Raw genomic sequence first — 229,601 nt, forward strand, 5'->3', positions numbered from 1 at the left:
CAGAATTAATTCCTGTTGGGGTTGATGATGACTATCTGAGAATCTTGGGCAAATAAGGAAAATCTGAAGAAGGTCAAATGATCTTTTTCAATCCTAAGGAGGAATTTCTCTGGTGTGTGTGATATTGTTCCATGCTTTCTTCCATCTTGTTATACCTTCAGTATTCGTCTCCTCCATTTAAGTCTTCATTTCATTTGAAAGTGCCTCTGTCATCTTCCTCTAATTTTCATTCTATGGACCAAACTATCTCAATGTCTCTTCTAGAACTGCCCACATTGCCTCCCTTCACATCCCTTCTTTTTACATTGTAAGCTTTCCAATTCTATCTTCTCTCTCCCATGATTTTCAGTTAGCCTAATTTAATCTTCTCCTTTTCATTTCCTAGTTGTTAATCTCCTGGAAATTACCTAGGATAAATAAATATCTATTTTGCCTGATGGAAATAATCCTAATGTAAATAATTTTTAAATGGCCCATTAAATTTTAGCATGTGAATTTTAATAGAATGCAACCACATAAATAAACATCCATGTTTCTCAATGTATAAAAACAATAAAAATGTTAACACTGTGGATTACAGCCTTAAGATTCTGTGCTGAGCTCTAGAACATACAACTCTGGTTCTAGTAGATCTTCTCTGTGTCTATAATCACCCTCATGAAGGTACTTATCAGTGATTATTTTAACACAGTTTTTTATCTAGTTTCTTACAAAAAGGAAAATTCAAAGGCAACAGGAATTGATGTTTCATGTTTGTCTAGCAGGTTGTCAACCCTGGCTGCATGTTAGAAATCCTGGGGAGTGTCTAAAAATTAGTGATATCTGGGCTCTATCCCAGACCAATTCATTCAGAATCTCCTGAGTAGAGCCCATTCATCTGTATATTTTAGAAACTCCCCAGGGAAATCTAACATGTAACCGAAATTGAGAACTGCTGAGCCTATGGCCAAGAATATGAAAAGAGAATGACAATAAGTAAAAAATGTTGAAAAAGTTAATGGTCAGTACTACATTTAAGTCTGCAACTATATCCTCAGAGATGGGTAAGAGTCCTCTCTTTGGCCCAGTGCTGGATTTCTGCTTGTCCAAATGTGAGGTAAAAAACCAGGCCAAACATGTTGACAGCAGCAGCAAGGAAAAAGACATTCCTCCATCCAGACACAGAATCCTGGAGAAAAAAAAAAAAAAAAAGACACAGAATTATCAGCCTCACAGTTCCTTCTCCACTAGTTCTAGAAATCTTCCGTTTTGTATATTGCAACACTGATCACAAAGAATCTAGGGAACAATATGCAATAACCACTGAGCACCTTGAATTCTCAAAGAAGGTTTTATGAAACTGATGGAAACAAGAGGATGCTAAAATGAACACTGGGTTCTGGCTTGGGATGAACTTTTCTTTAAACCCAAATAAATTAACCTACACTAATGTTTTTCTAGAAATTTGGATCTCAACATTCTTGAAAATATCGTATTACTCATTTAAAATTATGCCTAAAACAACAGCTTTAAGATTTTCACTCTTGTGCTCTCTCTGATTTGTTTTGTTTTTGACTGTCGACATCAGTCACAACAACCCCCTGGACGGACATCTCAATATGATGTGAGTTACACTTGGTCTGACTGTATGATTTTCCTCATCCAGCCCTTGTAAGTCACAGTTCATTTCTGGCATTATAGTCAAAGTGGATTCCTAGCAATTTGGCCAAAAAGCAACCTGAAAATAGATCACCTAGAGATGTATTGAAAACAAAACAAATCTTTTTCTGTAAGTTGGCTCATGTCATCCTGCCACCCCAGCCTGGTTCTGCCTTTCCATCCTCCCTACCAGCCCACACTTGGTACTGAGCAAGCCTCATGGGCTATGCTCCCTGCTCTGTGTCACAGCCTTTCTCTTTCCACCCATGATTTAACCTCTCTTCAAGCTGGCCTTGGGACCCTTTGGGTTTCCATTTTGTGATTTTTTTTTAGAAATTGGAATTAATCTGAACAGACTGTTCATAACCTTCCCCTCTGCTCCTGTGTCTTCATCTCTTATCCTTGACATGTATCATTCACTCTGGTCATAACTAAGAGCTGTTTCATACTTTTGTTCCTCTAGGAAGTCACATGTGCTATTTTCTGTGCCTGAACTGCTCATTTTCATTAATCTAATACCTATTCATTTTTAGAAATTCAGCTTTTACTTCTCTTTCCCTGGGAAATGTGAACTACCAGGCTCTGATTTAGAGTCCCCTACAAACAGAGTAATTGTGTTGGTATCCAGGCTTACTTTCCCCATCAGACCATACAATCCTTGAGAACAGAGGCCCTGTTGTGAATCCCCAGTGCCTAAAATAATACCTGCCACTTGCAGATGTTCAATAAACTGGCCCAACCTGACTGATAAGGAATCCGGTGGCAGTGGAAGAGATGATTCCTGCGATGAGCCCAAATCCCCTTGAGATTCCCATGAGGAAACTTGCATACCTGCGGGGAGATGATTGTATATAGAAAGCTGCCTATCACTTTTCAGCAACTCAACTTTAATGCAGTTCAGCTCTAATAGCAAAGTCATTTAGCCTAATTCAGTTTTTTCTGTTCACTTCAAGATAGTTAGGGCAATGTCTGTTTGCCAAACCTGAAATCACCTATCCACCAACTCAACAACTAGGAAACAATTCTGTCTCTCAGGAGCCCAGGTTCCCACCACAGCATCTCAGCATGGCAGGCAGTTTGTGCAGTGGATGAGACAACATACACTGGACGGACGGCCTGGGTCCAAATCCTGGCTCTGCCTTTGTGTGACCTCAGACATGTCACTTAAACTTCTTGTGCCTCAGTCATCTCCCTTATAAAGTGAGGATAACAATAGGACATGTAGTTATGCCAATCAGATGTGTTGATATATGAGAAGTCCTTTGAATAGGATCTGGCTCAGGGCAAGTGTATACATATGTGGTAGCTAATATCATCAACACTCTGGAAGCTTTTCCAAAACACGTGTGTGGGTCATTTCCCAGAACGCACAGTCCAATCTCTAGTGGAGAAGCTAAGGAAGTTTCATCTACTTGTTACTGGCCAAGATTGGGCACTGTTGTTCTAAAAACGCCTTAGGTCATGGCCACGTACTGACATTTCTAGTTATTTGCTATTACTCTGCCATCATTTTGTGCATGTCAACAACAAGAAGTAGTTGCAAGAAGACTGAGGCCTAAACCTCCGGAAGGGCCTGGGGGAGGGGAATAAAAAGGTAAAATCTTACCTGGGAGCGACATCTAAGGTGTTGACGATGAATCCTGAATCACACAGGTTGCTGGTCCCAGGAATAAGTATCAGCAAAATAATAGTTGTTGTGTAACTGGAAGCCACAAAAGGCAGGGCAACAGCACACAGCGATGGAAGGAGGAGCCCTGGGCAATGGGGACACACCATCAGGAAACTTCTCTGACCATGTGTGGAAAAAGGGATTGGTTAACCGAGTCCCCCCATCCTTACCTAGGGATGAAAAGAGTTTTCGGACGGTGATTAATCTGAGAAGATTCCTGGACAGGAGGAAATCTGCCAACTGACCTCCTAGAATCGTACAACTTGAGGCAGCAATAAAAGGCAGGGAGGACAGAACCCCACTCTGAAGGAAGGAAATGTATACAGTGAGTAGTTACAGAGGTGCATATGGCACCAGAGTTTATCAGTTACACAGACCAACCATTAGCCCACCCTCCTGACACTTGGAGTTGCTTTAAGGAAATTAGCATCCTTTTCCACATGAGGAGAACACTTTCTCAGGTAAGAGAGCCAGCACTTGCGTTACACTGGTCTCCAGAGAAAAGCACTACTCATTTCTAAGAGAAATTGAAGCATCAGCTAGTATGGCAGCGTTGCATAGTGGTTAAGAACACAGATACCACAGCAGCTCTACCACTCAGTAATTGTGTAATTCAGGGCAAGTCATCTCCCCTCTGTGTCCCCATTTCTACACCTGTGCAATGGAAATCATTACAATGTCTCTCAATCATTGTGAGGGTTAAATGAGTGGTTATGTGTAAAGCCAGAATGTAGTAGGCAGCACAGAACTGTTTCTTCTTATTGCCATTATCATGTTCATAGAAGTACAGGAAGCATACTCACATCTCTGATGTTGACATGGAGCACAGAACTGATGTACGTTGGTAGGTAAGTTATGATTATGGTGCATAACCAGAAATGGCTGAAAAAACCCGTGAAAATGGCCCAAAGTGGTAGGCATCTGACCATAGCCTTTATGGGGACAGATCGTCTAGGAGAACTGGACTGAAAGGAAATATCTAATCAGTATGGGTATTGGAACAGGACAGAGGATGCCTCTCCTGAGAGCCCCACACCCTACCCTGGAGATCTCTGCATGGCCCACAGGTAGAAGGGCTGCACTGTACCTGTTGAGCCAGTGAAGACACGATGTGGTCCTTTTCCCTGACGCTTATGCATGGGTGATGCATGGGGTCATCATAAATCACCATGAACCACAGGAGACAGCAGACGCAGCCAATGCTACCTGGGAAGCTGGGATCCAATTAGTTTTCAGGTAGATTTGTGTGCTAGGGGAAGGGAGTTTCCTCTGAAGTAGCACACCTCACCCCAAAACACACATATCAATTCATGGTTGTTCCACCATCATGACTTAAACTTTCCCACTTCTTCATCTCAACTCATCTACAAATATTTGACTAAATGTAGAGTGCCATTTGTCAATGTCAGAGCCCTCTCGACAGAGCAGGAGCATGAACGTACCACTGTATAGCTGATTAGTTACTCTTCAGACTCCAGTGGATATATCGTGGTGTGTCATTAACAACAATTTCTTAATACACACATTACTGTTGTATTTTAGAAGATCTGAATAGTCAGGATTGAAGAGAAAAGTATTCATCCACATACAAAACAACCTGCCATAAAATGAGTGTGGCGAGGAAAATTTACCAACATATTTGCAAAAGACAGTGTTATTTGTATTCAAACAATACATCCATTATGGATTTCCAGAAAAATATTTCTTGACAGTACCTGATCAACATGTGTGGACAAAAATGACCTGGGATTAGCATCATTAATGAGAAAGCCGTCCTAGCTGGAACCATATTGAGAATAGAAACTTGTCTCATTGCTGAGATTTGTCACCTGAAGAGGTTCTGTGTTAAAAGACTCTGTGGACTAATGTTCTTTAAATTTCCTCTAATTACTGGATTTATCCATTCTTTTATTTATAAAGCTTTAAGTCAGGCACTATGATAGTACCAAAGTGATAAAAAAAATATGGAATGAATTTCTTGCCTCAGTCATTTCATAATCTAGTGGAGAGGGAGAAGGGGAAATAAATAATTACATGCCAACACAGCCTAGAAAAGAAATTATCAGTAAGCATCATAGAGGACGGAAAGACTTAATCTAATGGGATAAGTCTTGGTAGTCCCCATAGGGAGGTGTACATTTAATTTGAGCTTTGCAAGATTCACCTGGTAGAAAATAGGTTAAGGGCATCTTGGCAGAAATAATAATTATAATAAAGTATGAAGACATATTGAAAATGTGCTTCACCAGCTCTGACATGTTAACCACATAGAGCAACTAGACCTGGTGTTTCAGACGTGGTGGCAGAGATTCTACAGAAGGGGTGGGTGTGTAAGGCTACACTCCTGATTTCTCAGAAGTCAGCACCATGCAGATGGTCATCTCTTAGACTAGACTAAGAAATCTACCAATCCTCAACATTCTTCGTCATCTTCCATTTAACAATGGACATTTTCTCTCAAATGGGAAGAATGTGGGCGATAGGTAATGTAAGCATAAAAACAAATGCCTGGGAAGTGGAGGTGTTAGGAGTTAAGAGAAAGTGACTCACCAAAGATGTAGAAGATAAAAGGCCAGCCCAATGCCTGTGAGATTAGTCCCCCCACACAGAGGATGATGAAGGACCCAAATGCTGCCCCTGAGGAGAAGAGGGATAAAAAAACACTGAGGAAAATAGCAAAGGTTGAGACTGAGTGACTTCCTTGGATGTTGTCCCAACAAAGAGGTGGCAGACTTAGAATTACTGGGTGATGAGAGTCTTTCTTCCAGCTCACAGATCTCCCCCAATAAGAGATCTTGAGAAGTCATGAGAAGTAATTAGAATTAATAAATAATAACAGTATGCCACCTGATACTTCAATGGCTCCTTAACTCCAATGTGACCAAATACAAATCCCTTTGTTTGTCATAGAAACTCTCTGCAAACATAGCCCACCAGTATTTCCTTATAATTAGAGTTACATTCTGGCAGGGGCAATATGAGGTTGGCAACAGAAAAGGAAACTCTTACAAAAACTAGTAAAATAAAGTCCTTGACCTCAAGGGGATTTCAGCCCACTTGCAGAGAAAAACGTGAACAAAATTCACTATTATAAGTGTAATACAAGGTAGACCTTGGAGTCTGAACATATTTTTCAGAGACCCATAATAAGAAATGTATCTTTCATGGCAACACAATATATGCACAAATACACACACACACACACTTCAAACAAGAGTTTCATGAATCAATACTTAGTCTTACCGTGTGCAATTCACTCCAAAATTTTCCATTCTATTCTATTCACTTTCATTTTAAAAATACTGGTTTTGACCTACTTAATTGATTTTATGACCCCTTCAATGGGTCCCAATATGCAATTTGAATAAAAAGAATGTGGAATATAAATATGATAATAAAACTACAATTTTCTTTGAAAGTATACATGAGGAGAAAATTAAAACTGATGATAAGATTCACAAATTGTTTACATGAGCTAATAGTAGGATGGATGGAATTTTGGTAAACGAAGCTGGGAGCAAAAGACCTTCCAGGAAAATGAGCCAGTAGAAATAGAGCCAGAGAGAAGTTAAGTGCAGACTGTACATGCTACAATCTGAGCATTGCTTACAGAGGGATGTTGAGCGCAAAGGCAGGTTGGGACCAAGTGGTCGAGCATCTTTATATCCATGCAATAAGGGGGTCAGTCTTCTTCTGTAATCATGAAGGCACACACTGAAGATTCCTAAGCAGATTAGCAAAAATGCCCTGTCTGTGCTTTAGGAAGATAACTTGGCTTTGATGAGAAGTTTGAAGGAAACAAAGCTAGAGGAGAGAGAAGACCAATTGAGCATTTGTAGATAGAGGAGATGGTGACAACTGCAATGGAAGGAGCCACACAGGACGGTGGCTTTGGAGTAAAAATCTGCAGGATGCAGCCATGCATTGGACTGGGGAGTGAGAGGCTTGATGACCCTCAGTTCTGTTCTTCAAGTACACATTCTCAGTACTACAGGTTGGGGCAAATAACAGTGATGTAGTTATCAAGTCCTTATGATCACACGCTCTGGTGGGGGAGTGTAGCATGGTGATTGAGAGTGTGCACTCTGGGACCAAATTGTCGGGACTCAAATCTCAGTTATACCCCCAGCTAGTTATTTGTCTCTGGGCAATTTACTTAATCTCTGCAAACTTTAATTCCCTCCTTTGTAAAATGAGAGTTAAGATTGGTTCAAAATGGTGGAGTAGAAGGACGTGCTCTAACTCTCTCTTGTGAGAACACCAGAATCACAACTAACTGCTGAACAGTCATCAACAGGAAGACACTGGAACTCACCAAAAAAGATACCCCACATCCAAAGACAAAGGAGAAGCCACAATAAGACGGTAGGAGGGGCGCAAGCACAATAAAATCAAATCCCATAACTGCTGGGTGGGTGACTCACAAACTGGAGAACACTTATACCACAGAAGTCCACCCACTGGAGTGAAAGTTGTGAGCGCCACGTCAGGCTTCCCAATCTGGGGGTCCGGCAACGGGAGGAGGAATTCCTAGAGAATCAGACTTTGAAGGCTAGTGGGATTTGATTGCAGGACTTCGACAGGACTGGGGGAAACAGAGACTCCACTCTTGGAGGGCACACACAAAGTAGTGTGTGCATCGGAACCCAGGGGAAGGAGCAGTGACCCCATAGGAGACTGAAGCAGACATACCTGCTAGTGTTGGAGGGTCTCCTGCAGAGGCGGGAGGTGGCTGTGTGTCACCATGAGTACAAGGACACTGGCAGCAGAAGTTCTGGGAAGTACTCCTTGCTGTGAGCCCTCCCAGAGTCTGCCATTAACCCCACGTAAGAGGCCCGGTAGGCTCCAGTGTTGGGTCCCCTCAGGCCAAACAACCAACAGGGAGGGAACCCAGCCCTACCCATCAGAGGACAAGTGGATTAAAGTTTTACTAAGCTCTGCCCACCAAAGCAACAGCCAGCTCTACCCACCACGAGTCCCTCCCATCAGGAAACTTGCACAAGCCTCTTAGATTGCCTCATCCACCAGAGGGCAGACAGCAGAAGCAAGAAGAACTACAATCCTACAGCGTGTGGAACAAAAACCTCGTTCACAGAAAGATAGACAAGACGAAAAGGCAGAGGGCTATGTACCAGATGAAGGAACAAGATAAAACTCCAGAAACACAACAAAATGAAGTGGAGATAGGCACCCTTCCAGAAAAAGAATTCAGAATAATGATAGTGAAGATAATCCAGGACCTCGGAAAAAGAATGGAGGAAAAGATCGAGAAGATGCAAGAAATGTTTAACAAAGATCTAGAAGAATTAAAGAACAAACAAACAGAGATGAACAACACAATAACTGAAATGAAAAATACACTAGAAGGAATCAATAGCAGAATAACTGAGGCAGATGAACGGATAAGTGACCTGGAAGACAGAATGGTGGAATTCACTGCCGCAGAACAGAATAAAGAAGAAAGAATGAAATGAAGACAGCCTAAGAGACCTCTGGGACAACACTAAATGCAACAACATTCGCATTATAGGGGTTCCAGAAGGAGAAGAGAGAGAGAAAGGACCCGAGAAAATATTTGAAGAGATTATGGTCGAAAACTTCCCTAACCTGGGAAAGGAAATAGCCACCCAAGTCCAGGAAGTGCAGAGAGTCCCATACAGGATAAACCCAAGGAGAAACACGCCGAGACACATAGTAATCAAATTGGCAAAAATTAAAGACAGAAAAATTATTGAAAGCAGCAAGGGAAAAATGACAAATAACATACAAGGGAACTCCCATAAGGTTAACAGCTGATTTCTCAGCAGAAACTTTACAAGCCAGAAGGGAGTGGCATGATATACTTAAAGTGATGAAAAGGAAGAATGTACAACCAAGACTACTCTACCCGGCAAGGATCTCATTCAGATTCGATGGAGAAATCAAAAGCTTTACAGACAAGCAAAAGCTAAGAGAATTCAGCACCACCAAACCAGCTCTACAACAAATGCTAAAGGAACTTCTCTAAGTGGGAAACACAAGATGAGAAAAGGACCTACGAAAACAAACCCAAAACAATTAAGAAAATGGTCATAGGAACATACATATCAATAATTATCTTAAACATGAATGGATTAAATGCTCCACCCAAAAGACACAGGCTTGCTGAATGGATACAAAAACAAGACCCATATATAAATGTCTACAAGAGACCCACTTCAGACCTAGGGACACATTCAGACTGAAAGTGAGGGGATGGAAAAGGATATTCCATGCAAATGGAAATCAAAAGAAAGCTGGAGCAGCAATACTCATATCAGATAAAATAGACTTTAAAATAAAGAATGTTACAAGAGACGAGCAAGGACACTACATAATGATCAAGGGATCAATCCAAGAAGAAGATATAACAATTATAAATATATATGCACCCAACATAGGAGCACCTCAATACATAAGGCAACTGCTAACAGCTCTAAAAGAGGAAATTGACAGTAACACAATAATAGTGGGGGACTTTAACACCTCACTTACACCAATGGACAGATCATCCAGACAGAAAATTAATAAGGAAACACAAGCTTTAAATGACACAATAGATCAGATATATTTAATTGATATTTATAGGACATTCCATCCAAAAAGAGCAGATTACACTCTCTTCTCAAGTGTGCACGGAACCTTCTCCAGGACAGATCACATCTTGGGTCGCAAATCAAGCTTCAGTAAATTTAAGAAAATTGAAATCATATCAAGTATCTTTTCTGACCACAACGCTATGAGATTAGAAATCAATTACAGGGGAAAAAAAATGTAAAAAGAACAACCACATGGAGGCTAAACAATACGTGACTAAATAACCAAGAGATCACTGAAGAAATCAAAGAGGAAATCAAAAAATACCTAGCGACAAATGACAATGAAAACACGATGATCCAAAACCTATGGGATGCAGCAAAAGCAGTTCTAAGAGAGAATTTTATAGCTTTACAAGCCTACCTCAAGAAACGAGAAAAATCTCAAATAAATAATCTAACCTTACACCTAAAGGAACTAGAAAAAGAAGAACAAACAAAACCCAAAGTTAGCAGAAAGAAAGAAATCATAAAGATCAGAGCGGAAATAAATGAAATAGAAACAAAGAAAACAACAGCAAAGATCAATAAAACTAAAAGCTGGTTCTTTGAGAAGATAAACAAAATTGATAAGCCATTAGCCAGACTCATCAAGAAAAACAGGCAGAGGACTCAAATCAATAAAATTAGAAATGAAAAAGGAGAAGTTACAACAGACACCACAGAAATACAAAACATCCTAAGAGACTACTACAAGCAACTCTATGCCAATAAAATGGACAACCTGGAAGAAATGGACAAATTCTTAGAAAGGTATAACCTTCCAAGACTGAACCAGGAAGAAACAGAAAATATGAACAGAACAAACATAAGTAATGAACTTGAAACTGTGATTAAAAGTCTTCCAACAGGGGCTTCCCTGGTGGCGCAGTGGTTGAGAGTCTGCCTGCCAATGCAGGGGACACAGGTTTGAGCCCTGGTCTGGGAAGATCCCACATGCCACGGAGCAACTATGCCCGTGAGCCACAACTGCTGAGCCTGCGCGTCTGGAGCCTGTGCTCCGCAACAAGAGAGGCCGTGATGGTAAGAGGCCCGCGCACCGCGATGAAGAGTGGCCCCCGCTTGCCACAACTAGAGAAAGCCCCCGCACAGAAACGAAGACCCAACACAGGCAAAAATAAATAAATAAATAAAAAATAAAATAAAATAAAATAAATAAATAAATAAATAAATAATAAATTAAAAAAAAAAATCTTCCAACAAACAAAAGTCCAGGACCAGATGGCTTCACGGGTGAGTTCTATCAAACATTTAGAGAAGAACTAACATGCATCCTTCTCAAACTCTTCCAAAAAATTTCGGAGGAAGGAGCACTCCCAAACTCATTCTATGAGGCCACCATCACCCTGATACCAAAACCAGACAAAGATACTACAAAAAAAGAAAATTACAGACCAATATCACTGATGAATATAGATGCAAAAATCCTCAACAAAATACTAGCAAATAGAATCCAACAACACATTAAAAGGATCATACACCATGATCAAGTGGGATTTATCCCAGTGATGCAAGGATTCTTCAGTATATGTAAATCAATCAATGTGATACACCATATTAACAAATCGGAGAAGAAAAACCATATGATCCTCTCAATAGATACAGAAAAAGCTTTTGACAAAATTCAACACCCACTTATGATAAAAACTCCCAGAAAGTGGGCATAGAGGGAGTCTACCTCAACATAATAAAGGCCATGTACGACAAACCCACAGCAAACATCATTCTCAATGGTGAAAAACTGAAAGCATTTCCTCTAAGATCAGGAACAAGACAAGGATGTCCACTCTCACCACTATTATTCAACATAGTTTTGGAAGTCCTAGCCATGGCAATCAGAGAAGAAAAAGAAATAAAAGGAATACAATTTGGAAAAGAAGAAGTAAAACTGACACTGTTTGCAGATGACATGATACTATACATAGAGAATCCTAAAGATGCCACCAGAAAACTACTAGAGCTAATCAATGAATTTGGTAAAGTTGCAGGATACAAAATTAATGCACAGAAATCTCTTGCATTCCTATACACTAATGATGAAAAGTCTGAAAGAGAAATTAAGGAAACACTCCCATTTACCATTGCAACAAAATGAATAAAATACCTAGGAATAAACCTACCTAGGGAGACAAAAGATCTGTATGCAGAAAACTATAAGACACTGATGAAAGAAATTAAAGATGATACCAACAGATGGAGAGATATTCCATGTTCTTGGATTGGAAGAATCAATACTGTGAAAATGACTATACTACCCAAAGCAATCTACAGGTTCAATGCAATCCTTATCAAATTACCAATGGCATTTTTTGAACTTGAACAAAAAAATCTTAAAATTTGTATGGAAACACAAAAGACCCCAAATAGCCAAAGCAGTCTTGAGGGAAAAAAACGGAGTTGGAGGAATCAGACTCCCTGACTTCAGACTATACTACAAAGCTACAGTAATCAAGAAAATATGGTACTGGCACAAACACAGAAATATAGATTAATGGAACAGGATAGAAAGCCCAGAGATAAACCCACGCACCTATGGTCAACTAATCTATGACAAAGGAGGCAAGGATATACAATGGAGAAAAAACAGTCTCTTCAATAAGTGGTGCTGGGAAAACTGGACAGCTACATGTAAAAGAATGAAATTAGAACACTCCCTAACACCATACGTAAAAATAAACTCAAAATGGATTAGAGACCTAAATGTAAGACCGGACACTATAAAACTCTTAGAGGAAAACATAGGAAGAACACTCTTTGACATCAATCACAGCAAGATCTTTTTTGATACACCTCCTAGAGTAATGGAAATGAAAACAAAAATAAACAAGTGGGACCTAATGAAACTTAAAAGCTTTGGCAAAGCCAAGGAAACTACAAACAAGAGGAAAAGACAACCCTCAGAAAGGGAAAAAATATTTGCAAATGAATCAATGGACAAAGGATTAATCTCCAAAATATATAAACAGCTCATGCAGCTCAATATTAAAAAAGCAAACACCCCAATCAGAAAATGGGCAGAAGACCTAAATAGAGATTTCTCCAAAGAGGACATACAGATGGCCAAGAAGCACATGAAAATCTGCTCAACATCACTAATTATTAGAGAAATGCAAATCAAAACTACAATGAGGTATCACCTCACACCAGTTAGAAAGGGCATCATCAGAAAATCTACAAACAACAAATGCTGGAGAGGGTGTGGAGAAAAGGGAACCCTCTTGCACTGTTGGTGGGAATGTAAATTGATACAGCCAATATGGAGAACAGTATGGAGGTTCCTTAAAAAACTAAACATAGAACTACCATACGACCCAGCAATCCCACTACTGGGCATATACCCTGAGAAAACAATAATTCAAAAAGACACATGCACCCCAACGTTCACTGTTGCGCTATTTACAATAGCCAGGTCATGCAAGCAAGCTAAATGCCCATAGACAGACAAATGGATAAAGATGTGGTACATATATACAATGGAATATTACTCAGCCAAAAAAGGAACGAAATTGAGTCATTTGTAGAGACGTGGATGAATCTAGAGACTGTCATACAGAGTGAAGTAAGTCAGAAAGAGAAAAACAAATATTGTATAATAACGCATATATGTGGAACCTAGAAAAATGGTACAGATGAACCGGTTTGCCGGGCAGAAATAGAGACACAGATGTAGAGAACAAACGTATGGACACCAAGGGGGGAAAGCAGTGGGAGGTGGGGGTGGTGGTGTGATGAATTGGGAGATTGGGATTGACATGTATACACTGATGCGTATAAAATGGATGACTAACAAGAACCTGCTGTATAAAAAAATAAATTAAATAAAATTCAAAAGAAAAGAAAATGAAAGTTAAAAATTATCTTCAAAGGGATGTTGTGAATATTAGCTCAGAAGAGTAAAGAACTCAGAATAATGTGGGCTCTTGAAACTCTACTTTCCAGACTGATTTATCTCCTTACCACTGATAGTCTTAATTTTCATTTGCATATCTTTGCTAAAATGGTGTTTATACAGTTTACTTGGGTTTTTTTTTTTCTATTTTTGCAAATTCTTAAAGTTCTAAACTTTTCCCTACAATGCTTTTCTGACTACCCTCACAATGCTCACAATGGTCTTTTCTGCTTCTGAGTCTTGGTGGCTTTACAGCACAGATGTATCTGTCTTATTTGTTATGTGACTGTCTTACATTGTTGAATATTTTTACAGCACTTTTCTCCCTGTCCCCCAAACCATCCTATGCATAGAAGGAAAGATGTCATAGGGTGAAACAGATTACAAAGTTGTGATCTATATGTATATCCTTACCTGATCCCGCAATGCTGGTGAGCTTGCTTCGTTCAAGTGGGGGAGCCCATTTTGCCCAAATTGTAAACTGACCTGTCCATGCCATTCCCTGAAATGAAAATCATTAAGACTCTTGATCTCTAGTAGAATTCAGGAATCCATATCCCACACAGAATGAGAAAGTAACCAGCTACCTGGGCCATGCCCTGGACTGTCCGAATCACAATAACCAGAATCACTCCAAAGTCAGCAGCCAGTGGTGTAAAGAGGGTGAGAAGGGAGGAGATCAGCAAACCAGCACCAAGCATCTGCTTTGCTCCAAATATCCCTGCTAAATAGCCACTTGGGATCAGAGTCAGTATTATCCCATAGCTGATGGAGCTAAAGATGATACCCTGAGTCTCTGGGCTCCATTCATATACAGAGGCCTGGGGGGAAAAAAAGGAAAATTCTTTGCTAAGAATTTCTTTTATAAAAATTCTAATTTATAGCCAGAGCTGCTTGGGGTTTTGACCCTCCTATAAAATATCAATTTTGGCTTTCCTCCATTTTTTACCAAACAAATATTCCACCTTTTCCAAACAACCAATTATATCTCTAATTTGCTCCTCTCAGAGGGAGAAAAAAATAGAGAAATGAAGAAGAAAAGGAAAAAAAATAGAGAAATGAAGAAGAAAAGAGATAAAGAAATGATTACATAGGTAGTTGATAGGAAGATGTAAATGAAATATAGTGAAAGAGCTTCTTTTAACTATTTTGGTTCTAGTAAATAATTCAGGTGACATGCTGACTCTCATTTCAAAAAATAAGGAAAACACATCTTTACTTTACTTTACTGAATGCTTATCAAAATTAGTCCCTAAAATCAAGTTTAGGAATCATGGTCTGCCCTAGCAGAGGTGACTTCCTAAAACACATATTACACATTAATAAGATCACATTTTCTTCTGATGTAACCCAATAAATAATTTTGGTAGACCACTAGATACATGGCATCATGGTATAAATTGAAGTAAAGAGCCTAAAAATGTAAAATATGAAATATTTTGTCCACTTAAAATAACTATAAATAATACAAGATATATGACTCATGTCAGAATTCAAGTCTGAGGATGAACGGCAGTAAAATAGGGACTTTGAGAAGACGGGAGAACAATTTGGGAAGGTCCCAGGAAGGGAGAAGTACTTGAACCATTCTTTGAAGAATGCCTATGATTTGTATAAAGAGAAATAGGAAAACTCATTCTTATTGAAGAAAAACAGCAAAAGTGGACTTGCAGTATTTGGAATGATACCCAATGAAACTAACTGGAACTCTGACTTGCTCAAAGACTCTCCCTGGGCCATGGATAGCAGATATGAGTGTGCTGAGAAGTGCGCCCAGGTTCTGGAGAAGTACAGCATCTCAAGAGAGGAGTTCGCGACTTGAAGGTATCCTGGATTCTTGAGCACAGGTGTGTGAATGTGTAGAATGAATGATGGAAGAAAGACTGGAGACAGAGAGGTCATTATAAATAAGCTGGCTTCAAGGTAACAAAATCATAAAATACAAGGATGACTTTAGAAATGTGAAATAAATGTTAGTTTAAAGAAAAAATTTAAATGGGTTATAATCATGATCCGTATACAAATAAAAAATGAACATGTAATAAAGATTTTATTTAACTCATTGATTAATGGGGGAATTGGTAAGATGTTACAACTGGCCCAAAGGAGAATTCAAAGACCCACACGTTTATAAGCGGGAAGTAATGCTGAAATAGATTTTAAATATATAGCAAAACTGGCTTATTCAACTGAGGGGCAAGTGGAGGAGAGTAGCAATTGATTTTTCACAGAACAAGATTCATTTGCAGAGCTATGGGCAAGAATCATTTGCATTACTATTTATTATATAGAACTTACTGAGTTGTAAAATGGCTCAAAGACTATGAAAAGTACAGAGACCTGCTTAGAATCAGGCAGAAGGATGTGCTTAGATACATCCTAGTACCTAGATTTCATTGAAGATACCCAGTAATCTATTCCTTTCTAGAAGTGTTCACAAGTTTTTCCTATAGTCCCCACCCCCAACCTTGTAATCATAATAATCTCAGTGAGACCATTTTAATCACAGAGGTAAGCACTATCTCAAAGAAAAATAATTCCAGTCCTTTTTAGTTTGCCACTGAAAATTCATGCTTCTATATGCCACAGAATCAAGATACAAGTCTTCCTTTCAAACTGGGTTTTCCCTCTCAACAAAGAGCCTTGGTCTCCATTATACTTACTCCTGAATTAAATTCCTTGGTGGATCTGTTGGAGCGATTGAGGGTGAATGCAAGAGGTCTTTCTGTGGAGGCATTGAATAAACCAGGCTGCTGAGTGCTATTCACCATGGCAATGATTGCAATGCTCAGACTCACACGCTGGGTTATCACGGTAAAGTTTGAGAAGTGCATGATGAGAGCCAGTCCATAGCGTAATGAACAGAATTCGGGAACTAGAGAATAACACAGATGTCTGCAGTGAGTATCCTGACTGAGATCACCTTCTTTCCATTTCGCCCACTGCTAAGTCTGAGAAAACTACAGATGATTTCACGCAGTCCCACCATCTTTTTTCACCGAAATAATCATGACTACAACCCTTCTTTGTCATATTCTTTAGTTGGCTTCAAGACAATAAATCGGGGATCTTACCATCAAGTAAAACAAATATGGCCTTTTTTCAGAGGTGTGGGAAGCAGATGAAAATATAAGAAAAATTAAATGAAGGCATTTATGTCACATTGTTCCAAAATAAAGTGAATGAGGAAGATGGGGAAGAGCCAGTCACAGAACCTGAGTCTCCTAGTCTCAAGTCTGTGGTCCCATCTGTTTTGCATATTCATCTACCATAAAGCTTGAAAGTTTATACTTAGAGAGCTGCCTTTGAATTAAGCTAACATCCAAGGGTTCTCTTTTAAAATACCTGATATATAGTGTATAAATGAGCACAACCACTAACTCCTTAGTGTAATGTTCCCTTGGATGTATTTTTGTTGTATGTCACTAGGCTCTGCCTTCACATATATTCAGCTTAAAAAAAACTAATATGGGGAACCATTTTTACTGTTTGTAGGTGATATGGTACTGGAGGAACTGTCATTCTGTTACAAGAGCAACACGTTCTTTTAGGTCCCCGTGAAGTGGAACAATGGGCCTACATTGAAAGGGTTCCCATGTGAATGATGGATTAAATTTTTTTGCACATTTGGAGAACTGGGACTAAAGAGAAACAAAGAGAGAACCTGTGAAGAGACAGATAAACATATAAAAATATATATATATAATGGGAGAAATAATTTTTAATGGCCAAATAGGCTCAGGGATGAGATTTGGTTGCCTGCAAAAGAATTATTTCCCTATTACTGGAGGTTTCCAAAGCTCATGGGAAATAACCAGCTACATAGCAAAGATATTGTAGCAGGAACTCATATATGGGTTAGGGGTTTGTTTAAGATGACTTTTTCTGGACTCATTCCATCCCTTATGTCCTGGGATTCAGTGATCATTTGACGTAATTTCTCATAGATAACTCATTGGGGCTCCCTAAGGGAAAAGTAGCAGGTAACAGGATGAGGGGCTGGATCTGGTCCAATGTTATACTGGGAGAATCTCCACAACAGAGAGGCTTGATAAAAAACAAAGGAGAAGGAATGGAGAACGAGGATGTGGAAATAAAGCTTCCACTCTTCCATAAGGTAGCCTGCAAATACAAGATGTGACTTGGGACTTCCCTGGTGGTCCAGTGGTTAAGACTCCATGCTCCCGATGCAGGGGGGCCCGGGTTCGATCCCTGGTCAGGGAACTAGAGCCCGCATGCTGCAACTAAAGGTCCTGCGTGCTGCAACTAAGACCTGGTGCAGCCAAATAAATAAATTAATATTAAAGCAAAAGAGAGAGAGAGAGAGAGAGATGTGACTTTACTTTTCCTGGTGGAAGGCTTCTCATCCATCTGGCTCCTCTGGGAAATTGTACTACACTTTGTGGTGGAGATTCCCTATGTCCTGAATCTCTTTTACCACGACGGGCTTTTATCTATGGGGAAGAACAACAATCCAAAACAAGACACACAAATAATTTTCTCGTGTTAATGTTGCATTCTCTCAGCATCAATGAAAGTTTTGACCCAACACAGGTATATGATTTACATTTTGCAGTACGCTTCCTTATTGCTATGCTTACGGAGGACTCGATTTTTATAAGAAATCTGGCTAAGTCCCAGCTAAGTGACGTAGAGCTAGTCATTTAAATTCTCTAATTGGCCATTTCCTTGTCTGTTCAATAAAAATAAATCTCCTTTCTGAGTGGTGCTGCAAGAACTGAATGAGAAAATTGCAAACCACAGAGAACCATGCAAAGGTAAGGCATATCATGGCTTGAAGCAAGGTTAGAAGACAGGAAAATTAAATTAAGCTCAAGAGCTGGGGAGGAAAGTTCCAGAGCAGCCCTTTCTTTCATTTTGACCATGTTTCTGTACATCTTTCTGCACAACCAGAACAATGTCCCATGGTTCCTTCTTTGAACATGAAGAATGACATTGCATAACACATTTATATAATACTAGTAGTATTTAATGGTTTAAAATGTTTATTCTTGTCTTTGCTAACAAATTTGGACACTTTACTGGGCTGAAAAGTTCTTCAAATCACCTGAATGAGGGCTTTCTACTATAATTATGAATAAATCCAGCTACTTGACAGGTAAAGAGAATTCATGACCTTGAAATGGACACATCTAATTTGATATCTGTACCCCAATATTTGGGGATTCATACATTTTTTTCTTTTAGGTACAATCTTCATGCTAAGAATATCATCAGTTTTGCAGTCATTCCTAAACTGAAGCATCCATGGCCTCACAAACACATGTATCATGCTTATATTGCATCATTCAAAGCTTTGCATTCTTTCTGCACATAAATTTAACAAGACTTATCTGCACACTTAAGAATGTTTATGATCTATGACCTTAGGATGGAGGATCATAATGGAAGAGACAGGTGAAGAATTTTGTTCAAAAATATTCTTTGCAGTATTATTACAACATAATATAGGAGACAAATTAACCTAACCGTAAGGGTTTGGTGAGTCAATTTTAATAGATTCTTATAGTGGACTTTATTAAAATAATGTTTTCGAAGATATGGAATAATATTAAGGAAATGCCTGTACTCTAGTATACAAACAAGCACTATGCCTGTGTTAATACACGTACATCCAAGAAGAGAGAAATGGATTCACACAAGTGCCAGCAATGGCTATTTCTGGGTTACAGAACACAGTGTGGTCATGTAATTCTTTATGATTTTTCATATTTATCTAGTGATTTTTTAAACAATTAGTAGTTATTTTATACCCAGTGTCTTTGAAGGAACAATAATTAGCCTTCATAAAGCCAGTCAGGATAGTTTTCTGCTTGTCAAATGGCTCTAGAATTCTGAGAACAAGATCACCCCATCTGAGTTTTGAAATTTTCTTTTTTTGTTACAATGGACCCAAATAGATGCCCAGTTGCCAACAAGAGAATATCAGCACAAGGAAACATGTTGGCTTTTGCTGTGCTTTTTTTAAACATCTTTACTGGAGTATAATTGCTTTACAGTGGTGTGTTAGTTTCTGTTTTATAACAAAGTGAATCAGCTATACGTATACATATATCCCCATATCTCCTCCCTCTTGCATCTCCCTCCCACCCTCCACATCCCACCCCTCTAGGTGGTCACAAAGCACCGAGTTGATCTCCCTGGGTTATGTGGCTGCTTCCCACTAGCTATCTATTTTACATTTGGTAGTGTATATATGTCCATGCCACTCACTCATTTCGTCCCAGCTTACCCTTCCCCCTCCCCATGTCCTCAAGTCCATTCTCTACGCCTGCATCTTTATCCCTGGCCTGCCCCTACATTCTTCAGAACCATTTTTTTTTTTGATTCCATATATGTGTTAGCACATGGTATTTGTTTTTCTCTATCTGACTTATTTCATTCTGTATGACAGACTCTAGGTCCATCCACCTCTACAAATAACTCAATTTCGTTTCTTTTTATGGCTGAGTAATATTCCATTGTATATATGTGCCACATCTTCTTTATCCATTCATCTGTCGATAGGCACTTAGGTTGCTTCCATGTCCTGGCTATTGTAAACAGAGCTGCAATGAACATTGTGGTACATGACTCTTTTTGAATGATGGTTTTCTCAGGGTATATGCCCAGTAGTGGGATTGCTGGGTCATAGGGTAGTTCTATTTTTAGTTTTTTAAGGAACCTCCATACTGTTCTCCATAGTGGCTGTATCAATTTACATTCCCACCAACAGTGCAAGAGGGTTCCCTTTTCTCCACACCCGCTCCAGCATTTATTGTTTGTAGATTTTTTGATGATAGCCATTCTGACTGGTGTGAGGTGATACCTCATTGTAGTTTTTGTTTTATTTAATTATTTTTTACGTCTTTATTGGAGTATAATTGCTTTACAATGATGTGTTAGTTTCTGCTTTATCACAAAGTGAATCAGCTATACATATACATATATCCCCATATCTCTTCCCTCTTGCATCTCCCTCCCTCCCACCCTTCCAGGTGGTCACAAAGCACCAAGTTGATCTCCCTGTGCTATCCAGGACATGGAAGCAACCTAAGTGTCCATCAACAGATGAATGGATAAAGAAGATGTGGCTCATTGTAGTTTTGATTTGCATTTCTCTAATGATTAGTGAGAAATCACTAATGATGTTGAGCATTCTTTCAAGTGTTTGTTGGCATTCTGTATATCTTCTTTGGAGAAATGCCTATTTAGGTCTTTTGCCCATTTTTGGATTGGGTTGTTTTTTTTTTTGTTTTTTTTTTAAAAATTAATTAATTAATTTATTTATTTATGGTTGTGTTGGGTCTTCGTTTCTGTGCGAGGGCTTTCTCTAGTTGCGGCAAGTGGGGTCCACTCTTCATCGCGGTGTGCGGGCCTCTCACTATCGCGGCCTCTCTTGTTGTGGAGCACAGGCTCCAGACGCGCAGGCTCAGCAATTGTGGCTCACGGGCCTAGTCGCTCCACGGCATGTGGGATCTTCCCAGACCAGGGCTCGAACCCGTGTCTCCTGCATTGGCAGGCAGATTCTCAACCACTGCGCCACCAGGGAAGCCCGGGTTGTTTGTTTTTTGATATTGAGCTGCTTGTAAATTTTGGAGATTAATCCTTTGTCAGTTGCTTCATTTGCAAATATTTTCTCCCATTCTGAGGGTTGTCTTTTAGTCTTTTTTTATGGTTTCCTTTGCTGTGCAAAAGCTTTTAAGTTTCATTAGTTCCCATTTGTTTATTTTTGTTTTTATTTCCATTTCCCTAGGAGGTGGGTCAAAAGGTTTTGCTGTGCTTTGGAAGGCTTTCCAGTCCTGCTAACATCTGGATGATATCAGGAGTTCAGTTCAGGGCTCTACACTCAGATCTTAGCTGAATAAACGGGAGCGGCCACCTGGTTGACCCGGAGTTTGGACCATTTTCTATTTGATCTCTCTTGTTATGTAAGATCCCAAGACTTGGCAGAAGGCAATTTTTCAACTGTACCCTCAGCTACAAGTATTTCCCACCAACCTCTCCAACCAATTTGACAAACATTGAGCTCTAGAGCTGAAAGAGACTTGGAGATTCTCTGACCCAACTGTTCTTTTTTTTTTTTTTTTTTTGATGAGAAGACTGATGTGCTGAATGCTTGAAAAGTTGCTTCGAGTCACAGAGTATACTGAGTCAGCACCAGGTCTCCCGATGCCCAGTCTGCTGCTTTTTTCTATCTGTTAATACTACTTCCTCTTTATGGTCATATTTTAAGCACAAGCTTAAAATACAATAGGGTAGTTTCATTTTAAGGTATTCCAGATAGGAATTTATATGATTTTAAGTTAAGGTTTTTTAAAAAAATTGAAGTATAGTTGATTTACAATATTATATTAGTTTCAGGTGTACAGCATAGTGATTCAGTATTTTTGCAGATTATACTCCATTCTAGGTTATTACAAGATAATTGCCATAATTCCCTCTGCTCTACAGTATATCCTTGTTGCTTATCTATGATTTTAAATTAAGTTTTAATCATTTATTCCAGAAGGAAATTTGATGATGAAAATACTTTCAGGTTGAGCTTTGAATATTTAAAAAAATAAAAAAGACTACTCTTTCTTGCTTTTTTTTTTTTTTTTTTTTTAAACATCTTTATTGAAGTATAATTGCCTTACAATAGTGTGTTAGCTTCTGCTTTATAACAAAGTGAATCAGTTATACATATACAATATGTTCCCATTTCTCTTCCCTCTTTTTCTTGCTTTTTTGATAGTGGAATTATATCACAAACCCATCACTTCAGTTCTCATTCCATCTGCTGCCATCCCTACCTTGGCTTTCATCGTTTCAAATGTTACTTTGAAATTTGCCTTAATAGCTAACTTCAGTTGTTAATTGCCCTGTTTCCTGTGTATGAGACAAATGTAGAAATCAGGCAGACATCCCAAACTAATCGAAAAGAGGGTCCTTCTGTGACATAGTAATGGCAACTATTTTTCTAAAATAATCACAGAAGCATATGATAGTATGGGATCTGAGAATTGGCAAAATTGATATCACTTAGAGACAGTGGAATGAGTTTTAGCCCAATTATAAACATTGTCAAGGACCTTCCTACTCAGGAGTGACATTTCTAAAAAAGAGTGAATCCTAGTGTCAAAGCTGTAAATAGACATAGAAAAATTGAATTAAAATTAAGTAAAAGAAAAGTGCTATACTTTAAAAATAATTTTATGACACAAAATAGAGTTATATTTGGTATAAAAATAATATAGACATAGACAAGATGACTTATGCATAAGCAAAATAATTTTTATCCTCTTACTCTTAGTCTAGAACTCACTATTTTGTTATAATGGTCTTTCTGTTGCTCTTAGACTTCCCTTAATACTGAGCCTGTCTTGCATCACCTCTGTTAGCCGAGTCCCCTAGTTTACTCAGAGTAAATGTTACATGTGGTTGAAAGAGCAGGAACCTGCAGGTCAAAGGGTATCCAAGGACCAATTCTTCTCTGTCATTCACAGTCTGAGTAAAGCAGAGCAGATTTTATAAGATCCCAGAGCTGTCACAGTTTCATAGGAAAAATGGGGATAATATTACTTCACAGGACTATTGGGAATGAAAACAAAGGTATGAGACATGCCTTCTCAATGTAAAATATCATACATTGTAAAATGTTATTGATATTAACAACAGAAATAATAATAAGTAGTCACAAGATTGGCACTTGGGCCCTCTCAGATTAATAAATACAGGTTTACAGCAATGAAATATCTTTCTATAAAAATGCTTTTGATTGATTGTTAAATTGGTTTTAAATGTTTCCTTTTAGAAGTGGGTTCTTCTGGACTAGAATACAGAAGATGGATGAGGAAGGGATGCACCTTGCTACCAACATCAGAGAACATGCCAAGAAGTAATTTCTTCCATGCTAGTAAAACTGAGGCCTCTTTTATCACCTGTTTACCTTTCTGAAAGATTGGTAGTTCTGGAATAAAATTGGTTATTCCAGTAGATCATTTACATCATGCTGTTAGTTCATGTGAATGTAATCATGAAAAAAAGAAAAAGAAAAATGTACTAAGCACCAATAGTAGGTAATCCTAGAAGGCAGGGTTAGGTCAAAATTAAGGTGCAACTGGGGCCCTGCCCACAGGGGACTCACAGCTCTGCTCACCAAGCAATAACACAGGAGTGCCTGGGCACCTTTCCTCCAAGGAACAACCTCAGGCTATGTCTTCCAGGCCTGTATGAGTCCATCTATGCTATGGAATTGGGATTTTCTCTGGGCAGGTTGGGAGAGGGCACCTTCCCTCCTTCTTTTCCCCTAGGGCTTCCCATCACAGCACTGATAGGTACTAACCATAATCTCCTGGGGTACCTTTCCTCAGCTGTACAATGAGGGCAACAGAACAGGTGATCTCCACAAGTGTACAAGTTTTCTTGCCTTCAGTCTTATCCACAACTTTGTTCATATTCTCCTTTTCCCGAGAGTCAATGTCAACTATATACAGAAATCTGAAAAGGCCCATGAATCACAGTCCCCAATCCCAAACTTTGTTAGTTCTGATCCAGTATTTTATTCTGCAGCCAAAGCCTGTTCGACTCATCAAGGTGTCACAGTAAATACTTACGGAATCCTTGGAGAAATGACAATTGTCCACAGAGTCTATTGACACTGGTGGCCTCTCAAGCCTTGCTGTAGGGTCTTGATTGAGTGGATTACATTTTTTAGAAAGTTTCTTCGTTTTGAAATCAGAAACCATTCCCAGGTGGAGATCCTTAGGCTGCTGATAATGTTTTCCTCTGACTTCCCCTTAAACTGTTCCCTCCCTTTAATGGATCTCTGATTGATTAGTAATTATCCTCTGACCCCAAAAGAAGAAATGCACTTACCTTCACCGTTAAACCAGTATTGTAAGCCCTAGACTATAGGCTACCTTGAAGAAAGAAGGCATTTTCGTCCCTTCTTCTCTTTCAAATAATTCCACAATTTCACAAGGGTAAATAACGCGTCACATGGCAGGCAGACTGCATCAGGTTTAGCCCTACGTTCTCGGAGCAGAGAGTCTGGGTTTGGCTTTGCTGCTTAATTTTTAACTTCATTTTCAAGTTCTCACTGATAGAATATCTCAAAAGATGACACCATGTTTTTCTGCTTTGAACTCTGCAGACAGCTGAAAAAGTCAACACGACTTTTTCCTGAAGGGAAGGCAGCATGATGTGGAAGAAAGATCAGGGATCCTGGGACTGCAGGAATGAGGTCAACCCCACCTTCACTTCCTAGTGTTTTCTGTGGCCTTGGACAAGTCATTTAACCTCCTTGAACTGGTTTCTACCTTAGTAAAACAAGGGTTTAATGCTCAGCTCATGGGGTTATTGGGCAAATAAAATGAAATACATATGCTAACCAGTAATAGGTCCTCAATAAATGAGATGCTCCCATAAAAGGGTTCTGTTAAATCACCTAGACTTTCCTTAAGCATTTGGTGCCCACAGCTTAATAAATGTGAACTTTGGCTACTCTGACATCTTCCCATGAAGCTACCCTGCATCCTTCCTTCCTGCTTCTTATCTGTGCTCTTTCTCATCCAGTCTCTGCTTGACGCTTGGTATTTGGATTTGTGTTTTTTTTTAAAATTTTTATTTATTTATGGCTGTGTTGGGTCTTCATTTCTGTGCGAGGGCTTTCTCTAGTTGCGGCAAGCGGGGGCCACTCTTCATCGCGGTGCGCGGGCCTCTCATTATCGCGGCCTCTCTTGTTGCGGAGCACGGGCTCCAGACGTCCAGGCTCAGTAGTTGTGACTCACAGGCCCAGCTGCTCCGTGGCACGTGGGATCCTCCCAGACCAGGGCTCGAACCCGTGTCCCCTGCACTGGCAGGCAGACTCCCAACCACTGTGCCACCAGGGAAGCCCCTGGACTTGTGTTTTATTTGAGATTCTTAAATTTTGGACTGTGGTTGCTACTGGGTCTTCCCAGTTTGACTCTCAGCCCTTATAAAATGAGGTGAAGTCCTACCCTTTCTGCCTTTGTTAGCTTTAAACTGCCTTAGTTGAGTTTCCCTGTCCCAGTTAGTCTTGCCCAAGGACCCTATTGGAACCAGCACCTTAGATTAGCTACTTGGTTCCTCTCTGTATTAGTGTTCTATTGTGGCTGTAATCAATTACCACAAACTTAGTGACTTAAAGCAACACATATTTATTCTTACAGTTCTGGAGGTCAGAAGTCCCACATGGGTTTCCCTGGGCCAAAAATCAAGACGCCGTCAGGGCCACACTCTCCCTGGAGGCTTTAGGGGAGAATCTATTTCTTTTTCTCTGGCTTCTAGATGTCACCTGCCTTCCTTGGCTCATGGCCGCTTCCTCCATCTTTAAAGGCAGCAGCATAACATCTTCAAATCTTTCTAACTCTGACCCTCCTATCTCCCTCTTTATAAGGACCCTTGTAATTATATTGGGCTCACTTGGAAAATCCAGGATAATCTTCACGTCTCAAAATCCTTAATCATACACACAAAGTCCCCTTTGCCATACAAGGTAACATATTCACAGATTCCGGGGATTAGGATGTGAAAATCTTCAGGTGGCATTACTCAGCCTACCGCAGCCCACTTTTGAAAAGTGGAGAAGTAGCATGGAGAGCTGAAACAACAGTGCCTTCCTTCCTGTAATTGAAAATTCTGGTTATGACTTATTATAAAGTCATTCTGTACTTGGTCAGCCAATAAAAATAGTTAAAAAGAGGGCAAATGAGAACTTCTTTTGCCTAGTTTGCCCCAGTGAAGGTGTGACATTTTCTAATTCGTGCAAAAGTACAGCATGACCTGGCAGCAGCCTTGGCAGAAAAAGTAGCTGAGACTGGATCCCCCAAATAGGACTAAATATAATAAGGAAAGAGTGATCAACAGTGTCCAATGCCAGAAGTAAGAGTTAAACTATATTTTTCAAGCGACATATTTTGTTTAAATAGTGTAATCTTATAGTTGGATTTTGCAAGTTCCCTGAAGGAATCTTGTGTATTTTGAGAATTACTATATCCATAGCTCTTGGCACAGTATTTGGACTATAGAATATATTCAATAAACATTAGTTCATTGAATGGATGAATTCTTGAGTCACGCTTGCCATTAAAAATCAAGATTTCTGTAGCTGGGCCAAACCCCTTAGCCCCCATCATGATTTTCACATAACAAAGTGTTAAATCAACTCAGTGAGCTCCACACTTAATAAGTATCTATAACTTATTTACAAATATCAAGAGTAATGTAGCAGAAAAGATCAGAATCTTAAAAAGTTAAGTCTCTTTGGCCTGGCATTAGCAGCTGTTTCTAATCAGAGCAGTTCAATCCCACACTCTTTTTTGAGAATTTATTATATTCCAGACAGGATGCTAGCTTCTGAGAATATCAATTTGTTTAAGACCTGACTCATGACTCCACAGAGTTCAGAGGCCACTGAGCAAGACTATACACAAAGACAGACAACTAGGATGAAAAGTAATAAAAACTAACAATATAAGCGTGCACAAAGCACTAGGAGAGAACAAATAAGGACCCCTGTCAACAGAGGGGTGTCAGAGGAAGGCCTTCTGGAGAAGGCAGTCTGGTCAGTCTTCATGGGTGCCGTGAAAGAGCCAGTAATATAGGGAAAGGACTTTCCAGAAAGAACAAGGCCATAGAGGCAGGTGTGGGGAATTAGAATTGTTCAACATCCCTGGGGATTAAAGTACAAAGGCATAAAGGAAATTTGGTCAACTGACGGGAAACATGACAAACACTAAAAAAAAAATCAATTGCTTTTCTCAGTAGTAGAAATAACTAGCCAAGAATGGAAATTGAAAGAAGTTTTAATGTTCTCTACTAACAAAAACTCTAAAATTTTTAGGAATTATTTGAACAAGAAAAGTATGACTCAAAGGAAGAAAACAATAAAATTGCATTAAAAGACATAAAACAAGATCTGGCTAAATGGAACTATATACTATATGATTGGGTGGGAGAACTTAATATCATAAAAATATTGATCTCCTCTGAATTAATAGACAGATTCAGTAAAAATCCAACTAGAAGAAGAAAAGATGGAAGGACAAACTGGAAATAGCCTAAATGTTCATCAGTGGGACTAACAGAATACATTGTGATACAGCCTTATCACAGAAAATTAAGCAACAGTTTAAAAGAATGAGTTGCATCTATACATTTGACTTGCATGCTTTTGTACAATGTCATGTAATTTTAAATGAGTAAAGCAGATGCAGAGTACATAGAAAGAGATCCATTTTTTCTAAATTTTTTATTTATTTATCCAATTTCTAATTTATTTACCCAAGAAAAGCCTCTATGAGTATTTTTGTATGAGATTCTATGAGCCAGACCTGGCTGTTAACTTTGGTTATCTGATTTGGGTAACTAGTGAGATGCTAAAAGAAAGCTATAAAACTAAACAAAAAGGTGGCTACAGTCCATCGACAGATGAATGGATAAAGAAGATGTGGCACATATATACAATGGAATATTACTCAGCCATAAAAAGAAATGAAATGGAGGTATTTGTAATGAGGTGGATGGAGTTAGAGTCTGTCATACAGAGTGAAGTAAGTCAGAAAGAGAAAAACAAATACAGTATGCTAACACATATATACGGAATCTAAGGAAAAAAAAAAAAAAAAAGGCCATGAACAACCTAGTGGCAAGACGCAAATAAAGACACAGACCTTCTAGAGAATGGATAACTAGTGGGAAGCAGCCGCATAGCACAGGGAGATCAGCTCGGTGCTTTGTGACCACCTAGAGGGGTGGGATGGGGAGGGTGGGAGGGAGGGAGATGCAAGAGGGAAGAGAAATGGGAACATATTGTATATATATAACTGATTCACTTTGTTATAAAGCAGAAGCTAACACACCATTGTAAGGCAATTATACTTCAATAAAGATGTTTAAAAAAAAAAAAAAGGTGGCTACAAAAAAGCAACAGTTATAGCCTGTGCATGTAGAATTGTGTGTGTGTGTGTAAATTTACATATGCACACATTTGTCTATGTGTGTACGTACATGTACATACATATATGTATGTATGGGTTTCTTTGTTTTTCTGTTCTGTGTTCTGAACAAATCTCTCAAAATTTTCTTCCACTGCCCTAAAATAGCACTTCTTAAATTTAATGTGCATATGAATTACATAGGGAACTTATTAAAGTGTTAAATATATGGGTCTGGGTGGGCCTGAGGTTTAGCATTTGTATCAAGCTTCCAGATGGTGCAAGTTCCCATGCTGCTGGCCCATTGTTACTTTGTGTAGAAAGAAATGCTCTCATACTCTCTTCCATTGTATTTAGTCTATAATTCATTCCAGGAATAATATTTAGTCAAAAATTTATTTAGCAATAGAGGTCCTTCTTTCAATGCCCATATTATTCCTAGGATTTCTAAATTGTAAAAATAGTCAACTTTTCTTGTTTAATTTCTACTTATTTCAGTTTTGTAATTTCCTGGTGATTTTAACTAGAAGTTAATCCTTCATTTATTTCCTTGAGCAGTCTAAACATAGTTACCTTTGTCTGACTAAAATTATTTTCTTTTAAAGTAAATTCATGTTCCGTTTGTTGAGTTTGACTGCTGTCTTTTAGGTCTATATTCATAAATTTTGAAATTTTGGGGTACAAACCAAATTAGTGTCTTTACTTATCTCTCTTTCTCAGTCTCTCTCTTCTCTCCCCTCGCTGTCTCTCTCACTGCTTACCCTACACTGCCTAGAATTTTTTGTGTCGCCTTCATCTGCATTTTAAGGTTCATGTTCCAGAACCATTCCAGGGCTTACCCTAGCATTCCAGGTCTCCTGCCCTGTGATAATATTCTGGTCATCCCAAATCTGGTCTCTGATTCTGTGGGCAGCTTGATTGAGGTCCCAGTTGCCAGCCTTAGTCTGTGTTTGCCCCCCTGCCTCCTCAGGACTCTATCCTGCTAAGGCGCATAGCCCTGGATGTCATCAGTCACAGAATGATCTGCCGCCTCTTTCATCATGTGTTAGATTCTAAGATGACCTCAGTCACCCCTGTCTCCTCCATGTTCATACCTGTGTTCATGCCCTTGAGTGTGGGTGTGACCTGTGATTTGCTTCCAACCAATAGAATATAACAAAGGTGAAGGAATGTCATTTCCATTATTATATTATATTATTATATTATATTATATTATATTATCCTCCATCTTGCTAACAGGTTTGCTCTCTTACTCTTTTGTTGGCTTGGAGGAGGCAAGTGGTTGTATTGGGGAACACCCACCCAGGCAGAAACTAGGAGCCTGTAGGAGCTGAGGCAGCCTCCATCAAGAAATTTAAACCTTCAGTTCTGTAGCTGCAAGGAACTGGATTTTGCCAACAACTCGAGGGAGCTTGGAAGTGGATATTTCCCCCATCATGCCTCTGATGAGACTTCAGGCTCATCCAACACCTGGATTGCAGCCAGGTGAGACCCTGAAGCAGAGAACCCAGCTAAGCCATGTCTGAACTGACCTACAGACACTGGGTAAAAATAAATATGCATTGTTTCAAGCCCCTAAGTTTCTAGTAATTCATTTTGCAGCAGTAGATAACTAATATCCATGAGCAGTAGAGTCTATCAGCACTAGATGTCAAACAGTGAGCCTGTCTCTGGTCCCATGTCCTTACAGAGACCACTCTTTATCTCTGTCCTCTTAATTCTGAGAGGTCAAATTCCCAGACACTACTACCAGCTCTCAGTCCTGGGGTTCGGCAGGCCTGTGGCCTCAGCCCTGTGCAAAGATTTCTCCTTACTTTCTAGCTTACAGAGATGTTTATACTGTTTCTGAGTTTTGTTATTTCCCTCCTCTATTTATATTTTACCTATTAAATAGATAAAATATAATGAAATGAAATAAAGGAGAATGAATTTTATATTCATCTTTTTTTTAAAATTAATTAATTAATTAATTTTTGGCTGTGTTGGGTCTTCGTTTCTGTGTGCAGGCTTTCTCTAGTTGCGGCGAGTGGGGGCTACTCTTCATCGCGGTGCGCGGGCTTCTCATTGTCGTGGTCTCTCTTGTTGCGGAGCACAGGCTCTACACGCGGAGGCTCAGCAGTTGTGGCTCACAGGCTTAGTTGCTCCGCGGCATGTGGGATCTTCCTAGACCAGGGCTCAAACCCGTGTCCTCTGTATTGGCAGGCAGATTCTTAACCACTGCGCCACCAGGGAAGCCCTATATTCATCTTAACCAAAGTTGTTTTTTTTTTAAAAATAAAACTAGTTTCATTGTTTTCTGTTTACAAAAGAAATAGATAACTTATTTGTTAACTTCTGCCTTAAAACTACCCTGGGAGTTTCAGGGTAAGGTGGATAAGCATACCCCATGCTGTCCCTCCATTGACTTCAGCTATAAAACCTGGAAATAATGCATAGAGCAGCAACTGCGGACTCTGAAATATAAACAGTAGCAGGCAGAGAGGGGAAGAAGAGAATTTGAAGTACCACTGAGCTGGAGTGAATTAGTCATTTATTTTTCTTCAGTATCCCCTGACCTGGGCTCCAGGCAGCTCACAACCCAGAAGTGGGCACAGGGACACAAAGACAAATTCAAAAGAAGCCCTTCAGTTGTGGCTCAACTGGAAAAAGGCTCTTCTAACCCTTAAAAAGAGTGGGAGTAGGGCTTCCCCGGTGGCGCAGTGGTTGAGAATCTGCCTGCCAATGCAGGGGACACAGGTTCGAGGCCTGGTCTGGGAGGATCCCACATGCAGCGGAGCGACTAGGCCCGTGAGCCGCAATCACTGAGCCTGCGCGTCTGGAGCCTGTGCTCCGCAACAAGAGAGGCCGCGATAGTGAGAGGCCTGCGCGCCGCGATGAAGAGTGGCCCCCGCTCGCCACAACTAGAGAAAGCCCTCGCACAGAAACGAAGACCCAACACAGCAATCAATCAATCAATAAATGAATAAATAAATAAATAAGCTTTAAAAAAAAAAAAAAAAAGAGTGGGAGTAAACCCATTTTTTCTTTTCTCCGTTGTCTCCAACCCTAGCCCTCAAGCAATCCCATAGCCAAAACTCCAAGTAAAGTGAAACTTCATCTCATGTCAGGGGTCTCAAAATGATGTGGTGAATGCCCATTTCTTTTTTCAGTGTTTCTGATATTTAGCCCTGGACAAAGGTGCAGTCACAGGAAGAACACAGCAGAATGGAGTAAATAAAGTCCCAGCTTTCCAGACAAAGGGATTCTCGAAGGGGAGAACCAAGAAATTGAAAGTGCCAGGGAGATCTTGAAGAAAGAGGGGCTTGGAAAATCAATCCCATGAGATTGTTTATGAACCCCTGGGCTCACCTCCAAGCAGCATGTGCATGGATCCGACCTTAAACAGTATACTATAGAATTGAGAAATGAATTGAGAATTGAGAAATTGAAGTTCTCAATTCTATAGTACAGTATACTACAGAATTGAGAAATGAACTATGGATATATTATCACCAAGGACTTTGACTGACCACTGGGTGGCACACATGTTCGGTAAACCTGAATAGCATTGCAAGAGCCTTGAAAACTGAACTGACCCACAGCAAGCTGATGGGAACATACAGCCTGAATCTAATTAGGTTGATTGTTTACTGAGAAGGTTGAAAAATATCAACCTTCTCAACAGAACTTAAACGACAGCTAGGATTTCATAAGACAATGTTCAAAATGGCCAGGATACAAACCAAACATACTAGGCATATGAAGAATTAGAAAAATGGCAACATTTCACAAGGGAAAAGGCAATCAACAGATACCAATACTTAAATGACACAGATGTGAAATTTTTCTGGCAAGACTTAAAGCAACTATTTTTAAAAAACACTCCAGCAAAAAATTGCAAATCCTCTTGAAATGACTGGAAAGATAGAAAGTCTAGCAAAGAAGCAGATGATATAAAGAAGGACCAGATGGAAATTTTAGAACTGAAAAATACAATACCTCCTCCCCTCATAAACCTTACTGAATGGCTCAATGGCAGAATGCAGATGACAGAGGAAAGAGTCAGTGAATAATTTGTAGTGTTGTATCTTCAAGTCCAATCTGAACTAGAGAGAAAGGGGGAAGAAAAGATTTTTAAAAAATGGACAGAGACTGGGGAGCCTGTGGAACAATCTTGAAAAAGTCTAACATTTGTGTCATCAGAGTCTCAGAGGAGAAGCAGAAAAAAATATTTGAAGAAATATTGGCTGAAAAAGTCTCAAATACACTGAAAAATATAAGTGTACAGATTTGTGAAGATCAGAAAACTCTAAACAAGATAAAACCAAAGAAATCTATGCCCATAATCAAACTACTGAAAGATAAAGACCAAGAAATAATCTTGAAATCAGCCAGAGGAAAACGTAGAAGGCAACAGTGATTTGAAGACTACATATTTCTTATCAGAAACCAAAAAAGCCAGAAAGAAGTAGTATTAAATTTTTCAAGTGCTGAGAGAAAAGAATTGTCAAGGCAGAATTATATATCCAGTAAAAATATTCCTCGGGAATGAGGGTGAAATAAAGGCTTTCTCAAATAAAGGAAAAATAAGAGAATTCACAGCAAACCTGCTCGAAAAGAATTGCTAAAGTTCTTCAGGTGGAGGGAACTGATACCAGAAGGAAATTTGGACACTAGGAATGAAGAAAGAGCAACAGAAATAGTGAATACCTAGGTAAATATATTGAATAGTAGACCACTCTTCTCTTCTTTGGTTCCTTAAAATATGTTTGACATTGGAAGCAAAGTTTATAACATTTTTGATGGGATTATCAATGTATGCAGATGTAATACAAAAGATGACTAAAACATAAATGAGGAAGGATAAAGGAATCTATATGCCAATAAGGCTTCTATACCCAAAGGAGTAAAATACAGATTCTAAAAATAATAAAGGTAATACAGGAACTATCAAGAAGAGAGTAAGCATCACCTGTAATAGTAATCCAGAGATAATCATAGTTTTGGTGTTTATTACTTACAATTTGTTCTGGTGCACAGACAAATCACATATTCATAAAAACATGCATTTTTTAACATCTTTATTGGAGTATAATTTCTTTACAATGGTGTGTTAGTTTCTGCTGTATAAGAAAGTGAATCAGCTATATGTGTACATATATCCCCATATCTCCTCCCTCTTGTATCTCCCTCCCACCCTCCCTATCCCACCCCACTAGGTGGACACAAAGCACTGAGATGATCTCCCTGTGCTATGCGGCTGCTTCCCCCTAGCTAGCTATTTTATATTTGGTAGTGTATATATGTCCATGCCACTCTCTGACTTCGTCCCAGTTTACCCTTCCCCCTCCCCGTGTCCTCAAGTCTATTCTCTACGTCAGCATCTTTATTCCTGTCCCTACATTCTTCAGGACTGTTTTTTTTTTTTTTTAGATTCCTTATATATGTGTTAGCATACAGTATTTGTTTTTCTCTACCTGACTTACTTCATTCTGTATGACAGACTCTAGGTCCATCCACCTCACTACAAATAACTCAATTTCGTTTCCTTTTATGGCTGAGTAATATTCCAATGTATATATGTGCTACATCTTCTTTATCCGTTCATCTGTGAATGGACACTTAGGTTGCTTCCATGTCCTGGCTATTGTAAACAGAGCTGCAATGAACATTGTGGTACATGACTCTTTTTGAATTATGGTTTTCTCAGGGTATATGCCCAGTAGTGGGATTGCTGGGTCATATGGTAGTTCTATTTTTAGTTTTTTAAGGAACGTCCATACTGTTCTCCATAGTGGCTGTATCAGTTTACATTCCCACCAACAGTGCAAGAGGGTTCCCTTTTCTCCACACCCTCTCCAGCATTTATTTTTTGATGATGGCCATTCTGACTGGTGTGAGGTGATATCTCATTGTAGATTTGATTTGCATTTCTCTAATGATTAGTGATATTGAGCATTCTTTCATGTGTTTGTTGGCAATCTGTATATCTTCTTTGGAGAAATGTCTAGTTAGGTCTTCTGCCCACTTTTGGATGAGGTTGTTTGTTTTTTTGATATTCTGATATTTTTTTGAGATGCATGAGCTGCTTGTAAATTTTGGAGATGAATCCTTTGTCAGTTGCTTCATTTGCAAATACTTTTTTGAAATATAATCCCATTCTGAGGGTTGTCTTTTCGTCTTTTTTATGGTTTCCTTTGCTGTGCAAAAGCTTTTAAGAGTCATTTGGTCCCATTTGTTTATTTTTGTTTTTATTTCCATTTCTCTAGGAGGTGGGTCAAAAAGGGTCTTGCTGTGATTTATGTCATAGAGTGCTCTGCCTATGTTTTCCTCTAAGAGTTTGATAGTGTCTGGCCTTACATTTAAATCTTTAATCCATTTTGAGTTTATTTTTGTGTATGGTGTTAAGGAGTGTTCTAATTTCATTCTTTTACATGTGGCTGTCCAGTTTTCCCAGCACCACTCATTGAAGAGGCTATCTTTTCTCCATTGTATATCCTTGCCTCCTTTGTCATAGATTAGTTAACCATAGGTGTGTGGGTTTATCTCTGGGCTTTCTATCCTGTTCCATTTATCTATATTTCTGTTTTTGTGCCAGAACCATACTGTCTTGATTACTGTAGCTTTGTAGTATAGTCTGAAGTCAGGGAGCCTGATTCCTCCAGCTCCATTTTTCTTTCTCAAGATTGCTTTGGCTATTTGGGGTCTTTTGTGTTTCCATACAAACTGTGAAAGTTTTTGTTCTAGTTCTGTGAAAAATGCCTTTGGTAGTTTGATAGAGATTGCATTGAATCTGTAGATTCCTTTAGGTAGTATAGTCATTTTCACAATGTTGATTCTTCCAATCCAAGAACATGGAGTATCTCTCCATCTGTTTGTATCATCTTTAATTTCTTTCATCAGTGTCTTATAGTTTTCTGCATACAGGTCTTTTGTCTCCTTAGGTAGATTTATTCCTAATTATTTTATTATTTTTGTTGCAATGGTAAATGGGAGTGTTTCCTTATTTTCTCTTTCAGATATTTCATCATTAGTGTATACGAATGCAAGAGATTTCTGAGCATTAATTTTGTATCCTGCTACTTTACTAAATTCACTGATTAGCTCTAGTAGTTTTCTGGTAGCATCTTTAGGATTCTCTATGTATAGTATCGTGTCATCTGCAAACACTGACAGTTTTACCTCTTTTCCAAATTGGATTCCTTTTATTTCTTTTTCTTCTCTGATTGCCGTGGCTAAAACTTCCAAGACTATGTTGAATAATAGTGGTGAGAGTGGGCAACCTTGTCTTGTTCCTGATCTTAGTGGAAATGGTTTCAATTTTTCACCATTGAGAACGACGTTGGCTGTGGGTTTGTCATATATGGCCTTTAATATGTTGATGTAAGTTCCCTCTATGCCTACTTTCTGGAGGGTTTTTATCATAAATGGGTGTTGAATTTTGTCAAAAGCTTTTTCTGCATCTATTGAGATGATCACATGGCTTTTCTCCTTCAATTTGTTAATTTGGTGTATCACATTGATTGATTGGCATATATTGAAGAATCCTTGAATTCTTGGGATAAACCCCACTTGATCATGGTGTATGATCCTTTTAATGTGCTGTTGGATTCTGTTTGCTAGTATTTTGTTGAGGATTTTTGCATCTATGCTCATCAGTGATATTGGCCTGTAGTTTTCTTTTTTTGTGACATCTTTGTCTCGTTTTGGTATCAGGGTGATGATGGCCTCATAGAATGAGTTTGGGAGTGTTCCTCCCTCTGCTATATTTTGGAAGAGTTTGAGAAGGATGCATGTTAGCTCTTCTCTAAATGTTTGATAGAATTCACCTGTGAAGCCATCTGGTCCTGGGCTTTTGTTTATTGGAAGATTTTTAATCACAGTTTCAATTTCAGTGCTTGTGATTGCTCTCTTTATATTTTCTATTTCTTCCTGGTTCAGTCTCGGGAAGGTTGTGCTTTTCTAAGAATTTGCCCATTTCTTCCAGGTTTTCCATTTTATTGGCATATAGTTGCTTGTATTAATCTCCCATGATCCTTTGTATTTCTGCAGTGCCAGTTGTTACTTCTCCTTTTTCATTTCTAATTCTGTTGATTTGAGTCTTCTCCATTTTTTTCTTGATGAGTCTGGCTAATGGTTTATCAATTTTGTTTATCTTCTCAAAGAACCAGCTTTTAGTTTTATTGATCTTTGTTATCGTTTCCTTCATTTCTTTTTCATTTATTTCTGATCTGATCTTTATGATTTCTTTCCTTCTGCTAACTTTGTTTTTTTTTTTTTTTGTTCTTCTTTCTCTAATTGCTTTAGGTGTAAGGTTAGGTTGTTTATTTGAGATGTTTCTTCTTTCTTGAGGTAGGATTGTATTGCATAAACTTCCCTCTTAGAACTGCTTTTGCTGCATCCCATAGGTTTTGGGTTGTTGTGTTTTCATTGTCATTAAAACATGCACTTTTTAAGGGAAAAATAGGATTAAAGTATCCATGTTGTCTTGTGACCTATTCTTTACTTAATATTTTGTTGAGATCTTTATATAATATTGAATCTTTGTATATATGAGCACCTTCCTTTTTTAATATCTATATAATATATTGTATAGATGAATCATAATTTATTTAACTTATTATTTCTTAGCATGCAATTTGTTTCCAGTGTTTTTCTATCATAAATATATGCCTACCTAAACATATGCTATTATAAACCATATATTTATGAAATCTAAGAAAACGGTACTGATGAACCTAGTGGCAAGACAGGAATAAAGATGCAGAGGTAGAGAATGGACTTGAGGACACAGTGGGGAAGGGGAAGCTGGGACGAAGTGATAAAGTAGCATTGACATATATACACTATCAAATGTAAAATGGATGGCTAGTGGGAAGCTGCTGCATAGCACAGGGAAATCAGCTCAATGCTTTGTGACGACCTAGAGGGGTGGGATACGGAGGGTGGGAGGGAGGCTCAAGAGGGAGGGGATATGGGGATATATGTAATGCATACAGCTCATTCACTTTGTTGTATAGCAGAAACTAACATTGTAACAACATTGTAAAGCAATTATACTCCAGTAAAGATATTAAAAAAATAAAAGACACTTAAAAACTAAAAAAAAAAAACAAAAAAAAACCCATATATTTTTACACACTGGTCTGATTATTTTCTTCAGATAATGTCTTGGAAGTAAAATAACTGGCTCAGTTGTAAAACTTACTACCAGACTGCCTTCCAGGGAGGTCATTACTTCACATTTACAACAGGCAATTCTCCAACAAGGCCCATGTCCTTGTACTTTATGCAATCCCAGTCTCCAGTTCTTCTGTTTTTATCTCTCTAATTTATGCAACACCCCAAGTCCTCAATAACCCTGTGTTGATTCTGTTGGGAGTACCAACTCTATCTCCTCCAGAACAGAGGCAGAAGTTCCTCTTAGAAAAATGTCCATCCATCATAACCTCAAGTCTCTCCAATGTCATTTTCCACCTAACTTCTTTGCATGACTTGGGTCTCAGGATAGGCAGTTACCCCTGAAGTTTGATACCTGGATTTGTCTGAATTCTTAACCGCAACTTTAGACCACATCCAACGGAACACACTGCCTCTCAAGCCTTCAGCCGAGCTTATAGTTTTAACTACATAATTACCACCTGAGCATCTTCCAATGCAAAAGCTGCGAAAGGACTCAGTCTCCAAAATTCACTTAACTTGCTGCACTGTACCAAATGTTAGTCTGAATGAGATAGAAAATATTTTTCAGGATTTAAAGGCCCAAGATCTTCCAATAATCAACTTACCACTTCCCAAGTTTCATGGGGGAGATTGGCAGTGGAGACATTCCAGGGTCACTGGCTCTTATCTAGGAGGGAGCTTCAGAATCACCTGGGGAATTTTAAGAAAACACAGGTGCCAGGCTTCTCAGGAGTGAAGCTTAAGCATGTGGATGGCAGCAAAACTTCCCCTTTAAAAAAAAAGCTGCTGCATCTCTAGACAAATGAAGACTGCTTTTAAAATTTTTATTATAAAGCTTGGCCTTAACCTAGTGGTTCTCAACCTTGGATAAACATTCAAACTGCCTGGGGAGCTTTAAAGAGCACTAGTGTCTGAGCCAAACCCCAGAGATCCTGTTGTAATTATTCTCAAGTTTGTCCTCGGTGATGAGAATTTTAAAAGCTCCTCAGGTGATTCTAATGTTCAGCCAGGCTGAACATTATTGAAATTATTAAAACCCTTCACATGGAAATTTTATTCTGGACAGCTGAGATAGACCATGGATCAGTCACCAGATATAAAAGAGAGGCCACAGATTCATTACCCAAAGAAAACCGTTGCCCTCTTCTAGATGTATAAAGAAGCCCTGGACACACTGTATCTAAAGCAGACCCGGGACAGATACTCCAGAAAATGCTGGATGAAGCAATAGGAGTCTTGGCTTTAGACTGTACCCTCTCCCACTCTAAAACAAATTCCCAGTGAAGTGTTACCAAACTGACCACTGGGTCAATCGGCAAAGCAGGAGTGTGTGTGGGTGTGCGTGCATGACTTTCTACCCCAGACATACAGAAAAATATGATTCAACTTTCAGCATATATCAAATTTTGTGTTTTAGTATTGTTTTATTTCAAATTATATCTTGGAGAGAATGCATTATTTTGAACTGGATAAATGCTCCCCACTGCTGAACCCCAAGTGCCCGACCCTGGGTTGACCCAGATCTCTCTCTCTGAAGGCTGAATGGAGCCATCATAACTCTAATGGGCAAAAGGCTGGTCTGGAAGTTCTCCCAGCTGCAGAAAGAGAAAAAAAACAAAACAAGCAAGCAAGCAAACAAGCCACCACAACACAAAACTGTGGAGGGGAGAGAGAGGAAGACTGGACTAAGGAATGATAGTGTGATTTGATATTCAGAGGGGTGTGTGTGTGTGTTTGAGAGAGAGAGAGAGAAACAGAGAGACAGAGACAGACATAGACAGAGACAGAAAGAGAGATAGAGCTCCAGCCCCAATAGGGAGGAACCAAACATCTTATCTCTTTCCTAGGATCCCTCCATCTTGCAGCCTAAAGACACAGGGTCCCTACTTGTCCTGCACTCTTAGTGATATGGGTCAAGGGTCAACGGGACTTGTGGTTTTTAAAAACTTTTTATTTTGAAATAATTTCAGACTTACAGAAAAGTTACAAGAAGAATACAAAGAACTCATATATAACCTTTACTTAGATTCACCTATTGTTAATATTACTCTTCTCTCCACCTATCCATCTATTTATAGATCTGTATCTCTCTCTATATATATAATTGCTGAAGCATCCGAGAATAAGTTGTAGATCTCATCCTCTTTTAGTTTTAATACTTTATCCCTAAATTTGAACTTTGCCAGCTGTCCCAATGTGTCTCTTATAACATTTCCCTCCCTCAATTCAGGATCACACATTGCATTTAGTTGTCATGTTTATTTAGTCTCTTTTAATCTGGAAAAGTTCCTCAGCTTCTTTATCTTTCATGACAGTGAGTTTTTAAAGATTATCGGTGAGGTGTTTTATAGATTGATTTTTTAAACTTCCCAGCAATGTGCCCTTGAAGACCAAAGATGTATTGGCAGCAGAGTTTGAAACAAGTGTAAGATACATAGGAACCACATAAAAGGGTCTGATCCAAGGGCTGAAGGCCTTATCATCCCACTACTGCTTTATCAGGTATAGATCTAGGGACCTGGCAGCACCTTCACTGTCCTGAAGGGTGTTAGAATGTAGAGGAGTCTTCCTAGAGGTGGGAGACTTATGGGAAGGGAGGCTGAGATTGAGTTTGGCTGTGGCTAAGAGTCAGGGAAGGGTTTTTGTTCATCTCTGGATGGAATCAGGTTCTGTCTGCAGGTAAGGAGTCCTTGAGATCTAGACTTAAGCTGTCTGGGCCCCTTTGAGGGGAGGGGGTTGGGTGAGAAAGAAGAAGGGCCTAGCTTGGAATGAGCAAACAAACAGGTTCATTCTCCACCTTACCCCAGCACTCTGGACCAACGGTGGTTATGAATTTTCCCAGCCATGTAATCACTCCATAAAGGAAATGTGCACGGGAAAGGGGAGGAAGGAGATGTGAGCTCTACTGGATGCCTATTTCATTCCCAGATTTATTTGTTTTTGTTTTTTGCTTTTTTTGGCTGTGTTGGGTCTTAGTTGCGGCGTGTGGGATCTGTCGTTGCAGTGTGCGGGCTTCTCTCTGGTTGTGGCGTGTGGGTTTTTCTCTCTCTAGTTTTGGCACGTGGGCTCTGTAGTTTGCAGCCTGCGGGCTCTCTCACTGAGGCGCCTGTGGGCTCAGTAGTTGTGGCACGTGGGCTTAGTGGCCCTGCAGCCTGTGGGATCTTAGTTCCCCGAACAGGGATCAAACCCGCGTCCCCCCTACATTGGAAGGTGGATTATTTACCACTGGACCACCAAGGAAGTCCCCCCAGATTTATTTGAAATCAATCTACCTCATGTAGTCCAGGCTCTCAGTCCTGAACTTCCAAATAATATGGAACATTTTTAATGACCCTTGACATTTTTACAAGAGTCTTTCTGTAATTCCTGGACTCCCTTCTTCTCCTGGTGAAATTTTACTTATTCTTCAGAACATAGCTCAGAGGTTATCACCTCTGCAGAAGTATCCAAGTTCTGCCAAGAGTTACTTGCTTCTTTGTTTTTCTTCCTCAGCCTCAACACTTTTTCTTACCTTGTATAACATTTAGAATATAATTATTTTTTTAAAAATATTTTAACTTTCTGGAAACTTTTAAAGGAAATACATTTTTTTTAGTTGATATATCCATAGGGTCCAGCCTAGTGTCTGCCATAAAAAAGCTGTTCAATAAATGTTCATTGTGTGAATAAATGAATACATTTTTAAATGAGTGGATTTAATTGCCATTGTTAGTATGAATCACTTAAAATCATTGATAAGAGCCAGATTAAATTTACATTTCTTTAATATTGGTCAAAGAAGTAGTTACGCTTTCATAAAGACAAAACCATAGGAACTTAAGCCACCAAAAATGCAAGAGTGCCATCTATTGGTAAACATATAAACAGATAAGGCACTAAGAAGCCAGGTAAAATATGTTTACTTTGAATAATGTGTCCCTTAGGTAGCTTGTATAAAATGTGAAAGAAAGATGGGAGCAAAATTGACAGATGTTATATGATATTTTCCTGGAAAATATTTTATACTAGTAATTTATGCAAAATGTAATGATATTTTTAAATGAAAAAGAAACCAGTAAAACAAGAAACATCATACAAAATGATAAACAATTGAAAGTTTTTTCCACTTCTGTCCTTCCCCCCTAGATTAGGAATAAAATTAGGATGCCAACTATTTCAATTTATGTTCAATGTTGTATGGGATATACTAGCCACTGTAGTACGGGAAGAAAAATAAAGGTTAATGTTAAATGTTAATTGTCTAAATACTTCAATTAAAAGGCAAAGATTATTAGAATGGCTTTTAAAAATGTAAGAACTGAACATATGTTAGCTAGAACAAAAACACCTGAAATATAAAAACACAGATAAGTTTAAAATAAATGTGTAGAAAAACATGTACTACGCAAACAGTAAGCATAAAAAGACTGGATTATCTATATTAAAAACAGATAAAGTAGAGTTGAAGACAGAGAACATTTTCAGAGATAAAGAGTGACATTTTATATTGGTAAAAGGGTCAGTTCACCAGGATAGCATAATCATAAATGTGTATGAACTTAATGACAAAGTTTCAAAATCCATGAAGTAAAAATGGAAAGAATTAAAGGGAAAAATAAGCAATTCCACAATCCCAGTTGGAGATTTTAGTACCTTTCCTACAGTAATGATTGAATAACTAGATAAAATATATGAAAAGTCATAGAAGATCTGAAAAACCCTATCTATCACCTTGAATGAATTGATATTTATAGGATATTATACTGAATATTTGCATCCACATTTTTTTCAAGTACACATGGTTACACTCATAATGATAGACTATATTCTGGGCCACTATACAAGTCAATAAATTTAGAGGGATTTAAATCCTATAGAGTATGTTATCTGACCTCAGGAGAGATAAGTTAGAAATCAATAAAAAATAAGATATCTGGGGGAAAACCCCCAATATTTGGAAATCAAACATACTTCTAAATAATCTACCACTTTAAAAATCATAAGAAAAATTATAAAGTATTTTGAACTACAGAATAATGAAAATAAGACATACAAAACTTTGTGAGAGGCAACTAAAACAGTGCCTAGAGGAAAGTTTATAGCTTAAACTGTTTACATTAGAAAACAAAGATAATAAAAAATCAGAGCTTAGGTCCTGTGAAGGTGGTATATTTAAGAGAAGACACACACCTCCATCACCACCTATATAACTGAGATCCCAAAGGGTGATAAAGGTGAACTAGAAGTAAACAGATCTCACTTCCAGGAAACTGCAAGAATTCTGGGAACTCTGGTGCTGAGCAGAGCAGGGAGCAAAGAAAAGAAAGAGAGAGAGAGAGAGAGAGACACTCTGGTAAGCTGTAACCACAAGCCAATTTTTATACATATTTGGGGTAAAATTTCACATCACTTTGGTTATCAAAAAAACAACAACAACAAAAGCAAAAAACCCTCAAGCCATGAACTGAGTTTACTTCTTGACTGGTAGTATGCTAGCTGCCAGGCAAAAGCAAACACAAATCACCTCTGGAGGAAAGCACTTTCATCCCAGTCCTCAAAACCACAAATAATTTTACGAGAACAATGAAGAAAATAATAGTAAAACAACCAAGCACACAGAATGGACTGGAGGGCGAGAAGCAAGAATAGATGAAGGGAGACTAGTTAGGAAGTTTCGATAAACCTGTGAAAAGTGACGGTGGACGATTTGTGTATTTCTGTTTAAAGTGAGTTTCTTGTAGACAACATATAGAGGGGGCTTGATCTGTGTGTGTGTGTGTATTCAATCTGACAACCTCTGCCTTTGAATTGGAGTATTTAGATCATTTACGTTAAATGTGATTATTGAGGGCTTCCCTGGTGGCGCAGTGGTTGAGAATCCACCTGCCAATGCAGGGGACACGGGTTCGAGCCCTGGTCCAGAAAGATCCCACATGCCGTGGGGCAACTAAGCCGGTGCGCCACAACTACCAATCCTGCGCTCTAGAGCCTGTAAGCCACAACTACTGAGCCTGCGTGCCACAACTACTGAAGCCCGTGCGCCTAGAGACCGTGCTCCACAAGAGAAGCCACCACAATGAGAAGCCTGCGCACCGCAACCAGAGACAAGCCCATGTGCAGCAACAAAGACCCAACGCAGCCAAAAAAAAATAATAAATTTATTTTTAAAAAATGTGATTATTGATATGTGTAGATTTAAGTCTGTCACCTTATTATTACTTTTCCATTTGTTCCATCTATTCTTTGTTCCCTTTTCCCTCATTATTCTCTTCTATTGAACAACTTGAATAGTTTTTGATTCTATTTTATTTCTTTTTGTGGCTTATAAGCCATAATTCTTTGTTTTGTAATTTCAGTGGTTACTTTAGACGTTATAGTGTACATCATTAATTTATCACAGTCCATTTTCAGGTGATATACCACTTCTCATATAGAATAAGAACCTTAAAATTGTTATTCCATGTCTCTTTCTTACTTTTGTGCTGGTGTTACCTTGCATTTTACTTTTACATCTTATAAATTCCACATAACATTGTTACTATTTCTGCTAAAACAGTCGACCACTTTTGACAGAGATTTAAATAACATTTAAAATTTTTTAACTTATTTTCCTGTGAAGTCACAATTGCTGGTGCTCTTTATTCTTTTGTGCAGATTGGTATTTCAATTTGGTATCTTCTGTCTAAAGAACTTCCTTTAATATTTCTCGTAGTTCTAATCTGCTGATTAGGTGTTTATTGCTTTTGGTCAGATAAAGAAAAAATATTTTACAATATTTCAGTTAAGGGCTGAGTCAATTTTAAAAAAACAAGATTATCCACTAACAAAATATTTAATTGTACAGGTGATTTTTTAAAATAAAACAGAAAACTTACATCTATAGTGTAATGAACATCATTCAATTCCTACATGTGACTAGACGAATTCCTTTATCTTTCATGTATCTGAAATAGTCCTTATTTCAACTTCATTTTTGAAAAATATTTTTACTAGGTAAAATATTCTAGGCCTTCCATTACTTTACAGATTTTACTCCACTGTATTCTTGCTTGCATTGTTTCCAATGAGAAATCTGTGATCTATGTTTGTTCCTCTATACATAATATGACTTTTGTTCTTGGCTACTTTTAAGAATCTTTTCTTTATTATTGCTTTTGAGTAATTTGGTTATGTTATGTATTGGTTTAGTTTTGTTCCTGTTTCTCATGCTTATGGTTCATTGAGATTCATGGATTAGTAGGTTTATAGTTTTCACCAAATTTCAAAAAACTTCAGCCATTATTTTTTCATATATTCTTTTTTGTCCCTTCTTCCAATTTTTCCTCTCCTTTAGGGACAGCAAGTACATATATATTTGAGACTTAAAGCTTTTCCACAGCTCATTGGTGCCGTAGTCACTTTTTATTTTTATTCTCTTTTCTCTCTGCATTTCATTTTATATAGTTTCTATTGCTATGCCTTCTAGTTCACTACTTGTTTCTTTTGCAAAGTCTAATCTGTCATTAATCCTATCCAGAGTACTTTTTATCTCATAGTTTCCATCTCTAGAAGTTTAATTTGGGTCTTTTAAAAATCTTTCAGGTCTCTAACTTTTTGAACATATGGAATGCAGTTATAAAAACATTCTAAATGTCTTTATCTGCTAATCCCAATACCTGTGTCAGTTCTGGGTGAATTTTGATTGATTGATTCCTCTCTTATCCTAGGATATATTTTCCTTCTTGTTTGCATATCTGTTTTTTCCCAATATTAAATTTTTATCAAGATATATTTCATATACCATAAAACACACCTTTTTAAAGTGTACAATTCAGTGGTTATAGTGTATTCACAAAGTTGTACAATCATTATCACTAACTAAATTCCAGAACATTTCAAGATCTTCAACAAGAAGCCCTATATCCTTAAGTAGCAATTCCCAATTACCTCCTCTCAGCCCCTGGCAACTACTAACCTACCTTCTGTCTCTATGAGTTTGCCTATCTTAGACATGTAATGTAAAAAGACTCATACAATATGTGTTATTTTTGTGTCTGGCTTCTTTCATTTAGTATGTTTTCAAGGTCCATCAGTGTTGGAACATGTATCAGTACTTCATTCTTTTTTATGGCTGAATAATATTCCACTGTATGGATTTAACACATTGTATGTGTCCATTGATCAGTAGATGGACATTTGGGTTGTTTCCACTTTGGGGGTACTGTGAATAATGCTACTATAAACAATCATGTACAAGTTTCTACATGAGTATGTTTTCAATTCTCTTAGGTATTTACATAGAAGTAGAATTTCTGGATCATATGATAACTCTATGTTTAACTTTTTAGAGAACTACCAAACTGTTTTCCAAAAACACTGCACCATTTTACATCCCCACAAGCAATGTATGGGGTTCCAATTTCTCCACTTGTTATTGTCTGGCTTTTAAAAATTATTATTATTATTATAGCTATCCTAGAGGATGTGAAGTGGTATCTCGTGGTTTCGTTTTGCATTTACATAATGACTAATGTTGTTGAATATCTTTTCAGGTGCTTATTGGGTACTTGTATGTCTTCTTTGGAATAATGTATACTTAGATCCTTTGCCCATTTTTAAGTTGGATTATTTATCTTTTTGTTATTGGGTTGTAGGAACTTTTTATATACAAGTTACAATTCTAGATACAAGTCCCTTGTCAGATATATAATTCACAAAAATTTTCTCCCATTCTGTGGGCTGTCATCTCATTTTCTTAATGGAGTCCTATGAAGCTCAAAAGTCTTTAATTTTGATGCTCTCCAACTCACCTATTTTTTTCTTTTATTGCTTGTGTTTTTGGTGTCATCCAAAAAACCATTGCTAAGCTAAGATTACAAAGATTTGCCCCAAAGTTTTCTTCTCAGTGTTTTATGGAGTTTTAGTGCTTACACTTAGATCTTTGTTTCATTTTGAGTTAATTTTTGTATATGGTGTGAGGTAGGGCTCCAAATTCATTCTTTTGCATATGGATTATCCAGTTGTCCCACTATTGTTTGTTAATAAGATTATTCTTTGTACATTGAACTGTTTTGGCACTCTTGTTAAAATTAATTGATCATAAATGTATGGATTTATTTCTAGACTCTTTACTAAATTTTATTGCTCTATAGGTTTATCCTTATGATAGTACCACATAGCCTTGATTATTGTAGTGTTATAGTAAGTTTTGAAATTGCAAACTGCGAGTCCTGCAACTTTGATCTTTTTAAAGATTGTTTTGGTTATTGTGGGCCTTTTGTATTTCCAGATGAATTTTAGGATAAGCTTGTCAATGTCTAAAAAAAGTGCCAGCTGGAATTTTGATAGGCATGCACTGAGTCTGTAGAACAACTTGGGAAGTACTGCTAATTAACAATATGAAGCCTTCTAATCCATGAACATGCAATGTCTATTTATTTAGGTCAATTTAATTTCTTTCAATGATGTTTTGCAAATTTCAGTGTACAATTTTGTTTTGCTTTTGTTAATTTTATTCCTAAGTATTTTGTTATTTTTGTTGCTATTATAAATGATTATTTCCTTAATTTTATTTTCAGATTGTTCATTGCTAGTATATAGACATACAATGAAATTTTATATATTGATCTTGTATCCTGCAACCTTGCTGAACTCATTTATTAGATCTATATTTTTTGTATACGGATTCCTTAAGATTTTCTATATACAAAATTATGTTATTGGCAAATAGAGTATTTGTCGTCTTCCTTTTAAATCTGAATGCCTTTTATTTCCTTGAACCTTCAGTACAATGTTGAATAGAAATGGTAAGAGCACACATCCTTTTCTTGTTAGGTGTGCTAGTACCAGCTCTTCCTAGGGCCAGTCAAGGAAAATGCTCCTCTTTAAGTCCCAGCTCACCTCAGAGCAGGCTTCAGTGAAACAGTCATCTATATCATGAGAGATATAGGTACAAACTATTTGCAAAGGATGCTAGACTTCTTTGGAGAAGTCTTTGTTATGCTCATCATTCTGAATAGCTCAGATAAGTCTTCTCTCAGGCTTTTTATTTTTAAACCTATAATCCTGTGTCCTCTCTTCTTACCTCTGGGTGTTGCTTCCTCTCTCCCCTTTGCTCATCTGAAAAGTTTGTCCTCAAGATCACTTTTGCAGTGTGCTCTTATCAAACCTCTGCTAAGCTCTCTTTCTCAGAAGCCTAGATCTTCTCTTTCATTTTCATTTTCTTCCAGTTCAAATCATTAATATATCCTACAGGAGAGAGAAACAGCTCTCTAGAAAACCAGTAGCCATCATGGATTCTGGTATTTTCTGGCACTGTTCGCAATGTTAACTTGCCCACGACCTCCAACATGTACATACACACAGTCTGCTCACACTTCACAGACACACCCCATCGCACATATCACACAAACACAAACCATGTATCACAGTCCACACCCAGCACACACCACCCCACATCCCACAACATACACTATACACACACACATACACATGCGTACCAGACACCATATCACACGAATCACACACATGCAAGCATGCATCACAGACTACATATAGCACAAACCATCACACAGCTCACATATCACCCACGCCACACTACATACATTACACACATGTGTGCACACCTCCTATGATGTGTGTTTAGTGCAGCATAGAAAGTTACTCTCTTGTTTAACACATACCACTATGCCTGGAACCACTCTAAACACTCGAGATTCATCAATTAAAAACACAGACAAAACTCTCCACCGCTGTGGAATTTGCATTCTCATGCAGGAGGCAGACAATAAGCAAGATACATAAATAAAATATTCAGTAATAAGTGCCATGGGAACAAAAGAGAGCACTGTTAGAGGGCTTGGGAGTGGGGCAGGGGTGCAACTGTAAACTAGGTGGTTGGAGTAAGCCTGACTGAGAAGAGACACCTGAAGGAGTTGAGGGAAGGCACCCTAGGGATATCTAAGGGATGACTGTTCCCCACAGAAGGAACAGCCAGAGTCCAGGCCTTTTTAAGGAGACTCCAGTGACCCACTCCCCATTCTGGGTCTTCAGATTCCTACAGCCCAGACTCGCAGGGTCAAGCCCAGCCTCACTTACTGGAGGGGATGCATCCCCCATGGGGCAGCTCCGATTGGTCTCTCCCTAGGCTCACCTTTGGAGAACAGATCTCTGAAGCCTCATCTGCATCCCTCTCCCCTTTAAGACCTGTAGCTCTCTGTGTGAACCTGTCCCTCCTTCATGCAACAAGAAACAGGTGCAAGATGGGGCAGCTCTCACAAGACAGTCCCCATCATGAGCTTGATGCTTTTGTCTTGCTTTTGTTGCCTGTAGTGGCAGTCTGTTTTCTTTTGGGCATTCACTAGCTTCCTTTTCCTGATCCTTTGACAGGACAAATTTGGAGTGAGCTGTGCCTATGTCCAGAGTCACAGCCACAACAATGAAAGTCGTGGGAATCTGTAAGGAGTCATCATTGGATCAGGGATACAGGGGCTCGTTCTTTCTCTTCTGTCTGTGTGCTGGTTGCCTCAGGAGTAGATCTGTCCTGTACTGTGCACAGGGCCTGCTACCACAGGACATGCCTGAGCACGATGATTCAGTCACCTGGTGGCAAAATGGCAGAAGGCCCTGTGGGCACCCAGGAGGATGCAGTGCTGAAGAGAGACTCCTGTTTGGGTGGGAAGAGAGGAACCTCTCTCTGTTTCACAATTTTGCCTCCAGCCTGAGCTGCTGGACCAGCAGGACTGTGGCTGCACCCAACTCCCCCCAGGCTCCATGTGTGGGTCCGCTGCCCTGAGCACGGGCTTCCACGAGCTTTCAGGGTCAGCAGCTGACCTGCCGGGCCAGGGGCCCAGAGTTTACCCCAGGCAGCTTTCAGAAGCCAAATTTAACTTCCCCTGCCTGTGTCCTCAGCCTTCCTTACTGGCTCCTTTGGGCCACTGCATATATGTATTTCCTAAGCAAACACTTATTGTGCACTTATCATAAATACCTCTTACACCTAAGGCTATAAATGTGGCAGGGTCTTATTTATTTTTTGCCCATTAAATAATAACTCTAACTCTGGGCCATTAGTGGCTCCCGTTTGCTGGCCTTGGTGCCTGACTCCGATAAGTATTTGATAAGTATTTGAATCTCGCGGAGGGATACCGAGGAGGAAAATGAGACACAGCATCAGGACAGAAAAGAATGGGGGAATGGCTTGAGCAAATTCTCTGATACCGATGAGCCCTATTATTGTACCGCCCCTTTTTTCACCATACCCTTCAGAGCAGTTATAAAACAATCAGCGACTAAAAATAGTAAAGCATAACATCAGCCAGAAAGGCTTATAAATCCTAAGGGGGTTGGTGGCAAAAGTAGAAAGATCTCACGTCAGAGTCTGTGAACTCTGCAGACTTCCTGCTTTTAGATCCTCTGTGCTGGGGTCACAAAAGAGTTTACTGAATTATTAACTTGTCCCTTCGTTTTATTATTGTAAAAGAAAAATATTTTTCCTACAGTCTCCCCTCCCTTTCAGGACAAGCTGAGTGTAAAAGCTACGGGCAATTTCACGAGCTTCCTCCCCGGATCTACAGCGCGGCACCTCCCACAGCAGTTTCACTTCTGAGTTTAGACCAGTCTGAGTTAACTTCCTCACCCAGATCTCAGGAACCGGCAGCGACCAGCGACGGAGGGAGCTAGCAGTGCATATGTGCTCGCTGCATGGTGAAGGGAGTGAGAAGGGTCCAGGCCCAGGTTTTTTCGGTGGAGGGAAAGGAGACGTGTGTACGTGTGTGTGTGTGTGTGTGTGTGTGTGTGTGTGTGTGTGTGTGTGGTGGGCGGCACGGGGAAGGGAGTTTGTTTCCTGATAACAGCTGCTGGAACTCTGAAAATGGTTAGGACTTTGCTTCATAGCTCTCACACCCTGTCTGCTTTCTCTTTCGCCAGACTCCATGTCAGATCTCCGAAGATCCAGGATGTGAGGTGAGTGAAGGCCCAGGACAGGAACCGTGGGGCCTCAGAGGAGGGGAGGTCCTTCTCCCCGGGAGCAAAGCACCCCTGGCAAAGTGGAGCCTAGTGTATCTCTTGGGGGAAATAACCTGCCAAAGAATAGAAGTCTCCGGAAGAAATTCTCTACGGATCCAAGAGACTGGTCCTGGTTATTAGAGGGACATAGCCTATCCAGTAACTTTAGTTGAATCCCTGCTTTTAATTCTGCCACTGTCAGTTCAAAGGAAAGGCCACTCTCTTCCTCCAGCCTCTGCTGCCCTCCCTGACAAACTCCCAGGAATGGGGAAGCAGGGAGCAGGGCTAGGTTCACGAAGCAGCCGGAGCAGTGGCTGAAGGGACCGAGTCCTTTGTTCCTAGTCACTCCTCCTTTGTCTATTGGTTGTCAGGTCCTCGCTGGTGGATACTAGGTGTCCAGCACCCAGGATCCTACAGAGGCCCCATCTTCCCCATCTGCTTCCCACCTCCCCACATCCTGGGTTCTGCCAACCCCCTGTGTTCCAGTCACCCTGAACTTTTCCTGAGAGAAAAGTCCTGGCCTGAAAAGATAGTCACCTCCCTAGCTCTCCAGGAGCTCTGCACCCCAGGACCAACCTCTTCTCTTCCCAGTTCTCTTTCCAATTCTCTTTTCCTCAGGTCAGAGAGGGCAAAAAAAAACTTGTTGGTTTTTCTGGTTGTCTTTTTTACTTTCATTATCATACTGGTTGGGTCTCCACTGGGGACTTTATTAACCTGGTGTCTTTTGTTCTTTGTGGGGTGGGAGTGAGGGTTTAATTAGAGTCAAATTTAGGGAATTCCTGGCGGTCCAGTGGTTAGGACTCCTCGCTTTCCCTTCCAAGGGCTCGGGTTCAATCCCTGGTCGGGGAACTAAGATCCCACTAGCTGAGAGGCACGGCCAAAACAAACAAACAAGCAACAACAAAAAATTAGAATCAAATGTGATTGTCTCAATGAAATCCTTCGTAGACCACCCAGTTACCTGGGTTACCTGGATGTAAGTGTTACTAGCAGTTACAAAGAAATAACTCTGGTACTAATTATTCTTAATATTCATTAGAGCAGTAAAGAGTTTGACAATCCCTCACTGAGTTCTCTCTCTTACTGCAACTTTGCTGAAGAAGTCTGCCTCATTTCTCTATCTCTCTCAGTGCTTGGTCCAAGAAAACTTTTCACAGTAAAGGAATGTCCTCTATCTGGGCTTTCGTGTAGCCACCAATCACCGGCACCTATTAAGCACTGAAATGTGGCTAGTGGGTGTGAGAAACGGAATTTTAAATTCTATTTAATTGTTATTAATTCAAAGTGGCCACATGTAACAGTCACTACCATATTCCACAGCAGAGCTACATTTGATGCATCTTCTATATTCCAATCTATTTCTTCTCGCTAGAGAGAAGAACACGTGACCTGTGGAGGCCAGTGGCAGCCAGTGCATCGGAAAGAGCCTCAGACAAGGTGAAGTTCCATCACTGTGGGAAAGTTCTGGCTGCTTCATCTCTGCCTCTGGATCCAATATTAGAGATTTTCAGGAAAAGCCATGGCCTCAACCCCAATCACCAAGAAGATGAGGGAGGAAGCCACCTGTTCCATCTGTCTGCAACTGATGACCGAGCCAGTGAGCATCAGCTGTGGCCACAGCTACTGCCACTGGTGCATCATGAGCTTCTGTGAGATGCAACCATGGCTGGAGTTGTTCTCCTGTCCCCAGTGTCGGGTGCCATTTAAAATGGCGAGCCTCCGACCCAACAAGCAGCTGGGAAACCTCATTGAAGCCATCAAGGAGATGCACCAGGAAATGTCATGTGAGGAACATGGAGAGAAGCTCCATCTGTTCTGTGAAGACGAGGGCCAGCTCATCTGCTGGCGCTGTGATCGAGGACTGCAGCACAAAGGGCACACCACAGCTCTGGTGGAAGATGCATGCCAAGGTTACAAGGTGAGTGGTGGGCCAGAGGTCCTTGGCGAATACCCGGCCTCATGTTGCCCCCTAAGACCTGAGATTATTTAGCCTGAAGCCCAAGATTAGGATCCTGAAATACAGCTTTCATCATGTCATTCTTCTGAAAAGTAGTTTATGATGGGTCCTCACTGAATCAAGGCCTGACGGTCACTCTTGTCCCTATCCACTCTTGCTCTGATGAACTCCTCCCTGTTCTAGAATGCCATGTGCTCCAATGCACACCTGCATGTTTTATTGCCTCATACTGTGTGTGTAATTTGAGAAACCACAATGTGCAAGTCCATGGGATAGAGTCTGAAAACACAGGGGATGAAGACACACCCCCTTTTAGGTATCCTACAGTCTAGTAGCGCAGACAAACCAGCAAAAAGGCTGCCTGGAGTCCCCTGATTTGGATGGTGGAGAGGAGCACCAAGGGGTGTGGAGCGGTAACTGAGGAATCTTCCCAAAAGTGACTCTTGAAGAACACATAAAAATTAACCAGATATAGAAGTATGGAGAAGAGAGAGGGCATTCCAGACCGAGGGGCCCACATGTGCAAAGGCACAGCCATGAGAGCGTACCTGACTCGCTGTGACCAGGCCAGAGGGTGTGTGCGGGGAAGGCAGGTGATGTCATGGGAAAGGAAGTCAGGGCCCAGAACTTGGTATCCGCTCGGAATCTAAGCCCTAGCCCAGAGTAGTCCTGGCCACGGGGGGATTTTCATTTGCACAGTGAAGGATCAGGTTGACATTGAAAAGAACATTCTGGTACAGATACAATGAAAGGAATACCAAAGAGTAAAATTCAGATTACTCCTATAAGAAGGGGGAAAGGGAGCAGTTCCAAGCAAGATTCAGGAAGGGGAATGAGTGGAAGGGTTTGGAAGTGATTGGTCATGGAGTATGAAATGGAGGGAGAGGTTTTGGGCAACTCCTGTTTATCACTTAAGAGCATATAAAGGAAGGCTGACCTTTGCTATTGTGGAACGAAGGAGGGGACATGGTCCTGCTGCCTTATTCCTTCTCTGCCCTGGCTAGATTTGAGAAAATTGTTGCCCCCATTGTGAGCTCCTTGTTCCCTCCCCTATGACGTGGAGGTGGTCTTCTATTAAGGTTCTGGGTCCTTCATCAGGACACGTCAATACTGACCACCACTTGGCACATGGCAGCTCTTCCTTAAACTCCATGGAGCAGCTAATTACTGTAATGGGGATATTCCCATTGGAATTATTTTCCCACCAAGTAGTAAAAGGAGCAGCACGGGGTGATGGTTCTAAGCCTTGAGAGTCAGACTGCTTAGTTTGAAATCTTAGTTCTGCTACTTATTAGATGGGTGACTTTGAGCAAAGTTATTTAATGTCTTCATGCCTTGGTTTCCCCAACTATCAATGGGGATAACAGTAGTTCCCTTCCTCTCCAACATACATGCTCAGGAGGTTGTTATAAGCTTTCGGGACATTAATACATGTAAAGCTTAGAATAGCACTTGGCACATAGTGAGGGCAATACAGTCTTTTGCTAACAAGTTCTATAGAACCCTTTCTCGAGAGCACGTGAGAATTGAGTATACTTATTGGCTTTAGGACAAGAGCCGATTCTTTTTCTTTTTAAATCAAGATAAAATTTCTCTTTTTTCTAATTAATTAATTAATTAATTTGGCTGCGTCGGGTCTTAGTTTCGGCGTGCAGGCTCTAGAGTGCACAGGCTTAGTTGCTTAGTTGCCCCGCGGCATGTGGGATCTTAGTTTCCCAACCAGGAATCAAACCTGTGTCCCCTGCATTAGAAGGCAGATTCTTAACCACTGGACCACCAGGGAAGTCCCAAGAGCCAGTTCTTTTAGTGTTGATCACAAGTAGCAATTTGGTTTAGCTTAAACTTGCTTTCCATGAAAATGTGAGAAACTATTTTGAAAAATAACCTAAAAGCTTGATATGGATACTAAATCATTTTTAAAGGGCTTCATGATACCATTCTTCAAAAGGTCTCAGAGCTCCCCTCCTCCATTAACTGTTTCTAATAACTTCAGCTGGCATCTTGGTCTGTCTTTCCTTCCTGACTCACCATAATACATACAAAGTTCCATGTGTGCCAAACACTCTGGTATTGGTTCTGTTTGGGTCAGCACATTACTTCATAAAATCTTTTTAGGTGATTATTATCTTGTTTTATGTGTAGAATTTCCCTGACAAGACTGTTAGTGGTGCATATAGCTCAGGCTCAGGGTCAGCAGATGAGCTGGAATCACAGCCCAACCACCCACCAGTTACAGCATCTTGAGCAAGTTATTTATCCCCTTTCTAAGCTTCAGTTTCTGCGGCACAGAAATGATGTTAAAAATCCTACTAACTGCTCAGTGTTGCCAAGGGAATCAAATATGTTACTGCCTATACAGCCTTCAGCATGCTTCCTGGCAAAGTGTAAGGACTCAATACATATTCAATAGTCATGCTATTCTAATAGTCTTGGAGGGCTGGGATGCTCCTTAGGTGCCTAATGAAGAATTGTTGAATTGAAAAGACTTTATTCACCCAATTTTTCCTTCAGGAAAAGCTCCAGGAAGCTGTGACAAAATTGAGGCAACTGGAAGAGGAATGTATGAACTTGAAGGTGTTCACGGCAAAGCAAATAACCGAATGGAATGTAAGAGTTTGGGTTTACTCATCTCAAGCTAGTTTCCATCCTAGAGCTTAGGTACAGGGGACGATTGAGCAAAGCATAGTGATGGCTTATTTTCACTAAACGAGACCAAACAGATAAAACCCAAAGAAGAAAACACATTTGTTTTTATGTCCCTCATTGTCTAATATCTATGAGCATTTATCTCCAACCCCTTCAACCTTTCAGTAGTAACCGGCTAGGATTCCGAAACCTCAGTTAGGAGAAGCAGAACTGGTGTGCCCATTTACCTAGAGCCATTCTTGACTGGGTTTCAGTTCTTAATATCTCAAAGTACCTTCTGGATTTGAAGGCCTTATTAACCTTATTGCTTTGGCACATGTACCACAGTGCAGGGTATGGCTTTCAGCCTTACAGGTTCAGAAGCCACCCTTTGTGAGCACTAAGAAAACAGAATCACTCCAGGTTGAGGTTCGTATTACTCAAGCTCATTAGACTGAAGAAGGAAATCTGTCTGATTTATAAGGAGGACCAGAGTGCTCCAAGAACCTATACACTTGGCACTGTAGCCTCTAGGGTCTGAAAGACTGTTTCCGTGGCTGACCAGCTTCCCCATGATCAGAGATGCATTCCTTTATGGAACTATTTATGTAATTAATCAGCTTACAGTCAAATCCCACAGGCCAGTGAGCCATTTTGCCTCTTTCAGAGGTCTCTTCCAACCTTCCAACCTCTGCCCAATCCTTTGTGTACAGTTGTTAAACGAACTCTCAGAGGACACTCTTGCTTCCCTCATTTCTGGGATCTTGGGCAATGGGGAGGATCTTGATTATAACTAATACATATGGAAACCCTGTCAATGACCCTCTACCACAACATCACAGTCATCAAAACACTGCATGAATTGAAAAAGCACTCATGGAAATTGCAATTCTTATCTCCCCAAATGAAAGCTGAGTCTGACAAGCTGTACCATTTGGTTTCTTATACATAAGGATGAGTAGGTGGACCCGAGTTGGTGGACGACTATTTCATAGTTAACTATGACAAATGCCTGATACCCAGACCTCCCGCTGCTGAGAATCATGGACTCTCCTAATAGCCTGGTTGTCTTAAAGTCCAGTCTTGGTGATGTTCATTACAAGCTTTTGCTTCAAGAAATTCCCTCAGACTCAGAGCTACTTTCTTATATCCTGAATAAAAACTCATTTTTATCTTTGTAACTGATAAAGTTTTTAACCTTGGCCCTAGTCGCATGATTAAATTATCTAGCACTCCTGCACCTTGGCTGAAGAAGGAAATTAATAAGGTGATAACCTCTCCCACATCTGAGTACCTGCCTTTCGGGCATGACTCTGCAGTGGGCAATTTGCGACGTTCTTCCAGCTTGAATGATTCATGGGAAAATAATGTTATGGTAGCTGAGCAAACTTTCTTTTGTGTATGTATGTGTTAAAATATGCATAATGAAATTTACTGTTTAACTATTTTTATGTGCACAGTTCTTCCTCGTAACTCCTGGTGACCACTATTCTACTTTCTGTCTCTATGAATTTGACTATTCTAGATACCTCATATAAGTGGAATCATAAAATATTTGTTCTTTTTTTTTCTGGCTTATTTCACTTAGCATAATGCCTTCAAGATTCATCCATGTTTTAGCATGTATCAGAATTTCATTCATTTTTAAGGCTGAATAGTATTCCACTATATCTATATACTGCATTTTGTTTATCAGTTCATCCATCAATGGACATTTGGTTTGTTTCCAACTTTCTTGACTCTAGGAGAAGACAGAAGTTCAGAAACAAAAAATCCAGTCTGACTTTAAGAATCTCCAGAGCTTCCTTCATGAGGAAGAGAAGTCTTACCTATGGAAACTGGAGAAAGAAAAAGAGCAGACTCTGAGGAGACTGAGGGACAATGAGGCCAAGCTTGAACAGAAGAGCCATGAACTCGAGAGCTACATCCAGGAACTAGAGCATAAATGTCAGGGCTCAGCCCAAAATTTGCTGCAGGTAAGGCCATGCACTTGGAGAAGGGAAGGAAGGTATCTGTTCCTGAGCTTTTAGGAGGAGAATGGTGAGGAAGCATGGGAAGCTGGGCGAGGCCTGTCTGTTTCACTCAAAAATGGCACATTAGTGTAGGGAATTTAAAGTAATGTTTCTTTTGGATACACATCAATATTTGCAAGATGGCCTTCACTAGTCTATAGAGCGGCTTTAGGTGAATCAGAAAAAATATGGATATGGTGGGCTCCTTGGCCAAATGGAACCATGGGATAACTTTTGCTACCATTTGCCTCTGTCCCATGTTCACAAAACTCTGACTGTCAAACTGTCTCCTGAAATACTCCTCCAGATGACTGGTGGGTGACAAAGTGGGGCAGCCAAAAGAAGGTTATGAGTGATAACCTTCTCCCTGATTTGCTTGTAGAGCCCTCCAGAGCTCTTTTGGGGCCTTCCTTCAGCTGCATAATGGATCCAGCCCATTAAGACAAACTACGACTGGAGCTGTTTTTTCTATTCCCCACTCATAGAAATGGAGGTCACACTGTAGCCTGAGAACGTAGCATGACTGCCCCACCGCATGTGATACCTGCTGCTACCATCTTAATGGCCCAGTCACAGGGGCTATGCATGGATTCACCACTACGGACCTTTGCAATGAATGGTCTCTACTGTGGGCTCACTCTGAAGGAAATTAGGTCACTGAAAGCAAGTCTTTCCAGAGGGAGCATGGGCAAAGCTCTTGGCCCTCTATCCTAAGCAGCCCGCAGGTAGATGTGATTGCAGACACTGCAGCTCTCCACAGACCACAGCAAGGAAGATAACAGATAAACATTCTGATATGCTGAATATCCCAGGGGGCCGGGATGGAAATCATTCTATATGGGTATCCATCAATATCTAAGGCCAGGGTTACTCTCTTTAATTCTTTGTAAGGAGTGTTTATAGAGAACAGCCCCACATGCCAAGTCCCATGAAATGCTGATGTTCCCACACTTACATTTTGTCTTTCTCCATAGGATGTGAAAGATACTTTGAGCAGGTGAGTCCTGTACAAATGCAGGAGGGAAGGGGTGTGGGTATATAGAGCTGAATGGAATTTACCACTGAAGAATTCTTGGTCTCTGCTTATTCTAGGAGTTGGGCTGTGAAGCTAGAACAACCACAGGCCCTCTCTTTGGACCTTCATACTGTGTGCAATGTTTCTGAGCTTTACTTTGATGTGAAGAAAGTGTTAAGGAGCTACCAAGGTAGGTGAAGAAGCCCTAAATGCTACGGACAGAAGGGACCTTAAGTGGTAACCAAGTTCACCACCTATCCCTGGGCAGGCTCACAGCCAGAGGGGTCATTCAGATATTTTCAGTTGAGCTGTCACCCTCTCCCTTGTTAGTTTGCTCCAGTGCTTAGACAGGGACATGGCGTACTGGTTATCTGTGCAGACCCTTCAAATTCCTGCTCTCTCACTTATCAGCTATGTCATTCCAGGCAAATAACCTCCTCAGTTTCCCCATCTGAAAAGTGAAAATATTAACAACTCCCACTTCATTGGGTTGTCGGGAAAATTAAATATGTCAACATGTGTAAAGTGCTTAGCAGTGTCTGGGACATAGTGTTTATTGTTAATATTTTGGTCAATTCTCAGAGCAATGCAAGAAAGGTAGGTGAGTATTATGACTGTGGTCCAAATGTTTTAGGGCCTTGGCCCAGATAACACAGATGGTAAATGTTAGAACCACGACAAAAACCAAGTTTTACCAATTCCAAAGCCTGAGCTTCCTGCTCCTTTGATTCTCTTCATCAGTGCTTGCTATATTTCCACCATCCCTTATCCACAACTACAAGATTCCAAAAGTTCTGAAAACTGACAGTTTTTTCATAACTTGTTTGGCTGCAAAATTGGACCTAACGTAAAATGATTTGGTGGCTGTATTAATTATCTATTGCTGCAGACAAATTTAGTGGTTTAAAGGAACACACATATACTATCTCACAGGTTTTGTGAGATAAAGCTGGGCACAGCTTAGTTGGGTCCTTTGCTTAGGGTCTTACAAGGCTGCAATTAAGGTGTTAGCCTGGGGTCTTCCCTGGTGGCGCAGTGGTTGAGAATCTGCCTGCTAATGCAGGGGACACGGGTTCGAGCCCTGGTCTGGGAAGATCCCACATGCCGCAGAGCAGCTAGGCCCGTGAGCCACAATTACCGAGCCTGCGCGTCTGGAGCCTGTGCTCCACAACAAGAGAGGCTGCGATAGTGAGAGGCCTGCGCACCGCGGTGAAGAGTGGCCCCCACTTGCCACAACTAGAGAAAGCCCTCGCACAGAAACGAAGACCCAACACAGCCATAAATAAATAAATAAATAAATGATAAAATAAGGTGTTAGCCTGGATGTGTTCTTACCTGGAAGTTAGACTGGGGAAGAATCCTCTCCCAAGCTCACTCAGGTTGTTGGCAGAATTTATTTCTTTATGGTTATGGGACTTAAGGCCCTGGCTTCTTGCTGGCTGTTGGCCAGAGGTTGCCCTCAGCTTCTAGAAGCGAGCCATCAGCTGCTTGCACATGGGCCTCCCAACATGGCCAATTATTTCTTCAAAGTAAGCTCAGGAGAGAGTCCCTAGAGCAAGTCTGCCAGAAAGATGGAGGCTTATAAAATGAAATATAGTCACAGGAGTCACATCCTATCATTTTTGTCATATTCTATTGGTCAGAAGCAATTCACAGGTCCTGCCCACACTCAAAGGAAAGGAACTGCATAAGGGTATGAACACCAAGAGGCAGGATCACGGAAGGCTACCCTTGTGTCTGAGTGACACGGTGGCCAAACCTGAACTGCACTGATATGAGATTATTTAAAGTCTTTATTTATCCCGCTTAGTTTGAATTTATGTTTTACTGCAGAAATATTGATGCATTAGATTACAAGACAATGCCTTAGACCCTTCCAGGGGTGGGCACATAATTTAGAGCATCTGTATTGTTTGCCTTTATAACATCAAAAATATTCTGAATTTCAAAACTCATTTGGCCCCAGGGGTTTCAGATAAGGATTATGAACCTGTATTCAGTTTCCCCTCAAGTTAACAAGAACAAACAACAATAACAACTACCAAAAAAATAGCAACTCTGTATTTGATCCTATACAGATGCAAGGAAGGACTTTATATTGATTATGTCCAGATTTAACTGAGTTGATTTTTCTACTCTTATCTTTCACAGAAGGCATTACAACGTGGTTCAAGTCAATCTGTTTCTAAAATGAGCTCATCTTTTAACTAGATAATTCTTCTTTTTGAAACCCTCATTATTAAAGCTTTTCTTATTAAAAAAGTAATATAAATAAATTGTAATCAGTCAAACAGTATAGAGAGATATGAAAAAAAAAGTTCAAGGTTTCTCTTACCCTTCTGCAGGTAACAAGACCTAGGTCTTTCTCTATGTTTTTACAAACATTTAGTACATACATCGTCTCTTCCTATTCACCCATTGCTTTTTAAAGCTGTCTAGTATTCCATAGTACATCATAACTATATGTAACCATATTCCTACTGATGGAGCTTCAGGCTGCTTTCAGCACTTGGGTATTATAACATTTGCACCAATAACTTTCTAGTCCATACAATCTTATATCCTGGTGCTTTCATTCCTGTAGGGTGTATACCTAAAGCTGGGATTGTTGTTAATCTTAACACATGTTACCAGATTACTTGTTCCAACGTAGCAACATGCACTCTCTCACCAGCACCAAGAAAAACGATTCACATATACTGAACACTCTTTCTGTGACAGATGAGAAGAGCTTCACGTGTGTTATCTTGTTTTACACCACAAGACTCTCTGTAGGAAGCATTTTTTACTTTATAGATAAGGAAACCAAAACACAGAGAGGTTACGTGACTGTTGTAAATTCCCACAACCAGCAGGTGGTAACTCAGGTAGTATCTCTCTAGAACTTACTCTCTTAATCACTCTGCAATGTGGCAAAAAATGAAAATGATGTATTTTTTAATTCATTGTCTTGTGGAGTGGACACTGAAGGTATGTGTAGTTGGTTTTTGTTTGTTTGTTGCTATTACACACAATACTACTGTGAACTTTCTTGTCCATGCTTTCTTGTGTCCTGTGAATGGTTTCCTCTGGGGATATACCTTGAATTAAAAGTGCTGCTGTGTAGGGATGCACATCTAATTTTACTAGATACTACAGATCTTGAAATTGTATCACTTTATACCCTACCAGCAACATAAGAGATCCCACTGTTTCTCATCTCCCTGACTCTCTGCTTATAATTTTTGGCCATCTGATGGATTTGAAACGGTACCTAATTGTGGACTTAATTTGAGTTTCTCCAGTGTCACTAGTGAGGTTGAGCTTCTTTCAGTAAGTCCATTAGCCCTTCAGGCTTCTTCTGTGTTTTAAGAATTTTTCTTTTGGGTTCTTTTCCTTATTGATTTATGGGAGCTTTTTATAGCCAATATCTTCTGTTATGTGTATGGCATTTTACATTTTCATCCTATCTTTTGATGTATAGAGATTCAAACTTAGAGTAGACACATTTGTCTTCAAGGTCTATGACTTTTGTTTCCAAAGAGCTCAGGCATCAACCATCTTTCTAGTGGTATTACCAACCTGTAAACATTTTAATTTCTCAGCTTGGTTTTCCTGGATCATTCAGGGAATATTAATGAAGCCCAAAACTTTTGTGAGTCAGGCTCATGATAAGGACTGACTGAAGAGAGTTTAATAAAGGGGTTATTTACAAAGACGAGGATTTGGGTGATCATCAAGGAACAGTGAAGCAAACCAGGGCTAGGAATAGGTAGGGAGTCATCACCTCCCCAAGGCTTCAGTAACAGATGGAGGGAGCTATAACCAGAGGCAGAGGAATGCAGACCCTCCAAATCATAGCTAGTGGGGAGGGACTTGGGGTACTAAATACTTCTAACTCTATTTCTTTTTGCCCTGTGGTCTCCTCTAGTGCTTCTCACTGGCTTAACCAAATAGCAGTCAGAGGGAAGGGAGCCTGGTTGATGTGTCCATAGGGGTTAGCCTTCCTGGACACCGAGCAGGCTGGAGAAAGGTGGGGAGTGATCTGTAGGGGCAAGTGGAGAACATCCAGCAGTGGAAGTGTTTCCTAATACTTGATTTCCTGTATTGCCACAGCCCAAATGATCAGTGTTTAACCCAGTAACACAGTGGTTTGCTAACTCTCTTGCTGGACCACCCCATTACCACCTTTCATTTTTAAAATTGCATTGCTGGCCAATATCACACTTTATTATACTTTTTTATGTCTTACTTGACTCTAGTCAGATATTTTTCATGTATATTGGTCTCTGGTGTGTTACTTTATACTAATCCCTATAGAGCATTACCTGAAGCAAGAAAGAAGAGCTTACACTTAAAAGTCAGGGGACTAGGTGTGTGTCCTGAAGCCTGGGTAAAATTTTGGGTTTTCCAATAACAAGCTATGACATTAGTTGTGTCGTTTTCCTTCTCTGATCCTCAGTGTTAATGGTAATTTAGTAGAGATGATGAAGGGCTCATTTCTGCTCCAATATTCCATGATTCCTAGAAGTCCTACAAGGGAGAGGAAGGGCTTTGGAGAGGACCGTAACCACGTTAACTCTGGTTAGTTCTGCTCCTTGGCTTCTCTGAGTGACTAAGATGGTGATGATGTTGAAGATGATGATGATGATATCATTATTATTACTACCATTTACAGGGCACTTACTATATACCAGGAATTTTACTAAGCACTAAGCATACATTAGCTCCTTCAATCCTCCCCACCATGCTTGGTGACAGATACAATGATTTCCACTTTATATTTAACAGAACTGAGGCTCAGAGAATGATTTGCCTAAGCTCACAACAGCTAGCAAGAAACAATGTGGTACATATATACAGTGGAATATTACTCAGCCATAAAAAAGAACGAAATGATGCCATTTGTGGCAACGTGGATAGACCTAGAGATTGTCATACTGAGTGAAGTAAGTCAGACAGAGAAAGACAAATATCATATGATATCCCTTATATGTGGAATCTAAAAAAATGGTACAAATGAACCTATTTACATAATAGAAATAGAGTCACAGGCATAGAAAACAAACTTACGGTTACCAGCGGGACAAGTGGGGGGAGGGATAAATTGGGAGATTGGGATTGACATATTTTCACTACTATATAAAAAATAGGTAACTAATAAGGACCTACTGTATAGCACAGGGAACTCTACTCAATACTCTGTAATGGCCTATATGGGAAAAGAATCTTAAAAAGAGTGGTTATATGTATATGTATAACAGATTCACTTTGCTGTACACCTGAAACTAACACAACATTGTAAAGCAACTATACTCCAATAAAAATAAAAATAAAAAAAGAAACAATGCTTGGATTTGAATGCAGGCTGGCTTTATTTAAAATAAACTGTGCTTTCAGCTACAAAAATCATGTCCTTTTTTCTCCCCCCAGTCAGCGTGACTCTGGATCCAGATACAGCTTATTACGAACTAATTCTGTCTGAGGATCGGAGACAAGTGACTCGTGGATGCCCCCAGGAGAACCTTAATATTTCTTCTAGGAGATTTAGTGCCTTACCCTGTATCCTGGGCTGTGAAGGCTTCACCTCAGGAAAACATTACTTTGAAGTGGATGTGGGAGAAGGGACTGGGTGGGATTTAGGAGTCTGTATGGAAAATGTGCAGAGGGACACTGTCATGGTGCAGACGCCTCAGTCTGGATTCTGGGCCATCAGATTGTGCAAAAAGAAAGGCTATGTAGCGCTTACCTCTCCCCTAACTTCCCTTCAGCTGAGGGAGCAGCCCCTGGTTGTGGGGATTTTTCTGGACTTTGAGGCTGGAGTTGTATCCTTTTACAACATGACCACTGGTTCCCACATCTTCACCTTCCCAAAGGCCTCCTTCTTTGACACTCTCCGGCCCTATTTCCAGGTCTATCAATATTCTCCTTTGTTCCTGCCTCCCCCAGATGAGTAAGGGAAGGAGCAAAGTCTCCTCCTTGATTTAACTAGCATAGAGAGTATAATCTGAATCCCATGAGGACAGAAATGTGGTCTCTTTTCTTCGCTGCTATTTCCTTGTACCTAAAACAGTGCTGGGTTTTTAGTGTATACTTAATAAATCTGCCTTGAATAAATGACTGTATTGACTGTAAAAATACCCCAAGTGGTCAGCCTGAGCTGGGGAAAAGCAAGATAATAGTGATGATTATGCTTTGTCCTCTCCATCCCTCTTCAATGGGTTCAGAGTTTCTTGAGTGACCAGGAGGGTGACTCAGAGACCAGGAGGTCTGACTTCTCCCAGTTTGTTTGGTGCCATTTAAACTCATAGATGGGGGATGAGGAAAAGCTTCAATTGTCTCTGTCAACTGCAGAAAAGAGCAGGAAAATAAAAAATGCAATGACTCATCTAACCACTGACATGATTAATAATCTGAGCCATAGTAAGCCATTAATAATCTGAGCCATCAATAATCTGATGTAGTAAGTTTGGATGGCTACCAGACCTGGTGAGATCTGCTTGAGCAATAACCACCCTCCTACCCCCATCTCAGAAGCCAGTTGCAAGTCCAGGTTATCACCTGTGCTTCTGACTGACTGGCTATACATTGGAGGTTCCCATGATCCCCTCTTTGGGTTTGATCATTTGTTAGAATAGCTCACAGAACTCTGAGAAACACTTTGTTTACTGGTCTCTTATATAATAAAAGATATGATAAAGGATACAAATAAACAACCAAATGAAAAGATACATAGGATGAGGTCCAGAAAGGTCCCTAGCACAGGAGCTTCTGTCCCCATGGAGTTGGAGTACATCACCCTCCCAGCACGTGGATGTGTTCGCCAACTCTGAAGCTCTCCAAACCCTGTACTTTGAGGATTTTTATGGCGGCTTCATCATGTGGGCATGATCAACCATCAATTTAATTTCCAGCCCCTCCTCCGTTCCCGAAGGCTAGGGAGTGAGGCTGAAAGTTCCAAGCAACTAATCATGGCCTGGTTCTTCTGGTGATCAGCCCCCATCCTGATCTATCCAGGAGCCCACCAAGAGTTGCCTCATTAGAGCAAGAGACATTCCTATCACCTAGGAAGTTCCAAGGGATTTAGGAGCTCTGTACTAGGAACCAAGGGAAGAGGCCAATGTGTGTGTGTGTGTGTGTGTGTGTATTCATGTATATGTGTGTGTGTGTGTATATATATATATATGTTGTTCACATGTTAATATACACATACATATGTTGTTCACAACATGTTAATAAACTTACTGTTTTTCTCTTGTTAGTCTAATTTACAGGTTCCTAGTTGGAGAACCTAAGATGGGTAGAGGAAAATGATTGTTTCCTCCCCTATACAAGCAACCCCAATGTTATTTGTTCTCTGTCCCCATAGTCCAAGCACACGTACCCACTCTGGAGCCTCAGACCCACTGGATAACTGAGAGACCCCGCCTTCGTGCAGGATAAATGAAGGCACCATCTGGATATTGCGAAGTTCATCTCTACCTCTAGGTGCCCTGCAGTCCTGTCTTATCCAAGTATAGTCCTGTCCAGTGAGGGGTGGCCTCCTTAAAACGGTGGCAGGGCCTAGCATGCTTTGCTCAGAGAAAATTCTATGTCCCTAAACACTTAAATTGCTGACCAAGAAAAAATAATGATAACCATTCAACTAAAGAAAAAAAAATTTTTTAATTAACAAAATAAATCTTTGGAAACCATAGGATAATAAAGATAAAATTACAAGTTGATTGTGGTGCAGGCAAGTTATAGAAAGAAAAATAAGTCCTACTTGTCCTTATGGATTAAAAGTTCTACTGTATTAGATAAACCATTGGCTGCTCTAATAAAGATTTTTTAAAAAGGAGAATACGGAAAAAATGGAAACATGAAAAAGCATATACTGGAGATAATTTTGAGAACAATTTGAAGAACTATGTGCATATAAAACTGAAAATCTTGACTAAGTGACTTTTTAAAAAAGAAACTAAAAGACCTAACTGACCGAAGAAGGGGAAAGAAAATCTAAACAGACTAATACGTAGAAGTGAAATTCAGAAAGTTACAGAATTCCAATTAAATAAGGGAAAAAAAGCAAAACAAATAAAGAGCAGATGGATTTATGACTGCATTTTTTTTTAAGGATAGCAACTCATTGGACCACTGAAGACTCAATTAAGTTCTATAGAATAGAAAACCCAAAAGGATAGTGGCTGAAACAAGTTCATGTCTCCCTCATGTAAAGGCAGTCCAGATGGGGAAGTGCAGGAAATCCAGAAAGTCCAGGGCTGGTATGGCAACTTCACAAAATCGCCAAGCCTTCCAGCAACCCTCCCACCATCCCTAGGATCCAAGACAGCTTCTAAAGCTCCAGGCATCACACCTTCATTCCAAGAGGTAAGATGGAGAAAGAGATACAGAAGTTGAGCAAAGGGCATGTATCCAAGAGCTATCTTTTACTACCTACCCTACAACCTTCTGCTTGCATCCCATTAGGCAGAACTTAGTCCAAAGCCACCTTCCACCTTGGTGAGGCAGTACATGAACTCGGGCAGCTTAGCTCTACGTTGTTAGAATTCTGAGCAAGATTCATCAGAGAGCTACAGGGAGTGCGGCTCCCACAACCACCCAGCCTAATGTCTCACGTGTCCAGTCTGGAAAACCCTCAGCATCTGGTACATATTTAGCCAGGAAACAAAAGAAGAGGGCCCTCTGGTGCCCCTTCCTCATACTTTTTTGACACCCCCTCCCCCTGTAATTGCACGAAGGGTCAGGTATGTGTAGTGTACGTGGTGCTGCGGCAGAGGACCAGAGACACAGACAGGCAGGGAACAGCAGGAATGACAGACAGGATAGCAACTGAGGGAGGCAGAGGAACATAAACAGTCCAACTGACACAGAAAGAGTCTGTTCTCAGGTAACGTCTAAACTCCTTATAACGGCCTAGAAGGCAAATTCTGGCCCCACAGACCTTGCCATCCTGGATTAATAATCTGTTCTTCCCACTTCTCATTTTCCATATACAGTGGCCTTCTCTTCGGTCCTAGACAATGCCAAGGTCATTCTGGTCCAAGAGCCTTTGAGCATAATGTGTTCTAGGTTCAGAGTAGTCTTTCCCAGCTTTTTCTGAAGCTGGGTGAGCTCATTTGGATCACCAGCTTGGCAGACAGGAAGTGTTAGAGAATTAACATCCCAGGAGTAAAACTTCAACTGAAGAGGGAATGGTGTGGATGGATAAAGCTTCAACCAGATGAGCTTCAGACGAACAATTCTGAGACCCCATCTACACAGTGCCTCAGAGGACATCCAGGGAAATGAAAGCAAGTGCTCAAAGTGGGAACCAGGTCAGGAATGCACCTGTGACTGCCTTTTCCACCTTCCCTGTGCCAGCACCCTGCATTCTGGGGTCACATCTTAGTTACCACCTTCACCCACAACCAGATCTGAGCTCAACTTTTCAGAGATAGCAACTACTGCTACCTCCCCCACTCTTGTCCGCTTTCTATATATAAATATATGTATAGAAAGATATAGATATTAAATGATTAAATTAACAGATATTTATTATGGAATACTGTAAAATACAATAAATTATACTCTCAGTTCTAAGGAATGAACACTCCTACTGTGGTGGTAAATCACCTTCCCCATACATATATTTGATCTTGCATGTTTTTCTCAGTGTGAGCATTCCCCTATGGCATTAAACATGCTAATATGTGGTTTTAAATGACTGTAGTGATCTAATTGCACATACGCTTAGGTTGTTTCTGGCAATTATAACTTATGTTCAAATGAACATCATTGTATGTAAGTAGGTTTTCACTTCTCTTGTTTTCCTCAGGGTGGGTTTTTGAAAGAAAGTTTCTAAGTCACAGTATATGAACATTTATTTAAAATACTATTGATATATTCTTATCTCCCTCTTTCCCTTTCCCCCACTTCCCCTACCCACCTCTTCTGTTTCCATAACTCTCACTGTCATCAGCCAACCCCTCCAGGAGCTGGGAACCTGGAGGGGCTTTGATAATGTGGAAAACTATGGGCTGGTGAATCAGATGGGAGAATCTTTCCGAGGAGATGGGAATGGAGAATGCTAAAGTTTGCAGGTGAAAACATCACTGGAGCCTAGACCACTTCATTAATCCCCACTTCTGTTTCCTAACGTAGGAAAGGGAGGGATATAAAAATGAAAAACAAAAAAAAGGAGGGGGAGGGGAGAGAACAAGGAGCTGGATGCATCTGGGATTTGCTGCAGAAGCATGGTTGCTTCTCCTGAAGGACAGGCAAAGCTGTCACTGCCCTAGAAGACTAATTCATGGCCATTCACTAAGCACATGTCAATTTTTGATGAGTATCAAACCACCCCAAAACTTATTTGCTTAAAACTACTACCATTTATTCACTTACAATTCTGTAGGTCAGCTGGTGGTTCGTGTAGTCAGGGTTGAATTCTGCTGGTTCTTCTCCTGTGCCTCTATCAACTGGAGAGTCAGCTGGCATTGGGTAATATAGGATGGCCTCACCTGCAAGTCTGGCAGTTGGTAGGCTGTTGACTGGGTGCTTCATTCTCCAGCAGACAAGCTCAGTCTCTTTCATAACATGGGTGCTTCAGGGCTGTCGGAGAACCAAGACGGGGACAAGCTGCAATGTGCCAGGCTCTTTTCAAGCATCTGCTCAGGTCACATTTGTTAAATCACTTGGCCAAGCCCAGATTCAATGGACAGAGATATAAACTCCACCTCTTGATGAGAGGAGCTACAATGTCACATTGTAACGAGCAATAGGATGAGATAAATTTAGAACAAGTTTTGCAATCTATCATAAGAAATTTGCTGCATACAGCCTCAAAATCTAAATTAAGGAGGGACAGAGATGCAGAGACATTCTGAGTCCCTGGTCCTCCATAGATTCAGCACCAGTTTCTCCCCAAAGACAAGGTCTATTAGAGCTCTCAGCGCCATCAATAATTGCACTTTCTTCATCCACACAAACAGCCTCAGTGCCTGGGATTCTGTGAGAATGGCTCCTCATATCCTCCTCTCTCAGCCTTGCCTCTCACGCCCACTCACACCAACAGCCTCAAGTGGAGTCTGTGCACCGGTTCTCTGGGACTCTCAGGGAGGGAACGGCGTTATCAGGCAGCTGGGATTGGAAATGCAGGAAGCTCTGCACATAGGCTCTTCACCCCAAAAAAGTCCCTTCTTCACCAGGAATAAGGAAGACAGCGATCGTTGTTCAAGAAGGTGCTTGATTAGCATATTAATTAGCTTGTGGCCAAGAGACTATGCTAATCTCCTTGAGTTTATCCTGATGCCCCTGGACAAGTAAAAATGATCCAATCTGTCATATTCCAGGAACTGGGTGTCCGCTCATCACTCCAATTCATGGGCAGGGCCTCCAGTCTTCAGAGCTCCTTCTCTTTCTCACATCTTGTATCTCCACCATCAGTCTCCCTGTGTCTCTTTTCTCTAGGTTCTCTGAGGATGGGACTGGTTTTTTTCCTTTTTTCAATCTTGATGCCACTCCTGAGTTCCTGTTTTAGTTCTCTGGACATCCTGTAATCCATTAAAGATATTAGGTAAAGTTTAAAAATAGAAATTTCCACCTTTCTATGGTCCAGCCAGATCTATGTCCAATTTCTGATTTTACTTACAAGTGGACAAGTGACACCACCCCTCTGTGCCTCCATCCGCTTCCTCAAGTGTAATAGTGGGGCAGTAATCCCAGTTTGTAGTGAGAAGTGCTCAGGCACAAAGCACTAGGTATACAACACAATAAACAGGATTTTTGTTAATTTATATAATGATTGCAAAGCACTTTTATACTTCTGACCTGCTGAAGAGGAATTCTTGGGCCACCATCACATTCTTTGTGGAATCCTGGGTAATTCAATTCTTTCTCTGGGCCTACCATTACTCAAGAAAAATATTAACTCAGTTTTAGAGATCGACGAAGAAACAACATTCACTACTGTGAGGGGCTCCGCCCAGATCAGTGGTTCTCAACCCTTGAAGCAAATTCCGGTACCTAGAGAGCTTTTAAATAACTTACTGAAGACTGGCCTGCTCCAGACAAATTAAAAAGGGATGTGGACGTGAGGGAGGGGAGCTCAGGCAGAGGACTGACATCCTGCGGTTCTGTAGGTGACGCTGAAGGGTCTTCTCCCCGGGGAGTGTCGCCAGGTGTCACTTCTTGGCCTTACCCAGGCCCACCACACCCCAGACGAGCCACAAGATAACTTCAGCACCTCCCCCCCTCCACGGGGCACTCTCACTTCTCTCCAGATGCGGGTCCTGGGGGCGTTCAAGGTCCCACCCCCACTCGGGCCACGTGTGTCCCCCTAGCTAAAGCAGGGCGGGCGGGTGGCAGGTGGGACGGGCGGCCGGGCGGCCGCAGGATGGAGTCGAGGCCTCCCTGCGTTCCGCGAACTGGCCGGAGCTGGTCTATGAGGAATTGCCAATCAGAGGGGCCCTTTCTATTCAACCGTGGCCTCATTTTAACTGAATTACATTTGCAACCACCCTATTTCCAAATAAGGTTACATTCTGAAGCAATGGGGGGTTATGATTTAAACATAACTTTTGGGGGAAGGGGGGGGTGGGTGGGACATAATTCAACCTACACATTGTCTAGGCTTGCACACTTGGACTTTGCCCTCTCTCTGAAGAGTCAACAAATAAGTGAATGAGCCTTTAAAAAACAGAAACATACAGAAGTGTGGCAGAGAGTGGCTGTTTACCAAACCTACATCGTCTTCCTAGGCACTGGAATGAGAATATTTCACCTACTTCCTTACATACTCCCTTTGTAGTTAGGAGTTCCCATGTGGAAAGGGAAGCATCGTGACCCTCCAGAGAGTTTAGAGGAAGAAGTGATAAATTAGTTCAAAGAGAGCACCTACAAATTATAAAACGTACTCCCCTTTCTTCTCACTTTTTTGCATTGACCATGGCTCAGTATAGATTTGACGTAAAAGCGTACTACCCTTAAGGTATTATTGGCCTTTAATAGCTGGTAAGGAGATGCTGTGGGGTGGAGTTCAGAGAGCACGTTAGTTCCTACAGAATTTTCCCTGGCAGAAACAAAAACTAAATGACTTCCAAGGCTTTTCTAGCTCTAAGAATTCCACAGTTCTTTGAAAAGCTGGAATTGTCCTACAATTGCCCTATAATTGAAAAATAAGAACAGGAAGAGTGGATGATCTTATTCATATTTTATAAAGGATCATCAATTCTCAATTAAAACAATGTGGTATTAGTGCTTAACAGAAAGACTGACACAACAGAATAGAAAGTCTAGAAATAGACAAATAATACAGGAATTTTGTATCCAATAAAGAAAGCATTTCTAATCACTAGGAGTAAAGATGGACTTTTTTAATAGTGCTGAGACAACTAGATAGCCATTTGTAAAACACCAGAAGGAACTTCAAGTAGATCAAAGATTGAAACATAAAAGCGAAACAAAACAAAAAGCCAGAAGTGCTTAAAGAAAATATAGGTGAATTCCTTTGATTCTTGAAGTGGGAAAGACCTTTCTAAATATTACTCAAAATCCAAAAGCCATGAAAGAAAATATTGGTAAATTCAATTACGTAAAAATAAAAAGGCTGCATAACAAATTTTATCATAATCAAAGTTAAACGACAAATGACTATCTGAAAAAAATATTTTGCAACTCTTATTATAAAGGGCTAATCTCGCTAATATATAGAGAGCTTCTGAAACCAGAATAAACCGTTGTTCCTTTACACAATGAATATCATGTACCCATGGAAAGAAAAAGGAAGACCTCTGTTTCCTGTTGTAGGCACAGCTCCAGGACATACTGCTAAGCGAACAATGGTAGAGAACATGTATATATTATCCTATGAAAGGGTGAGAAGGAAGAGTATATATATTTTTCATTTCTATTTGCATAAAGAAATAGTGGAAGGGGAACTGTGTCGTCAGGGACAGTGGTGTGGAACTTGACTTCTAGGTGCATATCTTTTCATACGGTTTTGATTTTTGAATCAAATTATTTATTAAAAAATAAAATTAAAAAAGATGTGACCCATGATAGTTGAAATCTAGTAATATTCTTGTCTTTAGGTATTTGTATTTGTTTTTAAGCTTCCATTGTTATACTTTTACCATGCCCTGTTATTTGCAATGTTACTTTTCACCCTTTGAAATAGAAATCCCACTTCTGAGGACCTACTTTTGAGACACACTTGAAAATGATTATGTAATTGTTGTTAACTAAATTTTTAAGAATCCAGCAATAGGTGACTGGTGAAATAAACTATGTAGCATCGCACAGTGGAATACTGTGGGTATTTGCAAGGCCGCCATTTTACTATTTAGGAGTTAGTACTTCATTTTTAATCCAGTTCTGTTTTTATATGCAGAATAATTATAGTTTTCTACATGGGCACATTGTTGAAGAGCTGAAAAATATGTTATGGTATAAAGAAAAGAACAAATTCCCTTCTCCTCTCCCAATATTCCCCGTTTTTACTTTGGCCACATAGGATACAATAAAACTTGTAGCATCAAGATGAGAGAGTTCTCCTTTCATCTTTTTTTTTTTTTTCTTTTATGTGTTATTATTGTACATCTTACACAGCAAAACCCCTTATTTATGGTTTATATCTTCTTAAGGAGGCCCCACTGGTCTTCAGTTGTTCTGGAAGTCATATAACCTTCTGTTCTTTTCTCTGTCCCTCTCTTTTCTCTTTTCTTTCAAAAAACCCCACAGGCAGGGATAATCAAACCAATTATTAGTAAAGAATATAATTTCTGTGTCACCACTCTTACCTACTTGTCTCAGAAGATCTCTCAGACAATCAATGAGATTGATTTCAAGTCTGTCTCCTCTTACATGGATGTTAGAGCTGATATAATTCTGTGGTCAGAACATCAAAACAATAGACTCCTGGAATTGTAAAAGACCATAAAGAGCATGTTAACCACTGGGTTTCAGACTTCTTTGATTGTAACCCCAATAAGATATGCTTTCTTTTTTATGACCCAGAACGTACACGCATATGCCTAACAACATAAGTGTCTGAAGCCTAAATTCCAGGAAGCCGTATTTATCCTTACAATGTGCACACTCTAATATGTTCTAGTCGATTCTATTCCTAACAGGCCATGAAAAACACTACTCTAATCTAACCGTTTTGCTTTTAAATAAGCAAATGGAAGCACAAAGAGGTAGAATAATGATTCAGATTTATGGATGATAAATAATCAGGACCAGGTCTCCTCTGTCCTTTCCCCTTTCTTTATATTCTTCTCTACCTCAGTCGCCCCCTTGGTGACCTCACCAAGTCTCATGACTTTAAATGCCATCCATAGACCAATGACTCCATCTTAATTCAACTCCATCCTCCCCAAAACTACTCTTGTCAAAACTACTGACCTCCATACTGCTACATCAAGGAACTATTCTCAGGCTTCTAATCACTTCAGTCTATCATCAACATTTGAACCCAGTTGATTACTCCCTTATCCACTTGGTAATCTCTTGGACTCTGCAAATTTCACAACAGAATTTCTGATTCACTCTCCCCCAACTCCACCACAACACACTTGCTTCTCTCTTATAGATGACCGTCTTAGGAAAACTCATCTCATTCTTTCAGCTACATTGAGTTTGAGGGCTTAACATCTAAGAAAGCACTGAACAAATTAAAAGAGAAAAACCATATGATTATATCAATACATGAAGTACGGCAGTCATTAAAAAATTTTTTTTAAAGTAAAATAGGAATTGAAGGTAACCATTTAAATATAATGGAGATACAAAAAGTTAATAACAGATATTATTCTAAAGGACAACACTTAATACCATGCTAATGAAAACCAAGAACTAAAAAGGGATGCCTCCTAAAAATATTATTCAACTTTATTTTGGAAATTCTTAGCAAATGCTATACAAAAAGAAAATTAAATGCTTGGTATTCACATTTAAGGAAAACAAAAAAAGTTAAAATTATTTTGCTAATGACTAGGAAAAACTCAAGGGGCTCTCAGTTTAAGGAGTAGAGGAAGTAGAATTATAGAAATTAGTAAGTTTGCTGGATATAACATATCAATACATTTTTTCCTTCCTAGCAGTAAGACCTAAAAATAGGAAATGAGTATTCCATTCACAATAGAAACAAGGAAATAAATTAATTAGTAATAGAATTGAGAAGGACACATGACTCATACAGAGAGAACAGTAGAAAAGAATGAGAATACAGAAATAGATCTCATTATATAAGAATTTAATAAATAACAAAAATGATATATTTCAGTTCAGTGTGAGGAGTGAATGGATTATTTAACAAATGGTGTTAAAACAACTGGCCATCCATCTGGAAGGATGTAAACTTGGATTCTATCTTAAACTACATAAAACAAATTCTAGATGGATTAGAAAGTAAACATTTTTTAAGAAGCAAACAATTTTAGAAGAAGAGCTAGGAGGTGAATAAATAATGGAGGGGTGGGATTCAGTTTCTAAACCAAGAGTGGAAATCTAGAAGCTATAAAAGATACATTTGTGATTAAAATGTCTAATATTCAAATTTTATATATATCTAATAAATTTTATATAATACATATAAATGGAAAATATACCATAAACAAAGGAAATATAGAGATAAAAGCCAAGAGTAGAAAACTATCTGCAACACAGGTGGTAAGTATAAGGTTCATTTTTCTATCATATAAAAAATACAATTAGGCAGGAAAAAGTCAAACTGCCTAATGAAAAATTAACAGATATATAAATGGAAATTCTCTGAAAAGCTTATTCAAATGGCCAATAAACCTAAAGAAAGGATGCACTGGTGGTCATGGTAATGCAAATCAAAGTGACAATGTGAAATAATTTTACCCCCTTTAGACTGGCAGAAATTAATGAGATCACACCCTGATGGTTGGAATGCAGGAGGGGGAGCCATTTTCAGGCTATGTCAGGGCCAACTGAAATTTAAAATACACTCTAACTAATCTAGCAATTTCAGCTTTGGAATTCTATTGTTTATTGCACCATGCTCAGCAGTTGTAAATAGAGACGTCAATACTTATCAATATGAAATGGATGAATAAATTATTCTACTCCACATGCAGGACATTAAAAAAAAAAAGATTTGACTTGAAAGGATTTCCTTTAGGGTTAAGAGAAAAGCAGAGAAGCGTATATATCGCCATTTTGTAAATAATAATAAAACCCTACCAGAAAAAGAAAACAATCATGCATGTTTATGGATAAGTGTATGTAAAAGACTGAATTCAAAGGAAAACATGAATAGCTACATACCTGTTTGGGGAAGGGGAGTAGGGATGTGAAGTGACAGTAAGGCAGACATTAAGGGGATGCAAGGAGCCATGCAAAACAATGGGGAAAAAAAGACAAAACATTAAACAATTGACTATTAAAGAATTTGTATGCACATATGTAAAAGTTTTACAACTAATTGAGCTTCATTAAGTGAAAGTGAGTAAACCTGGCTCAACATATGGTACTTTTTTTTTCTCGGATGTGAAAAAAGACGTTATTAAAATGAATCCCAGAATTAAAATTTCAAAAGCTTAAAGGGGCAATTCTATGAAAGTGTCCCAGAGTATTTAACGTGGTGCAGCGCACCAGGGTTGAAAACCCTGCAGGCGGAGAAATACGATCTAGTTAGGCACAGAGTGGGAGCTTCAAATATTATCCAATCAGGGCAGTTCTGTTTCTATAAAGAGAAACCAGGACTAGCTGACAACCTGCAAATGGACCCAGGGTAAGTCGCCGAGCATGGACGATCTGCAAGGTCAGAGCCCGACTGTGATGTCGCTGCAGGAGGCGTGTGAGGCCTACCTGGTGAGCTCAAGGACACCAATCTGAGTGCCATGTAAGCCAGAGGATCACCGTCATTCCCAAGGTCAGACAGCTCTTGAGCCACATCTCAAAAGCATTTTTCAGGGCCACCCAATTTTGGAAAAAGCCGATTTAGCAATATTGCCCAAGAACATAATGTCCCCACTTTGGTCTCGCAGAGAACGCCAGGGAAATGTTGAGTAGACAAACGAGCACATAGTACACGGACCCAGCCTCAGCCACGGGTTCAATCGCAGTTACAGGTAGTTACCACTGAGGACGAATGTTTGGGGTGTGGGGCTTCAGAATCGGTTCAAAAAGCTCCCCCAGGTATTTCTAACGTACAGGTAGAGATGTAAGCTTCAGGTTAAAACGGGACTAGGGAAATAAGCTCCTGAGCGTTGAAGTTTAAATCACTTGGGAGACCAAAACAAAAACACCAGCTTCCTCAGGAATCAATTTACAAATCCCACAGCGAGAATTTAACTTAACCTCAAAAGAATTCTGACGTGGAGCAAGGATTGGCTTAAACACACTGCATTTGCATGGGGGCTGAAATTTATGAAACTTGTAAGACAGGAGAGCTGTGTACTTAAAGCTCTTTCCCTGAAATAAGTAGGTGGCTCTTAAAAGAGCCGTTGGGTTATTGGAAGCAGCTTCCAAGTGGGACTTTTACTTTTTCTTCGGTGCTGCCTTCTTGGGCTTGGCGGCAGTCTTTGGCTTGGTCACCTTCGCTTTGGCCGCTTTGGGTTTCACAGCCTTGGCTTTAGCAGGACTCTTACCTATTTTTTTAGGCTTCACAACCCTGGACTTCTTGGGACTCTTGGAGGACTTCTTTGTCGCCGCAGGCTTTTTAGCCTTCTTCGGAGTCTTGACACCTTTTTTGCCAGCAGCCGCCCCGGTGGCCTTCTTGGGCTTCTTAGAAGAACTTGTTACCTTCGCTTTCGCTGTCGCCTTTGTGGCGCTGGGCTTGCTATCCACCGAGGCTACTCTCTTGTTGAGCTTGAAAGACCCCGAGGCGCCGGTGCCCTTGGTCTGCACCAGAGTGCCTTTGCTCACCAGGCTCCTAAGGCCCAGCTTGATACGGCTGTTGTTCTTCTCCACGTCGTAGCCGGCGGCCGCCAGCGCCTTCTTGAGCGCAGCCAAGGACACGCCGCTGCGCTCCTTAGAAGAAGAAACGGCCTGCACAATCAGCTCCGAGACTGAAGGACCCGCGGATTTCTTCTTGGCGCCTGCTGCAGCCTTCACAGGCTTCTTCGCTTTCCTGCCAGCTGAAGGCTTCTCGGGGACAGTGGAAGCAGCTGGAACGGGCGGTGCGGTCTCGGACATGACGGAAGCAAAGAAAGACTAAACAAACGACTAAGACCTGACAAGGCAGTAAAACGAGCGGCTCAAGCGCGCGGTATTTATAGGGCGAGGCTGAGCTGTGATTGGTGCGCGCTGGCGCCCGCCCCCGGCACCCTAGCGCCCCCTGCGCGCCCCGCCGGGTCTCCGAAGGCCAATGCCGGCCGCTGGGGCCTATAGGCCTTCTTCCCTGCCGCTTGCACTGAGGCACCCAGACAGCACCCTGCCCCCCTCCTCCCCCCATCCCCCGCGCCGGTCGCCTAATGGAGACAGAAATACTAGGCAGGGAAGGGTACGGCTCTGCCGCCCATTACCATCAGAGGGTGCTACTTCTCTTTAAAAAAGCAGGGCTTTTTCCTAGGGGGAGGTGGGGTGGGAAAGAGCTGTAAAGAAGGCAATCACGTAAGAATCCAAGGAGTTTCACGTGAAACCTCGCCTCTAGGAAGCAATGTCAAAAGGACATTTGTTTCTAATCTGCAATAAATGCAAAACGTGTCTTGAGTGACTGGGGAGGGAGAGCAGAAAGCGAGGGGATGTAGGCCTGGTCTGCAGGTTTGGGACAAGTTCTCATCCATGCCATTGCCTTTCCTGGCAGCGCTGAGTGATGTGTGGTAGACCCGAGACGCCGGTGCCCTTGGTCTGAACCAGCGTGCATCTATTTGGGGCAAAGAATTGTAGAAAGCAAAAGAACTGGCTAACACCGCAATTAACACTCAAGCTGCACCGGTGGAAAACAGCACGCAATTTCTGTAATTGCAACTTGCTTCTACAGTCTAATGCACTTAACGAACTTTCGACCCCTTTTCATCCTCACAACATATCCCAAGCTCAAAAGCTAGCACAAGAGAAACATCAAGTAAACACTGGGTGGACTGAATTCCCGGACAGGCATTGCACGCGGGGAAGTGTGGGTGTGGGTGTCGGGGCGAGGGTGGGGGATACGTTGCTTTAGTGTGGAAGCACAGCCCGGGGATAACATTTTAGAACTTGTTTGTGGTTGTAAAAGCGTCAACAATGCTAAAACGACTTCAGACTGCGAATCAGGCTAACTACTGAAAGAATAAAATGCCCCTCTCACAGCCCCGTTCTGGATGACATCCCCTCACAATTCTGCCCTGGGATCTTCTAGCAGCAGGGAGAATGCAATGACGAGCCATTCCCGCGCGCGCGGCTGCGGTTTTCAAACAAGTCCGTACAGGCCTCAGTAACCGGCGCTTCCCTGGTAGCCCTCAAACAACATAAGAGCTTGTTTCCGGCTTGTGGCCAATAATGTAAGGGTTCCAGACGCACGATTCGTCCATCTTCTTTACCACCCTTTGTTACTTGTTTTCTTGAGAGTCTGTATTTACAAAATGCATTATGTAATTTCTAAGAACTTGAAAAAGAACAGTTGGAACTATGCGTCTTAGTTTGAAGGATAGTCATTTATAACACAGGTATACAATCTTTCTCCAAGCTGAAGGTTTCGTAGGTGAAAATTTCTGGAAAGACATAAATTTTTCTTAGAGTAATAAACATGGCTTCTAATCAAACAAAGCTTTTAAAAGAGAAAATATGCATGCAGCATTTCCTTATTTAGATAATAATTTGTACCTCCCGTGCCTAACGGGTTAAACAGCTTCAAATGCAATAGAAACGCTCCATGCAAATGAAGGATGCTATATCTCCTTTCTTAATGGCTACCCAGTATAATAAACTTAGCCAATCAGAAGGTAGAATCTGGGTTACCGCCTCTTCGTATAAAAGGTTCTCATTCGGTGTTCTTAAAGTCGACTATTTTACATGACGTATGGGATCAGTCGTTGGCAATATTAAACTGTCCTCGTTTTGGTCCGTAATCCATTCATAGGCCCTAGTCCATCGCCTGCTCCTCATAGGTGAACTTCTGAGACGTTGTGCGTGGCGTGATTGTGTCCGGCGTTGTACCCGGCTAAATGTATTCTAAACTTTAGAAAACTTAAGTTTCAGGAAGTTCCAAGTGTAAAGTCAGAGCACAAACACTTAACAAAAAAGTGCCTTGTTACAGGAAATATTTCTGGAAATGCTAGTTTGATTTTATTATGCTTGAGTTTACATCTTGTAGGTTTCAAAGAAGTTTCTCAGTCAGTTTAAGCGTTACAGAGGGATTACTTTTTTTGTGAAATGGTTTTGGAAATTTATAATCCGTTATCGGGTTATCGAGCAGGGAATGTAGAGTACATTAGGGCAATATTCCCTCAATCTCCCCTCCCCCCCAGAACCTAAATAAATATACAGAACTACAGTACCAATGAAGGTAAGGTCTCTTTTTTCGAAAAGGTAACGCTCAAGGCATTGCATTCTCATGAAAATCGTGTGCGGAAAAGAACAAAAAAACAATTTGGAAAGAGCCGAGGATATAACGTAGTGGCCAATGAAACTGCACGGTTGTTGTAAAGTTTCAATGTAGACCAATCAGAGCCTGTAACGTAATATTTAAACATTTTTCTCGCCCAATCACTTCCCCTTAGGTACTATAAATACTAGCAAACTGCTGGGCGATATTTTTGCGCTAATATTCGGTACGTCTGTGTACCTGTCACTTGTCATGGCTCGCACTAAGCAAACTGCTCGTAAGTCCACTGGCGGCAAAGCGCCTCGCAAGCAGCTGGCCACGAAGGCGGCTCGCAAGAGTGCGCCGGCTACCGGCGGCGTGAAAAAACCCCACCGCTACCGACCCGGCACGGTGGCCTTGCGCGAGATCCGCCGCTACCAAAAGTCCACGGAGCTTCTTATCCGTAAACTGCCTTTTCAGCGCCTTGTGCGTGAGATTGCCCAGGATTTCAAGACCGATCTGCGCTTCCAGAGTTCGGCGGTGATGGCACTGCAGGAGGCATGCGAAGCCTATCTGGTGGGTCTTTTCGAGGACACCAATCTGTGCGCCATCCACGCTAAGCGTGTTACCATCATGCCCAAGGACATCCAGTTAGCCCGCCGGATCCGCGGCGAGCGGGCATAATTACTGCTTTTCTCTGAAATTTCAACCAAAGGCTCTTTTCAGAGCCACCCACGTTTTCAAGTAAGGGCTGTAAGAAACTAACTTTCCAGCTCAAGTTGTTCAGTATAACTTTGCATCTGCTTGGGAATGAAAAGACATGCATCAACACTTGTCGGATTATGGATAATTTTTGTCTAAATATCCACTGCGTATGCGAACACACTGGCCCTTTATAAGTGTTTATGTAAATAGTACTGTTTTCTCTTACCTTAGTAAAGAGCCAGAGTTTCAGAGGCACGCGAAATGATTGGCATTTGCAGAGCATTTTAAAAACATGGCCTTGTATTAGTTGTGAAACAAACAGGAATAGTATGAGTATAAACATTTTTACGTTTCTAACTTTGATCTTGATATTTTTTACGATTATCAAAATTTATTGATAATAAATTTTCGCCTTTTTAAGTATTTCTTCTACTTAGGATATTTGGAATCATGTTTCCTCTAAGCCTAATTCCTCCAAGTACTGTAGTTAAAACAGTAGCCCAGTCACGGAAGCAAAGACTATTAGTCAAACTGATCTCTTCCCACCTGCCCCACCCGCCCGGCCCTCCCCGCCCTCCCCGCCCTCCCCGCCCTTCCCGCCCTTCCGCGTGAGTTCCCGCGGCTTGGAGGCGGGATTAAGGGAGGGGACTGTTGGCGTCACACTTCCGGTTTGCGCGCTTTCCATTCTCTCTTTGGGGGGGGTTGGGCGGGGGAGAGGTGGTAGGTATATAAGGATCCGCTCTCCCCTTTGTCAGTTGCTGTTGGTTTGCTTCTCTCAAAACCATGTCTGGGCGCGGCAAAGGCGGCAAGGGTCTGGGTAAGGGAGGCGCTAAGCGCCACCGCAAGGTTCTGCGCGACAACATCCAGGGCATTACCAAACCCGCCATCCGCCGCCTCGCCCGGCGTGGCGGCGTGAAGCGCATCTCCGGCCTCATCTACGAAGAGACCCGCGGGGTGCTGAAAGTGTTCCTGGAGAACGTGATCCGGGACGCCGTCACCTACACCGAGCACGCCAAGCGCAAGACTGTCACCGCCATGGACGTGGTCTATGCGCTTAAGCGTCAGGGACGCACTCTCTACGGCTTCGGCGGTTAAGCTTTCCGATTTCGCCATCAAGAATTAGCATTTTTCAACCAAAGGCCCTTTTCAGGGCCACCCAAGTACTCATAAAAGAAAGCTGTAACCATTAGCCAAGGCACAGGAGTCTGCAGCTCAATGGTGTGGTTAAAATGAAAACTACTGAGACATCCCCGAGTCAGAAAACATTGCGGGAATTAATGTCTGTATATATCCATGTAACTCCCACTCTCGGCTCCATCCACTGGACACAGGTAGGGGGGAAAGATGATACTCAAACTTACTAAAGAAAAGTGGAAAAGAACCAAGTATGGCGAGAAACTTGAATCGGTTTGCAGGAACAAAGAGAAGCACTGCCCAATCAGAAAGCCCCATCCATGGATTTCAACCAATCAGAACTGATGATCTCATGTGGTTCCCCGCGGCGACCCAAATTTGGGGGATGGGAAATCGGGCGAGAAACGCCAAAGCCCTTGTTTAGAGAATTTTTTTTAATTTGTGTTTTTACAGGTTATGAAATAGACTCCGACGAGACATCTGAATGGCTCTCAGTCATATCCTGAGAACAGTACTGAAATTACCGCCGCTAATAGGATGATTTGTCTCGATTAAAAAAATAATCTCTGAAATGTTAGGCAGAAGGGGAAACCGAATTCAGACTGCCAGCAAACCCAGGGCAATGAATTCAGGCGAAATTAAAATCTCGTTTATGAAGAAAACGCGCTTCCTTCTCTTTCGGTGTCAACACAGCCCTCAGCAGTTAGCCGTACTTTTTTCCTTACTTCACAGAGGAATGGAAATTAGGGTGATGGAAATGTTCTAAAATTAAATAGATTGTAGTGGTGGTTGTACAACTAAGTAAATATACTAAAATTCATTGAGTTGTACACTTAAAGTGGGTGAATTTTATGGTATATAAGTTATATCTCAATAAAGCTGTTTTACATATATGTATATATGTATATGTATGTGTGTGTGTATATATATTTGTATATATATATATATATATATATATATATATATACATATATATACACACACATATATAATCACCAGGCAGGGTAGCAGGAGATTGTAGGGTAGGCACTGTTGGTCTGTGAAGAGGTTCTCTTGCTAAAGTTGAAAGTATGGCCTGCTTGGTCTAGTCTGTCATTATAGCCACAGGTTTTTAAGCAAGAATATCCCTAGTCCAATTATATGTTTCAGTAGCATACCAGACTTTAGAACTCAGCTGGAGAAGGGATGTGAATTCACTTGAAGTTGGCTAAAAGGGAAACAGCTTATCCTCATCTAAAAAGATATTTACAAATGCCTCTGTCATTGGGTTCCTTTTTGTATCATTTTTATAGAAGGCTGATTTCAGCCTCAGTGTGTTAGTTTCAGTCACTATTTCTCCTAGCTTTTTTGGTCCCATTTCCCACGTGATAATTGTCCTTCAAGATTTTGGGGGGAATGATAAAAGTACGGAGCCTGGCTTAATTTAAACTGACTATGGGGAGAGTTCAAGGCTGTATCCTAGATGACCAGAGGAGCAAAAATGGGCCTGGTTGGGAGAGTGGTCACTTTATGTTTTCCTTAGCTGGTGTCCTGGTGTCCGTCGGGAGATATGTATTGATTTCATGTAATGTGCCAGATACTGTTGTAGGCATTGGGGTACACCAGTAAGCAAATTAGAATTTCCTGTCCTACATTCAGAGCATATGTAATGAAGTGTGTGGATAGTTTTCCTACACTGGAGGGAGGTGTGGTTGCTCAATAGACCAGCTTCTGTTACGGTTGGCCTGTCTTTTTTAGTTCATAAGCCATGTAGGTAGTATCACACTCATTTTAGTCATACTCACTACCTGAGTGAAAAACCTGTGAGCCTTCCTCAGGCCTAACAGTCATGAAGTCCTTGTTCAGAACAAAGATAATGCTGCCTGATTTGCCACTCCTGCATCATTCCTAAGAGCCAGAGAAAACCTGGCATGCTGACTGATTCAGGCAGTACCAGGTCAAGGAATTGTAGATGGGGGATCGATTATGGCAGCCCTCTGGTGGGCTAGGGGGGTGGGAGAGGGCCTGAGCGCTTGTGTAGAAAATTCATGCATGCATTCATTCAACTCTGCCATGAAAGGACACAAGGGAAGACAGCAGTCTATGAAGCAGGAAATGGGTCATCAGACACCAGATCTGTCTGCATCTGTCCAGTGCCTTGATCTTGGACTTCAGTCTCCAGAACTGTGAGAAATGTTTGTTGTTAAAGCACACAGTCTATGGTGTTTTTATTATAGCAGCCTGAACCAAAACACCATTTAATGGATATAGATAATATTTTCTTTATCTGGTCCCTTCTCATGACAATTTACATTGTTTCCACTCATTTACTATTACAAACAATGTGCTGCATTAAACCATGTTTAAGTTCTTAGTGATCTCATCCAGTCTCACCGTTTGTATGTTGATGAGTCCCCAAATTTTTATCTAGTCCAGACCTCTCACCTGAACTTTAGAATCTCGCTTTCCCAACCACCTAGTCAGTATCTCCTCCAGTGTCAAGAGAGAGACATTAGCAGAGTAACCAGGCAGCAAAGTGTTTTCTAGAGCAGCCATCAGTACACCCTTTTCAAACATTAAATCAAAGATGCTGATTATGCAGTTAGCTGGTTTATCAATTTGAGGACATACTTTAAAAAACCTTTTATAATAACCATATTGTCATGTTTGAAAGTTTCATTAAAAAAAAAATACAGTTTACTGCAGACAGAGGAGAGATGAGCTGGAAGGAAGGTGAAGGTGCAAGAGAGCCACCTAAGAGCCACTTAACTGCAAAGGAGGGAGCTTCTCCCTTACAACCTCAAAGGCCCTGACAGAGGCCTAGGGGTTCAGAACAGACTCCCTTAGTCTAGTAAATGGGAATTTAAAAACTCTGCTTAGCCAGGGGCTTAGGGAGGGCCCCCAGCCCGAGGATGAAAATCAGCAATGCCGAGGCATTTTTAAACCCGAGATCACTGGCTTTACAGGGGGGTGACGACACTCAGCATGATGCCTGGCTCAAACTCTAGAGGTACCTGAGGCCAGGGTCTGGGGCCGACCCAGCGGAGGACGGGGAGGTGGTGGGAAGGGAGAGATCATAGAAGGCAGATCTTTCCTGACGTTGCTAAAGGCAAATACACTAGGAATTAACACCTGGCGTCTTGCATCTGGCTTCTGACTTCTGTGAGCGAAGCAGCACCCTCGCAGGTTCTGGCAATTTGTACAAATATCTACTGAACCCTCCCAGGACTAAAAACAAGATCGGCGGCGATTCAGTAATGCCTGCTTCCCAGAAAAGAAACTGCCTCCTCGACGAAACTCCGGCCGGCAATTGATGCTCCTTTTACAGACGATGTGGGGTAGGCAGGATCCCTCCTACTAGAAAGAGCGGGGACGCCGGGCCGTAAGTCCTTCATCGAGGTTACCGGGACTTCCAGACCCCTCTCATTAGCTTTCCTTAGTCCAGCGTTAGCCCCACCCACAGCAAGCCCTCGCAGCCTGATTAGGCGAAGGTACCGCTACTCTTAGCAGGTGCCCAAAGATTGGCTGATGGAGACCGGCAGTGAAGCAAGCGAACCGTTTGGCCTGTAGTTAAGGCCACAGTAGCCTTAAAACAGAACCACTTTTTTTCAAAAGAGATACGTCTTGAGCACGTAAGTCGCGTACAGCTCTTCCTGAGCGGAGGGTGGCGGCCCTGAAAAGGGCCTTTAAAAAAAATGTATAGAATGAGACTTTAGCCACCGAAGCCGTAGAGAGTGCGTCCCTGGCGCTTAAGCGCATAGACCACGTCCATGCGGTGACAGTCTTGCGCTTGGCGTGCTCGGTGTAGGTGACGGCGTCCCGGATCACGTTCTCCAGGAACACTTTCAGCACCCCGCGGGTCTCTTCGTAGATGAGGCCGGAAATGCGCTTCACGCCGCCACGCCGGGCCAGGCGGCGGATAGCTGGCTTGGTGATGCCCTGGATGTTGTCGCGCAAAACCTTGCGGTGGCGCTTAGCGCCTCCCTTACCCAGACCCTTGCCGCCTTTGCCGCGCCCAGACATAATTACCTAAATATCGCAAACGTACAGAATGCAACAGGCTACTACTTGGTCAAGAGTAATTATAAGCTATAGTCGGACCTCGTTGAGACTGAAAGCGCAGGCGGGAAAAGAGGCACTGACAGCACCCCTTTGGCTCCGCCCCTCTCGGCAGTGATCCAATGACTATGTGGGAGAGAAGCTAGTAAAGAGGTTCACTTTTAAACTGGATTGTTTTGCTCCCTTTGCTCTTTGCATCTGAGGCTGTTTATTTCTTCGGCTGAGAATTTTAGTGGAGACTTATACAGTATTTTATGGCAAATACTGTACTTTCTCATTCAGGAGGAAGTGATTGTTAGTTGCTAAGGGTAGCAGAATATGACTCCCCATTCCCCCACTCCCATATGCTTCTTTGGCAGAAGGACTATTTTTGAGCTGATTATTTTTTTAAAAACACCATACACAAAAACATTTCTAAAAACAGAGTAGAATTTACTCTTTTGTGAGGGACATTTACATTTATAAAGGGAATTTTGATTTGTGTCTTTTTCTCTGTACCGGGAAGAGAAGGATGACTAAATCACCAGAGAATCTCATCAATGAGGAGGCACTAGACTTAATTCTGTATAACAACCTTACCCTTGTTGTTCCTTTTCCTGGTAACCTCTCATAACTGGCTCCCACCCACTTCTTAGCTGAAGATGGTATTTAAGGTGGTGGCTTGGGCCAATTTTGGGAGTTTACTCAGTTTTTCTAGGTATTTCTCAAGCCTATGTGAGGTTATACATGTTATTAAGCTTCTGTTTGCTTTTCTCTTGTTAATCTACCTTTTATACAGTGGTTCTCAGCCAAGAACTTAGAAGCGTAGAAGGAAAGTTATTTTCCCTCCCTTATAGGTATATTGATTATTTTGAGCTGTAGCAGAAAAACAGCAAATGTAGAGGGAAGATTTCTCTGAACTCCCATTATCTGCCTAAAGACAGATCCTCCAAAAGGAACTCAATTGTCATAAATCCCTTCCCAAGGAGTTTCATTAACTAGGGAAGAGTGACACTTATCTGAGGAAAGGACACTAAAAATTGACACCACACCCAGACAAACCTTGGCACAACCTATTGTCCACAAAAATTAATTGTCAATCTAAGACAGAAATAGAGGATTTTATTAGAGCCAACGTGAGGATTATAACCTGGGAGACAGTCTTTCAGAAAACTCTGAGGACTGTTCTGCTTGTCAGAGGTCAAAGCACAGCTATATAAGTTTTTGAGACAAAGAGTCATATATCAAAGTTACATATTGAGTCTACATAGTCCAGACTTTCACGTACAAGGTGAGTAGTGGGGCATCACAGTCCCTTACAGGATTGAGAAAGGAATGTTATCTCCTAAGGAGTTACCTTGCTGGAACCAGGAGAAAATTGCTCTTTTCAATGAAGCAGGCATTCCTGTGTCTTCTAAGGAAGTCTGGTCAATCTGTAATGTGCACAATGCACACTAAAGAGGGGTAGTGGCCCAAATAAGCAGAGAGAAAATTTTATGTTTAGAAATTTTCTTATCCTGCCTTAAACATAATTTTATTTTATCCTGTCATACCTCTCCCATCTATTCTTCTAAGGGCCCAATCATCTTTCCTAAAAATTATTTACTCTCCCCCAAGAGGCCTACATACATACCACCCCCAACCCCTTTTCCCTATTAAGATGGTGTTTAAGTCTGAATTTTAAGCCACCTTGAGGAGTTACTCATTTTTCCCTGGGTATCTCCCACGTATACATGAGGGCTACATGTTACTTCTGTTTTGTTTTTCTCTTGTTAATTTGTCTTTTATTTCAGGGGTCTCATGGAGAATTATTTTTCCTTCCCTACAGCTGTGTGACCTTTAACCTTGCCTTTGTTTTCTTTATCTGTAAAACTGGGTAATGATAACACTGATGGAATTCTAGTGAAGATTTAATTTAGCTATTGTAAGCAAAGCATTGGAACAGAGACTGGCCCATGAAGTCCTATATAAATGTGACTTGTTTTCAGTTGGTATTATTTCTTTTTTCTTTTTTAAAGGAATTCCTTTATTATTATTTTAAAAATTATTTATTTATTTTTAGCTGTGTTGGGTCTTCGTTTCTGTGCAAGGGCTTTCTCTAGTTGTGGCAAGCGGGGGCCATTCTTCATCGCGGTGCGCGGGCCTCTCACTATCGCGGTCTCTCTTGTTGCGGAGCACAGGCTCCAGACCCGCAGGCTCAGCAGTTGTGGCTCACGGGCCCAGCTGCTCCGCGGCATGTGGGATCTTCCCAGACCAGGGCTCGAACCCGTGTCCCCTGCATTGGCAGGCAGACTCTCAACCACTGGGCCACCAGGGAAACCCTGGTATTATTTCTTAAAGAATCTTCCTGGACTTGAGATATTGCCCTGAGGTCTCATCTTTACTCCTAACACAGTATCAATCACACAAATATGCATTTACTCTTGAGGATTTTTTTTTTTAAATCACAGCATCTAATAAAGGACAAAGCATCAAAGCATTGTTTTGTTTTTCATACGTGACATGTTAAACATAGTGGGTCCAAATATGTTCCTTTGGGCTCTCTCCCAAGGTGCACTGACAATCTCAGGCTTCTAGCTTTCCTGCAGCCAAGCCTGGGGTGCTGTTCAAATCTCCATACCAGTTTCCCACTATTGTGTTAAATTTCTTGAAAACACTCATTGAGCAGTAACTCACTTCTACTGGGACAACTGGAAAGCCTCCTACTAAATTTTTAAGTCTGAAAAATTCACCCTGACCTTGACTTCCTCCTCCTTTCCTTTGAGAGTCTTTATAACAAACCAAAAGTCATTCTAGACTCCAACAGCATTAGCTGTAAACTTCAACCTGTGGTGTAACATCACTCTGCAGCCTGGGTAAGAAAAACCCTTTTTGACTGAAGACCTTGCAGCAGCCATTTAAAAGATACAATCTGTACATTAAATACCCCCTTTTGTCTTCAGCCCGACCTTAGTCACTCCCCTAATATAAAATAATAGATGCTTAATGCAATGATATTAAAATGCTGGCACCACCCCCCTGCCCAAAGTGTTCAGTAAATTTTCTTTCACAAATTTGATTTTCTTCCACGTTTGATTTTAAAATGTCTGCTGAATTTTATTTCTAAACTGAGCAGAATCTATGCAGGTAAGTAATGCCAAATAAAAAGGAAATTTAGAAGCTAAAGTTTGTCTTTATTTCAAATTTCGAAAAATCCTAGAGTATGAGAGAAAATGATACACAGTTCAGGAAAATTAACAGCATTTATATGATGCTATGTGTCCAAAACTTGATGCATATTATTCCAATAACAACCCTACAAAGTGGGTAGTGTTACTCCCATTTTTCTGATGCTGGAGAAGGTGATTTGTCTAAGATGACACATTAGGTAGTAAAGCTGGGATATGAACCCAGGTAAGCTAGCATCCAAGTGCTGCCAGCTTGCTGAGTATACCCTAGAAAAATTAACAAGGGTATGAATTTTAAGACTGTGTTAACCTTTTTTTCCTAGATACTGCATAGTTGTTCTGTTGAGGGGCTCAAGTAAATGAAGACTTAAAGCCAAATTCATGTTCCTTGGCTGGGGAGGGGAAGGATCAGCCAGTCCCAGTCATTGTCCCCTGCCTATCTGATCCTCAACCAGCAATGGGCACTTTTACTTTTTTAAAGCTATCCTATCAGGCCCTGTACATAAACACTTTTTTCCCAAGATACATAAAACATTAAAGGAAAAAGTCAAACAGTGTACGTAAGAGCCAGCACAGCAATAAACAAGAAAAACCAAGATACCTGGACTTCAGCAGGGGCCAAGAGTTGAGGGGCAAAATCACCTTGGTTTAAGCCAAGGGCATTGGTGCCTCTGACAGACCCCTTATATGGGTAACAAAGGTCTGTGCCAGGCAGAGGCTTATACCAGTCTGGAAAAAATAAAATGTTAAAACAATATACACAGAGAGAAATATCTTTGTCATTTTAAAAAATACATTATTTTGTAAACCAAAAGTTTTTATTGAAACCCTGAAATGTAAATAAATCCAAGTGAACAACACAACACACATTACTCTTCTGTGTATTTTGTGGGTTTTGTTGTAGGTGGGAATTGGGCAAATCATTTTAGCAAGGTGAATCAATTCTCATCTCAGAGCTAGGCATAGACTACTAGGAATAAGGTATGGAAAAAACTGAAGCAAAGCCTTCAGAATTGGTGGCTGTCATGTTTTTTAGCATTCTGTATTGTTTTATAGTTTGTGAAATATAGTGTAAAAGTTACACAATTAAAAGGTTATTCTTTTTCTCACATTTGGTCACTATCCCATGTGTCACTTTTCACCCAGTACTGAATCCCCAGACCGAAAAAACGTAAAAGCAAGATCACTGGGTCAAATGGCTAAAATCCTATATTTGAGTAATAACTACAGCAAAGAAATGTGAAAAAATTGTACAGCATAGCATACCATGGTACATAGCCCTAGAATAGACAAAAGCAACGTGAGATAAAGCAATGCAATCAACTGGACTATTTACAAGCAGGGTCATAAATAAGGTTTGATAAACTATGCCTGGATGGCTACCTGTTAAGGAAGTGTGGTTAGACCCTCGCTTCACACAACTCCAGAAATGTTTGGCTGTGGGGGAAGGGGGTGGGACGGTAAGAGTTCTACCCCAACTCACCCTAGTTGAGGGGAGAATTTTACTTCCTTACGGTACAGCTCTTCAAAATGAAGCTGTAGGCGGCTCTGAAAAGAGCCTTTGGGTTTAAAGATTGGCACTTTAAATAACGGAAAAACAGGTTTATGCCCTCTCCCCGCGGATGCGGCGCGCAAGCTGGATGTCCTTGGGCATGATGGTGACGCGCTTGGCGTGGATGGCACACAGGTTGGTGTCCTCGAAGAGCCCCACCAGGTAGGCCTCGCACGCCTCCTGCAGCGCCATCACGGCCGAGCTCTGGAAGCGCAGGTCGGTCTTGAAGTCCTGCGCGATCTCGCGCACCAGCCGCTGGAACGGCAGCTTGCGGATCAGCAGCTCCGTGGACTTCTGGTAGCGGCGGATCTCGCGCAGGGCCACCGTGCCGGGCCGGTAGCGGTGCGGCTTCTTCACGCCGCCCGTGGCCGGCGCGCTCTTCCGGGCCGCCTTGGTGGCCAGCTGCTTGCGCGGGGCCTTGCCGCCGGTGGACTTGCGAGCGGTCTGCTTAGTACGAGCCATGACAAAGCCTCACGATGAACGTTCTCCCAAATGCCAGTGGAAAGCACTCAGCCGCCCTTCTTTTATACAGCCAGGCCACCAACTATTGGACCCAAGAACATTCAAAAGTACCCGCGCCCTCCTCGGATTGGTCCATTTCTGTGCCTGGCCCGGAAGAATTAAGAGCTGCTTTCGGGTTGGTGAATGAATCCTAAACCCTGCCCTTTAACTATAGCGACTCCGACGCCCTGACGTCATTTTATTTACGCTTTCGCTTCCAAAACGTACAGCAAAGTTACACAAAGCAACGCGGGCACCGCCAACGGATTGATTTTTTGTGTATTTTTTTCTTTTTTTAAAGTACAATCACCAAAGATATTTTGGAAGTGCTTAGAAAAATTAGATGGGCTGCATCTAAAATGATACTCAGATTTTCTTGAGTCTGGCACAAACACTGTGGACAGTCAGGAAGATGTTTCTGACAGGAGCGCGAAGTACCAAGGATCTGTAATTTACTCAGTCCCTTCAGGAAATGTGTAATGTTTTTATAAAGTTGAATAGATGCAGAGGTTTGAGGTGTTCCTTTAAGTCAACAAAAAATGTTGAAGGTTAACTTTGAAGAATACAGCGCTTCTCACTATACTGAAAGTGAGTATACTTTCCTCACTCTCCAGTGCGAAAAACTTTCCAAAAGTCACCGCTGGAACGAAGAGGAAAGTAGTTTGACTATAAACTGATTCACCTATACTTAATCTGGTCAATTTAAACTCGTGTGGCTTTCCTCACAGCTGGTGTTTTCGCACATATTGATTTCCCTCAGGACACTCACTTATTAGCCGTGATTTTTCGCCTGATGTCACAACCCTCGTATGGGCAGAACTGAAAAGCATGACAGCTCTTTAAAAGAAAAGGGTGGGTGGCTCTGAGAAGAGCCTTTGTAAGTTGACTTTTTTCTTTTTCTTGGATAATGGAAACCAAAAATGCCGTGCAAAAGTAATAAACACTTTATTTGCCCTTGGCCTTGTGGTGGCTCTCAGTCTTCTTGGGAAGCAGTACCGCCTGGATGTTGGGCAGGACGCCGCCCTGAGCGATGGTCACGCGCCCCAGCAACTTGTTAAGCTCCTCGTCGTTGCGGATGGCCAGCTGCAGGTGGCGCGGAATGATGCGCGTCTTCTTGTTGTCGCGGGCCGCGTTGCCCGCCAGCTCCAGGATCTCTGCCGTCAGGTACTCCAGCACCGCCGCCAGGTACACCGGCGCCCCGGCGCCGACACGCTCGGAGTAGTTACCCTTGCGGAGCAGGCGGTGCACTCGGCCTACGGGGAACTGGAGCCCAGCTCGCGACGAGCGGGTCTTAGCCTTCGAACGAACCTTGCCGCCCTGTTTACCACGCCCAGACATAGCTACTATCCCTCCACTTAAAAGCCTTCAAAATAAAAAGCAAGCAATAAATAAAGCTGCGGCGAGAGCAATATTTATACTAACCAGAGGTAGGCTTGTGCTAGTTTCCCATTGGCTACTATTTAAGAACCAATGGGAAATCAGAACCTGCATCCTTCTTTTGCATACAAGGCTCCCGTCTAGTGTGAGTTTTCCGTTTGCTCCAATCTCATATAGTCTGGTGGGCTTTTAATACTGTTAATAATGGAGTCTATTTGGTTTTTTCAAAGCACTGTTCTTAAATGCAGTCAGAAGCAGGAGTGATTATTCTTATTGTTCTGACTTTTTGCTATTGAAATTGTGACTCATGATTTTTGGAAAGGAATAAACGCAGAACAATTTCGAAACATAATATTTAAGAGGGAGGTACTTCTATTCCCAGTGTTACTTTAACTTACCTAACTCTTTAACTCGTTTGACAGGAAAGAGGGAGAAGAGGAAACAATTAATTTTTTGTCCTGGCCCAAGTCTTAAACTATCTGAACAATGAAAACTGAAGGCAAGAACTGGATGATCCAGTAAGTCTTCCGTTTCATTCATAGCTTACCTATGAGGCCTTCCAGGATCACCTGGGAGGTATGTAGAGTGAGTACTGTCCTCATTTTAGAGATTGTGAAACTGAGAGACCCAGTTTGTTTGTCTTGGCCAAGGTTAATGGGACCAAGGACAACAAAATCCTGGCTGAAAAACTTTGTCGTCGTTCCCCAGTGCCACCTCTCAACCTTCCTACCCTCCCTCTTTTCTCACTTGGCTACCACACACAGGATTCTAATTACTTTAGAAAACTCCTCCATCATTCTCCATATCGTACCGCACTTCTTGCAGTTAGAGTGCTGAAAATTTTGCAGTACATGAGGACTCCTAAGAAATGAGAGAGAACAAACACCCCACAGCACATAAATACTCAAAATGAGATTACAGTATATTACTATAAAACACTATATTAATATTACCACAGAGTGTTTGGTCTTAAGCTCTCATGTTGAGGAACATAAAATTAAGAGAAATTACCGAGGGAGATCTTGCCGTTTTTTCTTTTAATGGTCCATGAAATAGAAATAGATGGGGCCCAGATGGAGGCGGATTACTATTTCAGAAATTTTTGAGGACTCCAGCCTAAAAGTCTACTAACTAACAGGATGGTAAAAGGAACAAGAGCCTGGGTGTGAGAAAATTACTTCTAAACCAACTCGGTCAGAGAACTATATTTTGATCCAGGCAACCAAGCAGGAGAGTAAAGATGCTCATTTCCTGTTTCTTTTTTTACCTTCTCTCAAGTCTTTTGACTCCTATGACGTTTTCTCTTAACAATATTCACTTCCTTATTATTTATTATCTTCACCATGGACAACAGCAATATACATCAACACTGGCTCAGCCGTGTCTGAAATGTTTCAAAAACCGTGATGGAGATGTAAAAAGGTATCTCAGGTGCTGCCTTGAAGACTTCATACTCTCTTTTGAAAAGGGCAGGGGGTGGGGAGGTGGGGGGTTGTATACCTGAAGTTTAAATAGTACAGCATTTTTTGCATCCAAAACTGAAGGTTTTAAGCAATAAATATTATAAGAGCACATGGAGAAGAGTAATCACTGTGAATCAGAAGGGTCAAGAGAACTCGAAAGAGATGTACATTTAGCATTTATTCAACATAAATAAGTAGTGCCAGAGTGTTCCAGGTGATGACATGGTGTGACCTTGGGGTCGCTGGGGAGGAAAAAATTTTCCTCTACCCTTCTAGGTTCTTCTGGCTGGTCTAAGAATTAAATTGACATGAGACAAACTAACAGGAAAAAGTTAAATTTCATTTCATTTGGGGGTCGGACACAATAAGAAAAATGAGACCCAAGGACAAGTTAGGCAGTTGAGGCTTGTTATGCCATCTGAGAGAAGAGGTTAGGGGCTTGGGACTTCAAAGGGTAGGAAGGCAATTCACAGGAAGATGAAAAAAAGAAAATGTTTTGTGAACAAATGTTTGCTGGGCCAAACAGAAACAATGGCACCCAGAAAAAAATTTTAATGAACAGTCTTTGCTAGGTTCCCCCCTGTCTGCACACCTCGTTCAAATTATACTGTAGTTATCTAGGGTGAGAGCTGCCTTCCTGGAACAGGTTCTCCATCTAAAATTCTTTTAGGCATTTAGGGGGAAGGTCAAAGCTTCTTCTTGCATCTTTTGGGCCTTGATTGCTTTCAGCTCTAAATTCTCTGCATGACAAAGTGGCACATCTTGGGAAGGCCTGCCCTGAAACCCATCACTGCCATATCAGTTTAATTATTAGACCAACCGAAGAAAATTGTTCCCCCTCCTACAGAGGCCACATGGGGATCCTGAACTTCCAACCCCTCCCCAGCAATAATGAGGCACCTCTTCCCTGTCAATGTCAAACAGGCTGAGCAAGAAACTTGGATGCCACTCCCACCTGACAATGAGGCAGTGCCCCTCCTTCTACCCCAGGCGGGGAGGGGGCTGGGAAGGGGGGAAGGTCTCCTAAACCTTAAATTTAAATAAGATGTAGAGTCTCATAACAATACCCAAGATGCCCAGGATAAGTTTATTTTACAAAAAGATCACTGTCATACCAAAGCCTCCATTTGAGTGAATAAAGATAATCAACATATATTAAGACCAAGAGACACATATGTTAGAATTCTCCAACTAGGATTCTAAACCAGCCATCATAAAAACACTTAAATGAGCAAAGTTGGTGCCTCATCAGAATCAGCTGGGGAGATGTATGAATTTTATTTCTGGCTTCTCACCACTCCCCACATAGTTTTGGAGTCTAGCCCTGAGTCCAGGAATCTGATTTTTAATTTCCTTTTTGCTTGTTAAAGATCAGCCAGGTATCAGTATAGACGTCAAAAAGGCCTAGCTTTGAGTTTAGGGGACCCAGGTTTTGGTTTGGGCTTCTTATTTAAGGGTATAGTTTTAGGTAAAATATCAACTATTAGGAAGAAGGGGGAGAGAGGAGAGAAGAAAGATAGAAGCAAGCAAGTAGGCAAATATTATGAAAGGCAAGATGGGGAAAAAATAATTCTTACCTCAGGAGATCATTTTGAAGAGGCTGAGATATTATTTCCCAGATCTCACCCCTCCAGGGAGTGATTCTTAAACTGCAGCTTGAGTTCAATAATTTTTTTTTTACGGGGGTGGGGGGGGGGAAAGTTATAATCTAAAAAACAAAAATTTTAACTTCTAAGACAAGCTTCTCTTTCACAACTATGTTTTGTGTACGCTGAGATAAGAAATGCTTCTCATATAGCAGTCATCTGATTTGTGTGGGAGCTGGGAAAAGATCATTTAAATTTAAATTTTCTTTTAAAAGTGGTCCTTTTTGAGAAATTCTACTTCAAGTTTTATTTCTTCATCCAGACACACTGTTGTATGTCACCTACATACGGTGCTCATAAACCAAAGGAAGAGACTTTTCCCCACCTTTTTAATAGGCAGTCAACTGCTGCCCCTTTTCCCGGCTCTTTTTCCCCTCCCCCAGTCCGAGGCCTAGACCAGCCCCAACTGACTCCTTTTCCTCAACCAAGGCCCTTCCTATCGGGATTATTTTTGGAGTCGCGGGTTCTTTGAAAAGGGTTTCCAAGAAAAATCAGCACATTTTCGTCTCCAACTGGGGCCCTCCCGCTCTGCGACGAGGTAACACCAGATGGGGAGGGCGGGAAATTCAAATCCTTTGTCCCTCCTAGAGCTGGAGTGCCACTCTTTCAAGCTCTTCTAGAGGCATCCCTGAACGGTAAATGACCCAAGAAACGGGACCCCAGATTTCAGGAATGAAAGAAAAATTGCAACGGCTTTAGATTGGCTGTTGCCATCAGTAAACAATTCTAATGTGAAATTAGAAAATCTCATTTCAACCGTGTGAAGAGAGCTTGAGGTAATACCCTACAGAAGTGCCCACAGCTTATTAAAGGAACAACAGGCAATTTTGCTTGTTTCTACAATCCCAGGGGAGTTCAGGCTCCCGGAGAAAATGCCACTTACCTGCCCTTTGTTCCGTCGGGACTCCTCCCCTCCCCTCTCCTCCTCCCCTCCCCTCCCCTCCTCCTCCCTCACATCCCCTCCCCCCTCACCCCTCCCCCCGTTCCCCCGCCCCTCCCCCCCGCCCCCATCCCCAACCCCACCCCCACCCCTACCCCTACCCCCACCCCCACCCCTACCGCTACCCCCACCCCTACCCCTACCCCTACCCCCACCCCTACCCCCACCCCCACCCCCACCCCCACCCCCACCCCCACCCCCACCCCCACCCCTACCCCTACCCCTACCCCTGGAAAGACAGCCTGGATAATCATCTCCTCAGGGTCTCTACTCTCTGAAATCCCCTAACCGCTTCCTTACCAAGGAGGGACATTCCCATCACCATTAGAAATTTCAGGAGGCTTTGTAGAAAGGAGTGAACACTTCCAACAGCTTAATAAGCATCTGAAAATTTAATCCCTGGGGAAAAAGTGAGTTTTTTTGAGTAATGCGACACAGTAATTCATGTCTTTTAAAGCCGATAAACCTTCCAAGTCGCTTGGGGCTCGTGGCTCCAAAATTGCTTCAACTATCAAACACCACTGAAAAAAAAACCTGAAAGTAAATATAACCAGTAGAGAACTGCATTCATCATCAAAAAAACGGAAGTTTCAGCTCTTCTTCGAAAAAGTGGGTGGCTCTGAAAAGAGCCTTTGGATTAAGAAGTGCCTATACAAGCACTTACTTGGAGCTGGTGTACTTGGTAACAGCTTTGGTGCCCTCGGAAACAGCATGCTTGGCCAGCTCCCCAGGGAGCAGTAGGCGCACAGCCGTCTGGATCTCCCTAGATGTGATCGTGGAGCGCTTGTTGTAATGCGCCAAGCGCGACGCCTCACCCGCGATGCGCTCAAAGATGTCGTTGACGAACGAGTTCATGATTCCCATGGCTTTTGATGAGATGCCAGTGTCTGGGTGAACCTGCTTCAGAACTTTGTATACGTAAATGGAATAGCTCTCTTTACGACTACGCTTGCGTTTCTTCCCGTCTTTCTTCTGCGCCTTAGTGATGGTCTTCTTAGAACCCTTTTTAGGGGCCGGTGCAGATTTCGATGGCTCTGGCATAATTCTTCCGAAGAGCTGCAGTAAACGTTAAACCGCCTTCTCCACAACTAAAACTAGTAGTGTGAGGAGTTCAGAACCCATTTATTTATAGTTGTTCAATGCAAATGAGCAATCAAGAGTTCTCACTTTTGATTGGATAACAGTAGTACGGGTTCACTAAGGGCGGGAGGGGTAGTTTATGCAAATAAAGGATACACTATTTGTTTTTCTATTGGATAGAAAAACAGCATACTTTTGACCAATCGGATAGCTTACTGGGGCATCCCTGTACTGTCCATAAAATGATTTGTTCACATGTCATCCAGCGTTTTCTCTTTTTGCTCACAATGTTTGTTGTTAAATTGTATAAGGTAATTACGTTTGGACGTGGTGAATAAGTAGGCAAGATTAGGGCTAAAGCTAAAACTCGATCTTCCCCAGCTGGTTTGCAGTTCCCAGTAGGCCGCGTACACTGGTTGCTCCGTAAGGGCAACTACTCCAAACGGGTCGGTGTCGGGGCCCCCGTGTACCTGACGGCCGAGATTTTGGAGTTGGCGGGCAGCCCGACCCGCGACAACAAGACGCGGGTCGTTCCGCCCCACCTGCAGCTGGCCATCTATAATGAGGAGGAGTTCCACAAGCTGCTCGGTAAAGTCACCATCGTTCAGGGCGGCGTTCTGCCCAACATCCAGGCTGTGCTGCTGCCCAAGAAGACTGAGAGCCACCACAAGGCCAAGGGCAAGTAAAGCCTAGACAAAATACGAAATTCTTTTTTATAAACTGTTTAGAAGTTCTTTTCAGAGCCATCTACGTTTTCATTAAAAAAGCTGGTAGCCAGGTTATCTATCTCTGTTTTGTAAAAGACAAAGTGACGTCAAAACACTGACTTCCAGGGAAATTGGACTTCCCACAAGCATTACTTTAGTGCATACCGGGTGAAACTTCTGTAGTCAACAAAAGCGTTTCTAAAGAGGAGGCGGAGCATCGCTCGGGCTTGAGAATAACAAAAAGCAAAGAAATTTTCCTTTTGCCAGTAATAACCCTGTTCGGGCTCTCAAGGTTGTAAATTTAAGCAAAATCTATTTTTTTATGACGAAAGTTTGGTTGCGGTCCAGTGTGTATCTGTCATCAAATCGGTCTTTACATGTGATTTTTTGAATCATCCACCCAGTGACACTGCCATGTAGTTTCACAAAAGAAAAACTCGGGGTTAGGGGAGCTGTGATGACCAGAGAAAGTGGCAGTCTTGGCGGTTCGAGATTTATTTAAACCTAACCCAGCTGTCTGGGGGAGAAAAAACAATTGTACTCAATTTACTGTGTGGACCAGCAGTATTGACAACCCGCGAGCGTGTCAAGAATTGAGACTGTCAGGGGAACTCATCAACTGAATCGGAAGTTAACATGGTCCTTAAATGTCTCGTTATGCACGCTGTAGTTGGCGGCAGGATGAAATAGAACGTATGAAAATTCCTTCAGATCCCAGAGGCAAAAAAAGGCACCGGGAATGGGTGGTAAAGTAATTCATCCAATCAGATTCTCTAGTAATTAATTCTCCTTCCCGGTCACCTTTCAGCCAATGGTTTTATCGCGCGGTACTTTTGAAAAACTACAAGACCAATCAGAATGCTTCTAACTATATTTAAAGACAACTGCCTAAGCCTGCATCAGACTGTGGGTGTGTGGTCAATCACTTGTCATGGCTCGCACTAAGCAGACCGCTCGCAAGTCCACCGGCGGCAAGGCCCCGCGCAAGCAGCTGGCCACCAAGGCGGCCCGGAAGAGCGCGCCGGCCACGGGCGGCGTGAAGAAGCCGCACCGCTACCGGCCCGGCACGGTGGCCCTGCGCGAGATCCGCCGCTACCAGAAGTCCACGGAGCTGCTGATCCGCAAGCTGCCGTTCCAGCGGCTGGTGCGCGAGATCGCGCAGGACTTCAAGACCGACCTGCGCTTCCAGAGCTCGGCCGTGATGGCGCTGCAGGAGGCGTGCGAGGCCTACCTGGTGGGGCTCTTCGAGGACACCAACCTGTGTGCCATCCACGCCAAGCGCGTCACCATCATGCCCAAGGACATCCAGCTTGCGCGCCGCATCCGCGGGGAGAGGGCATAAAGTTATCTCCCTAATTGAAAAAAGGCTCTTTTAAGAGCCACCCACAATTTTACTTAAAGGCGGTTGTGACATGATTGCTGAGGCATTAGAAATCACTAATGGTGGAAAGCGTATAGTAAAAATTCAAGTAAGAGAATTTAGTATTCGTAAAAACCAAAGTAATCCTTTATTCGGGTTAGAGTTATTCAGGGAATTATCTCTGATAATTAAAATACTGTCTTAAGGTCAATTGGTCTACCTAAAATGGAATTGTAGCTCAGGCAATAGGAACTGACCTCAGTACTCACCAGCAGAGATGCACTAAATTTATGTAACCTTAAGATTTGCCTATGCATCTTAAAATCAAGGGGGTTTGAGATATTGAAGGGTACCAACTGTAGAGCTTTTTTAACCCATGCCCCCTTTTAATTCAAAGAACATTTATTTAAATGTTAATTTTTTAAAAACATTTCCACATATTGATGTACAATGTAACTGATGGAGCAGATGGTTTTCTGAGGCTTAAGGCTTACACAACACGGTGACTTAAAACTACAAACAAAATTACAAAGTAGATACTGAATATTTATAATGAGAAAATAAACAAATTACAATTTTACAAAAAGACAAAACCATAGCTATCACAAGATTCAGAAAAATAGCACATTTTATTAAGTTGAATACACACTGTAATGCTTTATTTTCCTATATTTTTGACAGCATACTCTGATTTCCTCTTTAAAGGAAAATTGTTTAGTAATATTTTCTATAGAGTGTAGACAGTGGGAAGAGAATTCAGTATTCCCTCTACGGTGGTTGATCACAATTTGTTTTATTCCCTTGATAACTTAGAAGAATTTCAGCTTCAAAGCACTGTAGGTGGTGTCAAGTTTTTAGGATTGTTTTCAAATTTGGAAAATCCTCTGTCAAGCTTCTTTCATATGTGAATTGTAAAATTTGGAAGAATTCTTCACAGACTACCTTCTGGCTCTATACATTTCAAATCTCAATTCTCCCCTATGCACTCACTCCCAGTGCTAGGTACATGGATATATGACATCTAGTCCCATATTTCCTTGCCATTAATCCAGGTGAGTTTATCAGTGGGCAGTAGGAGTATTCCTTGAAGCCATTCTTAGATCAGACTGGCTAGCAACAACAGAACTATCAATATATATGAGCACATCTGCACATCACTTTATATATGTCATTAACCCCAAACAATATAGATGCAAGTAAATTTTCTCAAGTCCCAAATATTCTCATCAACATCCCAACATAATCAGACAAAAGGTGAATTGTAACAAGAGAAGATTGAATGGAAATAAATGGTTTTTACCAGCTGTGATTAAAATCTGTCAACACTGCAGTTAAAAAAAAAAAGTATTTTTTAAATGAGGGCAAGTGAACATACTATACTCCCAGGGGCCCCTCCCAGGACCTTGGAAGTACAGGGTCTGACACTTGAGTTTCATTATCTTCAGGGTAAATCTGCTTCTCAGCACTTGCTATGCTTTTCCAAATGACACATGGCCTTCCTTGCCCTCCTACCACTCTGTTATACCACACCTCAGCAGAGTGCCCTGTTGAGAAACACTAGTCTCAGATGACTCAGGACTCTGAGATAGAGTCAGCATAATTATAGGATCAGGTCAGCATAATTATTTCCTTGGAAACATCTAGATTCTACTCCAGAGCAAGTATCCTCTTGTGTGTTCCTTTCAGCATTTACTATAGATCTATATTGTTCAAGACGATAGCCACTAGCCATATGTGGCTATTGAGCACTTGAAACACGGCTAGTCCAAATTGAGATGAGCTTAAGTGTAAAAATACATACCAAATTTCAAAGAGTTAGTATGAAAAATAGAATTTAAAATCTCCTTACTATATTTACCTTAGATGACTTGTTGAAATATTTTTATTTTAGTGGGTTAAAATATTATTAAAATAGATTTTACTTGTTTTACTTTTCTAAAATGTGGCTACTAGAAAATTTTTGATTACTTATGTGGCTCATTATATTTGTGAGGAACAGCACTCATACATGGAGGATAATTATACTGGCTCACTGATCAGATATTAACTCATTATGTCCTTAATATGACCAAGCCTCAGTAATAATGGCACCTACCTCAAGGTGCTGTGACAAGAATGTGTTTGAAAATAAATGAAGAGTGTTCAGCAATAGTGCTTGGCACCCTTGTAAATTAGTGCTCAAGAAATGCTAGCTGGGCTTCCCTGGTGGCGCAGTGGTTGAGAATCTGCCTGCTAATGCAGGGGACACAGGTTCGGGCCCTGGTCTGGGAAGATCCCACGTGCCACGGAGCAGCTAGGCCCGTGTGCCACAACTACTGAGCCTGCGCGTCTGGAGCCTGTGCTCCGCAACAAGAGAGGCCGCGATAGTGAGAGGCCCGCGCACCGCGATGAAGAGTGACCCCCGCTTGCCACAACTAGAAAAAGCCCTCGCACAGAAACGAAGACCCAACACAGACAAAAATAAAAAAAAATAATAAATAAATTTTAAAAAGTTAAGTACATTGGAAATTGGAAGTAATGTTAAAAAAAAAAAAAAAAAGCTAGCTGTCAACAGTATTGCTGTTACCACTGTGCCCTATATCCCTGTTCCCTTCTGAAATTCTCTAATGATGTAATCACATCTTGTACTGGACCTGTTCCTCTCTGGCATGGATTTCAACCACAAAGTTACCTTTTACATCTCCCTCAGGCTTCGAAGAAATGATATCTAGAGCACTGCCTAGGGGAAGTAATGGGATATTTAATTTTTCAGCCATGAGAGCACTGTGTATGTACAGAAAAAAAATTTTTTTACAATAATGCATTACAAGGAGCCTTTAATTTCTGTGTACACTTCCAAAGTACAAGAACATTTCATGAATTTTCATCATTATCAGTCAGCAGTTTAGTTTATGCAGTATTCATTGCCATTTTTGGCTAATCAGCCATGTTTGGCCAATTATTTGAGTATATTATTGCTGTTGTCAATATTATTTTATAATAATAAGTGAATACTGAAAATAATATTAATAATGTAAAAATAAAATATAGGTTTTATAAACTAAACAAAATCGTGACAAAGACCTTTTCGTTAAAATAGCCAATTTTTAGAATTGAATGAATGTCTTATTAGACCCAAGCCAGTAAACTATGTGAACAGTTGTGAGGGAATGGAACAAAAAGAACACGGACAAAATTGAGGAAACATTGTTGAAGACTATCTAAAGACTAGGTAAAATTAGAGATTTTTAACAATAACTTAGCTCTCTGTGAATCAACTCTTCCTGCAGCCTTACTAAAGAATGGTTATATTTGTTTTTGAGGAATATGTTTTACTTGAAAGTAAAGGACATGTTTCAACTATGCAAATACGTTTGCAGGAAACATTCAATGACGGGATCAACTGTATATAAACCCAATAAATTTACACCGTAAAGGGCATTCACAAGAGGTTTGAAGAAAAATTAGAGAATCAACTCTCTTTGCTTAGGTTGATTCCTTCCCTGCCTCTTAGAGCTGATGTGAAATCAAGCAAATGGGTGGACTTGAAATTATTTGAAGGAGAAAGGGAAAATAGAAGTACATGGTGCTATTACTATAAGCCCTATCTGTGATTATATTTGGAGTGTCTTTATTAGGTTTCCTGGTTGTTGCAACTTGACCCAACCTGAACTAAGTGGAGAGGCCCCGGTGGCAGGAGTTCAGGTGGCTCAAAGAACCAGGAACTCAGGAGGTGTCAGGAACCCAGATCTTGCAGCACTCTCTGTACATCTCTCATCTCTGCTTTTCTACGCACTTTGGCTCCATTCTACTCTTTTTATCCAGTAGATCTCTTGGTTTCTCCTACACAGTGACTAAGACGAGGAATGAACTCCATTGCTACTACCACTAATGCAGGAAATAACTCAATTCACAGATTCGTCCTTGTGGCAATGGTTGAAGAACTGAGCTGCAGGTCTGCAGAAGCCCCTGACCCGGGAAATTGTCTTGAGAAATTCTCTGCCCACCAGAATAGAAATAGGATGCTGGACTTTCTCTATCCAGGAGAAACGCCATGAATATGAAAGAATCCACATATAATACTGTTAATGAAAACTAAAGCCCTTTATTAGAGACATCACCTCCCCCCCCAATACACACACTATTTCCAAAACTTTACCAATATATTTTTTCTCCTTCGCGTAGAAAATTTTGGATTGCACAAAAATGCGTTTAAAGCATCTTCGATTTTTAGATGTTAAAGTCTACCTAAAATGAGGATCCTTGACTGGCCGGCCAGGACAAAATGGCCGACTAAAAGTTGTTTTTCATGCGCTCAAATCCATCACACATCTGTTTTAAGTTACACGATGCGAGGAACAGAAAGATCCCTGGTCCAGCCTTGCCCTGGGTGGAAGAGTCATTGCCACCGCTGTAGCAGTTTTTCAAATGTTCCTTTGCTGCCACAGCCCACAGGAATTAACAAAAGAATGCGAGGCCAGAGTGCCTGCACCCACACTCCTCCCCGGATCGGATGATACCAACGCCCCCGAGAGCCAGCAACTTGACTTTCGAAACATGGAAAATGTCCGAAATACCAGATACATTTCTGTATCAAGCGAATAGTGCTAACCCAACGAAAGGAAAACAAACATTGGAGACTAAGGATGGAGGCCGGCCACCATCCAATTAAATACAGGGTGAAAATCACGGGCTGGAGAAGTGAGCCAACCCGCGAGCAGGGCGGTACTTTTGAATGAGTTCTTAGCCCAATCGGAATATCCCGTTAAGACTAAGAAACTGGCTGGATTTCTTTGTGGTCGTATTTGCTGCTCACAGGAGTGGAGTGGGGCAGGCGGATAGCCGAAGTACGCAAGCCTCAGGACAGCGCTTGTAATTGCTGACCAGGAAACTAACCAAAAGCACCGCAGAGCAAGGAACAACCCACAGGGATGGGTCTACGCCCTGCAACCTCACCGCAGTCACCCTTCCAAGCCCTCGCTGTCCATCTTAGTGTGGTGTGAGCAGCCTTCTGCAACGACTCCTGCGCAACCTTGATCTAGATTAAAAAGCTAAAGGTGATAGGTATATACAGAAACAGCAAGTATGGAAGGAGTATACAGGTCTTTTTTTTTTGAGATCAGTGGTGGCTCTGAAAAGAGCCTTTTTGGGTTTTAGAAGCAGACGATTAACAGCCTACTTCTTTTTGGGTGCAGTTTTCTTGGGCTTGGCAGCCTTAGGCTTGGTGGCCTTGGGCTTCACTGCCTTAGCAGAGCTCTTGGCGACCTTCTTGGGTTTAGCAGCTTTAGCTTTCCTTGGACTCTTGGCAACTTTCTTGGTCACAGTAGCTGCAGCTGGCTTCTTGGCCTTCTTCGGGGTCTTCTTGGCGGTTTTTTTCGGAGTGGCCGCACCCGTGGCTTTCTTGGGCTTCTTAGCTGCCCCAGCAGCCTTCTTGGGCTTGGTCACACCCGCCTTCTTAGCCTTGGGCTTGGCTTCCCCAGTGGCCACCTTCCTGTTGAGCTTAAAGGAGCCGGAAGCACCGGTGCCCTTGGTCTGCACCAGAGTGCCCTTACTCACCAGGCTCCTAAGACCCAGCTTGATGCGGCTATTATTCTTCTCCACATCGTAGCCCGCAGCCGCCAGCGCCTTCTTGAGCGCAGCCAGAGACACACCGCTCCGCTCTTTGGAAGCGGCGACAGCCTTCGTGATGAGCTCGGACACCGGTGGCCCAGACGCCTTCCGGCGCGCCCCGGCCGGCTTCTTGGACGCCTTTTTCTTAACCAGGGTCTTCTCCGCAGGAGGCGCAGCAGCGGGCGCGGCAGGAGCGGTCTCCGACATGCTGAATGGTGAAAATCTAGGATTCGGGAACAAGTGGCAAAACGCCGATAGAACTACGCTCGGCCCGGGCCGCCGTATATATAGAGCGCAGGCGCGCGCTGATTGGTGCTCCGGTCGCCCGCCTGGCTGGCAGGCTCTGAGCCGCAGCGGTGCGCCCAAGTTGTGTTTGTTCCACTTCACAAAAGGGGGAAAATATTAAAATACCCAGCACCAAATCACCCGAGTTTGGTCGGGAAAGGATCCGAGAAGCCTCAGCCTTCGTGCTCTCCATTTATTTTTTCCGCAACCACAAAGACTACTCGTCCAGTCGTCCCCAACTCCCCCAACTCCTAGGGAAGTCCTGGGCAGTCGGAGACCACTTTCTGTTTTTCTTCTAAATTACCTGTTCGCTCCTTTGCCCCTGAAAGTTCTTTTTCTCAGGGGTGGTTGGGCACATGCTTCCCTTCTTTTGGAGCCAAAAACGAAATGGTTTCCACCTAAATTTTCACCATAATTCTGTTTCTTCGCAAGGGAAGTAACACAGGTCCTCTGTGAATTCTTCGTACAGACCCACAGGAACTGTGGACTGGGACCAGTCCAAAGCAGTTAGGGCGGGATGGGAGGGGGTTCGTAAGCCTTGTGGGGGGGGGGGTCCTGGATGATGGGGGGTTAGAGACTTAAATCTTTGATTTGAAGACATTGAAACTCTATCAAATCCCTCTTTTCATAGATGGGGGCGGGGCACTCTTCTCACTTCTCCAAAGGCGAGAAATTGGGCTGTTTTTTAAAAGCTCTCAGGTTTCCCTCTGGGTTGTGCAAGACAGGGGGTCTGGCCCTCAAGAATACGGATAATGAGGGAAGAAAGGAGACCCCCTAAGCCTGCAAATAACCCCCAAATAGACTTGGCAGCTAGGGACGTGTAGATGATCTGTTTTCAGAGAAAACAAGCATTTATTTATTTATTTTTGCATGCTGCAATAAAGATGAATTTCAGCACATGAAAATTCTAGGTTACTTCCAGTAACAATATCTAACACATGTCGTGGTACAGGACACTCTCTAGCTGGGAACCCAAAGATACAGATGGAAATAAAGCAACTGACTTCAACAAGATACACTTTTGACTTTTAAGATGAACTATAGATTTGAAACAGAAATCATGAAATGGCAAAATTTTAACAGAAATAGAGGAAAAGTACTAGAACAAATAAATTATTATGCCACTTTTTGCTGATAAGCTCACCTCTTATCCCCTCTAAAGCCGGCCATATGTATTCTATTCTAAAGCTCCCTTTACTACTACTACATCTAGATGAAAATATGTACTAAAGATGTCAGTCTTAGATGTGATAGTCGAAAGGGGTTATACAAATTAAGTTCAGTGATGAATGAAAAATGAGGTATCTTCTTTTAGACTAAGGATAACCCCATGGTTTCACTGAATAACATTCATTCAACATTTGGAAACTATGTCTACTACTGGTCATGTCCTCTGGGAATTAACAGCCTAATAAGATTAGTGATGGATGAATTAGCAACCACAGAAAATCGCTTTAGACCTGCCATCCATCAGTGTGACTTTGGGCATAGGAATTGTAAGAAATCATTGAAAGTGTATGAACAACTAAAGCACCTTCATCACACTAATATGTTTTGGTAAAAAAAAAAAAAAATAAGAACATGCCATTTTGTTCTGATTCTATGTGCAATGAGCCCCCTCTTCATCTGAAACTCAGCTAAGTATGCATAACCACCAGGAAAAGAGCTGTGTGGAGTCTTGATTACCAGGTCACTGAACCTCCCTTCACTATAAATTGGTGTCCCTTTTTACAAATCAGCAGCATGTAAATTTGATTACTGTAATTCAGTTTTCTGATATGACCACTCAGTTTAAATCAATCAAATCACATCTCTCTATATGCAAATCTGAAGTCCAGAACCAGCCACCAGCCACTCAAATTCTTGCTCTCAACCTACTGGCTACATAGTAGAGGCTGGAAGGCAGAACAACAAGCAGCCCTTCTCTAGAGCCCTGTAACTTGTGTTGAGAAAAGTCAAAAACAAAGCAAAGATATTTCTTCATGTCTTTTCAAGCTGTAGTAGAGAATTCTCCACAAGTCCACTTGTGGTTCATCTAATGCTCTAAGGCCATGCTATACAGTAAAATAGAATGTGAGTCATACACGTAATTTTAAGCTTTCTAGTAGTCACAATGAAAAAATAAGAAGAAATAAGTGAATCTAATTTTAATAATATATTTTACTTAACTCTGTATATCCAAACTACTATCACTTCAACATGTAATCGATATTTTAAAAAAAAGACAGTTTCTATTCTTTTTTTCATATGGTAAGTCTTCAAATTCTGGTGTGTATTTTACATTTGTAAAATTTCAGACTAGCCACATTACAAGTGCTCAATGACCACACGTGACTAATAGCTGTCATACTGAACAGCACGCTGTCCACTATGACTTAATAGTTCCTTTTCGATTGGGCTCAGAGTACGCAAAATTATACGTTTACTTGTAGAAGATTGATACATTAATAAAGGTTTTGTTCAGTAGAGATGCAAGTGAATTCTTTCTGGTAGAAAAGATAACCCTAAAAGTTATGATTGTATTGCCTAAGAGGACATTAAACAATTTTGTATCTGATTTTTCAGCCTCCCAGCATTCTTTCTTGCCCTGACTGAATACATATTTCATTCTCCTGTATCCTGCTTTGACCTAACTTTGTCATTCTGCTTGCTCCGTCATTAATACTGAAATCATTCTCTGACCCATGCACAAGCTCACTATACACAGTACTTGTATGAGAGTCATGTTTTGAAAATTATACTTTGACACTTGGTTATTCAGTTTGTCCTACAAACTCTGAATCAGAATCTCTAGAAACCATTCTAAAAAATTGGAAGATACAAGATTTTTTGACCATGAGCTATAAAGCCACCTTAGATCTTGTAGATGTCCCATGAAGTCTCAGGCTTTGAAATAAGATTGAACAAACCCGTGAGCAACAAAAGACCTACTAAAATTAGCTCCAGGGAAAATTCAGATTAAGGGTGTGGTCTGCCCACTCAAAATTGATGGTGTCAAGATAGCCAGCAATAAACTGAGGACAAAGTTAAATGTTGCCATGCAATAAATTGCGTATTCTTGTATTTACACACATCCTAAATATTATGGGTTGGCTAATTTTGTTTCATGTTCTTCGGGTCAGGAAAGCTGGTGGACAAAGTTAAAGATGCAGAGCAGAATGTCAAGCCTAAATGGAGCTGGAGAGAGAGAGAGAGAGACTCAAACAGCAAGACACACTCAAAGGAGAGTGAGAGGAGTTGTTGGGACAGGTGTATGGATCAGGGGCTGACAACTGATTTTTCTTTCACTTCCTCCTTCTACCATGCCAGAAGAGTGTTCTGTCTGTTCGTTATAGGCCCCAACTGGAAGTTATTAAAACCTGTTTTTTCCTGACTCGCCAAGGAAACTTTCGGTTGAGACTAAAGTTTCTGTATCTTATTCCCTGACACACTCTCAAAATACACTGCGGAAACCAACACAGAATATAGTAGTAAAGCACATAGTGGGAGCTCAGTTAATACATAGAGAGTATTACAAAAGGAACAGTACATTGCAAAACATTTGGAACTGCTATTAGAAGCACATAAGTGACACAAGAAACTAGGGCATTAATAGCCACCTTATTTTTCAAGCTTGTTTTCAAATGATTTTAAGTGGTTTCAAAAATGAAACCTACCTTCAAAAGAAAAGGATTTGTCAATAGCAAGAAGATATACATTTTTACACTTTCTCAGTTCAGGCCGCTAATGAAGGCAATTATAAAGCGTAAGATGAAAACATATATTAGGCAATAGCCTTAATCAGAATAAATATATGGCTTTACACGATGACTATTTTGGAGGAAACAGGGGCATACAAATTTTGGTAGATTTGTTAGGACATGTTATTGCTTTTTATTTCCTAGCTCATCACTATGCCATGCATAAGCTTTTCACATATGCTTACTGAGCACTTGTTAAGCAAAGGACACCAGGAGGTAACAAAAGCAAAGATAAACCAAGCGAAGTGTCTCCTCTTAAGGAATTATACGTTTTGAGACTGACACAGACAAGTATAATTATCATACAGTGTGATAAATCTGATAAGAAAGACACAAACCACCGAGAGAACAAATGTATGAAAACCAAAAATGTTCATGTGCTGCTTAAACATTTGCCTTCAAGTACTTACCAATCCAATTGGGAAATTAAGACATCAGAGAACAGGCTAGAAGAGTGGTTCTCAAAATTCAGATTTCAGGACCCCTTCACATTTCTAAAAATTAGTAGCCCCCCGGTAAGTTTTGTTAATGTAAGTTACATATATATGTAGCTATTTACTACTTTAGAAATTAAAACTGAGTATTAAATTTAATAATCACATGTATATGATGTTTACTACCTATAAAATTAATTATATCTATTCATAATTATATATAACAAACAGCATATAATATATTCATTTACATTATATATATAGATTTGTACATAAAATGTATAGCACATAATACTATATATACTATATAGAGATTTATATGTAAAATATATAGTAGTATAAATATATAATATTAAATACATACTACTATATATTACATATAAATCTCTACATAGTATGTATATTTTATATATACTATATATGCTATATATAGACTTGAATATGAAATCTATAATATGTAATACTATATATATAATATTATGTATTATAAAGGTAAATGATAGAAGGTCAGCTCAGGAAAGTTCCTCATTCCCTAGCCCATTCAAAATCCTGGCAGCCCCAGGCTAATCTGAGACTTGTAAGGCTGCCTGAAGGTTGGGAACACAGCTGAGTTGTTAGTGCAAAAGAGCAGAAGGCAAGACAGCAGCTTTGGAGCCAGAACACTCATTTCCTCCTCTGTAACACTCCCCACTGCTCCCTCGCCCCAGGAATATAGTGAAGATTGAATTAGATAATGTGCGTACAGTTCCTGGGATTGGACGGAGCACACAGTAGCCTCTTATTTGAGGTTTATTTCCACTACATCCTTGTACCATGGGAGTCTCCTGTCTTGGGGTGACCCTGAGAGAGTTGATACTCTCCTTCATTTGGAGGAGTGGGTAAGAGTAGAGCAAGCCCAACAAGCTGGTTCTCTCTTTCCAATTATGTATGCTTCCCCTGGCAGCTTCTGAAAGGTCACCAGACCTAGGAACTAACCCAAGGAAGACCTCAAGAAGAGATTCTAATAAGAAGAGAAGAAGCTTGCCCATTAGAGATGGGAGATACGTGTGTGTGTATGTGTACTGGGGAGTGAGAGGAGAGAACATAATCAAGGACGAACACTGTCACTCAGAATCTACCCCCTGCATTGCTGTTCTTGGAGCTCACTCCTTGACCAAAACTCAAAAGGAAAAGATTATGATGACATTCACATAGTCACCTCCTCCCTGCATTCTGCATCCTAAGTATGTGCATACTTCCAACAGCAGACAGGCATAGCTGTCAGGGAGAACCGTGTGTTGTCAATACAGAAGAGGGACCAAGGTATCCCATCACCCTGCATTTTTTACTACTGAACTCACCTAAACCTCCTTAAGTTAAACAAAATTTCTGGCTGGGACCAAATCCTTACAATGTTAGCTTACCTAAGATTTTGTAGCTATGCTTCAGTTAATACATAGATTTCTTACACTTTTCATGGTTAATGATAGTAGCACTTATATTTTCCTCCTAATTTTATAAAATAGTCCAGGAAAAATACAGATGTGGCATAGTATATTTATCAAAAGGACTGGCTCAGAAGCTGGAATGCCTGAGTTCAAACTCAACTTTGCCATTAGATAATTTTATTACCTTCTCTATGCCTCAGTTTTCTCATCTATAAAGTGGCAATAGTTGTACTTGTTTTATAGGTTGCTATGAGAATTAATGAGTTAATGTTATACAGTTCTAAGAATAGTACCTGCCATGTTGTAAGTACAAATTTTTGAATACATATTTTAAAAATTACTTTAAAAGTTATACATACATTCTTATAAACACAACACCATTCTGTAACTGTTGGTTTAAGAGTGTCAATAATACTAATAAAGATAACAGTTAACTGAACACTTTCTATGCACCAGGCATTATATGCACTATTTTCATTCTGTCTTCACCACCATCCTATGACTACCATTACAAGCATTAGCACTTCACCAATAAGGAAATGGAGATTGAGAATTCAGATTTCTCCTAGGAGAGCCCTGCAGACTGATTACAATTCATGTACCCTGAACACACACACACACACACACACACACACACACACACACACAAATATCAACTGAACTAAAGTCAAAGACCTTTGTTTTTCTATTATAAAGTGTATAAAATTAAAATACTCCCATAACTATTAATTACTTACTAGTCTGTTTAATGAGTTGTAGGCAGAAAGTGTTTTCACCCCTGCAAATAATTCTGCATGAATATCATACCCTTCCGGTAGAATCAAAGGTGTTTACAACACATCTTGCTGTCTGTTCTGACGGACACTAGATGGCGATCCCAACCAACCAAAGCTCATTTTGGCGGCTGGCATGTTACAATTTCTCCAGGCCCTTATGTAATTTTTAACCTTTAGTTATAACTTAACACTTTTCTGTCTCTTTTGGTGAACAGAAATTTTTATTCCCATTTGACAGATGGTGATCCTGACACCACTGTGAAGCCCTGAGACTTCAGCAAGTCTATAGCCAGGCAAGGCAAGGCAGGAACAAATTAAGTGGCTTGGACTGACAGTTGTCTAAGTAGTCCAGAAATATCACGCTGGATAATTATTTCATTCCACAAAAAATTAATCCGCACTTTCGATAATCCCATCTGGGTTTAGGGAATAAGGAAGTAAATAAGACAGGCTCTACCCTTATGGTGGAATTTGGAGGACGGGGACCTAGAAAATGATATGGAATAATGGCTGTGGAAAAGGTCAGAGTGGACATGAAAAGGAGGAAACAGTCGACTTTCCCCAGGCATGGAGGTTAGCCATAGTCTTACAAAGGCAACTTTTAAAATACTAAATTATTTTTCTTTCCTTTCTTAAAGTAAAAATGACCACAGTGAGGAGGAAGATGACAGAAGAAAACACTATTGTGCAAAGATAACAACACTGGTACTATCTTGGTTAAGGTATATCAATTATGACAATGGTGATAGTAATAGCAAATTTATTACACACTATGTGCTAATAAGGATAAAAAGGTTTAAAGGGTTTGGGACTTTGCAATGTGCCTAAGATCAATCCAGCACCTTCACTGTAACACACACGCTCCAAACAAAGCCCCAAGAAGTAGACTGCGCTGAAGTGTAGGTTGTGTAAAAGTCCAATTAACAATTTAATAAATGGGTTTGTTTTGGCTTACCCTTCCCTGCCCAAGGGCATTTACAATGTAGGATGTCGTTGGCACCAATAGGCACTAGATGGCGCTCCAAATTAACACTGTCCTTGGTGGACAGCTGATGCTCCTTATAGCCGGGCTAAGTCATCAATCATTAACTCTGGGTTGACATATTACCCAGAAGATTTCAAAACTCATTCATATATAGTCTTTTGATGGAAAGAAATGATTATTACCTACAGTTGACAGTGACAGTATTGAGAAGCTGTGAGACTGGAGTAAAGGCCCAGAGCAGTCAAGTACCAAGCTGGCTACCGGGACCTTTGGAGTCAATAATCTTTATAAAGAGAAATAAATTGTCAAATGGACAAGAAACCCATGGTTGATTCATTCACCTCCTCAAGCAATTAATAAGGAGGAGAAGCACAGATAACTACCCTCAAAGTGCATACAGTTTAGAGTAAGGGGGAAAGGTATGGAAAGAGAATGGACAGAAATGTTTTACATCTGGCAGTATAGTGTGGAGTAGAGACTAAAGGAGGATATGGCCAATTTTACCAAATCACGGGGGGTAGAAACAGTCTTGTGCAGAAACCACTTCAACTGTGTCTTAAATGTGAGTAGCAAATTAGGCATAAGAACTCCAAAGACCTAAAGAGACTGCATATGTTTTATCTTTTTAAATTATTATTATTTTGATAGTGAGATAACCACAATACAGGCAATCTGTAAGAGGATACTGACCTATCACCTGGTAGGGAGCAGCATCCTCAGATAAAAAATGTCATTGATAATATTAGTATGATATTAGAATATGTACTAATAATAAACATGGTTTAGCCTTGTTTATTTGCCAGGCACTTGTTGAGGGCTTCATTTATCAATTTTTATTCTTTTTCATTTAATTCTAAAAATCATTTTATGAAGTAGCTGTTATTATCACCTCTTTACAAATGAGAAAGTTGAGACGGAGAGTTTCAGTGGCTTTGCAGTATAACTTTGCCTTGAAGATTGATTATAATTTATGTGCCTTTAAAGCACACATATATACTCATCAGAAATGAGATACAATAGGGTAGTTTACAAAAACTCTGATTATACTAAAGTGAGCAAGAGTAGACTTTGTTGTTCTTCTCATCGGTAATGAAAAAAATATATACGACAGTTTTCATTAGAAGATATTAAATATCGAGGACGTTTTCTCCCTTAAAATTTCTAAGGCTCTTGGAAGAGCTGAAAGATAACAATTGACAAAAATAGTCATTGCAATCGTCCCAAACTCTTCCCAAATGAAAGAGACATTTATACCATGGTATCTCGTTAGTTCTGATGGCACTCTAAACCAAAACGTACAACATACAGTTTATGCCTAATCTGCCGGTCTGTAATTATTACCTTCTAGGGGTGTCCATATCTGTTAACAGCTGTAAGAGGTCATTCACATAGAGTATCATTTGGTGATCAGAAATTATCCCCATTTCACAGATGAGCAAACTGAGGTTCAGAGAAACTGGAGTAAGGCCATAGTACCGTTAAATCTTTCCCTTTTTGTAGCTCTTTGGAGCTCTCCTCTGCTTGCTAGATGTTATGCTGCCTGATTCATGAGTCATTCAATAAAGCCAATTCAATCTTTAAAATTTACTTTGCTGAATTATGTTTTTTAGCAGCAGCTTAGTGACTGGGTAAGGGGAGAGGGAGGGAGGATGGTGGAATTGGGAGATGATGACTAAACGGTACTAAAATGTTTCATTGTGGATGGGATGACAAATGTTCTAAAATTGATTGTGGTATGGTTGCTCACCTTTATGAATATGCTAAAGCCGTGGAATTTTATACTTTAAATGGGTGAATTGTATGTACGTGAATTATATCTCCATAAAGCTGTTACCAAGAAAAAAAAGTAATTGCACAATCAACCCCCATGTGCTCATCAGCAATATTCAACATTTTCCCCACCCTATTTCATATCCCCACACAGTTAAGAGGCCTTAATTTCCAACTCTGATTTTTTCTGAGATGGCCAAAATTTGCATACATGCTTTAAAAGGTATCACTTATATTTATTAGGCACTTAAAGGTTTCAGGAAAATCAGATATTAATATCCTTTTGAAATTTCTCAGACAGTAGTTCTCAAACTTTGTTGTGTGTATTGGCGGGAAGAGGGGTATTTAAAATCCCATTGCTCTGGTTGCACCATACAGCAATTAAATCAGAGTGTCTGGGGGCTATAGCAGGGCATCAATAGGTTTAACGATTCTCCAGGTGATTCCAATGTGCAGTAGTTTGTGACATATAATTTAACTATATAAATTGTGAAAGATGTTTCGATAGATAGGATCTAATCTGTTAATCTTATGATTTAACTAATTCTGATCAAAGAATAAAATAAAATTTTTATGCAAAAACATCAGGATTGGAAAGTTGAACTTAAAATTTTTGAAAATGTATAATTAAAATTTCAAGTTATTCAATATTTAAATATTTAGATCAGAAAATCGTGAAATATACTTTCCCCAGTCAGCAACATCCTCTCTGGGTTTAAAAACCAGAAGGACAGCTGCGTCACCGAGTGTTTCCCAAGCAGGTACTCTGGATTGCAGGAGAGAGAGTTCAAGTGCAGGAGACCCATTTCTTTTCGCCAGTGGCCCCGGAAAAGGTTCCCACTGTCCAGGAAGTTTCATCTGGGATCCCCGGAGCCTCGGCAATGGCTCCAGGGTGACTTCTTGGGCCACCTCCGTTTCCCCGCCCTACCCAAGCGGCTGAAAAGCGCCAGGACGGACGGTCCGAGCCGGCGAAATGGGCCCGCGAGCCCGGCCGGCGCTTCTCCTCCTGATCCTCCTGCGGACGGTGGCCACGCAGGGGCGATCGCCGCGTGAGTCCGGGGGCTGCGGGCCAGAGAGGGGAGCGGCGGGCGGTGGGGGGGAGGAAAAATCGAAACTAGCTTTTCTTAGCGATTGGGAGTTCGCTAAGCTCGGAACGACTGCTCAGCCCTGTGCGCGGTCCCCTCCCCCAACTTTCCCCGGAGGGGACGTGAGTCACTGGGGTGCAGATGGGGTTACGGGGCCTCTCGCCCCAAGACTTTCACCCCCACCCCCGGCCCGCTCGCTGTCCCTGCTGCTATGAAGTCACGCTCGGAACCACCCACTCCCTCCTCCGACTGTGCCGTGTTTAGATATAAACCTTTTCTCATCGAGGCCAAGCTCGGATTAGGGGTCCTTGGACTCGGATCTCGGTATTCTTGTTTCTACTGGTGGTTGTGTCGTTTTACCCCCGATCATCCCCAAACAGGAAGTTCTTTTCACCAAGGGTGACCTCGGCCGGAGCGCCCCCTCGGTGTTTCCTTCCCCGGGCGCTCTAAGGGTTGGGAGACTTTGGGACGAGCGAACGCACGGCGGACCCAGCCGGGTTTCCATTTCAGAACCACTGGCGCTGTGGGGGGGAGGTTCTTGACAGAGGTCGGCCTAGGGACTGACTGACTCTTGGTGATTGTTCTTTTGCCTGGAAAAATAACATATCTGCTGTTTTTGAACTTTTGAACTGAATCTCACAGTTCTCCTTTTCAGCCCTGGTTTGTTGATTTGCAGTGTTAATAGTATTGTATAATTAACCGGCCTTTACTAAAGGATGCCAAAGGAATGGTAATTAACATGTAAGTAATGACCTCAGTTTTAAATCACCTTCAGATCTGTGATCTTGTTTGACTCTACTATGCATTTGGGAGGTAGGAGCTATTCGTATGTTGATTTTACTAGTGGTTAACGACCTCAGGTTAAATCCTTTCCCCAGGTTACAAAGAATTCAGGCAATCTGGTTTTCTGACATTAAATGAAGTATCACTGGTTCTAATCTTAGCTGGCAGTGTTTGCCCTTACTGTTGTCTGGCACAGCTCTGGACGCTTTATACTTTGTCACGTAGCCTCAGAACCACACTTGGAGCGTAGGTAGTATGTGTATCCACACTTTATAGATGACGAGAATGAGATAAGACTTGCTCACAGGTGGTGACTTTGTTCAATGTTACTCACGGCTTTTGAGGCAGAGCCCGTGTCTCCGCTTCATAGCTGCGATTCCTAAAAGTCACACTGCATTAGGTAGGGGTTGAACCATAACATTTGTTGGACACAAGTCTTCACTGTTCACAAGTATTGAAGGAACACCACCCATGTGTTACGCTGTTCTAGACCCAGGAGAGAGCGGGGAGACTAGTCCTCTGGTGCTTTGCATTCAAATAGACGGTGATGACAATACACAAAAGGATAGAGAGCATCAGGTAATGGGTGCCCTGAAGGCGTGGGACGCACAGAGATCAGGGCAGGCCACTCTCCCTGGCTGGGTTTTTTTTTTTTTTTTTTTTTTTTTTAATAATGTGAGTTGTTTTTTGTTTTGTTTTTTTTTTAATTTTTATTTATTTATTTATTTTTGGCTGTGTTGGGTCTTCGTTTCTGTGTGAGCGCTTTCTCTAGTTGCGGCAAGCGGGGGCCACTCTTCATCGCGGTGCGCGGGTCTCTCACTGTTGCCGCCTCTCTTGTTGCGGAGCACAGGCTCCAGACGCGCAGGCGCAGTAGTTGTGGCTCACGGGCCTAGTTGCTCCGCGGCAGGTGGGATCTTCCCAGACCAGGACTCGAACCCGTGTCCCCTGCATCAGCAGGCAGATTCTCAACCACTGCGCCACCAAGGAAGCCCCCTGGCTGGGTTTGAACAGAGACCTGAAGGAAATAGAGGTGACGCTGCCTGGGAACAGCGCTTCCCGGACAGGCTGGGGAGACCTGGCAAGGACTTGCAACCTCGGCACTGCTGACATTTTTTTTGTTGTGGGGACTGTCGTGTGCACTGTAGGATGTTTAGCAGCATCCCTGACCTTTACTCACTGGATGTTAGTACACTCCCCAGCTGTGACAACCGAAAATGTGCCCAGACATTGCCAGATGTCCCTTAAGAGACGGAAGGTCCTGGTTGAAGAAAGAGCAAGGGCGCCGGTGCAGCAGGAGCGCAGGAGCCGGAGGCCTAGGATAGGCAATGGGCTCAGCAGAGGAGCTGCGGGCGAGTCTCCTGGGGCCTCACAGGCTACAGTGTGGATTCCAGCCCAGGAGTGATGTGATCGAGCACAGCTGTTGAAAAGATTGCTCCAGCTGCTCTGTGGAAAGCGTAGTGAAGGGGGCAACGATAAAAACAGGGCAAGCAGACAGGCAGGAGTTGATGGACTGGGCCGGTGGGAGCGGAAGTGGTGGTGAGAAACGGTTGTATTCTGGATCTATTTTGAAGGAAGTTGCTGAGGGATCTATGAAGGATCACATGACAGACAAAGTCGAAGGTGCCTCTGTTATTATTTTATTTTATTTTTATTTTTATTTTATCGGCCTGAGCAACAGGGGGATAGGTGATGCTATTTCTGAGATGGTGAAGGCAGAAGAAAGAGCATTTTGGGGGAAATCAAGAGCCTGGTTTTGGACTTGCTCAAGTTTGAGATTCCAGTGAGTCATCCAACTGGTGGTATCATGTAGGCAGTTGGAGTGTAAGAGTCTAGAGTTCATGGCCAGAGACAAAAATCTAGAAGTCAGCATTTGGTCACCCAACAAGTATGTATTAAGCATGTACTACGTGCCAGACACTGTTCTAGGCATTGTGGATACATCCCTGAACTCCCTCATTCTAGAATTGAGGGGAGGTGTAAGGAAGCTCTCACCTGCCCAGAGATCTGTCCTCTTGGGCTTACTGGGGTTTTTCTATATTTGCATTTGATTTGGAACTGTTTTGTTGCTGAAAAGCTGCCCTGAGCTGTTTATCAGCACATCTTCCAGCATTTGACAGGAAACATTTACAGGCAGACCTCAGAAATATTGTGGGTTCAGTTTCAGACCACCACAATAAAGGGAATGTCACAGTAAAGCTACTCACATGAAGTTTTTGGTTTCCCAGTACATATTCAAATTATGTTTACTACACTGTATTCTATTAAGTGTGCAATAGCATTGTCTTAAAAAAACAACATACATACCTTAATTTAAAAGTACTTTATTGCTGAGAAACGCTAACCATCATGTGAGCCTTCAGAGAGGCAAAATCTTTTTATAATAGTAACATCAGAGATCACTGATCACAGATCACCATAACAAATATAATAATAATGAAAAAGCTGGAAATCTTGCGAGAATTACCAAAATGTGACACAGAGACATGAAGTGAGCAAAGGCTGTTGGGAAAGTGGTGCTGATAGACTTGCTTGACTCAGGGTTGCCACAAACCTTCAATTTGTAAAAAACACATTAGCTGCAAAGTGCAATAAAACGAAATCTGCCTGTACACAGTAAAGCATTTAGAGATGGAAGTAGTGATAAAAACCAACAATAATTCCTCTGGACTTGGATCTAATTGGCTCTGAGCACTAACTCTTGATCTCAACTGCCCTAGCTAGACAGACCTTGGGATTTTCTAGAGTCTGTTGGGTCCAAAGGAGGCTGCTGTAATCGTGACTACTGGGGCAGAGGCTGGGGCCTGCAATGGGGTGGCAGGCACACGTGGCAGATGGGCACAAGGGGAGAGCAGACGAGAGGGGCATGCGGAGGGAAGGCAGGCACCGCATGTCACTTTCACAGGGTGGGACCAGACACAGCTGGTACCAGTTGATTCAGAAGGTCTGCCTCCCAGTTCCCCAGGCAGCCCACAGAGAAGGCCTTTCGCCCTCTCCCCAGGGTCACACTCCCTGCGCTTCCTCTTCATGGGTGCCTCCGAGCCAGACCTTGGGCTGCCCCTGTTTGAGGCCTTGGGCTACGTGGACGACCAGCTGTTCGTGTCCTACGATCACGAGAGTCGCCGTGTAGAGCCTCGTGCCCCGTGGCTCTGGGGCAGGGCCACCAGCCAGCTGTGGCTGCAGCTGAGCCAGAGCCTGAAAGGCTGGGATCACATGTTCATCGTGGACTTCTGGACCATCATGGACAACCACAACCAAAGCAAGGGTACGTGGAGAGCACGCCTCGCCTTCCCGAGGTGGGCGGAGTGTGTCCCTGCCTCAGGGATGCATCTTGAGGGAGAGAACTGGCTATTTGAGATCCGGGGGCAGGGAAGAGGGCAGGAGTTTGATTCCTGAGGTCACTGGGTCCCTGTAATGGCGAAAACAGGGGCCTGCTCCTTTGGTTTCAGTAACGAAGCTGAGAGTGCTGCCAGAGTCCCACACCCTGCAGGTGATCCTGGGCTGTGAGGTGCAAGAGGACAATAGCACCAGAGGGTTCTGGAAGTACGGGTACGATGGGCAGGACCATCTTGAATTCCACCCTGAGACGCTGGATTGGAGAGCAGCAGAGCCCAGGGCTCGGACCACCAAGCTGGAGTGGGAAGTGAACAAGATTCGGGCCAAGCAGAACAGGGCCTACCTCGAGCGGGACTGCCCAGAGCAGCTGCGGCGCTTGCTGGAGCTGGGGAGAGGGGCCCTGGGCCAGCAAGGTACGGCGGGAGCGCCCTCTGCCCCTCTCGTGAGGGAGGGGAGGCGGATGCAGGTCATGGGATCCCCGGCTGGCTTTTCAGAGACGGTCGAGGTTGTGTAAGTCTCTGGGAGAGTAATGAGGTCTGAGTTTCCACCCTGAGGTCTCCAGCTCTGAGGTCTCCACTTTACAATTGAGATGTATCATCCAGCCATGAGTCATGGTGTTCATTTTTTTCCATGCACGTAGCTAAAGAAGAAGTAACTGTGATTTTTCTCTTGATTTAACCAAGACCGCTATGTATATTTATAACTTTTAGGAATTCAGAGATGCCAATTATCACATGAATACCAAGGCAAGAGATGAATACCAAGGAGCCAACCGGTCAGAGTAGCAGAATCTTGGAGGGTAAAGGTTACGTTCACAGAACATGGCAGTAGTCACGTAGGCTGCCTATCTTACAAGGCCCCTTCTTACAAGAATACTTACTGGGTTGAACCAGGTGAAATTACCAGTAGTACATATTCAATCACTTTTGAGCCTCATAGGGGCAATTTCATCTGATTCCACTTAATGTATTAACAAAGAACGTAAGACATGGGCAACAGGTATGCATATTTACATGTGGGACCGGAGAACAGGCTGATATGACTGTGACTGTTCTCCATGTGACACCACATCAGAACCCAATCGTAGAACATGTTTTAGGGCACAAAATGGTGTGTCTCTCCTACAACTTGCTCTATCTGCACAGGGAAACTCCTTCCTCCAACCTGTAGAGAAAGTGAAGTGAAAGTTCTGGTCTTCCTGGCGTGGGTAGGAATCCCCCCTCCAGATCCTCCCTCCTTCCTGTTCAGCGCTTCCTTTGGTGAAAGTGACTCATCACGTGGCCTCTGCAGTGACCACTCTACGGTGTCAGGCTCTGAACTTCTACCCCCAGGACATCACCATGAGGTGGTTGAAGGACAGGCAGCCACTGGATGCCAAGGACGTTGAGCCTGAGGACGTGCTGCCCAACGGGGATGGAACCTACCAGGGCTGGGTGGCTTTGGCCGTGCTCCCTGGGGAAGAGCAGAGATACAGCTGCCAGGTGGAACACCCAGGCCTGGATCAGCCCCTCACTGCCACCTGGGGTATGGATGAGAGCCAGGGGCTGAGAAAACCTGGTGTGGGTGGGATGGGAGTGGTCAACAGGGCAGTGAGGGGAGGGTTGGCTCTGGGATGGGGCAGTGATCATGGGCTTTCCCTTGCTTTTGCTATTTTAGAGCCCTCGCTGTCTGGCACCCTGGTCACTGGAATCATCAGTGGAATTGCTGTCTGTATCATCCTCTTCCTTATTGGAATTTTGTTCAGAATCTTGAGGAGAAGGCAGGCTTCCAGTGAGTAGGAAGAAGGAGGAAGCCTCTTAGCATCTCTGCCCCCAGGACACACTGACCCTCCTGCAGGAAGTGGAGCAGGGGGAGGGCAAAGGGGAGTTGGCATCCATGAGAAGCCTTCTCATCTCTCTTTCTCTGGGAGCCCTGGCAAATCCCTGGGAGCAGGAATTAATGATTTCCCTCAGAATGAAAGCTCCTAATTCAACAGACATCTCTTGAACGCCTCTTATTTTGCAAGGTGCTGTTTTAGGTAGTGCAGGTGCTTTGAGGTTAAGTCACCTTTGCTATCTCAGAACCCAGGTCTAGTAAGGAATGAAATCCATGACAGGTAAATGCAGTTAAAGACCCCCAAAGATCCTAAGGCAGATATGAAGCAAATGCTCTGGGGTGTCAAGGGAAGGGATGACCACGTTCATCTGGGGATCAAGAAAGGCTTCTGGATCTTGAAGAAGTAAGATTTCTTTAGGTGAGGTTGAGGACGAGGGGAAGTCAATGCAGATGAAGCAACTGTGCAAGTGGGAGAGTGTGAGGCATGCTGGGAGGTGAGAAATTATTATCAATTTGACCCTTGACTTTACGTACTTTTCAGTCTGCATTTCTACTCCCTGAACATTGGTGGTGCAGGGGAAAGAGGGGCAGACAGAAGCCAACTCCTGTAGAGCCCTGGGGGCCTTTGGGATGTTATGTTATGAGCACTGGAGGGGCGGCGATCAATGCAAGGACTTAAATAAGCAAGGAGGGACCCAGTCTCCTCGATATGGAGAGTGAGTTGTTAGGAGGTGAGATGGGAGACAAGGAGACCAGTTAGGAAGCTATTCAGCAATTCCAGATGAGAGATAATGGTGCCTGAAATCCAGGCGTTCCTTGGGAAGGGGGTGGTAAGAGCTGACATGAGTGGCCGGGGAGGGGAGGAGGCAAGAGGATCGCAGGTCTGTGATGCTTCTTTCCTGGATCTTGTCTTTACAGGAGGAGCCGCAGGGGACTATGTCTTAGCCGAATGTGAATGAAGTGCAGCCTGCAGACTCCTTGTGGGGAAAGAGAGGGTGCACTTGAAGCGTTCTTCATGTTTCCGGACAGCTGGACCTAAGAAATAGGAACTGTCTCAGGAACTCTCTGCTCTTAGCCTTCCCCGTTCACTGTCAAAACGTTCCCCATCTAGGTTTCTGAGTTCCTGCTTGTTAAAGGGCCCCAGTTGTGACCTCTCCCCGAGAACTGGTTCTCCTGAATCCCAAGCTGCATCTAGAGCCTGCCTTCATTTCCTGCATCACCTCAGACTCCATACACCTACGTCATCTCATCTCCTAACGGTGGAATGAGGCTCCTTAAATTTGGGGGGACTTGTGATTCCTTTAAACATCTGAGAATAGCTTTGAACCTTCTCCTCGGGACATACACTCTAATACCCCTACCAGAATTTGACACACACATCCAGGCATTTCCTGGACCCACTCAAGTTTCCTTTTAACCCTCTCTCTGTTATGCAAGAACTCACTTGTCTCCAAGCCCCGTGGTCTCTTCCATCAGAGGGAGACCTGGACCTCTGTACAGCGTGAAGGTTGTGCACTGTACAACCCGAGGAGGCACCTTTCCCAGAAGAGGCATCATGGATGTTTGTGCGCATTATGATAGTCGTCCCGAAAATGGGTGGGAAGTGTGTTGAGGAGGGAATGTCTTTTTCTAATTTGCACGAAGGTGCCATGTAGGTTTCCTTAGGTTAATGATACCCGCACTTACAATGCCAGACTTGAAGTAGCACAGGATTTGATCTCTGCTCACACCCTGTCCTTGTTCTGACAATGAAAATGATAATTAAGATGATGACGATAATGCTAAGGTGGCTGACACTTATTTATAAAGCTCTTCCTTGGTGCCAGACTTAGTTCTGAGCACCTACTTACATACATTATCTCAATAGTTCTTTGATGTAAGTACTATTATCCTCTTTTTTTTTTTAAGATGAAGAAAGTGAAATAAAAAATGGAGTATCTCACAGCTTGCCAGGGACAGAGACAGGTCTCAAACTCAGTCAATCTGGCTCTTTGATCCAGCTCTTTGGCGCTGCATTCAGATGGTTAGATGCCTGGAGTAAATGGGGAAGGAAGGAGATGGCTGTGGAGATAGCTCTTCTCTTGTCTCATTGTCTATATTCTCGGTGAGCTCGACCCAAATGAAGGGAAAAAGCAGCAGAAAACAATATCAGCCCTGTTTCCTTTCAAAGTCCCTAAGGGAAGAACCCTGGAATGTGACGCCTGTTGCCACCACCGGCCAGCTCTATCTGGCATCACTCATGGGACTGTGAGTGGGGGTGTCAATTAGTTACTGTGTTGGACCTCACAGTGTCCTGCTCCAATCAGGATCACCAGGGTGGAGGCATTTCCCTCCAAAAACTGGAGCAACTTCTCTCATATTAAAGATGGAAAACTAGAAGCCACCAAGTGGTCTTGGTCAGCACCAAGATGCTGACCCCAGCATCTTCCTGGGGTCCTTGAGAGTCTGGTTCTCATCCCCAGCTGTGCATGTTCAAAAAATTAATCTAACCAGGTCACTCAGGAATTCGTCGATTCTGGGAAAATAATTTGTCTGACCATATTCAAAAGAGTACTAATATATACACGCAGGAAACTTGTGTTTACTTTGTGCTGCCACGTGTATTTGGCGGCATAACTGTGAACAAGGCTTTCTGTCTTGGAGGGCAGCTGCCTCAGACCAAATACAGCTCAAAAGTTTGTTTGGTAGATATTGAACTCGGGCAAAGAGATCTCAACTATTTTTTTAAACTTTTCTTTTTTTGCAGTTCCCAAAGTTAAGTGGATAAAAGTATATAGGATTTGTGCTTACTACAGAAAAGCTGAAAATGAATTAAATTGAAACTATTATTCCATTAGCCAGTAATAAAGTCTATTAAAAATTTGCGTATTTCCTCTCACTATTATTGCTATATTAAAATATATAAAATTAGTAGATACATATATTTTAATAAACGCATAATTCATTGTGTTGTGTACTGCATGGTTTTCCTGATGTATTTGTCCATCTTATGTATATACTTAATCGACTTAATCATCACGTTATTTTGGGGACATTTTACTGCTTCTAATTTTTTAATGTTTTGTTTCATGGAATATTTTCATTAAACCATGGTAACTGAATTAATTGTTTTTCTTCACACTAGACACATTACCATCTAAGCTGTAACACATTGGTCATTTTACCTCCAAACCATGGTGGAAGCACACTGACAAATTCTTTCTCCTTAAACATCATCCTATACTCAAATCAGACTGCCAAAAAGCTTCCTGGCTCATACTGAGCTTCCTACCTCATTAAGGATATGTTACAATTAATTAGGCAACCTTTGTCTTATATTGGTTTTGTTTCACACAGGCCAAAATTTCAAGAAACATTCTACTCTTCACAGTAATACACATTTATTAACAGTTGGCAACTGTGGCCTGCTAATTTTTTTTTTAATAACCGTAGTTATAAATCTCCATTTTCTTTCAGTGTTTCTTAGCTTAACTTTTCTGGCCTTGTTCATCAATTCTTAAGGTCAACTACATTTGAAAAGTCAGATTTAAAAATCTGTACATTTAAAAATCTGTATCTTATTTTGCCTCTGGCAAAACCATTTACAAGGGTGGTAGTAAGGAGAAGCGCGCCATCTGGTGGCCAAAAATGTCACAGTGGTCTTTCGACTGTGGGGTGGGGGGCGGGGGTTCCTCAGGGGGAAAGAATAAACAAGGGGTGGGGCGCTGGGGATCACTTTTGGAGAAAAGCCCCTGAAAATTTGAGAGAGCAAAGCTGAAACTATTCACCAGCTATTTGAATCGCTGGAATCACAGGGCAATGTTGAGCTACCTGAACTGGGAACAGAACAGAAGGAAAACGAACAAACCTGGTGATCTTTGAGGCAACCTGCCAGCAGTTGGTTAAGGCTGCTGGGCGGTACAGGCAAAACTTCGGCTTAAGTTATAATAATATAGTCTTAGAGTACCGTGTACTTGATACATTCTTCAGGTACACACACACACTTAAAAACAAAAGACCTTCTCTAAAATGCTGCAAGGTTCTTATAAGCTACACACTCTAATAATAACTAGAATTTTAAAATGCATGACTTTAACCGTGGAAGATTTTCACATGCGTGGAGTGATATTTTTAATTTTGATTTCTTTCTGTGGACTTTGGGTCATCATTTTTTCTTCTCCCTTTTTGAATCAGTGATTAACATGTAGAATATTAATACAAGTATTAAATCATTTCATGTGACAATTTGATTAAAAAGCCTGGGTTGCCTTGACATCCTGCGTGCATTTATTACTTGGCCTGGCATGCATGCTGGTATCTCACATATGCTGATTCTGAGTAATTCTCTAAGGTGTTTACTCATGTGTACGAGAGATACATATGATGTGTTTTAAGCAGATGCTTCTGTAGCTTCTATTTCTTGGCTGAATGAATTTTCATTCTCAGAAAAGTCTTCTTAGGCTTAAATATTTTCTAAAACTAATTTTTTTTCAGCTAATAATTATCGAGTACTTACTAGATGTCAGGCCGTGTTCTAAATATTAATTCTTTGGAAGAATCCTGTGAGGTAGAAACTCTTCTTATTCTGCTACCTTTATTTTGCTGTATGGAAACCAAGGCACAGAGAGGTTGGTTAACTTGCTGAAGGTTACACAGCTGGAAGATGATTGTGTTGAATTTTTTCCCAGCTAGCCTGGCTCAGATTCATAGCCACTACACAATCCCTCTCTCTGAATCAAGAAAACGTGTGGCTGGCATTGTTGCATCTTTTTAGGATACTCCTTTGAGTATCCATTCTGCTGCCTAGTGGCAGCACCTCTGATTATTTCCTGAGTGAGGAGAGAACCTGTTTTAACATTTCAGATTATACTCTATAATTTTTTCATAAATATTTGAAACATTTGGGATTTTTTTTTTCTGTTCACACACAAAATTCTAACTATCAAATTCACATTTTTATTTATTCTATTTATCATTCAGGGAGGTATTATGGGATGGGTAGCATTGAAGCACCTGTGAATCATTTTTCACCAGATTTGCGTAGAAAGTATTGTAAATAAAGTAATTAAGTAAAAAAAAAAAAACAAATTCTGGCTTTTGACCGAAAGATTCTAAAATAGAATTTTGGAGCCTTCAGTGCATTTGTGTGTGGAGGGGGAGGTGAGGATAACACCAATATTTGTATAAACTTCAGTGAAAGTCTTGTCAGTTAACCTTACCCTATGAGTTGATGAAATATCCTGGATCTTATTCTGTAAACAGAGTGACCACAATGGCATTTTCATAAGATAGTCAGCAAGCAACTTGGATACTGCCAAAGGAGCTTCACTATGTGTGCAAGAAAGCACCTGTTTTAAACATGGATATAACAGTTAATGATCTTTGCTTTGTGTACTTTTGTGTTCAGTTTTCACCATTAAAAAAAATGCAAAATCCTTTCTTCGGGCTTTGTGTGTGTGATTAAGGAAGTATTCAATGGAATTTTGAAAATCAAATTTAACTACAAACATGTTTATAAAAATTTTGAAGCAAATGTTTAAGAAAGGATACTGTTAGAAATTCTCTTTCCAAATAACATTTTCTTTAGTAGGTCAAAATGTATTATGAATATTTAGGGGAGAAAACTCACACAAGGACAGCAGGCCTAGAAAGTGCAAGTGCCAAAAACTTTTAGTAAAAGAGTTTGAACTAAAGAGAAAAAGCAGGGAGTTCCCTGGTGGTCTAATGGTCAGGATTCGGCACTTTCACTGCTGTGGCCCGGGTTCAATCCCTGGATGGGGAACTGAGATCCCGCAAGCCACATGGCACAGCCAAAATTAAAAAATAAAATAAAATAAGGAGAAAAAGCAGGAACGTTTTCCTAGAAGGATAAGGAGAGGAAGTGAGAAAAATATGGAGAGACACAGTATATGTATCTTATGGAACCAAAAACATGCCAGTGGGAATGACAGTTTAATTCAGGAAAAATGAATAAGAAAATAGATCATACCAAAGTAAAGATCAGGTGGCTGAAAAAAGAGAAATGCATTAAAGACTTAGGTGAGAAGGAGATAAATCAGCCAGGGGTCAGAAGAGCTGTCTGCCCCAGACCAGGAGTGGTGTCCCCAAATGCCCAGAGCTAACTACTGTCATGTTATAAATCCCTGTCAGGCTAAGTGGGGCGAGATTGTACTTATGTATTTCTGCAACTATAATACTGCTCAAAAGTATTTCTACCCTGGGATTTCTTTTTCCTAAAGTACAACTGTACCCTGAAAAGTGCTGGTATATTCTGGTAGTTTTCAACTCTGGCTAAGTATCAGAATTGTCTTTTGAATACATATATATTCCATGGGATGATATGTGTATGTATATTCCTCATATTTATATATATATTATATATATATATATATATATATATATTCTTCAACGTTGATATTCTGATTGAGTTAGTTTGTGGAGAGTGGTTCTGGGCATTTTATATTTTTAGAAGACTTTTGTTTAACATCACAGTTTTATTTGTGTGAATATTTCATGTGTCCATTTAGCCACAACTTGTTTGTAGGCTTTTTATTTGAAGAGCCTCGCTCACATGAATGGGGCTCTGGGAAGCCAGGTTCACTCTGAGAATGAGAGTTCCAGGGTGACCCACCTTTTCCCAAGCTACAGGACCAAGGAATACCTGAACTCTTCCTAGAGTGGAAGAATCCATTTTTAATATAAATCTATAATTGTATACCTCTTAAATATTTGTTTTTTTTAAAAGGAATTCCTTTATTTTTATTTTTATTTATTTATTTTTGGCTGTGTTGGGTCTTCGTTTCTGTGCGAGGGCTTTCTCTAGTTGTGGCAAGCGGGGGCCACTCTTCATAGCGGTGCGCGGGCCTCCCACCATCGCGGCCTCTCTTGTTGCGGAGCACAGGCTCCAGACGCGCAGGCTCAGCAGTTGTGGCTCAGGGGCCTAGTTGCTCCGCGGCATGTGGGATCCTCCCAGACCAGGGCTCGAACCCGCGTCCCCTGCACTGGCAGGCAGACTCTCAACCACTGCGCCACCAGGGAAGCCCAATATTTCTGTTTTGACATTCATGATTTTTGAGTCAATGTCATTGAGAAAAAATTAGAAAACAAGAAATTAGGAGAAGGGAATAAGAAAAAAAGAACCATGTCATACACATTATTTTAAATTTATTTTCATGAATTAAAAAGCATGTTGAGATTTCATGTTTACCTGTGAACTCTGACCTTGCACTTTTCCTCTGTAATGAATGGCATTTCTTCCTAGCTAAGTCTCCGCTTATAAGGTGCATGTTTGTGGTGGGAAAGGGTAGTGAAAGTCAGGAGCCTAAAAACACTCACTTTGGGGCAGAAGAATGTAACCATCTAATTATTTCAGAAGTGATAAAACCATATGTCATCCAGAGCTTTCCTGCCCTCTCCTGGGTCTTTTGTCTCCATCTTTGGGTCTCTTCTCCCTTTTTACCTAAGTCTGAGGTTATTATATGAGGTCTCTCTCAGGCCATAATCTCATTCTAAATCTCCCCAACAGACATTTATTTATTAACCAGGATGGGGGGGGAGGGGTGTCTTTTTTTTTTTTTTTTTTTTTTTCCAATTTAACTAGAGTAACTCTTACTGTGGAAATTTTTAAAAGTTGTCAGGAAGCCAAAGAGAAACTTTTTGATTTGAGAAATCCTTCTCTTCAAACCATATTCAGATCCAGTTCTGTTCTGTTCGGCTTTTTAAAAAAAAGAATGAAAACAAAAATGGGATTAACCTGTTCAAAACACCCATAATCTCATCGTAGGCCTCCCAGGGGAGGGCCCTGTAGGCTTTGTAATGACCTTAATCAAGTATTAGCCCTATCTTACTATTAATCCTGGACTCTAAAAAACAAACGTATGTTCTTGTCTCTAAAACTCGAGAAGGTTGAGAAAGGATTAATGAAAGAAGGAAAGGAGCTTTTAGGAACTGCAGGCCAATGAGGCGCAGAAGGCCAGGAAGAGGGTCCAGAGGTAACTGATTACCCAAGCCTAGTTTTAAATTCCTTCTCTCACATGCATTTGCAGAAAAAGGAGTCACCCAGTACGTGTTTGAATGGAGGAAGAGAAGAAAAGGAAGAAGTTTTAATTTGCAGTCGTTTGTCTACCTTTTTGTCTTTCCAAACACAGATCTTTTAGGACGAGAGCCTCTTCATGGCCGGCTTATACTTCACCCATCAAAATGCGTCCTTTAAAATTGAAACATTAAAAGGACTGAAAGGGAAAGTCCCTTGACCTATAACTCTATCTTCCTTTACACATTATTTTTACCTTCCCCAAGGAACCATTATCTAACTTATTAGTTACCAAGTTACCAAAAGGAAATGTGGAGTGAAGCTCTTTGCTCCGTGTCCTTGAGCTGAATACACTCAACTTGCAAACGCGCACAGAAAAAAAATAGGGCAAGGCAAAAGAGAAACTAAAGCTTTTCAGCTGATTGAAGTCCACCTCACCTTCCGGCCCGCCAGACGAAGAGCGAGGTATTTCGACCAATCAAAACATTGAAATGTTAATAAGCCCCTCCTTGCCCCACCCCTTGATGACCTAATTTGGAAAAAAAATCCACCAGGGCTCTCGTTTTCAATCAGGTCCGGAAGAATGTTATTTAAAGAGCAGTGCTAAGTTCAAAAAGTTACTGCGACAACAGCCATGTCTGGTCGTGGGAAGGGTGGTAAAGGCCTTGGTAAAGGCGGCGCTAAGCGTCACCGCAAGGTTTTACGGGACAATATCCAGGGCATCACCAAACCGGCTATTCGTCGCCTGGCTCGCCGTGGTGGTGTCAAGCGCATTTCCGGGCTAATTTACGAGGAGACTCGCGGGGTGCTGAAAGTGTTTTTGGAGAACGTGATTCGGGACGCTGTTACCTACACCGAGCACGCCAAGCGGAAGACCGTTACCGCCATGGACGTGGTTTACGCACTCAAACGCCAGGGCCGCACCCTTTACGGCTTCGGTGGTTGATCACGGCATCAGCCGAGACCTCGACGTTTACAAAAAACAAAAAGGCCCTTTTCAGGGCCGCCCACAAACTCGCGGAAGGGCTGTTGGACGTTGCGGAGGTGTGTGAAAGCCAAATGTCAGAGTTAATTTCATATGTGAAGTATGGTCGGAAGCTGCATTAACAACGCAGTTATGTAAGTATTTAGGGCTTTGCGCTTATATTAAGGTGTTAAGACGGTGAAACGCGAAGTGATATAAGGTCGGATCCATGAGAGAAATGTGCCTATTTTGTGCACCTGGAAATACTCTGAGAACTGTCCTTAAGTGGACGGCTGGAGGCATCCATGGCACAAAAGTTCACAGTATCACCCACACGACACACAGCTATGCAAATGAAGGCTCTTCGGGGACAAGCTTTCATTGGCTGGTTCTCAGTGTGGCGAAGAAACCGCTGTTAAATTGAGGAGGGTGGTGTTAAAAGGCTGTTTTCCTATTGGCCAAAACAAGGGGTTTCATACTGGTACCCGGAACTTAAGGGAAAACCTTCATTGGTTAATTCTTTAATCCGATGCATGCCAGGCGCTAAAGGGCCCGAGGAGCAAAATCGCAGAGTGGCCGAGCCGGTTCTACACAGGTTGGAGTAGTGCTGGGAGGTCGGCTGGCTTCTGGGCGGGATGAAGCCAGTTGTTCCTCCTTTCCCTCTGCGATGATAGTCTGGGGTCAGTCCACTGCTGGGCACAGAGAAGTAGCTCACTGCCTTGTCCGGCAAGTGAAGAATTTTCCTGCACTATCCCAACTCCAACTTCAGAGGGAAACAATGGCCATCTTATCCAAGCAAAGAAACCATTGTATTTAGTCGTTTTCCATATAGGATACAATTAATTTTTTTTTTTCTGTGGCCCGATTATACATATGAATTCAGACAGGATATAGAACATGTTTGCATGGGAGGCTGCATTAATTACGTAGTTTTGCACTGGGCTTTGTTCGAAGTCGCCCCCAATACCAAGGCCCAAAATAAGATTAACAGTATAAATTTATTTACGAGGATCTTTAAGAATGCTAAATTACAAACTAAGTGAAAACAAACTAAACTGTTTAAAGCGAAAAAGATGCTTTAACTCCGACCCTGAGCGTTTCCTAGTACAAGCAGGTTTGTGATTTAAAGGTCACACCCTAATATTTGAACCTCCAACATCTCCATACGTGTTTTAGAGTTAACATTTTTCAGCCTGTGTAGCACAATCTGAACAAGCCTATCATTCTCTTCATAAATAGAGAACAGTTACATTAAGACTAATTATATTATCAAACCAAATTTTAATGTAACAGTATGTGCTTAATATATAAAGTCATCTGGTAACTACTTGCAAACTAATGAAGGTGAAAGGCATTTCAGTATTCTTGCAAATGTAAAACGGAAACCTCTGTGATTTACACAACTAATCACTCATAGTGGAAAGAAAAATGTTTAACGAGAAGTAAACTTCTCACTAATCCAAATTGAGACCTTGGTTTCTGTATATTAACCCCTGTAAAGTCCATGGAGACTGAGCTCAGAAATCTTACATGGAAAGGCACATTAAATCATATACTAGAGTAGCATTAGGTGAAAAAACATGGTCAGGTATGGTTGGGCACGGAGCTGATCTCCTCTCCTCTCTAGACTTAAAATCCAGCACTTCTCTAAGCATTTAGGAATTTACATACAAGGAATGTGCCTTATTTTTATTAGGATGGACAACCTAACTTTCTGGAACTGGGCAGTCAGCATACCATTAAGTATCTGAAGCTCTTCAGAGTCTGTACCGTTTGTCTGACAAGACACTATCACCGCATCACAAACTTGCTTATTTGCAAGCGATAAGGTTGACGAATAGTCTTTTCTTCCGGAGTCTTCTGAAAACGCAATGTTACACCCTCTTAAAATCATTTGGGTGGCTCTTAAAAGAGCCTTTGGGTTCTATGTAAACTGGCCGTTGCAGAAATTTCACTTCTTGGTTGTTGCTTTCCTCGGATTAGACTTCGACTGGGTCAGTTTAGAATTCCCAGCCTTCGGCTTCCCTGCTCTGGCCTTCGCTGGACTTTCCTGTTGTTGTTTGCCCTTGGCGCCTTTAGCTTTTCTGCCACTCTTACCAGCTTTCTCAGCCATTGTTGTCCTCGGCGTCTTTGCTCTTTTGTTGGTCTTATTAGCTTTCTGTGGAGACTTGGAGTCTCTGGCCAAAACCCGCTTCTTCGTCTTGGTAGAAGCAGGCTTCTTGACCTTTCCCTTGGTGGGCTCAGTGGCAACCTTCTTGCTGAGCTTGAAAGAGCCGGAAGCACCGGTACCCCTGGTCTGCACCAGAATTCCTTTGCTAACCAGGCTCTTGAGACCCAGTTTGATGCGGCTGTTGTTCTTCTCCACGTCATAGCCCACGGCTGCTAGCGCCTTTTTTAGCGCTGCCAAAGACATGCCAGCTCTCTCTTGAGAAATAGAAAGGGCCTCGATGATCAACTTGGACAATGAGGCGCTTGTGGTCTTGTGACTTTCACCCTTCAAGCCAACCGGCTTCTTGCCCCGCTTTTTGGGGGGACGTTTCTCGATGGACGGTGGAACCGAGTCCGCTAGAGCAGCACGTACCATCTCAGACATTGCCCTAGGGTGGAGGAATAAGTACCACCTAGCAAGTAGCGTAAGCTGCTGCACGGGCCTCAGGGCCTTATATAGGGCAGGGCGCGCTGTGATTGGTGCGTCGCTCAGGCACCGCCCCCGCCCCTTGGGGAAGGAGCATTTGTGTTTGTTTCACTCCCAAAAGTTGAAAGCCTCGAATACCCTCTGCACGGAATCGCCCTGGTTCCACTGACGAATAATCCATAGAGATACAGATTTAAGATGCCTTTTCGCCTTTTAATGAAAAATGACCCTGCATGCCAAAACTATTCAATAAAGCCCTCGATTTTCAACAAAATTCAAAGGGAAGAACAAAACTTTCTCTTTTCCGTGTAAATATAAAAGTAATTTTTACCGAATGACTTATCTCATCTCTTTTAAGTGGTCTTCCAAATGGTTGGCTTTCAGTTGGTGGAGAAAATAAATTATTCACGCCCTGATTTTTATTGAAAAATATTTATGTATATGAGGGAAGCAACACAGATATCTTAGATGTCTCACTGCAGAGTTGGAAGATGCTTTTAGAATTGTCAAAAAACTTCAGGATGACACCTCATTTGGGCAAACAATCTAATAAACGATGATCTACAGGCATGTGGATTGCTTGTGACTAAAACCACTTCTCAGTCCCTAAGGCTTGATAGCAGACCCTCAAGCATGGAGTAAATTACGTGGATCTCACACATGATAATCTGCTTGGCTAAAATCAGGTCCCCCTTGTGGAGGGCATCTTGAACTGAGTTTTGCTTCTGGTTTCATTAGTTCAAACCTTACCCCTATACCCACCCCCACCCCCTTCATCCTCCACCCTCAGAAAAAAAATGTAAGGAAACAGATACAATCCCTGCACTTAATTAACTATAAAATATGAGGCAGGAACCTTGGTCTGAAGAGCTCAGTGGAAACGACAGACCCAGATCTATAACAGGACTGGGCTGGCAGGTGTCCTGCAGAGCTGTGGGAAAAGAGTTATTGGAATAATGTCTAGGATGCTTCTCTGGGCTTGTTCTAGGACTCACCTTTCTCAGAGGTGTATAAGAGTTTCAAGGCCCGGCCTTCCAGGAGGATGTTGAGGGAACGGTGTAATATGACCAGAGTCCAGGGTTCAGCAAAAGAAAATCCCATAAGGACCATCTTGTAAAGATCCACAAATGCCTGCGTGAGAAATTTGGTAACATTCTACAGGCTGGGCAACCACTGGAGGCTTTTAAGGAGAGAGTTTGTGTATTTTTGTAGTAGTTGTCTTCTTGTATGGTTGTTGTAGTTGCCTTGATTTTCAATTTTTCACATAAACAATTATTGTGGAGAGCCTAATGTCAGAGGTTGGTAGTCTGTTGTAATAGTCTCAGAAGAAAGACAAGAGCTTCATTTAAGGAGAGTGTGGGAAAAGAGAGAGTCTACATTTGAAATACTTCTGAAGAGGAAATGAGATGATGAGACTTTCAAACTTCTGATTGCAAAGTGAGGTAGAAAAGTCTCTTTCACTCTCTCTGTCTCACATACATGCTCACATGTGCACTTACACACACATCTGAAACATAAATTCTGAAAACAATACTACCTTAAGTGCATTCTGATATATTTTCATCTAGTTTATTTTATTTTTTTAAAAATGCTGGTTGCAAATCATGAGATTGATTTCACAGCCTACTAATACATTGTGACCCTCAGTTTGAAAATTTTTTTCTCCTTAGAGAGATTACGGGTGCATCTTACCAAGGGCTCTGTTTTAACATGTATTTGGTTTCTCTGAACCTCGGTGATCCCTGAGAGGTCGTACCATTAAATGTCAGTGGCTTAGGGTCGGGTATGAGTGGATTGATCCTTATATTTACAGGTTGACAGAACATATCACTCATCGCTGTAAAAGTAACAGAGAATTGGATACTTTTCTAAAATTCTTAGATTCCATAATTTAAGATCCAGAGAAAAAACCATGATTCATATTTTGCATTATAAATCTAAAAGATACCATAAAAACAAGCTCACACACATATACACCGTATATATGTGCCAGTCATTGTCCCAAGTATTTTCCCCCAAAAAAATTAGAAAAAAAAAATGTAGGAAATCATTTTATAGATGAGGAAACTGAGTCACAGAAAAGTCACATAACTTGCCCAAAGTCTTAGAGCTAGTGAGCAGGAAAGGCTGGGATTTGATTTCAAGAAATCTGGCTTCAAAAGGCTCTCCTCCCATCTCACTCTTAGTCTGCTCAGGCTACTCAAACAAAATACTCCAGAGTGCGTGGCTTAAACAATAGAAATTTATTTCCTCAAAGCTCTGGAGGCTAGAAATCCGAGGTCAGGGTGCCAGCATGGTCAGGTTCTGGTGAGACCTCTTTTCCTACCCTATAGATGGCTGCCTTCTTGCTGTGTCCTTACATGGCCTTTCATGAGTGCATGCACACCAGGAGAGTGATGGCTCTCTCTTCCTCTTCTTATAAGGCCATGAATCCTATTGGATTAGGGGCCCCACCTCTATGACCTCTTTAGCCTAAATTACCTCCTAAAAGCCCTGTCTCCAAATATAGTCACATTGGGGGTTAGGGCTTCAGCATATGAATTTTGGAGGAGGGGTGGGCATAAATCAATCCATAGCAGATACTTTTCTTATGGAATGATTAGGAGGCTTATTAGAGACAACCTAGGTAAAAGTAGTTTTAGTTACACATAGCCAAACATGGTTCATTATTCCAGCACAGTCCTGGGCAAAGGAGGCACCTGATAAATATTCCCTTTTTTGGTCTTAACCTAAGAGCCTACTTATTCTTTACAGAGTGCTTTCCCATGGAACGATTGCAATCCTGTTCATTGTTTGCAGCAGCTTATTTCTTATGGGGTCATGGCTAATAAAAATATGGGGAAAAAACTACCTTCACTCATAATGAAGGAAATTACATTTCAATATATTTTTTTGGTCTATCTGATTAACAGTGTTTTAAAAATATTCTCAGTAAATATGACTGCTGTAAAATAGGAAATTTTGTATTATGTTGGTATTATAAGTTGGCATGGTCCTTCTGAATGGCAGTTTGATGAATGTATATATTAAGAGCCTTAAAAAATGGTTTTACCTTGTGATATAGTATTTCTACTTCTAGAAGTCTGTCCCAAGGAAATAATCAAATACTTAAACAAAGATTTATGTAAAAAGAAGTGTGATCTGTATGATTTATAATGCATAAAAATGGAACTCAGTCTAAATAGCCAGTAACAGAGGACTAATTAATAAGTAATAATACATCTATAAAAAATGTGTGTTTCTAGGCATGTTACCTAGAAAATCAGCTATATGTGTATATGTAGCATGATACCTAAATTTGCTTTATATATGATATATATTTATTAGAGATGGATCTCATACATATGTTCATATTCATATATACATATATCTTATATACATATAGAAAAGATTCTAAGATTTATTTTAATTTTGTTTGTTATATATTTCTCTTCTTACAAATTTCTGCAATTACCATTTAATATTTTTATAGTCAAAATAAATGTTTTAGCCAAGTTCTTATTGATCCTTCCGTGATTGTTAAAAATACCTCTTTTTATCTTCTTCTAGTATCAGTCATTTTCATTGACTTATTTGTGAGGTGCAACAGTGTCCAGCAGTGACCAGGGGTGGGAAAATACATTTCTAAAGCCCATTTGCTCCTCCTGTAAAAAGAGAGATTGATTAATTAATTCACTTCTATAATTCATCAAATATCTGGTATTGTACTTGATTCTGAGAACAGTAATAATGGCGATGCCTAATGTTCATTGGTGTTTGTTCTGTGCCAGGCAGTGCTCTAAGCACTTTAGATACCAATGCATTTAATCTTGCAACAACCTTCTGAGGTACGTATGATGGTCCTCCCTGCTTTATACATGAGGAAATTAAGGCTCAGAGAGACTGAGTTTCCCAGGTGGCACAGCTGTTGGATGGTGAGCCATGCTTTACAGTAAACCACACCCTCTAGCATTTGAGTCTATGTGCACTCGTAAATAAAAGACGAGCATGATCTCGTCAGTGTCCCATAACTTACATTCGAGCTAAGTCTTGAAGGGCGGGTAGGAATTTGTCAGGTGAGGAAAGGGTATTAGGGCTTTTCACAAAGGAGACATAGTGACAAAGGCCAGATGGTGGGGGTTGTCTAGGGTGAGGTGCTTGGGGGTGAGCCTTGTAGAACCGCTCGTGAAGGATGAGGAAGGCCCTTGCATGACAACAGGTTGAAGAGTTCAAGCTTGTTATTCCCACATGAAGCAGTTTTAACAGTTCCCAGAAGCCTCCCTTCTCTCACATGCTCATCTCTCTGGGCTGCTGGCAGATGAAATCATTCCCCACTCTCAAATAAGCCAAATCAAACATCTAATGGAAATGTACCCAAATAAATGCTTAGTCTCTTTCTTGGGTTGTTCTAAAATGCATTTTTCCAACTCCTCTTCACAAGTAGACAGAGGCAAACCTGATTTTATGCTCTCTTGGTGTCCAAATTCAGTGCAAGGAAATATATGCAGGGTTTGCTTACTAAGGAGTCCTCTTTACTACCCGTGGGCTGACACATTAGTGGGGCAGGGACATATGGGTTTCTGTGAAAATTGGTCACACATTTGGGTAATATGAATACTCGTAATTATAAGCCACGCTTGACACAGCTTACACTCAGGCCATCACTCTACAGAGAGAGGCTCTTGCTACATGGTTTGTGTGTGCTTGTAAAAATGTAGTCACAGTTACACATTTAAGTTTTGAGAAAGCTCTGCCTGGAAGCAGATCCTGGTGGTAGTGGTGGGTGGGCAAGGGGGAAGCAGTCCTCTCTTTAGCTGGTGAGGGCCACAGTCTCCCACACAAACCATTGACCATCTCTGCTGACTCATGGTGTGATCTCTGATGTTCCAGTAGTTTAACAAACTCACTGTTGCTTCAGATTTAGCAGCCTTAACAATTGCAAGTGGTACGTGTTATCTTAAACACTGTTGAAAATGCACCAAATTGAAGGACTGTGCTGGAGGGAAGCACAGCTCTTCTCACCAGCTCACACCCAGAATGAGGGCAGTGACGGTGGTACTAGAAAAAGAGGGACAGGTACTCAAGGTAGAATCAATAGGGCTTTGATTTCTCTTCTTTTCTTCATTACTGGGTCTTCCTCCAAGAGTTTTGTATGTGCTTTCCAAATAACATTTTATTGTCTGAGAATAAATTGAGTTAATAGTGTAAAGCACTCAGAACAGTACCTGGCCCATACTAAGTGCTACACTAGTGTTAACTACTCTTGTTATATTAAGCATTTTAATTAGTGCTAATGTGCAAATTATATCTACTGCCCCTCTTGATCCCCCCGTTTCCTGTTTTCCATTTTCCCTTTCCATAGCATTTATTCCTTTCTCATTTTCTATATAATTACTCATAGTAACGATTGTTTGTCATCTCTCTTCCCCAGCTGAGATGTAAGCTCCAGGAGGACAGTGACTTTGTCCTTTTCCAAGGAGACAGTCACTGAAGATGGCCGGAGGAACAAGAACCAGAAGGTGGTCCTTAGGACCAGAAGAGAAAGGGAAGAAATCCCCTCCTTAGACCATCCCAAAACTCTGTCTTCATTCCCTCTGTGGTGAAAATATCAAAGACGAGGTCCAGCATATGTGGGAGGATGAAAACCAGGAAAGCAGAGTGTGTGCAAATCTGGCTGCGGTACAGAACATGAGAGAAAGAGGCCGCAGACAGTGGGTAGGGGGAGAGTCCATCAAACCGTGTTTCAGGTCTTTGGAGTATCCTAAAGGAAGATACAGCTCTTTCAGACCCATTCCAGACCATCCATGATGCCCCAGCTCACATGCCAGAAGGATAAAGACCACACAGCCCCTTCCCCTCATTTCCAGCTTATTAAAATTTCTGATCATTTTAGGACCGTAAAAAATTCTGTATGATATTATAACAATGAATATAAGTCATTATACATTTGACCAAACCCAGAGAATGTACAACATCAAGAATGAACCCTAAGGTCAACTATGGACTTTGGGTGATTATGCTGTGTCAATATAGGTTCATCCTTGGTTTAAAAAAAAAAAAAAAAAAAAGTACCATTCTGGTGAGTGATGCTGATAATGGGAAAGGCTATGCATGGGTGTGTGGGCGTAGGGAGTATTTGAGGAATCTCTGTACCTCCCTCTCAATTTTGTTGTAAACCTAAAACTGCTCTAAAAAAAAACTTATAAGAAGAGTATATAGGAAGAAAAAGTCCAATCCACTCAGCATTATTTATGTCTAGAATCGACGGAGCCAGGCTCAGTCTCTGACGCTTAGAGTCGGGGAGGCCAAGCGCTTTCCAAAACCTCCAAAAAGCTGTTACCCTGATGCTTGCTGAGTATCCTTGACCCACCTTTGAGGCTAGCAGCCTTTCTTCCATTCAAGATCTCAGAACTTGAATCATCTCTGTGGAATTCTTAAACACACAATTGTATTTGTTTATTTATTTCAATTTTTAAAAATATATGTATTTCAGTGCATTAAAGCCCAAATGCATGTGTTTAAAAATCTAGTGACCAGCATCTACCACCTTAATTGTTTAAGCAAATCTAACAATAAAAGGGGCACATTTTTTTTAAGATTTCTTTTTTTTTTTTTTTTGATGTGGACCATTTTTTAAAGTCTTTATTGAATTTGTTACAATATTGCTTCTGTCTCATGTTTTGGTTTTTTGGCCACGAGGCATGTGGGATCTTAGCTCCCTGACCAGGGATCGAACCCACACCCCCTGCATTGGAAGGCGAAGTCTTAACCACTGGACCACCAGGGGAGTCCTAAAAGGGGCACATTTTAATCTTTGATATTTTTATATCCTGTCCTACAGCTGAGTTTGGGCCAATTACAGTAGGGGAAAAAAGTGAAAAGAAAATAAAGGAAAAAAGAAAAGAAAAGAAGGGAGGAGGGGAGGAGAGGAGAGAGAAAAGAAAATGAGAACAAAGTTTCTTCCTTATTGCTTTTGAAGCCACTTCTTTTACTGTTGGAGAACTCGATCTTGTCAGAAGACAAGTTTAGAGCTGTAAGTGATGAAGTCAAGGTTTCACCCCAGTATTGCCTCCTCTAAGTATATCAGTCTCTTCATAGAATGAGACAAGTCCCATCATTTCTGTTCCTTCATCCCTTGGAGCCTGCAGCTGGGGAGATCTAATACCATGAATACCCATAGCAAGAAGAAACCAGCTCTTTCCATTAATTACTATACAAATTGCTTATTGGATGATAAGGTTATGTAAGGCTTTAAATGAGCAAACCAAAGCTTCATTTTCCTTCCTCAGAACTGAGATGGGACAATAAGAAAGTAGTTGATTCTCCATATTTACTCACTTTTTCCTAATTTATAATAAACCCATAGTACCTGAAGATATGTCAAGCTGATTTTCAGAGTCCAAAGAATTTAGTCAGAGCCTAGAATGTCTTGCTGGCAAGGTCAAAGGCAGCTGTGTATTTGACCCAATTAATTTTACGCTTAGTCATCCAGGATTGCACAGGGTGAAAGTTTGGAAAAGCTAAATAATTTTTAATACCTTTTAAATTTAGGACTGCTGGACTGCAAAGTACTGAATCTACACACCCTTCGAAATCTGGACGCTTCAAGACAAGTGATAGCTATCATTCCTTATGTCTTTAGGTATACGCCTAGAGAGCTAATTAAGTACAAGTGTGGGAAAAAAAATGCATTTTCTTTCAACCTGTTGGACCAAGGTAAATGCAAAGGAATCTGCTAGCAATCTTTTTATATCACTTGTGAAATTCCTATCATTTAAGAAAGACCAGCTCCTACCGACTGAGGTCTTCAGTCACAAGCTGCCTTAGTTCCCTTTAGGGTATAAAGAAGGTTATAAATGAAACTTGTCAAACATCACACAAAAACTGAGCACCTACCATGTGCCAGGCACTCTTCAAAGTGTGTTCTATGCATTAAAGGTCTTTGATCATCACAAACATCTAGAAGGTAGGTGCTATTACCATCATCCTCAAGATATAGAAGAGGCACAGAGAGATTAATGACTTGCATCAGTCTCGCGGCTAATAGGTGGCAAGCTGGGAGTCAAACCTGGAGGTTCTATCTCCGGGGGCTACACTTCTGTCAACAAGGAGCAATGCTGTGCCGCCATTTTACTGGCATCCATACCATTTCTAGGACAAATATTTTATATTTGCTATTTCATTTAATCCTCACCCCATCTTCTCAAGTAGGTAATTGCTATCACCCCACAGGCTTAGAGTACTAGGTTTGTTAAACAGTAACTCAAAGACATTTAGGTAATTATTAGCACACTGTTAACTTGTGTATAAGGTATGCCAAGCAATAGATTGATTTCATCCAACAAAGTCAAAAAAGATGACTATGAAAGAGAAAGAGGGGAGGAAATGCCTTTGGACTGTCTAGGAACAGGATGTCATGTTTGTACATTATTTTCAGTAGGAAAGAGTTCAGTGTGGACAATCTGTTCTTACACAGACCAAAGAGGATTAAAAAAAAAAGAAAAAGAGTGATTGTCTAAAAACTCTCAAGATTGGCTGTGAAGAATATGTGACAGGCTGCCTCTGTATAATATGGTCCACTGGCTCTCAGTCAGCATTTCCATCTTAGGTAGGTCATATCTTCACCATTTCTGGCATCAGAGTCTCTCAACTTCCCCACTTTGGTCAAGACTCTCATAACAGAGTAGCGGGTTTTAGTCTCCTCTTTGTAACACTTAGTCATCTGCATATTAGACAGAGGAGGAAGACAAAAAAGTTACGAGGACAATCACAAATATAATAAGAAATATTTGAAATCTCTATTATCTTCCAGTACTTAATTGACGTGTCTTAATTAGAAGAACAGGCCTCAAAAATTACCTTGATGGATTTAAGTTAAATTAAGTGTCATTTTTCCTAACCACAGTTTCAACTCTAATTTGAGCCATACTCAGAAATAAATTATGCGGTACACATTCTTTTGTTCAGGAAATTTTAGTCAAGGTATAGATAGAGGGCTAAGCTCTGAGGATTTTTAATTTTTTTCTAATACTTGGGAAGAACAAATCCGAAATCTAATCTTTGGAAAAACTGATAATGGAGAAAAGGACAAAGAATAAAACAGTGGAAGGAGAAGGAAAAAGCTATCTATTCTAGATCTCATCTTGATCTGTAGAACCTTAGGAGGAAGCTTCCTACTTCCAAAATTCTGGAAATCTTTTAATGTGTCAAGATTGGCTTTCCAATGAGAGTGTATATTCAAGTGGTAGGATTCTAAACATGTTTATGCTGTGAAAAAAAACAGAAAATCCATTTGTCCTGAAGCTTAAAAACAACATTTGTAGTTAAAAATACTGGAAATGGCCTTTTCTAGCACTGTTAAAAGTTGACACTTTGGGGAGTCTCTTTTAATACAATCTTTAATTGTATATTATGTAGAGGTGTGTCTGTTGAAGTCTTTTTTTGAAATGTAGATTGCATTTGTTGTATATATGACAGTGTAGCCTACATTAGTTTTAGATAATATCTGACACCTGAAACATGTCAAAAGAGAAGAAAAGACAAGTCACATGGATCTTGTGGTACAATTTCAAATGATGAGAATTTATGGGAATATTTAGATGTAGGTCATATTATCATTATTATTAAGGTTAGAAGTAAAATTTTGGCACAGTAAGTTTATGTTCTTTTGGGAATTTTACTTTAAATTATTTGTATTATCTTCTCAGCAGTTAGGGGTTGATATAGATCGATATGTTCTAATAAGAATAGTTTTATATTTTATCCATGATCTCATTTTTTATTATTTAAAACTATTACAAGTATTCCCAGGTGGCAAAAAAGATCCATATATTTCAAAGCAATAACATGAAATTGATTTGTTAATGCTGTGGTTCTTGAGATATGGTTGAAGCACTGTCCCACCTTTATTGATTTTCAATTTGTACTAATTGGATATATGGCAAGATTCAATCACTTGCCAAGTCTTTGAGATAATCAATATCTTTGTAAAACTTGAACTAGTTTGTGCTTGTTGTTGGAGTTATTTTTTGTTACATGACCATGAAGTCTGGAGGTGGTTGGGCTACAGAGAGATGAGATATTTGGATAGTCAATTTTTATTGAGGGGTGGTTGATAAATTAATATAGTTATACATTCAGTCTTTATTGGCAGCTCTAAAGTATTTTTACCTTATCAGCATAAATAAGACAATACATATAAAATTGAATTTACTACATTAATGAACAGTAACAACTTTCTAATAAATAAACAGACCAAACATAGCCATTGCTTGTGTACATATTTGTGTTTCTCTGCAGCTATAGTACTTGGTAGAGTCAGAGCTGTTTGTATTAACGACAGCCCTTTAGAAAAGCAGGCAACTGTGTTCCCTCATAGGCATAAGGAAACCGGGAGGCCGTCCAAAACCTGCCTTGTCCTCTCAGACCACATATACACTTTACATATCCCTTCTACAAATTTAAAGTAGCAAAAACAAGCATACCTATTTCTATTCTCTTACGGCATCTATATGTTCTCTAACCTGTTAATCTATGGTCATTCTCAACTGTGTGAAAATAAAAGACTTGCGTAGATCTGTTTTTAGTGATGTGTATTTTGTACCCTCCAATTTATTTAATTTACTCAATTTAATATTTATCTAAAATTTTAAAGTTAGCTATAGACTTTGAATTCAGTATTTAAGCTGACACAATGAGTCCTTATGATTTGTAACATTATAAAAATTAATTCCATTTTAAAAATGACATTACCTATCCACATTATCACTATTTTGTGATAATTTAGTTCAATGCGTAATTTACGTAATGTAAAATTTTAAATAAAGTGATGATAACTCATCTAATCAGTAGAGTTAAAGAAATTTAGTAATTTTAACTTATTTTTTTTTAAAGAAAATAACCCCTAAACTTGTGTAAACTAGAATACTATACTAACATTATTCTTATATTATGACAATAATAAAGAAAAAGATGTAGAGCCATTTTGTAAAGCAAAATTGTTAAGCCAGCAAATTTATCCTAAGGATTAACTTGATTAGAAATATGTGATTTTAAAATTTCCTATAGAATTACATGCCATGTATTAAAATATTTAAGTTGTTCAAAAATAATGGAGTAGTTCTGTTTTGTTTCTTATCTTGTAAAGTGTTAACTAAGACCACTAATTAAATTCAGTTAAACTTTCTTTTCTGTCTGAGTTACAACTTAAAGAGGTAGCACATTTAAAGCATCTGGAGAATTTGATTTTGCTCTTATTTTAAATTGATGTATGTTTTTTAGTCTTTATATAAGCTATTTACGTTTACATTATAACTTTTAAAATTTTCTGCTGAGGTAGATAATTTGCTCAAAATTATTTGTATTCATAAAGCAGAAAATATTCTCAATCATTGTACAAGTTAGAGGAGCTAATTGTGAAACTGGAGCAAAACTTAAAGAGATTTAATTTAAAAGCAACCAGAGATTTAAGTATGTTGATCAGTTAAAGAAACAATTGTGATTAAGATCAGAGATCCCTCAGGGAACACCACTGCTGGGAATATGAGTAAATTCTCTGATATCCTTCTAAGTTTGGTAGGAAATTCTAGTTTCCAGTGCCATATCCCTCACAATGAACTCATTAAGGTTAATAAACTATTTAATGTTTGTTTTATACAGGTATTGGAAGCCCTCTCTTTTTTCTGACTCAGCTCTATTTATAAATGACATTATTTCTTCTCTCTCCTCTCTGACCTTACTTAAAGAGCAAGAAGGGACGATATTTTTTTGGAATTATTGAATAATAAACTTTAGAGGCTTCGGCATAGCAAGAGACAGGCCAATTGTAGGCTAGAGATTCTGTTTCCTTGTTTCCTTTCTTGTCTTAAGTCTCCTGTTAGGTCTAACGCTTTATTAAAGTTAACAGTTTTAGGCGGCCATTTTATATTCATTTATCTTTGAAGCAGGAATGTTATTTTTGCAGATACTGACAATTATTTGGACTCATACTGAGTAATCACGAAAACAGACAGTTTTGAAAGGAAGAAAGAGACTCTGATTTTTAGTTAAAAGAACCCACAGAATACAAACACAAAACACCAAACACAGTGGATCCCATCAAAGGCCAGAAAGAAAAACACCAACTTCCTGGTCCTGTGTTCTCAAATGCCAGAGATGATCAGAATCCTCAGACAAACACAAGCAACCCAAAAAAGATGAACAAATGAACCAGATTCCAGATACCCTGTCCTCTGCCACCAACTAATTAATGATCTAGCGATAAAACCACTAATGTGTATCCAATCGACAAAGCACAATCTAAGAACCAAAATAAGAAACAAACTTGGGCAAAAATAAATTTTAGCATACAAGAGCCAAAGGAAGATGAACAGAAAACTCAAAGTGCCCAGGGCTAGACAAGGTACATTTTCAGTTCACATTTCTATTGATTCCTAAGATAGGGCTCTGGTAAACAACGTCTTGGTGGAATCTTCAGAAATAAATGGTCCAAGTGTTAATGATTAGCCAGCCTGCTCTTGTATTGAAGAGAAAGCAAGCAATAGTTGTTATTTCATCCAACAAAGGCAAACCAGAATTTATATGTGAGGAAAAGAGGGGAAGAGAAGGAGAAAACAAAGACAAAACAAAACCTTGTAGTCAGCCTGGGATAGTGAATGTTTGCACATTTTTTGGGTAAACTGATTAGTTGGCAGTGAGGAGAGGTTAGTCTGATTTGGATGATCAGTCCTTGGGCAGGCTCACTAGGGGTATAGAAAAAAATCCAATTTCAGTTGTTGAAGGACTTGGGAAACCTTATAGTTTGGCTGAAGAGCTTGTGTGATAAGCATGTGCCATTGTCCTATATTTGCAATTCTACCTTAATTAAGCCAGGGCTGCACTTCATTTCTCAGGTAACTTCCAGGTTAGGCAGCCAGTAATTGTGGAGCCGTGTTCCAATGGACGCCTGTCTAGCGCCAGACAGGCCTTAGTATCTTCCCCAGGTATCAAAGAAAACTGCACATTTAGAATCACGGGGTCTTAATGTTAAGTAATCTAAATCACATTGTTTCTTACCTCAAATCGTTAAACTACAACAAAAAAACCCTGTTTTCTTTGTAACATAAATTTTATTCCTGTAGCCTCCCACTTTTTTACAGAGAAAGCAAAGTTTACTCCTAGGTGCTGAAAATGTGTTCTAGACTTGGATAAATTAAATGGAAAATGCGTTTCTTTCACCTTAAAATCTTCCCCTGGAACAAAGATTAAACTGCTTAAGGGAAGGTGGAACTTGCCAGCTCCCCGCCCCCCCCCCCCCTCCCTGCCGCGCGACTACCTGGTTTGGGAATTCTCTTCTAGAGACTTTGTATGCCAAGTTCAACAGCGTCCTTTCTCTTCCCGCCTAGTTTCCCCGCCTTTCGGTGCCAGCCCTCAGTTCAACCTCCATGGAAACTTGCCAAGTTGCAAGCATCTCCTAAAGCAGTTCGTCAACCCCGACTGCGTATTACAAGCCACCAGCCACCTACGCAGTTAATTTTCATGTTCAGATAGCTGGAGGTCAATTACAGTACATTGATCACTGGGACTCAAAAAATAGCTGACTTTATACTTGGGGTGAGCCCCTAATTGCAACGGGTAATGGATAACATTTGACCCAACAATGCCAAAACCAACAACCTTGCAGTGCTTTTAACAACTTCAGTTGTCATTCCTTATACCCATTCATAGGACTTACAAATTTATCAATCTTTGTCTTCTAATTAATGCACTTTTGCCCAAACCTTTGTCTTCTAATTAATGCACTTTTGCCCAAACTCCAACTTACAGAATATAAGCAGCAGATTACAACTCTTTGTGGACATGTGGGTGGCTCTTAAAAGAGCCTTTGGGGTTAGATACAAAAGACGCTTACTTGGCAAGTTTTACTTGGAGCTGGTGTACTTGGTGACAGCCTTGGTGCCCTCGGACACGGCGTGCTTGGCCAGCTCCCCGGGCAGCAGCAGGCGCACGGCCGTCTGGATCTCTCTGGACGTGATGGTCGAGCGCTTGTTATAATGCGCCAAGCGCGACGCCTCGCCCGCGATGCGCTCAAAGATATCGTTGACGAAAGAGTTCATGATGCCCATGGCCTTGGATGAGATGCCAGTGTCCGGGTGGACCTGTTTCAGTACCTTGTACACGTACACGGAATAACTCTCCTTGCGGCTGCGCTTGCGCTTCTTGCCATCTTTCTTCTGGGCTTTGGTCACCGCCTTCTTAGAGCCCTTCTTCGGAGCAGGAACGGATTTCGCTGACTCCGGCATTTTAAAATTTCAAAACACCAAAAATAAAATGAAAATACGAAGCGGATTTCTGCTATTTATAGGGCCTTTATGCTAATGAAGGATGCAGACTGCGTCTTAGTTAATTGGAAGACAAACAGCAAGGCTGTCATCTATGGGCAGAACTATGCAAATGAGGTATGGAAATAGAGCTTTTCTATTGGCCACTTAGGTGAATCTTGGTACTAACCAATCAGACAACCGGATTTACTCCCCAGGAAATGCCTATAAAAGCAGCAGTGTTCTAGGTCCTTTCAAACTTGGTTTGCTTTGAGAAATATTCTTTTCTTATTTGTTTGTTTTTGTTTTCTGTTTTGCAATGTCTGGACGTGGTAAGCAAGGTGGTAAAGCTCGCGCTAAAGCGAAGTCTCGCTCTTCACGGGCCGGTCTCCAGTTTCCCGTGGGGCGAGTGCATCGCCTGCTCCGTAAGGGCAACTACGCTGAGCGGGTCGGGGCTGGTGCGCCGGTGTACCTTGCAGCGGTGTTGGAGTACTTGACGGCAGAGATACTGGAGTTGGCCGGTAATGCGGCACGCGACAACAAGAAGACTCGCATCATCCCACGTCACCTGCAGCTGGCCATCCGCAACGATGAAGAGCTTAACAAACTGCTGGGCCGTGTGACCATCGCTCAAGGCGGGGTCTTGCCGAACATCCAGGCGGTGCTGTTGCCTAAGAAGACCGAGAGCCACCACAAGGCTAAGGGCAAGTGATTTGACAGGGATTTGAGTTTCCGGAAGTGCTTTCAAACCCAAAGGCTCTTTTCAGAGCCCCCCACTATTTCAAAGGAAGAGCTAACACCACTTGGAATATTAAAAAAAAAGGAAGGTAAGTTAATTTTTATCCAAGATAAGAAATGGAAGAAAAAATTTTCTAGATCTTTAGAGAAGGCTCTCATTGTTACTAGAAATCTGCCTCTCTTTGCAGAAAGTGGTAAATCGGTTAAGGCCTAATGATCCACGAAGTGGTTAGGCATTTCAGACAGTCGAGTGATCTGCCTTTAGTCAGTAAAGCCTAATAAGCACGGTTTAACTGCAGGAATGGATATATGGTGGTCTCAAACTAACATGCCGAGTGCAATGGCCAGAACCTCTTAGACGCCTTGTTCTAGGCTGCAGACAACTCGTCTTTCCTAATCCCGCAAGGGAGTTAGGCTCTGCTCCCGCTAACTTTCAACGTGTCATCTGAAATTTACCACATACTGATAGGGGCTTTTGAAAAATTGATTACCTGGAGTTAACATATGGTAGTTTAGAACAGACTAAGTCTAGACTCGAATTGTGGCTTCTCCCCACATTTACAGATTGTGAGATTTGGGGCCAATTTCTAACCTGGTAGTTTTGTTGTATGTAAATTGGGGATAGAATGATGGTGTTTTTTTTTTTTTTTTGACAAACCCCTTAACACCCGTAACCTAGATTAGTGCCTGACATTCAACGAACTAAAATTAATAGAGGTTCAAATGCCTAGGCTCCTAATGCAGCCCCAAAAGGGATAGAATAGGGCTGCAGTCCTCCCTAAAATAGTTAACTACTAAGGATCTGGTAAATTAGCTGCTCCAACCCAAAAGTGTCGATCTGGTACTGTGCAAAAATTCCTAGGAGCCTATTTTCCGGGATTGAGTGTCATCAAGTAAACATTTCTAATGCATGACTCAGTTTGTGCTTGGATGAGTAGGCAAGGAGGCTGAGTAGGCCAAAACTTGGGACCTGTGCGGCCCAGGGAGACGCACCCTCATTCAAACACCCCTGGAGCTTCACTGAAGCATTTTGCGTGGCATCAGTTCTTTTGGAGCATTCAAATCCGAGTGTGTGGGGAGAGAGAATCTAAACAGAAGCTGGTTCCCGTGAACGCACTTTTCTCATTCTCATGGTGGCACAGACATTCTGCGGTCTTGAGGCAGCCTCCATCCCTCTTCCCCTCCTCCCGCGCAACCTCCTACCCACCACCCCCACCCTGGCCTTGAAACTACCAGCCAAAGAACTGGGGCTAGAGGGTCTGGGTGTTTGGTGAAGGCAAATTGGCGGAAAAAGAAGTGAGCACCTTGATGGCCGCACGTTAGAATTTCCTGAATTTTTAAGGATAGCCGGAATGAAAATCAGTTTGGAGAAGGTCCGGCCTCACAGCATTTCAGGTAGGGGTCCACTGAGAGGACCGGGTTCTTTACGCCAAGCATTTCTTGTATGTTGGAGAACTTGGATCCTTAGATTGCAATTGCTTTATATAAGCCTTGGGATACTTTTCATTGACTTTCCAGGTTGCCTTGGAACCCAGCTCCAACACTTAACTAGGTGGGTGACCTTGGGCTAGGTGCTTAACTTCTCCCTGCGTCCATTTCTTCCTATATGCCTTTGCTTGTCTTGTGATGAAAGGAGTGGGCTCAGCAGTGTGGGTTCTGAAAATAGAACACGGGGTGCTCGGGTAATGGCCAACACTTAGTAAGCACTTACTGTGTGTCAACATGCTTCCAGCATATTAATTTAACCCAACAATCTTAGAGATAAGTACCATTCCTATATCCCAATATTAAAGATGAGGAAACAGGAAGACAGCATAAAGAACTTGTCTGAGCCCCAAGGTCAGGAAGCCAGTACTTCTAACCACTGGCTATTTTATAACCAACTGCTCCCTAAGAGGTTGTCAGAATAATGAAACGAGTAAAAATTCAATACATAATGGATGTAACTTTGCCCACATACCAGAATGTTACTAATTGTATCCTAAACTCTGAGAAATTTAAGAGAAGGAGGAGAGGTAATCTCCCTGGAATCTACATTAAGGGAGGGAGGTAAATCCTGACAGTGTGCTGGCCACATATTTTTGTGGTAACCAATACACTTTTGATTTAGTATGTGACAAGTGAAACAAGGGGACAAGTGGAGAGATGGTTTAGTAAAGAACCAAAGGACTTGATAAACTAATTTATTGTGGTAAGTGAAGAAAGGAGTTAGGGCTTGAATTTGAATTCTCCCCTCTGGGCTTCAACAGCAAAACTTTGTATTGGATTACTTAAGAGTGAATGATACATTGTGTTAATTTTGTGTGTATCATTGAGACCTCCTTAAAGTCAAGGACTACATCTTGTTAAATTGTTGATAGCATAGACCCTGGCATACAATAAACACTTGATAATCGGACACTGAGTAAATGTTGAGCTGAGTCAGTGGCTGGGCCATCACGAAGTACTCTTTGTTCTAGAGGGTCAGTTTATTACCAGAGGAGATATTAATTACACACCAGACTAACAGGCTGCTAATAATATCTTCTCTTACCAGTAGAAAATCCCTTCTGAAAAATCCAATTTGCATTGGCAACTTATTTTGGGAGCTTCAAAGAAACACAGAAGGTGCCAATTGATAAGGTCTTACCTAAGAGGTACTGCTAAGAGGCTACTCCCCAAGCAGAGGACATTCCTCACAGCTCCGGCCTAGCTTCTCCTCTCCAACATAGTTCTTCGCCTCCTACTTTGAAATGTCACTGTTTATATCCAAAAGCCCTAGTTACCACTTGGGAAAATTCTCTAGTGGGCAGTAAACTCTCAGTAGCTTTAGCTGGTTTCCAGCCCTTGAGTAGGTCTCCATCTACCATGCCTCAAGGGTCCTGGAGAGGACCATTTAAATTGGGGCAAGTTGATGTGAATCATAAACCCAGGGCTTCCAGTTACTGAAGACACCTGGGCACCAGGGACAAGATATGTATTAAAGGGATTTATTGAGATGTGAGGCTGAGACAGACTCATCATTCAATTATATAGCGTATTCCGAACAACACAGATCACTTTGATACAAAATCGCCAATTATAAAATCTTCTTTAAAATTTCCAAATAATCTATGCAGCAATATCCTTTCCTTTACTCCATCCATTATCCATTCACGTTCTATTTTTTAAATGTGTCATTTGAACTCTTTTTTACAAGTGTGATACATTTTATAACCAGTTGTAAAAAAAAAAAATTGTATATTTTAAGGTTAGAAGTAGGTTACCTTTCTAGGGGTTTGTCATCTGTTGAGCCTGAATTATAATTATAAATGTAAATATACCTGTTAAGTATAATGCATGTGGGTTACTAGAAGACATTAGGAATTTAATTGAGGAATCCCCATACATACCAAAATTGAGAATAAGGGCTCACATGTAGCCCCAGTATTCTTCCCTCTATATTTTATTTCAGTACCTTGATCTTGTAGCAAACTAAGATTAGCATCATCAGGAGATCTATCAAAAGGCAGATTATAGTCTATATTTATATCCATAAAACTGTATTATTAATAAGTAGACAAATTTATGAAAAAACTCAATAAGTATAATCATTATAACACCAAAAGAATTTGGAACATAACATGTATACTTTAAAATAAAACGAATTCTAGGACATGGAATTAATGTAGTCATATTGAAAAAAATATCAGAAATTCATTGGACTTAATTAGATTACAGTTGTAAGTTAAGTTGTAGTTTAGGCAGGGTGATAGAACAAGCATCTCTTAAGACTTAGACTTACACATGTTACTTATAGTTGAGGTTCTTCCTGAAAGAAGCAAGTGTGCTAAGCTTCAGGGTCTCTGTTGTATGTTGCTTGTCTTCCAGTTGGAGCTTAAAGTTTTACCACATTCCTCACTCTCATGGCACCAGGCAGCAGCAGCTGAGCATGTCTATTCTTTCCTGTACTCAGTGATAGCCTGAGCTGAAAGTACAGGCCTTGACTTTACACCATGACAAATTGCCCTTGCATTCAAAATCTATCTCAGAATGGCTCTATCTCAAAATGCTCTAAATTTTAGAACCTTGGAGCTCAGTACTAGCCCCTGTTTACTCTGTCTCCTTGATGATTTTATCAGTAGTGTAGTTTCAAAGTCTGTCTATATGCAATAAACTTCCAATTTTACATCTCCAGTCCTGCTGTCTTCCCTGAAATGCAAATGTGTGCATACAAATTTCTACTTGACACCTTCACTTGAAACCCTACCAGGCCTCTCAACCTAAATACATTCAAGACACAAGAGTTTACATTATGCTTCTTAAGCCTGTTATTCCCTCCAATCCTCCCCAGCTCAGTAAATGACATTACTTGTAAGTCCATTTACTCAAGCGAAAATTCTAGGAATGAGCCTTGCTCCCTTTCCTTCATCTCCACAAATACAAACTATCTGTAAGTCACTTCACCTATACCTTTAATACATATCTTAATTTATTTACCATACTCCTTACCATGACCTGAAGAGCCATCCATGACCACCCTGGCCTCTGCCCACCTCCTTGACTTCATCTCCATCTCCCTGTCCAGCTACACTGGTCTCTCTTCCACCTGCCAAGCCCTTTGCTGCTTCAAGAAATCTGTACTGTTGGTCTCTTTCTCTGCAGTGCCCATCCTCTGATTTTTCTTCTGGCGAGCATGTTCTCAGCTCTTCTCCAGACAGGCCTATCTGAAATAGACCTACCCCGATGGATTAAAGATCTAAGGATAAAATACAAATACTAGATAAAATTTTAGGGAACACTTTGTATAACCTCAGTTTTGTATGTGTGTATTTTGAGGGGGAGGTGTCATTATTAAGCCAGGCAGGAAATACAAATGCCATATAGGAAGGGACACAGACCACATAGGACAAAAATAAATTTAAGATGCAATATTACATAAAAAGAGTAGAAAACAAGCAGTAAATTGGGATAAAGGATTTGTAAAACATTATACACAAAAGGTTAATGACTTTAATTTACAAGGAAGACCTGCAAGCTGCTAAGAAAAGGGCAAACAATAATAGAAAAAAATTACTGAACAGGATATCTTATACCTTTTATTAAATTCAAATAGTGCATATGAGAAAAAACAAACCAAAATACATACAACTGTTCACCTTCCTAAAAGTTAGGTTATGCATATCATAGCAACAAAGGAATAGCATTTCTTACCTATGGATAGACAACCACTAAAACCAATAATACTTAGGATGCTGAGGATGAGGAAGGAGTGCCACAGTCATATTATCTTTTGAGAAAATTTCCTGGCAATATATATTAAAATTTATTAAGAGACACTCAACCTTTTGTAAAGCAAAGCAGTATCAGATAGATAGATAGATAGATAGATAGATAGATAGATAGATAGATAGTAGAAACTAGGGAAGAGAGGGGGTCTACCATCTAGAAATAAAAGCCCCATTATGTGAGGTTATATGAGGAGAGATTGTTAACCTGTATAAACATGTGTGTAAAGTGTTAAAAGGAGCATGAATTAAGTTTGTAACTTCAAGTATAGAAAGTAAAATAAAAAAGTTACCTCCCTCTGCTCACGTCTCACTCCAAGTTACTTTCTATCAATCATCTTGTTGAGATTCTTTAAAATACAGTTTAAGATTTTATTTATCAGATCCCTTGTTGTTTGCCTCTCCCCATTATACTCTCTGTTCCATGAAGTGGGACCTGCTCTGTGATATCCTAACATCTAACAGAAGGCCTGGGACTCAACTCGCTGGTGAATGAACCAGGGAATGGATGTTGTAGCCCAAAAAGCCTTCTCAGAGCCCAGAAAGCACATGTGTATCTGAATTTCTGTATAAAAATGCCCACTAACCATTGTTAATACACTGCCTACTGCCCTACGCAGCTACTAGGACCGCTGTGAAATTTGGAAGTACCATATACACCATTTGTTTTCCACACTCCACCTTTTGCCAGGTTTCTGCACTAACCTCACCAGACTTAATGTCTCCTGATAAGCCTCAGTGACCCAGGAAGCCCAATTTCCTTTAAGGGCCTGTTTTCTCTGCTGGCTGATACCATGTATAAAAGAATCCTCTTTAATACCCTACTGGGTCTGTGGTTACTAATGCTTGCTTAGAGTCATGGAAGGAAAAGAGTCACACAGCTGATGTGTGTGACCAAATCAATGCTGTTTCATCCCCTTACAATGCCTGCTCTGCACATAAGGGTACCTTGGTGGCTTTTACAGTCTAATGCTGGATTATACAGTTAACACGATCATCTACAGGGTGAGTTTGTTGAAAAATTCTATCATACATCTCCACGCCCTGGCATGTCACATCCTCAGTAAATACTCGGAATGAATGCTCAGAATTAATGTGTTGGCAACAGAACTTGTATCTGCACGGAAACGGAATAATCACTAAGCTGCAGGGATTTGTGAGTTTATTTCCGGGTGATGTACCTTTTCAGCCACCACTCGGTTTTAAATTCCAGTTGCTACATTTGGAGGGAGATACATGACTGGTATTTGAGCTACTTTGTCCAAGATAGGCCACTGACCACATGTGACATTTTAAATTTAAATAAAATAATGAGGGGCTTCCCTGGTGGTGCAGTGGTTGAGAGTCCGCCTGACAATGCAGGAGACACGGGTTCGAGCCCTGGTCTGGGAAGATCCCACATGCCGCGGAGCAACTGGGCTCGTGAGCCACAACTACTGAGCCTGCGCGTCTGGAGCCTGTGCTCCGCAACAAGAGAGGTCGCGATAGTGAGAGGCCCGTGCACCGTGATGAAGAGTGGCCCCCGCTTGCCGCAACTAGAGGAAGCCCACGCACAGAAACAAAGACCCAACACAGCCAAAAAAATAATAATAATAATGAAACTAAAAATTCAGGTACTCAGTTGCACTAACCATATTTCAAGTTGCTGGTGGCTTCTACATTGGACGGATAGATGTAGAACATGTCTGTCAATGCAGAAAGTTCTATTGGTAGCACACCGGGCTAGGTACTTTTTGTCCCTCTGAGCTAACATGTTCAAGTGCACTTAACCAGCTCCCTCCAGGTAGCATCTGAGGTTACAGTTGCCTGATAAAATATAGGATGCTCAGTTAAAATTGAATTTCAGTTAAGTGACAAGTAATTGTTTTAGTATAAGTATGCCCCCAAATATGGCATGAGACATGCTATAATTCAACAAAAAATGTTGTTTATCTGAAATTCAGATTTAACTAGGCATCTTGTATTTTCATTTGCCAAATCTGGCAACCCTATCTGAAGAGCAAAATTAGAGCATCTTCCCGGGGAGGCTGGGTCCTCTTACCGTGGGGAGTGTGTATATGAGGAAATGAAAAGGGCTGATACACAGTATGAACCAAACTCATTATGAGGAAAGAGGTTTGTAAGTTTTTCTGCATATGTTGAGGAAGGTTAAGAAAGAAGTTCCCAAATACATTTACTTTGGTTTCTTCTCTCCCCTTAGGTTTCAAAAGCTTCTCACTACAAAGACGCCTAGATCCAGAGTGTCTGTCAAACTCATCAATTCTCAGAAATAAATGGATTGGCATCTGTGTTCTGACATCATTGAATGATTCCGCACCTGCAAATTTTTTCCAATTAAAAACTCACTCTGGGTTTCTTTCTTCGTGTGTACTGTGTGTCTTGGGGATAAGGAGAGTAAAAGGGAAGGGGTGGTAAATATTACTGTGGAGAAGCTCTCTTTAGTACAAAATGTACCTAATTTCTTGAATAAGTAATACATTCACAGGGTTCAACCAAATCAAAATAACAAGGTATATGTGGAGAATCCACTCCTCACTGGATTACCCCACTGCTCCCTAGGTAACACTATTTTCCTTGTGTATTTGCCTATTGTTAATTCATGCTGATGTGAGTCAAGAATGAATGCATTTTATCTCCCCCAATTTTCATTCTTAAAAGACAGCAGACTGTATACACTTACTCTTTTCTAGAACAGTGTATCTTGGAAAACTTTCCAGATATGAACATAGGGGGCATCCGGTACACTGTCTCATGGTATTGCACTGTGAATGCATCACCCAGTACAGCACAGTTCATGGAACCTGTCTCCTGTTGGTAGGCACATAAAGCAATTCCAGAATAACAAACCCTGATGTACAGCAAAATGGAAATTGTTCTAATATTCCTCTGGGATGGTGGAAAATGAACAGAAATTCAAGTCACTCTTGGCTTGGACTCAAGGTTCTTCTCCTTAAAAACCGTGGCTTTAGCCAAGCTCATTTTGAACCCCAGTTTCTTCATCTGTAAAATGGAGGTAATATGTACCTTAAGTAACCACGAAAATGAAAAAAAAAATGTTTGGAATTCTAAAGAACAGCACAAACAAAATTATTTAATTTTTTAACACTACTTCTTTTGTGAGAGTTATATATAATAAATTGTAATAGGATCAGGCTAATATGGTACCAAGACAGAGGAAGATAGTTTCATTAATTACCTGGTTAAATGGCCATTTCCTCACACAGGAGTTAGAAGGCACACCCTCCCAATCTGCCTGCCCCTTTGCCCCTTCTGCTCTTTCCTCTTAAGGCAAGGTCAGGTTTTAAGAATGCTTCTGCTACTCTAGTGTCTGTGTATTGGAGACTGGGGGCCTGGATGGTCCACTGCTGTATTGCCAGCTCTCAGCTGGTGTCTGACATTGCCTGGCATGTACTAATCACTCAGGAAATAGCTGATGAATTCCTAAGGCTGGGTGTAAGAAGGACACACCCAACTTAGTCTTAAAAAATACCTATATAAGTCTATACAAAGTGGTTTGTGTGTGTACACACATACATATACATATGCATGTACACACAGCACAGACATGCAGTGAAATATTCTGGAAAGACATGCGAATCTGGAACGAAAATACTTGGGTCTGTATTCCGGCTCTGCCATTTACCAAGTGTCTGACTGGGGGTGAGTCACCTGCCATCCCTGAAAAATCAGGCTTTTCATCTGTAAAATGGGATAATAGCACCTCCCAGAGTTTTGAAAAACCAATCAAATGAGAGCACATGAGAAAGCACTTTGTTCCTTGTAAAACCTAACATAAACATGTGTAAGATTATATAAAGATAGAAGTAGAGATAGAAATTGTCTCTCACCTGTTGATCTATTCACAAATGTGGGAAGTTGAAGAGGATGCTGGGATTTCCAAGTTGGGATTTGCCAGCTTCCACCTGCAGAGATTGAGGTGACTTAGGTTGTGATAAGCCAGATCACTGCCTGCTTCTGGCAGCCACTCCCCCATGGCTGGAGGAAGCTTCCAGAGGAGTGGGCCTGGCAGACACGTGGTGTTGAAATGGCAGTGGACGCACCCACTCACCTGCCACCAGGTCTCTTCCAGGTGCAGAAGCAGCAGCCCCAGTGGACTGGGTGGGCACTTTGAACTCAGCTGAGCCACCTTTCCAAGAGCAGAGACTCCTAAGACAGGGATGCTCCAAACTGTGGCTACTCTATTTTGCGCTCAGCTTGACTCCCTGGATATGGAGCATCGCCCCTACTGGGTACCTGTGCAACTTTGGCAGAGAAGAGAAATATGTGCAAGGCCATTAAGGAAAGGGGGCCTAGGTACAGTGGCTCTTTGGGAGGAAAGAATAAAGGAAGGGGAGAGCACAGAAGGAAACTTCGATTTCCTTTAGCTCAGTCCTTCAGGCTGTGGACGAAGAGACTGGGGCCCTGAGCAGCTGGTCTCTGTGTGGTCACAAAACAGATCAGCGGTTTGTACACGTCACCCACAGAGTTATATTTCTGCCCTCGCCGTCTTCATCCTCTCAGGCGTCCAGTGGAAAATCTACATGTCATTTTGAACCTTCCTTGCGTTCTATTCTGTGTTCAGGGTAACATGGGTAGCCTGGAATTGGCCATAGCGGGAGTATATACACAACAAGAACTGGCTACAAGTCAGTATTGGGGGAGTTTTCCTGGAGAATCAGTTGTTAAACCTTTACCAGCACACCACTACCTTAAACATCCTTTGTTTCTACCCCATAAAGATACTCTCATACCTCTCATGACTTTCTCTGTCTCTGTCTCTCTCTCGTGCACACACGTTGGCTCACGCTATTGTGCTGTTTTCCTACCTAAAAGGGTTCTGTCTCACCTCCCAAATGAGCCCCATGTCTCTGGGCTGATTTAATTCCCACAGTCCTATGATCCGCACCTATTGTGGATTCTTCTGCATTGTTTCCCATCTGCTGGGTTCTCACATCAACTTCCCAAATTTTATGAGAAACCCTGACACACTCTTCTCACCCATCCTCACCTGCCTCACCCCTCACTTCCTTCAGGCTTTTGCTCAAATGTCACCTTCTCAGTGAGACCCTCCCTAGCCTTCCTCCTACTCCCAGAGGGGAGAGATGCCTGCTGGGAGGGTGGCCAAGGTCTGGCGGAGAGTGATGCTGGGAGTGTGGACTGTCAGTACAGCATGGCTAGGAATGTCATGAGCAAAGGCACTGCTAGGACACAAGCAGGGCTGTTTAACCAGTGACCCCAGGGATTTCCTCTGGGTTGCCTGGCAATGAACTGGGAACAATGGCTGCTTCTCTCCCTGTGGGAGAATCAGTCAGTGTTCTCAGGTGCTGGGAGGCTGGTGCTCCCAGCTGAAACCCACACAGAAAAGGTTTCTTCTCATTCAAGTCTGGTCTCGTGCTTTCTCTATGAAAAGGAACAGCACAGGCACTGGGTCCCCTTCTGGAGCACAGCCCCTCTGTGCATCAGGCTGTTCCCTTCCCTGGCACGTGACTCAGAGCTGCAGGAGAGCAGGCACTGCGCATCTGCCGACTTCTGCCCACGAGTTCCAGCAGACACAACTGACACTGTGCCTGCCAACCGGACAGAAGCCCAAAGTACGAAGACCTGTTAGGAGGAGTTAATGACCTCTAGAGGTGGGAGTCGGTGGGAAGGAGTGGCTATAAACAGCTTTCATTATGGGCTGAGATCGAACTTTTTAATCATTATTCTAATCACCTTGTGTCTCATCTTCTCAAATGTTCTCCACGAACGCTACAAACCAACAGCTCTTTCTGAAATTTCTTATTTATCCCTTTGTATTCCTCCCCCACCCCACCCCCACACCCGCCACCCTTTCCTTTGCCCGTTTTCCCGCTCTCTTTCCTCTCCATTTAGCATCAGCTATTTTTTAAGGAGCACTTTTTAAAAGTACCTTGTTTTCACACTAGGTGGTCAGTGTTGAAATACGTGGAGACTCTGCCACCGCTGCACTCCGCGCATGCCCCAGTGGGACCCAGTCACGCCGGAACTACAGGCTCAGCTCGGGTGTCCGGTGCCGGCATCTGTGTTATGGAGCCGCAGAACGGTCCTCTGGCTCCATCAGTAAGAACCACGCCGCTCGGATCTCACCTGTGACTCAGAAGCTGTGCCTCAGAATCAGACAAATATTCCTTGTTATCCAAATTTACTGCTATCTAAACTAGAGTTGGATTGGGAGGAATGTGGTTCCTACCTCACTTCATTAGATTATAATGCTCACTCAAGCACTAACTTATTTAATCTTCATAATGTCATGAGGTAGGTGCTATTATTGTCCCATTTTGTAGATTGGGAGACCAAGGCACAGAGAGATTACCTAACTTGCCCAGGTCATGTACCTGGTAAAAAGGACGGATGGGGGAAGTGTGCAGATGAGAATAAGACGCACACAGGGAAGCAGCTTCATAGTGTTATTGGGAAGGCAAATGAGGTAATACAGGTAAAAACCTCAGAAGAGCGGCCAATCCGAAGGGAACCCTCGACAAATGCTAGTTGCTGTTTGCTGCTATTATCATAACAGTAATTATCTAATTACACAATGCAACCAGTGGTCTAGTAGCCCAAAGAGCTAAAAACTGTCTGTCTCTTTGGAGGCTTTGTTTGCTTTAATTTGGTTATTTGTTACACCAATTTTATATTGTTCTCTGGACTTTAGTCTTTAAGAAATACCCTGGCCTCATCAACATGTTCCACCGGGGCCTCCCATTGGTCAAATCTACTGGAAGCCAGAGAGCAAGGGAGCCTGGGAAATGTAGTTTCCAGTGGCAGCGGCTTCGGAGAGTAAACAGGCAAATGAGGGAAACAATGAGAAATTCAAACAAATATTTCTGAAAATCTGATGCCTGAGCATGAGACCTTGTATCTGCACTCAACCAGAGGTACACTTCCATCCTGAAGTGCAGAAAGGAGCAGAAATAAGGCCCTGCTCCTTTTTTTAATTTTTAGGTGAGTTATGATATTCTGTGATGGAAAGAAGTGGGTATACAATTTTAAGAAAGCAAGAAGGCATTTGATTTTAAACAATTTACTATTTTTATTTGTACTCAATCCGAATGAAGTGACTGCAACTTTGAAGGCTGGTTGTTTTGAGTTCTGGAACAGTGTGAAATAATGAAAATAAAAACACAGATGTGGCCATCCATCAGACCCTACTTTGCAACCCTTCCATTGCAACCCTACAATGCGACCTTGAGCAAACTATTTTCCCTTTTCATCTTCAGTTTCCTTGTCTGGAAAATGGAACCAATGATGATCACCCACCTCAGAGGATAGATGCAAAGATTAAGCGGGGATAATGTGCTCGGTACATAATAGACACTGAAAACCATGCCCTCTCTTCCCTTTATTTCCCCTTGTATGTCTTTGGCTTATCTCTGGATGTATCCGTTATCTATTGCTGCATCACAAATTATCCTCAAACTTAGCAGCTTCAGGATCTGAGAGTAGCTGAGCTGGGTTCTCCGGGTCTCTCACAAGGCTGCAGTTAGGATGTGGCCAGGACTGCAGTCATCTCAAAGCTCAATGTGGGATTGATCCACATCCAAACCCGTGCACATCGTTGTTGGAGGGACTCAGTTCCTCAAGGGCTGTTTGTTAGACTGAAGTCCTCAAGTTCTTGTTTCTTGTCATGTCGGTGGCTTAATGACTTTCTTCTGAGGAAATGAGCAAGTGAGAGAGTGCAAGTGGGGGCCCAAGATAGAAGCTACAACCTTTTGTAAACTAATCTCAAAAATGACACACCATAGCTTTTGACATATTCTATTTTTTTTTAAGAGTCTGTGCTTTTAAAAAATTTTTTTTTTATTTATTTATTATTTTTGGCTGCGTTGGGTCTTCGTTGCTGTGCGCGGGCTTTCTTTAGTTGCGGCAGTGTGGGCTACTCTTCCTTGTGGTGCTCGGGCTTCTCATTGCGGTGGCTTCTCTTGTTCCGGAGCACGGGCTCTAGGAGCGTGGGCTTCATTAGTTGCGGCACGCGGGCTCAAGCTGCTCTGTAGCATGTGGGATCTTCCAGGTGCAGGGCTCAAGCCCGTGTCCCCTGCATTGGCAGGCGGATTCTTAACCACTGTGCCACCAGGGAAGCCCCGACATATCCTCTTTGTTAGAAGCAAGTCACCAGGTGCAGCACACACTCAAGAAAAGGGGATAACTTAGGGATATGAACCCTCAGAGGCAGGGATCGTTTTGATTCTGTCAGAGGATCCCCACCACACTGAATATATCACAACCCGATTAAAAGAAGGTGAAACTGTCTTCTTAATCACGCGTCTTTAAAGATGGAAGTGTACCTCTGGTTGAGTTCAGATACAAGGACTCATGCTCAGGCATCAGATTCGCAGAAATATTTGAATTTCTGATTGTTTCGCTCATTTGCCTGTTTATTCTCTGAAGCTGCTGTATGTCACTGGAAACTACAATTCCCAGGCTCCCTTGCTCTCTGGCTTCCAGTAGATATGACCAATGGGAGGCCCCAGTGGAACATGGTGAGACCAAGGTATTTCTGCCGTTCCTGCCTTTGCTTCCTGGGGTTTCTCCAGCCTCATTGGCACTCTTTGGCTCCAGTCCCACCAGAGAGCTGGTCTCTTGGTGGTCTCCACTCCTGTCTTACCAGCCTGTGTTGTTCCAGCTTCACTGGAGATCCAGCCCCAACTCCTAGATGATAGCAGCACCTCTTTTTCCTTTGTCCTAGCTCTTGGAGAAGTGGCAACTTCTTGCTGCTGCTTATCTTTGGTTACTCCTCATCTCTCTTTTGGATTCTTAACTCTTTCACGATCGGTTTCACTGATTACCTCTATTAAATTCATCGTATATAAAATCCCTGGAGCAGTTTTTAATACACTGACAAACAGTGGGACTGAACCCAACTGATAAACATTGGTCTTTCCTGAGCAACTCATGTACAGAGCAGTGTTTGCAGCAAAAGTTTTCTAAAGCATTTGCGATGCTAAATATCTGCCCTAGTCCTCATGCTGCTGGAAGTCCAGAGGGTGTTTGCTTATTCAGAATGTAACTTCACCACTCTGGGCTTAAGTTTCCTGTTTTACAAAGTGAGAGGCTTTGTGACATCTGTGGTCTCTTAAATCCCTGAATATTAGGGGCTCCAGAATTTCTCCATAGGGAAAGTTTAGGAACCATATTTTGGGAAGTGGGTGGAGGCACTTTATATGAGACCAAAGTTGGGGTGAAGGAGAAGAAAAGAAAACAAACAAAAACCCAAAACCCTAAGTTGTCCATGTCACAGAAGAGGGGGGTCACTGGTGGAGAGGGGGAAGTTAATGAGGATTGTACTGTGACTTCATAAACTAAGTATGTTGTCCTACAAATTGCTTCCTATTTCCTACTCCAGTCCCTGCTTTCTACCCCACCCCAAATCAAAGAATAGTGCTTAGAAATAAAGCTTCAGGGCCTCCCTGGTGGTGCAGTGGTTAAGAATCCGCCTGCCAATGCAGGGAACACGGGTTCGAGCCCTGGTCCAGGAAGATTCCCACATGCCGCGGAGCAACTAAGCCCGTGCGCCACAACTACTGAGCCTGCACTCTAGAGCCCTCGAGCCACAGCTACTGAGCCCACGTGCCACAACTACTGAAGCCCGCAGGCCTAGAGTCCCTGCTCCGCAACAAGAGAAGCCACCGCAATGAGAAGCCCGTGCACCGCAACGAAGAGGAGCCCCTGCTCGCCGCAACTAGAGAAAGCCCACGCGCAGCAACGAAGACCCAACGCAGCCTAAATAAATAAATAAATAAATAAAATAAATCTATTTAAAAAAAAAGAAATAAAGTTTCAAAACATGAGAATAAAATTTTACTGTACTTGGTATAACAATAATTTATAAAGGATGGCACAATTAGTCACTGGAATAATCTTACAAGGTGGAGAGACAGTACAGGAAAGCTCTCATAGTTTAAGTCCTTGGGCAAGTTACTTAACATCTTTGGATGCAGTTTTGTCTTCTGGAAAATGGTGTAATAATAGCACCATTGTGCCAGTGACTTGTAATAATCCTTGTTATTACAAGGATTAAGTGAGTATTTGTAAAGTGCTTAGAACATATTGTATTTACTGGCATATTGTATTTACTCTATGGTAAACTTTATAAATATATTTCAATATTCTAAATTATAACTGACTATATTTGTACTGTAACTGATATAAATTATATTGGAATATCATGGTTACTGTAAGTCTGGAGAATTCATATAAGAGCAACTGTGAGAAAAGGGAGGTTGGTGATCACCTAGAAAAAGAAGAGTTTGTAGAATGGTAACTTGTTCAGTGTGTCTTTTCCACAAAACAAAACACAGTACACAGGTGTCCTCAGGGTGGAGGAGCTGATTGATTGGGTGACCACTGCTTGATAAAAATATCCCTTATTCGAACTATATGCTCAAAAAGCATCCTCTAATCTGTATCTTGGTCTTCTGACCAGAAAGTATGTACACCTCTGATATTTATTTTCAATATCAAGGGCATCTCATTATAAATTAATTAATGGCATGGCTTATAAACTCATTTCATGTGAATTTAGGTTTGTATAATCATAGTAATAGGTGATAGATAATATGTAATATGCAGGGTTGTTTACTATGTCTCAGTATTATAAGCACTTCAAAAATATTTTATCAAATCTCAGCATACTCCTGAGTAGATAATAGCTGTATCAGTTAGATTTTGCTAAATTATATAACAAAAAAACACCAAATCTAAGTGGATGACAATGTCAAGGGTTATTTCAGGCTCACATTGCATTTTTTTATAGATCAGTTGTGGTTCTGCTCCACATTTTCTTCATGGAGGGACCCAGACTAAAGGAACATGACATGAAAAGATCTCATTGCTCCTAACGATTCTGCTGGAAAGTGAGTACACCTCACTTCTACTCACATTTGATCTACCAAAGCAACTCCCATGGCAGTGACTGATATCGAGTTGGTGTGGAAGTATACTCCTCACAGGGGTAGGCATGTCATAAATCGATATCAGTGGGCAGGGATGTATAATTCTCCCAAAAAGGGCAGCAAAAATTGGGAGTAAAAGTGAAATCTACCGCACTATCCTCATGCAAATTTTAGACATGAGAAACTTGAGAAATAGAGTTTGGTAAATTTCTTAAAGTTGCAAACCTAGTAAGTGATAGGATTGGGATCTGAAATAGAGCTGTTCATCTACAGAACTGTGATAGCCAGACTCCAACATGGCCCTGGTAATTCTCATCCTCTGATGTGCATGCACATGTGCAGACTCCCAAACTAAATAGGACGGACCTATAGAACTAATAGAATATTGTGATTTCTGAAGTTATGTCATAAAGGATATTGTGACTTCTGTTTTGCACTCTCTTGGATCACTCATTCTTGGAGAAGCCAGCTGTGATGGAGTGAGCTCTCAAGGAGCCCGATGAACAGGTACACATGCCAAGGAACTGAGGCTTTCTGCCAATAGCCAACACTGACTTGCCAGCCATGTGAGCCATATGAGACATCTGGGAATTGGATCTTCTATTCTCAGTCAAGTTTTCAGATGACTGCAGCCAGAGTAACATTTTTTTTTTTTTTTTAATATTTAATTAATTTATTTATTTATTTTTGGCTGTGTTGGGTCTTCGTTTCTGTGCGAGGGCTTTCTCTAGTTTTGGCGAGCGGGGGCCACGCTTCATCGCGGTGCGCGGGCCTCTCACTGTCGCGGCCTCTCTTGTTGCGGAGCACAGGCTCCAGACGCGCAGGCTCAGTAATTGTGGCTCACGGGCCCAGCTGCTCCGCGGCACGTGGGATCTGGGATCTTCCCAGACCAGGGCTCGAACCCGTGTCCCCTGCATTGGCAGGCAGATTCTCAACCACTGTGCCACCAGGGAAGCCCACAGAGTAACATTTTGACTGCAATTTTATCAGAGATCCCAAGTCAAAACTACCCAGTTAAGTCACCCCCAAATTCCTGACCCATGGAAACTGTGTGAGATAATAAATGCTCATTATTATTTTAAGCCACTAAATTCTGGGATAATTTGTTATACAGCAATGGATAACTATGCCAAACTATCACCAGGTATGAATTAACAATATTGTGTAAGTGGATGGAACTTACATTTACAAACCAGCAAATTCATATAATTTAGGGGGAACAGAGAGGGAAATGTAAAGGGATGCTGAGGGAATAATAGGAAGTAGGATAGACAAAGAGAGAAAAGTCAAGAACAGAGAAAAGATACACAGGCTCAAATGCAATCTATTCTTGTTCTTTGAACCACCTCTTTTGAAGACACCAGCAACATCTTTGAATAAATAGATGTTGAAGAGATTGATTAGGAAAATGATTATGAGTTCAATATTAAGGTTAATGGAAAGGTAGTTAATATCTCTGAAGTCATTCTTTCTCACAGGGTCCACTTTCTAGACAGAAGAGAATATTTCTCAAGCTCTTGCCAGAATTAAAGGATCTGTGTTTTGACTCTTAAGAGTATATATGTAGACACTTATGTTTTATATTCTTAAGCTCTTTTGGGCCAAGAAAGGATACCCAATCCTCCATCCCATCCCCAGATCCAAACTGCTCTCCACCTGCACCTTCTGCAAGGACCCTGCCTCCTTCCAGATGCCGCAGGATTCCCTTCCTGACAGCCCAGGGGACAAATCACTAACCTCTCTCAGGCTTTCATTTTGAAACAATAATGGGTTCTTAGAGTTTCCGTATGCTTCAACATCCAAATTAAGTTTAGAATCATTTATTAGATTCACTCTTTTCATATTTTTTTGTTTCGGTTTTATTGATTTATTTAGACTTAGGCCAGTGAACAATTTAACTCTGAGTTTAGAGCGCAAAATGTGTGTGAGCTTGTGTGTAATGCAAAATACATAAGATACCAAAATATATACATACTCTGCAAGATATAAAGATAAAGAGATTAAGATCACCTCTTAAACTATACCTTCAATCTGCTGATTAAGACCTATTATTTATTAAATCAATTTATTTGGTTGTGATCAGAAATCAATAGATTTCTCTATTGAAATAAAAGAGAAAAGAGGAGAGGGAAGAGATGAGAAGAAGAAATAGCAAAGCAAATTGCATTTAAAAGGAATTTCTATTTCTCCCTCAAAGTTTTGTTTCAGTTAGGGCAAGCATGAGTGCATATGAGTGTGAGTGTATGATGTAAAATGTGTTTCTTACTGTAGGTTATAGTCAAAAAGAGTTCTTAAAAAAAATAAATAACTGGCCAGCTAATGAACATTTGAAAATAAACTGAAACCATTACCATTTAGGCTACAAAGCACCCAAAACTTAGTGGCTTAAAACAACTATTTTATTATACCCATAGATTCTTCAAATCAGGATTTCTGATAGAGCAGAGTGGAGTTGGCTTGTCTCTTTGCCATGATGTTTGGGACTTCACCTGAAAAGACTTGACCACTGGAAGCTGGAATCAGCTGGAGACTCCTTCTCTCACATTGCTGGTCCTTGTATTAGGATGGTTCAAAAACTGCTATGACCAGAGTGCCCAAACGTGGTCTCCACAGGCAGCTTGACTTTCTCCCAACGTAGTCTCAGAACTACCGAAATTCTTATGAGATAGATAGTTCAGAAACAGAAGCCTAAGTGTTCCAGCAAATAAGGCAGAAGCTCCATTGCTTTTTAAGACCTAGCGGTGGAGGTCACACAGCCTCCCTTCCTTCACATCCTATTGGTGCAAGCTGTCACAAGGTCACTCAGATTCAAGGGGACCAGAACTAGACCTGATGGGGGAGTGACAAGACACATTGGAGAAGGGAATGTGGATCAGGAGAAATAGTTGCGACCATTTTTGAGAAATTAAATTTGCCATATTATATAACCACGAGAATGTCCAGGAGTGGTAGACTAGATAAGTAAATACATTGGGCCACATGTATAAAAGAAATATTAAACTGAAGTACAAATCACCAAACTAGAGCTCTCTGCACCAGTATAATACAGAGGGATGGATCTTGTTCAGGGAAAAAAAGCAATACATGAAAGATTAAATACACTGTGATTTTGCACGTATACATAACAAAATCAGGCCAAACTAAAGCATTGTTTATGGATAAATGATGAATCTGTAAATGAAAAAACAAGTATATAATTTCCGTGAAAGTCCAGATAAAGAGCAGAAAGAGGGGACAGATAGTACCTGAATGTCTGAGAAACTCAGCACCCATGTATTTTTAATACAAGCTTCATCATATTTTAAAGAGAAACATGTTGTTTGCTAATAATAAAGTAATTGTGCTTATGGTAGAAACTTTGAAAAACGATTCAAGTTTGGACACAAGAATAAAAATCACCTACATTTCCGCCATTTTGGCAAATCTATGTCACATTTAGGTATATTTCCCCCTTCTGTGAAAAGTGTTATAACATGGTGAGATATGAAGAGAAACTTTTATTTTAAGGAAACTTTTTATTTTGAACTAATTTTAGATTTACAAGAAAGTTGCAAAAACAGTACAAAAAGTTTCCTTACATTCCTCAACTGGCTTCCCCTAATGTTAATGTCTTACATAACCATTGTACAGTTATGGAGAACAAGAAATGGATGTTGGTGCAATATTGTTAACTAAACTTCATTTTATTTATTTTTTAATTCTTTTTTAAAATTTAATTTAATTTTTTTATACAGCAGGTTCTTATTAGTTATCGATTTTATACATATTAGTGTAAACATGTCAATCCCAATCTCCCAATTCATCCCACCCCCACCCACCCACCCCATCCCCACCGCCGTGTTAACTAAACTTTAGATTTCATTCAAATTTCACAAACTTTTCCACCAAGTCCTTTTTCTTTTCCAGGATCTTATTCAGGATCTCACATTGAATTTACTTAATGCTTTTCCTTAGTCTCCTCCAGTCTGTAACAATTCCTTAGTCTGTCCTTTCCTTTCATGACCTTCACATTTTTGGAGTATTGATCAGTTATTTTTTTAAATGTTCCTTGAGTTGAATTTGTCTGATGTTTTCTCATCCCTGGAATGAGTTTATGCATTTTGCCAGGAAATATCACAAAAACGATGAAGTATCCTTCTCAATGCAAGGAGTTCATGATGTTGATATGTCTTACTATTTGTGGGGCTTAGTTAAGGTGGTGTATGGGTTTCTCCACTGTAAATTCATTACCTTTCTCTTTGTAGTAGATAGATATCCTGGGGAAGATACTTTGAAACTATGCAAATCCTGATTGTCCTTCAAATTTCACTCAATGATTTTAGTATCCACCTGTGGATTTCATCTGCAACAAGGAAAAGTTGTCCATTTTCCTTATGTATGTATGTATTTATTTATGGATATATATTTTATCTATGAGTTAACATCCAATATTATCAATTTTTATTTTGTTGCTCAAATGGTACCAGCTTTAGCAATTAGTAGCTCCTTGAGAGTGGCTTGCATGGAGTTTCAACAAATTTTCATTTTATTTTAAGCATCTTGCTTTTCTGGCACCACAAGATGTTCCAGGCCCACCCTGTATTTTCCCTACGCCAGCCTTGGAGCCAATCACTTCTCCAGGTGGTCCTGGTTCCTTTGATTAGAGAATGATGCTTAAAAACCAAAGATTGTCTTCCAGGTGTGCTAATTGCTACTAGGGTGTCACTGCTTTTAGGTCTGCTCCACTGACAGAGCAAGGAAGTATATCTGTATGTTAACCCAATCACATACACACACTTCTAGGTGTCTATATCTATTAAACTGGAGATGTATTTTAAAATATGAGTTTATATTAATACTTCTGATTCTAATCCAGCACAAGTTTCATTTTAGCCAAATACTTCTTTTTGCACTAGTGAGAACACTGGATCTCATTTTCTACACTATGTTTACTTCTTTGTTCAACTCTAGACACATAAGTAGTTTCAGAATTGTTAACCCGTAACCCTGAGAAAAACACTTTTATTAGATTACAACCTTTATGTGTAGTTGCTTTTGTCTTTAGCCTTATAGTATCCAATCAAGATACTGTTTTCTACAGTTACTTAAGTTAATTTTTATCTTCCCCAATCCCTTTAGTGTTATTATGTAATAACTGTAATTTAATATAGTTTGGTTAATTTGTTAGTGCTTATATTCCATTCTGAGTTCCCTCATCTCTACTGCTTTAAATAGTGTGACTATTTTGCTGGTATATGAAGCATTACTATAGTTTTAAGGGTCAGAGTTATACAAAAAGACATACTCAGAAAACTGTCACTCCCTTCTCATCCCTGCGACTCTGTTCCCATTTCTCCCTTCTTTCCATTCCTTTCTAATCCCCACCCCCATAGATAACAAATCCCTTTCATTTTTGGTTTATTCTTCCTGTGTATCTTTTGCACAAATGGGAAAAAAAATGTATTTTCTTATATCTTCATCTTTCTCTTACAGAGGGTATCATACTATAGATACTCTTCTGCACTTGGCTTTTTCACTTAACCATCTATCCTGGAATTCATTCCTTAATAACTCATAGAGATCGTCCTCATTCATTTTTGTAGCTATATATTACCCAATTGTACATATGTGTCCTAGTTTATTCAATCACTTTTATATGTGGATATTAAAGTTTGCTCCAATATTTTACAGTTCCAAAGAATGCTGCAATGAATAACCTTGAGTATGCACCATGCCCCAGTTTTACTTGTTGAATTAAATAAAAATAATAACAATTTCTGAAATAATATATAGCCCATTTTAAGAAGTTTTCCAGAAATGCTCTATACCAAAAGTCAAGATAGAATGCCTCTTAAAAGAGTCTACAAAGGGGAGGCTGTCCCAACAGATAGAGATCTACAGGTGGTCTTCTTAGTGTCACCATTGCTGCGATCATACAACACGCCTGCTCTGAGGAAGCTGGAGAAGGGCTAATTTGTTTAGCAAAAAAGTGCCTCTTGCCCAAACTCTGTCTTGAGTAATGCAATCATGGTAACCTACTGAAATAGAAAAGTCGAGAACCAACTGCTTGATTCTGGAGCCTAGAATTTTGGAGTAAAAGGAATCAAGTATAAGCCTCCCTTTCCTTTCAGCTTTTCCACAAATCTCGTCATTACTCTTAGCACAGTTGCTATCGTGTTCAAAAGGGAAATGTTTGGGCTTCCTTGGTGGCGCAGTGGTTGAGAATCTGCCTGCCAATGCAGGGGACTAAGGGTTCGAGCCCTGTTCTGGGAAGATCCCACATGCTGCGGAGCAACTGGGCCCGTGAGCCACAACTACTGAGCCTGCGCGTCTGGAGCACAGGTTCCGCAACAAGAGAGGCCGCGATAGTGAGAGGCCCGCGCACCGCGATGAAGAGTGGCCCCCGCTGGCCGCAACTAGAGAAACCCCTCGCACAGAAACGAGGACCCAACACAGCCAAAAAAATTAATTAATTAATTAATTAATTAAAAAAGAAAAAAATTCAGGGCCTGGGGCCCTCTGTCCCCCAGGGGGAAAAAAAAAATGGAAATGTTTGCAGAGTGCTTCCCATTTTTTATGACTCGGGGTTTCTTAGAGGCTTAAAAACGCCAATAATAGGAAATTACTTTTTGTAGATCATTAGCGATTAATACACTTGAGAATATTTCATGGCTATAAAAGTTCAAGAAATTGCATGAGGAAGACTCCTCCCACTCTGGCCATATGAGATTGTACTGTAAGAAATACATTTTACATGGTGGCACCCAGCACACAATCAAAAAGCTATGCAGATAACTGAAACTACATGCTTTGGGCTCTGATACTTTGTATTCCATTCTAGTTCATTAAAAAGGAAACATTTTGGCCTTGTGCTACAAAATTGATTTTGCAACCTTTAATGATTGTTCAGACCTGCAGCCTGAAAAACACTGAGCAAATGCTTTGAAGTCAAACAGATGTGAGCTGGAATCCTGGATGCACCTCTTACCAGCAGTCTTCTTGGGAGAATTCAGAATTATCTGGGGCAAGACTTTGGAATCTATATTTAAAGCACAGGTACAACACACACATACACACACACACACATACAAACACCCTAGGTAGTTCTGATATAACTGACAGAGCAATAGGAAAATAGAGCCTTTGGTGTTACTTCTATTTCAAATAAATGCTTGATGTAACAGTGGCAGATCCTCTACATCTTCTTTAAGTCTGTCAAATAGTTCTATTTATAGAAAACGCACTGCACCATAGGAGATGAGCATAGATGAGTTAAAAGATCACAGAATTTGAAGAATTTAAGTACCCCCAAATCAGAAGTCGTTAGGGATACATAGAAAAAAGTGAGGCATTTGAGAGAAAATTCCAGTGTGCTCTGCAAATTTCAACTATGTAGGGGAGTGGTTTTGCTTGTCATTGCAAATGAGCATAACCCCACTGCTCTGGGATTAAAGTGCCCATAAAATCAATTTCTGTAGTAACCATCAATTGGTCTGTTTTGGACCCTAATCCCCTCCCTTTTTATTTTAATATATAACAAAGCACATATTTATTTTTCACTAGCATGCACAAATTACATTGAAAATGTTTACACATTAAGGGTTTAAAAAATATTGATAATTTATATGTCTTTTATACCAGATTCAGCATTAACTTAAACAAGACTCTTTTGAGACATTTCATTAATGTTGAATCAAAGATCTGTATTCTTTTATTTCAGTAGTAGAGTCTGTTGTGTGTGGAGAAAATTAGGGGCAATGGAACTAAAAATTAATGTGATGTCAAATGCCATGTTACAACCAGCTACACCCACAGAATTGTATCCTATCACCTTATAGCGCTGGCCAAAATTTCAAGTACATGGCTTGCAGTTTTTAAAGACAATTCCATCCAGATCATTTTCCAGGAGTAATTCCTTTAGTTGGGTTTTCATTGCCAACGTGTACACTTTGGTGATTGCCAATATGTACTACCTAAATAAAACCACTTTTTCAAAGACCTTGCAAAGGATGTCTTCAGAGGACAAAAACTTAACGTGGATGGTCCCTCAAAGCTCTGCTTCCGAGCTGGAAATCTGAACTTCTCATTCGATCCTACACAGAACTTGTTTTCTTTTTGATGGAGCTCCGGGAAGCATAGGGCCATAATCTTCATGAGTGAAGCCATATTTGCTGTGTGGACTAGTCATTCATCAGTTATTCAGTGATAACAGGGTCTGGGTTTCTCCAGTAAAGGGAATAGATATGTTATAATCTACAGTTTCCATTTAGTTCCCCTTATGATCAACGCTTGAATTCCAATTCTATAGAGTATATTTCTATTTGATCCTGAAGCATTTGCCAAAAGAACTCAGCAAGACTGCAAACAAATTCTTCCAAGTGCACCTCCGCTTCCAGTGACTTCACAGAAAACATCTGCGTGTTATTTGAAAATTAATCCTTTTCCATCTGTGTATCCTGTGTTTTGGACTCCCTTTCCTTCCCAAATATCCTGAATTCAAGGTATCTAAACTCATGGAGCAGTTGTCCAGAGGAGGAGAAGCAACCGCCCCTCCCCCAACCCCTGGGAGCAGACAGGAAAAGAAATATCCTAAGGAATTGTTTAAAAACCCAGACGCAGCAGACAGAAATAAAACCATGGCTGCATACGTTGATGTCCCAGGGGTCCAACATTTAACCTCATATGGGCAATAATTTGTTTAGCATTAAACTAAACCAGTTTGATGAACTCAAATGCCCTCGGCTCAATAGGCAGGACTCTCAGAGGAGCCTGTGTTACTTCCCTCACTTAAGTGCAGATTTGTAATAAAAATCCTAATGCCAGTTACATGCTTTTTGGACCTATAAGAACCTAACCACTTGGAGAATCATATTTGAGAGGTCAGAAAACTCCACAGTTAAAGATCGGTTTATAATTTACGAAGAAAATAGAAAGTTTTGTTTCTCTGAGTTGAAATTTGACAAGCACGGCGGGAAATATTGCTGGGTTTTGGCATAAGGTTTTGTGCTTTCCTCATAATTTGAGACCTGAGTGAAGCCTGAGACTTCGGGGATCATTTTCTGGGAAAAATCGGGCAATTCAGTGCAGAGAATTTTGATATTTTTGGCATTTTTTGAGGTGTAACAAACACAACTCGGGATCCGAGAGGACACTCTGAGGCTGCCAGCGAGGCGGGCTGGACAGCGCACCAATCACGGTGCAGCTCCGCCCTATATAAACGGGCGGGCGCAGCGGCGCGGCCCGAGTCCCGGCCAGTGCCTCTGCTTCCGGCTCGAATTGCTTTCCCAACACCCGCCTTCAACATGTCCGAGACTGCGCCCGCCGCGCCTGCTGCACCGGCCCCTGCCGAGAAGACGCCGGTGAAAAAGAAAGCCCGTAAGGCTGCAGGTACCGCAAAGCGCAAGGCGTCCGGGCCCCCGGTGTCCGAGCTCATCACCAAGGCTGTCGCCGCCTCCAAGGAGCGCAGCGGCGTGTCTCTGGCTGCGCTCAAGAAGGCGCTGGCGGCCGCGGGGTACGACGTGGAGAAGAATAACAGTCGCATCAAGCTGGGTCTCAAAAGCCTGGTGAGCAAGGGCACTTTGGTACAGACCAAGGGCACCGGCGCCTCGGGTTCTTTCAAGCTCAACAAGAGGGCGGCTACCGGGGAGGCTAAGCCCAAAGCCAAGAAGGCGGGCGCGGCCAAGCCCAAGAAGCCCGCAGGAGGAGCTAAGAAGCCCAAGAAGGCGACGGGGGCGGCCACCCCCAAGAAGAGCGCCAAGAAGACCCCAAAGAAGGCGAAGAAGCCTGTCGCCGCTGCAGGAGCCAAAAAAGCAAAGAGTCCGAAAAAAGCGAAAGCAGCCAAGCCGAAGAAGGCGCCTAAGAGCCCAGCGAAAGCTAAGGCGGTGAAACCCAAGGCGGCTAAACCTAAGCCCGCCAAACCTAAGGCAGCCAAGCCAAAGAAGGCAGCAGCCAAGAAGAAATAGGAAGTTCCTTTGGCCTAAGGCTTAGAAGAGAAGCTCGACACAACCCAAAGGCTCTTTTCAGAGCCACCCAAAGATATCAGGAAAAGAGCTGTTGGCACATTATTAAGGGGGCGTGGCTGGGAGAAAAAGGCAGCAAGTGAGGGGCAGTCCTCCCCAGGGTGGGTCTTGATGGCAGCGGCTGTAGTACAACGTGACAGTCCTTTTAGGAAACTGGTAATAGCGTGATTAGACTGACCAGGGAACAGGCCTGAGCGTAAGCATCTTGTTTTTAGGCTCCAGGGTGCGGAGGGATTGGAGATCGCTGGTTGGAAGTTGGCCCCCACTTCGCCCCAAAGGGTGCGGTAAGGGAGAGCACAAACTTAGGGGCAGGAACTCTCCCTCCAGTATACCAGGCACTACGTTCTGTAGGTGTCTGGAGACCACTAAAGTGAAATTTAAATGTTTACTCCATTGCATGAAAGATGGTTTATCATTTAATGAGCCACTTGCATTTTCTTTGGTTAACAAGGACATGCCGACAGGCAAAATTGGCATGTTTGCGGGAAAAATACTCCCAGGTATTTTAAGCATCATGGTTTTTTAATAAGTAACGAAAATCATCAGGACTTACGATGGAAAGCGAAGAGGTTAAGGATTGTGAACTTTTAAGAGAGTGACCCAGCCCAGCACGTTATGTGCAAGTGGTGGTTGCTTATTGGTTAGCTGCCCAGGGAGCGGGGTAATGCGTTTATCGAGCTTGTCCACCAGCTCCAGCTGGACATTAACACGGCGACTAGTTGCGGGGCCCGGACCAATGCACGAAGTTATCCAAAGAAAAAGAGAAGTTGCTTTCAGTTACAAACTTAAAGCTAGCTTGTTGTCACTTCCTTTCCTCTACTTGCTGTGAAATATACCGTGCAGGTGCTTCAAAAGGCTATTTGTACTAGCTATGGGTAGTCTAGTCTAGGCCCCTCTGATTGGGTCAAAGCACACTAACTAAACAGCCAATGAAAAGGTAGACCTGCTAGTATCATTTACATTCCTGTTTGTGACGCCACAATAAAATTAATCCAATCATGAGCGAAATCTTACTAACCTAATTTGAATACCGCATCTATAAGTAAATGTGGCCTCAGCGGGGGCGATTCTTTTCCCAGGTGTGTGTTAGCGTTAGTGTTCGAATTTTTAACGCTAGAATGCCTGAACCCACCAAGTCCGCTCCGGCCCCGAAGAAGGGCTCCAAGAAGGCGGTAACCAAGGCGCAGAAGAAAGATGGTAAGAAGCGCAAGCGCAGTCGCAAGGAGAGTTACTCCGTGTACGTGTACAAGGTGCTGAAGCAGGTCCACCCAGACACCGGCATCTCGTCCAAGGCCATGGGCATCATGAACTCGTTCGTCAACGACATCTTCGAGCGCATCGCGGGCGAGGCGTCGCGCTTGGCGCATTATAACAAGCGCTCGACCATCACGTCCAGAGAGATCCAGACGGCCGTGCGCCTGCTGCTGCCCGGCGAGCTGGCCAAGCACGCCGTGTCTGAGGGCACCAAGGCTGTCACCAAGTACACCAGCTCCAAGTAAACTTGCCAAGTAAGCGTCTTTACACCTAACCCCAAAGGCTCTTTTAAGAGCCACGCATGCTTTCAGCAGATGAGTTGTAATCCTTTAATTCCAAAGGCTATTTTCGGATGTCTCCTGCCAAATTTAAAGTTTCGCTACTGTTCTTTAATATTCTAATACAGTCGCGTTGAAAATACTTATGAGGAACTTAGAAAATAACAATATGTGCCGTTAATTGCGCGCTCACTATGGGCAAGTACATTTCTATAGAACCATGATACCACATAACCAGATATCAATTTGCACTGAAAATGCCATTTCAAGTGTACAGCTTTCTTCTTCGTGCGTTAGGTCTCCAAGTTGATCCTGAGGTTGATCCAGAATTTGGCGATGACCCCTTACCCAGAGCACGAAAGAGCATGCTCTGATAACTTCATTCTGCTCAGAGCTTTTCCATTTCTCTTTCCCTTTTTTAAAAAAACCATATAGACATGTATTTCTGGAAAAAATGCTGAAGAAAATGGGAGTTTTCACTGAAATGTTACACAGGTTTTTCTGGTTTTCTTGCTTTGTAATTGGTGCAGTTTCTGCTTGAGGCTCTGAGCAGCGGGTGGGGGAGGGAGAGGAGGAGCCTACACTATCCTAAAGGCACCGAGGAAAGGGAAAGGGAAGCCTTCAAACCCTGTCAGCTACTATATCTTCTTTCCCAGAAAGTCACATTTAATATATAGTCCTTTGGGGGCAGCATTCAGCTTTAAAGTCCTCTGGGTCACAAGAGGGAAGTACAGTACTCAATCAGTTAAGGCGCCTGATTAAGGTCTGAGGCCCCATTTTCAGCACCCTCTCCGCTTTCCCGGATGTCCCCGAGCGTCAAGGATGGAGAGGAAGTAGAATGAGAAGGAAAGCCCTTTCTGGCAGGATGTGGCTTTTGCTGCACTAGGTAGGATAGGGGTAAGGGTTTTCACTGCTGCGGAATAGATTTTGTCGGGAAGATAAATCTCTGAAAAGAGGTTCAGAGGGGCCGGGAGGGAGTGGCCGGGAGGAAAGGAATCAATGGTCAGAGATCACCAAGAAAATTGCCAGGTAGATGAGGCTGGGCTGGGAATGAAGTTTTGGTTGAGATGGAAAATTTAGGTGGAGGGTATTGTTGACTGAGGGAGGAATGAATTTAGAAACTCTAGGGTTCTCACGATCTCCCAAAGAAACAGGGATTCATGGATTATGGGGATAGATTTTACATAATATGGCAAGCTGGGTACTTGGATGAACGATTAAAATCCAGAATAATATTTTTTTTAATTTATAAAAGTAACGAAGAGCCACCACAAAAGTAAGGAACTCTCGGTCCCAGGGGCTTGGCCCACGTGAAACCCCAAGCACCACAGCTGACTTCACCCAAACCTGCGCTTCGTTTTTCAGGATGTTATGTGATGCCTGGCCATGGTGGAGAGCATGATTTTGAACACTTTCCCAGTGAAGGTGAGACACCAGACCAAAATGAACTAGAAATAAACACACAAACACACCATAGATGATGGCAAAGAGTCTGCCCTGAACCTTGGTGCTGAGTAGATTCCACTGCTGAGAATTTGGACTACAAGCCAGACTTCATACTTACTTGTTTCAGCTTTAGTACCACAAGGATTCAAGACACCCAGGCTGAGAATTTAATTTAGGGATATCCCAAACTGGTTTGGTGCCCCTGAGCACCTGGTAAAAGCAAATACAAATCCTCTCTGGAAGAATAAGCTTCATTTTAGGCCTCAATAAATCTTCACAGATAAATATCCAAGAAAATGAATTAGCAGCTTCACAACCAAAATTAACCAAATACACCATGAAACAAGGCACCATGACCAAGAGCAATAGACAATGAAAACAAAAGCACAAATTAACAGATACAGACTTCAAGTGACTAACTTTAATATCTTAAAAAAAAAAAATATGTGCGGGATTAAGAGAATACAAAGAATTATCACATAGATTTGAAAAAAACAAATAGAAATTCTAGAAATATATATACATTTATTTCCAGAATTTCTATTTTCTATAGAAACAAATGTTACTATTCTATAATAAATTATATATATAATTATATATAATATATATAAATATGATATAAACAAATTTATATAATACATATAAAATTATATATATAACAAATTATATATGTACATATAAAATTATAACAGAACTGAAATTAAAAGCTTACTGGATGATTTTTTTTTTTATTTAATTTATTTATTTTTGGCTGTGTTGGGTCTTCGTTTCTGTGCGAGGGCTTTCTCTAGTTGTGGCAAGCGGGGGCCACTCTTCATCGCGGTGCGCGGGCCTCTCACTATCGCGGCCTCCCTTGTTGCGGAGCACAGGCTCCAGACGCGCAGGCTCAGCAATTGTGGCTCACGGGCCTAGTCACTCCACGGCATGTGGGATCTTCCCAGACCAGGGCTCGAACCCGTGTCCCCTGCATTGGCAGGCAGACTCTCAACCACTGCACCAACAGGGAAGCCCTGGATGATTTTAATAGCCAACTGGACCCAGCTGAAGAATTTTCATGAATTATATAACCAGATCACAAGGAATTATCCAAAATGAAAAGAGAGGAATGTCAAAGTGAGTTTAAGAGATCTGGAATTAGTAGTAAAATTGTCTGGCATGCATCTAATCATAGTAGCAGGACACGCAGAAAATGATGCAGATGTGAGATTTAAATGATCATGGCTGACAGTTTTTTAGAATTGATGGATTACTCATACAATGAAAAATAAATGTAGTGAAAAATGATACAACAGAAAGGGTTACTGTGTGACACTAAACTAAGCCATATACATTCTTACAACAAATATAATGCTGATTTTCATAGGGTTGTGCCTTCTAATCCGTGTGGACACATGGCATCAGACCAAAGCACTGTTTGAAATTCTTGGGGGGAGGGGACTTGAGTGATTGATTATTTACATGCATTTTGTATCTAGCTAAAAATTCTGTTAATGCTAATCCATATTTAATGGACTATCTTGATTTTCATTGCATATAATACTATCATTAGCAAATAAAAAATCTTTGATATTCTTTCCAATAACAATTTCTCTTAATCTCTTTTATCTTGTTATTGTGTTAACTAAAATCACAAACTGTTTCATATTAAACATGCTATTAGATGTCACCATCTTTTTCCTCCTTTTCATGGAAATAGCTTTGGTAGTTCATTATTTATAATAATACCTGTGTGTGTGTAAGAGAGTAGTTTTTATTGTATTGATGTAGTTTCCTTTTAATTCTTTTTTAAGAGTTTTTATTAGGAATGATTTATGAAGTTTTGTCATCTGATGAAATAATGTCCTTTTTCTCCTTCAACCTTTTGCAATAAAGTACACGTAGATTTTCTAATGTTAATCCATGCTTCCAGTCCTAGGACAAATCTTATTTGGTCATGTTGTATTATTATCTTAAATAATGGCTGGATAAATTTTAATATTTTACATGGATTTAAAAAATCTCTACTATTCATACATAAAATCATTCTATGATTTTCTCTTTTGGGTTTACCTTCATCAGATTTTGTCCTTAAGGTTATGGTAGCTTCATAAACTTCACTGTAGGGCTCTCCTTTATTACTTACCGCTGTATAATAAATTATCCCCAAACTGAGCAACTTAAATCAATGAACATTTATTATCTCATTCAGTTTCTGTGATCAGGAATCCAGAAGTGACTTAGCTGGGTGGTTATGACTCAGGGTCTCTCGGGAGGTTGAAGTCAAGATGTAAGCATAGGCTGCAGTCATCTGGAGCATAGGCTCCAGACTGTAGCTGGAGGATTCCTTTCCAAGATGGCTTGAATGCCATCTTGGATGCCAGACAAGTTCCTGGTGGCTGGTGGCAGGAGGAACTCCGCTCCTTGCCACATGGACCTCTCTGGAGGGCTAAATGACTGTCTTCAAAACACGGTAGCTGTTATCCCACAGAAAGAGAAATTATAGAGAGAAAGAGAGAGTGTCAGGAATGCCTTCTGCGACCTAGTTTCGAACATCACACACTGATGCTTCTGCCACTTTCTATTCATTAGAAGCAAGTCACTTAAACCTAGCATATATTCAGAAGGGGAATTAGAATCCACTTTTGAGGTAAGGATATTTTAAAAATTTGTGGACATATTTTAAAACCACTACATCATTCTTTTTATGCTTTAAATACTTGAATGTAAAAAGTATTTTTGCTTTAAAGATTAGATAGAAATAAGTTGTAAAATCACCTGAACTTAATACCTTTATACTTAGTAGATTTTTAGGAATTCCAGCAACCTAGACTATAATAGACCACTATCCACAGAGACAAAGTCAATAAAACTCCCACATGATGTCCTGATGGACTTTTCTCTGAGATTGTAAAGGACAAAATAGCGGCCTCTGCAGTTAAATAAAACATTCTCTCCGCACATAGCAGGTACTTTTTAAAATATTGAATGAATTGAATTAATTCATCTGAGAAATCCTAAACTGCAATCAGGAAAGCAAATCTCTGGTGCACGATTGTTTTGGAATGTCCAACAAACTAATACGTTTGGTCTTTTTGAAAAAGAAAACAAAGAAGAAAATAAATATAGTAAAAAATTAAAATTTCAGAAAATACTGTGGCATATGAAAATAGGAGAAAATAGGGCTTCCCTGGTGGCGCAATGGTTGGGAGTCCGCCTGCCGGTGCAGGGCACACGGGTTCGAGCCCTGGTCCGGGAAGATCCCACATGCCACGGAGCAACTAGGCCCATGCGCCACAACTGCTGAGCCTGCGCTCTACAGCCCGCGAGCCACAACTGCTGAAGCCCGCACGCTTAGAGCTGGTGCGCCGCAACGGGAGAAGCCACCGGAATGAGAAGCCCCCGCACGGCAAGGAAGACCCAACACAGCCAAAAATAAATAAATAAAAATAAAAAAGAAAATAGGAGAAAATAATAATATAGAAAATAGTAATGAAATTTAAAATTGACAAGAAATTAAAGGTAACATAAAAATTTATTTAAAATATAGGAGTGAAGATTGATGATGAGTAAAAAAATACAATGTTTAAAGTGTAAGGTAACAGATTAAGAGTTTGCAGAAAGTCTGTAAAAGAAGAAACTAAACTGAAGAATTCAGTTATGAAGGTTTATAAGGAGATTCTTGATGTGTGTCAAAATGTCCTAGCAAATTGTACCATGGCAGTAGTTAGCATATTTATTTATAAATCAATTTATTTAAGAGATAGTCATTGAATGTGTCTGGGCTAGTCACTGGCATGGGCACTGGAGATACAAAGAGAAATAAGGTTGTCCTTGACTTCCAGGAGCCCTCAGTTTTGTAAGATCGTCAAGGAAGCTTACAGTTAACTGCTTTCATTTCCCTTTATCTTTCACTAAGGCCCAAACAAGTGTTTATCACTCTTTGGAAATCTGCAGTTAGGTGAATAGACTTAGGCTCATGTGGGAACTACCAAATTCATTAAATTAAGGCAAAAAAAAATCATCCTAATTTTTGAGTGATAAAAATATATAGCAATATTAATACCATTGTGGGACTTCCCTGCTGGCGCAGTGGATAAGACTCCACGCTCCCAGTGCAGGGGGACTGGGTTCGATCCCTGGTCAGGGAACTAGGTCCCACATGCATGCCGCAACTAAGGAGCCTGTGTGCTGCAACTAAGGAGCCAACAAGTCACAACTAAGGAGCCCACCTGCCACAACAAAGACCTGGTGTAACCAAATAAATAAATATTAAAAACATAAAAACTGCATATAAAAATAATAATAATACCATTTTGACATAGTGCAAAGCTAAGAACAGTCCATAAGGCTGCACTCACACATCTGACACCAACTTCAGGGTTCAGGGGTCTCTCCAAAACTACCCTCAGATTAGATAATTTATTAGAAGGACTCACAGAACTCACTAAAAGCTATTATACTCAAGGTTAAGGTTTATTATAGCAAAAGAACACAAAGCAAAATCAGCAAAGGGAAGAGACACATGGAGCATAATCTAGGAGGGTTCCAAACTCAGAGCTTCCGGTAACCCTTTCCCAGTGGAGTCATGGAGTGTTAACAACACCTTCCTGCAACAATGTGTGACAACACAATATGTATTGCCAACTAGGGAAACTCACCCAAGCCTTGGTGTCCAGACTGGATCTTTAGTATCCAGTTCCTCTGGGTCGAGTACAGATATGGCATGGCCCAAAGCACCCAACATAAATGATCCTATTACACTATCCAGTGTAGCTCAATGCCTCCTGGTAAACAAAGATAATTCTTATCATGCAGGACGTTCCAAGGGCCTACAGATCACATTTCAGCAAAGGGCAAAGGCCATACCTCCTTGGATAAGGTTAATTCTGAACAAAGTCATAAGAAAAACTATATTTTTACAATTTTGAATTAGATATCTATCGACTGTAACTTGAGTTCTACAACTATTTGCTTTTTATGATTGTTCTGTCACATATTTTTGCATACTTAGATCTACTGTGAACCCAGAAATTATAAGGAGGTTTCTTTTGGAAGACTAATTTTTGTACTTTATTCAGATGAACAACTTCAGCAGTAGTCTCGATTCATATTCCCAACTTCGCTCCAAACCCTAGCTGCAGGAAAAGAAGACTCAGGAGAGGTAGAGTTCAACTTTGGGAAATGTTTGGGGAAAGTTTCATGTCGGTGGCATGAGCATTTAGTGCTAAATAGAAGAAAAGGCTCCTTTTCTTTACATGAAAAGCAGTATTTGAGTGGCTCTTCCTTTCATAAAACATGAAATTTGCCATCATGCACAGGGAAAAGTAATTGTAGAAAACTAAAGGAGTTATGCTTTAGAATTTTGTTTAAAAGTTTTAACAGTGAATGTTAAGCTGTATTTCGTAAATACAAAACAACAGAAATATCACAGCCAAATTATGGCTATTTTTTTTAGGAAAGAAGGAGGAGGAGCATGGGGAAAAGAAGAAAGGTGAGAGAAAATGAGGACTCAGAAAAAGAATGGAAGAAGCAAACTACTACAAAAAGGAGAGAAAGGGCCTAGTGACCAAAGAGAAGCCTATAAAAGACTGTGATAGGAGAGAGGCAGTGGGTGGACAGACTTAGTCATGTATTTGGTATTTCAGCTGGGTATAATACCTGTTACATAACTGAAATATTCTTCACATTTCTTGGGTTTTAGGTTGAGTGGATTAATCAAAATGGTATCATATCTGGGAGACTTTTCTGACCAGCAGATGTAAAATGGTACCTCCCTATCCCATTTTTTACTTTCCTCCATTCATTCTTCTTTGTTATACTTAGTACTTATTGACATAAATTTGTTTATTATTTGTTTCCGCTCCCCATTCTCAAGACTGTAAGCTCATTGGAGCAGGGTTAGTCTTTTTTGCTACTGACTCCCTAATGCCTTGACTGTTTCAGACACAGAGTAGGCTCTCAGTAACCATTTGCAGCACGAAATAATTAATTAATTAATTAAAATACACATACGTCTACAACAACAGGAATAGAGGCCAGATCTGGTTGTTGAAATGGTTCAGTTGAATGAGTGACTCAGCCTTTCTGGGTCTCACTTTCTTCATCTATACAAGGAGAATAATAATAATGCATTACTTCTTAGAGTTATTTTAAGGATTGAGATAATTTGTGTAAAGCTCTTAAAACAGTTATAGTCATTTCGTAAGCACTTAGCAGTTGTTAGCAATTGTTATATTTTCCTTAATCTCTGAATTAAAATGAAAATCAGAGTGACTCTTTAGGTCAAAAACTAAAGGGAGAGAATATAAGCTTTTAAACTATTTGAATTCCATCCCAGTAAGGGTAGTTGGGAGATTTGGAACAAAGATTATATTATTGAGAAATATCTCTTGACTGAGCATGGTTTGAGTCATTACCTGTTAATGCTAATAATGACTAAAGTGTAGGTAACTCTGGAGCAGAGATTCCTCATAGCACATTATACAAGCGTATGTAAACAGAACCCTCTTCTTTGTATAGCAGATATTAATGTTGATGGCAAAATGGCACCTAACATATAAACCTTTTTTATTTCTTCAATCAGGGGAGATATATAAGTGCAGAGAAGAAATGAATGCAAACAGTAACTGAAAATGAGAATCTGGCCATAGAAGTTATGAAGTATGATGTCTGACCTGCCTGAGATGATAGATTAGTGTGTATATCCCACCAAAATCCTACCCATTCTGATTTGCTGCACACTGACTTATCAAAAGGAGATCACTACCTGAGTGGAAGAGCCTAAACAAGGTGTTTTATCTTTTTCATTTTATTTTTATTTACATTATAAAAATAGAATTTACTTCTGTTACAGGCGTAATTACTGGGAACTCATTATTTACCGTGGACTACCTTTGCTGGGGGAAGTCTGAAAGGATGGCAAAACATTTGTAAATGAGATGCTATATTTAATAAACTCTATGGATAATTGAAATTCCGCTTTCATTGTTGATTCAAATTCTTCTCCTAAGCGCTCCCCTTTCTGGACAATTTATTTATATTTCAGTTTATTTTCTGGCATTAAGTTCTGAGTGGGTAAGACCTAAGAACTGTTTTGGCTTTGTTAACGATCTCGAAGGTAAAAACTTAGTTTAGCTAAGCTGACATTTAAAAGGTCACCTTCAACATCTGAATTAAGGGGAACACATTACTTCTCACCTGAAGGATTTTTTTCTTTTTTTTTTGGCCGCGCCTCGCGGCTTGCGGGGTCTTAGTTCCCCAATCAGGGACTGAACCCGCGCCCTCGGCAGTGAAAGCGCGAAGCTCTAAACACTGGACTGCCAGGGAATTCCCTTGAGGGATTTTTAAAAACAGATTGCTGGGCCCCACCTCACAGTTTCGGATTCACTAGACCTGGAGTAGGATCCAGTAATTTGCATTTCTAAATTATCAAGGTGGTGCTGATGCTGCTGGTCAGGGATCACACCTGGAGAACTGTGCTTTAAATTACGACTTGGGATGTCCCTGAAATGATACTACCAAATAGCCGCACAAAACTGAAAAATCACCTTGAGGTTTAAACTGGAAGTGTCAAGTCCTGAAAATTCGCACCTCCTTCCGGTACAGCCACGTAAGGGTGGAAAGAATAACGTGGCGTTCCACGCCCGGACTCTGTCGGCTCCCGCCCGTAGCCACGCCCCCACACGCAGGGTCTGTCAAAGAGCCGTCCCGCCACGCCGCTCCACGCCGGCTCCCTCATTGGATCGTCTCACCCAACTTCACGTTCCGCTGCTTCTCCCAGAACCCCACGTAACGCATACGCCACGTTACGTCACTTCGGCTCCCCCCACCGCCACCGCCCCGGGGTCTCCAGTAAGCTGCAGGCTTCCGCCAGCCCCTTCCGCCCACGAGATTTCGCGTGGCAGCCACCTGCTGATGTGCAGGCTCTGCGGACCCAGCTTCTCCCCGCTACCCCTGGTTACTGGAGAGTCCCAACAGTCCATGAGGACATGCGCAGATTAAAACGAGGAACCCAGGAGTTTGAAGACTGAGGAACAGGGCAGCAGACCTCCGGTAGTTTTTTCCTCCTCTCTCGACTTTTTCTGAGCTGACGCTTTCCCTCATAACTAATCCCCAGGACACCTTCCTTGCACCACCCCTGTTTATTATCAGCACATGTCTAGGGCACTTTGTGTGAGGATTAAGTGCGTGTATATGTATGTATGTGTGAATTATTATTACTTCCCACTTGAATAACTATATGTGTTTTAAATTTCATCTTGAGATGCACGAAGGGCCTACATTTATTAGGCTACGGTAGACACAGACCCTATGGCCCACAGTACTTTTAGAGGTTGACGAAAATATTTTAATTTCTTCTAAAATCAGAATTAAAAATGAACTTTTAGGTCGATGAAAACGTTTTGTGTAATACTAATATTTTAATGTTTATATAATTTTAATAATGTTATTATTTTTCTTATTATTTTTACGGAGGAGAGGGCCCAGGAAGGCAAAAGTGCATAGGGCCCGCAAAACATAATGCAGCCCTGGGTGCAGTTTGCATACAACCATCTCCAGTTATTTTTATTTACTTAAAAAAAAATTTTTTTTTGGCATACACCTAGACACATTTCCAAGTGCTTTCCAGATGTTAACTCCTTTAATACTCGTAACACACCTATGAACTATTGTTATCCCAATTTTACCCAGATAGATTGAGTCACTTAGAGCTTAAAATAATTTATCCAATGTCCTCTAATAAATGGCAAAGGGGATTCTGACCCAAGCAGCTTAGCTCCAGGGTCCCTGCTCTAAACCATTGCACTAGAGACATTATCTCTTGGTAACGCTAAGCAATCCGAATCAATCATAGCAGGTAAAATTTAGAGCAAACTAGCCAGGCTACTTTGAGCCCTCTTCTTGACTTGGCCTACAAAGATTTGAACAAATGCTTAATATAGTTTCTGACAGCTCAAGGTCTGATGATCCTAGCCTCTCTTAGGTTCCCTGCCCCACTATTTCTTTTTTCTTTCTTTTCTTTTTGATTTGTTTTATTTTGTTTCGGAGAATCATCTTCACTATTTTTGCTCATTAACATGAATTTTACAGTGCTTTACCAAAAATACAGTGCTGTTTTGTGGCATAACATTGAATTTTTAGGTTATTTTGGAGTTTATGAACATTTTAGCATATTGAGTCATCACAAAACATAGTATAGTGTATATCTATCTCTTAATTTGAGTGAATCTTGTTTTGTATCCTCCAATCGCATTTCATAGTTTTATTCATACAGATCTGGAATATTTTTTCCTGGACTTAGAATCCTTAGAAAGTGTTGTTCTGTTGTAAATGATTTCTGGTTTTTCTGTTTCGATTCCAGAAAGGCCATGAATTTTTATGTGATGCTCATGTAGCAACCAGTGCTTTTAAGCTCTGTAAGGTCTAATTATTTGTTTATAGATTTTCATGAATTTTTACAATGACATATTATTTTCAGACAATAAAGATAACATCTTTTCTTATTGCATCCTTACCCTTCTTACTTGTACTTGTCTCATGGTATTGGCCAGACCCTTGGTGCCATGTTGAATAGGAGTAGTACCACCAAATTTTGTCTTTCTTTTGACTCTTTGGGAATCATTCTAAAATTACACTATTAAATGTTGTGCTCACTGTAGCTACTCCTTATGAAGTAAGTAGCTACTCCTTATCCTTCTAGTTTGTTAAAAATGTTTATAAAGATGGAGTGTCATATTCTAACAAATATTTTCCCAGTATCTATGCAAATGATAACAGTTTTTCTCTATTAATTTCTTACACTGGCAGATTTGATGTTAAACTTTTCCTCCATTCTTGGAGTAAACCCTATATGATATACTATTTTTTTTTTGTAAATAATGTGGTCTCTTGGTTTCCATTTGCTTGCATTTCAACTAGAGCTTTTTCTTTAAAAAAATGAATTTCATGAGTAAAATGAGACTATAATTTTCTCTCATTTCTCTCTTTCTCCCTTTGTTTTCGTTCTGTGTTGTTCCTGTCCAGTTTAGGTAAGTGTACACAATTTCAAAAGAAAAAAAAGGAGAGCTATTTTTCTATTGAAATAGCTTCTGTAAAATAGGGCTTATCAATTACTTAAATTTCACTAATACCTGTAAAACCCAGTTGTGCTTGGTATCATTTAGATTGAAGAGTACAGGAGAGCTTTTTTTTTTTTTTAACTGCCTGTCATAGTTCCATAATCATAACTTGTTTATTCAACCCATTACTTAATTTTTTTCTTGAAAATTATCCTTTTCTGTTAAGTTTAATTTTTTGTAAAAGTTATTCATAGCATTCTTGTGGTTCTTTATATCTCTTTTTTGGTAGCTACTTTCCCTTTTCTATTCCTATGATTTATTCACACACACACACACACACACACACACACACACTCTCTTTTTTTTTTCCTCATTAGTTTTTCTAGATGTTTGTCTATTGTTATAAGGTTTTTCAAAGAACAAGCTTGTGGTTTATGGATTATCTCCATTTTTTTCTTTAATTATTATTTTTTTAAATTTCAGGTCAGGGTTGACATATTTAAAATAATATGTCAATGTGAAAATCCATGAGACTCTATAAACAATGAGCTCTAATAAGAGCTCAAGAGGGTTGGTAAATATGTGCACCACATAAAAATTCATGACCTTTCTTATATTAGCAATGACCTATCTGGAATTGAAATAGAACATCATTCACAACAATACAACACATTCTAAGAATTCTAAGGCTGATTCTTTCTACTTTATATGATTTATTTTCCTGTTCTTTTTTTAGCTTTTTTTGTTGAACACCTAGTTTGCATATCTTTAGTGTTTCTTGTTCCTTAATATATGCATATAATATTATATATTTCCCTTTTAGTACAGCTTCAGATACATTCAACAAATTTTATATGTATTATTCTCATTCATATTTATCTCATAATATTACATAATTTCCCTTACGATATTCTAATCCATGGTATTTAGAAGTGCACTTTTAGTTTCCAAGCATATGGGAAGATTGTTTTATTTTTACTATCTTAAAAAAAAATATTTTCTATTGCTCTTTAATTAGCTGATAAAAGAGTGCCGTATATATGAAACTGGTTTTTTTGTATCCATTGTGACTTTTTCTAAACTCGGTGTTGAATTTTTGAAATTATTAAATGCATGCTTTTAAAAATTGGACATTCTCTTTGTGTTAAGTGCAGCAATCACAGATAGATCAAGTTTGTTCATTGTGTTGTCCAAATCTTCTATAACCATACATGTTTTCCTCTGCTTGTTACGTGAATTTATAAGAGTAGTATATGAAAGCTTGCCCTACAGCTGTAAACTTGAAGTTCTCTTGCTAATTCTGCCAGTTGTTGCTTATATAGTTAGTGGTTGTGTGGTCAGGTGCATATAAGGTCCTGAATGTTACATCTTATCAGTGGATTTTTATTTTATCATTATGGAATATAGCTCTTTTTTATTTTTAGTTCTATTTTATTATTTTTTTAAATTTAGCCTGGTTTTGATTGTCCCTTGTTCCTTGATTGTATTATTACATTTTTATTTCTTCAAACTTCCAGTAAACAGTTATTTTATGGTCTCTGATAATTTCAATATCTGAAATTCACTGCCCGAGGGAAAGAGAGGGAATCTAAAGCTCTTGTTTGTTTGGATGCCTGACCCTCCATAGTGTCTGTTTTCCTCTTCGATTTGATAACATTTATTATAAGCTTATATTTGGACATTCCAAGTTCCTGGTAGAATGCCTGGCACGTAATAGATGCTAAATAATTACTGAATAAATAAATCACAATCAATCTGTGTACAGTATATCTAGAGAACTTGGGTTCACGATGCTTCCTTCTTGAAGGTGTTTATGTTTGCCTTCACAAGTCACTAGGAGGCGCTATGAACCTAGGTTACTAATTTCAGGAAGCTTTCACTGAAACACGGTGGGGGCGGGGGGGGGGGGAGCGGAAGGTTGGGGAGCCTGAGGAATGTTAGGAAAAAAAGTCAAATTCAGGGAGGACACCTCTCTGCAGAAAGGAAAGAGGGTACTGAAAGAACTAACTAAGAAGCCGGTTTCAGATGAAGATGATGATGATGATGGTAATAATAATAATAAATTTAAAATAAATGTGTTAAACACCGGGTTCTTAATTTTTAGTAAGTTTTTGGGTTTTTTGTTTGTTTTATCATTTCACTAGTTAGACTGAAGAACTATTTCTGACCCTCCTTTGTGGCTAAACTGGATGTGATTTGCTCCTTTCCAGTTCGAAGGTTTATAGCCATATAGGCTACGAAATTCTTTTCTTTCTTATCTCCCTTCAAGTGATGTAATTTTATTTCCCTGCTCTTTGTTTTTACGCTGTATTTCTGCATTTTCTGTACAGTGGCAAACACTGTACTCGGAATTGTCTGGATAATCGCCTATTTTTTCTCAGTTCTTCCTTTCCCTCTCACTGGATTCAAATGTAAAGATACAGCTTTTCCAGGAGCTGTAAACGGGCCTTGCAAATCGGAGACTAACCGTGCCACGAGCTTTGCCTCCTTGGTATTTCAAATCACTGGAGAGAGTGACTTCCAGTTTTTAAAATTAACAGACTAATCTGAATTGTTATAAACGAATCAGAACTCATTATAAAATAGGTTAACTAGATTAAAGAAGGTGGCCTGATTGCTGGCAAACTGTCTCAGGATATGACCAGTGAGACAGTATATCTGGAATGATTTATTTGCATGCAGACCTCAAGACGAACGAATCAGCAATTGCATAACTAAGTCTTTATTTGCATAACGTTGCCTACAAATAAGCAGGATCCGGTGGCGCGGACACAGTTTTCTTGTCTTTCAGAAGACATCATCGACGGTACGATGCCTGAACTAGTGAAGTCTCTGGTCCCGAAGAAGGACTGCAAGAAGGCGGTGACCAAGGCCCAGGAAAGAGATGGGAAGAAGCGCAAGTGTAGCCGTAAGGAGAGCTACTCCATGTACGTGTACAAGGTGCTGAATCAGGGCCACCCGGAACCCGGCATCTGGTGCAAGGCCATGGGCATCATGAACTCGTTTGTCAATGACATCTTGGAGCGCATCGCGGGAGCGGGAGAAGCGTCGCGCCTGGCGCGTTACAACAAGCGCTCGACCATCACACTTCCAGAGAAATCCAGACGGCCGTACGCCGGCTGCTGCCCGGGGAGCTGGCCAAGCACGCTGTGTCCCGCGGCACCAAGGTTGTCACCAAGTACACCAGCTCCAAGTAAATGTTTATAGCCACTTTTCAGAGCCATTTCACGTTTTCACAATCAGAGCTGAGCACTAGCTTGTGCGGTTTTGTGAACTCTGGGCTTTAAATTAGCGTCAAGGGTAACGCTTAGCAAAGTACTTAAAAAGTTAGCGATCCTCGGGTGGCAAAACTACTGTATATTGTTACTGACAACTGTTCCGCGTACGAGGGTTGCTTCCCAACTGCCAAAGCGAACGTGCACTGAAACCACTTAGTGCTAACCCCAATCCTTGGAGCTCTTGGTCACCTTTATAAACTTTGTACAGGGTGCTCTCTGGGCTGGAATCGGCGCTTTGTGAAGCTCTGGTCTTGGTTTTATGTAAAGCGTCAGGCTGTAACGTCCAAGAGACCACAGTTATGTTTGAAAATCCCACTGTCTAAAACCAGCACTTTCTTAGTATAACTTTGCGGGTCTTCCGCCTAGGTTCATTTGTGTGGATCTAATTCTTTTTCCTCACACTCCCTCACCCCCAGCCCTTTGCCTAGGGCTTTCAAGTCCTGGCTGAACATTTTATCTAAGATTATTTACAAGCATATTATGTTGGGTGGCTGCAGCTCTCCAGTAAGGGGGAAATAGTTACTAACTTTTTATTTTGTTTTATCTCTCTCCTGGTCATTAGATTTTTGTTTGAAGAATGCAATCTTCTCCCCACTCTCCTGACTCGTTTTACAAACTAGACCTGCAAAATTCACAGAATTCTGTATTCGGCCACCTGTCTTCTCACTAGAGTAGCCACATAGTATAAAGATTGGCTCTGCCGCCTCCAATCTGTCCTTTTCTGTCCCCGGTGAGCTCCCTTCTGAGCCCATCGCCCTATCCTGCCTCCAGATCTCCTCCCTCTGCTCAGTTCAGAAACTGTGGAGGGATCCTGGCAAGGAAGAAGAGAGGGACCCAGGGTCGGCTCAGAACGCAGAGAGGAAGAACTGTGGAAGTAGAGATGCTTTTTAATGTGAGCTGAACACTGAGGTTTGAAAGCCTACGGTTTGTGATCGCATAGTGCCCAGGAGATTAAACCCTGGGAAATAAAGAGCAGGGCTCTTCCCTCATTTCTCCGGAAACTGCAAGGTAGAGGTGTCCTTCAGGAAGTCAGGTGAAAAAGGTTCAGTTGAGGGCACTTCACCCGTAAATGGAAATGCCAAATCCACCCAAGAATTGCTATCACTCTCCTTGAGAAAAACTCCTAGCCAGCCTCCAGGGCCAGTCTATCTGGTCTCCATTTTATTGTCTCAAAAAGGTAGATAATAAAATAAGCACGAAGATACAAACAAGTCTTTATTTTCAGGTTACTGAATTACAATTGCATTTCGACTGTTTCTGATCACCTTGATTTTAGTCTGAGGTCATACTAAAACTCCTCTGTTCATAGGGTATTTAGTTTCCATTCCAGAGTCACTGTGGGGGCTTTTTGTTTTTTACCTGCTCACAGCCTTTGGATGATCACCCACCTCACAAAAATCAAAAATCTGTGCTATGGCCCCAAGCCCTGAAAAGTCTGGCCCTCACCTAACTCTCCAACCCAACCTCAGAGGATTCTTTTTCTCCCTTTTGTTTTGTGTTTCTTCATTGTTTTTTGGTTTGGTTTTTTTCCAGGCCTTTGCCATTTTTCTCTGTCTGAAATGCCCCTGATTCCACATCCATCCCCAGCACACACACAGTTTATTGATCAACAACTTCAATTTCAGCTTAATCATTATTATATCCTTGGGGAAGCTGGCCTCCATTGTTAAAGGCTCTCACAGTCACAAACAACTGGATGTATACCCAGCCCCCCAAATTAATCATTACTAAGGGGACATGGGACCCTTAGGATTGATGTGGTTGAATCAGAACCCCATTCCTGAGGCTAAGAGAGGGACTCTGCCTTCCCTGGAGCACAAGGCAGGGAGGAAAGGGAGACCTTAACAAAATTGAGGCTATATTAGAAAGGAAGAGGGCAAATGACTTTTGGCAAGGCACTTGCACTGCCTGATGTAAGGGCCTTCTAGGCAGACAGAAGGAGCATCCACCAAGTTCATTCATATTCAAGTGCCAAGCACTAAATTATGTACTGAGGACATAAAGCACTTGAGTGTGCATCAGAATCACCCAGAGGGCTTGTTAAAGGACAGATTGCTGGTCCCATTCCCACAGTTTCTGTTTCATTAGCTCTGGGGGAGATCTGAGAACTCGGCTTACTAAAAAGTGCCCAGCAGATACAGTGCTGCTTATTTGGTAGGAGGCTTTGAGAACATCTAATATATGGTGAAGAACAAGCTACCAAAGCCCCTGCCCACATGAGCTTCCTGGTGGCAAAGATAAGTTTATGATAGAAGAAGGTAAAGGGTGTGGATGTCAAACAATGAAGTTTAGATTTATTTTGCAGACGACAAAAAGTTACAGAAAGCTTCGGAGCAGGGACTGACATAATTGGCTCCAGTGTTAGGAAGGTGTCTATAATGGCAGTAGAGAAGCGATTCCATTCAGTATTTTGTCAAATAATGATTGTATTTTCTCTGTGAGAGGCCTTATTTACAGCGCTGAGACAGACAGGCTGATCTTCTGGGGCTGATATCCAAGTGGGAGGAGAGAGATAATCAACACATTGATAACTCAGCAAGATATTTCAAATAGAGAGAAGTTCTGAGGCCTGTGAAATTATTTGAAATAAGACCAGGTGCTGTGATAGTAACTACGTCATGCTTTAGATAAGGGAACCCACAACCCGGGGAATAAAAGTTCCAGGCCAAGGCAGGGAGGAGTTTGTGCTCAAGGAATATAAGGTCTGTATGCTAGGAGATTAGTAAGGTAAAGGGGTAAAAAATGAGGCTGGGGATTAAACAGGTACCTGAACATGTTGGACCTTATAGGCCAAAAGAAAGCACCAGATTCTTATGGTGTCATGGGAAACTCTTAGAATGTTTAATAACTCTAGCCACTATGGGGAGAATGAATTTTATGGGATCAAAAGTAGAAAGAAGCAGGGAATAAAATTGAAAGCTTATTGCAATAATTCTGGTGAAATTATTAGAATTAGATTTAGAAGGAGAAAGTCAAAAGGATTTATTGAAGAGTTAGGTTTTATGGGTGAAGAATCAAGTAGCTAACATTTGTTGAGCCCTTTATATGTTTAGGAAACTATGCCAAGCTCTTTAGAAACGTTAACTCACTTCATCTGCTCAACATCCACATTATCTAGATGCAACTTTTCTCTCCTTTTAATTGAGCAAAGTGTGCGGCTGGTGTTAGACCCAAGGTAGTGTGGCTCCAGAGGTTCTGTGCTTATCTACTGCCCTGCAGTGCTAATGAAGGTCTTGGGTAATCAAGAATTCTAGGAGAGAATGAGTTTTCTGAGACTGGAACATGACAATTTTTAAATCCCCTTAGCACTCCATTGTAGATGTCAAGTGAGTAGTTGTATATGCGAGTCTGGAATTCAAAGGCAAATGGGGACTGGACATAGAAATTTTTGAAAATTTTGGAAATAGATATTTTAATGTCAGCATGGCATGAGTTGGAGATTACCCATGGAGGAAGAATAAAGAAGTGAGTTTATCCTGGAGGCATTCCAAACTTTAGAGAAAAAGAGACAGCAAAAGATTCTAAAGAGTGACAAGTGAGTTTGGGAGAAAATCAGGAGAGCAGAGTCACAAAAGTCAAGAAAATAATGTATTTCACCAAGGAGGACATGACCAAGTTGGTGTGATGTCTAGAAGGCTAAGAACAAACAGGAGCTTTGGATATAGTTAATAGAGATCCCTGGGAACTCGGGTTATGGGTACTGAAGGACGGCCCAGACATCATCTGGGACAACTTCAGGACTCAATTATTACTTCTTTCCTAGGAACAGCTCCACTCAGGGCTGAGCGCCATGTGTGGCCATTATGTTTTTACCCTCTGTCTTGGGCCATCATATTCGATCGATGCAGGCATCTGCTCAGCTGGATCAATCAGATTTGTTTTCGTAGAAATTAGGAAAAGGAACTGAAGAAAAAGACAGGACAAAGTGTTCAGTAATTGCTTAAGTGTGGTCAGCAAACTTAACTTTCGAGAGAATTTTTTTTGTTTAAATAATCTGGAATTTTTTTTTTTATTTTTACAACCAAAAGAACTTCCATTTATGCACTTGCAACTTCTTAAGAATATATGTAAACTATACTTGTCAAACATATGCATAAACACATAATCCTATGTTTTCACTCAGTCCTCACGAAAATATGAATTTTTGCCTACATTACAGATAAGGGAACAGTGGTTAGGAATTTACCACAGACCACAAAGATAGAAAATGGTAACTCAAGACTTCAAGTGTGTGTCTTCGTGGTTCAAATGCCACTTTTTTTTCCTCTGGGCCTCTGAGAAATGTCATGAGAAATAAGAATGCTAATAATAGCAATTATAATAGCCCAAACATGGAGCATTTACCATGTGCCATGCACTGGCCAAAATGCTTAACAAATATTTAATGTTATTCACCCCCAAACATATAAGATAGGAACTACTGTTATCTCCATTTATGAGGAAACGGGCATAGAGCGGTTGGTTAAGACACAGAGACAAAGAATAAGCATCCCTCTGTACAAGCTTTCCAGCTCCTTTTTATCTCTGAAAAGGGGTATTGGGAATGTTTCTTGTAAACTTAATAAATGATTTATTCAATGACATAGACCCTGTTGAATATATTTACCAAGACTAGCAATGGAAGACAAGTTCAAAGGGCCTTAAGAAGAAATTCATGGACTTCCTCCTTAATCAGGCTAAAAAATAAACACCCCACTGTTTTTATTTACTTTTAAATCTCATGAGATACAGTCATTTTGGGCCTTCAGGCCTCTGAGAATCAAAATTTTTCCAAATGGGCTATCTTGCATTCTGAGTTATGAAGTGTTAAGACCTGACCTAACTTCTTGAGAATATATAGGTCTATTGCACATGGTGAATAAATGGTGACAAATTTACTCTTGTTCAATGTGTTCTTTATGCATTTTGTCTGTCCTTTCCTCTCTAGCCTTAAATTTTGGATCTTTACACCTCAGACTCTAAAATCCTAGACTCCAAGCTGTTGACAGGAATCCATGGAGCCCTGGGAATTCCTTGTATGAGCCCCATGAAATATCTATGTCCAAAATGTGAACTTTTTACCACTTTCTCAAAGGAGCTTCTGATCCCCATGTTGTTAAGAACTACTCTCCTCGGGGAAACAGTACTCTGAAATATCCAGATTACAACTGCTTAAGACATACGGATAGCCCACCCACCCGTCTCTAACATGTAATGAGCCCCTATTCTGTGTTCTGTCTAGCATGGAACACAGTGGAAGAGATGTCAAGGAGAGAGGCTCACTTGGCATTAGCTTTCCTTAAAAGAGCTTTCTGGCCAATGGAAGGACAGTCATACTGGTAAATAAGTTGAGAAAACAGTATTTGGTATGATAAAGTTACGTTGCTGTAACAGAGACTCAAAAATAAGTTAGCTTAAAAACAGTCTTGTTCATGGAACAGATACACTATGATTAGTCCAGTTCTGTGGGGCAGCTCTGCCCCTCCTGATCAATCAGGAACTCTTGTTCCTTACAAGTCATGGTTCTGCCACCCCTAGAGCCTGATGGTCTCTGCTGGGTCAAACAAGATCAGCACCTTCATAGCCGGCAGGAAGAGGAAAGGTTTTAAAGCCTGGGAGTGTCTTCTACTTACACTCCAAAAAGAGCACTTAGTCACCTACTCCCCTCTGCTCCCAGACAAGCCAGGAATGTTATCTCACACTAGGGAGACTCCTGTCCAGCTATACGTTATTATAATACAGTGAACCACTTTCATTGGAAAAAAATACCAGTTGTATCACAATAACCCAAGATTTTTTCACAGAATAAAGCCCATTCTGAGGAAACCAAAGAATACAGTGGCATGCTGACAATCCTGAGAGACTGTAGAAAGTTTACAGTAGGTAAGAAAAAGAAATGGGTAACCCACTTGAGAACTGCTTATTTTGCCTCATTTCCTGATGTGTAGAGAACAAGGTGGGATTTGACTCAGGAAGACCTGAATTTGAAAGGCCCAGTCCAGCATTTTGTCAGGATACGTGTTATGCAACTCTCATCTATAATTTAAGGTAAATCTGCTTGTAATCAAGTCTAAGGATATTCAAGATAAAGAGTCAACATAATAACAAGTTGGTAAACATAAACCTGTATATTTATATCAAGCATTTATATCAACCTTCATAAAAGCTTCTCTTGGATTGAGAAACCAGTAGCTTTGGACATGGGAAGACAGCTCAGAGAAGCAGAGACAAGTTGTCCTGTCTCCATTCCACTTTTAAACAAGAGAGAACCCCAAGTACTCTTATTTTACTTAAGTATAGTTGATTCACAATGTTAATTTCCAAGTACTCTTATTGTTTCTCTGGTAGAACTTGACTGCCTTCGACATATTTTATGTTGATTGATCATCCCCCTTTCTCCCCCATTTATCATGTGATGTCCAAGAAGGCAAGACTGTTTTAATGTCTTCAGCCCACAGAAGTGTCTACGTTCCATTTTCCATTTTCCTAGCATCAGGGTTTACTTCTTACTTCTTCTGTGATGTTCTCCACCTTTTTTCACTGACAGTTGCACAAAATGTCACCTGCAGTTTACTGTCCTGTTGGTCTTCTAGCTATAAGCACACTAAATACATTGAATATGCAATTCGACCTGAGGTTATGGACCAGCTTTACAGACCTGCGACTAATCTGAAACATACCAAAAACGAATCAGATAAAATCAATTTAAATTTACATATTGTAAACAGTACTGACCCAAACATCTTAACAAAAAATTAGGACAGAAAGCGCAAAACTCTTTTTGAGTGAAAGAATAGGTGGCCCTGAAAAGGGCCTTTGGTTTTAGTAGGCTCACGGAGATGGCCGACTGGAGTTCAGCCACCAAAGCCGTAAAGAGTGCGGCCCTGCCGCTTGAGCGCGTAGACCACGTCCATGGCGGTGACAGTCTTGCGCTTGGCGTGCTCGGTGTAGGTAACAGCGTCCCGGATCACGTTCTCCAGAAACACTTTCAACACCCCGCGGGTCTCCTCGTAGATAAGACCAGAGATACGCTTGACGCCACCACGTCGGGCTAAGCGACGGATGGCCGGCTTAGTGATGCCCTGAATGTTATCTCGCAAAACTTTGCGGTGGCGCTTGGCACCACCCTTCCCCAGCCCCTTTCCACCTTTACCACGCCCAGACATCGCAAAAACACAGCTATCACACCCGCAGCGAAGTGATTTCCACAGCGCCACTTACAAATTATATAGTAATGTGACGGACCTGTTTGAAAACTGCAAGAGCAGGGGCGGTAACCACATTCAGTTCCCACCCTTCGCTTATTTGTCCCTTGCTCAGAGCTGTGGCAGCTATGAGAGGCGCCTGAAGCGACAGTGGATCCTGGAGATGGGATTTAATAAATGCTCCTGTATATGGATACGTGTGTTTGTGCATCCGTACAATGCGGGCAGCCGTTAAGTTGGGCAACAGATCATACACTTTCCACAAAGAAGCCTGATACTTGTTCTTCAGACTTTCCAAAATATGAAATAATCAGTTAGTACACGCTATTGTCCCTTATAAAATGCTTTAAATACGGTTTTAAATAAATCATATCTTTATTGTTTAAGCTTCCATTAGTTTTGTCCATTTATGTTTGGTTAACTAAACAGAGCTCTTTGGTATGCAGGCTGGATGACCCCACAGAGGGAACTAAGAATATAAGAAGGTTACGCGTTTAAGAGGTCAAGTCAGGTTAAAAATCACTGAGCGCTACATTGGAGATTTATAAATATGTATATCCCAAAGTGATAAAAACCTTGTTCTGCTGTAAGTCTAAGATTTATGGTTTGATTATATATTTAATTGTGGACAGTTTGTATCTGGCATTGTATCTGTCACCGCATTCTATTTCTGCAACCAGGTGGCATTACAGTGTCCAGTCAAGCTCTGGAGACAGCCTTCTCTACATACTAGCTTGTGACCTTGGGCAGCTTATACTCAGTTTTTTCCTTTTATCGATAAATGTATAAGAAAGTGTAAATTATAGAGCACTTGAATTCAAAAGAGATAATCCAGATTTCTTAAAATAATATCTGTAAATAAGTAATCACTCAGCATTATTTATTATGACACATTATAGTATCATGTCTGCTCTTAACTCCTCCACTCAAGATTCACTCCTCTAAAGTGAAAGTCTAAGTGATTATCTAATTTACTAAAACCTTCTTTTTGAGAACTCCTCAAAATAATAAATACGTAAAGATTTAATTTATGGTTAATTCCCTTGAGTTCCAGCTGACTTGGATAGCTTTGGCTTTTTCTCCATGGTCTGTGAAGAGGCCCAAGTTCATCAAAACAGTTCCATGAGTTTACACTGCACAGAAACAAATTCCAGAATGGCGTTCTTAACCTCGGCTATATAGATAGATTCAGAGCATCTGGAAACTTGTATTGAACAAAAACTCCATCTTTATCTTTACTTTATACTCCAAGTGAACCTTAGCATTTCCTCCACTTGTGAATGCAGGCAACAAACAGTGTGAGTGGCAGGACCTGTGCTATATTCATACCATGTTGCAGTTGCAGCTGTCAATATCTCAATCTCTAATGTTGTTTAAAGTATTACACCTTCTAAACTGTGGTAATTCTTGGTCATATGGGTAATCTTGTTATTTAATGTGTTAATAAAGAAGCACATGTTAACGTTTCACCAGTTTGAATTTTTGATAAATTTGATAATGGTATTTTAATACAACTGTTTTCCTTTGTAATCCTATGTATATTATCTTAAGCACTGAAAAGCATTATTCTGGGAAGGGGCTCGTAAGGTTTACCAGAAATACAAAGAAATCCATGGCTGCTTCAAAATAAACATAATATGTTAAAGACGAACAGTTTGAGGCCTGAAGAAGAAAATCAAAGCACTTTCTACCATCAATCTATTTCCTACTGAACATAATGCATAACCTATAATGTGTTTCCTATAAACCTGTATCCTTGCTTAAATAAGAAATGTAGTAATGAATATAAATGCTTTTCAATTTCCCTTTTTTAAGGGAATTCTATATAAGTATGTGTGAGAGTATTGTGCGTGTGTATATTCCTTAATTCTTTTACTTGGATACTTCGCCAAAGTTTATCTTCCAGAAGCATGACAGAACCCTGAACCCAAGAGCTTGTGAACATTTTAATAACTGATCCTTCCTAATAAAGTCAATGTAAATAAATGAATCTTTAAAACCCCATAAAGCAGTCCAACTCTATTTTATGCCTGTACCTGGACCTCCTCTGCCATCAGCTTGTGCAACACAAGCCCAACTACCAGGTCAAGAGGATCATTGATTATTGCTTTTGCTATTTTCCTACATAAATTTTGAATGCTTAAAGCCCCCAAATTAACTAACCCTCTATGTAGTCACAAAAAAGCTATGATAAAACTTTTCCAAACTAAATAATGACTTTTCTTATCAGATATTGCTGTTATTCCAAGCAGCCTTTACTACAGTTCTTGTAGAGAAATCCTGAAAGAGCCTGTGTTATTTCTCCTCATATGAAACAAATTTTCCAGGTAAATGTCAATGAGAATCAAGCAGTTGTTGAAAGTATGAAAAGCCAAGAATGTATAGAATGTCACTTGAGAGCAAGCTATTGAAGACACAAAGAGAAGAATTTATATTTTAAACGAAACTCAAAAAGTTGTCTCTCTGACCTGTGAATCTGTAGGAGTGTCGGGGGATTTTGAAAAAGGCTGAGACCAAAGTGATAAAAACTGGAAGAAGAAACTATAAAGGTCTCAAAGCTTGAGCTGTCCCGGTTCATTGTACAATATAATTGGTGTGGTTCCTCCACAGGAGATCTTTAATTTTTTGCTTTCCTGAATTGTAACAAACACAACTCCGAGACAGAGCTGAGACTAGGTTGCTGTCAAGCTGGAAGCCAGCTGGGAACCAATCAGCGCGCAGTGGCGCTGTGTGTATATATAACACACACATTCCCGGTCTGGGTACTCAACTCTGAGCCTTTAATTTCTTACTGTTAGGCATCCACATCAACAGCCATGTCTGAAACCGTACCTGCTGCGCCTCCTGTTACTTCTGCGGAGAAGACGCCTGTGAAGAAGAAGGCTCGCAAGTCTGCTGGTGCCGTGAAGCGCAAGGCGTCCGGGCCCCCGGTATCCGAGCTCATCACCAAGGCTGTCTCCGCTTCCAAGGAGCGCAGCGGCATGTCCCTGGCTGCGCTCAAGAAGGTGCTGGCAGCTGGCGGCTACGACGTGGAGAAGAACAACAGTCGGATCAAGCTAGGTCTCAAGAGCCTGGTGAGTAAGGGCACCCTGGTGCAGACCAAGGGCACCGGCGCCTCTGGCTCTTTCAAGCTCAACAAGAAGTCGGCCACCGAGGAAGCGAAGCCCAAAGCCAAGAAAGCGAGCGCGACCAACCCCAAGAAGGCTACTGGGGCAAAGAAGCCCAGGAAGGCCACAGGCGTTGCCAGTCCGAAAAAAACCGCCAAGAAGACCCCAAAGGCAAAAAAACCATTAGCAGGTACCGGGGCCAAGAAAGTGGTCAAGAGCCCGAAAAAGGTGAAGACAGCCAAACCGAAGATGGCCAAGAGTCCAGCCAAGGCCAGAATTCATAAGCACAAGGTAGCCAAGCTTAAAGCGGTCAAGCCAAAGAAGGCGGCCCCCAAAAAGAAGTAAGAGAAAAAAAAGACTTGAGTACCTTAAAGGCTCTTTTCAGAGCCACCCAATTAATCTTAAAGAACTTGTAACACCATTTTTGCCGGAGGCGGAGGTTGGGAGGAGAGGTTTTATTTCTTCGCTCGGAATGGAGGTCCCAGTTCACAGGAATCTTTCACAGAAAAGGTGGTTGGCTCTGAAAAGAGCCTTTGGGTTTTTCAGAGGTTGGCACTTAATCGGGAGACACAAATCTACGCCCTCTCCCCGCGGATGCGGCGGGCGAGCTGGATGTCCTTGGGCATGATGGTGACGCGCTTGGCGTGGATGGCACACAGGTTGGTGTCCTCGAAGAGCCCCACCAGGTAGGCCTCGCACGCCTCCTGCAGCGCCATCACGGCCGAGCTCTGGAAGCGCAGGTCGGTCTTGAAATCCTGCGCGATCTCGCGCACCAGCCGCTGGAACGGCAGCTTGCGGATCAGCAGCTCCGTGGACTTCTGGTAGCGGCGGATCTCGCGCAGGGCCACCGTGCCGGGCCGGTAGCGGTGCGGCTTCTTCACGCCGCCCGTGGCCGGCGCGCTCTTCCGGGCCGCCTTGGTGGCCAGCTGCTTGCGCGGGGCCTTGCCGCCGGTGGACTTGCGAGCGGTCTGCTTAGTACGAGCTGTGACAGATTTCCCGAAAGCAGCTAGCTGGTGGAAAAATGATAAACCTGCCCCCCGCCCCCCCCACCCCGCACCGGTATATATAAAGAGAGTTCCTTTCTGATTGGACAAGGCATTTGTTCCTTACGGCTTGCAGTGAAGGTATTGGTAGTGAGGTTCACTCTCCGACATCAGCCTCCCTTTGAATGGCTGTTTTCAACCCTTTCTCGCCTCTATCTTCCTTATGCAGTTTCTTTACAATGTTCTTTGGCTTTTCTCCGCAGAACTTAACACAAATTATTACAATGCTTAATCTTGTTTGCAGAATAAATTTTTTAAACTTTGGTACATGAAACTGGCTTTCTTTTGATCAACTTTTTGAAAAGGCGTGTGTTGGATGTGATTGGCGCCAAGAGATTTTTATACCCTCATTCAAATGTAGTAAGGCTAATTTTACGTCAATTTCTTGATTTCTCTTTTTAAACTCTTAAAGAGATTTTTTTAAATAACAAAATACTTTCCTTTTATTTCCCCTTTTATATTACAGCTAAGTCGTGTTTTGGTAGATTATATTATCTATGAATTTCATTTCAGGATAGTAAAGGGGGTAGTTACAGTATTTGTTATAGAAAAAGAGTGTTGGATCTGATAGAATTGAGAACCATCAGTTTAGGGGTCCAGAGATCATATGAAAGCAGAACTCGGAAAGAATCCTGAACACTTATTGTTATCCCCAATCCAGGCCCCCTGAATACACCCTCCTCTACCTTCCCCATACGACTTAACGTGGCTTGCCTGTAAGTCTTATGATGAGCCCTTGCACTGCATTCCAAGCTATCATGCTCCAGTGTCAGTTTTCTGGCTTGGGGTAAGAGCTGTGGCCACAGGAGGAGAAAGGAATCCCTACTATTAAGATGCATTGTGTTTTAAAGATATATGTAAGTTTCAGATTTTACAAAGACTAAAGAATTTACACCTATATAGCTTGTGATCTGATCATATGTCTGAGGGTTCTTTAGGGCCATATTAAAAAAGAGAGAGAGGGGGAGAGGAAAGGAGAAAGAAATAAAACTTTTTGGAAACTATTAATATTATTATTTACTATTAAGGAATCTACTTGTATGACTACCATGAATCCCAGGCTGGGTTAACAGTGAAAAGTTCTGGAGGTAACTACACCCAACTCTGGACAGTCTGGTTATAACCACGGTCTTCTCTCTCTACCTCAAATGAAAGCCTAGCCGCATGAGTCCTCAATCTCTGAAGTCCTCTTCATGGAAGATGCCAAAGCCAACTGTGTGAGAGGTTTTATCAGAGGAGAGGACGATTTTGTCTTCCCAGAAGACAAACCCTCTGCTTTATGAGGTAGATAGCAACCCCAAACCACAGACAGGTTGGGACCTGGGCAGGCCTCAATTCTTCGAGATTTTTCGGAATGCACTAAAACCATTAACTCTGAATTAATTTCATGTTTGCTATTATAACTATATTAACAAATGTTTACTTTTCACTATAACATTCTCACATAAAAGCACCCCACTACGTTTCACAATTTCAACTGACCTTCGTGTAAAATGGTGTTAAGAAAAACTCAAACTTGTAAATGGTACACAAGTGTTACTGTACGTCCCTTAAAGTCATGCTGAAACCTTTGTTAAGCTCTGCCTAAACAAATTCTAGCTCCAGGCTATGCAGTATTGTATTCCTATTTACAATTGATTAGGGCCCAGCTCAGTAGAGTTGAGATTGGCTATTAAAAACATAAGTATGAATTACAGATCAACTTGTCCCATTAGGATGCAAAACAATTCTTTTCAACATGAGATAGTACTAAAGGAGTGGTTTAAATGATCTTGTAGATCACTAACTAGATTTGCACCTAAACTTTCAAAATTTACCAAGTATTATGCTACCATTATCTTTTCCTGAGGGTTAACAACTGAGGGCTTGCTGCATTGATCGACTTAATTACTTGTGACACAAAGTCTATATCATTTTTACTTAGCTAAAGAGTACTTTTTTGATTATTTTAAACTGTATGATTAGTTTGCATTTCCTAAGAGTGTAAATACATCTTCTAAGTTGACAAAATGTGTTGAAAATCATTTTCAACAACCTGCTTAAATAAGAAAAATATAAGCCCTTTTAACGAACACGTCAGTGGCTCTGAAAAGAGCCTTTGGTTTAGACTGATTCCTCAAAGATCAAGAATTTGAATACTGCAGTTTACTTGCCCTTGGCCTTGTGGTGGCTCTCTGTCTTCTTAGGCAGCAGCACGGCCTGAATGTTGGGCAGGACGCCGCCCTGAGCGATAGTGACTTTGCCCAGCAGCTTGTTGAGCTCCTCGTCGTTGCGGATGGCCAGCTGCAGGTGACGCGGAATGATGCGCGTCTTCTTGTTGTCGCGGGCCGCGTTGCCCGCCAGCTCCAGGATCTCGGCCGTCAGGTACTCCAGCACCGCCGCCAGGTACACGGGCGCGCCGGCCCCGACCCGCTCTGCGTAGTTGCCCTTTCGCAGCAGGCGGTGCACTCGGCCCACGGGGAATTGAAGCCCAGCACGAGAAGAACGGGTCTTAGCCTTGGCACGAGCCTTACCACCTTGTTTTCCGCGTCCCGACATCTGATCAATCTAATCAACGTGCTTAGCAAAGAAGAAGCAAAACGAAAGTACAAATTCTCTTAACAAATGAGAAGCAATTATACTTCGAAGCCGAATTGTAAATTACACTGTTTGATTGGTTAGAAGCGTCTAAAAGCTTGCAACCAATTAAAAAGGAGAACTGCTGTCACATAATTTGCATACCACCGAACAACGTGGAAAATTTATCCAATCAAAGTGTAAAGTTTTAAATACCATATTTGCATAGTAGCTCTACAAATATGCTGAGTGATGTTTTCATGACTTACTTTTTCTTTTAACTTGGCACGGTGTTCGTCATGCCTGAGCCGGCGAAGTCCGTTCCCGCCCCGAAGAAGGGCTCCAAGAAGGCGGTGACCAAAGCCCAGAAGAAAGATGGCAAGAAGCGCAAGCGCAGCCGCAAGGAGAGCTATTCTGTATACGTGTACAAGGTGCTGAAGCAGGTCCATCCGGACACCGGCATTTCATCGAAGGCCATGGGTATCATGAATTCGTTTGTCAACGATATCTTTGAGCGCATTGCTGGCGAGGCGTCGCGCCTGGCTCATTATAACAAGCGCTCGACCATCACGTCGAGGGAGATCCAGACGGCCGTGCGCCTGCTGCTACCCGGCGAGCTGGCCAAGCACGCCGTGTCCGAGGGCACCAAGGCTGTCACCAAGTACACCAGCTCCAAGTGACCTCAGCAAGAAAGTGCTTTTCGTGGTTAGTCTCAAAGGCTCTTTTAAGAGCCACCCACTTTTTCAGCAAAAGAGCTGTAATGATTCGTCTCTAATATAACTACCATAATACTCAATTTTAATATATTGAAACGAACTTGTTGCTGTATGGTGCTAACACTTGAAGTACACAGCATTTTGGTTTGGAAACAAAACATGTATTTACATTCTAGGTAAATGGTAGCATAGCCTTCTCTTGCTTTCACAGCTCAAGTTTGGCTACAAGGCTAGCCAAGTGTGGACATGTAAGTATCATTTGAACTGCTGTGATGTAGTGTGCCCTACGAACTGACTCCATGAAAAGTGAAGAGGATTTAAGAAATCCTCTTAAATCCTTGGCAATGCCTTGTTAGTGCTGTGTGGTAGTAAGAAGAATATGTACATGGATTCGATTTATTTAAAACAATGTAACTTTTCTAAGTATTAATGGGAGCAGCACAGTTAATGTGCATAGAAATTGAAAAGTGAGTATCACCGGTTCCAGGATAGGGCCATTTAATTGTAAGGAGAATTTTTCCAAGGTTTGGCTAATGAAAAGTTAGACCATTGCTGAACCACCATGTTGGGGCTGATGACACTGGCAGTTCAGGAAAGAAATACCCTTAAAATATTTTGGTGCCTCCTCTCCCTTAAATTATGTTATTTTCTCTCAGGGTGGATGTTATGATTATTTTGTCCTAGTCAGAAAAAAAAAAAAAAAAAAACTTTTTAAATGAAAATAATTCATACCACCACCACTCTCCTGTCCTATGTATACATATATAAGGGTCATGAAAATTGACACTTTTCTCATAATTACAAACCTGCTTAAGTTTATAAACTGCCATAAACGGCATCCCATATGGAACAAATGCTAAGAATGTATTTACAACATATTTTTAGGATTTCAACCCTGGTAGGAAAAAGTACTAATAGTCTATAATCTTGTGTAATTAATGACTACCAGGCTTCCGTCTCCCAACACAACACATAAATATACACACACAACATACACAAAAAAATACATAAACATTCAAACAATACATATAAAGAACAAAAGCAAAAATAAAAAAATGTAAAAGAATGAAAACTAAAAATACCAGATGGCTGTATATGAGAGTTTATGTTATTGTAAATAGTCAACTTTTGCTTTCTGTAGTCCCAGAGGTAAACATCTACACCAGGTCTATATGAGCTTTAGGGGAGTATATGAAATCCAAGAAATTACATACAGTAGTGTGTCCATATGTTTGTCCTCCCACCAGAACAGCAAGTATATAGCATTCTGTCAAATTCTAAAAATACTGTCACTTACTGTGCTAGGCAGAATGATGCCTCCCCACTTATGTCTACCTTTTAATCTCTGGAGTCTGTGAATATGTTAGGATACATAACAAATGGGAATTAAGGTGGCAGATGGCACTAAGGTTGCTAATCACCTGACTTTAAATAGGATTATCCTAGGGAATTCCCTGGAGGTCCAGCGGTTAGGGCTCCGCGCTTCCACTGCAGGGGACATGGGTTCAATCCCTGTTCGGGGAATTAAGATCCCGCATGCTGCGCGGCATGGCCAAATAAATAAATAGGATTATCCTAGAGAATCCAAGTGAACCCAATATAATTATAAGGGCCCTTAACAATGGAAGAGGGAATCATAGTACAGAACCAGAGAGATGGCAGTGTGAGAATTTGGCCAGATACTGCTGGCTTTCAAATCTAGCAAAGGGCTGTGAGCCAAGGAACAAGGAAAACCCTCCAGGAGCTGGAAAAGACAGGAAACAGATTTTCACTGTTAGAGGCCCAAGCCCTCTGACACCATTTTAGCTCAATGAAATTCATTTCAGAATATTGATCTAAAGAACCATAAAATTATAAATGTATTGTTGTAAGCCACTGTATTTGTGATAATTTGTCAGACCACCAATTGAAAATCAAGGCACTCACGTTTAAGAATTATTGATTAATGTATTCAATGATCTTTAAGATTATAACTACATACGTTTAAATTTAAAAGTGTAAATATAAAAATGACTATAGATACAAGTAAATTCTTCCTAAAATTGCAGGCTCACATAATTTTGACATTGCTTTAATTTTAACAGCGGCAATTTACATTTCCTTTTTTTAAGATTTTTATTTACTTCTGGCTACGTTGGGTCTTCGTTGCCACGGGCTGCGCGCGGGCTTTCTCTAGTTGCGGTGGCCTCTTGCGGGTGGCCTTCGTTGCGGGGGCTACGCTTTGTTGCGGTGCGCGGGCTTCTCATTGCGGTGGCCTCTCTTGTTGCAGAGCACGCAGGTTTCGGTAGTTGTGGCTCACGGGCTCTAGAGTTCAGGCTCAGGCTCAGTAGTTGTGGCGCACGGGCTTGGTTGCTCCATGTAGGATCTTCCAGGACGGGGGCTCGAACCCGTGTCTCCTGCATTGGGAGGCGGATTCTTAACCACTGCGCCACCAGGGAAGTACCCTACGTTTCCTTTTTAGCTAGTGTGTCTAGGGTGTCTGATTTTAACAGCAGAAAGTCTAATTTCATGGAGCAGCACTTTGTTCATTCATTATAGTATTATTACTTCTGATTATAATACTATATCAAAAAGCTTGTCTTCATTAGGTTATTTTTACAAAGATAATTTAATAAAAGTTAAACAGGTTTTGGAAGAATGAGCAAAATCCGAGCTGAAGTGTTTCAGAAACAACTGAAACTGGACCACATATAGGGGTCCGGGCACACAGGAGAAGGCAGAGGTACTAGAATGTCGAAGTTTGGAGGGGAGGCCAGGCGGAGGTAAGGCTGTGAATTCTGTGGGGTGGGGCATGATTCTGGGAGTGTAGAATCCATTCTGGGGAAAGGGCCGGAGTAATCTGGGAACTGAAACCAACTCCTGGTACCAGAGTGCCAAACCATGGCTAGGATAGGAAGAGTTCCCTTTCCTAATCCCACCCAGCCAGCCTCCCTTGCTTTCCTAATTGAAAATAAGGTGTGGTGGACAGAAACTCTGGTTTTTTTTAGTATAGAATATAGGAAGGTTTGGGAAAGAGGTGAAACAGGAAGAGCCTGTTTTAATAAGCACAAGGGCTTCTCTATACAGACTTATTTAAAGAAACAGCTCAGCCAACTCTGGTATCTAACTGTGTTTAGATAACATCCCCAAAACGGGCAACAAGAGAGCATCACAACTCCTCCGATGAAAATGTAAGTGGCTCTGAAAAGAGCCTTTGTTTTAACAGCACCTATAAACATTTACTTAGAGCTGGTGTACTTGGTCACAGCCTTGGTGCCCTCAGACACGGCATGCTTGGCCAGCTCCCCAGGCAGCAACAGGCGCACAGCCGTCTGGATCTCCCTGGACGTGATGGTCGAACGCTTGTTATAATGAGCCAGGCGCGACGCCTCGCCAGCAATGCGCTCAAAGATATCGTTGACAAACGAATTCATGATACCCATGGCCTTCGATGAAATGCCGGTGTCCGGATGGACCTGCTTCAGCACCTTGTACACGTATACAGAATAGCTCTCCTTGCGGCTGCGCTTGCGCTTCTTGCCATCTTTCTTCTGGGCTTTGGTCACCGCCTTCTTGGAGCCCTTCTTCGGGGCAAGAGCGGACTTCGCCGGTTCAGGCATACTTGCCGAATTCAAAACGCACAGTAAAGTATAACTTTGATATGCCTGCTTACGTCTAGAATCTCGTCTTTTATAGGCGACCTATGCAAATAAGGTATTCAAGAATATCCAGAACTGATTTGATAATGCATTAGTGACGAGATTATGTAAATTTACTTGCATCACATCTCCTTTCTTATTGGTTGTCTAGTAAAAAGACGATTTTAACCAATCCTACCTCGTATTTGACAATTCCACCCAGCTCTATAACTGTCATCTTGTTGCTCCTTACAGAACATTGCTTTTTCGCTTTTCTTGTGGCTGTTTTTCCCTTGTTAGTCCTCAGTATGTCTGGGCGCGGGAAGCAAGGAGGCAAAGCTCGCGCCAAGGCTAAGACCCGCTCCTCGCGAGCTGGGCTCCAATTTCCCGTAGGCCGAGTGCACCGCCTGCTCCGCAAGGGCAACTACTCCGAGCGGGTAGGTGCCGGGGCCCCTGTGTACTTGGCGGCGGTGCTGGAGTATCTGACGGCTGAGATCCTGGAGCTGGCGGGCAACGCGGCCCGCGACAACAAGAAGACGCGTATCATCCCTCGCCACCTGCAGCTGGCCATCCGCAACGACGAGGAGCTCAACAAGCTCTTAGGTCGGGTGACCATCGCTCAGGGTGGCGTCCTGCCCAACATCCAGGCTGTGCTGTTGCCTAAGAAGACCGAGAGCCACCACAAGGCCAAGGGCAAGTGAAACGTTTAGCAGTTCTTCAGTCTCCGTTCTGAAAATCAAAGGCTCTTTTCAGAGCCACCCACTTTTTCCCGGAAAGCGCTGAAATACTTCGTAAGTGTAGGAGACGTGTTCAAGTCTTAATGTGTCGTTACGCTTAAGTTTTGTTTATACTAGCCTGTTAAAAGTTTTGCATTTAAAACTGGGAAACCGCTCCCATCTTTGCCACAAAGGGGTTAAATTGTTAGCCGTTGGTCACATTTTATGCACCATAAATTCTTAGAAAAATTTATGAAACTAGCTTTCTGCCATCCCTTTAGCTGAAAAGATGCAATACGTTTGTAAACTCACGTAAAGAATCCCTGTTAAGGGAATTCTGTGTCAGGACATAAATTAGGGTTTGTAGGCTATGGATAACGTATATGTATGTAAATGACAAGACAGACCATAATGCCTCATGTTGAGTGGTGGTTTTGTATGTGCACGAGGTATATACATTATTACATATACATGTATAATCAAACGAACTTGGTGTCCAAAAGTAATATATGAATAAAATAAATGGGAGAACAAAGGAGGAATAGCTGACCAATGACATGTCTGGGCGGGCTTTTTAAATTCTGCGAATGACGCCATCATTAGAATTGTTCAGTCCATTTGTTGTTTTTTTCAGAAAAATGCAATGAATGAAGTACACTAAAATCTATACTAAAGGAAACCTTACCGTTATGAACTCAATTCAAAGTGGACTGTAAACTTGAAATAAAATTTCGATAGCTCATTTAATCTTTAATGGAATCCAACCATATTTCTCCTGAAGGCAATGTGACAACCAATTGGATCACAGCGCGGGAACTAGGAATCAGACTGATCTGCACCTATAAATAAGGTCAGAACCGGCACCAGCACCATACTACTCTCAAGCCAGTTCTCTTTTCTGTTATCCTCATGGCTCGTACTAAGCAGACCGCTCGCAAGTCCACCGGCGGTAAGGCGCCGCGCAAGCAGCTGGCCACCAAGGCGGCCCGCAAGAGCGCGCCGGCCACGGGCGGCGTGAAGAAGCCGCACCGCTACCGGCCCGGCACGGTGGCCCTGCGCGAGATCCGCCGCTACCAGAAGTCCACGGAGCTGCTGATCCGCAAGCTGCCGTTCCAGCGGCTGGTGCGCGAGATCGCGCAGGACTTCAAGACCGACCTGCGCTTCCAGAGCTCGGCCGTGATGGCGCTGCAGGAGGCGTGCGAGGCCTACCTGGTGGGGCTCTTCGAGGACACCAACCTGTGTGCCATCCACGCCAAGCGCGTCACCATCATGCCCAAGGACATCCAGCTTGCGCGCCGCATCCGCGGGGAGAGGGCGTAACCCAAGGCTATTGCTTACTCTGAACTGAAAAAGGCTCTTTTTAGAGCCACTTACTTTGTCGATAGAACTGTTGTAATGCTTTCCCTTATTTTACCTCCCTAGGCAGTTAATAAGCAATAATCCGAAGAAAAACCTCTCTCTACTCTTTCTTTCTGCCTTATAGCAGGATATAAATTCTGTAATGGAGACTGCACAGGCTGTTTAGACCAGAGAGGCTCCAGAGGAATCTAACAAACCTCGCTGTTCGTTTCCTCCCATATATTTACCTTCTCACAGTTTGTTGCCCTTAGAAGCCTAAAAGTGCTTTTCTTTGTCCTGTCATTTCTCTACAAATCTAGTCTTTGTTGAAGATGCTATGTAAACTGGAGTTATAAGCCACCTCTTTGGATTACTTTCTCCTGGGTCTCTGCTACTGTATGTATGAAATATACATGTTAACAAACCTGTTTATTTTTCCTTTGCTAATCTGTGTTTTGTTGCAGGGGCCCCAGCTGAGAACCAAGATATACAGCGGGAAAATTCGTGACCACCACCACCACCACCCGCCCTCCACCTGGGAAAAGGAAAGAAGATTGAATTAAAATCAAACGAGCAAATTTAGATGGAAAAGGTTTATTGTGCTATGGTACAATTATATTATTACCTTTACGTTATCTTTTCTACTGGAAAGAGATAATAGTCATCTCTAATGGACAAAAATCATTGAAATTTTCAATATCCTATAAATTAGCATCTAAATTCATAGACACTTCAGATATAGACCCTAATAAATAGTTAAACAGAAACTCTTTCCCGTAGAATAACTAAAAAACACTTGGGCAGGCTTTTTAGACTATGTTCTCATATGACAACAAAACGAAATTCAGTCGGTTCCTTTACCTTAATTTGATATTTATATATATCTTAACAGATTTCAGAGCTGTTCTGCAGTGACCAGAACCTTTCCTTTATCCTCAGTGAGCCCATGCCTGATAAAGAGTATGCTTTCCTGTCTGCAATTTCCACCTTCCTGTATGCTGCTTACCAATGATGATTTGCCATGACGTTGAGTGACAAGTGTTCAATTTCCCGGGCCTAAAGAAAAAGGTGAAAAGAACCAGCACCTCTCCTAAATCCCCCTTTATTTCCAGTCAAGTCACAATCACATGATATCTCACTTGCATTTTTTTTCAAAAAGGCAAAATCAGGATTCAGCAAATAAAAATGAGCATGTGTCAAAGAGCTTCACTTTTCAATAAATGAACCAACAGGTAAAATGCCATGGTAGGTTCAAAGAACATTTAATAAATTAGGGTATTTACAGAAAATGTAACAAAGATATGTTAGAACAGGATTGTTAAATTAGTTTAAAATAAAATTATTTTATTATCCAATAGGTCATAAATCTTCCACTGGACAGAAATTATTTGCCTCTCTGCCAAACAAAGCTCTGCCAGTTAAGTAACTTCACTAATTTTGGTACCTACAGTCAATAGTAAATAGATGATCTAAGTACATTTTTATAGAATCCTTGTGTGGCCTATAACCTTGTATATTGGACATCATGGGCCCTCCTTTTTTCCTTACTTCCAAGTCTCAGACAATTTTTCTCACACTGAGGCAGGAGACAGATGAGCCCCAGGCTGAGCAGCTGGAGCTTGTCGCCTGTGGACAGATACTCCAAGACCAAGATAATAGCTGGAGCAGAGAGGGGCTGAGTCCTGCCCAGATAAAAGATAAAGAGACCACATATACCTCATTCCTGAGGTCAAGGAAACCCTCCAGACTACACATGCGCAGAAACACTCCTTGGAGGTCAAATAAGGAGGGGGCACCATCCCATAGTAAGTGATGTCAACCTACCCATAGGCCTCTTTGCTAGAATCCATCTTGGCTAAGAGATGCAGGAGCACACATGGCAGGACCCTGAGATAATCCAAATACGACTCAGAACCGAGAAAAGCAAGATGATTGGCCAAAAGAAACCTGGAAGAGATGCCCCGTATAAGTGATTTAAACTACTGCGAGCACTCAACATTCTCTCTAAGTTCACCCATGTGTACCTATTGAGAAATGGAATATTTCCTGCCATATCAGTAAACAAAGGATGTCACAGTCAGCAGCGCTTGCAGCCCTCCAATGTGAGCTGGTGAGCCCTGAGGGAACTTAGGAAGGAAAGAATACCCGCCATCTAGCAGCCATTAGACTGCAGCCACTCCATACAGTGAGCCCTGAGGAAACTCAGGATGTGAAAATACAGGATACTGGCCCCAGACAGCTGAGGTGCGTATCAAAGGAATGAGTTCGGTAAGCCCAGACTCTTGCATCTTCCCATACATAGAAAAGAGCTAAATTCCTTAACTTGAGATATCTAGTTTCCTTTAATTAACAATAATCTTTTGATGTTCCTGACTACCTGCCCTTTGTTGCAAAATGTCTATAAAACCTGGCTCTCCCCTAGCCTCCTAGGAGCGGTTCTCTCAGGGTTACTTGAGATGCTGCCTCCCAGGCTTTTAAGTCCTAAAAATCTCCGCCGAGAGGCTTCCCTGGTGCTCAGTGGTTGAGAATCTGCCTGCCAATGCAGGGGACACGTGTTCGAGCCCTGGTCTGGGAAGATCCCACATGCCGTGGAGCAACTAGGCCCGTGAGCCACAACTACTGAGCCTGCGCGTCTGGAGCCTGTGCTCCGCAACAAGAGAGACCACGATAGTGAAAGGCCTGCGCACCGCTATGAAGAGTGGCCCCCGCTTGCCGCAACTAGAGAAAGCCCTCGCACAGAAACGAAGACCCAACACAGCCAAAAATTAATTAATTAATTAAAAAAAAAAAATCTCCGCCGAATAAAACATAACTCTCAATTTTTAGGCGGTGAATATTTTTTAAGTCCACACTATTCACGAGTACTCTTTTTCCTCCTCATAAACACTTTAGTTGTTTCAGTACTTCCCGTCTCTTTGTGGGAATTCATTTCTGCAAAGCCAGGGGGCCAGGGGCCTTGTCACTGGCCACTGTCCCTGGTGGTCTGGTGGCTGGGATTCAGCACTCACACTACCGTGGCCTGACTTCAGTCTCTAGCCCGGGAACTGAAAGCCTGCAGGCTGAGGCCACCCAAGATCAACACAGTGAATCTTTACCAAAAAAAAAAAAAAAATATATATATATATATATATATACACATACACACATATATGTATATAAATATATATATAAACTTTCAAGATAATTTCTATGACACAACGTGGTATAACTCCTTGACATTCTTATTTTACTCATGAATCAAATAATGGACACTTTAACTTTTTATTCTTTCTAGACTCCAAAGTAATTTACCTGATTTTTTAACCTCATTCTCTCTTGGTCTTTACCTACTTTCCAGAAATAGTAAATTGTTTTCTGGCCTTCCTTCATTTAAGGAAATGCTTTCGTACTTCTACTAAATGATTTCTTTTCTTCTTTTTTTTATAAAACCACTGAGTGCACAATCTATCAATCAAAGAACACTCATTGCTTTCATAATCAGTTCTGAATGTTCCCTCTCAAGAAATACAATTTTTGGAAAAAAAAAAAATAAGCATAAATTTTCAGGTACTCTCCATTTCCTGATATTCTGCCCTTGAAGAATTCTAAGGTCAACAATTTTTCTAGTATTCATCTTTTCTTGCCTTGATAAGTAACGGTTTATTCCACAAGCCTGCCTTAGTTCTCTAATGTGATTTTATTTTTTAATTTATTTTTGCAATGTTTCATTCTAGTTGAGATGAGTATCTGTAATTGGGTTTCTTAGAAATACATTGAATGTCCACTGTGTTCCAAAGCCCATGATAGCAAGGTTGGATACAGAGCAAGAAACAGAGAGGGGAAAGGAAAAATTCTAGAGCACCACTGACCAAAGAAAACAATGCAAGGCAAACATTTAATGAAAAAATTTTCAGTAGCCACATTTTAAAAAGCAAAGAGATGCAATATTTTAAATAATATATTGCATTTAACCCAAAACATCCAAGATATGTTCATTTCAACATGTAATAAATATAGAGATATTATTAATGCAATATCTTACATTCTTTTTTTCAATCTAAATCTACCGAATTGGGTTCATATTTTAGTCAATCTGACACTAATTTTTTACTGGAAATGATTTGTATTTAAATTACATACACTTTATTGTTTAAAATTAAGTTCACATGCCCAGGTTGTTCAAACACACCTAAAAATTTCCAATAACTGAAATGGAGTATCAGCCTTTAAATTTAAATTAATTAAAATTAAGTAAAATTAAAAATTCAGCTCCTCAGCAACATCAATCCCATTCCAAATGCTCAAAAGTTATTCCTGACTACTTTATCAGACAATACAGTCCTAGGGGGAATTGTGTTTGGAGCATGGAGATGGCAATGGAGACTGCGGGTTAAATTGGGGGAGTTATATAAATTTAAATGTAATCATGTAAGTTTAGCACTGACTTCTTAAATAAAAAGTTTGCACACAAAAAGATATGGACATTATGAAAGCAACTGAACATAGGCCCAGATGGCAAAATACTAGATTGAGAGATTTAAGAATATTGGGGAGAAAGTCAATCTGTGGAGCATGAAAATGGAATTTCCACAGGTAATTACAGTAGTCCTCAATGACTGTGTTGAGCATTTGACCAAAAATTCACCTTTTGATTTTCAGAACACCTTTGTGATGTCGGGGTTAACATTTCCATTCTACAAGTGAAGAAAATAAACAAAAAAAATAAGAAAACACCTGTCACAAAACAGGTCCTGGACGTCAGAAGGTGAAAGCTAGCAAGTACTGAGGGCGCAAGCAATGGAGTCATACCTCCCAAAAACAAACACGCCAGCGGGAAAGCCTTGTTGCCCAATGGATTTCAGAAATTTCCTCGCTCCCTAAGACAAGTTTACCACCATAACTATTTCACGTTCATTTAAAGTATACAAAAATGCTTCTCTGGGAAGGGAGAAGGCAGGGACTCGTTTGCATTTCAAATATGCGTTTAAAATGAGAGGCAATGTACAATTTCGGTTAATGACTTAGCCTAAATATCCAAACTTGAAAAACAGATGCTGGCTTAATAGGTACAATTATTTCATTCCCTTGATAAACAAGAGAACTTTTTTAAACGCCCTTAAACAGGAGGTGTTAAACTGAATTCAGAGAATGAGCAGACAAAGCAATCTTCTCTTTTCGGCTCCGCCCCACTGACGCTCGGGCATGGTGGGTGGGGATAAATTAGGTTACGAACTAGCCCCTCCCCCTACCCACCCTCATTTGCAGTTTTCAAAAAGGTCCGCTGCCGGGTTTTAAATGCGAATTTCGGTTTGCTCTCCACATTTGTGAGTACAGTATCTGATCTAGTGGCAGTAATGTCTGGACGTGGCAAAGGCGGGAAAGGCTTGGGTAAAGGGGGCGCCAAGCGCCACCGCAAAGTCCTGCGGGATAACATTCAAGGGATCACAAAACCTGCAATCCGTCGCCTGGCTCGTCGCGGTGGAGTAAAGCGTATCTCAGGTCTTATTTATGAAGAGACCCGCGGGGTTTTGAAAGTGTTTCTGGAGAACGTAATTCGGGACGCGGTCACCTATACCGAGCACGCCAAGCGCAAGACTGTCACGGCCATGGATGTGGTCTACGCGCTCAAGCGCCAGGGACGCACCCTTTACGGATTTGGCGGTTAAGTCGGCACCCACAAACAAATTTTCTGTAACGATGCCCAAGGCCCTTTTCAGGGCTACCTAACTACTCGTTTGAAAGAGTTTGTTGCACTGAATTGGTGTTTTCAGTTTTTTTGGTCAGGAACTTGAGTTCTGAAGTTTGTTAGATTTTTGGGTGCAGTTGCTTTAATGCAGCTCATGTTTGCTTAGGTTTGAGTGCATCAAACGTTTACACCGTGTTGCAGTTCTAATGCCACACGATGGCTTTTCCAGTGTAGAACCCTTAAGCGTCGCACATTGTTTGAATAGCATTTCTGATTCTTAGGAATTCTCGGTCTTGCAAAATTAACCAGTGAACTTTAAGATTTTACTAATTTATTAGGTTTTTCGAAATACGGAATTACTGTTTGACAATAAGCTATGAATAGTGTTGGGGGACAAATATAGGTAATGCCTTATTGGCCTGCTCAAATCTCACTCAAAACTGGTAAATTTTATTCAGCCCCTAGTAGGGCAACTCAAGGGAAGAGGTATAATGAAAGAAGCTAAGACTAGAGAGTGAAGGCACCCATGAGGAGGCCCAGGTGGCACATGGGCCGTTTCTTCTCTCCCTTAAAAGCATTTATATTTGGATTATATAAACTGATTACCAGATGTTTTTTAATCTACAAAGAATTTGGGATTTGTCTCCTGCCTTTTCAAATCTATTCCCTGGTAGTCTGTAATAAAGCAACAACTTTAATTCATCTCAAGAATCCTCCGGTTTCTTTTCTCAACTATAATGTCCGAAACCGAGCTACATGGGCATCTAGCCCTGTGCTGGGACGCCGCCACACCAAAGGTTTTCTCATGTTGTCAGTATTTGCAAAGGAAAAGGGGAAAGAAGTCCCCAAATTAATAAATGAACAAATTCTTCTGTGTCTTGGCTTCAAAAGAAAGTCACTGGAAGAGGCCTGTTTAAAAGGAGTTCAAGGTATTAGGTGCCTTTTCCTTACATAGGTTTCCTGCCTGCAGGCCATTTGAACCAATCCCAGTACTGTGGCGGCAGGGGTGTGGGGAGGGGGTTGGGAAAGAAGGAGCAATTGTTAGTTAACTGTCTTTTGGTCCTGCTGGGTCCTGTGATGGTCTCTTAAAGTGGCCCCCAGGATTTCCCCTCTTGAGGTTCACCCTTGTGTGATCAAGTCCCTTGAGTGTGGATGTGACCTGTGACTTGCTTTTAACCATCAAACCAGGTGACCATAGGTGACAGGATGTAAAAAAATTTGTGTATATGACTATGTTATCTAGGATTGTAACATCCTTGACTCTTGCATGCTGGTTTTGATGAATCAATTAACCCTGTTGTCAGGCCCAAATGACAAGAAACTCACAGGGCTATTTAGGAACTGAGGGAGGCCTTCAACTAACAGCCCATAAGGGCCTTCAAGCCAACAGCCAACAAGAAAATAAGACCCTCCGTCTTAAAACTACAAAGAACCAACCAGTAAATGAGTTTGGAAGCGGATATTTCCCCAAACATCCAAGAGACCTCAGTCCTGCATAACACCTCAATAGCATCCTCACAGAGGACCCAGCTAAACCCTGCCCAGACCCACAGAATCTGTGAGATAATACATGTGTGTTGTCTGAAGCTAGAAATTTCAAGGCAATCTGTTATGCAGCAATAAAGACAGCCAACACATTTGGCATCTTCATCAATCCATGTCATCGAAAATGACAGATATGATGAACTGAAACTGCAAACTTTATCTAACGGAAAACCTACATTAAAAAAAAAACAAAAAACTTTAATGTGAACAACATTGTTTCACAACTATGTGAACCTCTACTCACACACCCAATACTGACCTGGCACATACATTGGTAGTGTCTTGCTGGCCGCCCAAATAGCAAGTCTATAAGCTGTGAGAAGCACTAAAAGCAATTTATCGAAGTCATTTTGCTTTCAGCAATACAGAAACTATCAAAATATTAACTCGGGAAAACTGTACATTTCATTCCATATATCCTGTTCTCCCTGCACTTGTACATCTTTTCTTACTCCTGTTTTTTGTTTCTTCTTTTTTTTTTCCTCCTGTGTAAATGAATACTGAACCTAACACTGACTGAAGGCAAGGAATACAAAAATGAAATATAAAAGAAAAATGAGTCAAATTGAGTATTTCAGACCCCGCTTCAGCACCATGTAGGGTTGATTATATCAATAATAGCCTCAAGACCAAATAAAGTGAAAATATTTTCTTTTTAATACAAATTTGAAAATTCACCTTTGAAAGAGTATACTTGTAGTTGAGATTAAACTCTGAGGTTCCAGTAAATACCCCAGGCCTAGTCCAGTATATACTGTATAACTGAGATTCCGAGCCTTTGTAAAGTATGAACACCTTCTCATGAGTTAATATTTGTGAAGCACATAAAATTATTTTGTTGTAACATGGGCATTATATTTAAAACAAGGAACCCAAATACAAGTACCAGCATTACACAACTTTAAGTCCACAGCTACTCACTATAAAATTTTCAATCTAAGCAATGACTAGCTACAAGAACAATTTAAAGATTTTAAGAAATAAAAACACAAAACCCAGAATACTAGCACTTCCTACTGGTTCCTACAACACATATTTCAAATTCTTTGCTGCACTGAAGAACAAAAATTCAAATAAACCTCTCATACTGCAATACTGTTTCCTGCACTTTAAAGAATGACTGTAAAAAAAAAAAAAGAAAAAAAACATGTTTTTAAAATACTGACAAATCTTGATATTATAGCTCTCAATATGCAAAAATGAGTGGCTTTAAAAAGAAACATTGTGAAGTGCTAAAGGCATAGAAAAATTTACTTGGAGCTGGTGTACTTGGTGACAGCCTTGGTGCCCTCGGACACGGCGTGCTTGGCCAGCTCCCCGGGGAACAGCAGGCCCACGGCCTTCTGAACCTCCCTGAATGTGATGGTCAAGTGCTTGTTTCAATGCGCCAGGAGCAACGCCTCGCCCGCGATGCAAAGATGTTATTGATGAACGAGTTCATGATGCCCATGGCCTTGGACGAGATGCCGGGGTCCGAATGGACCTACTTCACTTTACAGACATAGATAAAGATAGAATAGCCCTCCTTATGGCCGCACTTGCGTTTCCTACCACTTTTTTCCTAAACCTGAGTCACTGCCTTTTTGGAGCCCTTTTTTGCGTTGGGACAGACTTAGCCGGCTCTGGTATGGTAAACAAAGTGAGCAAAATTGCTGGATTAAAAGAACGAAAACAAAATGGACATCGCGAGTATTTACATCAAGGATATACAAACGAACACTCACAAAGCTAAACTTTGATTGGACAAAAGCTGACCAATAGGTTACTAGTATGTAAACTAGGATTCAAAAACTCCCTTTTTTATTGGATCAAGATTGAATCCTTTTGTATATTCCTATTGGTTGATTTACAACACTGTTATGAGACTATAAATTCATTCACACACAAAAAAATCAATTTTTTTTTTTGTAATTAAGTGAAAGTCTTCGCGTTTGGATACGGAAACCAGGTAAGAATAATCCTGTTATCTAGCCCAGTCCAGTTCTGACCGCAGCTCTGTCGGGTTTGTCCGGGACACCTTGGGACTCTCGGAAAGAGTCCCGAGATGCCGGCCCATTGCAGTGTTATCAAGAAAGACTCGATCGCCGCCATCTTTTTAAGTGTTCCACATTGCAAAGCTTTTCATGACGGCTCTCACCATTAGACCCAGGCTGACATCTTAAATGCATCAAAACCAAACAACAGAGCCAAATAACCAGTTTTGAGTCAAACACGACACTAAAGATCCAGGGATTCCAGGATATTGGGATTTTGCTGCGTGTCCCCTGAATAATACAAAATTCCTTACATCTTAACAGTATTTCCTAGAAGACCATGTTACAGTGAACTAGATGTTTACGGTCAATGTGGAACAGGATTCATGAGATGCTTAGACGATGGATTTTTAAATAGAGGGAAGGCCTGAGACTAAGATCCGATGAAAACGGGTTAACTGCAGAAAATGGCGGGTGTCTAAAGTCTAAAGAACTTTTCCGAACACATTCTATTTTGTATATCCAAACAGGAGAAAAGTTGAAGAATATTAAATGAGTAATGTGTTTTTGGACAATACTTGAGTGTGTGGGTATTATCGATAAAACAGCTCGGAAAAAAATTTTTTTTTTTTTTTTTTTTAAGGGGCTGGGAAGATGTCTGCTAATTGAAATTCACCAATCCCAAACTTGCACCGAATGGATAAACCAATCCTAAATCGATCGGAGCACTTCCGGAATTTAGCAGCGGATGACTAACAGGAATTGCCCACAATCCAATCAGAGTGATTCTGTTCCTGTATAAATATAGAAGCAAACCTTCCATTTTAGTCCCTTTATTTTGCAGATAAGTAATGGCGCGTACAAAGCAAACCGCTCGTAAGTCGACTGGCGGCAAAGCGCCGCGCAAGCAGCTGGCCACCAAGGCGGCCCGGAAGAGCGCGCCGGCCACGGGCGGCGTGAAGAAGCCGCACCGCTACCGGCCCGGCACGGTGGCCCTGCGCGAGATCCGCCGCTACCAGAAGTCCACGGAGCTGCTGATCCGCAAGCTGCCGTTCCAGCGGCTGGTGCGCGAGATCGCGCAGGACTTCAAGACCGACCTGCGCTTCCAGAGCTCGGCCGTGATGGCGCTGCAGGAGGCGTGCGAGGCCTACCTGGTGGGGCTCTTCGAGGACACCAACCTGTGTGCCATCCACGCCAAGCGCGTCACCATCATGCCCAAGGACATCCAGCTCGCCCGCCGCATCCGCGGGGAGAGGGCATAAATTATTATTGCCGACAAGTGCCAACTTAAAACCCAAAGGCTCTTTTCAGAGCCATCTATAATTTCACTTTGAGGAACTGTATCGCAAGGGAACAGAAAATCCCCGCGACCCCCACCAAGACAAGGCTGGAGGAGGGCAGAACTCCCTTCTCCCCCAAGTATTCTATGTACCAACCCCAGGAAAGGACAGTCACCTCTGCACACTCTGTCTTTCATATAAGAACAGGACATTGACCCCTGAAACTACTTTTCCTCTGCAATCCTTAAAATTATTTGAGAAACAGCCAGGGGAAAATAGGTGATATATAAATATTCTTATCCTCTTAACCCCTAAAAGAGAAATAAACCTCCCATGTGAAGATATCCTTATACCAGTATGAGAATAGAAAGTATCCTTAATAGAATTTGGGAATTAATGCTAAGAAAGCTGTATAAGCAAACTTCATTTGTCTGCTACCCCAAGTACAAGCCATATATATGTGTGTGTGTATATATATATATATATGTATGTATGTATATTTATATATATATATGGCATATATATATAATGTAAATATATATATAGCCTGCTTTGGTTACTTCGGTGGTCTCATTTCTGAATGACCTCTGTGCATACAAATTGTTTTTTTCCCCCGTTAATCTATGTCAATTTAATTATTAGATCAGGCAAAATAATTCAAATTTCCCTCTCCCTGATACAAGAAGTCCAGGGATGACGTCAGGTATGAGAAAAAGGGTGGGTCCTTGAGCAACCTGGAAAGCATCCTAGGGATGCTTTATGTGACATGCACACACATACACGTGTGTGCACATGAACATGAACATATTCAAGGACCCAGGCTGAGTACTACTGGAGAGCAGTTTGGTGTTAACTTATTTGCTTCTGTACTGAGCAATACATCCTCTGGTAAAGGTCGTCATACTTTCTGTACTGAAAATAGAGACCTGGTACCCCAAAAATGGGTTCCATGGGATTTCCAGAGTTCAACTTCCAGCAGCACCACCAGCAGAGTGGGCAGCAGTGGTGTCAGTGATACAGTTGGGCATAGCACTAGTGCACCAAATCTGGGGCCTGAACTAATAAGTATGTTCAGCACACCAGGAATGTATAGGTTGTTGCAGCATATAACTGAAAATTCAGATTGTGCAGAATGTGTCTGCACCCTGCATGAGAAACATGATATAGTCACTAAGGCAGAACTTAGGCTTTGCCATAATCACCTATTATTCATCCTCAAAGAGCCAATGAGACAACAGCTCCCAACTTTCTTCTAACAAATGCAGAATCCTAGGACAAACCCTAGAGCAATGCCAGGTTTGTAGATTCAGTCAGGTTTTACAGACGTTGGCAATGGGAACGCCCAGCCTTATTCCTGGGTTTACTCCAGGTCTGGGGGGATTAGGCAACACTGGAAGCTCTTCAGGAGCTAAGTGAATACCTCTGCAGAAAAGTGAGAACACACGTCCCATGGCAGGAACCAAAGAAACTGGACACCAACAGTTTATTTAACAAACGTTGCAGACTGTTACTGGAGCAAATCCTCAGCTACAGAAACCAGAAGTCACACTTCAGAAACAGTGGGAATAGCTCAGTGCAATGTTTTTGAACCTTGAAGCAAAGCTGCAAGTGATAATGGCAATGCAATGTGATTTCTATGTGACTATTGAAAGGCTTTTTAGGCTCCCAGTCATCATCGCAGCACTTCTGCCATTTTAAAAAATGTAATTTTCAGGTGGAATGCAGGAAATACAAAAAGCAAACCAAAATTGGGAGGGCGGAGGAGCTGGGGAGAAACAACAAAAATTCTGTGCATGAAAGTCCATAACAGCTTTATTTATAAATTAGAAACAACTTAATATCTTTCAACTGGTGAATGGTTAAGTAAATTCTCATACCCCATGCAATGCAATCCTACTCAGCAATAAAAAGGGAGGCTATTGATACGTGCAACTACCTAGATGGGTAATGCTTAGTGAAAAAAGCCAGTCTCAAAATGTTACATTTTGTATTATTCCATGTATATAACATTCTCAAAATGGTAATTCTAGAGGTGGATAACAGATTAGTGATTGCCCCAGGACAGGGGAGAAGTGGGTGGATGTGAATATAAAAGTGTTACATTAAAGAGTTCGTTGGTGATCATGGAACAGTTTTGTGTCAGCGTTGAGATGGTAGTGACACATAAAATTGCACAGGGCTGCACACACACACACACACACACACACACACACACACACACAAATGGGTGCATGGAAACACTGGTGAGAGCTGAATAAGGCCTGTAGGCTAGTTAAAAGTACTTTGCCAATGTCAATTACCTGCCTTTGATATTATAATATAATAAGATTTCACCATTAGGGGAAACTAGGTTCGAGGAACTCTAGGTACTATTGGAGCAACTTTTTGTGAATTTAGTTATTTCAAAATAACAATGTAAAAAGAGCTGTGATCTTTCTTTAGCAGTTGCTACTGTGTATTGCTTTGGATTCCAAGGCTTGTTTAACAAATTAATGTTCTTTTTTTGGTGTGTTTTGTTTTGTTTTTGCATAAATAGCAGTGTTTTCCTTTCTTCTGGCTGTTCTAGTGATGAATTGTTCTAGTGATGTCCATTGAACAGAAGTTTGGTTCGTTTATGTTGGTGTGTGATTTTTTAGCTATTGCTGCCACTACCTCAAAAGTAAATTGAGTTTTGAAATTTGATATTTGTAATCTCAAATTTACTGATGGGGTAATTTGGTTGAGCTACTGCTCAGATCTTAGGACAGTGTGCTTGGTATATCATAGTGTGAAGTAAAAATAATCTCTTATTTTGAACATTCTATTTATTCCAAGGACATCATTTAAATCATAGTGCTCCCATGTGCTCGACAATTTTTTTTAAATAATATAAAAATCTAGGAAAGATTACATTTTTACTTCTGGCACTTGCATAAAATCTCTTTGCCTAACATTGGCATTTATGATAGCTTTGCATGAGTTCCATGCACCAACCACAGGAAAGGACAATCACCCCTCCACCCTCTGTCCTCTATATAAGAATAGGGTATTATTAGCCCCTGACAATTTACATTCTTTTCCTCTGCAATCCTTCACTGTTCAAATTTATATGCTTACTCTGTATAAGTGAAAGCACACTGTACAAACTGGTGTTATATTAGAAATGTTCTGAAATCTTTCCATGTGTCTTAGGCCTGTCGGTATTATAAATACTTTGTTTTTAAGAACAAAGTCCAGGGCGATAGAAATTTATTGTTCACGAACTAGATGCTATTTTGTTTACAATAACTCCATTATCCATAGTATTGATCCTATTTTATGGATAAGGCCACTGAGTCTCAGATAGATTAATAAACATGCCCGATAATACAGTTTGAGAACAGCTTGCTCATGGATTCCAAGCCCAAAGCCTGGCGTGGTTGCTTGTCAATATATTTATAAATTTGTTTTGGGAATTTGGGCTTAAAGGCCAGTGGCAAAGATCCAAGAATATATGGAATGGATAAATCTTTAAACACATACAAACATACTTAAACGAGGCAATTCCCTTTGTGTATACGTTTGATGCTTCTGTTTAAAGATTCTTATTTTCTGAATACCAGTAAAACGCCCTAGCGCCTGTTCACTTCAGGTCTTAGAAGCAAGGGGCGGGGACTCAGTACGGTTTCCCGCCTTTCTGGTCTTTCAGTTTTCACAAAGGTCCGCACAATCGCTACATAATGGGCTGCAGGTTGTTAGCGTTAGACTCACTCAGCTGCTGTGTTTAGTTTTTCTCTAGCATGTCTGGACGCGGCAAGGGCGGGAAAGGCCTGGGGAAAGGAGGAGCCAAGCGTCACCGCAAGGTTCTGCGTGATAACATCCAGGGCATCACCAAACCTGCCATCCGCCGCCTGGCCCGGCGTGGCGGGGTGAAGCGCATTTCCGGTCTCATCTATGAGGAGACCCGTGGGGTGCTGAAGGTGTTCCTGGAGAACGTGATCCGGGACGCCGTCACCTACACCGAGCACGCCAAGCGCAAGACTGTCACTGCCATGGACGTGGTCTACGCGCTCAAGCGCCAGGGACGCACTCTCTATGGCTTCGGCGGCTAAGATTGAGCTTTGTAAGGTTTTTCTTTTCTGTAGCAAAGTTAAAAGGCCCTTTTCAGGGCCACCTACTCTTTCTATGAAAGAGCTTACACTTACCATTTGGTAGCATGTAGGGTAGTTCGGTACAGATGGGAGAAATGAAGCACAAAAACGTTGCTTAGCCATAGTTGGGTCTTCAGTCCCTAAGGTGTTTTCACAATGCTGGAGGTGTTACTATCGCTGTTGCTGTTGTATAGATTAACTCTGAGGACCAACAGGTGGCTAGTGGCTAAATGTGGACACGCAGCTGGTAAGTAAAGGGTCATGAGTTCTTTGAGTAGAAATATTTGGGGTGTCTCCACAGACACTAGAGTACAGCTCTTACATGGCTTATATATATATACTAAATTAAACTAAACTATGAAAATGTGACAAGACAAAGGAGCTTGGGCTAGGATAGTTAATGGTAGAAAAGGAACTAGGAAGATAAGGGCTAGTTTAACAATGCAGAGTTCTTTCTGCTTTAAGCTTCCTATCTGGTGATAAGAATGCTATTTTCTTCCTGGTACAGGGAGGGAATCTTCCATATGGGAGTTTGATTTCCTGTTTTTAGACGGAAAATAGGTCAGAGTGCTCTTTTGCACCTGCTGTTTTTCAAGTGCCTTTAGCTCAAAATAACGCAAACCAAAGTGGCATATTTTAGGGTGACATATTCTGCCACCCTTCACCTCCAAGCACACTACCAGGCAACTTTCCCAGAGGTCACAGAGCAGAAAGGCTCACAGACCAAATTAAAATTCTTAGAAATTTTAATCAATTTAAACCATGTTGGAAAAAGCATAGGGAAATAGATGGACAGCACAGCATACTTAGGATAAGACAAGCAAGTGGAAGGTCCTCACTAGATGAATCCTGTTATTTACACAATGTTCATATAATCTTTGCTCTCTGCCACATCAGCCTTCCTTCCTGATGATGGGCTTCTGAGGACCAGAGTTAAGTTGAACAAGGGGACTGAGCAGGTGGAAGGTAGCTGGGCCAATCACACACAGTTGCTCTATTAAACATCCAGGGGTATATTTGCTTGGTCTATAGTTGTCACTCACCAATGGGTTTTGTCTGCATCCTATGGACAGAGGTCAAGTGGGTGGCTGACTTAAGATATAAAGTATGAGATGCCTCACAGATACTGAGAATTTTATGTGCCTCATGAATGTGTGGTGCCTACTTGGTCCTTCAATCCCATCCTCTCTGTGTTCAGCACACGTTTAGTCTCTGAGTCTAACGTATACTTAGACGTAACTTAATGTATACTCAGTCCTTCGCAGAACTGAGCACTCTTCAGTAACATAGTGAACCCCCCTTACACCTGCCTCCTCTCCCCTCACTCTTCCCTGCTCTTTCCTCAGCCAAATACCTGCTACTCCTTCTGGGCCCGGCTGTCATGTTGAAACGGGGCAGGACCCTATGGTTCTTGCCCACCCCCCTCCCCCCCAGGTCCTCAGCCTGACTTTTGTCTGTGGAAAGACTTTAGCCAAAGAATACGTTTAATCAGAGAAGTGAGAAAATACAGAAACAAAGGAAAACTGTCAAAGAAGACCAAATAATAATAGTTTAGTCCTTAAGCATAGTCAAGGACCTTTAGTTCCTCCTCAAGGGCTGTAGATAATATTCTGAGCCACGTCCTGTAAGCTGTCTTGTAGGTACTGAAACCCCCGCCAGGTGGAAGAAGTTAACTACATGATGACCAGACTGTAGGCATGACATAAGCTGCCACAAATCCGAGAAATGGCCTCAAAGAAATGGGAACAAACCGACCCTGGAAGTAAAGACTAACTGTACTTAATAATCAAGATGATGCTGGTCAGACCACCACATGACCAATTTCAAGATGCCTGTGAGAGCTGACTGTACTGTTTCTGCATGTAGCGCCCTCCCTCAGCCTGGAAAAGCTCTTGCCCACTGATTGTCAGTGGGGGGGAGTCAGCCTTTGGACAGGCGTTCACCCTCCCCCTCCCCCCGCCCCAGTTGCTGGCATCCAAAATAAAGCAAACTTTCCTTTCTACCAACCTTGCCTCTTTATTGGCTTCTGAGCAGCAAGCAGCCAGACCCCACTTTCGGTTACAATATGACCTTCTTCCTCATATCCTCATCGTTCCCTTGCCTGCAAAGGGCTCTAACAATGAAATTTCTGACCATCAGTGTTCCTACTTGAATATAGTCTATCTTTATTTTTTCTAATTGTTTTTGTTTAACCTTCTGGTTCAACCAAGCTATAAATTACTGGAAGTTAGGGCTAAGCTTTCTTCTTTCCTGGTGTCACTCATATTTCAATGCATAGACTGAAAATTCAAGGAGGATACACTAATTTGGGGCAAAACACAATTACACCCTTATTGTGTAGCCTTCAAACCCAGCGTTGGCAGAGGCAATCTGCCACGGGCCCTGAGGGTTCTTACTGGGTGTGCCAAGAATGCCATTTATCAGGGTTGAGGAACCTTAAAGAATGGGGTAGCGGCTGTCCCCAGACAAAGAGCAAATTTGCTTAGTACACTCAGTTCAATCCCCCAAGCTGTACCGTGGCTGTGATGCAAACCCACTGTGTGTGCAGTATCCGCCTGGGCTCCTCCAGGTCGCCCCTGTGGGACTTGGTGGACAAGGGGATCCAATGCAAAATTGCTGCTTGCTGTGCTGTGCTGTAATAAAGCCTCTTGTCTCTGACCTAGGAGTGTTGTGTCTACTGCCAGCAGCCATGAAAGACTTACAGGTTATCTTATTATCTTGTAACTAGGGTAAGATCCCAGACTCTTCACAAACTCTGACACAAAGTGAAGAAGAAGGAGAAGAAGAAGAAGAAGAAGAAGAAGAAGAAGAAGGAGAAGGAGAAGGAGAAGGAGAAGGAGAAGGAGAAGAAGAAAGAAGGAGAAGGCAGCGAGGTGGAGAGGGAGGGGGAGGAGGAGGAGGAGAAGGGGTGGGGGAGAGAGAGAGGGTGCCAGTGCAGCATTTTATTCCAGGGAGATCCTCAATAGCTGTCTGCCCCTCTTGGTGGCACTATCAGGCCTGGAATAAATGTTAGGCTGTCCAGCCTCAGAATCTCTCTTTCTCTCTCTCTCTCTCTTTTTTCCTACATGGCATGATGAAATTTGCAACTCACTCAGATTTCTGCAGTGGGAGAGAGTAATTGTAGATTGGGAATAATGCAGGTAGAGAGACCTGTCAGGCCACTATAGGGATTAGAAAGCTATATAGGAGAAACAAAACTTTCCCCTACCCTTTTAGGGTCTCTAGCTGGGCCTGAGAATTAAGTTGACATAAAACAGATTAACATGAGAAAAGCACACACATTTTATTTAATCTTTTTACATGTACATGGGAGTCTTCACAGGAAAATGAAGACCCAAAAAGCAGTTAAGCCTAAGTGCTTATATACTAGGTTGAACAAAGAGTAGTAATTGTGAAATAGCAACTAAAATATATGGGGAGACTAAAAGAAGATAAGGATTATTTTAACAAGGTCTGTTTGTATAGATTCTCTCATCCGGGACTCCCCATTTCTGGTGATAAGAATGTTCATTTCCTCCTGGTATAGGGATGGCACCTTTCACATGGGATAATTATCTGCTTTCGAGAAGAAAAGGGGAGATCAGAGCCCCATTCTTGCATTAGCTGGTTTTCAAGCGCCTTAGCTCAAAAAAATCCTTATGCCAAAGTGGCATATTTTGGGGTGGCATATTCTGCTCCATTTCAGCTGATATTCAATTTTTGGGGTGCAAAGATGTCTCACCATTTATGGCACACTCTGGAAGAGACGGCTCAAGGAGGATCTATGAACTGATAATGGAGAACAAGAGTTTGTTAATTGAGTGGAACCACAGAACAGAGGAATAGGACCCAAAGAAGCAAACTGAGAAGGATCATGGAGAACAATAGGATCCGGGTTAGGAAGAAAGGTACCACAAAACACTGTGAGAAGATTGTGAAGGCAGGAGTAATAAATAGCGTCAGATGTGCGTGGTTTTGGCCATTCGAAGGTCACTGGTAACTATGCCAAGGATATATTTAGTGAGTGATTTGTGAAGAAGTCATATAATCATGAAAAGACATGAGGATAGTGACTCCAGATTACCCAAGGCTTGGAGATTTGATAAATGGGAAGG

General features: G+C 41.2%; 23 protein-coding genes, 1 non-coding gene and 3 pseudogenes across 32 annotated transcripts; 15 read left to right on the plus strand and 12 right to left on the minus strand.

The window, feature by feature from the left end:
• Window positions 1–476: 476 nt before the first annotated feature.
• On the minus strand, window positions 477–69,037 carry SLC17A2 (solute carrier family 17 member 2). 2 transcript variants are annotated; one of them, XM_059938071.1, is made up of 10 exons: window positions 18,154–18,181; window positions 16,474–16,685; window positions 14,398–14,631; window positions 14,225–14,312; window positions 5,858–5,944; window positions 4,395–4,513; window positions 4,111–4,272; window positions 3,478–3,610; window positions 2,379–2,469; window positions 477–1,168 (listed from the first exon to the last, which is right to left on the minus strand). In XM_059938071.1, the coding sequence occupies exons 1-10, from the start codon at window positions 18,179–18,181 to the stop codon at window positions 874–876; spliced, it is 1,449 nt and encodes a 482-aa protein (XP_059794054.1). In that variant the 3' UTR covers window positions 477–873. The 2 variants fall into 2 exon arrangements, with proteins under 2 accessions (XP_059794054.1, XP_059794055.1); XM_059938072.1 differs by lacking the exons at window positions 16,474–16,685; window positions 18,154–18,181 and adding exons at window positions 3,245–3,392; window positions 68,849–69,037 and having other exon boundaries at window positions 940–1,168.
• On the plus strand, window positions 17,961–18,034 carry TRNAR-CCG (transfer RNA arginine (anticodon CCG)). Its single transcript has one exon. It is a non-coding gene; the product is annotated as a tRNA-Arg (tRNA).
• Window positions 50,319–65,721, plus strand: TRIM38 (tripartite motif containing 38). Of its 3 annotated transcripts, none has more exons than XM_059938067.1 (8): window positions 50,319–50,637; window positions 50,800–50,835; window positions 52,250–52,795; window positions 55,346–55,441; window positions 57,205–57,435; window positions 58,446–58,468; window positions 58,564–58,676; window positions 63,899–65,721. In XM_059938067.1, exons 3-8 carry the CDS (start codon window positions 52,397–52,399, stop codon window positions 64,420–64,422), a joined length of 1,386 nt encoding a protein of 461 aa, XP_059794050.1. In that variant the 5' UTR covers window positions 50,319–50,637; window positions 50,800–50,835; window positions 52,250–52,396; the 3' UTR covers window positions 64,423–65,721. The 3 variants fall into 3 exon arrangements, with proteins under 3 accessions (XP_059794050.1, XP_059794051.1, XP_059794052.1); XM_059938068.1 differs by having other exon boundaries at window positions 50,319–50,607; XM_059938069.1 differs by having other exon boundaries at window positions 50,319–50,577.
• A 4,240-nt stretch (window positions 69,038–73,277) lies between the features above and the next one.
• H1-1 (H1.1 linker histone, cluster member) lies at window positions 73,278–77,643 on the minus strand. Its single transcript, XM_059938081.1, has 2 exons — window positions 77,065–77,643; window positions 73,278–73,360 (listed from the first exon to the last, which is right to left on the minus strand). Exons 1-2 carry the CDS (start codon window positions 77,609–77,611, stop codon window positions 73,314–73,316), a joined length of 594 nt encoding a protein of 197 aa, XP_059794064.1. The 5' UTR covers window positions 77,612–77,643; the 3' UTR covers window positions 73,278–73,313.
• LOC132374422 (histone H3.1) lies at window positions 74,913–80,603 on the plus strand. 2 transcript variants are annotated; one of them, XM_059938087.1, is made up of 2 exons: window positions 74,913–74,947; window positions 80,186–80,603. In XM_059938087.1, exons 1-2 carry the CDS (start codon window positions 74,913–74,915, stop codon window positions 80,601–80,603), a joined length of 453 nt encoding a protein of 150 aa, XP_059794070.1. The 2 variants fall into 2 exon arrangements, with proteins under 2 accessions (XP_059794070.1, XP_059794071.1); XM_059938088.1 differs by lacking the exon at window positions 74,913–74,947 and having other exon boundaries at window positions 80,163–80,603.
• An 804-nt stretch (window positions 80,604–81,407) lies between these two features.
• Window positions 81,408–139,617, plus strand: LOC132374436 (uncharacterized). Its single transcript, XM_059938100.1, has 5 exons — window positions 81,408–81,693; window positions 89,483–89,498; window positions 99,112–99,470; window positions 130,219–130,720; window positions 138,611–139,617. The coding sequence occupies exons 1-4, from the start codon at window positions 81,408–81,410 to the stop codon at window positions 130,545–130,547; spliced, it is 990 nt and encodes a 329-aa protein (XP_059794083.1). The 3' UTR covers window positions 130,548–130,720; window positions 138,611–139,617.
• Window positions 85,450–197,803, minus strand: LOC132374416 (uncharacterized). Its single transcript, XM_059938079.1, is given in 6 exon segments — window positions 85,450–85,511; window positions 85,514–85,766; window positions 89,536–89,543; window positions 90,626–90,964; window positions 190,784–190,801; window positions 197,500–197,803. Coding segments are annotated over 6 exon segments (984 nt in total).
• Window positions 91,941–92,364, minus strand: LOC132374428 (histone H2A type 1-B-like). Its single transcript, XM_059938092.1, has one exon. The coding sequence runs from the start codon at window positions 92,331–92,333 to the stop codon at window positions 91,941–91,943; it is 393 nt and encodes a 130-aa protein (XP_059794075.1). The 5' UTR covers window positions 92,334–92,364.
• Window positions 97,008–97,498, minus strand: LOC132374432 (histone H2B type 1-B-like). The gene has a single exon (XM_059938096.1). It carries the CDS (start codon window positions 97,460–97,462, stop codon window positions 97,082–97,084), a length of 381 nt encoding a protein of 126 aa, XP_059794079.1. The 5' UTR covers window positions 97,463–97,498; the 3' UTR covers window positions 97,008–97,081.
• Window positions 97,789–98,187, plus strand: LOC132374224 (histone H2A type 1-D-like; annotated as a pseudogene).
• Window positions 103,633–105,397, minus strand: LOC132374419 (histone H1.2). The gene has a single exon (XM_059938083.1). The coding sequence runs from the start codon at window positions 105,362–105,364 to the stop codon at window positions 104,723–104,725; it is 642 nt and encodes a 213-aa protein (XP_059794066.1). The 5' UTR covers window positions 105,365–105,397; the 3' UTR covers window positions 103,633–104,722.
• On the plus strand, window positions 115,320–124,454 carry HFE (homeostatic iron regulator). Of its 4 annotated transcripts, none has more exons than XM_059938075.1 (6): window positions 115,325–115,623; window positions 119,441–119,704; window positions 119,889–120,188; window positions 121,066–121,299; window positions 121,432–121,545; window positions 122,509–124,454. In XM_059938075.1, the coding sequence occupies exons 1-6, from the start codon at window positions 115,548–115,550 to the stop codon at window positions 122,547–122,549; spliced, it is 1,029 nt and encodes a 342-aa protein (XP_059794058.1). In that variant the 5' UTR covers window positions 115,325–115,547; the 3' UTR covers window positions 122,550–124,454. The 4 variants fall into 4 exon arrangements, with proteins under 4 accessions (XP_059794060.1, XP_059794058.1, XP_059794059.1 ...); XM_059938073.1 differs by having other exon boundaries at window positions 115,328–115,623; window positions 121,024–121,299; XM_059938076.1 differs by lacking the exon at window positions 121,432–121,545 and having other exon boundaries at window positions 121,024–121,299.
• H1-6 (H1.6 linker histone, cluster member) lies at window positions 132,398–133,185 on the minus strand. The gene has a single exon (XM_059938099.1). It carries the CDS (start codon window positions 133,156–133,158, stop codon window positions 132,517–132,519), a length of 642 nt encoding a protein of 213 aa, XP_059794082.1. The 5' UTR covers window positions 133,159–133,185; the 3' UTR covers window positions 132,398–132,516.
• Window positions 136,754–147,468, minus strand: LOC132374431 (histone H2B type 1-C/E/F/G/I-like). Its single transcript, XM_059938095.1, has 2 exons — window positions 147,068–147,468; window positions 136,754–136,844 (listed from the first exon to the last, which is right to left on the minus strand). The coding sequence occupies exon 1, from the start codon at window positions 147,456–147,458 to the stop codon at window positions 147,078–147,080; it is 381 nt and encodes a 126-aa protein (XP_059794078.1). The 5' UTR covers window positions 147,459–147,468; the 3' UTR covers window positions 136,754–136,844; window positions 147,068–147,077.
• LOC132374424 (histone H2A type 1-C) lies at window positions 147,755–155,778 on the plus strand. Its single transcript, XM_059938090.1, has 2 exons — window positions 147,755–148,303; window positions 155,661–155,778. The coding sequence occupies exon 1, from the start codon at window positions 147,796–147,798 to the stop codon at window positions 148,186–148,188; it is 393 nt and encodes a 130-aa protein (XP_059794073.1). The 5' UTR covers window positions 147,755–147,795; the 3' UTR covers window positions 148,189–148,303; window positions 155,661–155,778.
• Window positions 173,602–174,915, plus strand: H1-4 (H1.4 linker histone, cluster member). The gene has a single exon (XM_059938080.1). It carries the CDS (start codon window positions 173,649–173,651, stop codon window positions 174,306–174,308), a length of 660 nt encoding a protein of 219 aa, XP_059794063.1. The 5' UTR covers window positions 173,602–173,648; the 3' UTR covers window positions 174,309–174,915.
• On the plus strand, window positions 175,391–184,295 carry LOC132374421 (histone H2B type 1-M-like). Of its 2 annotated transcripts, XM_059938086.1 has the most exons (3): window positions 175,397–175,873; window positions 182,778–182,813; window positions 183,906–184,295. In XM_059938086.1, exon 1 carries the CDS (start codon window positions 175,412–175,414, stop codon window positions 175,862–175,864), a length of 453 nt encoding a protein of 150 aa, XP_059794069.1. In that variant the 5' UTR covers window positions 175,397–175,411; the 3' UTR covers window positions 175,865–175,873; window positions 182,778–182,813; window positions 183,906–184,295. The 2 variants fall into 2 exon arrangements, with proteins under 2 accessions (XP_059794068.1, XP_059794069.1); XM_059938085.1 differs by lacking the exon at window positions 182,778–182,813 and having other exon boundaries at window positions 175,391–175,873.
• Window positions 185,157–193,771, plus strand: LOC132374430 (histone H2B type 1-L-like; annotated as a pseudogene).
• Window positions 197,804–200,646: 2,843 nt separating the features above from the next.
• On the plus strand, window positions 200,647–202,229 carry LOC132374420 (histone H1.4-like). Its single transcript, XM_059938084.1, has one exon. The coding sequence runs from the start codon at window positions 200,659–200,661 to the stop codon at window positions 201,292–201,294; it is 636 nt and encodes a 211-aa protein (XP_059794067.1). The 5' UTR covers window positions 200,647–200,658; the 3' UTR covers window positions 201,295–202,229.
• On the minus strand, window positions 201,018–202,752 carry LOC132374296 (histone H3.1-like). The gene is made up of 2 exons (XM_059937856.1): window positions 202,707–202,752; window positions 201,018–202,054 (listed from the first exon to the last, which is right to left on the minus strand). Exons 1-2 carry the CDS (start codon window positions 202,750–202,752, stop codon window positions 201,525–201,527), a joined length of 576 nt encoding a protein of 191 aa, XP_059793839.1. The 3' UTR covers window positions 201,018–201,524.
• On the minus strand, window positions 202,469–204,543 carry LOC132374427 (histone H2A type 1). The gene has a single exon (XM_059938091.1). It carries the CDS (start codon window positions 204,528–204,530, stop codon window positions 204,138–204,140), a length of 393 nt encoding a protein of 130 aa, XP_059794074.1. The 5' UTR covers window positions 204,531–204,543; the 3' UTR covers window positions 202,469–204,137.
• Window positions 204,544–204,847: 304 nt separating this feature from the next.
• On the plus strand, window positions 204,848–205,228 carry LOC132374434 (histone H2B type 1-C/E/F/G/I-like). The gene has a single exon (XM_059938098.1). It carries the CDS (start codon window positions 204,848–204,850, stop codon window positions 205,226–205,228), a length of 381 nt encoding a protein of 126 aa, XP_059794081.1.
• Window positions 205,229–208,461: 3,233 nt separating this feature from the next.
• Window positions 208,462–208,863, minus strand: LOC132374433 (histone H2B type 1-C/E/F/G/I-like). The gene has a single exon (XM_059938097.1). It carries the CDS (start codon window positions 208,861–208,863, stop codon window positions 208,483–208,485), a length of 381 nt encoding a protein of 126 aa, XP_059794080.1. The 3' UTR covers window positions 208,462–208,482.
• Window positions 208,864–209,189: 326 nt separating this feature from the next.
• LOC132374429 (histone H2A type 1-B) lies at window positions 209,190–209,582 on the plus strand. Its single transcript, XM_059938093.1, has one exon. The coding sequence runs from the start codon at window positions 209,190–209,192 to the stop codon at window positions 209,580–209,582; it is 393 nt and encodes a 130-aa protein (XP_059794076.1).
• A 712-nt stretch (window positions 209,583–210,294) lies between these two features.
• Window positions 210,295–210,917, plus strand: LOC132374423 (histone H3.1). Its single transcript, XM_059938089.1, has one exon. It carries the CDS (start codon window positions 210,507–210,509, stop codon window positions 210,915–210,917), a length of 411 nt encoding a protein of 136 aa, XP_059794072.1. The 5' UTR covers window positions 210,295–210,506.
• A 5,351-nt stretch (window positions 210,918–216,268) lies between these two features.
• LOC132374415 (uncharacterized) lies at window positions 216,269–225,468 on the plus strand. Its single transcript, XM_059938078.1, has 3 exons — window positions 216,269–216,575; window positions 220,968–221,302; window positions 225,145–225,468. The coding sequence occupies exons 1-3, from the start codon at window positions 216,269–216,271 to the stop codon at window positions 225,466–225,468; spliced, it is 966 nt and encodes a 321-aa protein (XP_059794061.1).
• Window positions 219,396–220,236, minus strand: LOC132374225 (histone H2B type 2-E-like; annotated as a pseudogene).
• Window positions 225,469–229,601: the final 4,133 nt, after the last annotated feature.

This window comes from Balaenoptera ricei, chromosome 11, assembly GCF_028023285.1.
Source record: "Balaenoptera ricei isolate mBalRic1 chromosome 11, mBalRic1.hap2, whole genome shotgun sequence".
Classification (NCBI taxonomy): domain Eukaryota; kingdom Metazoa; phylum Chordata; class Mammalia; order Artiodactyla; family Balaenopteridae; genus Balaenoptera; species Balaenoptera ricei.

Excerpts from the sequence above, each read along its gene's own strand:
- LOC132374415 (XM_059938078.1), top strand. The coding sequence starts at position 216,269 with ATGTCTGGACGTGGCAAAGGCGGGAAAGGCTTGGGTAAAGGGGGCGCC. Across the intron at positions 216,576-220,967 it reads CACCCTTTACGGATTTGGCG|TAATGGCGCGTACAAAGCAA; the intron begins GTTAAGTCGGCA and ends TTTGCAGATAAG. Across the intron at positions 221,303-225,144 it reads TCGAGGACACCAACCTGTGT|TTTTTCTCTAGCATGTCTGG; the intron begins GCCATCCACGCC and ends TGCTGTGTTTAG.
- H1-4 (XM_059938080.1), top strand. The coding sequence starts at position 173,649 with ATGTCCGAGACTGCGCCCGCCGCGCCTGCTGCACCGGCCCCTGCCGAG.
- LOC132374423 (XM_059938089.1), top strand. The coding sequence starts at position 210,507 with ATGGCTCGTACTAAGCAGACCGCTCGCAAGTCCACCGGCGGTAAGGCG.
- LOC132374421 (XM_059938085.1), top strand. The coding sequence starts at position 175,412 with ATGTGGCCTCAGCGGGGGCGATTCTTTTCCCAGGTGTGTGTTAGCGTT.
- LOC132374420 (XM_059938084.1), top strand. The coding sequence starts at position 200,659 with ATGTCTGAAACCGTACCTGCTGCGCCTCCTGTTACTTCTGCGGAGAAG.
- H1-1 (XM_059938081.1), bottom strand. The coding sequence starts at position 77,611 with ATGTCCGAGACCGCACCGCCCGTTCCAGCTGCTTCCACTGTCCCCGAG. Across the intron at positions 73,361-77,064 it reads TGTGAAGCCTAAAAAAATAG|GAGTCTATTGTTTTGATGTT; the intron begins GTAAGAGTCCTG and ends TTACAATTCCAG.
- LOC132374431 (XM_059938095.1), bottom strand. The coding sequence starts at position 147,458 with ATGCCGGAGTCAGCGAAATCCGTTCCTGCTCCGAAGAAGGGCTCTAAG.
- LOC132374424 (XM_059938090.1), top strand. The coding sequence starts at position 147,796 with ATGTCTGGACGTGGTAAGCAAGGTGGTAAAGCTCGCGCTAAAGCGAAG.
- LOC132374433 (XM_059938097.1), bottom strand. The coding sequence starts at position 208,863 with ATGCCTGAACCGGCGAAGTCCGCTCTTGCCCCGAAGAAGGGCTCCAAG.
- LOC132374428 (XM_059938092.1), bottom strand. The coding sequence starts at position 92,333 with ATGTCTGGGCGTGGTAAACAGGGCGGCAAGGTTCGTTCGAAGGCTAAG.
- LOC132374436 (XM_059938100.1), top strand. The coding sequence starts at position 81,408 with ATGTCTGGGCGCGGCAAAGGCGGCAAGGGTCTGGGTAAGGGAGGCGCT. Across the intron at positions 99,471-130,218 it reads CTTCGAGGACACCAACCTGT|TTACTGCGACAACAGCCATG; the intron begins GTGCCATCCACG and ends AAGTTCAAAAAG.
- H1-6 (XM_059938099.1), bottom strand. The coding sequence starts at position 133,158 with ATGTCTGAGATGGTACGTGCTGCTCTAGCGGACTCGGTTCCACCGTCC.
- TRIM38 (XM_059938067.1), top strand. The coding sequence starts at position 52,397 with ATGGCCTCAACCCCAATCACCAAGAAGATGAGGGAGGAAGCCACCTGT. Across the intron at positions 55,442-57,204 it reads AGCAAATAACCGAATGGAAT|GAGAAGACAGAAGTTCAGAA; the intron begins GTAAGAGTTTGG and ends TCTTGACTCTAG. Across the intron at positions 57,436-58,445 it reads CAGCCCAAAATTTGCTGCAG|GATGTGAAAGATACTTTGAG; the intron begins GTAAGGCCATGC and ends CTTTCTCCATAG.
- LOC132374429 (XM_059938093.1), top strand. The coding sequence starts at position 209,190 with ATGTCTGGGCGCGGGAAGCAAGGAGGCAAAGCTCGCGCCAAGGCTAAG.
- LOC132374432 (XM_059938096.1), bottom strand. The coding sequence starts at position 97,462 with ATGCCAGAGCCATCGAAATCTGCACCGGCCCCTAAAAAGGGTTCTAAG.
- LOC132374427 (XM_059938091.1), bottom strand. The coding sequence starts at position 204,530 with ATGTCGGGACGCGGAAAACAAGGTGGTAAGGCTCGTGCCAAGGCTAAG.
- SLC17A2 (XM_059938071.1), bottom strand. The coding sequence starts at position 18,181 with ATGGATGAGAAGCCTTCCACCAGGAAAA. Across the intron at positions 16,686-18,153 it reads GAAGCCTTCCACCAGGAAAA|TTCCCGAATTCTGTTCATTA; the intron begins GTAAAGTCACAT and ends GTTATTCTCTAG. Across the intron at positions 14,632-16,473 it reads CCAAGGAATTTAATTCAGGA|GCCTCTGTATATGAATGGAG; the intron begins GTAAGTATAATG and ends TTTTCCCCCCAG.
- HFE (XM_059938073.1), top strand. The coding sequence starts at position 115,548 with ATGGGCCCGCGAGCCCGGCCGGCGCTTCTCCTCCTGATCCTCCTGCGG. Across the intron at positions 115,624-119,440 it reads CACGCAGGGGCGATCGCCGC|GGTCACACTCCCTGCGCTTC; the intron begins GTGAGTCCGGGG and ends CCCTCTCCCCAG. Across the intron at positions 121,300-121,431 it reads GCCCCTCACTGCCACCTGGG|AGCCCTCGCTGTCTGGCACC; the intron begins GTATGGATGAGA and ends TTGCTATTTTAG.
- LOC132374422 (XM_059938087.1), top strand. The coding sequence starts at position 74,913 with ATGGAGGGGTGGGATTCAGTTTCTAAACCAAGAGT. Across the intron at positions 74,948-80,185 it reads TCAGTTTCTAAACCAAGAGT|ACTTGTCATGGCTCGCACTA; the intron begins GGAAATCTAGAA and ends TGTGTACCTGTC.
- LOC132374434 (XM_059938098.1), top strand. The coding sequence starts at position 204,848 with ATGCCTGAGCCGGCGAAGTCCGTTCCCGCCCCGAAGAAGGGCTCCAAG.
- LOC132374296 (XM_059937856.1), bottom strand. The coding sequence starts at position 202,752 with ATGATAGCTTGGAATGCAGTGCAAGGGCTCATCATAAGACTTACAG. Across the intron at positions 202,055-202,706 it reads GCTCATCATAAGACTTACAG|GAACAAATGCCTTGTCCAAT; the intron begins GCAAGCCACGTT and ends GCAAGCCGTAAG.
- LOC132374419 (XM_059938083.1), bottom strand. The coding sequence starts at position 105,364 with ATGTCGGAGACCGCTCCTGCCGCGCCCGCTGCTGCGCCTCCTGCGGAG.